The sequence below is a fragment of the Corythoichthys intestinalis genome, chromosome 5 (assembly GCF_030265065.1).
Source record: "Corythoichthys intestinalis isolate RoL2023-P3 chromosome 5, ASM3026506v1, whole genome shotgun sequence".
NCBI lineage: Eukaryota > Metazoa > Chordata > Actinopteri > Syngnathiformes > Syngnathidae > Corythoichthys > Corythoichthys intestinalis.
The window spans coordinates 58,132,688-58,350,698 of NC_080399.1; the positions used below are offsets into that span (position 1 = coordinate 58,132,688).

At 39.6% G+C, this 218,011-nt stretch overlaps 4 protein-coding genes and 2 long non-coding RNA genes across 11 annotated transcripts; 3 read left to right on the forward strand and 3 right to left on the reverse strand.

Annotated features, from left to right (window-relative positions):
* Nucleotides 1-3,676: 3,676 nt before the first annotated feature.
* gins3 (GINS complex subunit 3) lies at nt 3,677-30,792 on the reverse strand. The gene is made up of 3 exons (XM_057837086.1): nt 30,515-30,792; nt 15,723-15,956; nt 3,677-8,711 (listed from the first exon to the last, which is right to left on the reverse strand). The coding sequence occupies exons 1-3, from the start codon at nt 30,683-30,685 to the stop codon at nt 8,481-8,483; spliced, it is 636 nt and encodes a 211-aa protein (XP_057693069.1). The 5' UTR covers nt 30,686-30,792; the 3' UTR covers nt 3,677-8,480.
* A 7,337-nt stretch (nt 30,793-38,129) lies between these two features.
* On the reverse strand, nt 38,130-131,787 carry znrf1 (zinc and ring finger 1). Of its 3 annotated transcripts, XR_009063190.1 has the most exons (7): nt 130,765-131,787; nt 81,005-81,127; nt 80,816-80,911; nt 51,855-51,960; nt 48,585-48,675; nt 47,776-47,899; nt 38,130-40,827 (listed from the first exon to the last, which is right to left on the reverse strand). XR_009063190.1 is itself a non-coding variant. In XM_057836053.1 (6 exons), the coding sequence occupies exons 1-5, from the start codon at nt 131,156-131,158 to the stop codon at nt 48,618-48,620; spliced, it is 777 nt and encodes a 258-aa protein (XP_057692036.1). In that variant the 5' UTR covers nt 131,159-131,787; the 3' UTR covers nt 38,134-40,827; nt 48,585-48,617. The 3 variants fall into 3 exon arrangements, 2 of the variants coding, with proteins under 2 accessions (XP_057692036.1, XP_057692037.1); XM_057836053.1 differs by lacking the exon at nt 47,776-47,899 and having other exon boundaries at nt 38,134-40,827; XM_057836054.1 differs by lacking the exons at nt 47,776-47,899; nt 81,005-81,127 and having other exon boundaries at nt 38,136-40,827.
* LOC130915880 (uncharacterized) lies at nt 119,888-123,851 on the forward strand. Its single transcript, XR_009063191.1, has 3 exons — nt 119,888-120,171; nt 122,842-122,893; nt 123,206-123,851. It is a non-coding gene; the product is annotated as an uncharacterized LOC130915880 (long non-coding RNA).
* On the forward strand, nt 130,754-137,313 carry LOC130915881 (uncharacterized). The gene is made up of 2 exons (XR_009063192.1): nt 130,754-131,528; nt 136,991-137,313. It is a non-coding gene; the product is annotated as an uncharacterized LOC130915881 (long non-coding RNA).
* Nucleotides 137,314-143,065: 5,752 nt separating this feature from the next.
* On the reverse strand, nt 143,066-193,107 carry ldhd (lactate dehydrogenase D). Of its 4 annotated transcripts, none has more exons than XM_057836337.1 (11): nt 192,990-193,107; nt 188,380-188,492; nt 169,807-169,948; nt 167,422-167,563; nt 163,906-164,065; nt 163,574-163,773; nt 163,281-163,409; nt 159,434-159,561; nt 154,175-154,265; nt 150,455-150,566; nt 143,066-144,370 (listed from the first exon to the last, which is right to left on the reverse strand). In XM_057836337.1, the coding sequence occupies exons 1-11, from the start codon at nt 193,056-193,058 to the stop codon at nt 144,163-144,165; spliced, it is 1,494 nt and encodes a 497-aa protein (XP_057692320.1). In that variant the 5' UTR covers nt 193,059-193,107; the 3' UTR covers nt 143,066-144,162. The 4 variants fall into 4 exon arrangements, 3 of the variants coding, with proteins under 3 accessions (XP_057692320.1, XP_057692323.1, XP_057692322.1); XR_009063206.1 differs by having other exon boundaries at nt 144,327-144,370; nt 150,455-152,544; nt 154,147-154,265; XM_057836340.1 differs by lacking the exon at nt 150,455-150,566 and having other exon boundaries at nt 144,253-144,370; nt 154,147-154,265.
* A 227-nt stretch (nt 193,108-193,334) lies between these two features.
* On the forward strand, nt 193,335-216,078 carry LOC130916011 (protein FAM169B-like). Its single transcript, XM_057836341.1, has 8 exons — nt 193,335-193,555; nt 194,191-194,293; nt 195,879-196,008; nt 198,344-198,446; nt 198,530-198,615; nt 207,929-208,091; nt 209,561-209,743; nt 214,680-216,078. Exons 3-8 carry the CDS (start codon nt 195,883-195,885, stop codon nt 214,799-214,801), a joined length of 783 nt encoding a protein of 260 aa, XP_057692324.1. The 5' UTR covers nt 193,335-193,555; nt 194,191-194,293; nt 195,879-195,882; the 3' UTR covers nt 214,802-216,078.
* Nucleotides 216,079-218,011: the final 1,933 nt, after the last annotated feature.

Here is a 218,011-nt window from a genome sequence, read left to right on the forward strand (position 1 = left end):
CTTGAATCTTTCTTCAAATGATGAAACAGTTGTAAAACTTTGACATGTCGAAAGTAGACAGAAGGGAAATTATGGAATAACGAGGCAATTTTAACAACTTTAACGGTTGATTCACACGAAAGAGCGATCCTGAATGGTTACCTTTGGTGGAAATATCACTGACATCGTTGTTGCTGCTATGCTAGCTGTGGGTAGTCTTCTGTTGCCTACGTCACACTTCCGGGTTTGCGAAGGGACCATGAACGGAGTGCAAAGAAACTAAAAAAAAACGCAAATTATCATTGCAATTACGTGTTGATAATGTCATGGTTGTTTTGACGAACTCGTCCAAAGTTTATATTCGTAAAATTACACCAAAATCCGGAAAGGTCTTCAGTTGCCCTTTAAATTATTTGAATGTAGTTTAAATGCATGCATCAATCCTCGATTTATAATCGAATCGGAGCCTCTGAATCATAATCGAATCGTTAGGTGCCCAAAGATTTCTAAATACCATAACTAGCAATTAATGAAACAACTGGAACCGTAACTGAATAAATAATTAGCAAAGAACATGAATTTTAATTGTTACATCTGTAGCGCTGCAATGCATGCTAGGAGGCATGTTGGACAACAACAGTGTTGACAGCAGGTGAAAGAAGAGGTTGACTGTCTCCCCCGAGGGAGCACTGATGGCCAAATCAAGCTTCTTGAAGCAATGAAGCTTTGAACCAATTGGCTGGTTCATTTGGTCTTATGACAGACGTATGATGCCGCTGTCAAATAAAGCGTTACCGGTTAATATCTTTTGGTGTAAATATTACATATTACAGTAAGGACAGCCACGACTTATAGTCCAGTGCGGCTTATTTTTGAACAAATGCTGTTTTCGTGTCAAATTTGATGGGTGGCGGCTTATAGTCAGGTGCGCCTTACAGTGCAAAAATTACAGTGAAGTAGCTCATCATATAGCCTGCTGTCCAATCAATGAGTGCACCTTTTCTCCATGTGATGCTCCTCGGTAAATTTGGTTGGCGCAGTGTGAATACTGAACCTTTTCAACAAGTCATTTGCAAGTGTCGTTGCAAGGTAGCTCTCCAACCAACACCTGACCCTCTTGGTCTAATTTGAAACTGCACTGCAAAAACACACCTCCTTAAAACTAGTTTCGGTGTAAATCTACTAGAAATTAGTGAAATTATCTCCGAGTGCTACAAGTAATTTTTACTCAGATTTCTTGAAATAAGAAAAATAGCTAACTGAAAATAACCTAACTTATTTTAAGCAAAAAAGTTATATTGTTATAAAACTATATCACAAAAGAGCACATGAACTATGTTGCCAAACATATCACAATTGAGACAAGTATTTCTGGACTGGTCTGAAAGTTTTAAAACCTTGTTGTGTTCAATCTCACTTTAGTTATATTTGTTTTACCACGAGAATTGCATGTAATGCTTAATTTATCATTTATGATAAAAATTAGAGAAAAAAATCGTTTAAAAAGTTTATCATATTAAGGACCACATAAAGCTTTGAATTTTTTTTTTTTTTTTAAATAGAATTTTCTGTTTATTTTTGGGGTCAGGAATCCATCCATCCATCATCTTCAGCTTGCTCCGGGGTCGGGTCGCGGGGGCAACAGCTTTAAAAGGGAAGCCCAGACTTCCCTCTCCCCAGCCACTTAAACCAGCTCCCCCGGCAGGATCCAAAGGCGTTCGCAGGCCAGCCAAGAGACATAGTCTCTCCAGCGTGTCCTTGGTCGTCCCCGGGGCCTCCCACTCGTGGGACATGCCCGGAACACCTCTCAAGGGAGGCGTCCAGGAGGCATCCGAACCAGATGCCCGAGCCACCTCAGCTGGCTCCTCTCAATGCGGAGGAGTAGCGGCTCGACACTGAGTCCCTCCTGGATGACCGAGCTTCTCACCCTATCTCTGAGGGAGAGCCCGGACACCCTGCTTAGGAAACTCATTTTGGCCGCTTGTATCCGGGATCTTGTTCTTTCGGTCACGACCCACAGCTCGTGACCATAGGTGAGAGTAGGAACGTAGATCAACTGATAAATCGAGCTTTGCCTTTCAGCTCAGCTACTTCTTCACCACGACGGACCGGTGCAGCGTCTGCAGTAATGCGGACGCTGCATCGATCCGCTTGTCGAGTGGACGATAATTGAACTCGTCCACTTAGGGCAGGATATCATCCACGACCCGGAGACGGCACTCCACCCTTTTCCGACTGAGGACCATGGTCTCGGATTTGGAGGTGCTGATCTTCATCCCAACCGCTTCACACTCGGCCGCGAACCGCTCCAGTGAGAGTTGGAGGTCATGGCTTGATGAAGTCAACAGCACCACATCATCTGCAAAAAGCAGAGATTCAATGCTGAGGTCACCAAACCGGACACCCTCAACACTTCGGCTGCACCTAGAAATTCTGTCCATAAAAATTATGAACAGAATCGGTGACAAAGGGCAGCCTTGGCGGAGTCCCACCCCCACTGAGAACGAATTCGACTTACTGCCGGCAATGCGGACCAAACTCTGACACCGGTGGTACAGGGACCGAACAGCCCTTACCAAGGAGCTCGGTACCCTGTACTCCCGGAGCACCCCCCACAGGACTCCCCGAGGCACGTGGTCGAATGCCTTCTCCAGATCCACAAAACACATGTAGACTGGTTGGGCGAACTCCCATGCACCCTCGAGGACCCTGCCGAGGGTGTAGAGCTGGTCCACTGTTCCACGGCCAGAACGAAAACCACACTACTCCTCCTGAATCCGAGATTCGACTTCCCTACGGACCCTCCTCTCCAGCACCCCTGAATAGACTTTACCGGGGAGGCTGAGGAGTGTGATCCATCTTTAATTGGAACACACCCTCCAGTCACCCCTTCTTAAAAAGGGGAACCACCACCCCGGTCTGCCAATCCGGAGGCACTGTCCCTGATGTCCACGCGATGTATTAGAGGCGTGTCATCCACGACAGCCCCACAACATCCAGAGCCTTGAGGAACTCCGGGCGGATCTCATCGACCCCGGGGGCCTTGCCACCGAGGAGCTTTCCAACCACCTCAGTGACTTCAACCCCAGAGATCGGAGAGTCCCCAGACTCTGCTTCCTCATAGGAACACGTCGGTGGAATTGAGGAGGGCTTCGAAGTATTCTCCCCACCGACTCCCGACGTCCCAAGTCGAGGTCAGCAGTACCCCATCTTCACGATACACAGTGTTAATGGTGCACTGCTTTCCTCTCCTCAGACGCTGATGGTGGACCAGAATTTCCTCAAAGCCATCCGGAAGTCGTTTTCCATGGCCTCGCCAAACTCCTCCCATTTCCGAGTTTTTGCCTCGGCGACCGCCGAAGCTGCAGTCTGCTTGGCCAGCCGGTACCTGTAAGCTGCCTCTGGAGTCCCACAGGCCAAAAAGGCCCGATAGGCCTTGATCTTCAGCTTGACGGCATCCCTTACCGCTGGTGTCCACCAGCGGGTTTGGGGATTGCCGCCATGACAGGCACCAACCACTTTACGGCCACAGCTCCGATCGGCCGCCTCAACAATGGAGGTGCGGAACATGGCCCACTCGGACTCAATGTCCCTCACTTCCCCCGGGACAAGGGAGAAGTTCTGCCTGAGGTGGGTGTTTGAAACTTTTTCTGACAGGGGATTCTGCCAGACGTTCCCAGCAGACCCTCACAATACGTTTGGGCCTGCCAGGTCTGGCCAGAATCTTCCCCCGCCATCAGAGCTAACACACCACCAGGTGGTGATCAGTTGACAGCTCCGGGTCTGCCATTATAGGGTTAAGGTTCTGAACCTCCCCATCAGAGCAAATAAAATAAGCCTCTTCAACTCTTACCTTTCTCTTAAAGATCTGATCAATCTTCCGTTGCAATGCCCTTTTTTATCGCATTAATTCAACAAGCTTGTTCTTTTTTTGTCCAAAAACATGTGCATTTGAACCAATTAGAACTAACTACCCTTGCTGATCACATATCAGTACATCAGCCAATTGAATGGACAACTGGAGTCAAGGCAGGGTGGTTTGTTGCGCACATGGGCACAGCACATTGATGCGAGTCGACTGTCTAGACCGGGGGTCGGCAAACCGTGTTTTGAGAGCCGCATGCAGCTCTGTAGCACTGCCCTAGTGGCTCCCTGGAGCGTTTCAAAAATGTCTGAAAATGGAAAAAGATGAGAGAGGGAAGTGTATTTTTTGTTTTAACATAGTTTCTGTAGGAGGACAAACATGGCACAATCAAATTTTAATGTTTTCCAATGCTGTAACAATGTGTACTATGATTATTACATTTCAACATTTCTGTCAACAAAGATATGCATACAACAACAGAAGTTTCTATGAGCAGGGCGGCTGTTGTAAACAATATATGACGGGACATTGATTCCAAAGAGGAAAAGAAAAAAGAAAAAACTGAGAACAGAGGATTCAATGTTTCTTGGGCCGAATCAATTGCATTCATGAATGCTAAAGGATTTTCTGAATGTTTGCTCTGTAGCGAGAAGCTGTCAAATCACAAAAGGAGTAATGTGGAAAGACATTCGCAGGGAAGCCATACTACTTTAGCAGCCGGGTAGCCAGGAGTGCGATTACATTACTTTTGGACAAAATAAGAGTGCAAAAATAGATTTTTTGCATCTCCCAACTCCACTACTGCTGCGAGTTTTGTTGCAACACGGGATAGAAAAAGCGTGGAAAACTGTTCACAGATGGTGACTGGTACCGTATTTTTTGGACTATAAGTCGCACCCGAGTATAAGTCACACCAGCCATAAATTGCCCAACGAAGAGGAAAAAAACATGTATAAGTCGCATCGGAGTATAAGTCGCAATTTTGGGGGAAGTTTACTTGAGAAAATCCAACACATAGAACAGATACGTCATCTTGAAAGGCAATTTTAAATAAAAATAGAGAACAACACGCTGAATAAGTGTACAGTATGATAATGTTACATGACACATGAACAATGAAATGCAAAAGTGGCCGGTATGTTAACGTAACATAGCTATTAAGAGTTATTCAGATAACTATAGCATAAAGAACATGCTAACAAGTTTACCAAACCATCAGTGTCACTCCAAAACACCAAAATAACATGTGAAATGATATAATAATGTGTTAATAATTTCACACAAAAGTCGCTTCAGAGTTTAAGTCGCACCCACAGCCAAACTATGAAAAAAACTGCGACTTATAGTCCAAAAAATACGGTAAATGAAGTAGTCATTCATCAACATATCAGAACACCTAATTCAGACTTCAAAAACAAAACCGAAATAATACAGAAATTCAAATACATGCCTGCCACACCAAGCCAGTGAAAGAAAGGGCCATAAAAATGGCAGGCAACTTCACCAATCAGCAAATCAAGGACATTAATTCAGCGACAGCATACTACGTGATGAGTTGTGTGATGTGATCGATATTGAACACCCATCACTTTTATGCAGGTATGTGAACTTCGATTGTATACTTTAACTTTTCAAAAGGGTGCAGTTTTATTTTTTATAAATGCAAACTGGGTTTTGTTGCCTTATATTTGTTGCCCGGATAAGGGGCAGGTTATGCACATTCTATTTTGTTTTTGGTTTTTTTGGATCTTCAAAATACAAATGACATCATGATTTGGATTTCTTTATCACATTTCTTTAATTTTATCAAAGCAATTAAACACGGTAATTCAGTGAAACTGTGTAATGAAGTGAAACTTGAGGCAGTATCGGACAACAAGTAGTCACGTGGTGCATTATTCTCTATTGAATGCACTGCTAGGAAAATAAACATTTAATCATGAAGGTTCATTATGTATTTATAGCCAACTTAGTCATTTTGATCGTAGGCTAATATAGATACAAACAACATTGGTTGCCTTCATTATAATCAGGGGTGCACATAAGTGGTCCGCATGCGCCCATGCGTACTGGACGTAGACAAATGCGCTGGCCCTCAACGGCTTCCATACGCTTTTGCATACCGATGGCTGACCACTGTATTTGCGGCGGACACGAGAAAATAACTTCTCAAAATTTTGAAGAGGCAGGCCACACTGAGTAATTACTTTAGTGATGGGACGAAATGAGCCGAGGTTCCGAAGCTTGTGTCGAGTAATGGGAGGGGGGTTTCCACGAAGCTTGTAGCAAGGCGCGCTTCATTTCGGCAAAACCCGGAAATGATGACGTGGGAAGCCTCGCCGGCGGCCAGCTGAATCTCGTGAGTGCTTCGGAAGTGATCCAACGTTTGGCGCACATTGCAAAAACAGGACAGACTACGGTATAAATTGGTTGCAAAACGCAATGGCGATCGCCTGTTATCTCACATTTTGTGGATTTCGGGCTCCTGTACTTGTTACATCTGTGCGCAACAGTGCAACCAGTGCAATCTTTTTTCGAGCCTTGTCCTTTGCTTGCGATGGAACCTGCGCGAAAAGAGCGATCCTCCCCTGTATGGGAACATTTTGATTTGATTGCTTTCAATAAGGTAAGGGAGAAAAACTACTTTAATATAAATGTGAGTGTGTGTGTGTACCTATCTGAACCAAACATCAACAGAATGAACAATCCATTAGTGTACTGGGAGGCACAAAAGAATACCTACCCAAATTTATATAAACTGGCACTCACATTTCTCTGCACCCCAGCTTCATCTGTGCCTTGTGAAAGAATATTTTCTAAAGCTGGTGAAATATTTTCCCAAAAAAAAAAGAAACTGTTTAAAGCCAGCCACTGTGGGAAAGCTATTATTTCTAAATAAAAATGAATAACAAATTACCCTTAGCACTTTTTGTATTTTGTTCACATACTAAATTACTAACACAAGCACATTCATATCTTTGTCTTAAGCAAATAGCCATTGAATTCGTAACAATGTTGACCTCTTGGGCTTCTAGACCACTTGATGGCGCCATAGGGTAAATGAAGCACCATGAAGCTTTGCTACATGTGCAAACCAATTGGCTGCAAAGCTTCATTGCTTCATGAGGCTTCATTTGGCCATCACTAAATTACTTCCGTGTTCCCCCACCCCCGTCAAAAGACAGACAGACGACAGAGATGTCACCGGAGCTACCGGAAAAAAGGACTTTTGCTGAAAAGTGGCTACAGGAGGTACCATGGCTAGAAGCAAATGATGCTCGCACGGAAATGCGGTACAAAATGTGCCGTGAGAATCCCAATGTCGCCGATAAGAGCAGCGCATTTTATGTAGGGTCAAAGAATTTCAGCCATCCAAACTTTGAAAAGCACGAAAAAAAAAAACTGAGAGCATGTGGCAATTAAGCAAACTATCGATGTCAAACAGGATCCCACTCGCCCTATGGACAAGTGGCGGAATAAAGGTAATGAACAGCGACATGCACTGACAAACGTGTTTTTGCTCGCATTTTACAAACCTAAACATGCACGTTCAATGAGGTCTTATGAGGAGGATATCCCACTTTTAAAAAGGCTTGGAGTTAATGTGGGAGCCGCATAATGCCCTTTATTTTGAATTGGTGCTTCTTATTTCTTTACATTTCACTTCAAAGTAATGGCAATTTTGTTGTGCCAGTTGATGTTAATCAAGCATTAATTGTTAATATAATTAATTAAAGTTAACTGGCTCTAAGTAAAGCTTGTCATAAATTTATCGCATCAGGCGGGTCGGCTCTCAAACTCAATGAGGACCAAGTCACATCTCCAGGTCCTCCTCTGAGAACCTGGGCAAAAAAATTATGTGCACCCCTGATTATAATGCTTATATTAGGCTTTTATTTTTTGTGGCTCCAGACATTTTTTTTTTTTTTTTTTTTTTGGGCCTACGATGGCTCTTTCAACATTTTGGGTTGCCGACCCCTGATCTAGTCAGACTCACGTGGGGAGAACTCCATGGAATAAATAAATAATAAAAATCGGTGGAAACGGATGACACGTCACAAGCACTTTATTAGGCTTGTTGTTGTTACATACACTTGTGTATGTAAATTGTTTTCCTTCTTTGTGTATGGCAGTCTGTTTTTTTTTTTTTTTTTTAAACACAGAGGTTTGACAGTTGACATATTTTCGGGCTCAAAGCACCGTTCCGTCCCCGAATGTTAAACATGAACGGCGTTCTGGACAGTTCCGGCCCGCTTTCACCCCTGCATATTTGTGATTGCTGTCCTTGTCGTCAAGAAATTGTGTGGATACTAAAGTTTTAACAAATAAACTTAATATCGAAATTTTATTTTAAGAATATCACAAAAGCATGTTACAAGACACAAAATCTCATAAATCTGCAGAACTTTCCCACCATTTTTTATACCGCTCATCTTCATGAGGGGCACGGGTGAGTTTGGAGCCTATGACTAAAAGCCATTCACACATACTTACTGACAATTTAGAGTCTTCAAATAACCTGAAATGCTTCCTTTTAAAATGTGGGAGAAAGCCGCAGTACCCGCTGAAAACAGGATAAGAAGACAATCCTCCTCTCAACATTTGCACCAGTGGTTTCGTCCAGTTGTCGGCAAGGTCACGATTGGACGTCTGTTATCTTCCTCTTCCGGTAGTTGAGCACCAAACTTGAGGCAGAGAGCTGGGAGGCCTGTCCTTTCTCCCAGCCCTGGAAACTATTGAGGCCACACTGCCCTGATATGAACAGTGCTTTCTCCAGACAGTCCAGACGCTCCACTAACGCTGAAGTATCCTCATTGTAGGCATTCTGGGAGGAGTCCATAGTCCGTCGGAAACGCTTGATGAATGTCTAAATAAAAAGTGAAATTGAAGTTAGTTTCATACAAAACTAGGGCTGTCCCAAACGACTAATTTTCTCCCGATTAGTCAGCCGACTATTTTTACGATTAGTCGACTAATCTAATAATAATTTTTTTTTTTTTTTAAATTAATTTAGCAATGACATTTTTGTTGACGCTTATCAATTCACAAAAAACATATTGGAACACTCAAATTATTTATTAAAGTACAAATAAACACGTAAATAACAATAATAAATCACAAATAAAAAATGAGTTTAAATGCTGATAGAATTAATTAGGGTAGCATCCCGATTGAAAAGATGGTCTCTTAAACTGATGGTTTACAACTTTTATTCCATCCTTGATGTAAACACACTGTAAGAGCTACGGTGCACACAAATAAAGCAACACAATTAGAAATTAATAAAAACTTTTCACCTTTTTCCTTTTAAACCTTATTTATATATCAATGAATTGCCTATATGAATTGCCTTTACCTTAATTTATTACCTTATCATTGACAATCTCTCCCTTGAGTGCAATCACTGTATATACTGTATATATTTATGACCTTTTAACCTTATATAATTTTCTATACCATAAAATAAACCATAACATGAAATAAACCTTTCAATTAGCATTAAGAACAATACTAATAGCATTTATAGGCCCATTGTCAATGAAACATTATTATTTAGTAAGGCGACAGCACCCTCTGGTGTACAAAAAATGAAAAAAAAAAATTACAAACTGCGTGAAGGCGCTTGAGGTGTTTATTCACGGCCGAAGTGCAGCCAAGCTTGGCATTGAAGAGACAGGACAGAAGAGTGTACTCTCCTTTGTTTCTTTGAAATAAGGCAATGTTTTGGACACTCTGGTGCGCTTTTTTTGGCTTTGTGCCGCTTTCCCCGCTTGCAAACAGAGCATCCGATATTCTAACTTTCCACGCATATATTTTTTTTAACCCTTCATTAACCGTCGACGGGATGTTGTGCTCGTCGACGGATTTACGTCATCGATGACGTCGACTATGTCGACTAGTCGGGACAGCTCTATACAAAACCAGTGTTGTTTTCGTCAACGATGACAGTAACGAAAATATTTTGTTAACAAACACTTTTTTTCATGACGATGAGTTGATAACGAACTAAAAACGTGATTTGGGAGACTAAAACAATACGAGAACAAATGGAATTTTGCAATCGTTTCAGTCACATGTTCACAATATATCACATTTTATGTGTAGTTAGCCTGCTTCGTAGCAGTGTCTTGTTGTGTCACGTGTTGCCCCCTTCCCCCACCCCACACTCACCAGTGCAGTATCCTACCCACTTTCACGGCTTGCACACACGCATACACGGTAAGATTTGTTTTCTTATCTTGTCCAGAAAGAATATACAATGTTGCTTTAGCCTTTAAAGGTCTGTGCTGAGTGATCCTCACACAAAAAAATGTAACTTGTAGCATTAGCATAGCATTTGCGCTAATGCTAACGGCGAGCATCCTCTTAAACTCTCAGACAACTTTTTTTACATACAGTTCGTGGCATCCAGGTGGGTATAATTAATTGAAAATAATATACTGTTTTCCTTCTGAGTTAGCCACCAAGCTTGCGTTGTCCATGTAATGTAGACACTACAGTATGTGCTTGTTTGTCAATGTTAATTCGAAAGTTGGAAATATTTATTTATTTTTGGAGTAAATTTTTTTTTTTAAGTTTTCAGACGAAAACATTTTTAGTACACATCAACTAAAATTAGACGAAATTAGTCTTGGGTTTTCGTCAGCAAAAACTAGACGAAGACCAAAACATTTTGAGATGACTAAAATATGACTAAGACTAATGAGTATTATCATCAAAAGACTAAAACGAAAATTAAAAGGGTTGTCAAAAAACAACTCTGTATATGGCTGGCCAAAAGTATTGCACCCCTGCAATTCTGTCAGATAATGCTCAATTTCTCCCAGAAAATGATTGCAATTACAAATGCTTTGGTGGCAATATCTTCATTTATTTTGCTTGCAATAAAAAAACACAAAAGAGAATGAAACATTTTTTTTTAATCATTATCATTTTACACAAAGCACCAAAAATGGGCCGGACAAAAGTATTGGCACCCTCAGCCTAATACTTGGTAGCACAACCTTTAGACAAAATAACTGGGAACAACTGCTTCCGGTATCAATCAATGAGTTTCTTTCAATGCTCTGCTGGAACTTTAGACCATTCTTCTTTCACCAACTGCTCCATGTCTCTGAGATTTGAAGGGTGCCTTCTCCAAATTGCCATTTTCAGATCTCTCTACAGGTGTTATATGGGATTCAGGTCTGGACTCATTGCTGACCACTTTAGAAGTCTCCAGTGCTTTCTCTCAAACCATTTTCTGGTGCTTTTTGAAGGGTGTTTTAGGTCACTGTCCTGCTGGAAGACCCATGACCTCTGATGGAGACCCAGCTTTCTCACACTGAGCCCGACAATATGCTGCAAAATTTGCTGGTAGTCTTCAGACTTCATAATGCTATGCACACGGTCAAGCAGTCCAGTGCCAGAGGTAGCAAAACAACCCCAGAACATCAGGGAACCTTCGCCATGTTTGATGGTGGGGACTGTTTTTTCTTTTGAAGGCCTCATTTTTTCCCCTGTAAACTCTATGTTGATGCCTTTTCCCAAAAAACTCTACTTTAGTCTCATCTGACCAGAGAAAATTCTTCCAAAACGTTTTGTCTTTCTCAGGTAAGTTTTGACAAACTCCAGCCTGTTTTTTTAATGTCTCTGGGTCAGAAGTGGGGTCTTCCTGGGTATCCTACCATAGAGTCCCGTTTCATTCAGACACCGACGAATAGTACGTGTTGACACTGTTGTACCCTCTGACTGCAGGACAGCTTGTTTGGATGTTAGTCGAGATTCTTTATCCACCATCCGCACATTCTTTCGTTGAACTCTCTCGTCAATTTTTCTTTTCCGTCCACATCTAAGGAGATTAGCCACAGTTCCATGGGCTTTACACTTATTGATGACACTGCGCACGGTAGACACAGGAACATTCAGGTCTTTAGAGACGGACTTGTAGTCTTGAAATGTCCCATGCTTCCTCACAATTTTGCTTCTCAGGTTCTCAGTTCTTTCTTTTCTCCATGCTCAATGTGGTACGCACGTTTTAACTGGCTGCAAGTGGGATTTAGTCATTGCCACCACCTGTTATGTACCACAGGTAAGTAACCGGTGCTGCTAATTACACAAATTAGAGAAGCATCACATGATTTTTCAAAGGGTGCCAACACTTTTGTCAGGCCCATTTTTAGAGTTTTGTGTAAAATGATAATGATTTCATTTTTTCATTCTCTTACATGTTTTTTCATTGCAAGCAAAATCAATGAAGATATTACAAAGCATTTGTAACTGCAATCATTTTCTGGGAAAAATTGAGCATTATCTGAAAGAATTTCAGGGGTGCCAATACTTTTGGCCAACAGTGTACAAGCCATTACATGACAGTCCATTCAAATGAAAAAAAGAGACATTTTCCAGCATTTTTTATTTAGTAATTCCAATTGTAATATTTGTGACTGTTGTCCTCATTGTACGAGATAGAGGTAAACTTGATACTGTATCTAAACAGCCTGTTAATAGTATTTTTAAACAATGTATTACTATTTACATGCTAAAAAGTGCCACAAACACACTTTAAAATATATTACTGTATTTACTCGCGAATCAGTCCCACCCAGAGTTTGTGGTTTAAAAAGTAGGTATTTCATGTTGACACTCGTATAGCTCGTACCACAATATGGGATATTTTGGGGCAAATTTTCGGGCCACTTTTCGTTACCAATATGACTGAAACAAATAAAACTTGGTGGGTTTTGTTAAATTTAAAGACTATATTTTCTTCACTTGACTGTATTTTTCGTCACGGATATTCTGCCGTTGGCAAAGTTCTGAAAGGAGCACAGTATTTTGCAGTATTTTGTGCTTTCCTAAAGCACCCTCTTGAGGTCTCTTGGTGACATTGTTTTTTGTGAAAGCCAAGATGGGTGCACAACGAACATAATTGCAGCCTCGTGATGTTGGTCTTTATTCCTTCCTTAGGCAAGTTGCAGTTTTTTTGTTGTACGAGATGTTATTTTATATTAAAAATTTGTAGATTATTTGGAGCGGAACTTTTCTGGATAGTTGGCTTACATAGCTAATGCTAACTTGTATGCTTTCTAAGTTTTTTGATGAGCTATATTTGGCAATGGTCAGCATCACGGCGTATAGGTTGTATCCGCATTTTGAGCAAAAATACGCGAGTACATACTAGAGATAGACCAATTATCGGCCGGGGCGATTATCGGCGCCAATGTTTGGAAATTTGGCATATAGTGGTATCAGTTGATATGAAAAGAAAAAAAATCCATTTAAAACTGGGTTATTTCGGCTCAGAAGCAGCTGGGCCTCTTTCTCCTGCCTGCTGTCTCCTGCACTAGTATTCACCCCATCCCCTGATTGGGTTAAATGGTAAATGGAATTACACTTGTATTGCGCCTTTTCACCTTTTCAAGGCCCTCAAAGCGCTTCACACTATATATACTATATATACTTAGATGAGGTCATCAGCGCTTTCAGAGAGCTATTTAACCTTTTATTCAACTTTGTAAGAGATGTTTCTGAGTCTAGGCACTTCTGGAGCTATTAGTTTCTATTTGTGCGTTTCAATAAACATGCTTCAGGCATTTCAACTTCAGTGTTTGCACTATTCTATAATTTTCACACTTTAACTGCAAATAAATATCGGCTCCAAAAATCGGTTATCGGCCCCTCTAACTACTAATAATCGGTATCGGTCCTGAAAAATCCATATTTTCGACCTCTAAACAGTAATGTTAATTTAAGACAGGGGTGGGCAAACCGGTCCTCGAGGGCCGCAGTGGGTCCTGGTCTTTGTTCCAACTGATTCAGCACTGACAGTTTAACCAATGAGGTTTCAGTGGAAACAAGAAGCACCTGACTGCAATCAACTGATTGCACTTGTAAGAAACCAGATTGGTAAAAGGCTGTCCTCATGATGGGTATGAACAAAAACCAGCACCCACTGCGGCCCTTTGTGAAATAGTTTGCCCACCCCTGATCTAAGAGGACCATTATAAAAAAAAATTATATACAGAACAACTTGACGATAATGCACATCCAATTTTATTATATTCAAGGGAAATAATGTTTCAGTCCTGTTTCTTGCTTTATACTTGCCAGTCTCCTTGGTAACAGAGGCAGCAAACCGTCATGCAATCTATTCTTAGGTTTTTGCTCCCTCTAGCCGTCTCATTAAAAGATTTTACAGTACTTTATATAGACTGGGCACAGTTAACTGATTGACTTTCTAGGTCCATAGTAAGAATAATGATTAAAATAATATTGTCACTATATGTAAATAATCATTTACAAACGTCATTTAAATCATGACCCTCATGGGTATAAGCGGCATGGAAAATGAATGAATGAATTTAAGTTTGCTTCTTTTTTTTATTTTATTTTTTTTTAAGTAATCATATTTTAGTGTACATTTTGTGCTGGTGCACCTAAAGAAAAGAAGTTAGGCGCAGCAGTGCAATCAATGCAAAAAGTAAATGTGGATCCTTGGATATATATTTACATTGCAATGTTCTTTTTTTCCATTATTGTTCATGCCTAATGTATGAATAAATATATACATATATACAGTACATTTCTGCATAAAATCACCATTAAATATGATCTGATCTTTGTCAAAATCACACAGATGAAAAAACAGTGTCTGCTTTAACTAAAACGGGCCAAATATTTATAGGTCTTCATATTTTAATGAGGATAGTATGCAAACAATGAAATAAGGAGGAAAAATAAGTCAGTGAACCATCACATTTAATATTTTGGATCCCCGCCCCACCTTTGGCAGCAATAACTTCAACCAGACGGTTCCTGCAGCTGCAGATCAGTCTGCCACATTGATCAGGACTAATCTTGGCCCATTGTTCTCTACAAAACTGCAGTAGTTCAGTCAGATTCCTGGGATGTCTGGCATGAACCGCTGTCTTTAGGTCATGCCACAGCATCTCAATGGGGTTCAAGTCTGGACTTTGATTTGGCCACTCCAGAACTTTTATTTTGTTCTTCAAACAATTCAACTTTGGTTTCATCAGTCCACAAAATATTTTCCCAAAACTTCTGTGGAGTTTCAAAGTGCCTTTTTGCGAACATCAAACGAGCAACAATGGGTTTTTTTAGACAGCAGTGGCTTCCTCTGTGGAGTCCTCCCATGAACACAATTCCTGGCCATAGTTTTACATATAGTTGATGTGTGCATAAAGATATTGGACCGTGCCAGTGATTTCTGTAAGTCTTTAGGAGACACTCTAGGGTTCTTCTGCGCTGAAATCTTTGCGTCATCTTTGGTGAACGGCCATTCCTTGGGAGAGAAGCAACAGTGCCAAACTCTCTCCATTTGGAGACAACTTCTTTGACTGTTGATTGCTGAACATGCAGACTTCTAGAGATGGTTTTGTATCCTTTCCCACCTTCATACAAATCAACAATCCTTGATCTTTTGACTGAGCCAACATGCACATCAGACAATGCTTCCCATCAAGACATTTCTTACCAGGTGTGTGTTTTATAGTGGGCAGGGCAGCTTTAAACCACTCATCAGTGATTGGGCACACACTTGACTTGAAATGTCTGGTAAAAATTGGGTTTCAATTGCTCTTTTAGTCTCCTTAGGCAGAGGGTTCATTTACTTAATTTCCCCCTTCTGTCATTGTTTGCATGCTATCCTCATTAAAATATGAAAACCTATTTTATCTAAAGCAGACACTGTATTTTCATCTGTGTGATTTTGATAAAGATCAGATCACATTGATGGTGATTTTATGCAGAAATGTGATAAATTCCAAAAGGTTCAGATACTTTTTCATACCACTGCATTTGTTTAAATGGATGCATCATTAGGACTAAAGAACACATGATCGGTAATAAGAGATGGTGAATGCTATAACAGCCTTACCTGCAGCAACGTCTGTGCTATATCTGGATTCTCCGGACTGTCAAAGTGCAGCATCTGGGATCCAAGGCCATAATAGTAAGGCCCCAGTTTATGCAAATCCACCACATTGGGGTCTGCATTAAACACAGTCCTCCAGCCTTCTCTATAAACCTTAGGTAGCTCGACTGACAGCAACCTTTTGTTCTGCTCATACAAACCTTTGGAGAGCCACAAGGGAAACTCCATTTTTGTACCCTGTCAAAGAGAAATTGGATAGGTTAAGAATTGTCAGACCCTGAATTCACATAGTTTAGTCCAGTACTCCTCACATGACCTCGCGGAACATACTTTTTTGCCGGACTAGAATAATATGTAATTGCAATATCCACTTAGTAGGTGAAAGTGGTTGTATGGAGAAAAACACCTGTGACCTTTTTTGTGACCCGCACTGGTTCCATCATTAAAAACATATATATAACAAAGTATATATAACAAAGTGCCTTTGGGCTATGTGTAAAAGAACAGCTGTGTAGCTATGTAATCATTATGTATAAAAGTACAGCTGTGTAGCTATGTATAAAAGTACAACTATGTACTAAAGTACAGTGAGTTCCTTCCTTTGAGAATACAACAACTGCCTTCGACAATAAAGAGCCTAACCATGATTGGACACGACAATAAAGAGCCTAACCATGATTGGACAGGCAGGGTGTCTCCTGAGATCAGGGGTTGGCCCCTCTGTTCTCATGTGACATATGCCTATAAAGAGCCTAATCCCGCGCCACACTTTAGGGTCGGTCAGAGGATTTCACGCGTAGTCGCTCGGCCGGAGCTCCTTGATTGCCCAAACCAGGAACGTTGTGTGGCCCTCCGTTCATTGTCGACAGGTAAGAGCTTGATTTCAATATCATAGAGGAACTCATTGCGCTTTGGTGCGGGGGATATTTTAGCTTCGACAACTAATTATCTAGCGCCATTGTTATGTGCGTTGACGTGTTTTTAACTGCTTCGTAAGGGTTTTTTGACAATTCAGACCTAGCGTTGTAGTTATAGTTATGCTTGATTTTGTCTTTGCTTGCTTTTGTGGGATTGTAATCAATTAAACTTCTTCATTCATTCATTTATTTGCAATTTCTAATCAATAAACATTGTCTATTAAGCAAAAGTGTGCCTGTTGCTTACTCACTGCGAACCTGCTACGAAATTTCTTTCATCTTCCATAAAAGTGTGATCCGGAAATTTCGTAAAAAAATTTCGTAAAACATTTTGGCGTTGTTGGCAGGATCAATAGTATTTTGATAAATTGACTATTGATTGGAATTGGTCATTGTGATCAAGTAATACTGGGAATTTTATTTGGTCAATTGATTTGGTAATTTGAGTAAATTTGGGTTGTGTTGCTTAAAGTAATACTGAGTGAGACGTAACAGAATAACGATGTTTAAGAAACTGCGAAGAACGATGTTTAGGAAGCTGCGAAAATTTATTGTGGAAGAATCCGAGGAGTCTATCGATGGAACGGTAGTAACTCCTGGTTGGGAAAAAGAACCGTGGCGCGGAATCGCGTCGTGTTTGCGCGAATGCGGTGGTCGTCCCGAATCATGGAAGGATTCGCTAGGGGACAGTACTGCGCACGATGTTAAAAAGGTATTGTCGTCCGTAGGGATCCCGGCTAAAGCATTGTTGGGTGGGGTCCAACGACGCATGTGGGTCTGCGCTACGGCGTGGAGGATTCAAACGGAGAAATTAGAGGACGCTGAACGGGAGGCGTCACAACTAAAAGTACAATTCGATAACTGTCAAAGTGAAAAAGTCATTTTAGAGGAAAAAATTAAATTGCTAGAATGCCAACGAGATCGGTTACACCGTATGTGTGAAGAAGCGGTTGAGTGCGTGGGGCGTATACCAGCTCGAGAGCGCAAACTCTCTCGAAGGCGCGCTGATCCCGTTAAAGTACGGGCATTTGTGGCGTCATCGTTAGAGAATGCCAATTCGTGGAACCCCGAAACATGGGACTGGGATATTTGGAATGCACAGAGTGATGGGAATTATCAGGAACGCCCCGTATCTCGCCGACGACGAGTTGAACGCATTTTGCCACCTATTCGCGAGCCAATGGTGGATAGGGATGGCGATCCAGTGTTGGACAGGGATGGGGAGCCTGTTTACCTGGAAAGACCACGTGAGCAGCCTGCCCCTGAAATGTCTAAGACACTGGAGGATTATACTGCTGAGGAAATTATACATTTGAATGCTAAATTTCGTCAGAAGTCTGACGAACCTTTGGACTTGTGGGTTTTGAGATTAATGGAAGAAGGCGCGTGGCAGACTGACATTGATGTGCAAGATGGACATCGATTTTCTGGTCTTTCACGTGATCCAGTGGTGAATACCGATTTTCGAGCGAATATTCGTTTAATGGCTGACGGAGTTTACTCTGTGGGGGAAATGTATGCTCAAGCTGTTTTGTTGCGCTATCCTTCCCTGTCTGATTGGCCTTCTCTGGATAGAGAGTGGCAGACTATAAGGGAAGGAAAACAGCGCATGTTGCGCCTGTGTATTCGCCAGGCTTTGGTGCTTGGGGAGGTGGAAGATGTCCATTCTCTCCCGGTCCCGAAGGCAGTGCGTGACACTATGATTAAAACCGCGCCTCCAGCTTACAAATCATTGGTTTTAACCCTGATGGTAGGAAATCCGAATCAAACGCTTGCTGAAGTGTCAAGTACGATGTCCGGATTAGGGAGTTTAGGGAACTGGGAGGTCATCCGGAAGGAGACTCCTCGCCAGACAACTAGTCCTTCTCCTCCCAGGCGTGACTATCGAGTCTCTCCAGCGGCCAGAGGGCCGTCTAGGAGAGACTTGTGGAACGCTCTTTTGAAGGCGGGAGTGCCGTTTAGAGAGATAGACGGTCTCCCCACTCCGGAACTGAGAAAACGGTGCAAGAAAAAGGGGATTAAGGTCAGTTGTGTGGAAGCATCCTTCGGAACATCACTGAAGAAAATGGAGGAGGTGCTGCGGTCGGTTTTAAGAGAGGAGGGCCGAGCAGTTCCGACAGCTCCACCCCCTAAACCCCTAGAGTCGGAAGACTCCTCCTCTACTTCTGAGGACGACGGATCAACAAGGGTGCGGTCAGTGAAAAAGTGCAAGCGAACCAAGGACAAACAACATCGACAGAAGAGAAAGGAACAAAGAGGGGAGAATGTTTCTTCCCTCTATCCTAGCCTCTTAGATTTAGAATAGGATGAGGGCCAAGCCTCACCTATATCTATCAGGGCACTCTGTTCCGATTGGTCAGGAAGGGATTCCCGACCGCATGTGAAAATGAAAATCCATTGGAAAAATTCGGAGCAGCAAGTGCAAGCTCTGGTAGACACGGGGGCGGAGGACACTCTAATTTATGGGAACCAGCTCAGGCGTAAATAACGAACCTGTTTATTATGGCGGATTGTTTATTGCGCAATACCGGACAAAAGTAGATGTTTCTCAACATGAGGAGTGCAGCCCTTCGGTGGCCCCTATTTGCAACATGGGGTCCTCGACGGCATCTGCTGGGTTTTTGCCCAAATTGATTATAAGGGTAGGTTGTGATTGCAGCTGGGAATATCCCAGCCTTTCCCTTATATTATTTAGGATAAAATTGAGAAACAAATTGGGAAAACAGGTAAAACAAAAAATGAAATGGAATTTCATTATTTAGACATTGGGTTAGACATTTGATAAAAATGCCTGAGGTGAGGAGTGTGCATGCCAGCATCTGCTTGATCAACAGATGACGGTATTCCAGTTCCCGCCCAGAAGCTCAAAACAACCAGGATTATTGATAGTGTTGACAAATTATGTTAATGGGAACAGTGATAAAGTGATTATTCTGTAACAATTGAAGCTGTAACATTGGCCACTTAAGGGTTAATAATGTACACTCACTGTCATGAATTGCTTTATTGATAACTTGTATTTGACATGAGTTGCTTTATTGGTAATTTGAATTTAAAATTTGTTCTTAAGGAATTGAAGCTGTAACATTGGCAACTTAAGGGTTAATAATGTACACTCACTGTCATGAATTGAGCTTGAATTTGACATGAGTTGCTTTATTGGTAATTTGAATTTAAAATTTGTTCTTAAGGAATTGAGGATACTAAATATTGTCTAGGCTTATGGCTTTTGGATCACATGCTGATGGAATTTGGCTGTCTTTGTTCGGCTGTGACCTCAGTGGCTAATAGACAATTCTAGATTTCGTCGTCACGTGACAATTATAACGAGTTTGACTACGATTTCGACTTTTCAATGTTAGCCATTGAAACGAGCACTTTAATTCCCGCGATACCTAAGGTAGTTTCAACTGGACTAGGACTTAGATGTCCCAAGGGACACTACGGGCACATTTTACCTAGGTCTGGATTGTCACTTAAAGGGGTAACCATACTTGCGGGAGTCATCGATGCCGATTTTCAGGGAAAACTGGGGGTTGTAATGTACAATTTGACCCCTGAACCGTTCATTGTGAAATCCGGCGATAAAATTGCACAACATTTAGCAAGGGAATGTGAATGGGGTGTAGGTTCAACTCCCCCTTTCAATTGGACGATTGCCAAAAGATATCTATTCAGTGGAATAGATCATCGGAATGGACAAACTTCGGAGCGCCCAATCTTTGTCCATTCCGAAGCGTTTTGTTCTGTTTTCTTTTTCAGCCTGGTGATTGATGTGGAGACGGTGGATTGTAACACCTGCGGGAAGATCGCAGCGGTACTGCGTTCCTCCGCATCGAAGGTGGTGTCGGATCCTGGGCCACCATCCTCTGTGCTATGGTGGAGGAAGAACGTCGACTCTCTGGGGAGTCCATTGCCGTTTCTGGCGATACCGACTCTCTGGGGAGCTCATTGCGGTTTCTGGCGACTGGGGACGTGTCCTGCCAGAGGGAGGCTGCAGGGTAGACATCACTTCCCCCTGCTCCATATATAGGGGAGCCGATCCAATCGGAAATGCCGTTTTTATGCATTGAATATGACTGTGTGTAATATACAGATACTTAACATGAAATTACAGAAAGAAAGGTTCCTAAGGGTGGTCACATAATGTGGTTGCAAATGACTGTAACTGAACCCTTATTAGTTTGCAGATATCATGTTTTGCCTGTAATTACAACTAATGCTTATTATTTTGTGAGACCTCAAGGGGAATGGTTTAGCCCACAAACCAATCCTACTTATGACCTAAGCGGATGAGACACATCGGATAAAGGTATTGCATGTATGAAACAAGTAATGTATCAAGAAGCATGTTTTAACGCGACACAGGCATTATGTGATTGGTACTATGAAACCACACCCACAGTTGCCTAAAACACCGTTTTCGGGTTGTCTTGACAATGTGGAGTTTTTCATTTGGAATAACCAGACCTATAAATTGCACTAAGGTTCTAGGTGGTACTGCCCCCCGCATTCACACTGCAGAAATCCCTTGCAGCACCCCAATAGACGCTCGAGACTCCCCAGCGGCCGAAGGGCCGTCTGGGAGGTACTTGTGTAACGCTTCCCACGTGGGTATGGAAGGCTGGAGAGCTAAGGACGGGTAAGATCCCTCTAAAACCTGGGACAACCTAAGGCAGGCCCAGTCACGATTACCTGGCACAACTCCTGACTATAACAGGCGGGTATGGAAGGCTGGATAGCCCATGACCGGTAAGATCCCTCCTCCTAACCTTGGGACAACCTAAGGCAGGCACAGTCACGATTGCCCGGCCTCAGTCCCCTGCATGTGCGGCCTGGTACCGCCAGTGCAGATGGAGGAACAGGGACTGGACAGGAGAAGCTGATGTGCGGCGTGGGGATGCACAGCGTTACGTTGACCCGCTGGCATGTCATCGAAACAGATGAGTTTGCTTACAGATGAAGCATTAACAGCTGCTAACAGGAAATTCGCTGCGCAGTGGGGGAGCTGGGCCCAGTTCGTTCTGAAACCATTGTCTTTTAGCGATTGAGGAACACAGGTCTAATGTTTCCAAGCTTAAAGTGTCCACATTGATAGCTCGGAATGAAGTGGTACATGCAGCCAAGGAAATTGAGCAGGAGTCTGCTCATCATTGGTGGGATATATTTACTGGGATGTCTATGACAGCAAGACAATATTTTGTACCTCCGATGTTTATATGTAATCATTGTATTAAGTATACTGTTTTGAATGTATGTGTAAAGCGGTCGCTAACTAATGAAATGTATAATTTGGCCTATCAATGAGAATACAATCGGTAGATATGTGAATTGACTTCGCATCAGGGTATTAAGGGAATGATGGTGACCCAATGCGGGTCAAAGGGTGGAATGTATGGAGAAAAACACCTGTGACCTTTTTTGTGACCCGCACTGGTTCCATCATTAAAAACATATATATAACAAAGTATAACAAAGTGCCTTTGGGCTATGTGTAAAAGAACAGCTGTGTAGCTATGTAATCATTATGTATAAAAGTACAGCTGTGTAGCTATGTATAAAAGTACAACTATGTACTAAAGTACAGTGAGTTCCTTCCTTTGAGAATACAACAACTGCCTTCGACAATAAAGAGCCTAACCATGATTGGACACGACAATAAAGAGCCTAACCATGATTGGACAGGCAGGGTGTCTCCTGAGATCAGGGGTTGGCCCCTCTGTTCTCATGTGACATATGCCTATAAAGAGCCTAATCCCGCGCCACACTTTAGGGTCGGTCAGAGGATTTCACGCGTAGTCGCTCGGCCGGAGCTCCTTGATTGCTCAAACCAGGAACGTTGTGTGGCCCTCCGTTCATTGTCGACAGGTAAGAGCTTGATTTCAATATCATAGAGGAACTCATTGCGCTTTGGTGCGGGGGATATTTTAGCTTCGACAACTAATTATCTAGCGCCATTGTTATGTGTGTTGACGTGTTTTTAACTGCTTCGTAAGGGTTTTTTGACAATTCAGACCTAGCGTTGTAGTTATAGTTATGCTTGATTTTGTCTTTGCTTGCTTTTGTGGGATTGTAATCAATTAAACTTCTTCATTCATTCATTTATTTGCAATTTCTAATCAATAAACATTGTCTATTAAGCAAAAGTGTGCCTGTTGCTTACTCACTGCGAACCTGCTACGAAATTTCTTTCATCTTCCATAAAAGTGTGATCCGGAAATTTCGTAAAAAAATTTCGTAAAACAGTGGTGCTCTCATTTTTAGAGTGTGCGCAGTATTTTTGCGTTAAACAAGAGCAGAATATGTGTCTCCCGAAAGATAAGACGAGGAAATATGACAAAGCGTACTTAGCGTTTGGCTTGACTTTTAATACAGCGAGAGACCAGCAAGGACAGTAAACATATCAATGTTTACTGTGTCCAAAAATGTTGGCAGCGGACAGCATGAAGGGAAACCAATGAGGATGTCATTTTAAGACATTGGACCCCAATTACATTGATATGCCGCTTGAAGTTTTTTCAGCAAAAACGTGCTAAATATTGCCAACAATCGTCCCACTTAGTGAGTGCTACATCAGTAACCTATCGAGCACTGTTAGCATCATATGAGTTGGCATACAAAGTTGCTCAGTGCAAAAAAATAAACACATACAACAGCAAAGGAGCTGAAAACTGTTCCTCTTGTCATGAAGACACTGTCGTATTTGCTCAATTTTTTTTTTTTTTTTTTTCGATCATATTGTCCTCATGAGTCAAATGCTGCTAATCAATTTGAATTTATTATTATTTATCGATTTTATTAAATATTATTGTTCAATAACAAATGGTAAAAAAAATGTAGTTTGGATGTGATTTTTTTTTTTAATTCAGACATATTGATGCGCTTTACAAAGGTATGCAAAAGTATCCGCACCTTTTGGAATTTGTCACATTTCTGCATAAAATCACCATCAAATGTGATCTGATCTTTGTCATTGTCACACACGTGAAAATACAACGTCTATGTTCTGCCCTCACATGTTCTCTTTGTGAATTACAGTTAATTATAACACAGTAAAGTCATTTGTTTGGATGTAAGATTTTATGCTTTTATTTTGAAGTCCAGTCTACTTTAACTAAAACCACCCAAACATTTATAGGTTTTCATCTTTTAATGAGAATAGCATTAGTGCTGCAATGATTAATCGATTAACTCGAGTATTCGATTAGAAAAAAATATTCGAATTAAATTTTGTTGCTTCGAGTATTGGTTTAATTAAAGTGGCGTTGTGGATACACTGCAATCTGGTCTGCCTCATTTCACAAGGCTGAATCCAACTGCTCCCTGTTAGGACCAACATAAGCTAAGTCTTTGTTTGGGCTAATGTTTTTTAATGCATTCTTAATTTAGTTTATATGCATATTTAGCCATTTTTTTGTGGGAATATGAGTCTGAACTATTTGTTAAGAGCATTGTGGAAAAAAAACCACTAGCACTTTATAGCATTTAAGCTAGCTGACTTTTGCTATGTAAGTTAGCCAATTGTTGTTTTGTTGTACATAGATCCTCATTTATTGGGTGGTGGTGTGGCTCAGTGGTAGAGTAGTTGTCCCCCCAACCCAGAGGTTGTGGGTTCAATTCTCCGCCCTGATGAACTCGCCTAAGTGTCCTTGAGCAAGACACTGAACCCCACGTTGCTCCTGGTGCTGCGTCACCAGTAGGTGGATGGCGAGATAGTGTAAAGCGCCTTGAAAGGTGGAAAAGCGCTATATAAAGTGTATCACCATTTATTCATTTTTTTATACCGTTTGAGGCTGAGCCCAGGTATTCTAATTTTTCATATTCCTTATCAGATTACTCGATTATTCGAACGTACTAGTTCATCGATTAATCAACTACTAAAATAATCGATAGCTGCAGCCCTAGATAGCATGCAAATAATAACAGAAGGGGGAAACATAGTAAGTAACTGAACCCTCTGCCTAAGGACCCCTAAAGAGCAATTAAAAACAATTTTTAACAAACATTATAAGTCAGGTGTGTGCCCAATCACCAATGAGTGGTTTAAAGAGCATACGACACCAGAAAAAAAGTCTTAAATGGCATTATTATGTGAATTAGAATCATATTTTGAGACGATTCGACTATATACAACAATTTAGCAAAGCGCAGATGACGAGAAATTAGTCTTTTAATCTGCCGGTTAGCCACGCCTACAATTATAGGGCTTTAGCGTCCCCAACAGGTGGATGACGTCAGCAGTAGACTAGGCTCATCGGTTTTACTATTCAACCCATTGAGGGGGAATTGTTCAGAACGAGGAAAACGAGACGAAGAGAGCTGAAAAATGTCATTGTTTCAGTCTCTCTACTCCCAATATTTTTACAGGATATTCTTTTTATCCAAGTATTTTCCCCAATAGCTATATAAATGGCTTGAGAAGGACCAGTCAGCCCGTCGAGGGGGAACTATTCACAATGAGGAAAACGCGACGAAGAGAGCGGCAAAATGTCACTGTTTCTGTCTCTTTACTTCAATATTTTTACAGGATATTCTTTTAATCCAAGTATTTTTCCCCAATAGCTATATAAATGGCTTGAGAAGGACCAGTCAGCCCGTCGAGGGGGAACTATTCACAATGAGGAAAACGCGACGAAGAGAGCGGCAAAATGCCATTGTTTCTGTCTCTCTACTTCAATATTTTTACAGGATATTCTTTTTACCCAAGTACTTTCCCCAATTGCTAAATAAATGGCATGGTCATGACAAATAACTTGTGCTAAATGGAATATAAAATAATAAAAATCCATTTATTCAAGACGACATGGCAAAATTACTCCATAATGGTCAAAACAGTCGACTTTACCTTTACTGTCACACCTGCCGAACGATATTTTATGACACCTAAATCGGACATATGTCATTTCCCTTCCCCGGCTTCGGAGAATGTAAACAGACCAGAAGGAGTGACAGCTAGCCGACATGCTAACCCGAACCGAGGGATGTTTCAAAGTCTTCGAAGTGGAAAATCACACATAACTAGCCTGGATTATTTGACATGACGACCCGGTTGTCGAGTTTCTTTGCGGATCGGCAAACCGCCCGGCGGAGAGCAATTTACAGTTCGTTCCCTGGAGGAGGGTGGCTGGAATTGTTGTGTAGCTAACGTGCTAACAGCTAACTGCTAATGAGCGTGAGGATAGCTTTTCACATGCCTATCAATGATCAAACGTAAGTAGTCCTTTATTTAAAGGAATTTTATAGTGTTTACTTTGTAATCACTGTATTCGTATTTGACATAATACAAAACAAGATGTTTACTCACTTCCTTGTAAGTCCAATGGTCCCACAGTAAATATCCACGGTGAATGGGAACCTTTTGAAACTCCAAAAAGGCGCATACGCCTCTCCCGCATACAGAATGATTTTTCTGCAGCTGTTTGGCTGGCGTGATGCAAAAAATAAAAGTATTAATCCGCAAAATCAGCTGAATCCTTAGTCCTCATACACAACAGTACACTGTAGCGTGAAGAGGACGTCTTCTACCGTACACGTCACAGCGCCCTCCTCCTCAATGCGAGACCGAAGCCGGAAGTCACTCATTTTCCTGGCGCGGGATTCAAAAAACTAAATAAATATAGCGATCGCTTCCACACACATCCAAGCGGTCCATATCATTCAGGAGCATAAAATACCGCGTGTATTATGAAATAAACATGCTTTTTCGTGTCACAAGCACTTTAAAGCTGACCTGCCCACTATGAAACACACACCTGGTAAGAATTGTCTTGATGAGAAGTAATGTCTTATGTGCATCCTGGCTTGGTCAAAAGAGCTGCCTGAAGACCTGCGATCAAGGATTGTTTTTTTTTGTGTAAAGCTGGGAATGATACAAAACCATCTCTAAAAGTTCATCAATCGACAGTCAGAGAAGTTGTCTACAAATGGAGAGAGTTTGGCACTATCGCTAATCTCCCAAGGAGTGGTCATCCACCAAAGATTCAGCGCTGAATACTCACACAGGTTAAAAAAAAAAAAAAAAGAAGCCCAGAGTGTCTGCTAAAGACTTAAAGAAATCACAGGAACAGTCCAATATGTCTGTGCACACATCAGCTATATGTAAAACTATGGCCAAGAATGGTGTTCATGGGAGCACTTCACAGAGGAAGCCACTGCTGTCTAAAAAAAACCATTGTTGCACGTTTGATGTTCACAAAAAGGCACTTGGACACTCCACAAAAGTTTTGGCAAAATATTCTGTGGACTGATGAAACCAAAGTTGAATTGTTTGGGAGTAACACACGACATGTGTGGAGGAAAAATGGAACAGCTCACCAACATCAACATCAACATCTCATCCCCACCATGAAGCATGGAGGGAGCATCATGATTTGGGGCTGTTTAGCTACCTCGGGGCCTGGACAACTTGCAATCATTAATGGAAGAATGAATTCAAAAGTTTATTAGGATGTTTTGCAGGAAAACCTGAGGCCGTTCTTCAGACAGTTGAAGCTAAAAAGAGGATGGATGCTGCAACAAGACAATGATCCAAAACACAGAACTAATCAACTTCAGAATGGTTTCAGAAGAACAAAATACACGTTCTGGAGTGTCCAAGTCAAAGTCCAGGCTTGAACCCAATTGAGATGCTGTGGCTAGTGATGGCCAAATGAAGCCTCATGAAGCAATGAAGCTTTGCAGCCAATTGGTTTGCACATGTAGCAAAGCTTCATGGTGCTTCATTTACCCTATGGCGCCATCAAGTGGTCTAGAAGCCCAAGAGGTCAACATTGTTAAGAATTCAATGGCTATTTGCTTAAGACAAAGATATGAATGTGCTTGTGTTAGTAATTTAGTAAGTGAACAAAATACAAAAAGTGCTAAGGGTAATTTGTTATTCATTTTTATTTAGAAATAATAGCTTTCCCACAGTGGCTGGCTTTAAACAGTTTCTTTTTTTTTTGGAAAATATTTCACCAGCTTTAGAAAATATTCTTTCACAAGGCACAGATGAAGCTGGGGTGCAGAGAAATGTGAGTGCCAGTTTATATAAATTTGGGTAGGTATTCTTTTGTGCCTCCCAGTACACTAATGGATTGTTCATTCTGTTGATGTTTGGTTCAGATAGGTACACACACACACTCACATTTATATTAAAGTAGTTTTTCTCCCTTACCTTATTGAAAGCAATCAAATCAAAATGTTCCCATACAGGGGAGGATCGCTCTTTTCGCGCAGGTTCCATCGCAAGCAAAGGACAAGGCTCGAAAAAAGATTGCACTGGTTGCACTGTTGCGCACAGATGTAACAAGTACAGGAGCCCGAAATCCACAAAATGTGAGATAACAGGCGATCGCCATTGCGTTTTGCAACCAATTTATACTGTAGTCTGTCCTGTTTTTGCAATGTGCGCCAAACGTTGGATCACTTCCGAAGCACTCACGAGATTCAGCCGGCCGCCGGCAAAGCTTCCCACGTCATCATTTCCGGGTTTTGCCGAAATGAAGCGCGCCTCGCTACAAGCTTCGTGGAAACCCCCCTCCCATTACTCGACACAAGCTTCGGAACCTCGGCTCATTTCGTCCCATCACTAGCTGTGGCATGACCTAAAGACAGCGATTCATGCCAGACATCTCAGGAATCTGACAGAACTACAGCAGTTTTGTAGAGAAAAATGGGCCAAGATTCGTCCTGATCGATGTGCCAGACTGATCTGCAGCTACAGGAAGCATCTGGTTGAATTTATTGCTGCCGCGGGGGGGCACAAAATATGAAATGTGATGGTTTGATTACTTATTTTTCACCCTTCTGTCATTATTTTTGTACCATCCTCATTAAAAGATGAAAACCTATAAATGTGTAGCTGGTTTTAGCTAAAGCAGACACTTTTTTTCATCTGTGTGATTTTGACAAAGGTCAGATCACATCTGATGGTGAAATTTGAGAAATTCCAAAAGGTTCAGATACTTTTTCATACCACTCTAAATCTTTTTTTTGTTACAAACAAAAAAATGTTATAAAGTAATTAAGGCTCAAGCTATCGATTATTTTAGTAGTCGATTAATCGTTGAACTAATTAGTTTGAATAATCGAGTAATCGGATGAGGAACATAATAAATGAAAATACCTGATCTTAGCCTCAAACGGTATTTAAAAAAAAAATGCATGAAGATCTAAGTACACCAAAAGAAAAATTGGCTAACTTACATAGAAAAAGTCTGCAAGCTTAAATGCTATAAAATGGTAACATTCTTATTTTACAATTAAAAAATTGTTCAAACACATATACCCACAAAAAACGTCTGTAAACAACTATAAACTAAATTACAAATACATTAAAAAAGAGGATTAGCTCAAAAAAAAAACAAAAATTGGCTTACGTTGGTCTTTACAGGAAGCAGCTGGATTCAGCCATGTGAAAGGAGTTATATTCACTGTTACCACTAGAGGGCAGTGTATCCACCCAAATCAATAAAACTCAATTCAAACACTTTCAAAACAGAACATTACAACGCCATTTTAATTAAACGAATACTCAAAGCAGAACATTTTAATCTGATTCTTTTTTCTAATCGAATTACTCAAGTTAATCGATTAATCATTGCAACACTAAAAGTAATACTTTTAGTGTAATCATTTTATTGTAAGTTAATCTATATATTTTTAATATTAAAATGACAATGTTATGCAGAGGTGTGCTTATAATAATAATAATTTTATAAACAAATGATACTATTTTTTACAGTGGCGGCAGAAAGTTGGAGGGGGAGTCAATGGGTTGGGGGAGACAATGTTTATGTCTGCTTCTTGGGCATGACAGAAAATAATTGAAAGCATTGATTTAGTCCATATAAAGTGGTACTTCTGATTGTATGAGTTTTTTCTTTTAAATGTTATTACTAAAATAATTATGTTCTAAATTGTGTTTTTATTAAATTTTATTTTTCCGTATCAAATGGTCAAAAAAATTCTGAATTTTTCTTTTAATTCAGACTAGTGCTGCAACGATTAATCGATTAATTCGAGTATTCGATTAGAAAATAAGATTCAAATTAAATTTTGCTGCTTCGAGTATTCATTTAATTAAACTGGTGATGTAATGGTTTGTTTTGAAAGTGTTTGCATTTCGTTTTGTTGATTTTTGGTGGATACACTGCTCTCTCGTCTGCCTCAATTCACATAGCTTAAACCACCTGCTCCCTGTTAAGACCAACATAAGCTAAGTTTTTGGTTGGGCTAATGTTTATTTTAATGCATTCGTTAAGTAGTTTCTAGTTATATGTAGCCATTTTTTGTGGGAATATGTGTCTGGACCATTTGTTATGAGCATTGTAAAAATAAATAAATAAATAAATAAATAAAAGAGTTAGTGTTTTATAGCATTTAAGCTAGCGGACTTTTGCTATGTAAGTTAGCCAATTGTTTTTTTGTTGTACATACATCCTCTTTTTTTTTTTTTAATATACCGTTTGAGGCTCAGCTCAGGTATCTTAATTATTTATGTTCCTTATCCGATTACTCGAACTAACTAGTTAATCGATTAATCGATTACTAAAATAATCGATAGCTGCAGCCCTAATTCAGACAAACGGATACTTTTTTGTTAGAAACGAAACAATGTTAATAAAGTTACTTTCTTGTAAGTTGGTGTATATTTTTACTTTAACATTAAAAAGAACACAATGTTGTGCAGGGGTGTACTTATAATACTGATAATTCCGATTGTATGATTTTATTCTTTTAAATGTTATTATTGATATAATTACGCTCTAAAATATGTTAAATTAACTCATTGCCTGCCATTAACAAGAATAGACGTCCAATTCATTTAAATTGGGAGGACTAGCTGTGAATGCTCATCATTTTTAGTTTTAAAATCGTCTTGACATGGTTGCTTACCATTGAAATATCCGGCGAGTCACCCGACTTCTCGAGAAATCCAAGCCGAGGAAAAGTTACTTCTGTGCGGATGGGAAGTCGCTCGTGTGACAGCAAAATATCGTCCAAGGAAAAGAAGTTTTCTTCCATGCACACACCGGGTTGAACGGGAAGATACGACTGGGACTCCATTTCGGAAAAACCGGCAGAAATTTAAATATGTACACAAAATCAGCACAATTGTTAAAACAAACAGCCGTAGATGTGTTTACAGCTTTACCCCTGGCTCGTCTTTTGGCGCCCAGCTCGCCCACATTGACTAGATTAAAAACGACACCGCATCCGCCATATTAGGTGTGTCAAACATGATTCTATATACTACCAAAAAAAGTTAACTAAGCATCTAAAGAACACTAAAAATAGTTAAATCAGGGAAATTTAATCAGGATTTTTTTCCCCCCGGAAATTGCGATTGTTATTCTGCACATGTGGGAATTAATAGTTCGGTCAACCAAAATTATGTTACAGTGGGAAGATTACAATTAAAAAGTCACCCTGATTTTAATCACATAAATCTGATTTTGAGTGCAAAATGGTTGCAAAATTCCCAATCCGCAAACGAGAAGGTAAATGATTGCTCCGTTTTGCCACATCCAAAATGGCAGTGAGTGAACGAATGATTCCAAGCTGAAAGCGATGTTTGTTTCTATCACATGTCTTTGAGCGGCGCGCAGCTTCTTTTCTTCTTCTGTTATTTATTCATGGTTGGGACCAATTTTTAGTGTGCATTACCGCCGCCATGTGGAAATGGAATGTGAAATGAAAAAGCTAGTTTGTTTACCCTTATCTTAGTAAAAGTTGCACAAGTGACTGGACCCTACGCTCTTCCATATGTGGGTCAAAAATGACCCATAGTAGAATCAGTGTGTTTTTATGCCATTTTGCTTAAGAATAATCACTTGTATAATATTTAGTATTTATATTTAGGACCACACAAGATTGATTTCATGTTTGAAATATCTTTTGTTTTTTACTTTTTAGCAAGAACAGCAATAGAGGTCATCCCGTCTTGTATGACAGTGCTAGCCAAAGTACTGGCACCCCTGCAATTCTGTCAGATTATGCTCAATTTCTCCCAGGAAATGGAATTACAAATGCTTTGGTAGTAATATCTTCATTTATTTTGCTTGCAATGAAAAAACACAAAAGAGAATGGAAAAAAAATAAAATCATTATCATTTCACACAAAACTCAAAAAATGGGCCGGACAAAAGAATAGGTACCTTTTTAAAAAATTATCTGAAGCTTTTCTAATTTGTGTAATTAACAGCACCCGTTACTTACTGTGTTTCGCCCTGGTGGGAGGTCACTCCAGTTTAAGAAATAGGAGCCCAACCAACTCATTGTGTTGGCCATGATCTGGACACTTTCTTCTTCAGTGGGACACATAAGTGGAATTTTATGAGTCAGACTGCTCCTGTTCATTTGGATTTCCAGGTGGACGACTGCCACTGCAACCTAGACAATAGTCATCAGAAATTTCGGACTCTGAGTCCAACCCCGTTCCTGCCTCTCCATCATCCAGTCTCTGTAGGACCATTTCAGCTGTGTATCTAGTAGCTAGGACACCTTGGATAAGGAACAATAAGAGTAATGTTTTCAGTAGATCAATATGTACAGTAGCTAAATATATATAAACTAATACACATACACACACACTACACTACTATTTTAGCTAGCTAATTATGAAGTAGCTACTTCTTTCATAAATAAAAGTAACAACAATAATAAAAGACACACATACAAAATACTTTATGAAAATAATATTTACACAGTACACGTGTCAGCTCATGCTGTGTAAAATAATCTTCCTTAGGGATGACACTTTTATATACCTTGTCTGTGTGGTCCACAGTTACTTATTCCTGGCAGCAATATTTGATAAGAATCAAAAGTTCCTATTGGATTCCATAGAAAATGCACACGGGTTATTTTTTATCCACTTATAATAACTAGAGGTAGTTATACAAAAACTACAATTTCTTCAAATGTATAAAAGGTAAGTTAAAATTGTTTCGTGATGATTAAAGAAGATCAATGAAGACACAAACTGTGTCCCAATTCAGGGTCCACACTCTTCTGGGCCCGTTGCTGGAAGCAGTTGACAGCGGATCCTCCTCCCTGGAGGATCCCGTGGCTGGTTGGTAACCCAGTGGGACAGTCTAACCATCGATGAATGTTTTTTGTTGTGTCAAGTAAAAAAAAAAAAAAATCCCCCCTCTTAGATAAAATATAATAAATCAGTATAAACTCATGAAACAATCTCTGAACCACACACATTTTTGAAGTGTCAAGCGAACGATTTCTTAGCAGCAACAGTCACGAGTCAAGAGTCAATAATCTGCATTGGACAAGGTGTCAAGAGTCAAGAATCTGCACTGGACAAGGTGATGATGCTGGAACTTTGGTTTGGTGCTGTTCCAGTGAGATTTACAAAGACGACTGCCTGAAGAAAACATCTAAATTCCCTCAGTCCTTGATGGTATGGGGCTGCATGTCAGGCGTAGGCACTGGGGAGATGGCTGTGGTTAAATGTTCAATAAATGCACAAGTTTCCATTGAAATTTTAGACAGCTTTCTTATCTCTTTAATTGAAAATATGTTTGGGGATAATGAAATCATTTTCCAACATGACAATGCATAATGCCACAGAGCTAAAACTGTAAAGCATTCCTTGGAAAAAGACTCATACAGTCAATGTCATGGCCTGCAAATAGCCCAGATCTCAACCCTATCAAAAACCTGTGGTGGAAATTGAAAAAAATGGTCCACCTGCAAGGATGATCTGGCAATTGCAATTGAAGAGAGTTGGCACCCAATTGATGAAGATTACTCATCAAGTCCATGCCGCAGAGACTGCAAGATGTCATAAAAGCCAGAGGAGGTGGTGCTACTAAATACTACAGATGTGTTTTGATTGTTATTTCTTGGTTTGTTTCTCATGATTCCATATTTTTTCCTCAGAATGGAGTGATTCCATATACCGGTATATTTCCCTGCACTTGCTCTATAAAAGTAACATTTACTGACCACCACAATGTTTTTTAATAATTTCTTTTAGTGTTTCTGAATGCTAAAGAGTTACACTTTTGAACTAATTTATTATTTCTGCAAGCTTTTTATCTGAGTTTGTTCGACATGATAAAATGTATGAGTGCTCGTCTGAGACTGGTGATTCCATACCTTTTGCTTGGGATTGTATAACATGAATGAAAGATTTAAAAAAAGAAAAGGAAAAAAAAAATTTTTTAAATCACATATGTCGCCACTAGATGCCGCTATTTCATATGATTTACGAACATCTGCACTCGATTTTTATTGTTTGATACAACAACGAAACACAAGTTACATTTAGATAATTTTTCAACATAGTCACTGTGTGTTCTATCTTATTATTTAAATAAGTAGACTGGGCATGGAAATCTAGTCCAACAGTCGCGCAGTGTAAAGTACCCTTTCTACAACATCACGTCTTGTGGCACATTGGGTAATCCCATTGGATGCTGGGTAATGTAGTTCGAAAGCCTAACCCCATGTCTCGCTCCATGAACAAAAACATGCATTAACCAATGTGGGACTCATTATCAGCCCTGGAATTCAATGCCACATACCATCCCACGTTTTTACCATGACCTACTGTAGTGGAATAATGTCATTATGACAGTGCTGTGAAGAGATCAAAATTTTGAATCGCAATTAACCGCATGTACATGCTCGTGATGAATGGCTTTTTTTTTTTTTTTTTTTTTTAAGGAAAAAAAATGATTGTATATTTAAAATTTTAAATGCACGGAGCTGACCAATATGCTTACCTTACATAATTCAAGGTTAAGCCTCATTAGAAACAAAGGAAGAGTGGTTGGCATGTCCGATCACAGTTCTGAGATCAAGGGTTCAAGCACGGGTCCCGTGTGGAGTTTCAATTTATTTTTTTGGGTAGAATCTAAAATAATAGTAGTTTATATATCTTTATTTTATATACTTTACTTCATGCAGTAGGTGAAGGCTGTGCAAAGAGGCCCCTCAAACAGTCCAACATATAATGGCAGGGTGTAAGATACTGGCAGGAAAATAATACATGGAACACTATAACCAGGGCAGGAAGAGGGAAGAGTTTTTTTTACATTAATTGTTTAGATACAGTATATATATGTAGTATATACAGTATATGCAATATGTATGCAAAAGATTGGGTGCCTCTGATCATTTTTAAGATTTTCCTTTGTAAATCACTGATTTACAGTGGTTTGTGTTAACCCCGTTATTAACGCGTTTCACTAACAGCTTTATTAAAAATGTATATTCAGGCCGGCCAACCGGGATCTGTCCCGGTCCTCCCAATTAGCCACCTTAGTGTGGTAAGGTTAATGACATTAACCTTACCACACAATGCTGTGTACACATTGCCGTACAACATTGCATTATCACAAAGAATTGTTACTTAATATGTACTCGTTTTATGTTGTTCATGATATTGCTGATGGTACGGATGCTGTAGATATGCCTCTTTCAGTTTGATCCGGTCGACTCTCAGTTATGTCTTTGGAGTCAGCCAAATCTCTTGGAACAACCTCCTGAGTGGCAGTGCTATTCTCACTCGTCTGTAGTTGAAGATCTGTACTTGTTTCTTCTCTACAACAATTCATTCCCTGTCTGGATCCTGTCGAAACATGGTGACACTGTCTGTTCCACCTGTCAACTCCATAATACTCTAGAAATGTCTCTTAGGCAGACCACAGCTCCAGGCTTCAGTGAAGACAGATGCTTGGACGTCCGATTGTACAACTGTATAGCTTTACATTTCCATGGTGTTTATACAGTTTTTGCATATCATTGTTTGAACAGGTGAATGTGTCACTATAAGACATCCCTAATTGCATCCACAGATGAACCAGACTTTACCATTCCAAATTTATCTTGATGACATCGTGGCCGACATCTTTATAGCGTTACACGAAGAAGCAGTGTTTCAGGTGTGCCTTCAAAATACAGGTAAATCTATTTAACTCAAATGTTTTCTGAATCAAGTCGCATGCTTCCATGACACTAGGATCACTAGGATCACACTAGTTTTACCAAAAATTCTGAAGGCGGAGTAATCTACTGATTGTAAAATTTTGACTTTCAATGACTTAGTGAAGTAGTAAAGAATTATATTATGTGCCCCCGGCATTTAACAAAAAATAATTTGGGAAATCCTTGTTGAACTTAAAGAGGAATACAGTGCATGTCAGTCGGATTGCATAACAGACAATGAGAAAAACAAAGCATTGGTGTCTTTTTACGTATACTGCATCTTGCACTGTGCATGGGTGTCGCCAGACATATTTCACTGGGGCACGTGTCCCAGTATTGAGCTGCAGTGCCCCAGTATAAATTTCACCGGTAAAAAATAAAATACTTTGGAATTTTAAGTCTACATAGCATGAGCTACAGAATTTGCCTATTTAATATGGTCAAATGACTCCATTCACTCCATATACACAATCTGCACATGGCTCCTTAATATGGTATTTTAAGCACGTAACTTTGGCTGCAAAAGGCATATGAGTTGACACTTCCGGGAAGCAACTTCGGGAAATACTGGACTGTCTCAGGAAATTAGAATACACAATATTCTAATTTTTTGAGACAGTCCTGTGTATATATACAGGACTGTCTCAGGAAATTAGAATACACAATATTCTAATTTCCTGAGACAGTCAGGAAATTAGAATATTGTGTATTCTAATTTCCTGAGACAGTCCTGTATATATACACACAGGACTGTCTCAAAAAATTAGAATATTGTGTATTCTAATTTTCTGAGACAGTCCAGTATGTCGCGTTCAAGTTTGTCAGGAGATCTGTGTTCCCAAGTTGGAAAATCATTCTGATGTGTAAAGTTTAAAATCGTAAGAAGAAGAGTAGCCTATTTTAATGCACCAATGATACATCACAATTTCAGTGACTGATTGGCGCTTTTTATAGACACCATGTTATTGAAAATCATTTTTTCGATTACTCCAACAACACACGAATGCAGCAGCAATATTACTTTGCCTGTGCTAATTACAACCCCTAGCAAAAAGTATGGATTCACCGGTCTCGGACGAGCATTCACTCAGACATTTTTTCATGTAGAGCAAACTCAGATAAAAAACTTGAAGAAATAATGAATTAGTTCAAAAGTGCAACTCTTTAGCATTTAGAAACACTAAAAGAAATCAATAAAAAACATTGTGGTGGTCAGTAAATGTTACTTTTATAGATCGAGTGCAGGAAAATATATATGGAATCACTCCATTCTGAGGAAAAAAATATGGAATCATGAGAAACAAACAAAGAAATAACAATCAAAACACATCTCTAGTATTTGGTAGCACCACCTCTGGCTTTTATGACAGCTTGCCGTCTCTGAGGCTATTCTTCATCAATTTGGTGCCAACTCTCTTTGATTGCAGTTGCCAGAGCATCCTTGGTAAATGGACTGTACTGATATAGCGCATTTATCTGCATGGTTACCACGCCCAAAGCGCTTTACATTAGCACACATTTACCCATTCACGCACACATTCACACACCAATGGAGCTGATGCCATGCAAGGCGCTGTCAACCCATTGGAGGCAAATCAAGGTTCAGTGCCTTGCCCAAGGGCACTTTGACAGTGGGCAGTCGTAGCCAGGAATCGAACCACTGACCCTTCGGTCTAAGGACAACTCTAGCTACCAGCTGCGCCACGGCCGCCTTTGCAGGTCGAAGCCTTGCTGCTGACCTTTTTTTTTTTCAATTTCCACCACAGGCTATCAATAGGGTTGAGATCTGGGCTATTTGCAGGCCATGACATTGACTGGATGAGTCTTTCTCCAAGGAATGCTTTCACAGTTTTAGCTCTGTGGCATGATGCATTGTCATCTTGGAAAATGAAAACCATATTTTTAATTGAAGGGATAAGAAAGCTGTCTAAAATGTCAATGTAAACTTGTGCTTTTATTGAAGATTTAACCACAGCCATCTCCCCAGTGCCTTTGCCTGACATGCTGCCCCATATCTTCAAGGACTGGGGGAATTTTGATGTTTTCTTCAGGCAGTCATCTTTGTAAATCTTACTGGAACAGCACCAAACAAAAGTTCCAGCATCTTCACCTTGTCAATTGCAGATTCTTGACTCTTGACAAGGTGTTTCTGAATGCTAAAGAGTTGCACTTTTGAACTAATTCTTTATTTTTTCAAGCTTTTTATCTGAGTTTGTTCTACATGATAAAATGTCTGAGTGAGTGCTCGTCCGAGACAGGTGATTCCATAGTTTTTACTAAGGGTTGTATACAGTTGATGGTACAAATTACAACTTCCCACCTGCTTTACAGGTTGGTGCCAGATAAACTGCCCATCCTTGTTGTTTGGTTTGACCTCTGTGTCGATGTTTGTTTGGTCACCTATTAACATGAATTGTGAATTCAAATGGTACAACTTTACTCTTTACATATCAGGCAGTTAACTGCAGTAAACCACTCTGGTCGCAAATTGAAGTAGCAGATTAGCTGCTATCTTTTAGCTAACACGCAATGAATACAATAACTATTAAATGCAATTTGAGTGTGAGGTTCTCACTCAAGTGCTTTGTCTAATATTGTGTTAATATGATATGTGGCATTTGAACTGTATCAATACTGATGCAACTTATTGCTATTTGTTTATATGACCAAAATGAATAATGCTTGCTCAACGGTGCCCCTCTGTGCCTCAGTATTGTATTAGGCCTAGTGATGCCCCTGACACTGTGGTTTCAACTGTATCATCTACTGTGTGGTTACATTGATGTAAAAACTCTGCACGTACACAAGTGAAGTATTAAATAAGAAACTCAGTACATGTGAATGAAATGTCATCTAGCACAATTTATTCCACCATTTGTTTACAGTAGCTTTGTTCAAGCATGTTTTCTTTGTAGTCATCTTTGTAAATCAACTATTGGCATTCTGAAGCGTGAGTAACATCTCACAGGATTGTAATATTAAACAAATATTGTTAAATATGAACAAATAAGCAGTTGAGCCCCTTTACGTAGATCTACAGTGGGACCACAGTCTATTTTTGGGTCCTAGTGGCTCACATTTCCAGGTCGGCCTCACGCTCAGTCCGGCCTATGCTAGCGGGAACAGTAGCATAGATCAAAAAGCGTCTTTTGAATCATACATACAGAGAGTGGCACACATTTAGACACTCATACTCTTTCGGAAAAGAAACAACCATATGAAAAAAATTAGGCTCGTCTAAAAAAAAGTGAGACAAACCAAAAAAGGTACATGAGTAATGTGTACATTATGCCACACACAGTAGCTTCTCAATAGCTGTAAACATCAGCAAAGTAAAGGGAGGACTGCCAGTCACACAGAGGGAACATGAACATCTAGGCTGTAAACATTTGAATACACTGACCAACACACAGACACACAGAGCACTCTCCCAGTCAGCCTCTAACCTTTCACTCAGACACACATGCACAAAAGCCTGATATTACAGCATCTCAATGTTACACAATCAGAGAGTGTACTACATTGCTGGCCTTTTCTGTCAAATGGAAACAGAGCAAACTCAGGCTGTTTCTCACTAGACCACCCCTCCCTTCTGCAACCATTTTTCAATGCCATTGACATCTCTCCAAATCAGATCTATTTAGCTCAGGATCTAAAGGAGCAATATGTAAGATTGGTGGCCAAAAATGGTACTGCAACCAGGATCAAAACAACATCTCTTTCCCCATTTTGGCTGCAGTATAAATGCTTCACAATGGAGAATAAGGCTGTATTATCTGGTATCCTGATAGTACAAGTACACACAAGTACACGTACATGTAGTACAAGTACACACAAGTACAGTTACATGTATTACAAATACACAGAGGTGGGTAAAGTAGCCAAAAAGTTAACTCAACTGAGAGTAGCATTACAATAAAATATTACCGTAATTTTCGGACTGCAAACCACTACTTTTTTCCTTCATTTTGAATCCTGCGGCTTATTTGTTGATTTATTTGAGTTAATAGGTAACACTTTATTTGGAAGCGGCATCATAAGACTTGAATTATGATTGTCTAATGACAAGTCTTTTGTCCCCACTGTCAAATAAAGTGTTACCAAATACCATAACTAGCAATTAATTAAACAACTGCAAGTACACACACACTTGTAGATCAAGTACACGTGCTTGTAGTACCGGTACACAAACTTGTAGTACTAGTACACACAAGTACACGTACTTGAAGTACAAGTGCACGCAAGTACACATACTTGTAGTACAAGTAACAGTCCACGTTCTTGTAGTATAAGTAAACATACTTTTAGTACAAGTGCATGATGTATATTCATATCCTTGTCTTATTTTTGCAACCTTTGTTTACGAAGCCCAAAGACCTCTGGCAATCTGAACATAGTACTTATTTTGTAATTGGCTGGCAGTGGAGGGCGGGACAGCCATTGTCAACACATAATCAAAACAATAACTTTTACGGGCTGAGAATCGACTTTTAAAATAGGAAAATCTTAACCGTTGAGAACTGTGTTAGAAATATTCACCAAAACATGTTTCTTTAATGTATCTTGAAATATTAGGCTATTTAATAAATGATTGTAGTGCAAATCTTACACAATGCTCCTTTAAGGAGCATTCAAATTATCATTTGGCATGGTGGCAGGGAAGAGTGTGGTGGGGAAAAAGAATGTTTTGTTTGCACACTGAGACCAAGCATGTTCTAACTTCATTGAGAGGGAGCTCTCAACAGAGTGACCTGTTAATGTACAAGTTACTGTGGTCTTGTTTATCGTGTTGTTGTCCTTGTGCCGCTTTTCCCTCTTGGTGTGATTTTGATTCCTGCCTCTTTCCTACTCAGTTGCCTTTTTTGTCAGCCTTCTTCAGTTTCCAAGTTAAGGCCATGGAAAGGAATAGAAACGAATTACTGGCAGACCTCAAGCCTGACAAGAAGGAAGACCTTAACCATGAGGGAGACAAGTGGCCACACACAAGTTGGGGTAGGGAAGGAGATGAGGCATGTGAAGCCCTTTGAAGGACTGTTCAGGTTGTCTTTTGTCTTTTGTCTTTTAGGCAGATGTGAGGTCTCTGGCAAAAACGATAGTCTCATGGTGAGCCACATTTTGAGTGGCTAATGTTTGAGTTGGTTCATTTTGAATAGTTATCTTCTTAGGGTAATATATTCTGATATACATATTTGTTTGATTGTTTCTTCTGATTTGGTTGCACTTGTGTCCACATATCCACGGCATAACCATGAGTCATCCTGGGGAAAAAGAGAAAAGTTTCTGTAAGTTATGAGGTAAACACATCAAATACATGTGCAAGATACCATAATTTTCGGACTATAAGCCGCTACTTTTATTCTTCATTTTGAATCCTGCTGCTTACATTCCACTGTGGCTTATTTGTTGATTTATTTGTTTTAAAATTAACACTTCATTTGCGGCGTCATAACACTATCATAAGACCGTCATAATTATGACACGACACTATCATGGGCATTACTGATTGCTTATGACAAATGTCATTAAAGGGAACCACGGATAAAAAGACATGTAGCTGTTAAAGGTCATTAAGTGTCATCTGGCAAATTATGACACTAACTCCATTTTTGTCCAGCTCGGATCTTTTACATTCATTCAAAAGTGAGATAATTTGCCAGATAACACGAAATGACATCTGTCGTACGTATTCATTAATGCTCATGACAGTGTCATGTTATGATTATGATTGTCTAATGACAGCCTTATGGTGCGACTGTAAAATAAAGTGTTACCAAATACCATAACTAGTAATAAATGAAACAATTGGAATGGTAACTGAAGAAATAATTCGCACAAACCATGAATTTTGATTGTTATTTACATCTGTAGTGCTGCAATGCATGCTAGGAGGCATGTTGGACAACAATAGTATTTTTGAACCAAACAAGAGCACACAGCAAAGCGCACTGGAGATACATATGAAGAGCTCAGACGAGGGAATATGACAAAGTGTATGTAGCTTTTGGCTTTGACTTTTAATACAGTGGGAGACGAGGAAAGACCAGTCGGTTTGCTGTGTCTATAAATGTTTGCTGTGGACAGCGGGAAGCCAAATCAATTAAAGAGGTCACTTAAAGACATTAGACCCCAATCACATTGATAAGCCGCTTGATTTTTTTTCATCGACAATGTGCCAAATATTGCCAACAATCGTCCCACTTTGTCAGTGTTACATTAGTAAACCTGTGAGTAATGTGGCATACCAAGTTGCTCAGTCCACACCATAGCAAAGTAGCTGATACTGCCCGCAGCAAAAAGAAAACCCGCCCCTCTCTCCAATCACACTCCCGTTTTTGCTCTATTAATGTTAGTTTTGTCGGTCAAATTGCTTGGCATATTGTACTCATGAGTTAACATTGCTAATCAATTTGATTTTATTATTATATATTTTATTAAATTTAATTTTTCAGAATCAAATCGGTAAAATATGTATCTTGCGTGTACTTTTACAGTTTGGATGTGACTTTTTTTTTTTTTAATTCAGGCAAATTGCTGTGCTTGAAGTGTTTTCTGTTATAGACAAAACCTTGTCAATAAATTTATACTTTATTGTAAGTTTATCTATATTACTTTTTTTCTTTATTATTAAAAAGGACACAATGTTATGCAGAGGCATACTTATAATAATAATGTCATAGACAAATGATACTACTTTGTGGTTAGATTCCCAAATACGACTAACCACTGTCGACGTGCCCTTGGGTCAGGCACGGAACCCTAATTTGCCCCCAATGGGTTAGCAGCGCCTAACATGGTAGCAGCACCATTGGTGTGTGAATGTGTGCATGAAAGGGTAATGTAAAGCGCTTTGGGCATTGTAACAATGCAGATAAATGCGCTATATTAGTACACTCCATTTCATTCATTCATTCATTCATTTTCCATGCCGCTTTTCCTCACGAGGGCCAGCAGTTACATAAATATACCCAATATTTATTACAATCCCGCCTACCACAGCCTTTACTTTCAAACTACTAACTCGGATCACAAGTTACCATAGTTTTCGCACTATAAGGTGCACCTGACTATAAGCCGCCACCCACCAAATGTGACACGAAATCGACATTTGTTCGTAGATAAGCCACACTGGACTATAAGCCGCAGCTGTCCTCACTGTATTATAGGATATCTACATCAAAATATATTAACCGGTAACACTTTATTTGACAGCGGCTTGACAGATGCTTCATTTGACCATAACTGCTCCACTGGGGGAGACAGTCAACTTCTGCTGCCACCTGCTGTCAACACTGTTGTTGTCCAACATGCCTCCTAGCATGCATTACAGGGTTACAGATGTAAATAACAGTCAAAATTCATATTCTGTTCAATTATTTCTTCAGTTACTGTTCTAGTTCTGTTCTGTTCTAGTTTCATTAATTGCTAGTTATGGAATTTGGTAACACTTTATTTGACAGTGGCACCATATGACTGTCATTAGACAATAATGGTTATAACATAAAATGGCATGAGCATTAATGAATGCTTATGTTATAACAGATGTCATTTAGTGTCACCCGGCAAATTATCTCACTTTTGAATGGATGTAAACATAATGGAGTTAGTGACAAAATTTGCCTGATGACACTTAATGGCATCTGTCATAAGCATTCAATAATGCCCATGATAGTGTCATGTCACAACTATGACGGTCTTATGACACCGCTGTCAAATAAAGTGTTACCTATTAACCCAAATAAATCAGTAAAGATGCAGCATTGGACTATAAGACACAAGATTCAAAATTAAGGAAAAAAGTAGCGGGTTATAGTCCGAAAATTACGGTAGTTTAAATGTTTTGCTGCCCTGCGATTGGCTGGCAACCAGTGCCGGGTATACCCCGCCTACCACCCGTAGTTAGCTGGGATAGGCTCCAGCGCCTCCGCGACCCTCATGAGGAAAAGCGGCATGGATAATGAATGAATGAATGAATACATGTTTTGCCATTACATAAGTCATGATCTAAAGCAGCTAGCCATTAAAAAATTTAAATTCTTCTTATAAATTGAATATATATAAAGTGAGGAAAAAGCGGCATGGAAAATGAATGAATAAACCCTAACTTCTTAATCGAAGTAAAGTCACCCATAGACTTCATAACCATAGTGATGATGTCTATGAGTCATCATTATTCACTTCCTTTGTTTTAAACGTCATTTTAGACTCGCGGACACATTTAAACCATGGACGATTCAAAGGTAGATGCTCTGTGTTAAAGAAGGCAGGGATAGCAAAGGGTGATGCTGTGCTCTGATTTGTTAAGCATTTCAGTGCTTACAGATGACAGCCATGCAGACTTTGCATGGGAAAATGATACATACACCGCAGCGTTACCTTTATATGTATAGTCTATAAGTGCTACTGCCACCTTTAATGTAATTATGTGTTTATTTGACTAAAAGGAGGGGGAGCTCGGATCCGGAGGTACTCCGGCCCAATTTAACTGCTGCTTACAAACAACGTCCAGTTTGCGTAATATAAGAATAAGTACAGTAATGTAAAAAATCTGGTTGCATGTATGCTTCAGGTTGCAATGTTGTTGGTGAGTGTTGTGTTTTCTGGGCTGTTCCTAAATGCACCATGTCTGACTGGAGTGAGAGAGTTAATAAGGGGTGCACAAAATGGCGAGATGATTTTGTTGGCTTCGCCTAAGGCCTAGAGTTGTCGTGTTCCATGCTTTCAGTTGCAAATAAACTATTGGGAAACCCGAATGAAGTTTGCGTTTTCCTTGTAGACGCTACAGTAATATAACGACTTTGATCTCTTAGTTCTACGACTGTGCAGCAGTCCACATACACTGCTGGCCAAAAGTATTGGCACCCCTGCAATTCTGTCAGAGAGTGCTCAATTTCTTCCAGAAAATGATTGTGATTACAAATGCTTTGGTAGTAATATCTTCATTTATTTTGCTTGCAATGAAAAAACACAAAAGAAAATGGGGGGGGGGGGGGGGGGGGGATCATTATCATTTTACATAAAACTCCATAAATGGGCCGGACAAAATTATTGGGACCCTTTGAAAAATCATGTGATGCTTCTCTATTTTGTGTAATTAACAGCACCTGTTACTTACCTGTGGCACATAACAGGTGGTGGCAATAATGAAATCACACTTGCAGCCAGTCAAAATGGATTAAAGTTGACTCAACCTCTGTCATGTGTCCTTGTGTGTACCACATTGAGCATGGAGAAAAGAAGGAAGACCAAAGAGCTGTCTGAAGACTTGAGAAGCAAAATTATGAGGAATCATGGGTAAGCTCAAGACTACAAGTCCATTCCTGTGTCTACCATGCGCAGTGTCATCAATAAGTGTAAAGCCCATGGTACTGTAGCTAACCTCCCTAAATGTGGACGGAAAAGAAAAATTGACAAGAGATTTCAATGACAGATTGTGCGGATGGTGGATAAAGAACCTCGACTGACAACCAAACAAGTTCAAGCTGTCCTGCAGTACGAGGGTGCAACAGTGTCAACCGGTACCATCCGTCGGCATCTGAATGAAAGTGGACTCTATGGTAGGATACCCAGGAAGACACTTCTGACCCAGAGACATGAAAAAGCCAGGCTGGAGTTTGCCAAAACTTACCTGAGAAAGCCAAAAATGTTTTGGAAGAATGTTCTCTGGTCAGAAGAGACAAAAGTTAGAGCTTTTTGGGAAAAGGCATCAACAAAGAGTTTACAGGGGAAAAAACGAGGCCTTCAAAGAAAAGAACACTGTGCCCACAGTCAAACATGGCGGAGGTTCCCTGATGTTTTGAGGTTGCTTTGCTACCTCTGGCACTGGACTGCTTAACCGTATGCATGGCATTATGAAGTCTGAAGACTACCAACAGATTTTGCAGCATAATGTAGGGCCCAGTGTGAGAAAGCTGGGTCTCCCTCAGAGGTCATGGGTCTTCCAGCAGCACAATGACCCAAAACACACTTCAAAAAGCACTAGAAAATGGTTTGAGAGAAAGCATTGGAGACTTCTAAAGTGGCCAGCAATGAGTCCAGACCTGAATCCCATAGAACACCTGTGTAGAGATCTGAAAATGGCAGTTTGGAGAAGGCACCCTTCAAATCTCAGAGAACTGGAGGAGTTGGTCAAAGAAAAATGGTCTAAAAGTCCAGCAGAGCATCGTAAGAAACTCATTGATGGATACCGGAAACGGTTGTTCTCAGTTATTTTGTCTAAAGGTTGTGCTACCAAGTATAAGGCTGAGGGTGCCAATACTTTTGTCCAGCCCATTTTTGGAGTTTTGTGTCAAATGATAATGATTTTTTTTTTTTTTTTCCCCATTCTCTATGCTTTTTTTCATTGCAAGCAAAATACATGAAGATATTACTAGCAAAGCATTTGTAATTGCAATCATTTTCTGGGAGAAATTGAGCATTATCTGACAGAATTGCAGGGGTGCCAATACTTTTGGCCAGCAGTATAGCTCCCACAACTGCCCCTCCTTCTCCAGCCACCTCTCAGCAGTAATGGGAAGTACAGCATCTAGTTTATTATTTTGAGGTATTTTAGTTTATAGGAAGCATTTTGAGTTAAATTTCAACTTTAACTTTAAAATTGATTTACGCAGAAATTGGGGTTACTTCGCCAGTGTAGAAACAGTACTCGTTCCTAACTCAAGCACGCCCTGTACTTTAATTGACCTCTCTACTTAGACAGCCTGGTCAGCACATCCTAGATTATTGTAATTTATTGTGACTGTTCCTTTATAAAACCCAAGTGTGTCATGTGTATTTCTTTTTTGTTTGATGTATGATTTTTTTTTTTAAAGGAAGCAATGTAAAGAATGTATGTCTCACGGTTCTAAGGTGCACCAGTTTCCTCCCACTTTTTAAAACATGCATGTTTTGTTTATGGGAGATAATGTGTCTAGTCCAATTGCCTGAAGTATTGAGAAAGATTTACACTGGTGGCAGTGGGACTGGTTACAAGAAACAAAGGTGGCAGAACAAAACATGTACGCTTATTCTTTGGTGTCAATAAATGCAAGCACAACTAATTAAAAATGTATTTGTCACAAAATTTGAAGGATGCAACGCACATTAAACTTTATGACACAGCATACAGTGGGCGTGTGGAAATATTAGACCAAAAAGGAGAATGGTAATACAGTCACTTGCAAAGTTTATTACAGTAAATAGTAATTGATACAGTAATTGTAAGACAATAATTTTACTCAAAACCTGAATTAGATGCATATTTGAGTGATATAAGCACATTGAAAAACAATAACTATTGGCAATGTATTTTTAATACTTTTTTAAAGTGCAAACATAAACTGAGGTGCATTCAAATTCCCCTCAGCAATAACAGTTTTAGAAATGTTCACTCCAAATATAATGTGAAAATTAGTGCTGTCAAACGATTAAAATTTTTAATCGAGTTAATTACAGCTTAAAAATTAATTAATCGTAATTAATCGCAATTCAAACCATCTATAAAATATGCCATATTTTTCTGTAAATTATTGTTGGAATGGAAAGGTAAGACAAGACGGATATATACATTCAACATACGGTACATAAGTACTGTATTTGTTTATTATAATCAATAAATTAACAAGATGGAATTAACATTATTAACATTCTCTTAAAGCGATCCATGGATAGAAAGACTTGTAGTTCTTAAACATTTAACATCTAACATTTCATCTAACATTTATCATGTTAGTACAAGTTATAGAAATGTTATTTTAAAACCCCTCTTAATGTTTTCGTTTTAATAAAATTTGTAAAATTTTCAATCAAAAAATAAACTAGTAGCTCGCCATTGTTGATGTCAATAATTACACCATGCTCACTCATTGTGCTTAAACCCATAAAATCATTTGGACCCAAGCGCCAGCAGAGGGCGCCAAACACCAAAAAGCAAGTAACAAGCTGACATTACACTGCTCTCGCGTTAATTGCGTCAAATATTTTAACGTGATTAATTTAAAAATTTAATTAACGCCCGTTAAGGCGATAATTTTGACAGCCCTAGTGAAAATGCAAATGAAATGGACAGAACACAAAAATATAATACAAATAGTGAAAATAAAGGACACAGAGAAGAACAAGAAAACAAATGATCATCATTTTGAACATACTCTCTACTCAAGCTTCACTCCAACATCTTAATTCTAACATTCTATGCTGTCTTTCGGTATCATAATGACAACCTAATGTACCTCCACCAATGAGATGAGCGGGATTGTGATTATTCTGTCAGCTCATTGGTCAGAAATCAGGAGAGGCGGGGGAATGCGTTCCCGTACATATTCTTCAAAAGCACCACACCAGAATTCATTCGTTCTACAAATAAAACACTGTTTTCGATTTTCATGACAATACAGGACAGAGCGCATCCCTTCTTAGCTTAATATGGGACGTGTACTTTTGTTTCTGAATATAGGATTATTCCGTATTTTAATGGAAGGTTGGCAACTCTAGCATCTGCTGGCTGTGTGTGCTGTGGGCGGCACACCCCAGCAATGGCAGACAGGCTACTTCCAGGTGTTTTGCCCGGATTAGTCCTTTTACAAGTCTGAAATGTGGGCTCATTTTGGCTTTTACTGCAAAAACAGAGGCATGGAGCATGTAGAATCCTGCATTTAAGCAGGGTTGCATGAAAAAAAGAAAATTTTATAATGAAAGCCATATGTTGTTCAAACATAAAACAAAAAATTTTACTTGAGTGCTGGATGAGGTTTCAGGAATAAATTGATATAAATGTATTTTTATGCATACGTGGAGATTGAGGGGAGGCAGGCGGGGCAGTGCCCTCCCATTGGCCGGATAATATAATTGTGTGTAATTGACTTTCCTATATATGAATTTAAAATAAAGAGTTAGCTGGTAAAATGTTGTCTATAAAAGTTGTAAAGCAATAAAAAAAAAAAAATTCAAAATGTCAACTGCAAAGCTAGTCTGCCTATTATGTAAAAGTTACACTCTCATTTTCACCTTTGTATTCATAGTACTTATGTGCATGCCTCACCTTGAACAGTATTGACAGGAGGCCTGTGGTCAGTCAGTCAGACGGGTGTTCAGGGCAGGACCGGTTGATCTCGAACCACGAGTCTATACAGCTGTAAAACATGTAAACGCAGCCACACACAAAAAACATACACCACTGTGAAATGATGGCTCTATAAGAACTCATATTTATAGATCATTTAATAGATTATAGATCTTTTACCAGACTTGTCTGAATGAATCCTCTTTATTACATTTTTCACACTTAAAAATTGTTTGTGCGGGTCAAGAATCATGATACGAATCAAATCATGAGGGTTTTTTTGTATCGTCACAGCCCTGAGACTATTTCAGGGTTTGTACAGGTATCAGCGAACCTCATTTAATGTCACTTTTAATGCCACTTTAAACTAATTTAATGCCCATGCTCAACTACAGACAGTTTTACACACAAATATTGCAAGTAGAGTTTTCCGATAATGACTTTTTAACCGATACCGCGATATTATCCAACTCCAAAAATCCGATACCCATATATGTGGTCGTGGACATATTATGGCTAATTGTATTGTGATGCCCCACTGGATTATTTTAATCAAGCCCGTCGACACAGGGGGGCAACCGGGTATGTTGTCCCAGGCCTCAGGACCATAGGGGCCCCTGAATGACTCCGTCATTGTTATAAACTCTAAACATGGAGAGTCGTCATAAATCGGGTGCGCGAAAAAGAAAAGAAGAAAGAAAAGGAGATGAAGATCATAGAGGTGAATGAGAAAAAAATGAAGTTTTTAAAAGGAGGCTAAGAAGCCAGAGAATTACGGCTAGAGTTAGCTGTGGACGGTGATGTCAGTAAGTGAACGACAGACGCTAACACTGAACGTTTACATTCGCAATCACCATGACCAAAGCCTGATTCGAGTCTGTCACCGGCCGCTTGTAGCCTATTGAGCTGCGGTACGACAAGACATGCTGCTCGCGTTGAGCCGAGGAGAAGGAAGGTGATGGGAGATCAGGGATATATGGTAGTCTGTGGGGAGCAGGTGCGCGAGGCTGAGCAGACTCGAGTCCGGCGGCTGGATTTAACTTGGGTTTACAACCACTGTGCATTATAGCAAGCGCTAACATGAATCGCCTTCAGTAAAATGAAAATAATTTAAAAAAACTACCTACACTCCACTATATCACAGGGCAGGCTTAGTAACTAGCCATGGACTCCATTGGACTGGATTTCACTGATGTTATAACTGACTTTGCTGTCAAAAAAATCTAGGTGCATCACTGTTTGAGGGTTTGATAACCCCAGGGATGTGGAGGGGGCAGGCACAGGATGTTTAGTTATCCTGTTTTGTTGCTTAGCAGGCAGGCATAGCACTCTCAGTTGTATTGTACTGTAGCCTACATAGGACAATAGATGGAAATTGTTAGTTTATATTGTGTCACATCACATTATGGTCCGTTAAATTTAACTGTCCATCTCAAATTAAATTATTTGAAAATTGACACTGTCATTGCTTGCAAAGCGTGAAAAGTACTGCGTATGTTGTCGTGACAAGCCGGTGGCAGGGGTGGGTTGGGGTGGCGCTATAATGGTCTCTTGTCCCCGACTCCCCGGGCCCCTGTAAGTCTGTTGACAGCCCTGACTTTAATCATGATAAACGTACCAACTTCAAGGTATTCCAATAAACATTCTGTGAAAAATAAGAGAACAACTTCAACTGAAATTATCGAATGTGCTAAGCTGTGACCAGCCCTTGTACAAAGACCATAGGCAGAAGGCTTCTACATTCACTTTGAAGGCAACACACATATTGGCCCAAAACCAATAATGAAAAACCAATGTCAATATTGTCTGATATCATTTTAAAATGCTTTTATCCGCCAACATTACTGGCTACCCGATCGTATCAGACAACTCTAATAAAAAGTTTTTTTTTTTTAACTATTAAGCTTATATAATTTTTAATGCCAAGAACATTTAGTTTAATGCTTTTTAAGGCCTGAATTTTGACAAAACCTATTTAATGACCTTAAATGCTTTTTAATAACCTGCATAAACCCTGTACAGTGGTACCTCTACATACGAATTTAATTCGTTTCAGGACCTTGTTTGTAAGTCGAAATGGTCGTATCTCGAGCAGGATTTTCCCATAAGAATACATTATAATTCTATCAATTTGTTCCAAAGTCCAAAAACCACTAAATCCCTTAATAAATACTGCTGTTACTATTGCATATAGCAATTACAAAGACCAAAACAAATATGAATAAATGAATAAAGATTGGAATAATAATATAATAATAATACTACTAATTATAACAATAACTGCAATAATGTATATTTTACATCGTCTTTTAATGTTTTGATGCTGGCGTCAACTGCAGCAGACACGAGGCGTGTTGTGTTGCACAAGTTGATGGAATAAATTATTAGAAACCTGACAAAGCTGGCGATTTCTTTGGCGATGTTACCACAATAAGAATTGTCACTTTAACTAATAAAGACTGGCGAACAGAGGTCGGAGGAGGACCATCGAGATCGACATTCTACGGCCGTATTGTCGACCCAGTTCACAGATGCACACACCTTGGCTATACTTTGCTATCATTTACGTCTTCATTTCAATGGTAAGTGTCACCTTTTTTTCCTTCCTTCCTTCACTAACCTTCTTGGAACCAGTGTTGATTTCTCTCACAAGAAAATCCGCTGTGCGTCCATCTTCCGGCAAAACAAAGAAACTGTGGCGGTGTCATAATCGCCGTATTTCGAGCATGTCGTCGGATGTAGAAACAAATGGCGAGTCAAATTTTACATCGGCTGTCGAAAAGATTATATGTCGACGCGATCATATGTCGAGGTACCACTGTATTTTATTTAATCAGTGCGAGTATCCCAGATTGGCGGCCCTTCCTTTTGACATCATTGATACCCATTATCACATTCACCTTTGGTGGAGTCTATTATGATGTGTGTGGGAATAACTGACATCACGAATTGGTTGCACTCGCAGCGGTGTCATTTTTGGTGTTTTAACATTATTTGATCCTTTATCACAGGTCTAATAAATTTTCCATTTGCATACTTAAATAGTAAGTATTGTATTTCCCTTTAAAAGGAAGTAAAGAGAGGAGATGAGATAATATTTAAATAATGAATACATAAAAATAGTAATTAAAATAACTAACACTAACAATGATTATTAATTTTATATGAAGCTGTTTTATATGACAACAGCAAAATAAAGCATAATTTTATATAAATCACAGTGGATTGTGTATTTTTTCTTGATCTTACCTTTTGTGGTAGATACAGAGGCACGGCAGTCTGGCTATAGTGTCTCCTTGCTGCAGTTCTTCAAGACAGATCACACACTCACCAGCATCCCTCGCCAACACATCATCTAAGGGGGCAAACATACACAAACAGATAAAAATATTTACTTTAATCACTCAAACGGCAGTATTTATAACTTAAGATATACTAGTACAACAATGAACCTTTTAGAGATTGTTGGTTATAGCACATATCATGGCTATAAATTGAAAGTCTACCCCCATCTGTCAATGAGACTTTATTTGAATATTGTATTTTTGGGATATTTTTCAAGACTGGACATTTGGATGTCCATTGTAACCCCATAATTTCATATACAGAAGTCCGCGTTGGCTGTTCTGAATGGCACAATAAATAGGTTTCTATTTTGATCAATACAAGGTGGTCCAGTTCATCTGCTCAGCTCCGATCCGTTTGAGTCCATCTTCTGCGGTCCGTCAAACTAAAAATACGGATGAGGTCTTTTTTCTGGTCCGTCAACCTACAGCCGGATGAGGTCATGTTAGTTAGCATGCACCAAACAGGAAAGAGAATGTTCTCCAGGGGTGAAAGTGGCCAGAACGGTCAGGAACGCTGTTCCGGTATAAGATTCAGGGCAGGAATGCTGTTCCGGTATAAGATTCAGGGCCGGAATGCTGTTCCGGTACACGGTGCTTTGATTCCGAAAATATGACAGCAACTGTCAAAACGCTATGTGAAAAAAAAAAAAAAAAAAGCTAAGCTGCAACACATGCATTTCAGCTCCAAGAAGAAAACAATCTACCAACATCAGATTCACATACACAAGTGTTAACAACAAGCATAATAAAGTACTTGTGTAACGTAATCTGTTTCCACCAATTTTTATTATTGATTTTATTCCACGGACGGCATGGAGGTTTCCACAGCTGCAGCAGTTATCAGAGTCTGACGATGATGAGTCACGTCAATGTGCGAATGCACGAAGCAAAGCAAAACGCCTGGACTCATTTATCCATTCAATTGGCTGATTGGCTGACATACTGACATGTGATCAGCAGAGATGGTTAGCTCTGATTGGTTCAAATGTGCATGTTTTCTGGAACAGCAAAAAAAAAAAAGCTTGTTGAATTGATGCAACAAAAAAAGGGCAATGCAACATAAAATGGATCAAATCTTTAAGCGCAACGAAAGAGTTGAAGAGGCTTATTTATCATATTTTGTTTTATTTGCTCTGATTAGGAGGTTCAGAACATCTTAGCTGTCAATGTGCACTTTGGACTTATATTTGTTCATTTATGTTAGGCTACTTATTCATTATTTATTATTCACTCATTATTTTTCTGAATGTATGTTCCTTATATTTTTATCATTTAAAAAAAAAAAAAGAAAAAAGTAAATGTTTACATTAACTTTAATTTTGATATATATCCTATGTTCTTTTGGCAGATTTGGCATTTAGTATGTGAGGAAATGAGGTAAAATAAAAATTAGGACCTGGAGGTTGGGGTTATTGCTGTTTTTGTTAACTTTTATTTTGCAAATCATTGAGAAAAGTTTTGAATGAAAAATAAATAAAATTTCTGGCTCCATGGCGACCTTCACGTCGGGGAGTTCCGGCAAGAAATTCTAGCCACTTTCACCGCTGATGTTCTCTCATCAGTTTTGTACATGTGTCCACGGGTGTATGGACCAGATGTTTGCAGTGTGCATTGGGCAACATAGCCCACATGCAGGCGGTCCGCAACAGATCAGAGTTAGCAGTGACGGACTCTTTTTTTGGGGAGTAAGAGTCAGTCAGTCAGTGTTATACTTTTTACTGTAATTTTGTAGCCTCGTAAGCATGACTGTCCTGATTCATTGAATCATCATACAGTACCTTCTTGCCAACCCCAGGTGTCTAACAACTCGTGGTGTCCCGATCCGATACTCAGCATCAGTGGCGGTTTTAGGGGTGGGGCCACAGGGGCACTGGCCCAGCCTCTAATTTGAATGGCCCCTGAAGTGCCGCTGTTCCCATTTTAGCGCAAAGCTTGGCAATCGGTGAATCCTTTTTTCGAAGTGAGAGAGAGTGAGAGAGTAAGTTTCTAGAGTAAGCCTGAACAATATACAGTGAGGAATATAAGTATTTGAACAAGTTCGACAAGTATTTTGCAAGTTCTCCCAGTTACAAATGATGGACGGGTTTGAAATTTTCATGGTAGGTGTTTGTCCACTGTGAGAGACAATCTAAAAAAAAAAATTCAGAAATCACAATGTATGCTTTTTAACAATTTATTTGTATTATACTGCTGCAAATAAGTATTTGAACACCTGTCTATTAGCTGGAACTGTGAGCCTGAAAGACCTGTTAGTCGCCTTTATAAAGTCGATCTCCACTTATTCTCTAAGTCATAGGTGTCAAACCAATTCCACAAAGGGCCAAGTGGGTGCTGGATTTTGTTCCAACCGATACCGCGCAAACAGTTTAACCAATGAATTTTCTGTTGAAACAAGCAGCACCTGACAAAGTTTAACTGATTACCCATGTAAGAGATCAGATTGGTCAAAAGGTGTTCTCTTCATTGGTTGGAAAGAAAACCTGCACCCACTTGGCTCTTTATGGAGTCAATTTGACACCAGTGCTCTAAGTGGAGTGGGGATGAACTCTTTGAGTCCGACTTTTTGACCTGTTTGAGGCAGTTAACTGCATATAAACACCTGTCCACCTCATACACTCCAAAGATCTATCCAAACACAACAGAGACAGAATTGTAGACCTCTACAAGGCTGGAAAGAGTTATGAGGCAATTGTCAAGCAGCTTGGTAATATAAGATCCACTGTTTGAACAATTATTAGAAAACTGAATAAGCTGAACATTACTGTCAATCACCCTCGGACTGGGGCGCAATGCAAAATCTACTTCGTAGGGTCTAAATGATCCTAAGAATGGTGAGAAAAAAAGCGAAGAACTACACAGGAGGAGTGGTCAATGACCTGAAAGGAGCTGGGACCACCGTTTCCAAGGTTACTCTTGGTAATACACTAAGACGTCATGATTTAAAATCATGCATGGCACGCAAGGTTCCCCTGCTTAAACCAGCTCATGTCCTGGCCTGAGAAAGTTTGTCAGTGACCATTTGGATAATCCAGAGGAGTAATTGGAGAAAGTCATGTGGTCATATGAGATCAAAATTGAACTTTTTGGTCTTAATTCCACTTATAGTGCTTGGAGGAAGACAGATGAGTACCATCCCAAGAACACCAACCCTACTGTAAAGCATTGGGGTGGTAGCATAATGCTTTGGGGGTGTTTTTCTGCACATGGGACTTGATCACTGCACTGCATTAAGGAGAGGATGACCAGGGCCATGTATTGTGAGATTTTGGGACATAACCTCCTTCCCTCAGTTAGAGCATTGAAAATGGGTCGTGACTGAGTCTTCCAACATGACAATGGCTTGAAGCAGACAGCCAGAATTACCAAGGAGTGGCTTTGTAAAAAGCATATCAAGGTTCAGGAGTGGGCTAGTCAGTCCCCAGACCCAAACCCAATAGAAAATCTTTGGCGAAAGCTCAAACTCCATGTTTCACAGTGGCAGTCCAAAAACCTGATTGATCTAAACAAGATCTGTATGAAGCAGTGGTGCAGTCTGTGAAAACCTGGTGAAAAGTTACAGTAAATGTCTGACCTCTGTAATTACAATCAAAGGCTACTCTACCAAATATTAACATTGATTTTTTCAGTCTATGCCAGGGTACTGGAAAGGAGGGTCCGGTCGATAGTTGAACCTCAAATCAAGGAGGAACACTGTGGTTTTTGTCCTGGCCGTGGAACCACGGACCAGCTCTCTACCCTCACGAGGGTGCTTGTGGGGGCATGGGAATTTGCCAATTCAGTCCACATGTGTTTTGTGGATTTGGAGAAGGCTTATGACCGTGTCCCCAGGGGCACCCTGTGGGGGGGTACTCCTTTGCTAAGGGCCATCCCTCTACCATAGGAGTATGAGTCTGGTCTGTGTGGCCGACAATAAGTCGGACCTGTTCCCAGGGAGGGCTGGACTGGACTCCGCCAGGGCTGCCCTTTGTCACCGGTTCTGTTCGTGACTTTCATGGACAGTATTTGTAGGTGCAGCCGGGTGGTGGAGGGGGTCGGGTTCGGTGGTGGGAGGATCTCATCGCTGCTTTTTGCAGATAATGTTGTCCTTCCGGCTCCATCGCACAGCAAAATCCAGCTCTCGCTCGGACTGTTCGCAGCCGAGTGTCAAGTGGCTGGTATGAGAATTATCACCTCCAAGTCTGAGGCCATGGTTCTCAGCCGGAGGAGGGTGGATTGCTCGCTCCAGGTCAGGGGTGAGTTCCTGCCCCAGGTGGAGGAGTTTAAGTATCTCGGGATCTTGTTCACGAGTAAGGGTAGGTCAGAGCGTGAGATTGACAGGCAGATTGGGGCAGCGTCCACAGTGTTGCGGGCGCTTAACCAGTCTGTCGTGGTGAAGAGGTACCAGTCGATTTACCGGTCAATCTACTGTACGTTCCTACCTATGGCCATGAACTTTGGGTAATGACCGAAAGAAAAAGATCGCGGATACAAGCGGCTGAAATGAGTTTCCTCTGCAGAGTGGCCAGGCTCAGCCTTCAAGATAGGGTGAGGATCTCGGTTATCCAGGAGGGACTCGGAGTTGAGCCCCTGGTCCTCCATGTTGAGAGGAGCCAGTTGAGGTGGTTTGGACATCTGGTTAGGATGCCCCCTGGTTGCCTACCGCCGGGAGGTGTTTCAGGCAGGTCCAACTTGGAGGAGAAACCGGGGCCAACCTACGACACGCTGGAGAGATTATATATCTTGGCTGGCCTGGGAATGCCTTGGGATTCTCCCAGATGGGCTGGTGGAAGTGGCTGGGGAGAGGGCTGTTTGGGCCTCTTTGCTGAGGCTGCTGCCACCACGACCTGGATTCGGATAAGCAGGAGACGACGATGACAACGTTTTCTCAGGTGTTCAAATACTTATTTGCAGCAGTATAATACAAATAAATTGTTTTTTGAGTGAAAGAAATGAATTTGTTGTTGTTTTTTTCTAGTCACATTTGAGATGCTTTGTTGGCTGTTTTCAACAATATACAGTACATCTAAAAGAAATTGATTGTCTAATAATGGTTCAAAATTAGGTGAAATGTCTTGTGTTCTCAGGTATTTATTATTGCTCTTTACCTGGGAAAAAAAAAGTTTTACCCGATTAATCAATGGAATTTTCAGTAGAATACTTGATTACTAAAATATTCAATAGCTGCAGCCCTAGATGCTGTGCATTTAAAGAAATGTGTAAAAAATATACAACAGTCTTTTCCAACACTTTAGCCAAATAACAGAGCTTTGATACTGGTTGAAAGTTCTTAAATTCTGATGGGTCCAAGCTGGTCTTTTTTAATCTAGATTGGACAAAATTCGGGGTTCCCCTTAATAATTTCACATAAAAACCCTCATAAGTGTAAATCGCACCATCAGCCAAACTATGTTAAAAAAAAAAAAAACTGCACAGGAGTTTTAGTACGAAAATTGCGGCATATAAATTCTATCTCTGAGTTTGCTCGATCAACAGAATGTGCTTTGCAGTGTTCCAGGCAGAATATGGGGCAGATAAGGACAGGGGGATAGACTGTGAGATGCACTAAGAGACAGGAAACATATGCTCTGACTGCAAATCAGCTTAGTTGCTCAAACAAGCTCCCATCAACCTGCTCTCCCTCACTTCCTATTTTCTATTGTTCATGGTAGCAATCCCTCAGTGTCTCTCATCCCTTGAAAACATCTAAATGACATTGCAATAGAACGTCTATGATGCAGGTGTGTTCACATTTCTCTAGCGTACAAATCAAAAGAGGCACAGAGGTCAATTGATTCCTTAACTACTATTGATCGACTGGCCTAAACCTGACAAGGTGATATCAATCCTTTAAGACTTTCTTGGGTTAACTTCAAACCATCTATAAATATTTTTTATATTCTAAGATATACTGTTAATTCATAGTCTTTCGTGTACTGTATGCATTTTTCAGCTACATGAATCTGCTTACCCTCCTTTTACAATCGTGACCTGAAAATATCCTCCTCTGTTCCAAAATTGGGTCATTGCACTGTAGATGCATGTTGAATTCAAAAGAAAAACAGATTTAAGTCCTACTTTTCCAGATGTCAAAATGAATTAGATCTGGCATGCTTATAAAAGGTAAAATGTGTAAATCAAAATTTAATTTTATCTTCATCTGTTGTAAAAGGTGAAGTTTAGGGCTGAACAATTTTCTGGATTAAATTTGGGGTGAATTCACAATTCGTGTCAAAAGCAAGTCACTCATTGACAGAGATGGGTAGAGTAGCCAAAAATTTTACTCAAGTAAGAGTAGTGTTACTTCAAAATAATATTATTCAAGTAAAAGTAAAAGTAGTCCTTCATAAAAAATGTACTCAAGTACAAGTAAAAAAAAGTCTTTGGTGAAAAGAATACTCAAGTAATGAATAACATTGTGAGTAACTGTTTGCGACGTTTGTTTTTTTATTTAATGAACTGTTAATATTATACTTTGAGGAAGAAGCCGACTATAACGTATTTCATGACCACATTAAGCAAAGGAAATACCCCCCAAAAAAATTCATTCAATTCTGGCGAGAGGGGGAAAAAATACAAAAATGAAGTATCATTTGTCCAAGGAGCATGGGTGCCCTCTATTGGAGAAAACATAGTTCCTACAGTGGTATGAAAAAGTATCTGAACCTTTTGGGATTTCTCACATTTCTGCATAAAATCACCATCAAATCTGAGCTGATCTTTGTCAAAATCACACAAATGTAAAACCAGTGTCTGCTTTAACTAAAACCACCCAAACATTTATAGATTTTCATATTTTAATGAGGATAGCATGCATACAATGACAGAAGGGGGAAATTAAGTATGTGGACCCCCTGCCTAAGGACAAACCAATTTTTACCAAACATTTTAAGTCTTGTGTGTGCCCAATCACTGATTAGTGGTTTAAAGTTGCCCTGCTCACTATAAAACACACACCTGGTAAGAAACGTCTTGATGAGAAGCATTGGCTGTTGCGCATCATGGCTCGGTCAAAAAAGCTGTCTGAAGACCTACGATCAAGGATTGTTGATTTGTATAAAGCTGGGAAAGGATACAAAACCATCTCTAAAAGTCTGGATGTTCATCAATCAACAGTCAGAGAAGTTGTCTACAATTGGAGAGAGATTGGCACTGTTGCTTCTCTCCCAAGGAGTGGCCGTCCACCAAAGATAACGCCAAGATTTCAGGGCAGAATACTCAGAGACGTAAAAAAGAACCATAGAGTGTCTGCTGAAGTCTTAAAGAAATCACTGGCACAGTCCAATATCTCTGTGCACACATAGACTATAGGTTAAATTATGGCCAAGAATGGTGTTCATTGCAGGACTCCACGGAGGAAGCCAATGTTGTCAAAAAAAAACATTGTTGCTCGTTTTATGTTTGCAAAAAGGCACATGGACACTCCACAGAAGTTTTGGCCAAACATTTTGTGGACTGATGAAACAAAAGTTGAATTGTTTGGGAGTAACACACGTTATATGTGGAGGAAAAATGGAACAGCTCATGAACATCAACACCTCATTCCCACCGTGAAGCATGGTGGAGGGAGCATCATGATTTTGGGCTGTTTTGCTGCCTTAGGGCCTAAAAAACTTGCAATCATTAATCGAAGAATGAATTCAAATGTTTATAAGGATATTTTCCTGTAAAACCTGAGGCTGTCTATCAGACAGTTGAAGCTAAAAAGGACGGATGCTGCAACAAGACAATGATCCAAACACAAAAGTAATCATCTTCAGAATGGTTTCAGAAGAACAAAATACACGTTCTGGAGTGGCCAAATAAAGTCCAGACTTGAACCCCATTGAGATGCTGTAGCATGACCTGAAGACAGCGATTCATGCCAGGCATCCCAGGAATCTGACTGATCTTCCTTAGTTTTGTAGACACAATGGGCCAAGATTAGTCCTGATCGATATGGCTGTTAGGTTTTGTGTTTGTTTTCTCCTAGTGTGACTTGTCCCTGTGATTGCCCATTGATTTCACCTGATGTGCCTTCTCCTAGTCTATCCTCCTGTGCTCACCTGTTCCTTCTTGTCTCGTTACCCCTTGTCTGCGTGTGTGTATATAAGCTCCCATTTTCTGTTCACTCCTTGTTGCGTCATTGTCTATGTCAATGTCAATGTCTTTATGCCAGTGTCCATTCTTGCCCGTTCCTAAGTCACAACCCTCGTGTTACTCTGCCTCAGTAAGTTTTTGATACCCAGCCTTATGTTATTAACCTGAGTTTTGTTTGCTACTATGTTTTTTGGGATCACATCAGTTTTGGTTTGTACTTTGTTTTTCTGTCGGCATTAATTAAATTACTTTTGCACCGCCTTTTTGACTCGCTTCCTTTTCCCTGCACTTGGGTCCACACACCACCTGCCAGCCCCGCGTCCCTGACAATGGCAGACTGATCTACAGCTACAGGAAGCGTCTGGTTGAAATCATTGCTGCCAAAGGGGGGGTACAGAATATTAAATGTGATGGTTCACTTACTTAATTTTCCCCCTACTGCCATTGTTTGCATACTATCCTAATTAAAATACGAAAACCTATAAATGTTTGGATGGTTTTAGTTAAAGCAGACACTAATTTTTTCATCTGTGTGATTTTGAAAAATATCAGATCACATTTTATGCAGAAATGTGAGAAATTCCAAAAGGATCAGATACTTTTTCATCCCACTGTATGGTGAAATTAAAAGGATCATATCTCCAGTTTTCCGTGGTCAATCGGTGCCAAATAAAATCTGGAAGAGAGGTTAAAGGAGGTTTTTCAACTCATGTTGGCTGCAGCGCTCTGTGTCAAATAATTAATTTCTTACAGTGCTTTAAAGACGCCACGTGATTGCACAGGCCGGCGTGACCATAGAACGGCAAGCTTTAGTCTGATTGGTATAATGGAGTCATGCGATTATTGTTGCAACGTCTCATTGGTGAAACTGTTAGAGCATATTTGGCATCGCTTGCAAAAAAAAAGAGTAAAATCTAACTTGTAGAATAGAGAGGGAAAATGTAACGACTAGTGTAGCCCAAAGTAGCGGAGTAGCGTTTCTTCTTCACAAATCTCCTCCAGTAAAAGTAAAATGTATTGCTTAGTAAAACTACTCTTAGAAGTACATTTTTCTTAAAAAGTTACTCAGTTAAATGTAACGGATTAAATGTAACGCTGCACTACCCACCTCTGCTCATTGATGGATGCTGATAGTTAACTGGTCACCTATTTAGTAAAGAAAATGAGAACACACGTGATGTGAGTGTTAAAGCTATTTCAGCTAGCGTCAGCGATGGAAAAATTACGTAAGTAAATAGTAATCAAATCAAGAATATACCTGTTCTGTTGGGGCAGGTACATCCATAGACTGGTTGGTGATACGTACACTTCAGTCAGCACAAAATTGTCTATGCTTAGTAAATGACAGTATTGACCATAGATTGGAATTATGTGAATCGTAGTTTTACTATCTTTTTGCAGATACACAAAGTATATCGTCATATTATCAGCTGACTGCTCACCCACCCCTGCCCTACTTATAAATTGTCTGTAAATTGTCATATACGCACCATTATATTACCACTACATAACCACTTGTTCCTAGTCACTTATTCACTTTATTCCCAATCTGTGTATACTGTAACCTGTGTTTTTATATTAGCCTTATGGTACTTTTGTTTTATGTGGTGGACGTTATGACGAAGCTTTAAATCTCTTTGTAGTCTGTACAATGACAATAAAGCTTTTCTATTCTATTCTATTTTCATGAATTTCAGGTTGGCATTCAGCACCTTTACATCATTTACAAAAAAAAAAAAGGGGGGTTTCAGTATACAGTATTCTTTCTTTTTGTCCCAATGAGTCTGTCTTCCTCTGACGAAAGATACAAATAAATCTTTCCTTTGCCAATACTTCCTGACTCCACGGTTGGCCCAATAAGTGGCTATATTTAGTAGATGTTTAGTAGAGAGAACTGAAAATATCATCATGCAAAGTCAAAGCCAATTCAATTATTCATTGATGGTTCTAATATTTCAATAGACATTAAAGAAACATGTTTTTGGATATACTTATTTTAACACGGTTCTCAATGGTTAACCCTTGAGAGTCGAAGGACGCGCCGGCGCGTCCTCAGCGCACGTCGTCTTTGAAGCGACGTCACGTTTTAATTACGTCACCCACATGCCGTTGGTTGGTCTCGTTTTAAAGTGCGGAAGTTGCGGTTTACTCTCGTTATTATTTGAAGTCAATCGACCAATTAGAACGTGAGATATTGTCATTTAAGTTTTATAGTTTTATTTTCCTCTCAAAAAAACATTAAAACGCTGCATGGATCATTTGTTTATGTCTATATTTCCATCATTTCTAGTCCTTTTTCAAAACGGAAGCTCCATGAAAAAAACACAAATCAAACGAACCCTTTCGAAGTCACAGTGGAAGCACAAAATGCGTTTTTTTTTTTTTATAAATATAACTGCGGTGCGAGGTTCAACCGAACGAGAGGGAGGAGTGTTCTGAAGCAGCGAGGTGGCGAGTGACGGCCAGTTGGATACTGCTGGATCGAGCAGCGACTTTGTGTGACTTTGACAATGAACGGAAAACTAAATTTAGCGCAAGCAATTGTGCTTCTGATCAACTTGAGGAAGAGGATGGTCCAAATTCGTCATCATCGTCTTCTTCGGAAGAGTCCTCGAGTGAAGAAAGTGACGGATTTGAACACGTGGGTGACGCCATCGACGAGCAGAGGTAAACCAACTCACTCTTTTTTTTCATGCTGAAAACGTTTCTTTTGAAAGTTTCTTTTGATATTGCAATACAAAGTTAATTTTGATGCAATATAAGTGTGTGTTTGTGTATATAATAATAAAATGTGCATATCAGATCAAAGTCGTACGTGCACTGTGGGTATCCCAGGCAGGAATTTATAATTTGTGGTGTTCTTCTTTCTATATGAAGATTAGGGATGTAGCACATATTCAGCTATGGTATTCTTTCTATTGTCATACATATAGATTTCCATTATTATTTATTGCTGTATATATTTTTATTTTATACTTTATTATTTTCATAAATACTGACTTATTTTCATGTACATTTATAGTGACAATGAAAGTAAAGTGAAATGAAAATGGAAGGGTGGAAAGAGGACCGACACCCCATGGAAGTGTGAGCTGTGTGATGTAGCCGTGTCTAATTCCAGGACGAAACTGCTTTACGGAGTGGCATGACTGAAAAAAATGTAACTTGTTTATTGTAAATATTTTTGAAAATGCTTTTTTTCCCCCAGTGTTATATATATATTTTTTTTTCCCACATCAATCTTCTCAATTTGTGTATATAAATGTGTGTTCAAGAAGCTTGATTGTGTCTTCATCAGGCGATGGGCCGCAATACCTAAACCCATAAAGAGATGGCCTCTAAACACTTTTTGTGTTAGATGGTATATATTTTTTCACTGTTCTTCACTGTTAGGTCTGCTGTATATAACCTGTTTTGACTGGAGCATGTATAAAGGCAAAAAACGCCTATGGCTATACCTGTTGTTTATGTTGAATTGTCAAATATAAGACTATTTATTCTAAATTTTTTTGGTTGAATGTTCATCCTAACATGTTGAATAAATATTAAAAAGTTTCAAAACGGTTCGTTACGCATGCTTGGTTGTCAATTGGACATCAATATTAAAAATTTTGACAAAACGATTTTGGAATTTTTGGTCTTTTTGGGCCCAAAATGATGATTTATAATTGATCAGTGAAGGAAACAACAATTTGGACATGAAGTTCAAGGTGTCACAAAAAAAGGGACCAAACCAGGCCATCGTAAACAATTCTTTCTTTGAAATATAAAGGCAACTTCAAAGGCATGCAAAATCAGACAAAATAGGCCCAGACCTTAAAGGGTTAAACCGAGATTTTCCCATTTTAAGTCTTTTGTCAGCCTGTAAAAGTTGTGATTGTTTTACAGTAATTCTATGTTTACAACGGGTGCCTCGCCCTCTACCACCAGCCAATTACCAGATATGTTCTTTGTCTTCGTCCACGTTGCTGAGGCTCTGTAGGCTTCACAAACTAAGGTGGAGAGAGACAAGAATATGCATATACGTGCATTGTGCACTTCTCTTGCAACTATGTGTACTTATTCTATATATACAGTATGGCGGAAAACACAGACCAGACTGAAAAAGCAGTTTATGCTCTTGCACTCCTCTTTAAAAGAAACTGCTGTATTTTAAGCCAAAACAACTGTTGTGTTTGATAGAACAATATGTCTATATGCTGCCATAGCGGATTCATGGCATATTAAGCCCCCGAACTATTTTTAATTTGTCCGTTATACCCTGAAACCCCCTGTTTACGGACGTTGCGCAACCGCTTTTGTTTCAACCCAGCCATAAAACGAAGGTAATTAATCAGATTTATTATTCAAAATGTCTGTCGTTTTTAGCTTAGAATCATTAAATGATGTCTCATATTTCATTAAAAAAAAAAAAACTTTAAAAAATCATTCACTCGCATATTTTAAACTTTTAAACAAATTATGTCACAATGAAAAAAAAATGGTGTCTGTAAAATTGTAACGAATATCTACCTCATAACTACCGCTTGTAGCGTCCCGATTGGAATGATGGTCTCTTCAACTGATGGTTTACAACCTTTATTCCGTCTTTTATGTAAACACACCGTAAGAGCTACGATGTACACAAATAAAAAAAACCACAATTAGAAATTAACAATAACTTTTTACCTTTTTCCGTTTAAACCTTTTATATATATTTTTCTATAACATAAATTAAACCATAACATAAAATAAACGTTTCAATTATCATTACTCACAATACTGATGGCATTTATAGGCCCATTGTCAATGAAACATCATTATTTAGTGAGGCGACAGCACCCTCTGGTGTACAAAAAATGAACTGCAATACTACACTCAGACAGACTACAGATGTTACACTTAGCGAAATATAATGAACATATTTACAAAATGAAACCCTGAATACAAACCTTGTTCCCTCACCAACCAGGCGCTAAGAACTTTTAGCAGTTAAAAACAACTGTTTTGGTTCTTATTTTCACCGTGACGGCGACGCACGTCTATGCCTTCTCGTCAGCGCGCCGTTTTTGCCTACTTCCTTAGACTTTTCAGCAGTTGCTACATTTTACGGCATTCTGCCTTCCTTTGCCCTTTCAAAATAAAAGCATGAAATCTCAAAAACGGAAATGAATTACAAATATGTGAAATAATGAACAAGGTCATTAACACTCCCACCAAATCATTAGCATTGGCTGATAACTATACAGACCGATAATGATTTCCTAATGATGAAATGACCCGTAACCTTTAACATCTGCAAAACACACAACAAGATGAAGAATAAACATTGAACTGTACATATCTTTAAAGAGTCTCTAGGAGCAGAACCAGTTTCTGCACTGGGCGTTCCACAATGGAAGGTTTTCCGGAACGTTGTCCTTTCTCAGTCTTTCTTTCTCCAAAACGAATCTTTACTTTTCTTACAAGTCCATCCCTGTCAGCTGCAGTGTCCGCCACGCACGCCAATCTCCACTCATTGCGAGGCAAATCATCCATCTTCTCCATGACAACATCTCCAACTTTTAGGTTTCTCCTGGGAGTGTGCCATTTCTGCCTTGTTGCGATGTTGGATAGATATTCCCTTTTCCAACGTGACCAAAACTGTTCTGACAAGTACTGCACCTGCCGCCACCTCTTTCGTGCATAGATATCCTCTCTGATGAATTTACCTGGAGGAGGCAGGGCTGCTTTGGACTTCATAGTCAACAAGTGATTTGGGGTCAATGGCGCAGGGCTGTTTGGGTCGCTGAGAGTTTCCACTGTTAGCGGTCTGCTGTTCACGATTGCCATTGCCTCATAGAAGAATGCCCTGAGGGAAGCGTCGTCCATTCTGCCTGATGAAACTGATGCTGTTGAGCGCAGAATGTTACGAATAGTCCTTATCTGTCTTTCCCAAACACCTCCGGTATGGCTGGAATGAGGAGTGTGCATTCTGAAATCACACTGTTTCTCAGCAAGAAATGTGACGATGCGCTCTGTATCCATCTGTTTTAAAGCTTCCTGTAGTTCGTTTTTAGCTCCGACAAAGTTACTTCCTTGATCACATCTTATCTCACTGACTGCTCCTCTTAGAGCTATGAAACAGCGAAGTGCATTGATGAAGGCGTCAGTGGTTAGGTCATCTAACATTTCTATATGCACTGCTCTACAACAAAGGCATGTAAAAAGAAGTCCATAACGCTTGTGCACTTTGCGAGCTTGCTTAGTTTGAAAGGGACCGAAACAGTCCATTCCACAAAACGTAAACGGTGGAGTTGAATCTAACCGCTGTGTTGGAAGATCTGACATTTTTTGTTCCTCTGTGCCTCTTCGCAGTCTGCGACATTTTACACATTGGTGCACAAAGGTTGCTACTGCCTTGTTTATGCCAGGAATCCAAAATCCATTGGATCTGATCTCATTTATTGTCAGTCCTTTCCCTTGGTGTTGCACTTTACTGTGGAAATGAGCAATTATCAGTTGAGTGACATGGTGATTCTTTGGAACGATTACAGGATGTTTCACTATGGAGGAGCACGTTGCATGCTTAAGCCTTCCTCCCACCTTAAGGAGTCCATCCTTATCAAGAAATGTGTCCATGTGAAACAGTTTGCTGTTGTGAGGAAGTGCCTTTCCATTTTCTAGCGTCTTTATTTCATTGGCATATTCACTTGCTTGTATATCCCTTATAATACAACATTCTGCATTCTGTCTTTCTTGTACTGTGCTGTGACCAGTTGTTTTATCTCCCTTGGCACGGCGAATAAGTCGAGCAATGACTTGAGTGATTTTGTACCATGAGGAAAACTTTCTTAGCTTGTCCGTCAATCCTTTGGTTTCTGTTTTGAGTGTGTTCAGCGCATGTACCTTTTTTACTTCTGGATCTCCGAGTGGTACTTCCGTGTCAATGTCTGCATCTGGAGGTATTTCTTTGTCCCATAGAAACTGTGGCCCTTTGAACCAGTCTGAGGTGATGAGCTCACTTGCACTTGAGCCTCTGGAAGCAATGTCCGCAGGGTTTTGCTCTGAGGGTACATATCTCCACTGCTGAGGAGAACTGTTGAGCCTTATTTTTTGAACTCTGTTGGAGACAAATGTGTGAAAACGTCGTGCTTCGTTATTGATGTAGCCTAAAACTACTTTAGAGTCCGTCCAAAAATACTCATCAACCTGTGTCAATCCAAGCTCATCTTTTAACATGTTACTCACAGTAATGGAGACAGCAGCAGCTGTAAGTTCGAGTCTTGGAATCGTGATTACCTTAATAGGAGCAACTCTGGTCTTTGCTGTAACCAAAGCACAATGCACATTATCATCTTTGCTTACATGTCTCAAATATGAACATTGACCATATCCATATGAGCTTGCATCAGAAAAATGGTGCAGTTCTGTTTTCACTATTTGACCAAAGTCTTTAGGAACATAACAACGAGGAATTTTTATTTTTTCTAAGTTCTCTAAGTCGCATTTCCATTTATCCCACACAGTCTCGAGTTCACTGGGAAGAGGATCATCCCAGCCAATGCTTTGTTTGCACGTCTCTTGGAGAACCCGTTTTCCTGTCAGTACAAAGGGGGAGATGAATCCCAGTGGGTCGTAGAGCGATGCAACCATGGATAGCACGCCACGCCTTGTAGTAGGTTGGTCATTGGGGTGAAAGCGAAACCTGAGTGTGTCCGATTCAATGTGCCAGTGTATGCCTAGTGCTCTTTCAAAGTTAAAGTCATTAAACGCTCGGTCACATGCTTGCTGTGGTACGGCACGTTCAGAAGCTGGAATGCTTTCCAACACCGTTTGCTCGTTACTTACGAACTTGTGCAGTCTGAGGCCGCCTGCTGCGCAGAGTGATCGAGCCTCCTGTGCGAGCTGAATAGCTTCCTTGATGCTTGCCGTACTTGATACACCATCGTCCACGTAGAAATCCTTCATTATGAACTGTGCACCAAGGGGAAACTGTGTCTCGTTTTCTTTAGCAAGATGCTTTAAGCCGTAATTGGCACAACCTGGTGAGGAGGTGGCACCAAAAAGGTGAACTTTCATTCTGAACTCTTGGGGTTCAGTGTTCAGGTTGCCATTTTTCCACCAAAGAAATCTGAAATAGTCTCTGTCTCCATCATACACATTAAATTGGTGGAACATTTTTTCAATGTCACATAACAATGCAACTTGATGCCTTCTGAATCTGATGAGAATTCCATTTAGATTATTCAGCAAATCAGGGCCTGAGAGCAAATGATCATTGAGACTGTTACCTTTATATTTTGCTGATGCGTCAAAGACCACTCTGAGTTTGTTTGGTTTTTGGGGATGATATATCCCATGGTGGGGAATATACCACTTTTCTCCTTCTTTTGCTTCACTGTGCACTTCTTCTGCCTCATTCCTTTCTATGATTTCACTCATGAACTGAACATATTGCTCTTTGTACCTTTGATCCTTTGACAGCTTGGTTTTGAGGTTTTCAAGTCGCACAGTAGCCATTTGCTTATTGTCCGGTAAGTACGGTCTTTCCTTAAATGGGAGTGGCATTTCATAATGCCCTTGTTTGTTTTTGTAAATGCCTTCCTTCAATGTGTTCAGAAAGAGAATGTCGTCTTGAGACGCAACCTTATTGTCCTTGTTGTCATCTTTGAAGTCAGACTCGAGAACCTTGAGTGCTTCAGCCGGAGTCACTAGGGGGAGCTCTTTAATTGCAACTCTGTGGCACACAGTGGACATGTTCAGAGTGTCATTGTGGAATGACGTGGGGCCTACAATACTCCAGCCCAATGCTGTGCGGACTGCAAAGGGTTCTTTCTCTTCTCCTAAAATTACCTGCCTTGGAGCCAGTGCCTTAGAACAACTATAGCCTATTAACAAACCAACTTCACACTCCAACTGTGATGGAATCTCATTCACTAGTTCCTTGAGGTGATTCCAATGCCTTGCCGTTTCACAAGTAGGAATGTGGGAGCGGTTCACTGGTATACAGTCCTTAGTGTAAGCAGGAGGGAGTTCGATCGTTTCTGAGGAGTTGTAGCCTCTAACTTTGAGGCCTGAAACACGTTCACTTGGCACCACAGCATCCTTACCAAGCATTGTGGTGAGCTTTAACCGTATTGGAGTGGACTTTGTCTGAAGACTGTTAGACACATCTCGGTCAATGAACACTGTGTCACTCTGGGTATCTAAGAGTGCATACACTAACCTTTCCATACTTGAGTGCTGCTCTGAAAAAACCCATACTGGCACAATCATCGAAGTACTGACACATTGTTCATTGGATTCTGCATTGAGAGAGAGTGTAGTTGCTGTCTGTTCTGTGTTGTTCTGCATTGAACTTGTGGCTGATTTATCGTAACTGAAGTCATGCAGACAAGTTGGGTGCCTTTTGTTGCACACTTCACATACAAGTCTGTAACGACAGTCTTTTGCACAGTGTCCGGGTTTAAGACAACCATAACAAAGCTTTTTCTCCTTTATGTACGTCTTCCTTTCATTAAGTGATTTGCCTTTAAACTGTGGACAACTGTGAATTTTGTGTCCTTTGTCTTGACAAACGAAGCATGGTGGTTTGACATTTGACCTTTGTTTTATATTTTCAGTCTCTGTTACAGCCTGCGTGTGGAGAACGCTGGAGATTGGTCCTTTTTCCCTTTAGTAACTTTTACCACTCATCGTGGTGACGTCTGTAGAGTGGAGAGCATGAAATGATGTGATTGGGTTACACAAGATTTCTGCTTCAGCTGACATGAACTCAGCAAAGTCCTTTAATTTTGGAAATTTCCCTCTTTCCTTCATGAATTGAGTAGCTTGACGATTCCATCTTGCTGCTGCCCAATCTGGCAACCTTTGAACAAGTTTTTGATTTTCTTGACAGTCGTTCAAAATATTTAATCCTTCAATGTGGGGCATAGCTTCTTGACATGCTTGAATGAAATCGGCAAATGCCCTAAATCCTGTTGAGTCCTTTGTTTGTATTTTAGGCCATTTTGCTAGCCTTTCTCTGAATGCCTTTTGTATGACAAATGAATGTCCATAACGTTGGTTGAGGCGTTCCCATGCGTTCTTGTATGCGTCACTGTCATTTCTATAAAAAATGCCATCAAGGCTCTTTCGAGCTGAGCCTCCTACATATTTCTTCAAGTAATGCAATTTGTCAGCAGGTGAGATGCTCTTTTTATCAATGAGTGCAGTAAATGAAGCTTTCCACTCAATGAACTGTATTGGGTCACCGGTGAATATGGAGGGTTCTGGTGTTGGCAGTCTGTTCATGGTGATGCTGTCCTGTATAGCTTGTGCTAAGTAATGAATGTCAGATTGTTGAAGTGAAGTGGACACCATATTGCTTACAGGAACCTGACTAGGAGCAGAATCTGTGGAGGGCCGATGGACTTCACCACTTACATCTTTAGCAATGTGAACACTGCAATCACTACTATCACTGCTTTCACTTTTCATTTCTTGATCATATGTCTGTAGTCGAGCTCGAGCAGACTTTATTTCCCGTTCGGCCTTTATTCGTTCTAATTCACGTTTTTGGGCTTGTAGTTCTTTTCTTTGTTTTTCTTCCAAAAGCTGAATTTTTTCCTTTTGTTTTTCTTCCTCTAATAACACCTCATACTCCACTTCTTTGGCTGCTAACTCTGCTGCAGCGTCTGCTCTCCTTACAGCCACCATCGACTTGGACGAATATGACTTACTGGAGCTGGAGCGTTTGCTGGACATGGTGCCGGAAGAACTGTAAATGGACTGTGCATAGTCTGGTTTGAGAAGTTTATGAAGACATATTTTTACGTTATCACGATCATAGTCATCAATGCCTGAGAGCCTTTCGTGTGCAACCTTGATAAGGTCTCTTGTGACTGCTTCACATGCATCTACACGTCTTCTTGTGTCACTGGAGGGAGTAATATGGTCCCTGATTTCCTCATATAACTTAATGACACAGTCACTTTCCTTTTCTACATTGTCCATGAGAGAAGCTATTTGACTGTCTGATATGTCTTCTTTCAATTGCTCACGTGTGGTGCGCACTTGCTTCTTCCACTCATCATAAACCTTATGAAGCTGTTTTTCCTTTTTGAGTGACTCTTCCTCAAGATACGCCTGCATCTTTTCTGTTGGTCTCCTTTGACGAACAGAGCGTGAACATTCCTCTTCTATGTGGACCTGGAGATCCTCCGTGTGCTCTGCTTTCCTTTCAGATGCTTCCATATTGAGGATAGAGCGACGCTGTTGACCATCAGATCCCCGTTGACCTTGATTGGAGCTGTGAAGCTGGAACCTTACTGGGATCTTGGAGCTGAGAGTGGCTGTAGCGTTCCTCAGCTTGGGTCAAGCTCTTACTGTAGCGTCCCGATTGGAATAAAGGTTGTAAACCATCAGTTGAAGAGACCATCATTCCAATCGGGACGCTACACCGCTTAATTATATTCTTTTTGTTACTGTTACTACATCTGTGTCTTGACACTCAGTGATACACGCTACATGGAGTTTTTGGATCGAAACAAGGTGATAATATCTAGTTGAAGTCATGGCATCTGTAATTCTGCTCTCGCGTGCTCTCACCTCCAGATAGGGTTTTGCTGTTTAAAAATCTTTTTATTTTTTTATTTTTTTAAATGCCCCCTTGTTCAAAATTTTTCTTCCCCCAGAAAATTGAGATTTTAAGCTGTTCAATGATACATGCATATCGGACAATTTTGAAAGTTGGCCAAATTAGGGGTTTCAGAGCCAAGTCAAGTCAAGTCACCTGAGTGTTTTCCGCCAAATACATTGTGCACTTCTCCTGCAACTATGTGTACACAAAGATGAGACTGGGGGAAAAAAATTAAATCATTATCATTTTACACAAAACTCAAAAAATGGGCCAGACAAAAGCATTGGCACCCTTTGAAAATCATGTGATGCTTCTCTAATTTCTGTAATAACAGCACCTGTTACTTAACTGTTACATAACTGGTGTTGACAATAACTATCACACGTGCAGCCAGTTAAAATGGAACAAAGTTGACTCAACCTCTTTCCATGTCCTTGTGTTTACCACATTGAGCATGGAGAAAAGAAAGAGAACCAAAAAAACTGTCTGAGGACTTGAGAAGCAAAATTGTGAGGAAGCATGGGCAATCTCAAGGTTACAAGTCCATCTTCAAAGACCTGAATGTTCCTGTGTCTACCGTACACAGTGTCATCAATAAGTGTAAAGCCCATGGCACTGTGGCTAACCTCCCGTAGATTTGGACGGAAAAGAAAAATTGACGAGAGATTTCAATGACAGATTGTGCAAATGTGGGATAAAGAACCTCGACTTACATCCAAACAAAGTCATGCTGTCCTGCAGTCCGAGGGTAACACAGTGTCAACCTGTACTATCCATCGGCGTCTGAATGAAAAGGGACTTTATGGTAGGATACCTGGGAAGACCCCACTTCTGACCCATAGACATACATAAGCCAGGTTGGAGTTTGCCAAAACTTACCTGAGAAAGTCAAAAACGTTTTGGAAGAATGTTCTCTAGTCAGATGACACAAAAGTAGAGCTTTTTGGGAAAAGGCATCAACATAGAGTTTACAGGGGGGTAAAAAAACAAGGTCTTCAAAGAAAAGAACACCATCCCCACAGTCAAACATGGCAGAGGTTCCCTGATGTTTTGGGGTTGCTTTGCTGCCTCTGTCACTGGACTGCTTGACCATGTGCATGGCATTATGAAGTCTGAAGACTACCAACAGATTTTGCAGCATAATGTAGAGCCCAGTGTGAGAAAGCCGGGTCTCCCTTAGAGGTCATGGGTCTTCCAGCAACACAATGACCCAAAACACACTTCAAAAAGCACTAGAAAATGGTTTGAGCCAAAGCAGTAGAGACTTCTAAGGTGGCCAGCAATGAGTACAGACCTGAATCTGTGGAGAGATCTGAAAATGGCAGTTTGGAGAAGGCACCCTTCAAATCTCAGAGACCTGGAGCAGTTGGCCAAAGAACAATTGGTCTAAAATTCCAGCAGAGCATTGTAAGAAACTCCTTGATGGATACCGGAAGCGACTGTTTGCAGTTATTTTGTCTAAAGGTTGTGCTACCAAGTATAAGGCTGAGGGTGCCAATACTTTTGTCCGGCCTATTTTTGAAGTTTTGAGTAAAATGATCATGGTTTAATTTTTTTTTTTCATTCTCTTTTGCGTTTTTTTTTTTCATTGCAAGCAAAATAAATGAAGAATCAAATCAACTACCAAAGCATTTGTATTTGCAATCATTTATTGCGAGAAATTGAACATTATCTGACAGAATTGCAGGGGTGCTAATACTTTTGGCCAGCACTGTATACTAGTACTACAAGCACATGTACTTGCACTACAAATACAACAGCCATGCGTACTTGCGTGTACTAGTACTACAAGTTCAGCAACCATGTGTACTTGCGTGTACTAGTACTACAAGTACATGTTAATGCATGTACTAGTATAAGCACATGTACATGCATGTACTAGTACTACAAGTACGTGTACATGTGTGTACTAGTATTGTGAGTACGTATTAAAGTGCACAAACATAAATAACATTTTTTATATAAACCATGAAAGTGCATTGTTTTCTGAAACTGAAATGTCAGTAGCACCTTACATGATTTGTTTTTCTGTGTTTTCTGCTATTCTTGCATCTGTTCTTCTTCTATTGTCAACTCCTCACTGGCCGTTAATTTTACACCCGTTTACGGGATTAGTGTTCCACAAACAGGACAATAGAGATTAGGTACTGATGGTGACAACCGGGTAAATCCATTATGTGTGTTGTAATAAAATATCAACAATTGCCATCAGTCTATCAATTATTTATTGGGACAGAGGCACAACAATTTATTGCAATATCGGATTTTTTCCCCCACAACTAATGATAACGCAGCTTGAGTCTCCAATGTGAAGTACTTATCTGGCAGCCCAAAGGGGAAGGGGATTTTGGATGATTGAATATTTTGATCCTGGTTGCAGTACCATTTTAAGCCACCATTTTTAAAGATTGGATGAAAGAAAATATAAAAAGTGAAAGCACATTAACAAAGTGAATTTAATAAACAAATTAAAAAGTGTATTGTGTTTGCATATTATCACTGAGAATTAAGGGTATGACAAAATATCGAAATGGTGATACATTGTAATACTTTGTATCCCAAAAGGTTATCCATATGCTCCTGTCAAGAATCGAGATATTTATGTTTTAAGAAGGTGTCAATTACAAAAAAAAAAAAAAAAAAAAGGCTGCCATTGACAATGCTCAACGCCCAATCCATTTAGACTGGGAATGTTCGTTCATTCAAAACCAGAGCATTCAGTCATTCAGTCCGATTTTCGGGGAATTTACAGGTCACTTGCTTTTCATTTTAGGGCATTTACAGGTCATTTCCTGTTAAGTTTGAGTCACTGCCTTCATTTGGGTGATTCCCAGGTCACTTCCTGTTCTGTAACGCAAAATAAACAGCAAGTGACCCATAAAATACCCCAAAATCAGCAGGAAGTAACCGAAAATCAACAGGTAAATGACCTTAAATGGCCCAAAATTACTCATTGCCTGGCATTGGCTGCCACTGACGGCCATAGACGTTCAATCTGTTTGAAGTGGGAGGGATGGCATTCGTTCATTCGCTGCCATCCTCCCAGTTCACAATGGATTGGACGTCTACTAGTGATAAACTCATTCCAGTTCACAGCAGAAGCTTGTTTTTCTGTTTATTAGTTTTTTGTAGACTATCCTAGAATGATTTCCTGACCAATGGATCGAAAATTATTGTATCGCTATATCGTCAGATCATCGTTATCGTGAACTTTGTATTGCAAATCGTATCGTATCATGAGGTATTAAGAGGTTCCCACTCCTACTGAGAATAATGTTTTGCTACTTTGATAGTCCTTCACTAAAAGTTCTCTGTGACATTTTTTTTCTTTTTGAAACAATTATTCAATTATTATACTCATTATGACCATAAGCGGATTTTAAGGGGGGGCTGGTGGCCGAAAAGTGTCATTGCATGTAATTGACTTTCCTATATATATAAAAATTGTAAAGCAATAAAACTGCAACAAAAATAAATGAAATGAACAAAAAAATACATTTTTATAATGGGTCAAAATTATTTTTCGAACAGATCATGAGACTAGCACCTTAGACGGTCATTTGCTTTGCATATAATTTTCACTAAAATATATATATATATATATTAGGGCTGTCAACATTATCGCGTTAACGGGCGGTAATTAATTTTTTTAATTAATCACGTTAAAATATTTGACGCAATTAACGCACATGCCCCGCTCAGATTAAAATGACAGAAGTGTGATGTCCGCTTGTTACTTGTCACTTGTTTTTTGTTATTTGGCGCCCTCTGCTGATGCTTGGGTCCAAATGATTTTATGAGTTTGGGGAGTGAGCTTGGTGTAATGACATCAACAATGGCGAGCTACTAGTTTATTTTTTGATGGAAAATTTTACAAATTTTAATAAAACGAAAACATTTAGAGGGCTTTTAATACAAAATTTCTACAACTTGTACTAACATTTATCTTTTAAGAACTACACGTTTTTCTATCCATGGATCGCTTTAAGAGAATGTTAATAATGTTAATGCCATCTTGTCGATTTATAATAAACAAATACAGTACTTATGTACCATATGTTGAATGTATATATCCGTCTTGTGTCTTATCTTTCCATTCCAACAATAATTTACAGAAAAATATGGCATATTTTATAGATGGTTTGAATTGCGATTAATTACAATTAATTAATTTTTAAGCTGTATCATTTGACAGCCCTAATATATATATATATATATATATATATATATATATATATATACACAGTGGGGAGAACAAGTATTTGATACACTGCCAATGGGCAATTTTATTTTTCAAATGATTTTTTTCTTTGATTGAATTTTTTTTTTTTTTTTTTTTACCGAAGCAACTTTTTGAGGGATTGAATGATTGAGACACAAATGGCCCAAACACAAAAAGGATTGCTTCAATCAAAGAAAACTTTTTCAATGAAAAAGTAAGTGTTCAAATGCAAATTTTTCAATCTGAAATATTTTTTTCGCATTGAAAAACTTTTTCCATGATGGAAATTTTTGTTTTTTTGATTGAAGTGATTTTTCTTTTTAAACATATATTCTTTTAAGCAACTCATTTTTTGAGTGAATAATAAAGACAAAAATGTCCTAGCCAAAATTCGGCCCAAACACAAATCAACATTACTTCAATCAAAAAAGTTGCGTCAATTAAAAAAAAAACGACATCAATCAAACCCCCCCCCCCCCCCCGAAAAAAAGAAATCAAAGAAAAATAGCTTCCACATGCATTTTTTTTTTTTTTTTAGTTTTTTGGGTTTCTAATGTATTTTTACATTCAAACAATTCCTCTTTTTTTTTTTTTTTTTAATTGAAGCGATTTTTGGGGGGGGGGGTTGAAAATATATACCAATATTCTGATTGAAGCAACTTTTTTTTGATTGAATAATAAAGACACAAATCTACCTCCATATCGCTCCGCTCAGGGGATACAATTTTTGACGGTGGTAACTACATTGGCACGACACCGTCGGACGTGCCATATTCAATGGATGACGACCTTGGCGAAAAGTATTGCCTAAGCAGCCTGATTTATAATTCCCCTCAAAAATGATGGAAAACAATATAACGCTCATTGTCAACTAGTTATTATAATAAAGTTAATTTTATTGCTGCCACTGCGTTTCGGGGTCATCAACATGTTGTGCCCGCCCCAAAAGTCAAACTATGATTATGACCCCTTGAGAGTTCTACTACAGTACAACTCAAACATTCATACAGAAAATCAGATCACACACACGCAAGCATGCAGCAAGAGATGTCAGTGCAAACAACCTCACAAGCTGAGAGCTTGGGGTGAGTTTAGACTGATGTAAGGGCACCTTGACAGTAGTCAGACAGTAGAATTGCATCGCTCCAACAACTCCACATCAGAAGCCCAAGTCTTAACCCATAAGCACCTTGGACCCAAATTTTAGAGTGTTAAAAGTTTAACAGGACGTTTGAAAGCACAAATGTGATTTTGTAAACAACAAAATTAGGGTTTTTGTCCATTCCTGAGGTGTGAATTTTATGATCAACGAATAACTTTGCTGATCACTGATAATGTAGTGTGTCACTGCATGGTTTAGTTCATACTCGGTAGTTTTCATACATTCTGTGATTAAGTCGCGACCAGTAAAGGGTGTAGTTTGCATATTGCTAAGTCAGATGGATGGATAAAAATGATAAGCAAAGCAAGTCAGTTTGAGTTTGATTGAATTTCAAGCAAATTCCAGTTAAGTCATTGCTTGGATAAAGCAAGGCATAATTCGAGTCTTATAATCTTATTCAGTCACAATATACAGGTTATTCACATATTAGCAGTGGTGGAATGTAATGAAGTAAGAGTACTTTGTTACTGTACTTAAGTACATTTTTGTGTATCTGTACTTTACTTGAGTGCAAAAATAAAGTGGTACTTTTTACTTCACTACATTTTACAGCAGTTGTCTGTACTTTTTACTCCACTACTTTTCAAATTGTCACCAGTGTTACAAACGACTTTTGTTTGTGTTCTTTTTTTTCTCATTGTGAATTTAGTTTCGTTTTCATTAGTGCTGTACCGATTAATCGATTAACTCGAGTATTCGAGTAGAAAAAAAGTATTCAAATTGAATTTTGTTGCTTCGAGTATTCATCGAATTAAAGTGTCGTTGTAATGGTTTATTTTGAAAGTGTTTGAATTTAATTTTATTGATTAGGGTGGATACACTGCCCTCTGGTCTGCCTCATTTCACATGGCTGAATCCAACTGCTCCCTGTTAAGCTAAGTTTTTGTCTGAGCTAATGTTTTTTAATGCATTCGTAATTTAGTTTATAGGTATATTTAGGAGTTTTTTGTGGGAATGTATGTCTGATAGAGGAGTTCCAAATAATCGATTATTATATGCATCGCGATTTGACGCGTAACGATTCAGTTACGATTCATAAAGGTTCAAAAACGATGTTTTTCCCACATAACTTTATGGCAGCCGCTCGTAGCAGAACAAAATTCAAGACATGTCTGCCGCCGGGCCCCGTAACAGGCACGCGCACGTTATGATGGATGCTGCTGGTTACTGAGAGAGATTTACTCCTTTTTAAAAGACTGGATAATAAATTTCTGTATGAGAGAGCCAAGAGCAAAAGCGCAACCTGGTGGTCGCACTTTTGTGTGGAAGTTATTTGGTAACACTTTATAATAACTATCCGTTTTACTAGTTAATAGATCATTAGTAAACTGTTGATAAATGATTTATTGTTGACTTGTGAAGTATTTGTTTACAGTTTGTTAAGCATTTACAGGGTGTTCTTAACCTGAAACACAGTTTGTGTAGAAACGTTTCAAGTTTTTGTGGGTAACGTTTGGCATTTCTATCTTTTCAGGTTAAGAAATGCCGTTCACTTCAAAAGAAAAGGCATTTTGATAAGGCATTTTGCAGGCAGCGCTCATGTTGCACATTTATGAAAATCTGCCATAAAACCAACAAATATTTGTACTTTTCTTTGTATGTTTAACCAGTAAAACTTATGACCTTCAACATGAAGTGTATATAGTTTTATTAAGATCCATCAACTAGCATGGGCGTTTAGAATGGGGTCAACCGTATTGGAACACCCTGAAAATGCTTAACAAACTGTTAACAAATACTTCACAAATCAACAATAAATCATTTATCAACAGTTTCCTAATGATCTATTGACTAGTAAAACGGATAGTTATTATAAAGGGTTACCATTTATTTTTTTAGAGCAAGAGGGGAAGAGAGATAGTCCGTTGCTCCTTGTCTTTTAGATGTCCAGCAGTAGTTTTAAGGCATTTCAATTGAAAAATGTCCTGAGTGTGTTGCTAAGACCCGTGTGCATCTAAAAGAGGTGAGTACACGAACCCTCTTGTACTGTTTAGCCTTTATTGTTGTTCTTTTTTAGATTTTAATAGTTAACGCCGAGCGCTAAGCTAATTAGCTAATTCGCTAACGTGTATTTCATATGCAGAACGTGTAAAACCACGATTAAGTACAGCGGTAACACTACAAACATGCAAATAGTGCAGAAGTCAGTGAAAACAAAGTATATTGGTTAAAAGAAGTCTTATTTCTAAAGACACTTTGTTTGCAGAAATGTGGAATTCATTTCACCTGTGTAAATTTTATTGTATTGTTGAGAGAGATAAGTACGCCCTTTAAAATGATTAATGTTTTTGCACTTTCTTGTAAAAAAATTAATAAATAAAAAAGCAGCTTAAGGGCAGCTTTTTGTTGTATGGGCATGTTTCTATTGTTCCAGTTGAATCATTAGGATATTTCAAATAAATAATGGGCATAAATTTGTTTGGCTACTGTATTAAGTAGTAATGTACGATGCATCGATAATCGCGATAACCGCGATCATCGTCAATACCACGATCATCGTTTGATAATCGGATCGTAGCACCCTGAGTCATAATCGAATCGAATCATGGGGTGCCTAAGATGGCACACTCCTAGTGTCTGAACCATTTGTTAAGAGCATTGTAAAAAAAAAAAAAAAGTTCGCATTTTATAGCATTTAAGCTAGCGTACTTTTTCTATGTAACTTAGCCAATTGTTCTTTTGTTATACTAAGATCCTCATTTATTTATTTTATTTCCGTTTGAGGCTCAGCTCAGGTATTTTAATTTTTCGTGTTCCTTATCCGACTACTCGATTATTTCGAACTAACTAGTTTATCGATTAATCGACTACTAAAATATTCGATAGCTGCAGCCCTAGTTTTCATGCCTGCAGCGCAGTCGATAAGCCCCGCGCAATTATACCGAAACTGAGCACTAAAGGCAGCAACATGAGTGCAAGCAAGACTAGGCAGGTGAACAAGATATTGACCAATAAAAACCACCACACTTGGACAGTAGGTGGCAGTATGCACCTGATAGTTGCTTGCAATCCGGCATTAAGCTAAAGTTATGAGTTTTTGAGCTTGTTAAGCTTCTGTTTACAGTAAAGTCCATGTTATTGCTTGTTTTTTCCATTAATCTGTTTTAAATAAAACTGAGCAGTCAATGAATTTTCTGGTTCTTTCTTTGAATATGGACTCAGATCTCTACTTCTTAGAGTCCCGTCAATAACTGACATAAAACTGACAGCACTAATAAAATATACATATATATATATATATTTTTTTTTTTAATTTATAATCTTTTTTTTTTTAATCATTAAAACATATACTGGACTGTCTCAGGAAATTAGAATAGTCCTGTATATATACACACAGGACTGTCTCAAAAAATTAGAATATTGTGTATTCTAATTTTCTGAGACAGTCCAGTACATTAGTCTTTAATAGGGAAAATCCTCTTTCTTATTTGTTTCATTCAATTTCACTTCATTTTTTTATGTCACGGTAGAAGTACCCTAAATTTTGTTATATTTCATAGGGAAATTTGATATTACAGCTACTTGTAAAACTTTATTCCTTTAAGGGAGCTAAACACAGCAATATTATATTGTGTGTTGTGCCAAATAACAAATACTGTTGAAATATATACGTATATATATATATATATATATATACATACAGTATATTGTATGATTTACCACTAATTATTGATCATTTTTATTCTTATTTTGATGTGTGTGCTATTGTGTCAATTCTGTTGCTACATTAATCCAGGATCGTGGATGGTAATTTACAAGGAAAGGGAAAGTTTGTACCTGATTTCATATTTCCCTCAACATTAAATCAGTCATCACGAAACAAATGGCTGCAGTAATGCTCACCATTGTATGACAGTCGAGGCTTGCTCAGACACATGATGAAGTGAACTTCCATTTCACTCGACGCCACAGATTTGGAGCAGACAGGACACTTGAATCCTAAAAGAAAATCACAGAATAAACCAAAGAAATATCACACATAGTGTCCAAAGACAGAGTAGCAAATCAAAAGCACGAACTAAAGAAACTTACTAGAGCGGGGAAACGATGGGACAGAGCACAGGGAATGATGATGGATGACGAGCTGACAAGGACTACACAAAAACTGAAAGCTTGAAACCGTTAAGTCCGTGGGGGGCTGGCTAGAGGACCCAACTGCAGGGAAAAACAAGGCAAAAACAAAGGAACTGGTACAAACTAAAAGAAAATGAGGCACAAGTGGGTGACCTGAGAGGCAGCCAATTGGTTGACACACAAGGACCAGGGACAACAGGTGAAATCCATGGGCAATCACAAGGACAGGACACACCAATGCAAAAACATGACACGAACCCAACACTAACAACTCAAACCCTAACAGTAACACGACAAAGGAGCAGGTGGGTGACACGAGAGGCAGCCAATTATTGGACAGACAAGGAGCAGACAACAATAGATAGATAGCATTCATTTAAGATGCAAATATGGCTCATGGATCAAATATTTTTACAGCTTGGATAAATCTGTTCCATGAATTAAACTGGTATCAGAACCCGGTACTGAATCGGATTGGCCCATCCTTATTTGCAGCATCCTCTTCAGTCGTTACATCCTCCCCCTTGGTCAAACCATACATCAACATGGACTTCAATTCCATTGCTACGCAGATGACATCCAAATCTACATCTCCACAAAGCCATCTCGGACACCACCAAATCAACACAACTGTCTCAGTGAAATTAAATCCTGGATGCAAGCAAACTATTTTCAACTTAACATCGACAAATCGGACATTGTCATCATCATCGACCCTGCAGCCCAAATCATTTTTCCCTCACCTTCAACAACTGCAACTTGTCTCTCTCAACACACTACCACAAACCAGGTATAATTTTTACTGATGCACCGATACAGACACCAGTATCGGCGGGGGGGGGGGCCAATCCGGCTCGAAATTGTGGTATCGGCGAGTACCAAAAAAAAAAAAAAAAGGGTGCCCATACCATTTCCCGGTCCGGTAACACTGAACGCAGCCTTTTTTCTCCTGACACTCCCCACTACTTTGCATACCAAGCAGCTCTCGCTATCGCTGACCTGCTCCAGACCAATGAGAGCGGTCTAATAGTTGCTCGTAACCAATGCCAGGGCAGCTTTTTCATATGGAGGAAAAACAAACTATGAGTAGGAGAAGAAAATGTCGGCGGTTTCAGAATATTTCAGCGTTGAGTAAAATGGCTATGATGTACCGCGGCAACAAACCCTGGGCAGTGGGACAAGAAGAGTGAAGCAGCAAGACTGTTGTCTGCAACCAAACCTATGCCTTCGTTGAAAGCGTGGGAATCCTGGCCACGTAGTACCTCAGTATGAGGTCCCAAGTCGCAAATGAATTAAGAAGACGAATATCCTTCACTAAAAAATAAAGAAATGAAACATATTTTAGAAAAGCTGGAGAAGGCAGGAGCCATAAGCTTTTCAACCGACGTGTGGAGCAGCCAAGTCTCCCAACTTTCCCTTCTTAGCTTGACAGCCGACTGAAAAGCGTAGGACTTCATGCGAATGAACTCAAGGGATTACGCACACCGCCCAGGCTATTGATGCTCAACTGGAGCATCCCAAAGTCAAAAGTACTTTACTTTTCTTGTCTTTTACTAAAAGAAATGCCGCAGTAATTTGAGACCTGTTTCAAAAGTGCTGTAGAAGTAAGCAAAGTAAGCTAAGCTAAGTGGCTAAGATGTGTGTGTGCGTGTGTAAGTGCGCTGTTTGCATTTGTGCGTTGCTGGAGATGGAGTTGAGTTATTTGCTGCTGGTGCAGAAAGAGGGAGGCTAAAAGAAAGACAGGATGCTGTGGTCAGTTATTATTATTATCATTACTTATAATTTCATGAAAGTTGCACTGTTTGGCCTTTGAGAGGTTTAAAAAGTTTATTCAGCTCATTCAGAGTTTATTATTATTAATATATTTTTACTTTCTTACTGTTGGGCTAGTATTATACATGTTTCACTTTTCACAAATTTAGCACTATTTTGGCCTTTGAGAGCCAAAGGTTTATTCAACTATTGTCACCTATACAAGATATGCAATAACAAGTACTACTGTTCTACTGGATTCACTTTGTATTAGTTTCTTTCCTGTTTCGCAAAGGTAATGATTTCACATCCAAGTATGTAGCTCTTTTGGGGGGGGGGGATCGGTATCGGCCGATACTGCCAAGTATCGGTATCGGGGACAAAAAATTGAATCGATTCAACACTATTCATTTTTGACTTTTTGACAATAAACAATGTTTCGACCACCACATAAACCACATCACCAGAACTGCCTTTTTCACCTCAAGAACATAGCCCGTCGTCACCCCACCCTCATCTTCTCTTCTGCAGAAAGCCTCAACTATGCCTTCATCAAGCCCTTGACTACTGCAACAGCATTGTTTACATTTCTCCATCCAAAATCCTCAATAAACTACAATTTTAGGCTGCAACAATTAATTAATTAAATCGATTACAATCGATCAATAAATTAGTAGAAACAAATTTCATAATCGATTTTTGCCGCCAGCTATGAACAGTCTCGTTTGGGTTCTTGTTTGTGTGTAATGTGAGGCACGCGCGCCAGTGATTAACGCAAGGGAGAGAGAGTTCACTGCTTCACAATGATCTTTATCCGATTATTCGATTAATTAATCGTCTGATTAATCCATTATTAAAATAATTGTTAGTTGCAGCCCTACTACAATACATACAAAACTCTGCTGCACGCCTTCTCACCCAAACCCACTATAATATACAGGTAGTTATTAACGAGTTCTGTTCTTACCCTGGCAACGTAAACAGAATTTCTGCTTAAGTCAGCATTAACCCTTTAACTTATTTGCTCCCAAAAACGCAAATATACGTTCTATTTTTGATTGTTTCAGTGTCTCAATACGTCTTTTACATTTTTTTTTTTTCATAAGAGACATCTCTGGGTTCTGATTCAACTGAGCTCCAAAGCACAAAGCTGAAAATCCATTTTAAAGCAATAAAACTGGGCACTGGAGGGCGGTAGCGCATTTGGTAAGACCTACAACCCGATTCAACGGCAACGAACAGCCGAGCCACACGGCCGGGGCGCCGGCGGAAGGATGCCAGGCAGTGGACCACCGAGCAGAACAACCGAGAGGACCCCCGGGATGCCAGGCGCTGGACGACCGAGCAGAACGACCGGGACCACCAGCACAGCAGACGATGCCGTTGAGTCCGTGCTGCTCGCCAAGCAGACCCCGCAAAGAGTCAAAAAAATACATCTTTATGAGACAGGCGGTGATGAGGGAAAATTTTACCTGGCTGTTGCAGCCACAACAGCGTCATATCTCAGTAATGTGTAAATAAATTGTTACTTTGCTATCAAAAGCTCTATTTGTCTTGTTGTTTATGTTATTTTGTAAAAGGAAAACATTATTCAGATGTTTGGGATTTAACTAAAGCAAAAAATAGTTGTGTTAAAGTCAAAGTTATGTTTCAAATGTATGCTTTCACAAAAAGCTCAATTTCTCTGTTTTTTTCATCAGAAATTGGAAAATTGCTCAAACTAAGCTATTTTCCAATGCTGATTTCTAAAGAATGGAAAAAGATATGAACTTTTTTTCTCCTCCTGAAAGAAGAGAGTCTAATCTTTCCTTGGTGGGTTCCATGTCTATATAGCAATAGAACAGAATCCTCTGTGGGCATTGCAAAATCAGTCAAAACAGTAAAACGGCCAGGAGCGAAGGGCCTTGTTCTGGTCAAAAGGCCTGGGAGTGAATGAGGTAATAACCCCAAAATAACTATCCAAAAAGTCCAAAAGTATTGTAGTTTGTGTAATGATGGAGGATACACTGCCCTCTGGTGGCAGCGTTGGGTCTGGCTGGACTGTCGCTGTAACGGTTAATATATAGTTCTTGTATTAAAATCATGTTTTAGTAATTTGTTAAGGGTTAAAAGAATATTGTATTTATTGAAAGGTGTCTAATTCATGTTAAAAGTATTTGTTTGTTAATACTGGACACAGTAATTGTTTTGATTACGACTACTCTCGCAAGATTTGTTTGGTGTGAGTTACGGCAAGACCTGCTCTCGCCCAGAAACAAAAGACGTTCATTAAGCCACTCGCAGCAGCAGAGTGTTGGCCAGCTGCATAGAAATAAACAGGTGCTAGCTGCACAAGGTATTTTCTGTTATATTATCGTATCGTACAATGTGTTTTGTAACTTATTAATTGTACTATTGTTTTGTAAAGCTTTCTATGCACACGAGTTCGCGTTCCCTCGCCCAGGACCTCCAAAGTGGCAAGCGGCCACAAGGTTAGCCTAATTTTCTGTTTAGCACGTCACGTTTTTGTTTAAGTGTCTACGCTTTATTTTGTACGTCTTTTAGTTTTCATGGCATTAGGTATCGGAACAAAGGACAAAGCAATACAGTGCCCGTCTTTTGAGAAACCGTGCCCTGCGATGTCATTTTGGAAGCTACAGTCGCCTTATGAATGAGGAGCAGACTCTCATCTAGGCTTGCCACCCGTCCCTTGAAATACGGAATCGTTCCGTAATTGGGAATTAAAAATTGCGTTCTGTATTGAACCAATACAGAACACAGTTTATTCCGTATTTCACAATTGTCCCATGGAGGGGCGATCCCGCACGACCCGCGGCTACGGCGGCCGCGCCCAGCCCATGCACGTCTGGCACAGACAAACACACACCTGCACTCATGAGTGAACACTGAGCCAACAATAATGAACAAAAACGGCAGGAGATATTAAAGACAGCAAGATAGTTATCTGCCTGCCCGCTGCTGTCTGCCCTGCACTGCGCTCCACTTCCGGGTTCGTTGCCTAGTTACATCGCTCGCTTTGCTCAGTGCACCGCCCCGCGCGTTTTCAAAACAAAAATGTCTTCAACACCAGACGCTAAGGACACCCCACCTCATCCTCAAAAGAGGAAACGTCTACAAAAAATAGACTGGAGTGGGAAGACTCGGGTAACCCGTGGCTCGATAGAGTCAGTAGTAGCCACTTTTACATGCTGACTTTTATTCATACCGATTCAAATCATTCCGAATGGAAATTTCACATCAGCTGTTTACATGTCACTTCATCTATTCCGATCCAGCGTTTACATGTGACTGCCTTTATTCCGAAAGGACGTTTGACAACTGCCGTCTGACATGCGCAGATTAATCAAAACAAAGCGTCACGTTGCAAAACATGGAGATCGAGCGTCAGATCAGCTGCTGTTTTAACTTTTCGAGTGGAAACAAAACTTCAGAATGATACGCCGTTCATTTAAAAAGTGTGGGTGCGCTGTGCGTGTGCTTGGAAGCCATGTTGCAAGTGACGTTACTTACGTCACCAAGTGACGTCACCATGTCAGTACGGAGCATGCGCAGAAAGAACGCAACCAGACACCATTCCGCTTCCCTGTTTACGTGATATAATTTTACTTCTAATCGGTTTGGGAAAAGGAATATTCCACCCCTGTAAATCGGAATGAAATTCCATTCGGTTTGGGCCTGTTCATTCCGAATGAGGTGTTTATATGGAACACATTTATTCGGTTTGAACAAATATTCCGATTGTAATTGGAATATTTGGCTCCATGTAAACGTGGCAAATGATGATGATTGTAAAGCGAATTGCAAGGCAGGCAGGAAAGTTTTTGCACTGTCTCACGGAGGTGTAAAATAGCATTGCTGCAGAGGACCTCCACAAACGGAATATAAGATCCCAGAAAAGCCTTCGTCACAATTCTTTGTACCTGAAACATCACCTGAGCTTGATTTGGTATGTTATTATGCTCTTGTATATGGATAACATATAGGCTATATTTATATTTACCTTCATACATCTTGCATTGATGGGAGCATAGCTAGGCTATTTCAGTTGCTACTATGGTTGATTATTTTCAGGAATGTTTTTTTTTTTAAACATGCATTTCTTATCAATCAATATGGAATAAATTTATGTACTCATAAAGAACATCTGATTTTGTTATGCTAACTAATGATCCTCATTTGGAATTATTCCTAATAGATTAACAGCAAATAAACACTGAATAAATAGTCCTACTGTGAATATATACTATCTATTGATTGATTAATAGTGATACCAAAATTAAAGCAATAATTTGACATCATCCCACTCCTACCCTCTAAATTACTGCAGCTGAGGTGACACAGGTATAGACCCTACCCACCGACGTCACAAAATCACGTGCTCGCTGTATGGTTCCGCCCACTTGTCCGTCATTTTGTGTCTGTATTATCAATGGTCTCAATTGATCGAGCAATTTATAATGCATTTCATGGAAGACCCGGTGCTTTCGGATGCCGTAAACTCACTTGATGCGTTGCATAAAAGGCGTTATGTGGAAAAGCTTCAGTTTATCCATTCGCCAGATCCATATTTGATGCCTAAATCGATGTTTTTCGACCCGCTGTCTCCGCCGTATTTGCCTGACATCTGCTAGCTACCCTGAACTGTACAACTATCTTGTCCACACAAAATCAGCCTATTCTCACGAAGTTTTGAAAAACTTTAAGAGCTTGGAGGCTTATAAATACTTAGTTGCTGGTTGGGTGAAACAGGTCCTCGTCCACGAAAATTCGGCAGGAATCTATCTTGTGCTTGGAAAGGTGAGTTACGAAATTTTCAATTCAAAATCTTTTGTTATTGCTAACATCCACTGTCAAGTCTAATGTATTTCATGTCGTTTGTCAATGGAGTTAGGGCTTTATATGGTTTAGCGATAGCACTCTCACTACATACATACGTGTATGTTGTCGGCGATTAGCCTAGCAATGATCTTAATTGTGGTTGTCAGCCCAAAACCCTCTAAATATATATTAAATGCATCTTACCAGATATAAAATGACTACTACGTAATCTGTGGTAATCGTTTGGAGCCCAGTTTTCTCGTCGAATTGCAGCAGCCCATCTCGCTCTCTTCTCTCCGGGTCTCTCGGAATCCGGTAGAACTTCAAGTCTCTCCGTCTTCTCCGTCTATCTTCTCTGTTATTGCAACCGACCGCCACACACGCCTTCACCATTTTGATTATTAATGTTAACGAGCAGAAAAACACGTCGTAAATAGGAGGAATGTACGTAGCCGTAACAGGGAAACACAATGTGTTGACGGACAATTGGGCGGCACCAGTCAGGAGGAAGGAGTTGTGACGTCACGTGGGTAGGGTCTATAGCACACAGTAAAACGTGGCCAGAGCTACAATAGTGCTGACTGTGGACACAGGCTCAATCAGATGATTTTATGTGATTCCAAAATGGTGAAGAAAATGACTTTGAGGAGAACAAAGCAAGAGGCACTGTTGAAACAAGTCCTGGGTCCAAAGGCAGTGGGTGGTGTGCTCAAGATCTTAACATCACCCATCCCATTCTCCATACAGACCGATGCCTCGAATAGATTGAGCAGGAAGATGTTTCCCCTTGCTGTCCAGTACTTCAGTCCAGAGTTTGGGGTCACCAGCAAAATGCTGGACTTCATAGAGAATGCAGACGAGTCAGCTGCTTGAAGTTAGCTTTCCTGGAACATTCCCTTAAGAAATTTGGCTTGTCAATGGGTCATGTGACCGGATTCAGTGCCGACAACACAAATGTTAATTACGAAATTCTTAACTTCGTTTTCACTAACCTGCAGAAAAGAAAAAAAAAAAAACAGTCTGGTGCAAGGAAAATGCCATGCCCACTGTTGAGAGAAATGGTGGAGGAAATGTTTTGTATTCATAAATGTGTCCTCAGTTGATGTTGAAATAATGTTCCTATTGCTTGTTATTATTGACATATTATCTTTTCGCCACAAGATGGCAGGATGGGACTTAATTGTCTAAAGTGCTACTTTTATTACTTCTTTGTGTTTGACTTTGATTACTTTGATTTGTGGGACTGCCTGTGAAGACAGCAATGAGAGAGGATGTATCCGCATGTCAATGGAAATTAAATATGCCGAGTTTTGGCTAAAAGACAACTTATTCTCCGTCAATTCTTCCTACGAATGCAACGTTGAGCTGCAACCACCTCAACACCCACATAGTGCACAATACAGTTTTCTCATCTAAAAATACATACATTTTCATGCATTTTAGGAGTTTTGGGGATGCCCCTTTTCTTTTTCGCCCATAAGGCTTTGGGCGCGTGGGGGGCGTCCCTTATTTCTATTTCTGAAAGGTGGCAACCCTACTCTCATCTGACATGGATAAAGGACAGCTGCGCTCTGGTTTGGCCCACATAAGGCTGTTAGTTGTTCAGCTACAGTAATATATGTTTGTGTGTGCATTTGTAATTAAGTTTAAAGCTACAGTTCGTGGAGTTACGTGTGAGTGATTAGCTATGAGAATTGTAAATACGTTAACATTTGTAGCATGTAAGGTAGCGGACTTTTGTTAAGCAAATTTAACCTACTAAATTTACATAATGATCAGACTAGAACTAGATAGACGTTTGAACACCAATTGTTTGGTTCCAAGTTTTTCATTTTTAAAATGCGTGTTGTTTTGAACATAAGTGTACGTGTGTGTTACAGCTTTAGAAATTGTCAAAAGTGAAGGAAGTAAAAATCTTCAAACAGCATAAGTGCCTTGTTTGATGTCTGTAAAGTTAAGAACTTCACACAGGCAAGTTGGGTGAAGTATCTTGCCCAAGGATACAACGACAATGGGCATAGATGGGGGCTGGAATGAAAGCCCTGATCCTTCAATCAATGGACGACCCGCCAAAACACCTGTGCCAGCGTCGCCCCTATAGAAATCACACAACTCTTGTTCTCCGCAACTTGCATTGGCTACCCATCACACACAGGATACAGTTTAAAATCATTCTACACACATACAGAGCACTGAACAACTTGGCTCTCCTTTCCTCACAGACCTTCTCGGTCCCTCCCGTCACCCCCGCTCATCCAATGGAAACATCCTTGCACTGCCCCTACAAGTAACACACTGAACTCACGGGGACAGAGCCTTCTCCTGCCTTAGGACCTCGCTCCCTAAACCCATCAGCACCTGTTCACACCTTCCTATATTCACAAAACCACTTGTTTGAACTGGTTTTAAATTATAATTCTGTTTTTAACTTTGATTTTATTCTGCTGATGTCGCTTGCTGGTTTCTTTGTTTTAACTGTAACGCATCTTTGAGCATCCAGGTCTCCAGACTGCTCCTAAATAATTTTACCCCTAAAATTTGACACAACAAGTAAATATTTCATCTACCTTCACCTGTGCAAGTAGGACTTTTGTAGATTTAATCAAAAATAATATTATTGATTTTTTCACTTAAGCCTAATTGTTGGCAACAATGCACAAATAAGTTGCTAAAGCATTGCATTTACCACTAATATAGTAAAAATGAGTGGACATGAAAATATCAACAGGGTTTCTCCAGCTCGTGGAAAGGTAAATTCTAGACTTATTAATGTTGTTTAAGACCAACTTGACAACTAACCAAAATTGTGGGTGGGGGCGGGCACAACAGGACGTCAAGTTGTGTGATCTAGTCATTGGTAAGAGTCACACCCAATCAGTCGTATGACATTAACACGTTAACAACATACAGTATCGGCAAGCGATATCATTTGATTTATCTGTGTTATTCTTACCACAAAATAAATATTCCTTGCAATAGATGTGTAAAGTCAAGATTCTTTCTTGAAGTTCATCATTTTGACGGCGCCATTGTTTAGTTACGCTTGAGTGAAATCTCGCAAAAACTTACGGGATCAGTGCCATATCACTCTCAGAAATCCTCAATGGGACGAGTTTTAAAAGTATACTGTGATATGAAAAAATATCTGAACCTTTCGGAATTCCTCACATTTCTGCATAAAATCACCATCAGATGTGATCTGATCTTTGTTAAAATCACACAGATGAAAAAACTGTCTGCTTAAACTAAAACCACCCAAACATTTATTGGTTTTCATATTTTAATGAGGATAGTATGCAAACAATGACAGAAGGGGAAAAAATAAGTAAGTGAACCATCACATTTAATATTTTGTGCCCCCCCCCCCGTTTGGCAGCAATAACTTCAACCAGACGCTCCCTGTAGCTGCAGATCAGTCTGGCACATTGATCAGGACTAATGTTGACCAGTTCTTCTTTACAAAACTGCTGTAATTCAGTCACTTTCCTGGGATGTCTGGCATGAATCGCTGTCTTTAGGTCATGCCACAGCATCTCAATGGGGTTCAAAGTCAGGACTTTGACTTGGCCACTCTAGAATGTGTATTTTTTTCTGAAACCATTCTGAAGATGATTTACTTCTGTGTTTTGGATCATTGTCTTGTTGCAGCATCCATCCTCTTTTTAGCTTCAACTGTCTGACAGACAGCCTCAGGTTTTCCTGCAAAACATCCTGATAAACTTTTGAATTCATTCTCCCATTAATGATTGCAAGTTGTCCAGGCCCTGGGGCAGCAAAACAGCCCCGAATCATGATGCTACCTCCACCATGCTTCATGGTGGGGATGAGGTGTTGATCTTGGTGAGCTGTTCCATTTTTCCTCCACAACTGATGTTGTGTGTTACTCCCAAACAATTCAACTCTGGTTTCATCAGTCCACAAAATATTTTGCCAAGTGTTTTGTGGAGTTTAACATTAAATGACAACAATGTTTTTTTGAGACAGCAGTGGCTTCCTCCCAAGAACACCATTCTTGGCCATAGTTTTACATATAGTTGATGTGTGCACAGAGATATTGGATACTGTGAGAGATACTGTGATTTCTATAAATCTTTAGCAGACACTATAGGGTTCTTTTTTCTCTCTCTCTCTCTGAGTATTCTGCACTGAACTCTTGTCGTCATCTTTGCTGGACGGCCACTCCTTGGCAGAAGAGCAACAGTGCCAAACTCTCTTGTAGACAACTTCTCTAACCGTCGATTGATGAACATCCAGACTTTTAGAGATGGTTTTGAATCCTTTCCCAGCTTTATACAAATCAACAATCCTTGATCGCAAGTCGTCAGATAGCTCTTTTGACCGAGCCATGATGCACATCAGACAATGCTTCTCATCAAGACAATTCTTGCCATGTGTGTGATTTAAAGTGGGCAGGGCAGTTTAAACCACTTCTCAGTGATTGGGCACACACCTGACTTAAAATGTTTGGTAAAAATTGGTTTCAATTGCTCTTTAAGTCTCCTTAGGCAGAGGGTTCACTTACTTATTTCCCCCCCTTCTGTCATTGTTTGCATGCTATCCTCATTAAAATATGAAAACCTATAAATGTTTGGGTTGTTTTAGTTAAAGTGGACACTGTTTTTACATCTGTGTGATTTTGACAAAGATCAGATCACATTTGATGGTGATTTTATGCAGAAGGCAAGGCAAGGCAATTTTATTTATATAGCACAATTCAGCACAAGGCAATTCAAAGTGCTTTACATCACATGAAGATCATAAAAATCACATTTAAATCAATACAACGTAAAAACCAAGACAAAAGATCGCATGTAATCACAAATAGAATAAAAATAAATAAATAAAAATTAAAGAAAAATATAACAAAAACTACTACTACTAATAATAATTGAAATCAGCAATGGAGATAAAAACGAGGAATAGAAAGCAGGTAGATTGAAATATATAGCCAGTTATGGATATGCAGTGCTAAACAAAAGCGTTTTTAGCCCTGATTTAAAAGAGCTAACAGTTTGAGCATACTTCAGACGTTCAGGTAACTTGTTCCAGAGGTGAGGAGCATAATAACTAAATGCTGCCTCACCCTGCTTGGTTCTTGTTCTTGGAATATGCAGAAGACCGGTTCCAGACGACCTTAGGGGTCTAGATGTCTCATAGGAATCTAACAAGTCAAGCATGTATTTTGTCCAAGGCCATTAAGTGTTTTGTAGACGAGCAGTAGTATTTTATAGTCTATCCTTTGACTCACTGGAAGCCAGTGTAGCGATTTCAAAACCGGTGTAATGTGGTCCAGCTTCCTTGTATTTGTGAGGACTCTGGCTGCAGCATTCTGTACTAGCTGCAGCTTCCTGACTGATTTTTTATCAAGACCCGTAAATATACCGTTGCAATAGTCCAATCTGCTGGAAATGAATGCATGCATAAGTTTTTCCATGTCTTGTTGAGTCAAAAGCCCCTTAATTCTGGTTATATTTTTTAGGTGGTAATAAGCGGATTTAGTGACGGACTTTAGGTGGCTATCAAATTTTAGGTTTGAGTCAATAATTACGCCAAGGTTTCTGACTTGATTTGTAGCTGTAAGTGACATTGTGCTAAGTTGCCTGCTTATCTTTGACCTTTCCTTTTTTGGCCCAAAAATGATCACCTCTGTCTTCTCCACATTTAACTGGAGAAAATTCTGGCACATCCATTCATTGATTTGATGAATGCATTTACTCAGGGAGACTAAGGGACTATAATTATGTGGGGACACAGAAATGTACAGTTGTGTGTCATCTGCATAGGTGTGATAGGAGATGTCATACTGTTCCATTATCTGAGCTAACGGAAGCATATAGATGTTAAATAAGAGTGGTCCAAGAATTGACCCTTGAGGGACGCCACACGTGAATTTGGTTCGTTCTGTCTGATAGTTTCCGATTGACACAAAGAAATCCCTGTCATGTAAATAGGATGTGAACCACTGAAGAATAGTGTCAGTAAGCCGTACTCACTGTTCCAATCTGCTGAGTAGTATACTGTGATCAACCGTGTCGAATGCGGCGCTGAGATCCAATAGTAACAGAACAGATGATTTGCCTGCATCGGTATTCCAATGAATATCATTTAGGACTTTGATGAAATGTGAGAATTTCATGAGATTATCCTGCATGAGGTGGTAAAAACATCTGGTAAGAACTACTACTAATAAAAAAACAGTCAAGTTTATAATAATTCAAATTTAATCATAATGTGTGCAAGTAAGGATACAATAAATTTAATCACTTTTTTGAAAAGCCATTTTAAACACAAAAGTAGCATTAATATTTAACATGTTCTATAAACAAAATTATCTAATTCTTTCTCACTTCTGAAAAGAAGGATTCACCGATTGCCATGCTATGTAATAAAATGTGAACCGGGGCACTTCAGGGGCCATTCAAATTAGAGGGAGGCCAGTGCCTCTGTGGCCCATCCTTAAAACCGCCACTGAGAGGGTGCATTCCCGGCTTGAGTAAGTGCTGGCATCATCATACGCATTCTATTCAGTGGACATAGACACACACGTCACAGCAAATTTGGGACAATCGAAAAATGGGTCTCAGGCCTCCAATTGCTAAGCTACATTAGATTTCGATGTGTGGTACTGTAGTTCACAAGAAGAGGAAGCCTCTTCTGAAGACGGTACACAAGAAAGCCAGCAAACAGTTTTTTGAAGACATGTCAACAAAGCACATGGATTACTGGAACCATGTCTTATGTTCTGATGAGATGGGCAGGCTTTCTTGTGTGCCGTCTTCAGAAGAGGCTTCCTCCTGGGTTGACAGCCATGCACACCAATTTGAGGGAGAGTGCGGCGTATGGTCTGAGCACTAACAGGCTGACCCCCCACCTCTTGAATCTCTGCAGCAATGCTGACAGCACTCCATTGATGATTCAAATGACATTTTGGAGGGAAAATGACAAGCAGTACTCAATTTGGACATTTAAGGATGTACGTAGTTTCTAAGGGGTGTACTCACTTTTGTTGCCAGGGGTTTAGATATTAATGGTTATGTTTTGAGTTATTTTGAGGGGAAAATAAATTAACTCTATTATATAAGCTGCGCACAGACTACTTATCAAGATATACTGTACTTAAATATATGCAGAAATGCGAGGGGTGTACTCACTTTTGTGATACACTGTATGTCTGTAAGATTTTACATCTATTTGTGTGTTTAAGTGGAAAAGCTCTATGAACAAAATTTGTTAATAAGTCCTGCTGTATGGAAGCTCACCTACTAGTATATAGCTTTGTGGCGTCTACATGGTATTTGTTTACGGCGTGTATTGTGCAGTTGTGTTGAATGCATGCATGTGTCTTTGTTGCAGTTTCACAAACTAAAACTAATAACTTCATATAAAAACAAGAAAATACCCAGCCTTGTGTTTTATTGGAGGACATTCAAGGTTTGCTAGCTGTCAGGCAGTGCATGAGGAAACGCACTGTTTTGGGCAATGCACTTTCCAAAAAAAAAAACATAATATGCACGTTTTATCCTCTGCAACACTCCCAGAAAAAGGAAGAGGAACTACAGTACTGTGACAAATTTGGAACTTTTGTTCAAGTATATATGGTGGAAAACACAGCCAAGACTGAAAAAGCAGTTTCTGCTCTTGCACCCCTCTTTAAAATAAACTGCTGTATTTTAAGCCAAAAGAACTGTTGTGTTTGATAGAACTATATGCAAAATATAGTCTATATGCTGCTATAGCAGATTCATGGTGCATTAAGCCCCCGAACTATTTTTAATTTGTCCGTTTTACCCTGAAAACCCCCGTTTACAGACGTCGTGCAACCGCTTTTGTTTCAACCTACCCATAAAACAAAAGTAATTGATTATATTTATTATTCAAAATGTCGTTTTTAGCTTAGAATCATTCATTGATGTCTCATATTTTGTTTAAAAAAAAAAACGACTTTAAAAAATTATTCACTCAGATATTTCAAACTTTTAAACGAATTATGTTACAATGAAAAAAATGGCGTCTGTAAAAACGTCACGGATATCTACCTCATAACTATCGCTTAATTGTTTTTTTTTTTTTTTGTTACTCCCGCATTTTCTCCGATATGTTAGATGATAAATAATTGAGCCAAACAAAAAAAAAAGTTGAAAAAAAAACGTTTAAAAGGGTAAATATATGAAAAAGAAAATCTCGACCACTCCTTGATGTCTGTGATTTCTGCATTGCGACCCTTGTTATATTACCATGTTTCACCCATAAAATCCCCCAAAAATCCAGCTGTGAATGGCCACAGCTGGATTTTGTGTCTTGACACTCAGTGATACATGCTACATGGAGTTTTTGGATCAAAACAAAGTAGGTACGCGATAATATCTCATTAAAATCATGGCGTCTGTAATTCTGTTCTCGCGTGCTCTCGCCTCCAGATAGGATTTTGCTGTTTAATTTTTTTTTTTTTTAAATGCCCTCCTGCTCAAAATTTTTATTCCCCCAGAAAATTGAGACTTCAAGCTTTTCAATGATGTATCACACATGCATATCCGACAATTTTGAAAGTTGGCTACATTGGGGGTCTCAGAGCGGAATTTCAAGTCACCTGAGTGTTTTCCGCCATAAAACACAGCCAAGACTGAAAAACCAGTTTCTGCTCTTGCACCCCTCTTTAAAATAAACTGCTGTATTTTAAGCTAAAAGAACTGTTGTGTTTGATTGAACAATATGTCTATATGCTTCCATAGAAGATTCATGGCACATTAAGCCATGAAGACATTAAGTATTTTTAATTTGTCCTTTTTACCCTGTAAACCCCGTTTACAGACACCGCTTTTGTTAAAACCTAGCCATAAAAAGAAGGTAAGTAATCGTACTTATTATTCAAAATGTCTGTCATGTTTAGCTTAGAATCTGTAATTGATGTCTAATATTTAGTTTAAAAAAACTTTTAAAAATTATTCACTCTTATATTTTAAACTTAAATTAAATGAATGACTGAATGAATGTATGAAGTGAATGAAAAAATTAGCGTCTATAAATAAGTCACAGATTTCTACATCATTACTATCGCTTTATTGTATTTTTTTTCCGTTACTGTTGCATTTTCCCCAATATTTAAATGATAAATAATCAATCCAAACAAAGAAAAATTGGAGAAAAAAAACTTTTAAAAGGGTAATTATATGAAAGTGAAAATCTTGACCACTCCTTGACGTCTGCGATTTCTGCATCACAACCCTTGTTATATGACCATGTTTCACCCATAAAATCCCCCCGAAATCCAGCTGTGGCCATTCACAGCTGTGTCTTGACACTCAGTGATACATGCTATGTGGATTTTTTGGATCGAAACAAGGTAAGTAAGCGATAATATCTCGTTAAAGTCATGGCGTCTTTAATTCTGCTCTCGCGTGCGCTCACCTCCAGATAGGGTTTTGCTGTTTCTTTTTTTTTTTTTTTTCTTAAATGCCCTCCTGTTCAAAATTTTTATTCACCCAGAAAATTGAGATTTTAAGCTTTCCAATGATGTATCACACATGCATATCGGACAATTTTGAAATTTGGCCAAAATGGGGGTGTCAGAGCAGAACTTCAAGTCACCAGGGGACTTGAAGTTCTGCTCTGAAACCCCCAATTTCTGCATCGTGACCCTTGTTAAATGGACATGTTTCACCCATAAAATCCCCCCAAAATCCGTCTGTGGCCATTCACAGCTGTGTCTTGACACTCGGTGATACATGCTACATGGAGATTTACACGATAATATCTCTTTAAAATCACGGCGTCTTTAATTACGTATGCTCTCTCGTGCTCTCACCTCCAGTTAGGGTTTTGCTGTTTAAAAAAATAAAACAAATTCAATCCCCTCCTCTTCAAATTTTTTTCCCCCCAGAAAATTGATATTTTAAGCTGTATCACACATGAATATAGGACAGTTTTAAAATTTGCCCAAACTGGGGGTCTCAGAGCAGAACTTCAAGTCACCTGATGACTTGAAGTTCCGCTCTGAGTCACCTGGTGACTTGAAGTTCCGCTCTGACACCATTTTGGCCAAATTTCAAAATTGTCTGATATGCATGTGTGATACATCATTAGAAATCTTAAAATCTCAATTTTCTGGGGTAATAAAATTTGGAACAGGGTGACATTTTTGTTTTTTTTTTAAACAGCAAAACCCCATCTGGAGGTGAGAGCATGAGAGAGCAGAATTAAAAACGCCATGACTTTAACGAGATATTATCGCTTACTTACCTTGTTTCGATCCTAAAACTCCACGTAGCATGTATCACTGAGTGTCAAGACACAGCTGTGAATGGCCACAGCTGGATTTGGGGGGGATTTTATGGGTGAAACATGGTAATATAACAAAGGTCGCGATGACATCAAGGAGTGGTCAAGATGTTCTTTTCATATATTTATCCTTTTAAATGTTGTTTTTCATTTTTTCTTTGTTTGGATCGATTATTTATCATCTAACATATCGGAGAAAATGCAATAGTAAAAAGAAAAAAAATACAATTTAGCGATAGTTATATAGGTAGATATCCGTGACTTTTTTACAGACACCATTTTTTTCATTGTGACGTAATTTGATTAAAAGTTTAAAATAGGCGAGTGAATAATTTTTCAAAGTCGTTTTTTTTTTTTTTTCTTAAATATGAGACATCAATTAAAGATTCTAAGCTAAAATGACAGACATTTTGAATAATAAATATAATTTAATTACCTACGTTTTATGGCTAGGTTGAAACAAAAGCGGTTGCGCCACGTCTGTAAACAGGGGTTTTGAGGGTAAAACGGACTAATTAAAAATAGTTCAGGGGCTTAATGTGCCATGAATCTGCTATGGCAGCATATAGACATATTGTTCTTTCAAACACAACAGTTTTTTTTGCTTAAAATACTGCAGTTTATTTTGAAGAGGGTTGCGAGAGCAGAAACTGCTTTTTCAGTCTTGTTCGTGTTTTCCGCCATACACAGTATATACTGTATATTTTCGGTATCGGATCGGGACTCATTATCGGCAGATTCTCAAAATCTGCTCGGGTGCAAAAACATGCAATCGGGACATCCCTATTTTAAATAATATAAAGTGGGACGGTCCAAGGCATGAAATGCCCGGGCTGAAAATGAGTCCCAATCCGACCCTGCATGTTGATGTCAATTTCCGCGTGGGCCGGTGTCCTCACAGGCTATTTGTCGATCAAGAAATCCGTTGCTGATTGGTTGTAGTGCCGGGTGACAGTGACAGAAATAGAACAAAATTCCCATGTTAACCTAATTTCTAAGTAGTGTATTGCCTGATGTTTGTAGTTTTATGCATTTATTATGAAAGTATTTATCAGTTAAACAGTGAAAATTAAGAGGAAAACTTTGCATGTCGATTTATAATGTGCACTCCTGAATGTTCTGCTTGCGCCCCAAAAATTTTAAGTTAGGTGCCACTGTATACCTAGTAAATGTTAGTCTGGAGTCCTGGCATCTGTAAATGCGCTAAACAAATAAAATGTATGATTATTATTTATTATTATTAGGTTAATGAATCATCTACCTCCAACTGTCTAGCTGATCTCTTTAGTTATTGATAATTAACAGCCATACATCTATTTAAAAAAATAGGTCATGCTTTCCTTTAGGAAGTTAAAAAACAATCTGCTGTAATAACTCTTTCTCAAATATTTTATGCAATGTTTAATTAAAGTCTAGCTTTTGCAGTCCTATTAATTGTGACTAGGGTTGTGTAACCATTAAGCTCCCAGATACTGAAGTGTTCTAAATCTGTGTCTGTTTCTGTTATTTTTACCTAATATAGCCATTATGTATTCAGAAGTGTGAACCAAGGAGCCATTCAGTGATTAAAGGTGCCCTATTGCTGTTTGTAATTTCATTATTCCCCCCCAAAAAAAGGCTTTTTTTCCAGGTGCCCAGAAGAAGTTTTTTTTTTTTTTTTTAAGAGTTTTATTTGGTTCGTTTTGCTTGCCTCTGCAGACAGACAGATTCTCATTATTACATGGCAAACTAGATTGAATTTGTATATTTAATATCTGAATTTTAACTCTTCGCTCGGATTGAGTGTTGGTGAAGTGCGTATGGGCATTGGCAGTCAGACTGTTCATGCTACTAAGACCACAAGCATCGTTATTTCATAATTACATATTGCTTACAGATATTTAATCACTTGACTCACATGGCACGCCAGGTCTAGAGGTCATCCTCCAGACATCCAGAGGCGAGGGACACGGAAGATAAGGAAAAATAATAAATCAGACCTGCAAAAGGAGGCTGACTCCTTGCGACAGGCAAGCCAACCAAAGTGGCTCCCAGGTGCATATATGGCAACTGGTGACGGGGATGGAAGTTACAAATACAGTGTAAACAAGAGAAAGACATAATCATGCTACAAAAGTAAACCACAACAAATGCCTTTGTATACATGCAAATACTGCTTTTACAGTGGTATGAAAAAGTATCTGAACCTTTTGGAATTTCTCATATTTCTGCATAAAATCACAATGTGATCTGATGTTTGTCAAAATCACACGGATGAAAAAACAGTGTCTGCTTTAACTAAAACCACATAAACATTAGCAGGTTTTCATATTTTAATGAGGATAGTATGCAAACAATGACAGGAGGGAGAAAAATAAGTAAGTGAACCATCACATTTCATATTTTGTGACAACCCCCCCCCCCCCCCCCTTTTGGCAGCAAATGCACTTTCTTGGAAGTTTGGGACACTCGAAAAATGGGTCTCACACCTCCAGATGCTAAGCTAAATGAGATCTCAATGTAAATTTGCGTGGAAATGTAGTTAACAACAACAACAAAAAACTAGTAAAGCTCTTCACAAGGCTATTACAATTTCTTCCACTCCTTGAATAAGATTGGCTGTTTTCTTGTGTAACAAGTGGAATCGATCGAAAGCCAGGTGAGTGGGCCAAGTCCTGGGGCAATGAAGCCATGCCAAGTCGCTGCATTATACAGCGACTGGCTGAGGGGGTGTGGAAGTCGTGGAAAAAATGTGACAAAAAGAGGAAGTGGACGAGCCATAAAATTATTATACTAAACTACATCAAATGCACATGTATGCATTTAAATACTACTTTATTTGTACACTGCTCGCTTGATTAAACTCCAAACTACTGACGCACGCACGGGCTAAAATGCACTGTACTTGATATGACGCAGGACGTCAGAACACGCGTGTAGCAGCGATGAAGCAAATTTTTTTCATTTCCTGTTTTTTTGATAATTTAAATACTGTATTTCTTTGATACCTCAAAATACTTCCAAAACTCGGACATATTGGCTGTGAGCCAGTAGTTTGCTTCTCGCCGTGTTTTGACGACGTCATGACAAGACGACTACGGTTCTTTACACTTTTCGGTGGTAATCTTTCGGTCTTTTAACCCAAAATGCAATTTTAGCTATTTTTGGCACGAAAGTTTTAGGCGCTGAATTTTCAATCATATCTCTAGTGATCATTGTTATGACATCTCATTGGTGAAACTGGTAGAACCACTGTGGGCATCTCTAGCAAAAATAAAGTAAAATTGAATCTGTAGACTAAAGAGAAAGCATGTACGGACCCTAGTACATAGAGGCGGAGAGTCGCGTTTCTTCTTTACAAATCTACTCCCGTAGAAGTAAAAAGTAGGGTGAGGTAAAACTAGAAGTTCTTAGAAGTAAATTTTTCTCCAAATTTTACTCAAGTAAATTTAAAGCATTACTACAAACCCCCAGGAGACGAAGCCTCCCAAGTCAAATAAACTAATAATTCTACTCAAACTGGCAGTAGTGCCCATAGACTGTAAATAAAGGTAGTGCCACAGATTACATATTCTTTTCTCATGCACAGTCTGCATGGCTCTCTCATACATTAGCGCTGACATGCTCAACAAATCATAGTGCAGCATCACCTTCTGCTGGTCCTGACTTTTTTAACACGCAGCATCTACCACTAGTGTTCGTTTGAATTGTCTGTGGTTTAAATGTGTCCGTGCGAGTCTAAAACTGTGTTTAAACCAAAGGAAGTGAGTAAAGGTAAATTTACTTAGATGAAGAGTAGTCAACAGTTCATTAGGCAAATAAAAAGAATTTAAATTTTAAAATAGCTAGCTGCTTTAGATTATGTGTCTTGTGCAAAGACAAAATTTAATGGACATCCAAGTTAGCTTAAAAGTAGAGGCTGTGGCTGGCTGGATTGATATCAATGTGATGAATATTTACGGTATATCACGGCTGGAAAAACTAATCTAACTGTTAATACCTGATAATTTCGTGTTTAAGATGGAGGAGCATGAAGAAAACAGAGGACAAAAACGAAGAATCACTGATAATCTAATAAGGATAATAATAAGGATTTGCAAAAGATCAGCCAGTGAAAAGTCCATGGAGTCAAAATATTGAAGAAGTACTGTAGAATAAGGGTGTTATTTGGTTAAAATGTTAGCTATTACTTTACACTATAATTACTTTAGATTATTTCATGTTTTAGTGTTTGATGGTCTACTCATGTAGTTATCTGTGAGTGCTATTGTTTAGAGCAGGGGTCCCCAACGACCGGGCCAAGGACCACATTTGGTACCGGGCCGCGCAGAAATAATAAATAATTTATTAACGACTGCATTCTGGCCGATTGACTTTGGCCTGTGCCGCTTAACACACCAATATCCCCCGTCTACTCTAGATACACAACTACAGGATAGGAGGTCGTCGTAGAAATGCATTGATTGGACTGTTAGCAGTACATCTTGTTTTGCATATCTATGTGCGCTTGGCATCGTTAATAACGTATAGCGTAGGTCGTCGTCCATCACATTTGTTTCCGGAAATAATTAGCCCCCACACTAGAATGACTGAAAAACAGACGTCTTTGGACAGATTTTTTGCGGGGAAAAGGGCACCTGACGAGCCAGAAGATGAGCATACAACCTCGAAGAAAACAAAATCTATGCTACGTCCCAATCACGAAAGACCCACGAACTACGAAGGAGTGGAGTCGTGACCCGTATGTGAATAAACAGAGTGATTTGAGCATGTCCGTGCAACAGGGATATCAGCTTGTAGTAATTGCAAAATCACGGCGACCTTAAACGTACATTTGAGACAACAACTCTATCGAGGTTCTGGATTAAAGCCATTTTGGAATATCCTGACATCGCTAGGAGAGCACTGAAAACTGTGCTACAATTTCCAACATCGTATCTTTGTGAAGCGAGCTTCTCTCACTCTCCCATCACACCGAGATGGGACCATCTCATCTCAATGAAACAAGCTCAGGCCTCCCACTGATTCAGCGGGTGAGTTGTATTTTGCCTGCACTTAACACGACGGGGTTAAAAACAAATGTTATTTTATATTTGCTGTATTTTTCTGTCGCACATTGCCGGTGTTAACGTTAAAAATGACCGCGAATGCAGCGATTCCAAAGTACACACTACAAACTTTCTTCAAATAAAGGAATATTAACTTACGTTTGCCATGTTAGCTGCACACAAAAACTGCACGCAGCTCTCTCACTTAAGGACTTCGCCGTGTCGTTAAGCATTAATTAACACCATTTTTGTGTTGCACATGTATGGTTATGATGTAAATTGTTTTTTTAGCACCGTTGGATAACATTGAGAGTCCAACTGAATATAAAAGAGGGCTTTTTTCATTGCCACAAAAGCTTTGGGAGCAAAATTTTATGAGGGTGAAAAATTTGACAGAACACCAGTCCTTGAAAAAAAGACCCAAACGACACCAGTCCGTGGTGCAAAAAAGGTTGGGGACCCTTGGTTTAGAGCAGAGATCTTGAGCCTGAACCCGACCTGAATTTCAGGACGGGTTGGGCCCAAAATTTCAGTTATTTACGTTCGGGTTGTGTCGAGTCAGGCCGGACATCTCTCACAAACTTTTTTTTCGTACAGTGTATCACAAAAGTGAGTACACCCCTCGCATTTCTGCAGATATTTAATATATTATAAGATTATAAGATATTTAAGTTCTTTTCATGGGACAACACTGACAAAATGACACTTTGACGCAATAATAAGTAGTCTGTGTGCAGCTTATATAATAGAGTTAATTTATTTTCCCCTCAAAATAACTCAAAATATAGCCATTAATATCGTAACCCCTGGCAACAAAAGCGAGTACACCCCATAGAAACTACGTGCATCCTTAAATCTCCAAATTGAGTACTGCTTGTCATTTTCCCTCCAAAATGTCACGTGACTCGTTACAGGAGTGCTGTCAGCATCGCTGCAGAGATTGAAGAGGTGGGGGGTCACTCTAGAACAAATTGGTTTGCGTGGCTATCACCCCAGGAGGAAGCCTCTTCTGAAGACAGTACACAAAAAAGCCCGCCCGTCTCATCAGACCATAGGACATGTTTCCAGTAATCCATGTGCTTTGTTGACATGTCTTAGGCAAACTGTTTGCGGCCTTTCTTGTAAGAAGAAGACAGGAAAGGAAAGCTTTCCCCAGGCACAAGCTCTGCCCCGGGCATCCCTCCCCCTGGGGCTCCCGAGAAAATATGTTGTACAGTACTGTGCAAAAGTTTGTGTGTGTGTTTGTTTCCCGAAAACATTAAAATACTGGTATGTGTAAGTAGTCAGTGGAGTCGATTTGGTCTATTAATGTTTCTGGTTGGGTTATTCGTGTTCTGGGTTGGTGCCCCCCGTAAAGTTGAAAACCGGTAAATGCTGACGCCACATGCCAGTTTGTTACATGCAGACGTTACACAAAAGTTAACAAAATTTTAGACATCATTTTAGCACAAAAACTCCCTAGTCATGTGACCAATGGACTCAAAATCTGTGTGGGATGACAGCAATCCACTGGCTCCATCAGTTAGGGCAGGGGTCCCCAACCTTTTTTGCACCACGGACCGGTGTTATTTGGGTCTTTTTTTTCACGGACCGGTGTTCTGACAGATTTTACAACCCATCAAAAATTGCAACGATGCGGTTCTGCGCATGCGCGTAACGTTAAACATAGCCGCAAAACGCGCAAATGCAGCGATTCCAAAGTAAACACTACAAACTTTCTTGAAGAAAGGAATATTAACTTATGTTTGATCATAGAAGGACTTGTAGAAAAGTTGTCCTCAGATACATCCTGCCATGTAAGCTGCACACAACAACTGCACACCGCTCTCACCATTAACGACTTCGCCTTGTCGTTAAACATGAATTAAGAAGCCCGCTGCACAAAGATACGATGTTGGAAATTGTAGCAAGGTTTTCAAAGATCTTGTAGCGATGTCAGGATATTCCAGAATGACTTTAATCCAGAACCTCGGTCAAGTTGTTGTCTCAAATGTACGTTTAATAAGGTCGCCGTCATTTGCAATCTCTACAAGTTGATCTTCCTGTTTCACAGACATGCTCGAATCACTCGATTTATTCACAAACGGGTCACGAATCCACTCCTTCGCAGTTCGTGAGTCTTCGAGGTTGTAGGCTCGTCAGGTTCACTTTTCGCCGTAAAAATATCTCCAAAGACGGCTGTTTTCCAGTCATCTTGGCTCGTGTGGGGGCTAATAATTTCCGGGAACAAATGTGCTGTGCCTGCGGCCTACCAATACGTTATTATCACGGACAAGCGCACATAGATATACTATCTACACGAACAAGATGTACAGCTAGCAGTCCAATCAATGGATTTCTATGACATAATTTTAATCTATCCCGTAGTATAATATCTAGAGTAGACAGGGATATTGGTGTGTTAAGCAGGGGCACAGGGTTAATTCAGCCAGAATGCGGTCGTTATTAAATTATTATTTCTATGCGGCCCGGTAGCAAATGTGCTACGGACCAGTACCAGTCCGCAGCCCGGCAGATGGGGACCCCTGAGTTAGGGTATGCCTCTTGTTTGTACATTATACACCTGTTTGGAGCAAATATCTGTTGCTTATTCAACTTAAAAATAACTTCTTTGCACACTGTAGGCTATATCAGTGTTTGAAATTAATATTGTTTTGCTGCACTTTTTTTAATCAAATCTACCTAAAAAAAAATAAATGTTATTCATGTTACTTAAGCAAATTGTTCTTTTTTGTGATTATTGGGATCAATAACTGACGTGTTGACTTGGGCCAGTGGTTTGGATAGTGGGGCCAGTGAACTTCAAAAGCCAATTTCCCTTATTGTTTACCCTGAAGTAAAGTACTGTAGTGACTCGGGGATGGGTGGTCTCAAGACAATTGTGTTAAACAAATCCAGCTGAGAAGTACTACTGATAAGAATGAAAATGAAACTGTTCATGACTAAAGTGGGAGACGACCTGGAATACCTTATAGATACATGAAATCTCTGCCACAGCAGCACTTTAAAGTGCCTACGACAGGATAAAAAAAAATCTTAAACAGCATTATTACGTGAATTACAATAATATTTTTAGACTATATCGACTATATACAACAATTTGGCAAAGCGCAGATGACGAGAAATTAGTCTTTTAATCTGCCGTTTGGCCACGCCTACCATTATAGGGCTCTAGCATCCCCAACAGGAGGATGTCGTCAGCAGGGTCAGGGTTTCATCTGATTTAGAATTTAGCCCATTGAGGGGGAATTATTCAGAACAAGGAAAATGCGACGAAGAGAGCTGCAAAATGTCATTGTTTCAGTCTCTCTATTCCAATATTTTTGCAGAATATTCTATTTATCAAAATATTTTTCCCCAGTTGCTAAATAAATGGTATGGTAAACACAAATGACAGTCTTGTGCTAAATGGAATATGAAGTATTAAAAATGCATTTATTCAATATGACATGGCAAAACTACTCCATAATGGTCAAATCTGTCCACTTCTTGCACCTCCCAAATTATATTTTATGCCACCAGAGTTAGTCCAGCTTTTGTCATTTCCCTGCGCTGGCTTCGGAGCGCGTAAACAAACCAGGAGGCGTGGCAGCTAGCCGACATGCTAACCTGAACCTAGTGATGTTTCAAAGTCTATTCTTGGCTTTCGAAGTGAAAGATCACTCAAAACTACCCCGGATCATTTCAGACGGCGGCGGGATTGTCGATTGTCTTCGCCGATCGGCAACCTGCCTCCAGCTTGTCGGACTCGTTCCCCTGCTGCGGGCAGGAGAGATTGTTTGCCGGGGAAGCAGCTGGAAAATGACCGGACAAACCGGCCGACGTTGGAGGAGCATGTAGCTGCCACATGATCGACATGAATATGGCGTAAATTAATGCTTAAAAACACGGCGAAGACGTAAACAGTGAGAGAGCGGCGTCCAGTTGGGGATGGCGTGGCTCAGTGGTGGAGTAGTTGTCCCCCAACCGAGAGGTTGTGGGTTCGATTCTCCACCCTGATGAACTCTAAGTATCCTTGAGCAAGATACTGAACCCCGCATTGCTCCTGGTGCTGTGTCACCAGTAGGTAGATGGCAATGTAGTGTAAAGCGCTTTGAGTACCTTGAGAGGTAGAAAAGCGCTATACAAGTATAACACCAACACCATTGTTGCGCACAGCTAACAAAGCAGGATGTGTCTGAGGAGAACATTTCTACATGTCCATCCATGATCAAACGTAAATAAATATTCCTTTATTTAAAGAAAGTTTGTAGTGTTTACTTTGCTGTTTTCGAAGCCAAGTTGCAATTTCTGATGGGGTGGAAATTTTGACAGAACACCGGGCACACCAAGAGGTCAATAAGCAGACTATAGCGCTCCCCCGGCAGGAGGGGGGGTGCCACAACCAGCCGGTCGTCGGCTGAGTGGCATTCTCGGTGGACAAAAAGCATGTCAGCCACAAAATGTAAGCCACTTCCGTATGCCATGATCCCAGAATTTGACATAATACAAAACACAATGTTTACTCACTTCCTCATAAGTCCAATGGTCCCACAGTTGTCGCACAGTTGTTTTGGCCAATCTCCGGGTAAAGGGGACTTTCTGAAACCCTATAAAGGCTCACACGACTCTCCCTGGTGCAGCTACAAAAGCCTGCAGCTGTTTGGCTGGCGTGATACGAAAAATAAACTAATAATCCGCAAAATCAGCTGAATCCGCAGTCCAACTGCATGCTTATAAAGCAATGCTGTATTGTGAGATGCTGACCCGAATGACGTCACATTCGCATTCGTCCTACACCCGAGACTGCAGTCGGAAGTCACTCATTTTTATGGCGCGGAATTCAAAAATTGAATATATAAAATGATCGCTTATACACACATCCAAGCGGTCCATTTCATTCAGGAGCATAAAACCCTGCGTGAAATATGAAATAAACGTGCTTTTTGGGGTCATACGCACTTTAAAACACACACGGGCACACATGCACACACACGTCAGTTGAGAAAGCTCTTCAGAGCTGGACAGAGGGCAGGTCGAACATTGGTTCTGCCATCATGACCAAAAATGGCATCCCTGAAAACTGTTGGCTTGATTGCATCATCCCTTACAACTCGACATCCTCACACACACAGGAAAAAAACTCACTACCTTTCCAGAATGACCAGTCGTTTCCATGGGAACAGGACAGAACAAGAAAAAGGGAAAATACATAGCGGGAGGAGGATGTTGAGTGAGTGGAAAGAAGACAGTGTGAGAGTATCAGAGGAGAAACACGTTTTGTGTCAAATATGTGATAAGACTGGAAGTAAGGTGAAAAGTGAATAAAGGTAGGAAAACAACACAGAAAGGTCCCACTAATCTAGTTTGTCAACAACATGGCTTGTACTTTGCATTCGAGCAATTTGGCATCTTCAGTTTGAATTAGGTCATTGAAACCATCGCACAGTGGACTCAGTGAAAACACTACTCAGGTAAAATCTTCATCACACATGGTGTGTAGGTCCCCTGGGAATCACAAATTAAAAATAAGTTGCTCTACTTGTTCAAGCAAGTCTGCAAACAAACATTTTCACCATGGACTGTCTGAAAGCTTGCCTTTCTGCCTTCCAGTTCTAAGATCAAGATTTCAAACCAAGGCCTAACACCGCTGTGAAGTCTCTTCAGACGCCAATTTATATAAAACTGATGTCAATCGTTTGTGCTACGTTTGTGACGTAAAATGTTTCGTTTGTGCTGCTATCATTTTTACAATATTTACAATTCTTTTATAGGTCAATCTAAGGTCAACCAGGCACCCATTTTGATTAAAAATGGCAACAAATTGTATCAATCGTTTATGCTGGTTTGTGCTGTAAAACCTCTCGTTTGTGCTGCTAGCGTTTTTGCAATATTGAGATATTAATCCCGATTGATGACGTTACGCAACCCCCCATCTACGGCGGAATGGAACCGCAATGGTGCGATTCGTTTGTGCTAGGTTTGTGCTCATTTGTGCTGTAAAGTTTTTCGCTGTCATCGTTTTAAAGATATTGAGACATAGACTTCACCAGCAGTTGACAAGACAGTTCCTACTAACATTGCGCCACGCCTTCCCGTTTGGGGCCGCCCCAGGCAGAGCATTTGGCTTTCACTGTGATAAACTTAAAAACACGCTGCATTCAAATGCCAGATTTGGGTGGAGTTTTACATTTAAGTTATACTGCATACAAGCAGGCAGGACAGGAGTCTCAAGAGTGATTTGGTCGAGGATTCAAGGTAATTAAAATATAAAATAGCCTCATGCACGCACTTGGAAATGTGAAAAAAATGCATGGAAAAAATTTGTGTAACTTCAGCTCGAAATATTCAGGTAAAATGAATGGGAATCGAGAACCGGTTCTCTATAAGAACCGTTTCCGTGCGTTTCAATTCCATGTAATCTTTTGACAGTTTTTCTAACGATTCTCATACAGATTCCAAGCAGCAAGTTACACACGCTCGATTCAGCAAGTAAAATTACGTGATTATTCAAAGAGTGACCACTCTCCAAATATAATCTTGAAAGCCATCACCGAGTGATTTTGCATTGATTTTCACAGGCCACGTCAATATTCATGAAACTACTTAAAGAAATGGTGATTTTTCCCAAAATGTCTATTAATGAGTCTACCGTATTTCTCGTCGAATACTCTATAAGAAAAATACAACATATATGTATCTAAAATAACCCTAAATGATTTTATTAGGAATTTTAATACTCATTTCGGTCGGTAGTCCACCAATCAGTGTTTTTTTTTTTTTTCAGGATAATTTGAATTTGGTGGGTCGTAGGGCCAATCTGACTCTTGATTTCACTCATAGTATATACCTCCGCATCCGATGGTGGTATTTTTGTATTGCTGCGACTAACGGAAGTGGATGTTCCAAATTACCTCCCCAAATGCACCTGACGATTACAGCCAATCGGCGTATTTTCGCCCGTAATTCTAGATGGGATGGTCCCAAACGTCTTTTATTCTACTCAGTATCAAAAGGCCTTTCCATAGAGTACCCCAACTTTGTCTTGGAAGTTAACAAATACAAATTAACGGAGGATTGTGCTAAAATTCCTCTTATATTGTATGAGATCCAACCGTCCTTATGTAATTACACCAACCTAATTATAAACTTGTTAATATTTGGGACAACAAAAGAGATACTTTGGCCCTGCTGTCTGGAGTAGCTGAACACTTTCTGTGTGTGCAGGCTTTCTCCACCCCATCTGAGAGGGTGTTCTCTACTGCTGGAGACACCATTAGTCCAGAAACATCACGCATCCTACCTGAAAGAGCTGACATGCTTATTTTTCTGCAAAAGAATTATTAATTTTGCACATTTGCACTACGCACTGCTCTGTTGTATTTGACAGTATTTATCTTTAGTGCTATCTGCTCATATGCCCTTTTAAAAAGGATTTTTTTTGTATTTCTGTTAGAAAAATGTTTCAGTAAAATGTTACAAATTCTTGTCTATTGGCCACAGTTACGTATTATCACAGTTAACATCGAGGCATTGGGCCTCTTTTGACCTTGTTGTGAGTTTGTAAGGTTGTGACTTCTGATAAACAAACTAGATGCCAATCCAAATGTTTGTTATTCTTTTTCCCCAAATTAGTATCGATAACACAATCAATAAAGAATCGAATCTTTAAGCAATATCCATAATGGAATCGGAATCGTAAAAATCCAATCAATTCCCATCCCTAATGATAACTGCCTGTTTTTTGTGCTTTAAACCAAGAACGTAGACTATTCTATGTTCCTATCTATAGAAATTCAGGCATGTATGCATTTATTTACAAGAATTTTCAAATTAAAAAGCTCTTTGGTTTGTGATGGCCGCCACGTTGGATTTACACAATAGCGTAAGTTTAGCTCGAAATATTTACGTAAAATGAATGATAACTGCCCTATTTTTTTTTTTTTTTTTGCTTTAACCGTCAGATTTAAGGGTGTAACGGTACATGCATTTGTATTGAACCGTTTCGGTACGTGGTGCTCGGTTCGGAACGGTGGCGTACCGAACTAATTTCTGACGTAATGTAACCCTTACTTTTCGAGGTTGTGAGTCGATCGGGTTACAGCTTCTTTGTGTAGATTATATTTACTCCGTCTTCTCTACTACAATGAGCACCAACACTGTAGGACAGTATAACCCAGAAACGTCAACGGTGGGACAACGTGGCCGCCGCGAGAACGCAGTGAAACGCCAATGCACACCAGTCGCAGTGCGGCCACGTGTTAGACGCGTCCCAGAAGCGGCTCAACACGACGCACGCGAAAAGAACGGCAGAGTTTATTATTTGACGTGAGATGCGACCCTCCTGCGTCAATACTACTACCGGTAGCTAGGATCGGGCAGACCGGAAGTCACTCGTGTAAAAATACGATAGATCCGGTCGATTTTCAAACTAATATGCAATCGTAACCCACTTTTTGAGTCCATCAGATCTCTTGAGTGGTAGATTTGGGCACAGTTGACTTGTCTTTGTTAATTTACTGCTGTCTTCTCTGCTATAATAATAACCAACACGGCCCCATGTTCAATACAAAACCCTCCTACCACAACAAAATAAGTAGGAACTAATATTCACATAGGAACTAAAGTTATACAACATAAAATATACAATATAAATGAATACTACATCACATTTGTAAAATATAAACACATAATAAAATAAATAATAGCCCATTTAAATAAAATAAATTGAAATGAGCTAAAACACCTGTAATTAAATAATAAGAATAATAGACGGATCCTGCTTACACAATTAAATTTATTAATTTCTGTGTGGCACTTTAATTCGAGAAAATCCACAAACAAAGCTTTTGAAAACCGTTCATAAGAAAAAAAAAAAGATTCATTGAGGCATTTCATTTGTAAAATACATGTTAAAATCTTTGTCATTGGGATTGCTTTTCTCTTTAGCACAGGACTTTTTTCTTCTTTCTTTCAGAAAGAAAGCTGACCAATACGCGGGGTCTGAAAGGCACATTGTTGTTGGATTATCTTTAAAGCGGAAATGTGAAGTAAGGTTGGCCAACCATTCTTTGTTTAACCCATACCAACGCCCTTGACAACGAAAAAGCTTTTCTTCGGCAATCTTCGGAAATGACGTCACACCTAGAAATGCGAGGGAAGTCCGCCATAGAACAGTATTGTTTGTTGCATTGTTTCTCGGTAAGATGCCACGGCGGTGTGTGGCGATGTTTTGTTCTCACTCTAACGAAAAGTTGTTTGAGTGGCCAAAGAATTGCAGGGCACGTAAATGGACATCTTTCGTTCTCACGAAGCGAATGAATTTCACGCCATCATCGAGTAGTGTTCTCTGCCACAAACACTTTGAAGATGCCTGCTTCCTTGACCGGTCTGCTTATGATCAAGGATTTGCCAAAAAGTAAGTATGATTTTTGGATAAATGACTGATGACTTTGTCAAAGCAGAGCTGCCAACTGTTGTGGAATGTACAGTAGAAGCTAGTGATGTTAGCCGAAAGCCAACTCGTGGCAATCCCCGATCATAGTTGTTGTTGTGTTCGCTAGGTTAAGCGTGTTTAAATTGTGCGTCATCTACGATCTTGTCCGAAAGGGTTAATCCACTGTCAATCGGGAAAGGGGTGTGGATGTGCATATAAGCGGGTCGGCGTCGCGGTAATTCACTGTCACGTTGCCGTAAGAGACACACACCGCCAGTGTGTTTGTGCACATTTATTTGTATTTGTATTATGTATGTCCACCTTCATGCTTCAAGCATTGCATTGCATTTGTACGGTTCTGCGTTTCTTTCACGGTGATCGCTTGATAGCCTTCTAGTTTGTGTTTTAGGAGAGCCGCAGACAGGTGACAACTAGCGTGTTGGCATTGAGTCAATCTCGCAGCGAATCAGCGAGCGGCTCAAGTCACGCAGTGAATCATGTGAAATGTAGTCTCGGGACAACACTGAAGTGATGCTTTGTAATCTGTTTGCTTGTGTGAAAAAACTACATTTCCTCACGCATTAGACGCCACTTCCTGCCGAGAGCCCCAAGCTGTGTTAGCTCCATGTGTTAATAAAGAAACAAAGTTGTCAGCACATCGTATGTCCGATACCTTTGTCAACAAAAAGCTCATAACAAGACACTATGCACGATCCGTTTAAGAGACGCTGGGACTGGAAGTAGTAGTAGCTGGTAGTACGAGGTGAGGCGGAGATGAGCGAGAAGCAAAACTTCGTGGTCGAATGTGAAGGCAGTCCGCTATTATTTTGTTTTCTTATTGTTGCCACAATAAAGTGGAGAAAGTCATCAACGACTCATCTCCTTCTTTCCCCCCAACGTTTTTATATTATTATTTTATATGCACGAGAGGTGCCGGATCTGCCAAAATGAACATGAAGTCTGATTATTATTTTTCTAAACAATGTCATCAGATAGACAAAAACATAAAATTATGTGCAAATGCCTGCATCTTCAAATCATGAAAATAATAACAGCCTATATCTTACCAATCTTGTAATCTCGATGGGTCTTGTCTCCATTCCTTGTCAGGTAGTCTAGGCACATTGTTTGCATCCTGATTAGCGTCTGGCTAATACATGTTAGGTCCAACATAAAATTCCAACCTCCTCTTCTTCCTCCAAATCTTCAAAAACTTGGATCCCCTCCCTTCTGCTCGATCTATCGCTTATATCGGTGTTTGAATCATTGTTTGAAGGGCTCTGTATGGCGGCCGTATGTATGGAGCGCTGCCATCGCTGTTCTCGGTGTGACGTATCACTTCAGGCTCGAACTTCGGAAACGTGGTTATTTTGTCAAATATACAACATATAAATTATTTTTTCATGCTTTATTTGTTGAACAATGTTTAATTACTTTAATTGTGACCCTATTTGGCATTTGATTAAATTACTTCACATTTCTGCTTTAAATACCCACTCCTTTTTGAGCAGAATTCTGGCTTTGTATAGGCCAATGATCCTATTGTTGAAAGCACAAAGGTGAGTAATAAACAACTAGCACATTTATATTATGCATTTTGTTTTCTTACTGTACCGAAAATGAACCAAACCGTGACCTCAAAACTGAGGTATGTACCGAACCGAGATTTTTGTGTACCGTTACACCCCTAGTCAAATTGTTTCAGATGCAGTACAGCCACCATTTCTCACTGATTCCGACAGGCACGGATGGGGTTGTTTCTTTGGTAATCGATAACAAGCCCAGAATGCAAGGTTTTACAGTAGGCTACGGAATTTGTCCACTACAGTTAACACAACTTAACCTTTTCATTTTTAACCTTCAGTCCACAGTCAAGTCGTCATTTCACTCAAACTGTTCACATATTCATGCTGATGATTATTATTTTACTGGGTTCTAAGTGTACAGAGGGCCTTTTCCGTCCTACATCTGACTGCCTCTCATACAGCTGTCTTTCTTCCACACACTTATAAGATCAGTGGCAGGGCAAAGCCAAAACAACTGAGCTGCTGACATCCAAGTTGTTATTCCCCCTGCTGTGAGCCGACTGGGGCTGCAGTAATGAGAGCCTGGGGGCCTGATTGTGTCAGCCGTGGATGTTAGTGTATCTATGGGTGTGCACCTCAAAATTTCCCTTGTGAATCTCTGCACTCCTATTGTAGCCTATACGAATGTGGCTGGGAATTTTTCTTCGGGTTATACATGTACAGGTTTTTTACCTCAGCCTGACATGTCAAGTCATACACTGAAACATTTTTTTAAGTGGATGTAAACTAAAAACTAGGCCTGCAAGCAAGACTGAACGGGCCCTTGCAGTTTGGCGCAACTCGGACATCACGCAAACTCGGCCGGCACGCACACAGGTCAGGGTTGTCGCAGATCGTCCGCCTCTCATCATCTCATGAGGACCTATTTTGCTCAAAACTCGCCACTTTTTGGGGGGGATTAAAAATTCGTTCACACACCTAGGAGAAAAAAACCAATTGAAGAGGGTCCTACAAAAAAAGAGGCACTACTTAGCTGTGCAGCCATGCCCTTATTCAAAACCAAAATGTATTCGCTCTACGTTGAAAAAACCTAATAGGAGAGGCCTTTTTAAAAAATTCAAGGGGACGCCACTGAGCCATATTGTTACATTTTTTTGAGAGGTTGCAAAATTATCAAAATTTACGCCAAGCTGCATGTATTTGCAAGTTTTGGTGAGTTTTTGAGCTTGTTAAAGCCTCAAATTCTGCTGCCACTAGTTGGCGCTACAGAGTTGATGCAAATGACCCATACAGGAGCCTCTCTCAACAAGCACGGGAAGTTTTGCGCAGATATGTCGTTTATTTGCCAAGTTATGAATGTTCAAAATTTGTGCTGAGACAAAATGGTGAGTGTCTATTCACGTTCCTGTTTGGACCCCTCTGCTTCAACCAAACCTCAATATTTTTCATCAGGCACCTGAACACATGTCTAAAGGCTCCCCTGAAATATGTTTGAGGTCATATTGGGGGTTTTTTCCGTAGGAGGAGGAGCCAGTCTCGTAAATAAGGCCGTTTCCTGTTCCCAGCAGGGGGTGCCAAGCCTAATGGGAAATATTTCAGTGCAGTCATGTCCAGGCTGGAATACTGCACATACATGCCAGATATGAAAAAGATTGAACGTTGTATCAAGGAGTTGTTAGTAGTGCTGTCAAATTTATCACGTTAACGAGCGGTAATAAATTTTTAAAATTAATCACATGAAAATATTTGACGCATTTAATGCATGCGCGGCATGACCCGCTCATGCATTGCCTCAAACAGATTACAATGACGCCGTTTTTTTCACATTGAGAGCTAAAAGGCAAAGAAAGGCGAGTGGACACAGGCGTTCATTGGACCGCGCCGTTTATTGGAAACTCCTTCACAACAAACATAAGTATCATTTAATGAAAGCGCAACAAAAATAATATTTCTATCTCTCAAAAAAATAATGTTAACAAAAAGAAAAGTGCTTCAATCTGTATTAATGAGGCCCTATTCTCAAACAGTAAAACAACAATGCAAAGAACTGGCATTCCCAATCAAAATAGGTATGCAACATACGCATAAAACTTACTCAGACTTTGGTCAAACTCTATTCAAACATTTCATTTAGCTCAACAAATACACTGGATGGCAATATTTAGTCACAATATACAAACTATCAGAGGTCTCGTACATTGTAAAGCCAGCACTCAAATGAACGTGAATCACAATAGACCGAGTCTAAAAAAAACAGGGAGCTACGGCGTCAGTCAAGGGACAAAACACACTCATTGCCTTGATTTCTAAGTACTGTACTTTAATACTCGCCATTGACACCTTGTGGTGTAACTTTACGTAGTTAAAGACACTGTGGAAGAACGGCAGGGATCCCATGTGACGTCACAGCTCGACGACGTCAACAATTGCAAGCTACTAGTTTATTTTTTATTGAAAATTTTACAAATTATATTAAAACGAAAACATTAAGAGGGGTTTTAATATAAGATTACTATAACTTGTACAAACATTTATCTTTTATGAATTGCAAGTCTTTCTATCCGTGAAGCATGGATCCCTTTAACAGAAAAAATGTTAATAATGTTAATGCCATCTTGTGGATTTATTGTTATAATAAACAAATACAGTACTTATGTATAGTACGTTGAATGTATATACTGTATCCGTCTTTCTTATCTTTCCATTCCAACAATAATTTACAGAAAAATATGGTATTTCTAGGGATGGTTAAATAGCGATTAATTACGATTAATTAATTTTTAAGCTGTGATTTACTTCATTAAAAATTTTAATCGTTTGATAGCCCTAGTTATTAGTCATTTACTGAATTTATGGTTTTGCCAAAAAAAACAAACTTGAGTGAAAATGCACCATTTTGAAAACTTAAGATCTCATATGTCTCCTGAACAGTGTCACCAATTTTGAGGAGGATCCAACTTACGCCTCAGTGACAAGGTCTCAAATGTGCACCCTGTAAATCGATAAAAATTTCACATTCGATCCAAAATACCAGATTTCCTGTAGGGTTTGGAATATGGGTGCAGGAGAATTTTTGGAGCAGTTTTGCATAAGGTATTGACTCCCCAAATTTCGTCGCTCTATGTTGAAAAAAAACTAAATGGAGAGGCCTTTTTGATAATTTCAAGGGGGCGCCACTGAGCCATTATGTTACATTTTTTCGTAACGTCACAAGATTATCGAAATTTACGCAAAGCCGCATGTATGTGCAAATTTTGGTGAGTTTTCGTGCATGTTCAGGCCTCCAAATTGGCCATTTTCATTTGCCCTGAAAAAAGAAGAATAATAATCCTTTGCATTCCAATAGGGCCTTCGCACCTGTTGGTGCTCGGGCCCTAATAACATACCTGTCAACCCGAGGCTGTTGGCAATCTTACAGATAGTGACCTATGCGCTTACAAATTGGTGACTAATCAAACAACATTGTATTTAGCGTGCAATATGAAACAAAAATAAAACTAAATTTTTAAAATAATATGAATTTATTGTTAATATTGTAACATACAACCTGATGCACTCAAAGAACAATCAATATCTTCAGCTACATCATGATTACTAACATTTAACAGTGACTTTTGTTATAATTGTTTGTCGCACTTTTGGCAATTTCTATCATGTCTTGATGGCTGCATTTCATGGCACTTCAGCTCGCAATTCAGTTTGACTTGAAGGTAGTTTGTTAGGGTGTCCAATTATAAATTAAAAAGTTCAATTGATCAAATTAACTCACCGATGCAATCTTTGAGACAGGGAACATTTCTTTTGCTGAGTCTGAGAAGTGATCAGCAATAGTTGCAGGCAAATTGTAGTTGTCAACAAATTGGCAGAATAAAATCTCCGCTTTCATCACTTTTGAGTCTGCGGACTTCATCTTTATGACCAGTGTTGTTAATCTTGTTTTTTGCATTAGTTCCCTTCTGTCTACTTTCGACATGTGAAAGTTTTAAAACCGTTTAGTCATTTAAAGATAGATTCAAGTCAAGATTTTGCCGATTTAGGAGTATTTTAGATAAAAAGTTACTTAGGTTTGCTACAACAGAGCCTTTCTGAGAAGTCTACTGCTTTAAGATGGCGGCTGTTTACTAACGCTGAGTCTGTCATTTCGCATCAAACACTCTTCTCTCTCCGTGTCTCTGACTTTTCTCACGTCATTCAACCATCGTGATAACGCATAGTAACGCACATTGTCTCGTTGGTGAAACGGCGACAAAATCGGAACGGAGAAAAAAAAAACGTAATGCATGAAAAGCGTACAGATTTTGAACATACGGCGTACACGTATGGCGTACACATTTAAAAATCAGCGCTCACTTGTACAAATTACACCGAAACCATTCAACTTGACTGTTATGTTCATGTTCAGGCCTCGAAATTGGCCATTTTCATTTGCCCTGAAAAAGAATAATAATAATAATCCTTTGCATTCCAATAAGGCCTTCGCGCCTGTTGGTGCTCGGGCCCTAATAAGCATAAATTCTTCCACACTCATTGAATTTTCCCCATCTTATCTAGTGTCTTTTCCTGCTTCCTTGGACTCTCTAATCATTGAGCTAATTGACTGAGCCATATTTAGCCAAAGGCTTATTAGTGTCATTTCACACAACAGGTAATGACCTACAGAGGCAAAGCAACAGTGCTTTTGACACAGATTGCACATACAATGTTAAATTCAACACTGACCTACCCCAATTAATCTGATTTTACAAAGCTACTAATACAGCACTACGCCTTCTATTGGTTTTACATGCTACGTCATGCTGAAAGTTGCTCCTATTGTGTTTACGTCTTTGAGCCAAATATAAACATGGGAAGAAACTCTACGTCCTGTATAATTCAAGCATCATGCAAGCAACAGTGAGAGCCACACTAATAATGATTAAATACCTGTCTGCCATTTTAATTCAAAATAAGCGAATGTAATCCACTGAAACATTTGGAACATACTTTCCATGTTGTCCATGTCACGAGGCAAAATATATTCCAGCACTTAGTGCTGGAACTGTGGGCACGGCTACTCTTAAAAGCACATCCACCGTTTGGCTGCAAGATGCCAGTCGTGCATGTATGCATGCGCCGGTCATGTCTAATGTATAGGGGTGTGACAAAATATCGAAATGGTTATATATCGTGATACTTTGTATCACATAAGGTTTTCAGTATGCTCCTGCTAAGAATCGAGATATCGTTTTAAAAAGGTGTCAATGTCTAAAAATAAATAAATAAAAAGGAACCAACAAGTTGCTACCAAAATCTTCCACCATAATAGTGTCTCAGTTAACTCTAAGGCTGCATTGACGGTGCATAACACCGAATCCATTTAGACTGGGAACGTTTGTTCATTCGAAACTAGGGCATTCACAGTCATTCTGTCTGATTTTCAGGGCATTTACAGGTCATTTCCATAAGCGGAGTTTAAGGGGGGGCCTGGACCCCCTGGTGGCTGAAAAGTGTCAGCGCATGTAATTGAGTTTCTTATTTAGTATATAAAAGTTGTAAAGCCATAAAACAAACAACAAAAATGAATGAAATGAACAAAAAAAGATATTTTTATAACGGGTCGAAATGATTTTTCGAACAGATCATGTGACGAGCACCTTAGACGGTCATTTGTTTGCATATTATTTTCCACACAAAAAATTAGGGGAGGGCAACTTTATTTTTCATATTATTTTTTTTCTTTGTTTGAGAATATTTTTTTTTTGATTGAAGCAACTTTTTGGGGGATTGAATGATTAAGACACAAATGTCACACAAAAAGGATTGCTAAAATCAAAGATTTTTTTTTAATGAAAAATTAAGTGTTCAAATGCAAATATTTGAGTCTCAAATATTTTTTCGCATTCAAAAACGTTTTTTCCATGATTGAAATTTGTCTTTTTTTGATTGAAGTGATTTTTCTTTTGAAAATATTTTTTTGTTGTTGTTTGAAGCAACTTATTTTTTGATTGAATAATAAAGATACAAATGTCCTACACTGTAAATGCTAACATTCAAATTAATTAAATTTGATAAGTGAACTAAACTCAGTTTTCATCAACCTGTTGTGAACACTACTTTTAAATAAGTAAGTAGTAATTTGGGGTTGGAGAACTTGCTTAACTTGATATATCCCAGTTAAGTCAAATTAGAAAAAATAATTTATTGTACCCAGTGTCCTTTGCGCGTTCTATCAGACATGCGCAGATCTGCCCTGCCTACTTTCGCGCTCTTTCCAACACCTTTCTCATTTGTTTTCGCCATTGTGGGTTTATTTGTCCTCAGCACACTGATTTGGTAAGTAAATATTTTACTCTTTTGTAAACCGTCTATTTGTCTTGTTGTAGTGTAGTAGCCTGTGTGCTGCCAGGGAGGAAAAGTGTCAATTACATCAAATATCACCGCTAGCAAGCATGCTATATGACCGTGACAGTAACCTCATAATTTTCAGAAACAAATGTAGACTACAGTTTATGGTAGACTACCATTTATGCCGGCGTTTTGAATTCTTGGTGATTAAGTTGACAGACGGGGCTCGTAACGTTTTTTAGGCGGTGGGAGAGGTTTTTAAAACCGATTTAAAACAGTTACCAAGCGGTTTTAAGTTAGCTGGACCGAGGGGAGGTTCGCTTCCTGTGTTACCGAGCGGTTAAGTTAGCTAGACCGAGGGGAGGTTCGCTTCCTGTTTTCAAAATAAAAACAGTAATTCTATCGTTAGTGGGTGTTTTATTTTGTGAAAATAACAGGAAGTGCCTTAGTCACTACGGCCAGCTTGAGTAGCGCCGAATTTCCTCGTTGTGGATCTAAACGGCTACTTTCTCACGTAAAAATGTTAGAAATGTCGATAAAGTGATTTATTTACAGAGTTAGTGCTAGAATTAAGTCAGCTTCAGCCTGTCTATTTCGGCTCAGGTAAGAGCTAACTGCACACTCAGACTTTATGTACGCCAACGTAATCGGTTCTTGCGTTAGAGCAGTGGTCCCCAAACTACGGCCCGCGGGCCGTATCCGGCCCGCCTCCACATTTGGTCCGGCCTCCTGAAACCCCCCCCCCCCCCCCCCCCCCAAATAGTGTTATCTATTTCCTGGCTTTTTTTCTGTGAAGAACCCAAACAGGGTTATTTGGTTATTATCTCTTTAATTAATAGTGTTATTATTATTCATTATTATATGATATTATATCATATTACATTATGTTATTATTTTTATTTTATTTTGTTGCGTGAAGAATCCAGAAAGGGTAATTTAATTGTGGCTTTCTGAAAAACAATACATTTTTACATTTAGGCACTGCTGCAATCGTCACACTGTTTCTGTTACAAACTGACCCGGCCCCTCATCAGAGAAGGGAAAGTCATGTGGCCCTCACAGGAAAAAGTTTGGGGACCCCTGCTTTAGAGTGTTTGTCATCTGCACTAGGGGTGGGCGATATGGCCTTAAATACGTATCACGATAAATGGAGCAGATTTACCTCGATAACGATAAATGACGATAAAGTCGCCCAAGCGGACTGTTGTATAATTTGAAAATCTGAATCAATGCATGAAATACAGATTAACAGTTTCTTGTTGATTTAGTTACCAGCATTCAATTTGATACATTTAACAATTGTACATGCAGTCTAGACATTAGGTTTATAATAATGTATTGTAAACAATAAGAAATCAAGTATGAGCATTTATAACAGCGTGTATGGCTTGAACAATCTACATTGTCAAAATCAATATGCCTGTGCAAACATGTCATTGTAACACAAATGACTTGCAGCTTGAAGAGTACACTTCAAAAAGACAATTTATTGTTAATGGCTGCTGTGACATATTTATTCAATACAAGTGTTTACTTTATGGTTTCAGCCCCCCCCCCCCCCCCCCCAAGTGCATTTTTTAATAAATGCAGGCATACATGAACCCCCAAACAGACAGACAGACACACATTAAAGCTATATTGATCTTCTGCAAATGAAACACTTAAGATTTTATGATAGCAATAATGACACAGAATTAAGCACATACAGAAAAATAGCTGGGGCCATTTCTCGGTCATATTACAAGTTTCACTGTTGGATTGTGCTTAATGCTGAATGCTTTACCATCACAAAAGCTATCAGAGAAATCACACACAGTCAGATACAAAATAACGCGACATAGTAATTGCTAGATGCAGTCCTTGCACAATCCACTGATTAAGTTCAGCCGTTTTGACAAGGTTAGAGCCGCTATCCGACTCCCTCACGTTTATTTTTAGCGTTAGCCGCTAGCGGCCGCTAGCGTTAGGCGCTAGCGTTAGCCTGTGGCCTGGCTACCAGTAGAAAGCAATGAAAGCACCATCTCCGGAAATCGTGAGAACAAGGGGGTACAGCGGGCGAAAGCCCGTCTGGATGCCACCAAGAGTCTATTAAATGTCGAGTGAAAGTTTGGCGAACCTCCCTTAAGCCACACTCCATCACGTTTTGCTTGTAGCATTAGCTGCTAGCGTTAGCTTGCCGGGCTTCTGTTTGATTGGCTTCCTGATGATCACGTGACTTCCTACGTGAGTACATTCACTGCTTTCTTAAAGGGGAATGAACATAGGCGAACAACACAGAGTCAAAACGGGATGAAAAGACTATTTTCTTGTTTTATTAATTTACCAAATTTACCGACATGGTCAAAATTACGTCGGTCATCGTGAAGAATTTCGGTGACGGTAAATTTTCGGTTTACCGCCCAGCTCTAATCTGCACTTCCATTTGCTTTTCTTCATGTGCAGTGCTCCCCCTCCATGTTTGATCAAACTGCACTGATAATTTGAAATTGTTTTAAAATGCATTAATCGCAAAAATCGGAGGACTAGATCACATTTCAGAGTGCAGAGATCACAGTCGATGCTATAACAACCTGGTGTGTTGAAGGTTGGTCATTTATGTGCCTATATTTTGAAATTGTTGCCTTAATTTTGTGTTCTTTTTCACCGTCCCCCAATCAGGCTGAAGCAAATGGTCAGAAGTCCACACATACCTCAGTCTCTGCAATTACAGGTATGTCTCATACACTGATCAATGAATTATTTAATATTTTTATTTGTTGGGTTGGGATAACAAACATGCATTAATGTTTTTACAGATGGATTAAGAAATTAATTGTACATCTCAATTTGAATGTTAAAAAAATAATCAATTACATTAATTTAAAAATAACTCATTACACAGTTTGTGAATATTAAACTAAGCCATTGCAGATTTTAATTTGTGATTAAAAATAATTGGACATTTTAATTTGTAACTGTTAAGAAAAAATGTAACTTTTTTTTCAAACAAGTTCTCAATGCTGAAATTATTATGTCTTTTCAGGTCAACCAGAGCAGTATTCTCTAATGCAGTGGACTTGTAAGTACTGCACATTTTCTGCTGGAAAGAGAGGCTACTTGCTTAAGCATTACCGCTTAAAACATGGATACCACACTCGGACATCCCTACTCCCCATGTCTTCATAAGGACTGCCTCTGCACATTTAAATCTTTTAATGCACTCAAAGTACACCTATCGACATGGCACTCTCAAAAAGATGCAGACAAAAGTGGAGAAACTGCATTTGACTGTCAGTTGTGCAACTTTGTGGAGCCTTGTTAAGAAGCAGACTTCTTTACCCATTTGCGAAGACATCTTAAGCTGTGGCAAATGGTTACTTGCATATATCAAGACTGTAACTTTCAGAGCACTGTTTATTCTACCTTCACTGCACACAAAAGCAGAAATGTGAAATGAGTTTGAACCATAGTATGGGTAGGACATTTGTGTCTAAATCATTCAATCCCAATAAAAGTTGCTTCAATCAAAAAAAAATATTTTTAATGAAAGAAAAAGAACCTCTTGCTAAAATGTTTTTTTGAAAATCTATATTTTTTGAAATATATATATTTTTTTATTGACGTGTCACTTTTTTTGCAAAGCATAAAGTTTTAAACTTTTTTTTTTAAAGTGGAAAAAGTTTTTGAAGGCACTTTTTTTTCGATTTAATCATTTTGACACAAAGATACGATTTCAACGCTACTTCCGACATGTTTGAGTGGCAGGTGACTACGCCAATGGCATAAAAGCATGCAGCAAGAATAATGGCCACCAGAGCTCCATCGAGCCATCGGACTCTGCTCGAGTTCAAGCCGAAAATAGGGCACCGGTACGTGGGTGTGAAATCGGCATCTCACCGGAGTGCCTGCGATGGTATGGTGCGCTGCTGCTTAATGTCATTCAACAAAGGGAACTTCACCCGCTGCCCTGACGTGATGGTTGGCAATCGTGGTCCAACCGCAGTGTCGCGACACGCCGGTACGTGAGTGGCCGATGAGTGGCCCGACACTAGCCTGCCCAGTAAGCGAGTGGACTACCGGCGAGTCGCCGGCATCCACGCCGGGAGCCCCCTTCGGGAGCCCCGTCGCTTCAGCTTTGAATGAGTGTTGTGTCACTCGTGGGCCGTCCACTCAACAGCCGGCCTCCGCGCCGGGGAGGGGGGGTGATATCGGGGTCCGCCAGTGTGCCGAGACAGGGCACCGTACCATCGCGGACACTCCGGTGAGATGCCGATGTCACCCCCCCCTACCGGTGCCCTATTTTTGGCTTGGACTCGAGCAGAGTCCGATGGCTGGATGGAGCCCTGGTGGCCATTATTCTTGCTGCCTGCTTTTATGCCATTGGCGTAATCACCTGCCACTCAAACATGTCGGAAGTAGCGTTGAAGTTGTATCTTCGTGTCAAAATGATTGAACCGAAAAAAAGTGCCTTCAAAACTTTTTCCACTTCAGAAAAAAAAATAAAAAAGGCGTTTAAAACGTTTTGCTTTTCAAAAAAAGTGACACGTCAATAAAAAATATATATATTTAAATTTTAAAAAAAATTGCAAAAGATTTTTTTTTCTTTGATTAAAAATAGTTTTTTTTGATTGAAGCAACTTTTATTGGGATTGAATGATTTGGACACAAATGTCCTCTACCCATAATATGGCTCAAACACAAAAAGGATTGCTTCGATCAAAGAAAACGGTTTCAATGAAAAATAAAGTGTTGAAATGTGAATTTCTGACTCTCAAATATTTTTTCACATTCAAACCTTTTTTTCTACAATTGATTTTTTTAAAGTTACTTTTTCTTCGATTGAAAAAAAATATATATATACTAATGACATACTTTTGACTAGAAATTAGACTTTTTTTTTAGACGATAGAGCTTAATATGAAATTAGAATTTGAATAAAAATAAGACACATATTCTTGGTAAGATTTTAGGTTTCTGAGGTGTATAACTCCAGTACACGTTTTGCATGTACTCTTCTGGTGATGTGAAAAAAACAAGGTATCTTGTTCACTGTTTTAGGTGTTAAAGTGAAATTTGAATTTGAACTGAGTTGTGTGTTTTAAAAAGAGTTCTGTATTTTTATATTTATTTTATCACTGCTGCACAGTTTAAACCATGGGGCAATGTTGATTGTAGTTCGTTTTGATTACTAATATTGTTGGCGAAATCAGAACTGTTATCTTTACCAGAGCTCAAGCTCATGTTGTAATGGGCCATCAGGCAATGTCCCACAATACGAACTTTCAAACTCAGCTCAAGCAGTGGTTGAAAGCAAATCAGTCTTGCAATCACTGACTTTTAAGTTCTTAGTAACGTATTGTATTGTTGTTTTATTGTAATCTTTTGTTATTTCTTTCCTTTTTGTATCTTTGTGTCACCTGTTTAGGGACTACAGATGTAAATTAGCATATACTTGCTACAATCTGGCATATTTACATCTTTTTAGATGTTCATCAATGTGCACTGTCTCTATTAAATAAATAAATAAAAATAATGGGCAACTAGTTTGTTGCCATGTCTTCAATGCTAAGTTAATGTCCTGAAATTATGAAAATAGGATCTCTCCTGTTAGTCTTTGGAAATCACAGGATAGGAGTGAACATTGATGCAGTTCAGGTATTATTCAGTAATTTCTGTCGCAAAAGGTTATCTAAGGTACTTATACTGTACTTTGTATGAAGTGCAAAATGTTGGCAAAAGTGGGTTTATAATTAATCCACTGATTGTTCATTGATACTGAGAATTAACCAAACACTGTTCAGCCTGCCAGGAGCCAGTGTCTCCCATTAAATGCACTTTTGAGCATTTTAAAGTTAACTTTAATTCCACTGAGTTAATCCAATGAGTGTTCTCCATTTATTGTGTTTTGGGGGTCATTACTATTAGATATTGTGTTTTTAATAAAATTAGTATGTGCAGTTGTAATTTCTATTGTGGAATTCTTTTAGGTCAAGAAAATTAAGTTGACCTGAATATGATGGATGAAATGGAAAACTAAAGATAATTAATACACAATTATCACTTGAATACTGCACTCAAAAAAAAAAAAGTTACTACAATCCAATTATTTGAGTTAATTTGAGTATTGTACACTCAAAATAAGCAAGTTACTGTAATCCAGTTATTTAAGTTAGTTTGAGTACTGCCAACTCAAAATAAACAAGTGACTGTAATCCAATTTTTTTAAGTTAATTTGAGTACTGCCAACTCACAAAAAACAAGTGACTATAATCCAAAATTTTTAAGTTAATTTGAGTACTGCCAACTCAAAATAATTAAGTTAATCAAATCTAATTCATCTAAGTCAACATAAATTAAATTTTTTAAGGCAGCAAGTTTGCATATTTTTTTTTAGTAAAGTCAACTTATAATATTTTACAGTGTAGCCAAAATGTGGCCCAAACGCAAAACAACATTACTTCAATCAAAAAAGTTGCTTCAACCCAAAAAAATTGACTTTAAAAAAAAAAAAAAAATCCCCCAAAAAAGCATTCAAACGCATTTTTTAAGTTTCAAATTTATTTTTGCATTCAAACGCATTTTTTTTTTTTTTTTTTTTAATCGAACTGACTTTTTTTTATTGAAAATATATATTTTGATTGAACTTTTTTTTTTTTTTTTTTTTTTTTTTATTGAAGCAACTTTTTTGGGATCGAATAATGAAGACACAAAACTACCTCCATATGGCTCCGCCAAGGTGATACAATTTTTGACTGGGATAACTACATTGGCACGACACAGGCGGGCGTACCATATTCGATGGATGACGATCTCGGCAAAAAGTATAGCTGTCCTAAGCAGCCTGATTTAGAAATCCCCTCAAGAATGATGGGAAACAAAAAATGCTAATTTTCAACTTATTATTATAAATATTCTTGTAAGTTAATTTTATTGCTGACACTTCGTTTTGGGGTCATCAACATGTTCATATCATGCCACTTCGTGTAATTACACACATCCCAACACCAAGAAAATGACAGAAATTTGGATCGATTGTCAAGCTAAAACGACCGGCGCCCGAGATCCCGGAAATCTAGCATATTGTGTGCGTGACGTCACAACAGGGAACACCCGGCTCAGTGCTTAGTACTGAATGGCGGCGATGATGGCGGACAATTTTGTTTCTAGTTGCAGCGACGAAGCCGACGTAACGAACGTTCTTCTAATGGTGGAGAGTTATGAACCTTTCTTTGGTGTTTTGGGTTATCAATTGGAGCCCAAACGAAAGCCAATGCAGCCTAATGAAACGATCATTGAGGGGAGCAATCACACTGATGAAACACCGGCAACATATCGTGTGGGAAACTCTGAATGGTTTGTTTTGCATTTCTTTTTCTGAAGCTGATACAATGTGACCGCAAAATAAAGTAATGTATAGAATAATTATCATTTATTGTGCTATCATAGGTTTTCGCTCTGCCAATTGACACAAATATGAATGGGATTAGAGGATTTGTTGTATATATTTTATGAGCGATAATTTATACATGTGTCCAGTCCTATATCCAATGCGTGATATGTTTTTTTATTATAAACAGGGGTGCACATAATTTTTTTGCCCAGGTTCTCAGAGGAGGACCTGGAGATGTGACTTGGTCCTCATTGAGCTTGAGAGCCGACCCGCCTAATGCGATAAATTTATGACAAGCTTTACTTAGAGCCAATTAACTTTAATTAATCATATTAACAATTAATGCTTGATTAACATCAACTGGCACAACAAAATTGCCATTACTTTTAAGTGAAATGTAAAGAAATAAACATAAAAGCACCAATTCAAAATAAAGGGCATTATGCGGCTCCCACATTAACTCAAAGCCTTTTTAAAAGTGGGATGTCCTCCTCCTAAGACCTCATTGAACGTGCATGTTTAGCTTTGTAAAATGCGAGCAAAAACACGTTTGTCAGTGCATGTTCATTACCTTTATTCTGCCCTATTCCGCCACTTGTCCATAGGGCGAGTGGGGTCCTGTTTGACATCGATAGTTTGCATAATTGCCACATGCTCTGTTTTTTTCGTGCTTTTCAAAGTTTGGATGGCTGAAATTCTTTGACCCTACATAAAATGCGCTGCTCTTATCGGCGACATTGGGATTCTCACGCCACATTTTGTACCGCATTCCGTGCGAGCATCATTTGCTTCTAGCCATGGTACCTCCTGTAGCCACTTTTCAGCAAAAGTCCTTTTTTTCGGTAGCTCCGGTGACGTCGCTGTCGTCTGTCTGTCTTTTGACGGGGGTGGGGGAACACGGAAGTAATTACTCAGTGTGGCCTGCCTCTTCGACACTTTGAGAAGTTATTTTCTCGTGTCCGCCGCAAATACAGTGGTCAGCCATTGGTCCGCAAAAGCGTATGGAAGCCGTTGAGGGCCAGCGCGTTTGTCTACGTCCAGTACGCATGCGCGCATGCGGACCACTTATGTGCACCCCTGATTATAAAAGAGTACGCACTCTGGCCATTTCGAGCTTGGCTGCTCCCCTCCTTTGCTTAGCCTGGGGTGGTGGTGTGGTCTCATCAGTGCCAGTCATCGTCCTCTTTCTTGATATCTCGAGACATATAGGTGGCTGCGCGTGTATGGTGGGCACCGCATCTGCGTTCAGCTGCAATTTCTTAGCAAAACCTGATTTCATTTGTCCAGAGTTCGAATAACTTTCAGGTGTAAAATGCGCACCATACAAAACCGTGCAGGAGGCTGGGTCTGCAAAATTAGCCCTCTTTGCACGGACAAACTTTACTCATTGTCTGCGTAGTGCAGCTCTTTTTCTCGTGTTCGGGAACTCATGGGTACTACATTGAGACAAACGGCTATTTGTACACCACATAGCATGACAGGTTTGACCTTTTTTTTTTTTTTTTTTCGATTAAACACGAACGCAACTCTCGTTGATAAACACTAATGGCACCTGCATCGACCTTTTGTTTCCTGGCTGTTACGTCAAAGCCCCAATCGGCTGTTTCCGGAATACTTTCGGAAATGTTCGTAATTTTCAATCTATTTTCGATAATTGCTCATGAATGTGATTTTTTTTTTTTTTAACTTTAATAATATTTGTTATCTTGCCACATAACAGTTCAATTGCTATCTCACAGATATCTTAGTATTATAATTCTCTTTAAATAGCCCAAAATTACCTCATGGCCTGGAATTGGCTGCCACTAACGGCCATAGACTTTCAATCCGTTTGAAGTGGGAGGGATGGAAGCGAATGAGCCACCCTCCCAATTCAAATGGATTGGACGCCTACTAGTAAGGGTGTAACGGTACATGTATTTGTATTGAACCGTTTCGGTTCGGGGTCATCGGTTCGGAACGGAGGCGTACTGAAAGAGTTTTTAACGTAATGTAACCCTTATTTTTCGAGGCTGTGAGTCAATCGGGTTACAGTTTCTTTGTGTAGATTATATTTACTCCGTCTTCTCTACTATAATGAGGACCAACACTGTAGGACAGTATAAGAAATGTCAACGGCGCGACAACGTGGCCGCCGCGAGAACGCAGTGAAACGCGGGCGTTAGAGTCAATCAGCCAATGCACACCAGTCGCAGTGTCAGAAGCGGCTCAACGCGACGCACAAGAAAATAACGGCAGAGTTTATTATTTGATGCGAGAATCGGCCCTCCTGCGTCAATACATACTACTAGCTAGCATCGGGCACACCGGAAGTCACTCGTGTAAAAACACGGTGGATCCGGTCGATTTTCAAACTAATATGCAATGAATACTACATCACATTTAGAAAATATGAACACATAATAAAATAAATAATAGCCCATTTTAAAAAAATTTTTTGAAATGAGTTAAAACACCTGTAATTAAATAATAAGATCCTGCTTACACATTTAAATTCATTAATTTCTGTGTGGCGCTGTAAGAAAATCCACCAATAAAGCTTTTGAAAACCGTTCATAAGAAGAAAAAAATGATTCATTGAGGCATTTCATTTGTAAAATACATGTTAAAATCTTTGTCACTGGGATTGCGTTTCTCTATAGCACAGGACTTCTTTTTTCTTCTTTCTTTCAGAAACAAAGCTGACCAATACGCGGGGTCTGAAAGGCAAATTGTTGTTGGATTATTATCGTTAAATACCCACTACTTTTTGAGCAGAGTTCTAGCTTTTTATAGGCTAATGTTCCTATTGTTGAAAAGTGTGTAATAAAGAACTAGCACATTTAAATTTTGCATTTTGTTTTCTTACTGTACCGAAAATGAACCGAACCGTGACCTCAAAACCGAGGTACGTACCGAACCGAGATTTTTGTGTACCGTTACACCCCTACCTACTAGTGATAAACTCATTTCAATTCTAAAATTCCAGCAGAAGCTTGTTTTTCTGTTTATGAGTTGTTTGTAGAATATTCTAGAATGATTTCATGACCAATGTATGGTTATCGCCATATCGTTAGATCATCGATATCGTGAGCTTTGTATCGCTAATCGTATCGTATCGTGAGGTATCAAGAGGTTCCCACTCCTACTACTGTATGGGATGAGGCTGGGGTGATGCACGACAATGAACGGTCGATGACTCTCATTCGTGGAGGTGTGGCGAACGCTCTTACCGCTGTGAGCACTGAACCAGCGGGGAGCGATGTGCAGGGGTAAGGTGTCAGCCAGCGACCCCCGGGACCCCAAATAGAGCACCCCGTCTGCGTGATGCCGTCCGCCGCCACCGTCCTGATAGCCTGTTCCGTGAGAGGCGGCAGGAGTGCCCCCTGACCCTCCTCCGGCTCGATCTGAGTCCGTGCCTCTCGGAGTGTAAAAGCCGAAGGGCACCGTGGGTGTTTGCTCGATAGCCATCGCGGCCACGGAGCTCACCGAGCGGCTCCGCAGGCCCATGGTGCCGCCCGACCGGTAGTGGCCGAAGTGGGCCGACGGCGGTACCGCGCTGTCATCCGTAGAAACGCCGGGAAAAGCACCGCGGGACCGCCCCGCCGTGCTCTGTTTCCCCCCCATCCGACAAACGGGGGTTGTTGGTCGAATAGGAGGGGGCTCGACTCGATCCGCAAAGGGTCGAGGGAGCCGTAACAGGCTGTCGCCCCCTCCTCTCGCTTCTGTCTGCCTCTCGAGGCGCCTGTCTGCTATTCCTTGCGCTCGCTGTGCGTGTCCGACTCCGCAAGATCGTCAGCTATGACTGCGTGCAGACGCAACAGCTCGTGTCCCCGCTGAGCGGATCATCGGCCAGCCCGGGCGTCTGGATTCAGCTCTCCCGCAGACAGACCTCGACGGAACCGGGACGAGGCAGACACGCTAAATGACGCAGAGATCCCAGGATGACACGCGCACGCAGACGGACACACGTACGAGGCTCCCCTGCTTGTCCCAGGTGATGAACGTTCTCAGCAGGCGGGACGCGGCAGGGAAATAGCAGCGCCGCAATATTCGCTCCCCCGCTCTCGTCTCATCACAGATCAGACATCGTGACAACTGTTGCTGTCTGTCTAGCCGCCATGAAACGGCAATACGTCCGTGATGTCTTTTTTTCTTCGAGCTGGTAGCTTCCGATCTTTGATCTTTACGTTTTGGGAAGCCGCGTGGATGAGTGACAACAGGAAGCAGAGCTCGAAGTGACAAACAGTGCAACACAGATTTTGTAGGCGTTAGGAGTGACCAGGATGGATTACGAGCTCATCAGAGGGAGGCTTTCAAAGGTTTAGGGGACAAAGTTATCCTTCTATAGGGCAAGTGACTATTTTTGGTTATTCAAAAAAGAAAAGAAAACCTCAACCCTTGCAAGGGCGTAGGTTTGGTCTCAAAATTGGTATGGACGCATAACCTGCATGTACACTTTTTGCTGGGGACGGGACAAGAATAAGACCAAACAGATTGGGTACATTTCTCAAAAATGTCTGGTTCCTACATTTAAAAAAATAGTTAACATTATTTTCAGAGGGAGAAAGTCATTTTTCAAAATGCTTGCTTCATATTAAGGAAATTTAGAGTGGTTGTGCTTTTGAAGATTTTTTTTTTGGGGGGGGGGGGGTATGTTTATAGGCTGCAAATATATATTTTTTAAATGATGTAAAAAAAAAATTTTTTTTTAAACATTTTAATTAAAGAATAAATGCACAAAATGCGCAGTTGAATTAACATTAACAGTACAAAACATACAGGAAGACACCTCTCTAAGCAGCTTCCTACTCTATTTGTACAGGTTAGCAAGTTCACACAGTTTAGTGTTATGCAAACTCTGATGCTGGTTGGACTTAGTAGCAAAATTATTAGTGGTGTGTTCCCCACCTCCACAACATTGACATCTTTTTACATCACTTACAGTGGCTGTTGCTGGCCGGAAAAAAAAAAAAACACAGATGTCGACAAAAGCTTTGCCCCGGGACATAAATTACACGCACGTTCTTTCCTTTAATTTCGACCAACTTGAAATAGTGTTTATATCTCCACCTCGTAAAGGACAAATTTTCCTCTGAATGCTCTGCCATCATATCCCTCTGCATCTGTTTTGCGTGTGTGTGTGTTTGCCGCACGTGCTGTTCCGGTTTGTGTGTGAAAACACCGGCTCTGAAGTACGTGTGCTATTAGGCTCGAGCGTTTACGTCACAGAATGGGGGATCACGTAAGATTTGACAACAACGCAGCCATTTTGGAAGCAGGTCTGGCTCGCGGGACATTAAACTTTAACTTGTCAGTTCGATAAAGAGACAAACTCGTTACTAAGGCGAAGAACAGATATGCAATCAAACTTAAGGATGTGAACAATGTTGACCCTTACGAGCAAGCCGAAGACAAATGGAGTAAAGATGTCGAAGGGCTTCCACAAATACGCAAAATGGACATTCTGCTGTATTTGTTTGGTGTATGTTACTAAACTCATCAGCGATTCCGAAATTACAAATCGCTACAAAGCTACAAACGGTTTGCTGTGGATGAGTGCAGGACCTGCACATTATGACTGTATCAAACAGCAACGCCATCGTTCTTGCAAAGGTAGGCTATGCTTGTTTACTATTTTCATTGCCATGAACCTAACGCACCCCAAGTCTTGGATGACACAGAGCAGACTCGCTACGGCTGGTAGTTTCTTCAATTTATTCAAAGTAACGCACCGCTTTTGACCGTGAGTAACGGTAACGGCGGAAAAAATAATTAGTTAGATTACCCCGTTACTGAAAAAAATAACGCTGTTATGTAACGGCGTTATTTATAACGGCATTATTCCCAACACTGGTATTGTGTAATATTTGATGTTACTAATGATTTAATGTGCATAGTCCATAACTGTCCAGTCAACAATTCTGTTTTATTGTGTTATGTATATATTGGGCATAAGGTGTACATTTAACAAAACAAAATAATTACTGGGGAAAAGCAGGTGCTGGCAGATACAAATAAAAGCAAGTACAGACGCAATCATATCTTAACTGGATATTTCCCAACACAATGTTAATGTGACACAAAAATAATTATTACTGAATGAACAAAACATAAAAAGTACTTCCCAACAGGGATCCACAGATTACCAGGCTATACCGTATGTGCAACATACACTCATATGATATGAGTGTATGTATGTTACTGTGAAGGTGAGGAGCAGCGGCTTGCCTGGCTGTGCATTTGGGCTTAAATGCATTACTGATGCTACAACAATCTAATGATATACTGGCAAGCGGGTTGGCCAGCGGGGTGGCCAACAAATTTATAGGGGGGGCCGTGGCCACCCCTGGCTACCCCCTGGTGGCGCCACTGACACCCGGCGTCCAAATACATTGACATCACGTTTTGGGTAATCTAAGCCAGGGGTGTCCAATGTTCAGTCCGTGGGGTGGGAGTGGCCCGCCAGGAGGTCCAATCCGGTCCGCTGGGTTGCAAGGGCGTAGGTTTGGTCTGAACATTGGTAGTGACGATATCACAGCATAACCTGCATGTAAACTTAAGGATAATAATAAGAAACTTAGGATAATAATAAGACCAAACAGATGGGGTGAATGGGGTTCAGAGCAACATTTCTTACGGATATGAACCTAATTAATTGATTGGCTAAATGATCAATGCAAAATACATCTGTATTGACTTATACTTTCATATGTATTGGTTCAGGTGACACACTGTTCGATTCAAACCTTTGTTTTCAAAAACTACTAAAGAAACAGTTTGAAACTTTCAGAATAAATGTTGGATTTAATTAGCAAAATTATCTTTCAATATTTGAACATAACTCAAAATATATCAAAATACACAATAAATACAAACTTGGTGTTAATAATCTCTTAACTATCCAGGAATGCGCAAAATAAACATATATATATATATATATATATATATATATATATATATATATATATATATATATATATAACGGGTTGGACCCCCTTTTGCCTTCAGAACTGCCTCAATTCTTTGTGGCATAAATTCAACAAGGTGCTGGAAGCATTCCTCAGAGAGTTTCAGAAAAAAAAATTAAACAGCAAAACCCTATCTGGAGGTGAGAGCACGCGAGAGCAGAATGACAGACGCCGTGACTTTAACGAGATATTATCGCGGACTTACCTTGTTTCGATCCAAAAACTCCATGTAGCATGTATCAAAGAGTGTCAAGACACAGCTGTGAATGGCCACAGCTGGATTTTGGGGGGATTCTATGGGTGCATTTCCCTTTGCAGTGCATGATAACTTAAAATCTCAAAAGTGACTTGCAAGAATAAAATCTAAATAAACAAATATAAAATGCGTATGAGATGTTCAGGCAGTGAAAATAATCGGAGTGAATTAGCAGCTGTTTGACAGTTAAGGCTTTGAATATTGCAAGTGAGTCCAAAGCAAAGAGCTTTTTACATTGAAATTCTTGTGAATAAATGCTTAAATCCCTGAATTCTTTTTAGATATGGACGTAAAACAGTCTCGATTTTTGGTTAAAAGCAAAAGAAACTGTTCAGTTAGCACTAATTGTACGTAAACATAGCAAATGTGCGACTCGTCTTTAAGTTCACTGTGGCGCTGCCTTACCGCATGTCCACAGCAAAGACCTTTTTACGTTGAAATTCTTGTGAATAAATGCTTAAATCACTTAATACTTTATAGATATGGACGTAAAACTGTCCCGATTCTTTGTTAAAACAGCAAAAAAACGGGCAGTTACGCATCTATTATAAGTGTACAGTGGGGCAAATAAGTATTTAGTCAACCACTAATTGTGCAAGTTCTCCCACTTGAAAATATTAGAGAGGCCTGTAATTGTCAACATGGTTAAACCTCAACCATGAGAGACAGAATGTGGTAAAAAAAATATATATATATATCACATTGTTTGATTTTTAAATAATTTATTTGCAAATCATAGTGGAAAATAAGTATTTGTTCAATACCAAAAGTTAATCTCAATACTTTGTTATGTACCCTTTGTTGGCAATAACGGAGGCCAAACATTTTCTGTAACTCTTCACAAGCTTTTCACACACTGTTGCTGATATTTTGGCCCATTTCTCCATGCAGATCTCCTCTAGAGCAGTGATGTTTTGGGGCTGTCGTTGGGCAACACTGACTTTCAACTCCCTCCGCAGATTTTCTATGGGGTTGAGATCTAGAGACTGGCTAGGCCACTCCAGGACCTTGAAATGCTTCTTACGAAGCCACTTCTTTGGTGGCCTGGCTGTGTGTTTGTCATGAGGAAAGTCCCGGCCACGACTCATCTTCAATGCCCTTGCTGATGGAAGGAGATTTTCACTCAAAATCTCTCGATACATGGCCCCATTCATTCTTTCCTTTACACAGATCAGTCGTCCTGGTCCCTTTGCAGAAAAACAGCCCCAAAGCATGATGTTGGCACCCCCATGCTTCACAGTGGGTATGGTGCAATTCAGTATTCTTATTCCTCCCAAAAAGTGAACCTGTGTTTCTACAATTTCTATTTTAATTTCAATTTTATTTCAATTTAATTTTCTAAAAATTTCTATTTTGGTTTCATCTGACCATAACACATTCTCCAAGTCCTCTTCTGGATCATCCAAATGCTCTCTAGCGAACCAGAGACGGGCCTGGAGGTGTACTTTCTTCAGCAAGGGGACACGTCTGGCAGTGCAGGATTTGAGTCCCTGGCGGCACATTGTGTTACTGATAGTAGCCTTTGTTACTGTGGTCCCAGCTCTCTGTAGGTCATTCACTAGGTCCCCCCATGTGGTTCTAGGATTTTTGCTCTCCATTCTTCTTATCATTTTGACGCCACGGGGTGAGGAGGGAGTTGAAAGTCCGTGTTGCCCAACGACAGCCCCAAAACATCACTGCTCTAGAAAGGATCTGCATGAAGGAATGGGCCAAAATACCAGCAACAGTGTGTGAAAAGCTTGTGAAGAGTTAAAGAAAACGTTTGGCCTCCGTTACTGCCAAAAAAGGGTACATAACAAAGTATTGAGATGAACTTTTGGTATAGAACAAATCAGGTCAATAGCATAATGAAGTCTATGGTATATGTCAAGCAATACTTATCCACAGCTGTTTTAATTGACTCTCTCACATGATAAATACAACAATGGATTCAGTGATGTGTAATAAGACAAAACTAATGTGTGTATACAATGAGAAACACCTATTTAAAAGTTGAAATAGTGCATGTGCATTTTTTTGAGTGTACTGCACTTGGCTCACTTTCGTGTCTGCAGTTACATTCTTTTATTACCTAAGAAAAAAATACCTATGTAAAAGTACAAAAGTACTTTGCTGCCAGGTACAGCAAGCTAAAGAAGAAGTTAGGCACTATTATGGTTATGTCATGCTGGTTTCACAATCAACAGCTATTTGACTAATACAATGTAACATTCCACTTTCTTCTCTTTGTAGATGCTCTTCTGAAATATTTTCCTTCCACCTCTGTACATCCCGGGGCATTTCTACAGCCAACTTATCCACATTAGCACCAAGTCCAGTACCTTCCTGCACACAAACTGCCAGTGGAGAAAGAAGTCTTCCTCAGTGCAGCCTGCCAGTGCAATAAGCCAAACTGTCTCCTCCACTCATCCCAATTTTAATTTATTTTATTTATTTATGTTTTTTTTTTAAAGTGTTTTTGATTGGTGTTTTTTAATAGTTAGTAGAGCATTTTTCTTTTAATTTCTGCACTTGTTCGTTGTTGTTTTTTTAAAATAAATTACAGAGATATTGTTGTGCTTTTTCAGTCTGAGTGTTTGAATGTTAGAGGTGAAAATAGCTATGGCGGTGGGGGTGTGAGGTGCTAGCAAATATGTTGTCTAGGGTATCAAATTGGTCAGGAATGGCCCTGGTGTGAATTATCACCAAGTTGGCGTTGTCCTTCTAGCCACTACAATACAGTGCTGGCCAAAAGTATTGGCACCCCTGCAATACTGTCAGATAATGCTCAATTTCTCCCAGAAAATGATTGCAATTACAAATGATCTAGCAGTAATGTCTTCATTTATTTTGCTTGCAATGAAAAAACACAAAAGAGAATGGAAAAAAAATGTTCATTTTCATTTTACACAAAACTCACAAAAATGGGCCAGACAAAAGTATTGGTACCCTTTGAAAAATCATGTGATGTTTCTTTAATTTGTGTAATTAACAGCACCTCTTCACTTACCTGTGGCACATTGCAGGTGGTGGCAATAACGAAATCACACGAGCAGCCAATTAAAATGGATTAAAGTTGACCCAACCTCTGTCCTGTGTCTTTGTGTGTACAACATTGAGCATGAAGAAAAGAAAGACCAAAGAACTGTCTGAGGACTTGAGAAGCAAAATTGTGAGGAAGCGTGAGCAATCTCAAGGCTACAAGTCCATTTTCAAAGACCTGAATGTTCCTGTGTCTACCGTGCGCAGTTTAATCTATCAGTGTAAAACCCACGGCACTTTTTTCCTTCATTTTGAATCCTCAGGCTTATAGTCCAGGTTCATTTGTTTGTTTATATGGGGTAATAGGCAGGGGTGATAGTGGGCCAGAACGGTCAGGAACGCAGTTCCGCTATAAGATTCAGGGCAGGAACGCAGTTCTGGTATAAGATTCAGGGCCGGAATGCTGTTCCGGTACACGGTGCTTTGATTCCAAAAATATGACGACAACTGTCAAAACGCTATGTAAATAATAATAATAATGCTAAGCTGCCACACATGCATTTCATTTCCAAGAAGAAAACAATCTAACAACATCAGATTTACATAAACAAGTGTTAACAACAAGCATAATAAAGTGCTTGTGTCGCGTAATCTGTTTCCACCGTTATTTATTATGTATTTTTGTCAGGGAATGCGCGGGCAGGCAGGTAGGTTGTGTGGACCCAAAAGCAGTGAAACAAAAATGCAAGGCAGGTGGCAGAGAACTCAAAAAGGCTTTAATGATAACTAACAAAAGGCACAAAGTACAAAACAAAGGCTGTGGTGATCAAAAAACTATCAACAGATAACTTAGGTCACTAACAAAGGCTGAATGTCAAAAACTTACTGAGACGAACACGAGGGCTAGGACAGGACTTCAACTTTGACGCAGACACAGGCATTGACAATGACGCAACCAGGAGTGAACAGAAAATGGGAGCTTATATACACACAAGCAAACAAGGGTTAACGAGACAACAAGGAACAGGTGAGCACAGGGGGATAGGCAAGGAGAAGGCACATCAGGTGAAATCAATGGGCAATCACAGGGACAAGTTACACTAGGAGAAAACAAATACAAAACCTAACAGTACCCCCCCCTCAAGGGACGGATCCCAGACGTCCCGATGAAAACAAAGTCCCAAACACGGCGAGAAGAAGGATGCTGAAGGAGGGAGCAACATTAGCCCGTCAGGGCTAGTCAGGCGGGCGTCCAGGACGCCAGACGTGGGCCGATCGCACGGGTCGACCGGGTGGGCGTTTGGGGCGCCAGACGTTGGGTGACCGCACAGGATGATCAGGCGGGCGCCCCGGGCGAGGTAGAACTTTGCCGTTCATGCCACTAAGCCGTGGCAGGAAGCGAGGAGCGACGTCGTCGTCATCGTAAAGAGAGTCAGGCACGTCGTCGGAGTCGGGCGGACCAGGCACTGAGTCGTCGCAGGAGTCTGCTGGCGGAACAGCAGCGGCGTCGCAGGAGTCTGCTGGCGGAACAGCAGCGGCGTCGCAGGAGTCTGCTGGCGGAACAGCAGCGGCGTCGCAGGAGTCTGCTGGCGGAACAGCAGCGGCGTCGCAGGAGTCTGCTGGCGGAACAGCAGCGGCGTCGCAGGAGTCTGCTGGCGGAACAGCAGCGGCGTCGCAGGAGTCTGCTGGCGGAACAGCAGCGGCGTCGCAGGAGTCTGCTGGCGGAACAGCAGCGGCGTCGCAGGAGTCTGCTGGCGGAACAGCAGCGGAGTCGCAGGAGTCTGCTGGCGGAACAGCAGCGGAGTCGTCGGGCACTGGAACGAAGGTCAGACGGCGAGGCGCCGGGACAGGGACTAGGCGACGAGGCGCCGGGACGGGCACCTCGGGCAGCTTGGACGTTGGCGCGGGCACTAGACTGCGTGGAGTCGGCGCGGGCACTGGAACGGAGGCCAGACGGCGAGGTGCCGGGACAGGGAGTAGGCGACGAGGCGCCGGGACGGGCACCTCGGGCAGCTTGGACTTTGGCGCGGGCACTGGACTGCGTGGAATCAGCGCAGGCACTGGAACGGAGGCCAGACGGCGAGGTGCCGGGACAGGGACTAGGCGGCGAGGTGCCGGGACAGGGACTAGGCGGCGAGGTGCCGGGACAGGGACTAGGCGGCGAGGCGCCGGGACAGGGACTAGGCGGCGAGGCGCCGGGACAGGGACTAGGCGGCGAGGCGCCGGGACGGGCACCTCGGGCAGCTTGGACGTCGGCGCGGGCACTTGACTGCGGGGAGCCGGCGCTGGAGGAACTTGACTGCGGGGAGCCGGCGCTGGAGGAACTTGACTGCGGGGAGCCGGCGCTGGAGGAACTTGACTGCGGGGAGCCGGCGCTGGAGGAACTTGACTGCGGGGAGCCGGCGCTGGAGGAACTTGACTGCGGGGAGCCGGCGCTGGAGGAACTTGACTGCGGGGAGCCGGCGCTGGAGGAACTTGACTGCGGGGAGCCGGCGCTGGAGGAACTTGACTGCGGGGAGCCGGCGCTGGAGGAACTTGACTGCGGGGAGCCGGCGCTGGAGGAACTTGACTGCGGGGAGCCGGCGCTGGAGGAACTTGACTGCGGGGAGCCGGCGCTGGAGGAACTTGACTGCGGGGAGCCGGCGCTGGAGGAACTTGACTGCGGGGAGCCGGCGCTGGAGGAACTTGACTGCGGGGAGCCGGCGCTGGAGGAACTTGACTGCGGGGAGCCGGCGCTGGAGGAACTTGACTGCGGGGAGCCGGCGCTGGAGGAACTTGACTGCGGGGAGCCGGCGCTGGAGGAACTTGACTGCGGGGAGCCGGCGCTGGAGGAACTTGACTGCGGGGAGCCGGCGCTGGAGGAACTTGACTGCGGGGAGCCGGCGCTGGAGGAACTTGACTGCGTGGAGCCGGCGCGGGAGCTTCGGGAACCCACGACGTCAGCACCGCCGCCCGCCGTCGGCGTTGACGGCCACGCCGAGGCTTTTGCTGAGTGCCTTCAGGTGGCAGGGGCGGCAGAATAGCCCCATTAGGCCGCAGTGAGCCTGGGCGTCCCCGCAGACCACCCCGGGGGGGTCCCCGATAGATGGCCCACCGGGATCCCAGGTAGGAGTCTTTGGCCAAGATTTCAGAACGGGACACAAAGTGCGACGGGTGGAAGGAAAAATTACCAGGGGAAACGGAGGGCGTGAAATCAAAATCCAGGTCTGAGTCAGAATCAGACTCCAAAAATATATGCCGAGGGAACACAAAATCGGGGGAACGGGCAGAAAGCCGTCGGCGAGCATGCCGGTGCCGGTTGTTTCCCGCTGGGTCCACTAGTGGTTGCGTCATTCTGTCAGGGAATGCGCGGGCAGGCAGGTAGGTTGTGTGGACCCAAAAGCAGTGAAACAAAAATGCAAGGCAGGTGGCAGAGAACTCAAAAAGGCTTTAATGATAACTAACAAAAGGCACAAAGTACAAAACAAAGGCTGTGGTGATCAAAAAACTATCAACAGATAACTTAGGTCACTAACAAAGGCTGAATATCAAAAACTTACTGAGACGAACACGAGGGCTAGGACAGGACTTCAACTTTGACGCAGACACAGGCATTGACAATGACGCAACCAGGAGTGAACAGAAAATGGGAGCTTATATACACACAAGCAAACAAGGGTTAACGAGACAACAAGGAACAGGTGAGCACAGGGGGATAGGCAAGGAGAAGGCACATCAGGTGAAATCAATGGGCAATCACAGGGACAAGTTACACTAGGAGAAAACAAATACAAAACCTAACAATTTTATTCCATGGACGGCATGGAGGTTTCTCCAGCTACTGCAGTTGTCCGAGTTTGATGATGTCTGATTATCCGATGATAAGTCACGTCAATGTGCGAATGCACGCAGCAAAGCAAAACGCCTGGACTCATTTATCCGTTCAATTGGCTGCAATACTGACATGTGTTCAGCAGCAATAGTAAGCTCTGATTGGTTCAAATGTGCATGTTTTCTGGAACAGCAAAAAAAAAAAAAAAAAAGAAAAAAAGTTTTGTTGAATTGATGTGACAAAAAAAGGACAATGCAACAGTAAATGGATCAAATCTTTAAGAGCAAGGAAAGAGTTGAGCAGGCTTATTTATCATATTTAGTTTTATTTGCTCTGATGGCGAGGTTCAGAACATCTTAGCTGTCAATGTGGACTTTGGACTTATATTTTTTTATTTATGTTAGGCTACTTATTCAAAATATCATTTTAAATGAAAATCAGCTTTTATATGTTATCGAAATACGTAACTGTGCCAAAACAGTTTTCTTTGCATTTCAGTAGTTTTAGGAGGTTTGACCCCCCACAAAAATTCTGGCTCCGTGGCGACCTTCACGTCGGGGAGTTCCGGCAAGAAATTCTAGCCCCTTTTCACCCCTGGTATTAGGTCACACTTTATTTGACATCAGCGTCATAAGACCGTTATAATTATGACATGACACTATCATGGGCATTACTGAATGCTTATGACAGATGCCATTAAGTCTCATCTGGCAAATTATGTCCCTCACTCCATTAACGTCCAGCTTGAATCTTTCACATCAGTTCAAAAGTTAGATAATTTTTCAGATAACACTAAATGGCATCTATTATAAGCATTCATTAATGCTCATGACAGTTTCATGTGGTATCTATGAATGTCTAATGACAGTCTCATGGCACCACTGTCAAATAAAGTGTTACCAAATTCCATAACTAGCAACTGTAACAGTAACTAAAGAAATAATTAGGACAGAACATGAATTTTGATTATTTTCATCTGCAATGCATGCTAGGAGGCATTTTGGACAACAACAGTGTTGACAGTGGCAGCAGAGGTCGACTGCCTCCCCAAGGGAGCAGCGAGGGCAAAATTAAGCTTCTTGAAGCAATGAAGTTTTGCAACCAATTGGTTCAAAGTCCCATGGTGGTACATTTGGTTTTATGACAGTCATGTGATGCTGCGTCAAATAAACAGTTAGCGGGTTAATATCTTTTGATGTAAATATCCCATAATACATTGAGGACAGTTGCGGATTATAATCCAGTGCGTTTTATCTATAAACAAATGCTGTTTTCGTGCCAAATTTAGTGGGTGGCGGCTTATAGTCAGGTGCACCTTAGTGCAAAAATTATGGTAAACTGTTGCCATAACAGCCATTTACATCTTCATATTTTAAAGATGCACACATATACAGTACATGTAAAATAGTTAATGAATGCACATTGGAATTGAATTTAAAGACACACATACAGAATAAATTAATTAAAAAAAAAAAAACAAAAAAAAAAAACAGAACATGTGATGATATAATGAGTCATGACAAATGAAAATACCAACATTTATTTAAATAATCAGACAGTTTACGATCGATGTGCGACAAACATGATTTTAATTTAGGTCAACAGCAGAGGGAGATATTGCACAACATGACAACTACCTGAGATGGAGAAAAATTGAGGAATTCTTATTCCATGGATGAAATATTAATGAAAATATATGTATGTATCGACAATCTTGTGTTCATCATTTTATATTTTACTGTTTAAACAGGAGTCATTTAAGGTGACAATTTACAAGACAAAAATAACTTTTTCCCCCGTTAAACTGACAAAAACACAATTGTTGAGTTGAACAAATACCAAAGCAAACTTTAATCACCATGCAGATAACATTCACGAATCTACAATATGTGCCAGTTTCATTAGGTTGAACTAATATAAACACTTCTCATTTTTACCTGATTTTTACCCCCTTCTTTTTTTTTTTTACATGGTCATGGTTGTTGAGCCAGGCTGAAGTCTAGTGCAAGATGTGCAAGATTACATGAAAGCCACCTTAAGGCAATGTGATGAATTCAGGGACACCAAGTAAAACAAATGGTTATGTATGTTTTTGCGTTTAAAAATTCAGTCATTCATCTTCTGAAGCACTCATCCTTTATGAGGGTCGAGGGTGCTGGAGCCTATCCCAGCTAACAACTGGTACACCCTGAACTGGTTGCATACAGACAAATGACCATTCTTGCACACACTCACACCAACAGACAATTTGGAACATTCAATCAGCCTACCTGCATGTATTTGGGATGTAGGACGAAGCCAGAGTACCCAGAGAAACCCCACTACAGCATGGGGTGAACATGCAAACTCCACACAGGGAGGCTGGAACCATGATTGAACCCTTAATCTCAGGACTGTGCGGCAGATGTGCTAACCACTTTTCCACCGTGCCACCAGGCATTTAAAAATTTATGATGAAAATTTATTTTTATTTGTGTTATGTATGGATCCAGATTCTTAAGATTGTCTTGTAGCTCGCTATTCATCTGCGGCTTCACCAACTATTTTCAGTCTGTAGTAAAATATGAATCCATTTCCATTATTGTTCCAATATTTTTGGGAGGTGCGTCTACATGTTGCATACTGCAAATGTTCAACACAATTTGGTTTCTTGGTTGACAGTAGACTCTCTTGGCAGTAAGACCTTCCCTGGATTCATTAGGTTGTTTGGGTCGAGGGCATCCTTGATGTTCTGCATGACCTGCATAGTCATGGACCCCATCTCTTCATAAAGCATTGCTCGCTTGCCCAAACCAACACCGTGCTCCCCTGTGCATGTACCATTCATGGCTAAGGCGCGCCTGGGAGTAAAAAGACAGACATTTTTTAGGTGAGCCAGAATGAACAACATTTTTAAAAAAAGAATGAAAGCTTTGGAATATTCGTGGACAGATCCTCTACGCTACATAATTAAAGAATTATTTTGAATTATATATATAGTAATAATAATATATAAATATATACCGTATATTATATATATAATAATAATGTAATCATTTTCTAATCAGTCAAAGTTGCCGATCATGTTGTTTTCGTTGTTGTGTACACTATCAAATTGATAAATTGAATTTAAACATGATTTGAAACTTTTTGGTTTTTGTTGTTTCTTTTTTAAAACATTGCCGAGACTAAACATTAGGGGGTTGGATAATATTGCAGAGGTGGTATTGGAGGTGCTTAATTTAGTTAAGGTACTTTCTGTTTGAAGAGTAATTTAGCTTGAGTTAACTATGTAGCCCTTGTTACTGGCTGGCTCACCAAAATGATAATGAAGTTTATGAATGATGGTCTTCTTAAAACCCGCAATGTCAAGGAGAGACTCGAAATCGCCGCCATTTCTTGGGAGTATATCCAGCAATTAAAAACAAAAAAAAAACATTCTGCTATAGCAGCAACTTGAAGTTTTGATCATCACATTATGTACATAACATCTCTCGTTTACCATTTCTCCCAAGTTGTTTAACAAAACTGGTCATAACCGATTTATCGATTAAAACAAATGAATCGGTTAGAAAAACAAGCTTCGAATTCAATTATGCTTTTCTGATGATTTGTTTAATTTGAGTGCCATTGTAATGGTTTGCTTTCAAAATGATGTATTCCGTTTTATTGATTTGGGAGGATACACTGACCTCTGGTGTCAACTTTGAATATGACACAACTCATTCAACATGGCTCAATCTATTCCAATCCGGATACACATTTGCATATAGTTTTGCTACAATACTACAATAATGCTTCAGTATGAATCCAGTTGCTCCCTGTTAAGGCCAAAATAAGGCTGTAAGTTTTTGTTTGAGCTAATATGTTTGTTTATGCATTCTTAACTTAGTTTAAAGGTATACATAGCAATTTTGTGGAAATATTTATTTGAACGATTTCTTAACTCATTCACTCCCAGCCATTTTCACCAGAGCAAGGCCCTTCGCTCCCGGCAGTTTTTCTGGATTTTGACTGATTTTGCAAGGCCGACAGAAAATTCTGTTCTATTGCTATATAAACATGGAACCCACCAAAAGAATGATTAGACTCTCTTCTTTCAGCAGAAAAAGAAGTAATTTCATATCTTTTTCTATTCTTTAAAAATCAGCATTAGAAAATAGCTTGGTTTGAGCAACTTTCCAATTTCTGATGAAAAAACGGAGAAAATGAGCTCTTTGTAAATGCATACATTTCAAACATAACTTTGACTTTAACAATTTTTTTTTTTTTTTTAGTTACGTCCCAAACATCTGAATGTTTTCCTTTTACAAAATACCATGAACAAACAGACAAATAGAGCTTTTGATAGCAAAGTAACTATTTATTTCCGCATGACTACTGAGAGATGACGCTTTGTCGCCAAGATGACGCCGTTGTTGCCGCGTCAGCCGTGTAAACTTTTCCCTTATTGTTGTCTGTCTCACAAAGATGGATTATTTTTGCGCCCCTTCGGGGTCTGCTCGGCAAACCGCTGCATTGGGGGTCCCACTTGTTTATCTCAGTCGTCCAGCGCCTGGCCTCCCAGGCGTCCTCTTGGTTGTTTTGTTCGGTCGGAGCTAGGGTTGCCACCTTTCAGAAATAGAAATAAGGGACGCCCCCCTCGTTCCCAAAGCCTTACGGGCGAAAAAAAGGGGCATCCCCAAAACTCCTAAAATGCATAGAAATGTATCTATTTTTAGATGAGAAAACTGTATTGTGCACTATGTGGGCATGGCAGTTTCCTTGCAGCAGATCTTTTTTTTTTTTCTTTTCTGCAGGTTAGTGAAAACGAAGTTGTGAATATCCTAATTAACATTTGTGTTGTCGGCACTGAATCTGGTCACGTGATCCATTGACAAGCCAAATTTCTTAAGGAAATGATCCAGGAGAGCTACAATTTCAGCGGCTGACTCGTCTGCATTCTCTGTGAAGTCCAGCATTTTGTTGGTGAGCCCAGACTCTGGACTGAAGTACTGGACAGCAAGGGGAAGCATCTTCCTGCTCAATTTATTCGAGGCATCGGTCTGTATGGAGAATGGGATGGGTGACGTTGAGATCTTGAGCACATCACCCACTGCCTTTGGACCCAGGACTTGTTTCAACAGAGTCTCTTGCTTTGTTCTCCCCAAAGTCTTTTTCTTCACCACTTTGGAATCACATAAAAATCTTCTGATTGAACCTGTGTTCACAGTCAGCACTATTGTAGCTCTGGCTGGCTACTTTTTACTCTGTGGTATACCTATGTCACCTCAGCTGCAGTAATTTAGAGGGTAGGAGTGGGATGATGTCAAATTCACTATCAATCAATCAATAGATAGTGTACTGTATATCCGCAGTAGGACTATTTATTCAGTGTTTATTTGCTGTTAATCTATTAGGAATAATTCCAAATGAGGAGCATTAGTTAACGTAACAAAATAAGATGTCCTTTATGGGTACATAAAGTCATTCCATATTGACTGATAATAAATGCATGTTTCAAAAAAAAAAAAAATCAACATTTCTGAAAATAATCAACAATTGTAAATTAGCAACTGAAATAGCCTAGCTATGCTACTATCAATGCAAGATGTATGAAGGTAAATATAAGTATAAATATAGCCTATATGTTATCCATATACAAGAGCATGATAACATACCAAATCAAGCTCAGGGGATGTTTCAGGTACAAAGAATTGTGACGAAGGCTCTTCTGGGATCTTATATTCCGTTTGTGGAGGTCCCCTGCAGCATGCTGTTTTACACCTCCGTGAGACGCTGCAAAAACCTTCCTGCCTGCCTTGCAGTTCGCTTTATAATCATCATCAGTGACTATCAAGCCACGGGTTGAAGATGAGGTGGGGTGTCCTGAGCTTCTGCTGTTGAAGAAACCATTTTTGTTTTGAAAACGCGCGGGGCGGTGCGCTGAACAGAGCGCGCGAGGTAACTAGACAACGAACCAGGAAGTGGAGTGCAGTGCAGGGCAGACAACAGCGGGCAGGCAGATAACTATCTTGCTGTCTTTAATATCTCCTGCCCTTTTTGTTCATTATTGTTGGCTCAGTGACCACTCATGAGCGCAGGAGGTGTGTGTTTGTGTGTGACAGACGTGCATGGGCTGGGCGCACCGCCGCCCGCCACCGGAGTCGCGGGTCGCCCCATGGGGCAATTGTGAAATACTGCGTTCCGTATTGGTTCAATACGGAACACAACTTTTAATTCCCAATTACGGAACAATTCCGTATTTCAAGGGACGGATGGCAAGCCTAGTCGGAGTGCCGCCTGGCATCATGCCGCCAGCGCTCCGACCGTGCAGCCCGGCCGTTCATTGCTGTTAAATCGGGTTGCGGGTTTTACAAAATGCGCTACTGTCCGCCAGTGGCCAGTTTTATTGCTTTATAATTGGTTTGGAGCCTTGTTTTTTGTTTTTCAGATAGATCGGAAGCTATAGATTCTTCTTGTTAAAAAAAAAAAAAAAAACGCAAAAGACGTATAAATACGTTTTGGGGACAATTAAGCATTTAAAAATAGAACGTATTTATAATTCTGGGAGCAAATGAGTTAAGAAAATTGAAAAAAAGTTGGCATTTTACAGCATTTAACATAGCGTACTTTTGCAATGCAAGTTATGTACATTTAGTTGATCAAATTAACCTATCTATTTGACTTATGTGGTGCCCCCGTGACCAGCTCTACAGGGCCCAACATAGGGCCAGCACCATGGACAACGACCTAACCTGGGATGCCACCAAAGGAGTAGGAATATTCAGCACCATGGGAAGCTACACACCATAAAGGTGATCATGACTTCTGCGGCCAATTGCCTCATCAGGCAACCTATGGTCATTCGTCACAAATTAAGGGGCTCTCCCCACCATATAAAATGATGAAAAAAAATCACAACCAGGAAGTCCTGATACAATTAGGGAGCAATCCCTGGAGTAGCATTCCAAAGCGTGGCCGCGATCCCTAAATACGGAAGTTTTGTTTTGCTTGTTGTTGTTGTTGTTTTTTTGTTTTTTTTTTGCCGAACTGTTTACGCGAACCACCCTCCCCCCCAATTTTTTTTTTTTTATAAAACGACTGGAGACGAGACTCCAGCGTCGATTTCTGGCCTCGTTAAGTCGAAATCATGTAAGTTGGGTACGTTATAACCTGGGAGTATCTGTATAAAGAAAATTTTAAGGGGGAAAGTGCACTAATAATTGGCCCCTTAACACAACGATAAAACCCATTGCTTTTTGTGATCTAAATAAGGATGAGTGATAGTGGATTCTGAATGTTTTAAGCCATATCTCAGTCATTTAAAAAAGAAAAAAAAATTTTTTCAGTACATATTTAATAATATGGCAATTATCAAAATGGCAAACTGGAAAGATACTAAATTAAATTGCTACTGGATCTTTAGAGCTGAAGAAGAGACAGCCCATCGTCCATCTTTGGAAATGTGTGGTTTATTTTGTTGCTGACCAAAAACGATGCCAACTTCAATAAACTTCTCTGCTTTACACACTACAGGTTCTTGATCAGCAGGTCCCAATTATAAATATCGAGAAAGTTGAAGTATATCCTCCGTAGCCGCCATGTTTTGAAAGACTTAAAGCAACAGCAATCAATTAGATTTAGATCAGCGTTAGACCCGCCCACTGCCTCTGATCAGTGAGTTTGACAGTTAAATAAATTCAGTGCTGCGACTTGTGTCCATGAAATAAATAATTAAATAGTGAAATAATTATATATAAACATATTTTCAATTGAAGGGATAAGAAAGCTGTCTAAAATTTCAATGTAAACTTGTGCATTTATTGAAGATTTAACCACAGGCATCTCCCCAGTGCCTTTGCCTGACATACAGCCCCATATCATCAAGGTATGAGGGAATTTTGATGTTTTCTTCAGGCAGTCATCTTTGTAAATCTCACTGGAACAGCACCAAACCAAAGTTCCAGCATTATCACCTTGTCAAGAGTCAAGAATCTGCATTGGACAGATTGGGAGATGGCTGTGGTTAAATCTTCAATAAATGCACAAGTTTACATTGAAATTTTAGACAGCTTTCTTATCCCTTCAATTAAAAATATGTTTGGGGATAATAAAATCATTTCCCAAGATGACACAGAGCTAAAACTGTTAAAGCATTCCTTGGAGAAAGACTCATCCAGTCAATGTCATGGCCTGCAAATAGCCCAGATGTCAACCCTATTGAAAACCTGTGGTGGAAATTGGAAAAAAATGGTCCACAGCAAGGCTCCGACCTGCAAGGATGATTTGGCAACTGCAATCAAAGAGAGTGGGCAACAAATTGATGAAGAATACTAATCAAGTCCATGCCACAGAGACCGCAAGCTGTCATAAAAGCCAGAGGTAGTGCAACCAAATACTAGAGATGTGTTTTGATTGTTATTTCTTTGTTTGTTTCTCATGATTCCATATATTTTCCTCAGAATGGAGTGATTCCATATATAGTAGTATTTCCCTGCACTTGCTCTATAAAAGTAACATTTACTGACCACCACAATGTTTTTTATTCATTTCTTTTAGTGCTTCTGAATGCCAAAGAGTTGCACTTTTGAACTAATTCATTATTTTTTCAAGCTCTTTATCAGAGTTTGTTCTACATGATAAAATTTCTGAGTGAGTGCTCGTCCGAGACTGGTGATTCCATACTTTTTGCTAGGGGTTGTATATTTCATTCTGTCCCAATTAACTTCAGTGTCCTTGAAGTTAGAATTGTTGGCCTCTGACCTTTAGCTTGGATTATTGTCGTAAACTAGGGGGCGGGTTTTTGCAAGTGCCAAAATTAGTGTTTATTTTGCAGCATATCAACTTTACTGAATGTAAGGCTCATCAATCCCAGAATTGAAACGCATGGTCACAAGGTAAAATCAAATGGCTGTTTTAATCCACAACAGTCTTCTCAAATATATTTCTTAGAAATTCATTACCTTGCCAGCCTCTCACTGAATAGATGGACTCTTTGCAGTTCTTCGGTGTCATTAGGATCAACTACCATCAGGCAATGGAAGTTACCATCACCTACATGACCCGCAATGGGACCTGTGTGAACATTACATCATGCAAAATGTTAAACTCTTTTCCCCCCCTTCTTTTAATTACCGAAAAAAAACTGCCAGTCCATTGTTTGAGATGCAATCAGGTCTCTGCGGAAACAAGTAGCACCTGACTTGTAAGATGCTAGATGACAGAAAAGGTGTCCTCTGAATCTGTTAGAATGAAAACCTACACTCACTGCGACCCTTTGTGGAATAGTTTTCAGACCGTTTGACTAAAATATAGGTGTCAAACTCCAGGCCCCAGGGCCTGATTCGGCATGCCACATTATCCTGTGTGACCCGCAAAAGTAAATCGTGCATCAAATTCATGTTCATCACTCATAAAGCCATGGATAAATGAATATTAAATAAATAAATAAATAACTACACCCCCACACTTTAAAAAAGTAAAAAGAGAATATTTAACCCCCCTTATTATTAAAAAAATAATAATAATAATAAATGAATGAAAAGGATAACATATAGTTTCCCACGTTTTTCTAATTAAAAAAATGTCAAGAAATACAAATAAACATTTACAAAAATTAAAAAAGAAAATTGTTTAAATGAAATAAAAAGAACAATAGTTATGTTTTTGTTTTTAATAAAATGTGTAAATATATGGAAAAAATGAAAATGAAAAAGAAATTGTATAATACAACTTACTATTAATTTTAAGATCCAAATCTCTTCTTTTTTTTTTTCCCTGTTCAGCTGCTTAGACCCAGAAAATAGGAATCTGAGTGTCCCTATGGTCTGAACAGTTCTAATTGTGCCACATGGGAGTTTGACATGTAGTGGTACCTCTACATACGAAGTTAATTCGTTCCAGAACTTTCTTTGTAAGTCGAAATGGTCGTATGTCGAGCAGGATTTTCCCATAAGAACACATTATGATTCCATTCATTCATTCCACTGCCCAAAAACCTACACTAAATCTTTAATAAATACTGCTATTACTGTTGCAAATAGCAATTACAAAGAGCAAAACTAATAAATTATGAATAAAAACTGGGAATAATAATAATAGTAGTAATAATAATAATAATAATATCTGCAATAATGTAACGGCTCGGCTACTAATGTATTTTGCGTGGTGTACCTGATGGCACCGCGTGGCTGACGACAGCCAGACGGCTGCAGAAAAATCATTCTGTATGACAGAGAAGCGTATGCGCCTTTTTGAAGTTTTAAAAGGTTCCCATTCACCGTGGATATTTACTGTGGGACCATTGGACTTACGAGGAAGTGAGTAAACATCTTGTTTTCTATTGTGTCAAATATGAATACATCGATTAAAAGTAAACACAACAAACTTTCTTTAAATAAAGGACTACTTACGTTTGATCATTGATAGGCACGTAAAAAGCTCTCCTCATGCACATTTGCAGCACGTTAGCTGCACAACAATTGCAGCCACCCTCCTCCGGGGAACGAACTGTAAATTGCTCTCCGCTGGGCGGTTTGCCGTTCCGCGAAGACAATCAACAACCCAGTCGTCATGTCAATAAATCCAGGCTAGTTATGTGTGATTTTCCGCTTCGAAGACTTTGAAACATCACTCGGTTCGGGTTAGCATGTCGGCTAGCTGTCACGCCTTTTGGTTTGTTTACATTCTCTGAAGCCGGGGAAGGGAAATGGCATATGTCCGATTTAGGTGTCATAAAATATCGTTCGGGAGGTGCGACAGTAAAGGTGAAGTCGAAAGTTTTGACCATTTTGGAGTAATTTTGCCATGTCGTCCTGAATAAATGCATTTTTATTATTTCATATTCCATTTAGCACAAGACTGTTATTTGTCATGACCATGCCATTTATTTAGCAATTGGGGAAAATACTTGGATAAAAAGAATATCCTGTAAAAATATTGAAGTAAAGAGACAGAAACAATGACATTTTGCAGCTCTCTTCGTCGCATTTTCCTCGTTGTGAATAGTTCCCCCTCGACGGGCTGACTGGTCCTTCTCAAGCCATTTATATAGCTATTGGGGAAAAATACTTGGATAAAAAGAATGTCCTGTAAAAATATTGGAGTAGAGAGACTGAAACAATGACATTTTGCGGCTCTCTTCGTCGCGTTTTCCTCGTTGTGAATAATTCCCCCTCAATGGGCAGAATAGTAAAACCGATGTGCCCAGTCTACCGCTGATGTCATCCACCTGATGGGGACGTTAAAGCCTTATAATGGTAGACGTGGCTAACCAGCAGATTAAAAGACTAATTTCTCGTCATCTGCGCTTTGCTAAATTGTTGTGTAAAGTCAAATCGTCTCAAAATATGATTCTAATTCACATAATAATGCTATTTAAGACTTTTTTTCTCCTGTCGTATGCTCTTTAAGTCATGCATTTTTGTAGGATTGTGACGAAGAAACGCTACTTTGGGCTACACTAGTCGTTACATTTTTCCTCTTTATTCTACAAATTCTACTTGCCAGTTACGCCAACATTGGTGATACCAGTTTCACCAATGAGACATCGCAACAATAATCACATGACTTCATTATAACAATCATACTAAAGCTTGCCGTTATATGATCACGCCGGCCTGTTGAATCACATGGCGTCTTTAAAGCACCTTTAAAAAATTATTTATTTGACATAGAGCGCTGCCGTCAAAATGTCTTAAAACCGCAGATTTTAACCTCTCCCCCAGTTTATATTTGGCACCGATTGACCACAGAAAACCAGAGATATGATCCTTTTAGTTTCATAAGAGGAAATATGTTTTCTCCACTAGAGGGCATGCATTTTCTGTGGACAAATGATGCTTCATTTGTGTATTTTTTTTCCTCTCGCCGGAATAATTTTTTAAAAATTTTATTTCTTTGGCTTAATGTGGTTTTGCAGTAGGTTATACAGTAGTAGTCTTAAAGTAGTAGTAGTAGGTTATATAGTCTTCAAAGTATACTAATAACAGTTAATATAGATAATGTTGTGTTGAGAGAAAAAAAATACCATTGTTTAGGAAAAAACAAATCAAACATAGTAAGCAGCTACTCACAATGTTACTCATTACTTGAGTTTTCCTTTCACCAAATACTTTTTTTTACTTGTATTTGAGTACATTTTTTGGATGACTACTTTTACTTTTAGTTGAGTAATATTATTTTGAACTAACGCTACTCTTACTTGAGTAAAACGTTTGGCTAATCTACCCACCTCTGGACACCATGTGGGGGGCCTGGTAACCGAGAAGAAAGAGGAGGGAAAGTAAGTCGAAAGGTAACGTGATTAAGCTGGGTGGAGTGTACATAATTCTGGCAATAAGAGGTGGGGAACCCGGTATTATGTAAATCACCTGCATGTACGTGTTAATAGTGTGGCATCTTACTCTCTGCTACCTGATCGCTAATCCTAGCACCGACAGGTCAAGATCTCTATATGATTATTCAACTATCATTGAGTATTATTTGAGATTAACTCCAGAAATCTTTACTTACAAGTGGAACATGACGTGCTTTTATTTTGAAATGTTCACCAGAAGTACGTTCACAAATCCGCTGTAAACTTTACACAGTACTTTCCACAATTTTCGTCATACCGAGCCATTATTTGACTTATTGTACATCGCGACAGGCTTACCTTTACATGTTCTCTTCTCTGTGCTCACCTGTAAGGTTATTCTCAATCAGATCCGCCTTCGTCTCCACAATGATTTGAGGCAAATGGGAAATTGGAACGCAGACATCTGTAGAGTAGGCCTACAACAAGACATAATAGCTATTTAAAGTCACCAAAATGAACTCCATTTAAAATGTCATAAAAATAATAACAAGGGAAAAAATATAAATACAATACAATAATACAATACAGACAACAGTTCTGATGCTTGTCTGACAGAGAACTTTCAAGTTCCATCAATTACAGAAATGCAAATTAATTTCTTAATGTATGTTTTTCATATTGACATCCAAGAGAGCTAAAAGTTGTTTAGAATACTGAGGTCAAAAATGGGAAAACATGATGAAAAATGACCATAAAATGGATAAAGTTCTGCAGTGAGCAAAAAAAAAAAAAGCATTAGTGATTGGAAATCATGTCGTTTCGGCAATTTTTCAGCGGATCGGAATGGGGAGGAAAGGATCAGGTTTTCACTTTAAAAAAAAAAAAAATGTATATACATATATATACTGTATAATGTATCACAAAAATGAGTACACCCCTCGCATTTCTGCAGATATTTAAGTATAGCTTTTAATGGGACAACACTGACAAAATGACACTTTGACACAATGAAAAGTAGTCTGTGTGCAGCTTACATAATAGAGTTAATTTATTTTCCCCTCAAAATAACTCAAAATATAGCCATTAATATCTAAACCCCTGGCAACAAAAGTGAGTACAACCCAGCTCTTCATTTACATATATTGCACAGTATGGTGCAAACATTACTGTACACTATAAAAAACGTTTTTTGTGGGTAGTAATTGTAATCCATGTGATCCATATAAATTGTATAAATTATTTAAAAAAAAAAAAAAAGTATTTAGGTAAGCAGGCGAACTGTATCAAATTGGTTAAAAACAACTCTCTTTACACAATATTAATCAGGATAAACTTCACCTTGAACAAACAAGATAATATCTACCCAAAAATATTAGGTGTGTGCTCAAGGCTGCGCATGCCCCAACGCGTCTTTGTTGAAACTGAAAGGAGGACCATTTCATTTGGCGAGACACTCCAACTTGGATAGCATTGTACAGTAACAAACAACAGTAAGTGTGAACTTACTGTTTCTTTTCAAATTGACAATATGAAAACATTAACATTGCGTGTTAAATTAAGAACCCCCTATAGCAGTCCTGCTCAAATAGTGGGGCGGGCCCCCCCATGGGAGCAAAGCGCGATGCCAGGGGGCGCATGTGACCTTGGGGAACACACTTTTTTGCCGTACTAGAACAAAGTGAAATTGTACATCCACTCAGTGGATGGCAGTGGCACGCTCATTTTCAGAGTGTGCACAGTATTTTTTAACCAAACAAGAGCAAACAGCAAAGAGCACTGGACATATGAAGAGCTAAGACGAGCAAATAAGACGAAGCGTATGTGGCGTGTGGCCTCACTTTTAATACAGTGGGAGAAGAGGAAAGACCAATATGTTTACTGTGTCTAAAAATGTTGGCAGCGGACGGCATGAAGCTAAATCCTCATTTAAAGACATTACACACCAATCACATTGATAAGCGGCTTGATTTATTTGTCAGCGAAAACGTTCTGAATATTGCTAACAATAGTCCCGCTTTGTGAGTGTTACATCAGTAAACCAGTGAGCACTGTTCGCATCATATTAGGTGGCATACCAAGCTGCTCAGTGCAAAAATAACCTCACACCATAGAAAAGCAGCTGATACCGCCTGCAGCCAAAATAAAAATTTTCTCTTTCCGATGACACTGTCGTTTTTGTTCTATTAATTTATGTTTTATCGGTCAAATTGTTTGGCATATTGTACTTTTGAGTTAATGTTGCTAATCAACGTGAATTTATTATTATAATTTGATTTTATTAAATTAGATTTTTCCGTATCAAATGGTTAAAAAATGTACCTTGAGTATGTTGTTTGGATGTGACTTTTTTTTTTTTTAATTAAGGCAAAGATGCGCTTTAAGTGTTTTCTGTTACAAACAAAAATGTTAAAATACAAATGTATTGCAAGTTGATCTATAAAACTTTTTTTATGTGAACAAGGACAATGCTATGCAGAGGTGTAGTTATAATAATTTTTATTTTATTTTTTTTACTTTTAATATTTTGTTTAGACTAATATATATATATACAGTGGGGAGAACAAGTATTTGACACACTGCCAATGGGAAAACCCATTGGCAGTGTGTCAAATACTTGTTCTCCCCACTGTATATATATTAGGGCTGTCAAACGATTAAAATTTTTAATCGAGTTAATTACAGCTTAAAAATTAATTAATCGTAATTAATCGCAATTAATCGCAATTCAAACCATCTATAAAATATGCCATATTTTTCTGTAAATTATATGTATATTCTGTAAAATAAATTGTTGGAATGGAAAGATAAGACACAAGATGGATATATACATTCAACATACGGTACATAAGGACTGTAGTGGGCATTTCACTCTACTGTCATTTAAATCTGTCTATGCTGTCCTCACGCCGACGCGTCTACTTTTTCCAAAGCGAGACAGCTAGTGAACGACGCCTAATAATCAGACCTCTTCCTTTTTCATCTGATTTATTAATAAAATGGCCTCAAACCATTGTCCTCTTTAGACCGTCGTAAAACTACAAAAAGTTTTTAAAAAATTAATTACCGCTCATTAACGCGATAATTTTGACAGCCCTAATATATATGTACATATATATATATATATATATATATATATACATATATATATATATATATATATATATATATATATATATATATATATATATATATATATATATATATATATATATATAATATAGCCTATTTACAGTAGGGGCAGAGAACGGGGGGGGGGGGGGGGGTCGTTTTCGTCAGAAAATAATTGAGAAGCACTGCCCTATAGTAAAAGTTTCTATATTTTATTCCTGGCTTTTGACAGTCATTCCTGATAGCTAGCTGTTTTTCAGTAATAATGTGGCTCTATTAGAACCATTAACCTAATTTTCTAATTCATTTTTCAGTTACGGCGTACAGTATTGTCATACTTGAACTTATTCTATGAGGAAAAAATCTTTAAATGCAATTTATGTTGGGCAGACAATTTCTTAAGTGTTTAATGAGCAAATTGTCAATAAAAAACAGTTGACATTCAAATGTTTCTCCTGTGTACAATGACTTCAGGGTAAAACAAACCTAATCTACAATAGTAATAATAAAGTTGATATTTAAATTAATATTTATAAAAAAAAACATTTAGTACAATATACAATACAATACACTACAACCATGCGTAAATAATTAAAAAATAATAACTCCATTTTAATTAGGGATGGGAATCGAAATCCGATTCCAATTCGGAACCGGTTCCGAGTGTTTCGAGGCCTCGACATCATAATGAAATAGCCTTAACGATCCCTTTAACGAGTCCTGAAGACGCATATTGCGTCGTGACTGTGTTGTTGTCCAAACACATCAAACTAGCATGGCACCAAGAACCACCCGCTCCAAAATTTGGCTACACTTCACCAGGAAAGAGGGTGAAAATGAAAGGTTACGATGGTTTAGCACGAGCATTGCAGCCGTAAACATAACAATGACAGCACGTAGATTCAAACGATCGAAAGTGTGTCTTCACTTCACGAGGAAAAATTACAACAAAACGACTTGCAATCATTGCAAGGTGGAGATAACTACATCGGGAGGGAAGGTAGAGATAACTGCATCGGGAGGGAATAGACTGTCGGGAGGGAATAGACAGCACTGTCCTCACAGAGACACCTATACAGCTAGCTAAACTCCGAAATGACGATACAGAAGACGTTGGTATAATTTGCTGACTTTATTCAACCATCACTTGAAGAGTGAAACTAAGAATAGAAATGAAACAAATCAATTTCGTCCCCAATAACAAACAGGTTTGCATCAAAGTAAATCAGCGATTATTAGCTGCTAATAACAGTATGGTTAGCATTCGTTCGCTAGCATTAGCACATCGTTCAAACCACTACACAACTGGACTTAAGTGTCCGATCGCGAGTGGAAACACAACAACAACAACACAAAAGATGATACATACAGGCGTTGCCTCTGTAGATATTAACATTAACAAAGAACGTAGGCTCGTAGAAGTGTTTCCCTCTCTCACTCACTTGGATGCGGCATTTCTTCTTTGGGTGTATGCGCGCTCCAGTGGTCCTCAAACTGCGGCCCGCGGCCCAAGTATGGCCCGCCTCCACATTTGGTCCGGCCATTTTGAATTTTTTTTTTTTTTCTCAATCGTGTTATTTATTTTCAGGCCTTTTTCTGTGAAGAACTCAGAGAGGGTTATTTGGTTATTATCTATTTGATTAGTAGTGCTATTATTATTAATTATTATTATATTATATTATTATTTTATTTTATTTACTTTTGTTCCGTGAAATATCCAGAAAGGGTTATTTGATTGTGGCTTTCTGAAAAACAATAATTGTTTTACATTCAGGCACTCCTGCAATCGTCACACTTTTTCTGTTACAAACTGACCCCGGCCCCTCAGAGAAGGGAAAAGTTATGCAGCCCTCACTGGAAAAAGTTTGGGGACCCCTGCAAGTTTAACACATATTGCTAATGGCAGACCAACTACCTATATGCTAATATATACCAATATTTTTTATTTCTATTAGAAAAATGTTTCAGTAAAATGTTAAACATTCTTGTGCATTTGCCACTTTTTGCCACAGTTAATATTGAGGCTTTGGGCCTCTTTTGACCTTGTTGTGAGTTTTTAAGGTTGTGACTTCTGATTAAACAAACTCAATGCCAATCTAAATGTTTGTTCTTTTTTCCCCCCAAATTAGAATCGATAAGAGAATCGATAAAGAATCGAATCGTTAAGCAATATCGATAATGGAATCGGAATCGTAAAAATCCTATCAATTCCCATCCCTAATTTTAATAGGTATAAAGAACTATAATCTTTTTCAGAAGGTTAAATAAACCTTACCCAAATAATTTGAGTATATTATTGTTGACGCATTTAGGTAATATTTACCTAATAAAATTGGCTAAACTTTACACTATCAAACGGAGTGTAAATTGTTACCTCAATTTTATTGAGTAAATTCTATAGGTTGTTTTCTACAGTGTACCCAGTTTTCCACATTTGTGTGACAGTTCTCCATGACCAGGGGTTCGTCCTTTATTTAGTCGTACCGATATGTTTCCACTATTTTAATTTAGGTAGTTTGGAGCAATAATACCATACCTTGCAACCAGGCCTCAGAGCCTGAGCAGCATACCAGGCATCATGACGAGCTTTCCACAACCGGTTTCGTTTTTCTGCATCTCTAGCCCATTGAAAATGAGAGCCACTATTATTCTGTGTGATTTCCTCTGTGGATACAAGTGGAACATAAGTTAGAATGAAGCACAACACAGTACAGTACTTGTGTCGAGAGAACACATTCAGATTGTTAGTACTGTTAAAAAACTAGAATCTGTAGTCTTTTATTGGAGCAAGCACCTCTGATTTCACCAGTTGCAAAAAGTCGGTGCGCTTTCTGCCGGACGTCACGCGCATTCACAACACAAACATGTGTACGGTGGCGGTTTTAGGGGCATGGCCACAGGGGTGCTGGCCCCACCTCTAATTTTAATGGCCCTTGTTCCCGTTTAGCACAAAGCATGGCAATCGGTGAATCCTTATCTGAAGTGAGAAATAATGACAGTGTCGTTTCTATAGTAGGCCTGAACGATATATCTTTTGAACATTGTCATCGCGTTGTGTCGATGCGCAATACTCGCATTGCAAGGATATCAAAAAACATTTTTGGAACACGCAAACTTGTTTTTCTGCTTCATGCTTGTACAGCGCCACAGCCTCTGACTCTCCCTCCTGTTAAGCAGTGCAATCAAACTGTTTTTTCTTGGTTACCAGCGCAACTGGCATTTTGTACTTAAAAGTTAACAATGATTGGCAGGTTTGTAGCTTTGATCTGGCCAGAGAAGACTAGGTAGCTCTACACTCAAAGGCACAAATGTGTTTTTCATCGTTCAGCTTGTTGGACGCTAGCGCTAGCTCAGTCTGAAGTGTGCTGTGGCAACTCATTCATTGTGTAAGTGAAAGGCTATTCTCAGCTGCGTGAGCGTCAAAGCGTGAGTGAATTTGAGTAGACTCATTCAATGAAGTTTTTCATAAAGGCCATCATTTTTCTGCGTTATTCTTGTTTCAAAATAATTCACATTATGTAGGCGCCGTGCCTGGGTTTTCTCCGGGTTCCTGCCACATCCCGAAAAACGTGCATGGTATGCCGACTCTGAGACTCCAAATTGTCAGTAGGTGTCGGTGTGTGCATGAATGGTTTTGTGTCTATATACAAGTTTCTGAGGTACTTCCACATTTCTGCTCGCAACTTCCGTTTTACACTTTCTCTATCCCAAAAAACAAAAAACAGTGGAGCTGGAGTGGCATCACTCATCAAAATCCCTGAAAAAAGACAATTTGGAAATATCACGTCCATCTGCCATCATCACGACATGGGAGGACAACATCTTCATGAAGGCAGATGTGGAACCAAGCCCGTGCTACCACAAAGACCGGGTGTTTATGTAGCCATGTTGCCGCTGGTATTATGGAAGGAATGTTCTTATCCCTGCATTTTCATGCGTCCGGTGCTCAAAAAATACTAAGGCTAAAATCTTGCGCGTGAAATTACTTGTTCTCTTTGATATTTTTATTACGATGATAACTGTAATTATGATGATGTCTAATATTTACAACAACTACAGTACTGCTGTGGCTGCAACACATGCTATCTGCTGCTAGCCTGTTGCTAATCAGTACGTGTAGGATGGCACAATTATGTCAACGCATAAATGCAAGTGTTACAAGTTTTTTTGTTCATTTGTTTACAGGAGGAAAACGCTGTTAGGCAACGGAAGACAACTTGATGTGTCTCACAACAAAACTTACTGTATGTTGATGGACATATATCGAAAATACGTGCGTTCTACTTTGATGACGGAAGGCTCGACTTATGCTCCACCTTTGTTAATATTTTTCTAATAATTTTATCAATTGTGATTGATTGACCCGTTTTGCACATGCACCAATCGTTTTAAATAAAAAAAGAAATGGAATCATGTTGTCCAAATTTTTTATTGCGATCAATATCTGCAATAAAAAAAGAATGACATACTATATTTGTTTATATGTATGTGCCTTGTAGTATTTCCTTGTAACAACAAAATCCGTGTCTGCCCTTCTGCATTCGGCAACTGTAATATTATTTGTAATTTCACCTCATTTTGGTCACTCACGTGGCCGGCGTATCAAACTAGACCTCACTTTAACACAGGCTGCACAGGTTGTTAAAATTTTGTCCATGAATGATTAATGAAGTGATAGGAACAAACATACAATCTTTTTTAGGTAGATCCTTAGGTTGAAAGCACATCCTTAACTATTGTCTGTAGCTGTTTATGATTTAAAACGTATGGCGAGGTAGATCCACAATGGCGCATTGTAGCTACTAGCTGGTCACTAATCAAAACATTCCACTTCCAACCGTATATACAGTGGGGAGAACAAGTATTTGATACACTGCCAATGGGTTTTCCCATTGAGTGTGTATCAAATACTTCTCCCCACTGTATAAGCACTTCCAGGAGTCCACGCACAGCACAGAAAGTGTCTGAGTCTCATCTACGTCGTGCTGAATCAATTTTTGGAGATTCCGTAGGTTCCTCTGGTTTGATTAGTTTCAACTTTGTCAACACACTGCTTACTTCAACCGCACTTCATGTTGTTCTGTCTAAACCGAATGTTCGGAGCAGAAATTGTTAAAGATGGCGCCGCCCATGTTTCGCTCAGGAAACTTGTCTATATGTGCCCTGCGACTGGTTGGCAACCAGTTGAGGGTGTACCCTGCCTTCTGCCTGGAGTTAGCTTTGATAGGCTCCAGCACCCCCGCAAACCTCATGAGGATAAGCGGTTCAAAAGATGAAGGAATGATTGAATTATATGAATGTTATGGAGAGTGATAAAAAGTATGGCGTTAAAGGCGATGCAATGAAAAGTATAGATGCGCCTACATTTTGTGTTGGTGCACCCTTAGAAAAAGTTAGGCGCACCAGTGCAACAAATGCCAAAAGTAGTCATTAAATATCATTCAGGCCTTTCCCAAACAGATTTATACAAGTTATCTGGTGAAAATTCTTCTGGTTTTAATATTGCAATCTACTGTAATATCGCAATGTATCACAAACCCCAAAAATAGTAATGATAGTTTTTCCAATATCGTTCAGGCCTACTCTGTAGTATGCTAAATATTAATGCTGCTTTTCGTGTTTAAAACGGCTTTTCAAAAAAGTGATAATAACTATTGTTCCATGTGTTGTATCCTTACTTGAGTATGATTAAATACAAATTGTTACAAATTTTACAACGTTACAAGATGTTTTTACCGCTACCCGCAGGATAATCTGCATATTGCCTTGTTGACCAAACAAACACTGAACAAAGATCGCAGCTACACTTGGCCTCTCAGGGTTACATGTGGCCCCTTCTTGCCCCGTTTCAGAAAAATCCTAAAACCGCCACTGGAAGTGTAGATCGCCCACCGGATGCAATCTGCTGCGGCAAGCCGAAAAGTAGCATTTGAAATACTGAGTTCAGACCGGCCTAGCTTTTTAATCTCACTATGTAATGGGTTGTCATCCAAAGTCTGTCTTCCTTTCTTGCTGTGTTACCGGACTGTCATTCTGTCATTCACTAGAGAGCCAGACATGATCATCAGTTTTGGTTGTGATGTCAAAACCAGAATTTCTGGAAAAAAGTGGGCATTCCCTAAAGCACTGTTTTGGGTGGAATTCTATTAAATGGTAAAAAATAAATAAAAAAACAGCCATATTTGACTGCCAGATTTGTTTTCTACATGTAAAAAAAAAAAAAAATTTGTGCAGTAAATTTCATTCTTTGACATGATCACTCGTTTATAGCACCTTTAAAGAGAGTTTAAAAAATACTAATCATTAAAACAATAAATAAGAAATTAATAAAAATCAAAATAATTAAAAATAAAAACATGAATAAACATCATTTACAGACTCACCAGTTGTGCTGACTTGTTCTGCAAGACTCTGTTCGGAACCGTGGAACTCCAGGAACAGAGTTGGGGTAACAGGATATGACAGAGAGCTGAACTTGTTGCATGCATTGATCATCACATCATCGAGAAACTCTTAAAACACAGAAACATTGGTTAACAGTATTCTTAGAATTTAAGTGACAAATTGTCATAAATTATGCCGGCATATTGTCTGTTGGTTGTGACATTGTTGGCCTTTGTAATGGCAAAAAAGCCTAATTTGTGGTGTTCTATTGGCACAGGCAACTTGGGCTCACCAATGCGTGCGATGGCAACCCCAGCTTGAAGAATCTGCACAGTGCTATCCACAGCAGCCTTTACAGAAGGAAACGAGCAGACTGCTGACACCATGGCTTCTGGAATACCATAAAGGCGCAAAGTTGCCTTAGTGATAATTCCCAGAGTGCCCTCTGATCCGACAAACAGATTTGTCAAGTTATAGCCCGCTGAAGTCTTCCTATAGTTTATTCATAAAGATAGGGAAGAAACATCTATAAGCAAAGCAGTGTGTCATTATTGTTGCTCCATTAAGTAAATATTTCTTTGGACAGTACCTATGAATTATTAAGAATTCTTTCTTTTCTCTTACCTGGGACGCCGGCCCTTGCCAGCTGTATGAATAATACTACCATTGGCAAGTACCACCTCCAGGTTAATGACATTTTCTCGCATAGTTCCATATCGAACTGCATTGGTACCAGATGCACTAGAGGCTGCCATCCCACACAGCGAGGCATCAGCTCCAGGATCTAAGAGGTGGAAGTACAGTATACTATTACCTGCTGTCTGATTATTATTATTTATGCATTCATTTACCATATTGGCCCGAATATAAGACTGTGTTTTTTGCATTGAAATAAGAATGAAAAAGTGGGCATGAGATCTTGCATGAGAGTAGACATGTGCCAATTACCGGTTTCAAGGTATACCATGGTATGAAAATGTCAAGCTTTCAAACCTGCAAAATTTTCCGTCATACTATCCCTAAGGTATAAGCTATTTTTTGTGCCCCAAAAATGCATGGAAAAAAATCACTCGCTTTCAGCTGTGAGGCTCAACCCTCCCCCACCGGTTGGTGCTCAGTGTCAGTGAGTCAGCTGCGCTACATGATAGCTGAAGGAAGTGAAACTCCTGAACTTTCCCCACCCAATCGAAGAAAACGAAATCGCTGGTATGGGAACGCTTCGGCGACAGAAAAGTTACAGACGGCAGCGGCTTAGAGGAAAAGGGGCCACCAGACATGTAAAACGTGTTCGCGGACAGTGGCTGCCGAGGAGGCAATGCCTCCAATATGATTTCGCATTTATACAAAATTAAAGGTTAGTAAACACTGTCATGAATGCTTCCCATCAGCTACGAAAGTTAAGTCCAGCGTGTTTAGTGTGTCTAGCGGTGATAAAACTTTTTTTTTTCTCTTTGGCAACTGTCTGTGTTGAGAAAGAGAGTGTGTGTTTGATGTAAACAATAATACAAGTCATACAAATGTGCTTTTCATGGAAAATAATTATTTTTGTTCTGATTGTAATAATGTTGAGCTGTGGCTGTGGGTTTAGACCCACCTAAAGGACTATATTTTAACTTTATTTAGAATATTTTTTTTTTGTTTGGTTGGTTTTTTAATCTATCTAAACTTAACATTATACTGATGTTCCAATTATTTAATATGTAAAAAAATTTAAATTTTGTTCAATGGATTTTTTTTTTTGTAAACCAGGTATCTCAAAGTAACACATTTTAGAGCTGTAATTGCAATACCACAAAACCGTGATATTTTGGCTTAAGGTTATCATACCATCAGAATATCATACCGAATATCATACATGTCTACATGAGACAATATACAACGTTGCTTTGGCCTTTTAAGGTGTTTACGGAGTGATCCTTACACTCTAAATGTAACTTGTAGCGTTAGCATTAGCTTTAGCATGGCGAGCATCCTCTTTAACTCTCACTCACACTTGTTTATATCTTGTCATGACATCCCGGTGGGTTTAATTATTTAAAAATAATGTATTGTTCTTGCTGAGAGTGTATAATTATAAAAAGAAGTGTTGTGTACTTTGGTTTAATAGCACTTATTAACTCATTTGCTCCCAGAAACGTATAAATACGTTCTATTTTTAAGTGCTTCACTGTCCCAAAAACGTATTTATACGTCTTTTGCGTTTTTTTTTTTTTTTTTTTTTTAACAAGAATAATCTATAGCTTGCGATCTATCTGAGAAACAAAAAACAAGGCTCCAAACCCATTTTAAAGCAATAAAACTAGCCACTGGAGAGCAGTAGCGCATTTTGTAAAGACCCGCAACCCGATTCAAAAGCAATGAATAGCCGGGCAGCACGGTCGGAGCACTAGCGACAGTATGCCAGGCAGCGGACGACCAAACAAAACAACCGAGAGGATGCCTGGAACGCCAGGCGCTAGACGACGGAGCAAAATGACTGAAACCATCGTGCAGTGGGCTCGTCAAGCAGACCTCGCAGAGACAGACAACGATGAGGGAAAAGTTTACACGGCAGACGCGGCGACAACGGCGTCATCTCTCAGTAGTCATGTGTAAACAAATTGTTACTTTGCAATCAAAAGCTCTATTTGTCTTGTTCTTTATGATATTTTGTAAAAGGAAAACATTATTTAGATGTTTGGGATGTAACTAATGCAAAAAATTGCTGTGTTAAAGTCAAAGTTATGTTTGAAATGTATGCGTTTACAAAAAGCTAATTTTCTCCGTTTTTTCATCAGAAATTGGAAAATTACTCAAACTAAGCTATTTTCTAATGCTGATTTCTAAAGAATGGAAAAAGACATGAACTTACTTTTTTTTCTGCTGAAAGAAGAGAGTCTAATCTGTCTTGGTGGGTTCCATGTTTATATAGCAATAGAATAGAATTTTCTGTGGGCCTTGCAAAATCATTCAAAATCCAGAAAAACGGTCGGGAGCGAAGGGCCTTGCTCTGGTAAAAATGGCTGGGAATGAATGAGTTAATTAATTATAGATAAATTAATAGTTTAGGTCTCATGTCATCATTGTAAATTTGAAGGTGTTGAAGCATGTTTTTTTAAATTGCCTTTCATAATCTACGTGCTTTAAAAAAAAAAAGTATATCAGCTTACAAAATCGGCTTTGGATATCGGCAATTGGCTGAACTTTTTAGTTGAAAATCAGTTGACCTCTTGTCAAAGCCCATCTGAGCTGTTCAGACCAAAAAGCATCTTGCAAAAATCTGATTTTTGTGCTTTGGGACTGTTCCAGTTTAAATCTGGTTGGGCTAAAAATCTGATTTTGGCTGCTAAAAATCTGAACAAGGCAAACCAAAACCTCAAACCAATTCCTGTCTTTTGTCACATTTTTTTCACGGCCTAAGCGACGAAAATGTCTATATGTGAACACAAAACTGCTTTTCGCGAAAGGTTAGCATAGCGCGAGCGAGAGGTTTTCGCACGACAGTTTAACTTTGGTCTGAATGCAGCATATCTTTACATATTTTCAATTGTGTCGATTTTAGCATCTACAAGGACAACTCTGTTCGTGTTTCAAGGGTTTATTTGCAACCTAAAGCATGGAATACGACTACTGTAAGCCGTAGCAGACGTAAACAATACAAAACCAAATAGCCTTTGCGTTTTGGCCAACTCGTCGACCCCTCCTCTTGACTTTGACCAGGGTCCAGGGGTGCCCAAACTATTCCACATAGGGCCACAGTGGGTGATGTATTTCATTCCAACAAAACGAGACACCTTTTTACCAATCTGGCGTCTGACAAGTGTAATCAGTTGATTCAGTTGATTCTGCTTGTTTTAGAAAAAAACTTAATTGGTTAAACTGTCTGTGCTCAATTGGTAGAAACAAAAACCAGGACCCACAGTTGAGGACCGGTTTGGACAACCCTGACTTTTTTTTGCGTGAACACAAAACTACATTTGAAGTCGTTTTTTACTATTGTTCGTTGGTGCCACTCCTTTCTCTGTTCTTTTACAAAGGTAAGCTTCATTTTAATGGCACTTGTTTTTCATTTAGCTGGACCTAGAATACCCTGCTTTCTTTGGGGCCAGAATGTGGAAAAGGGGACGAAAAAGGCAAAGATACTTCCGGTTTTTGACTGACCAACAGGAAACCACAGTCCAGTGTCTCGCAGGTAGGCATTTAGGGCTTTCCTGGTCACACCAGGCTCAACTGCTACGTCAAAATCTTCCTGGTGGAGATCCAAAATCTGGTTCATATTCCTTAAGCTGAAGCATACGCCACCCTAAGGAAAGGAGAGGATATTTTCAGTATTTACGCGTCCACTTTAATTTGTTTATGGAATGCTGATTGTACCCTCTCAAGGCAGCTTTTTGCAGAGGCTAAATTAGCTAAAGAGGCTAAAGTTGGATGGGAATCTAGAAGACGTTTGCTTTTCTCCGTTTGAAATGCATTACTTAACAGTGCTGAGCAAATCTTTGGCAAAATACCTTAGCTCTTATTTGGCCTTTGTACAACCCCTTGCAAAAAGTATGGAATCACCAGTCTCGGACGAGCACTCTCTCAGACATTTTATCATGTAAAAGAAACTCTGATAAAAAGCTTGAAAAAATAATTAATTAGTTCAAAAGTGCAAAGCTTTAGCATTCAGAAATACTAAAAGAAATGAATAAAAAAAACATTGAGTTGGTCAGTAAATGTTACTTTTTACATAGGAAGTACAGGGAAATATATATGGAATCACTCCATTCTGAGGAAAGAAATATGGAATCATGAGAAACAAACAAAGAAATAACAAAACGCATCTGTAGTTTTTAGTAGCACCACCTCTGGCTTTTATGACAGCTTGCAGTCTCTGAGGTATGGACTTGATGAGTATTCTTCATCAATTTGGTTCCAACTCTCTTTGATTGCCAGATCATCCTTGCAGGTCGGAGCCTTGCTGCGGACCATTTTTTTCTATTTCCACCAAAGGTTTTCAATAGGATTGAGATCTGGGCTATTTGCAGGCCATGACATTGACTGGATGGGTCTTTCTCCAAGGAATGCTTTAACAGTTTTAACTCTGCACCACGTGACTACTCTTTGTATGATGCCACCTCAAGTTTAACTTCATTACAATATTAAGGAGTTGTTTCATTGCTTTTATAAAATTATAGAAATGCAATAAAGAAATCAGATTTTTAATGTAATTTTTTTATTGAGGCTTCGAAAAACATTAAAATGGAACGTGCATAACATGCCCCTTATCTGGGCATGTCTTTGATTTTCTTTATTATCTCAGTTTTGTTTTTGAAGTCTGCAAATAGGTGTTCTGATATGTTGATGAATGTCTCCTTCATGTACTCAGCATCTGTGAATGGTTTTCCATGCTTTATTATCTCCCAGGTTGCAACAAAACATGCAGCAGTATAGTGGAGTTTGGCGATGCAATCCCCTTCTTAAATCTTTTTTTGCGCTCCCACTTCTTCAGAAGTAATGGAATCGCACTTTTTCTCTCGGCTGCCGGTTTGTTTACAATAGCCACCTGCCTGGCATCCCGCCTTGCTGATAGAATCGTGTGTCACAGTCGCAGACTATGACGCAAATCTTTGTTGAAAGAAATGTTGAAATTTAATATATATTCTACACATTTTTACAGGATTGGAAAACGTTAAGAATGTTTGTGTCATTTTTTCCTCCTACAGAAACCATGTTAGGGCTGCAGCTATCGATTATTCTAGTAGTCAATTCATCGATGAACTAGTTAGTTCGAATAATCGAGTAATCGGATAAGGAACATGAAAAATTAAAATACCTGACCTGAGCCTCAAACGGTATAAAAAATAAATAAATGAGGATCTATGTACAACAAAAGAACAACTTACATAGCAAAAGTCCGCTAGCTTAAATGCTATAAAATGCTAACTTTTTTTTTTACAGTGCTCTTAACAAGTGGTTCAGACACATATTCCCACAAAAAACGGCTAACTATATCTATAAACTAATTTACGAACTTATTAAAAAACATGAGCTCAAAAAAAAATTTAGCTTACGTTGGTCTTAAGAGGGAGAAGTTGGATTCAGCCATGTGAAATGAGACACACCAGAGGGCAGTGTATCCACCTTAATCAATAAAACGAAATGCAAACATTTTCAAAATAATCCATTACAACGACACTTTGATTAAAAGAATATTCGAAGCAACAAAATTTAATTTGAATTTTTTTTTAATCGAATACTCGAGTTAATCGATTAATCATTGCAGCTCTAAACCATATCAAAACAAAAAATATATTTCCCTCAACCATCTTTTTCCATATTCAAACATTTTTGAAAATGCTCCAGGGAGCCACTAGGGCTGCGCTAAAGAGTTGCACGGGTTGCCGACCCCCGGTTTAGGGTGCATTACCTCTACAATCACCTGGAGTGGAAGAGGACTAACTCTGACATGTTTTTTTTTTTGCCCAGATGATTGTGACAACTGCGTAAAGTGAAATTATTCCTGTTGTCATAAAACATGAGATGTACATTTGTGTTTGCTCTCACCTTGACTGCTCCTACACCTCCCTCCAGGCCAGTTCCAGTACCAAAGGGGATTATGGGAAGGTGTTTGTCATGGCAGACTTTCGCCACGGCGCTCACCTCCTCCACACAACGAGGAAAAACGACTACATCTGGGGGACGGCATCTAATCAGACATTGAAATTTTAAGTACGGTTGTCAAAATTAACCAGTTAATCAACAAATAAAGGCTCCGAAAATTAGTCAACATCAATGTGGATAATCAATTAGTCATTTAGAGCCATTGCCTAAAATTAAAATTGGCAAATCTTCTTAATTTAGCCTCTCATCAGTAAATATTTCTCTGATTAATGTAGTCCCCAATTAAAGGAGACGGATTTTCCTTTGTCATTAATCAAACAAGAGATTTGCAAACATCTGCATTTGCTGATCAATATCCCTACAGGGTATGGACCAAACCAGGAATTGAATCATAATTACTTTATGGAGAAAAACATTCTATTTGTCTATTTGGAAAAATATTGTAATTTTTGGACTTTAAGCCGCTACAATTTTCTCTCCCTTTAAACCTTGCATCTTCAAGCAGATTATTTATGTATTTTTGGGGTTAAATGAGGTTCATGCTTCTTCATTAAAAATACAACCACTTCCGCTGTGATCAAAGTGTCTACTGACTTTCTAACCCAACACTCTATGCTCGCTCAAAGTACAGTATATCCTCCAACACACCCTAGCTACTGTTACATTCCAAAGGCTCTGTGTGTGCCATTTAGGGTACTTCACAATTCGATTCGATTCGATTACGATTAAGGGTGGTGCTACGATTCGATTACTGAACAATTATCACAGTATTAATGATGATCACAGTTATCACAGTTTTTTTCTTACTTGTGGCTACTTCATACTTTTAAGTATGTTATATTTAACAGTAGTCATTAACAGTAGTCATTAATGGAGGTGGGAATCTTTAGGCACCTAACGATTCGATTACAATTACAATTCAGAGGCTACGATTCGATTATAAATTGATTATTGATGACCCCCCCATTAGCTGCTTTTATTGTTTCGTGCATTTGTTACAAAAATTGTACAAAGAGCCTCTCAGGCTTAAAGACACGACTATTTCAGTATCAAGTTAACAATTCAAAACAGTAAATAAAATACTCAAGTCCCCATTCTGTATCAGCAGCTTTAAACTACACTCAATTTAATGTTGTGAATCAACCGTTAAAGTGGTTAAAATTGCTCCCATTATTCCATAATTTCCCTTCTGTCTACTTCCGACATGTGAAAGTTTCTAAACTGTTATAAAGATAGATTCAAGTCAAGATTTTGCCGATTTAGGAGTATTTTAGATAAAAAGTTAAAAGAAAGATAAGAGGTTTCCTACAGCAGCCTTCCAGGGAAGTCTACTGCTTTAAAGTGCCAACAACAGGAACAAAAAAGTCAAATAGCTTTATTATGTGAATTAGAATCATATTTTGAGACGATTCGGCTATAGACAACATAGAACAGATGAAGAGAAATTAGTTTTTAATCCGCCGTTTAGCCATGCCTACCATTATAGGGCTCTAGCGTCCCCAACAGGAGGCTGACGTCGGCAGGGTGATGGTTTTATCTGATTTAGTATTCAGCCCATAGAGAGGGAACAGTGACGTGCGGTCAGGGGAGGCAGGTGAGGCAGAGCCTCACCTGTCATCATGACAAAAAAATAATTATAGCATCAAATTTATATTAATATTTGTCCATTGCTCTTTATGTATGACTCATTTCAAACATTTTTTATAGTCAAAATCGCTGAATTTGCCCATTTCCTGTTCAAATAACGAAATGAAACGAGAGGTGCGGCAGCAACAAGTAAAGCCTCACCTCTGATTGCGCAATCCATAACAAACTGGGTTGATACATGGAATTGGAGCGTGCTGGTTGCCGTACATCTGCAAGTCGCCATTATAATGTTTCCAGTTACGTTCATTTGACCTGATTTTCCACAGTCTGGCTAATGTCTTTAACCCTTAAAGTTTAATTTTTGTTAGCGACATATTTAGTTTTGCTGATGGGAAATAAATCCGCAGTGAAAAGGCACAGCTTGCGGCAGATAGTACTCTGCCGCACTGAAAGGGGGCGTACGTGAAACTGGACTTTCCGTCAGAAGTGGACGCGATTAGCAACACCGGAGCTAAAAGGTTTGCTTCAAACTACGGGAAAGAAGATAACTCGCGCTTTTCAAACGGACTGGTACACCCGAAAAGACTGGCTATGTGGCTATCCTTCGAAAAAATCGGCTTTGCTGCTTTCCCTGCCTTTTTTTCTCAACTTGTGCCAATGTCTGGACTAACACGAGATATTGTGACATTAAAAAACTACCACGAAGCCTCAGCAAACACGAGAGCTCGACCACTCACATTCAAAGCCTGATTGCTTTAAAAACTTTTGGAAGCTCAAGGATCGATTTGGCTTTGACGAACAGCGGAAGCTCAACGGTAGCATCCAGAATGCTAAGGTAAAGAGTTTGAAATACCTCATTAATGCAACCTGCATCCTAGCTAAACAGGAGTTAACATTTCGTGGTAACGATGAGCGTGTACGCTCTTCTAAACGTGGCATATATGCAGAACGATTACCATGGTTTTGCTAAGAAAGATGAAAGGTTAGCTAGACATTTGGACACATCCACTGTGTGTTCTGGCTTGTCAAATAGAACACAGCGATCTAATTGAAGCAATCCTCTCCATTGAGGCGGAGAGATTTTTTTTAAGGTAAAGGAAAATAAGGAGGACTTTTACAAAAAGGGCGTAGGTTTGCATAGGGACGGTAGGGATATAACACTACCAACTTTTCAGGATGCTAAAATTGTCCCCACCAACGTTTAAGCAACCTTACCTTTTTTGCATGATATAATGTTCAGTTATATAGAGAATTTAGATCTTTCAATAGTTCCATATGTTGTAAGGATAGAATTGACCCTACCATTATTAAGTGAATTATTTTCATTATGTTTATGCTAATAAAAACCAGACATTTATTCAGGAAGTTTTCAAAATGTTTCTTTAGTGTTTTTTGAAAACAAAGGTTTGAATCGAACAGTGTATCATCTGAACCAATGCACATAAAAGTTATTATCAGTAGATAAGGATTTATTTTGCATTGATCATTTCACCTATTAATTAACTAGGTTCATATACATGAGAAATGTGGCCCTGTGCCCCCTTCAACCAATCTGTTTGGTCTTATAAATGTCCCGTCCCCAGCAAAAAGTGTACCTACATGCAGGTTATGCTGTTATATCGTCCCTACGAATGTTGAGCCCAAACCTATGCTCTTCCAAAGTAACGGCGGTTTTTGTGGTGAAGGACAGGCGCAAGACCACAAACAGTTTTCATTTCAATCTTATAAAAAAAAATTTAAAAAAAGAGCTTAGACTAAGAAAAATACAATAGAATATTTAAAAACTAAATTTTGGCCTTAAATAAAATATTCTTTGTTTTTCTTTTCACACTTTTTGTTTAGCAATCTGTAATAAATTGATTAAAGTATCAGAATTACAAGTTTTAAAAACAACTGAATATTTCACTAAAGGTCAGAATTGAATTCTGTGGTTTTGTACACCACTCTTTACTCTCATTTATGTTGCATGAATTATCGCAAATGCATGTTATTTTCTTTTTTTTTTTTTTTTTTTGTTTTTCTTTTTTTTTTTTTTAAACCTGTCCTGTTCAGCTGGTTGACACAGAGAATGGAAGTCTAAGTGCCCGGATTCTGAACAGTTTTAATGTTTCACATTGAGAGTCTGACATACTCCCATTGTGATCATTCAAAATACCTTTTTATTATGACAAAGCAGCGAACAGGAAGGGATTATGGGGGGACAGAAGAAAAGAAATACAAGAGAAGAAGGAAAAGAAACACATACACAAACAACAACTAGAAATACATTGAACATCTAAACTAGTTACTAACATGCTGGTGCTATCGTCAGCGAGATGTATTTCCGGTTTACACCATGTGGGGGCCTATTGGCCAGTGAAAGAGGAGAATGGGGGTGTCTATAAACTAGGTGATTGAAAGGGGTAGAGTGTACACAAATCAGTTCTGTGATCTAGAACCCAGTAATCGTGTGAATCTCTTATGAGTGTAAGCCCGTTGGTGACCAACCCTACGCCGCCGCATCGCCAATCCCGGCACCGGGACCCCCAACCAGAGCATGCCCTACCACATCCAGCAGCACGCAGGCCCCACTGGGCGCGCGACAGCCACGCAGACGGGCGGAAAAGCCGCGCGGGCGCCAACCCAGGGCCACGGCCCCCACCCAGCCAGCCCGGGGAGGGAGGGCGGGCGGGGGGGGGGGTGGGGGGCGGGGGTCCATGCGCAGCCCATCCCTCCTCCCGCAGCCCAGCAAAGGAGCCATCGTCCCCCCCCCCCGGGACCCAGGGTGGTGATGCATGTTATTTTCTTACTTTTACGTATCGATAATATGTACCGTGTGTGCGTGTTTTGTGAAGAATGCTGATGAGATATGAAATAACCAGTAGCCAATTGAATAAGCTACCCTATTTGGTTTATATATTTGGAAATCTGACACTAAAGGAGTCAGTGCCTCACCAACCATGAACCTCACCGCACGTCACTGAGAGGGAATTATTCAAAACGAGGGAAATGAGACGAAGAGAGCCGCAAAATGTCATTGTTTCAGTCTCCCTACTCCAATATTTTTACAAGATATTCTTTTTATCAAAGTATTTTCCCCCAATTGCTAAATAAATGGTATGGTCATGACAAATAACAGCCTTGTGCTAAATGGAATATGAAATATTAAAAATGCATTTATTCAGTACGACATGGCAAAATTACTCCATAATGGTCAAAACTGTCCACGTCTTGCACCTCCCAAACTATATTTTATGCCACCGGAGTTGGTCCGGGTTTTGTCATTTCCCTGCCCCGGCTTCGGAGAGCGTAAACAAACCAGGAGGCGTGACAGCTAGCAGACATGCTAACCCGAACCGAGTGATGTTTCAAAGTCTTTTTCTTGGCTCTCGAAGCGAAAATATCACACACAACTACAAAGGATCATGTCACACAGCGATGGGGTTGTCGATTGTCTTCGCCGATTGGCAACCCGCCCGGCGGCAAGCAAGTTACAGCTTGTCGGACTCGTTCCCCTGCTGCGGGCAGGAGATTTAGTTTGCCGGGAAAGCAGCTGGACAAACCGGCCGACGTCGGAGGAGCGCGTAGCTGCCCTATGGTCAACACGAATATGGCGTAAAAGAATGCTTTGCTACACGGCGAAGACATAAACAGTGAGAGAGCGGCGTGCAGTTGTTGTGCAGCAAACATGGCAGGATGTGTCTGAGAAGAACTTTTATACATGTCTGTCCATGATCAAATAGTCCTTTATTTAAAGAATGTTTGTAGTGTTTACTTTGTAATCGTTGTATTTGCGGCCATTTTTAACACAAAGTTGCAATTTCTGATGGGGTGGAAAATTTGACAGAACACTGGGCACACGAAGAGGGAGAACTTCTCCCCGGCCCCTCGATCACGTCTTTGTTTTCAACATTATAGTGACGACAGCTTTGAAAGCCTAGGAGGATACAACCTTGGTTTTTCAAAGACGTAAGTAGACCTTTACTGGCAATTTGATACGTTTATTACTTGATCGCGACCTGTTTTTTTGTTGTTGTTGCTTGCCTGTCATAAGACAGCTGACTAGGCATGTGCTGGTTAATGGTTTTAAGGTTTACCGTGATGTTTTCATACCACGGTAAACCCTTAAAACCGTTAACCGGCACAGCCTAGTCAGTCAATTTTGATGTCCCAGAAATGCAGCGAGAAATGGCTTGGAGCTGCGGCGCTCACCCCTCCAGTTGTTGCTCTGTCCTGTTTCTGTCGGTGACACAACACCTGAACTTTTCCCCCACCCCCCTCAAAAAAGACAGTTGCTAGTATGGTATTAGTATTAGGTATTACTATTTCGGCTACCGAAAAGAAACAGACGGCAGCGGCTTAAAAGGGGAAGGACATCCGCTGTGCAGGCAACACTTCCAACATGATTTCACATTAACGTGACCTCATTTGTCACTTTACACAAAATTTAAGGTAAGTAAACGCTGTCATGAACGTTTCCCACCAGTTATGAGATTTCACTGCAGCGTGCTTCGTGTGTCTAGCGATGGTCAAACAAATACTATAACATAAGCTTGTTAACGAGGTTATTAACATGGCTAGTTAGCATGCCAAGACGGCTAACATTTTTCCTCACTATAAGCGTACTTTTGTAAAGTCTCCGCCATTGTAAACATCTGTTCAAAATAACAATTTCATAATACAGCCTGAGTTTTTTTTCTCTCTGGTGACTTTCTGTGTTGAGAGAAGGTTTGTGTGGGCCTGTGTGTAATGTGTAAATAACGATATGAGTCATACACATGTGCTCCATTAATACTCAACTAATTAATATTAATAGTAGTCGTGGTATATAAACCCAGAAAAGGTCAACATACTCACATTCCTGCATCATAACTTGGACTGAGAGAGAAATGAAAATTAGCAAGTCTCAAAAAATGTTTAGATGGCGCTTTAAAGTCAGTGAAGTGCCTGCAATACAGATATATATGGCGGAAAACATGGACAACACTGAAAAAGCAGTTTCTGCTCTTGGACTTCTCTTTAAAAGAAATTGCTGTATTTTAAGCCAAAACAACTGTTGTGTTCGATAGAACAATATGTCTATATGCTTCCATAGCAGGTTCATGGTGCATTAAGCCCTGAACTATTTTAATTTGTCCGTTTTACCCTGGAAACCCCCTTTTACAGACGTCGCACAACCGCTTTTGTTTCAACCCAGCCATAAAACGAAGGTAATTAATTAGGGCCCGAGCACTAGGCGTGCGAAGGCCCTATTGTTTTGCAAAGGATTTTTTTTTTTTTTTTTTTTCAGGGCAAATGAAAACGGCCAATTTGGAGGCCTGAACATGCACGAAAAGTCACCAAAATTTGCACATACGTGCAGAAAATTGTAAATTTCGATAATTTTGCAACGTTGAAAAAAAAATGTAACAAATTGGCTCAATGGCGCCCCCTTGAAATTTTAAAGTTGGCCTATAACATTAGGGTCTGTCAACGTAGAGCAATGAAATTTGGGGAGTCTATACCTTGTCCAAAACCGCTCCAAAAAAGCATTGGCACCCATATTCCAAACCCAACAGGAAATCGGTTATTTTGGATCGAATATGAAATTTTTATCGATTTACAGGGTGCACATTTGAGGCCTTTTCGCCGAGGGGGTTAGTTGGATCATCTTCAAAATTGGTAAGACTATTCAAGAGACATATGAGGTCTTAAGTTTTTAAAATGGTGCGTTTTCATTCACGGGTCTGACCTGGGCGTAGTGCCAAAGTCGGCCATTTTTTCGGCAAAATGACAAATTCAGTAAATGACTAATAGTTCCTTCACACAACGTTCAATCTTTTTCATATCTGGCATGTATGTGCGACATCCCACCCTTAACACGAGTGCATTGAAATATTACCCATTAGGCCTAGCGCCCCCTATTGAGAACAGGAAATGCCTTTTTTTTACGAGACAGGTTCCTCCTCCAAGGAAAAAAAATCTGTTGACCTCAAACCTGCATCAGGGGAGCCTTAAGACCTGTTTTCAGGTGCCTGATGAAAAATATTGAGGTTTCGTTGAAGCGGAGGGGTCCAAACAGGAAAGTGAAAATGACCGTCAACAATTTGTTTCCCAAAAGACTTTGAACAGTCATAACTCGGCAGATATACAACATATCTGCGCCAAACTTCCCGTGCTTGTTGAGAGTCATACTCTGAAGGGTCTGGTAGGGGTCATTTGCATGAACTCTACAGTGCCAACTAGTGGCGACAGAAAGGAGTTTTAAAAAAGGCCTTTCCTATTGGGTTTTTTCAACGTAGAGCAATGAAATTTGGGGAGTCCATACCTTATGCAAAACTGCTCCAAAAAGTCTCTTGCACCCATTTTCCAAATCCAACAGAAAATCGGTTATTTTGGATCGAATGTGAATTTTTTATCCATTTGTAGTAAAGTATACATTTGGAGGCCTGAACATGCACGAAAACTCACCAAATTGTGCACATACATGCGGCTTTGCGTGGATTTCGATAATCTTGTGGCGTTACAAAAAAATGTAACAAAATGGCTCAGTGGCGCCCCCTTGAATTTTTCAAAAAGGCGTTTCCTATTAGGTTTTTTTAACGTAGAGTTATGAAATTTGGGGAGTCGATACCTTGTGCAAAACTGCTCCAAAAAGTCTCTTGAACCCATTTTCCAAACCCAACAGGAAATTGGGTATTTTGGATCAAATGTGAAATTTTTATCAATTAACAGGGTGCACATTTGAGACCTTGTCACAGAGGAAATTAGTTGGATCATCTTCAAAATTGGTTAGACTATTCAGGAGACATAGGAGATCTAAAATTTTCAAAATGGTGCGTTTTCATTCATGGGTCTGACCTGGGCGTGGTGCCAAAGTCAGCCATTTTTTCGGCAAAATGACAAATTCAGTAAATGACTAATAGCTCCTTGAAACAACGTTCAATCTTTTTCATATCTGGCATGTATGTGCGGGATCCCACCCTTAACAAGAGTGCATTGAAATATTACCCATTAGGCCTAGCGCCACCTAGTGGGAACAGGAAATGCCTTTTTTTATGAAATAGGCTCCTCCTCCAAGGAAAAAAAATCTATTCACCTCAAACCTGCAAGAGGGGAGCCTTAAGACATGTGTTCAGGTGCCTGATGAAAAATACTGAGGTTTGGGTGAAGCAGAAGGGTCCAACAGGAGAAGTAAAAATGACTGAACCCATTTCGCCTCACCAAAAGTTTTGAACAGTCATAACTTCTACAACACATCTCCGCCAAACATCTCGTGCTTGTTGAGTCATACTCTGAAGGGTCCTGTAGGGGTCATTTGCATCAACCCTACAGCGCCAACTAGTGGCAATAGAAAGTCACTATTTTTTTCTAATTTTTGTCCAGTTCTTTTCAGGTTGGTCATTGTAATTTCAAGACCTTTTGTAATACTTATTTCACGGCCCATATCCACATGTCTCTGTCTGTTGCCGTGATGACCCTTTGTTCGCCAATAAAGGAAATTTTTTTTTTCAGAGACTCAGGCAGCTTATAGAGCCACAGAATTTGGCACACTTGGTCGAATTGGCCCAGTTAGAAGATTCATTTTGGTTTTGAATAAGGGCTTGGCTGCACAGCTCAGTAGCGCCTCCTTTTTTGTAGTACTCTTTCCAATAGGGGTTTTTATCTATTAGGTGTGTGAATTTAAAGAGCCGACTTTCGAGCATGTTAGGTTCTAAAGAGGTGATTAGAGAGGACGATCTGCCACCACCCTGACCTGCACACTGTCCGAGTTGCGTGACGTCCGAGTTGCGCAAGATTGCGAGGGCCCGTTCAGTCCTGCTTGCAGGCTTAGTTATATTTATTATTCAAAATGTCTGTCACTTTTAGCTTAAAATTATTAATTGATGTCTAATATTTCGTTTAAAAAAAAAAAAAAACTACTTTAAAAAATTATTCACTCGCATATTTAAACATTTAAACAAATTACGTCACAATGAAAAAAATGGTGTCTGTAAAAAAGTCACGGATATCTACTTCATAACCATCGCTTAATTGTAATTTTTTTTGTTAGTGTTGCATTTTCTCCGATATGTTAGATGATAAATAATCGATCCAAACACAGAAGCATTGAAAAAAAAAAAACGTTTAAAAGCGTAAATATATGAAAAAGAAAATCTTGACCACTCCTTGATGTCTGTGATTTTTGCATCGCGACCCTTGTCATATTACCATGTTTCACCCATAAAATCCCCAAAAAATCCAGCTGTGGCCATTCACAGCTGTGTCTTGACACTCAGTGATACATGCTACTTGGAGTTTTTGGATCGAAACAAGGGAAGTACGCGATAATATCTCATTAAAGTCATGGCTTCTGTAATTCTGCTCTCGCGTGCTCTCACCTCCAGATAGGGTTTTGCTGTTTAAAATTTGTTTTTTGTTTTTTAAATGCCCTCCTGTTCAAAAAGTTTCCTTCCCCAGAAAATTGAGATTTTAAGCTTTCCAATGATGTATCACACATGCATATCTGACAATTTTGAAAGTTGGCCAAATTAGGAGTCTCAGAGTGGAACTTCAAGTCTCCTGAGTTTTTTCCGCCATATATAGTACTGTGTATATATATATATATATAAAGATACACGATAATATCGGTCACCGATAATTATCGGCCGATAATGGCAATTATGACGTCACACAGATAATCCAGATAATAAAAAAATTCAACCGATAATGCAATCCGATAATTATATACTTGATTTAGCCTCCAAATGTGCGCAACCGAAGAATTCAGCACGCCGCCTCCTCAACCCCTCCCCTCTCTAAAGCCCCTGAGGGAGGAGGGGTTGAGGAGGCGGAGTTACACGACAAGAAGTAGTTGAATATTATGGCGTTACTAAAAAAACAACGCTCTCGCCATCTGCGAAACATGTACCGTAGAAGTTCCAGGCAGAAAGAAAGCGTCCTCATTCAAAACCACTAACCCAGCAGCCGTTTAAAACTGCGTCACAAAGATTTTTGGAACGATTACGAGGCTGCTGTTAGCGGGAATGCTAAGGCTATTGTAAACACAAGCTAAACTACGGGGCTTGTGACAATACAGAGTCGGGCTGTTTGGGGATGCAGCCCAAGGCGGGTGGTAAATTTACATCTAAGGCTAAACACCGGCACGACTGTAGACCGATAGTCGGCAAGTAGCCGTCTTCCGACGAAGCCCGCCGCTCTGGCCGGTCCGGCAGGCCGCCTCGCCATAGGCGGGGCAAGCCGGGCCGAGCCGAGCCCGATTTCCCGGCTTCGGGACCTCCGGCGAACACCCCGGTTTCTCGAGCGTTCCCCCACGGCGTGCGAGCAGAGCCAAGACCCGAATACGCCGCGGCGAACCAGTCGGGGCGGGCGGATTATCCGGTACGAACGTAATTGCCGCCGCCGAGACAAGACACGGTTTGTTTTTTTTACCGAAATGTTCCGAGAACCAAAGCCCTGGATAAAAAAATAATGCAGTTTATAGGACCACCATTCTTCATGAAAAAGTGATGTCCAGTAAGCAAACTTATCATGACGGCACAGTGGTTCGATGATAATTTAACATGGAGAAAACGAAGTCAGCCAGCCAATAATGCATCCAGTATGTAAAATGTCGAGCGGTCAGATGACTTTGTAACGCTGCCTTTATTTTCGGCTTAACAAAACTCAGGCACAAAACAACACGCACGCGGATGCGAGCTCCAACTCCGTCCAAATAGTCCTGCCGTGTATCAGTTTAGCTGCTGTAAAGCAAATGTCGCGAAAGCCGCAAATGTAAACAAAGCGCTGCAGAATGGGTACATGACATCTCGCTCTTTTGAGTTAATCATTTTCACAGTGTGCAACAAAGCATATAACATTAGCAATCACTTTTCAAATTATTTAACTTATTTCTCTGATCAATTACAGTCACAGTGGATAATCAAATTCTTAAATCAACATTCTGTAGCCACAAATATTATTCAAAATCTTTCCTTCTTCCAAGTTTTTGTTTTTTTAGGATTAAGTATAAGAATGTATTGCATAAAACAAGGCTGTTAAGATTGTTTTCAGCTAGCTATTTTTCTTCCAAGAAATCTGAGAGAAATACAATTGAAGCGATGGCAGATAATTTCACTTATTGTCAATAGATTTACACTTAAAACTGACTAGTTTTAAGGAGGTGTGTTTTGCACTGTGTTAATGTTATATATGTTAGGAATGGCTTACTTTTAAAGGCATTTTTGTGCAACTTAGGTATTGACTCTGTAAGTAATTGTTGCCAAAAGTTTACCATTACACAATGTTAGACAATCTGTCATTATTTAGATGTTTGAATTGACGACTTGTTCATATTTTATGTTGAAAAAAAGAGCAATAAATTATATTTTTGCACAGTAATATTGTCTTTTGTGTGTACTTTCAAATTTTACATAAATCTTTTAATAGAATTATCGGCTTGACATTATCGGTTATCGGTTGGAATGAGGAGGAAATTATCGGTTATCGGTATCGGTTGAAAAATGTATTATCGTGCATCACTATATATATATTTAAAGTTTTATTTAGAAATGTTTTTACTTTTTTATGGAAAACAATAATTTTTTGTTCTAATGTTTAGCAACTTGAGCTGTGGCAGTGGGTTTAGTCTATAAATTCTATTTATTTCAATTTTATTTAAAATGTTTAAGTTATTTTTGTTGTTGTTGTTGTTATTTTATTTATTTTAACATTATCTTCATGTTGATGTTCCAATTTGCATATATGTTGTGAAAAAAAAAAAAAAAAACTTTAATGAAATTGTATTTTTTAGCCCATGCATCTCAAAATAACACATTTTAGAGCTATAATTGCAATACCGTGAAATCGTGGTATTTTTGCTTAAGGTTATCATACCGTCAAAATCTCATACCAGCACATGCCTATAGCTGACAGGTTGTCTATTAAAGTCAATTTGATGCATTTATTTCTAGATTTATATAACTATTCGTCTGCTTTTGCAATTACTGATAATTACTCCATATCACAGAATGACTAAGGAAAGAAAGCTTCAGAGAGAAATCACGATGCTAATTACCACTCTTCCTTTCCCTAACACTAACCTGCTGAAGTTGTTCTCCAAGTGGCATCATCACCAAGATGTTGGCGTCGGTGCGCTATGATAACAGGAGGATCTTAAACGGCAGATTAAGGGACAGATTTCTCATCGCCTGTGCTATGCCCAATTACTGCATATAGTTCAATTGTCTCAATATGAATTTCATTTCCATTATAATGCTATTTAAAAATTGATTTCAGGTGTCATATACACTTTAATGTACTTTTTCCATTTACGTTGAGTTTTTTCTTCATAAATAATCCAAAAAGATTTCTCTTGAAACCTATATACGCTGTGTATGTGGGGGTGGTGGGTGACATAGTATTAGAGCTGAAACGAATATATTTGAGCAACTCGAGTAACTCGAGTTTAAAAACTGATCCGAGTAATTTTATTCACCTCGAGTAATTGTTTCATTTTGACAGCTCTAAGCATCACGTTTTGATCGGACTACTTTTAATGCGGGACAACGCGCTGATGTCACGTGCGTAGAGGAAGAAGCAATTAAAAAAATAATAATAATAAATTACTGTAGCCGACAGCCGCTACAAACGATGACGACATTCCTAAAAACTAGCTCGCATGATGCTACGGTGGGAGCAGGTAGAGCCTGATGCGTCTCATAGAGATCACATGTATGTTGAACTAAATGCGAAATGACAGAGTCAGCGGCGTTTGTAAACAGCCGCCATTTTAAAGCAGTAGACTTCTAAGCGCTAATAAATAAGATTAACGTGCCTGTCACTCGCTCACGTAACGTTAGCCCTGCGAAGGGCTAGGTTTCTATTAATTATGACCACTGTCAATGCATAGCTAACATGTCTTACATAAAGGCTTTAGTGATGAGAGTGATGAGGGTGTAAAATAAAAAGTTAATAATGCTAACTGTCAATTTTAGCTCAGTAGTCATTGCTGGATAAAACAGCAAGTAGCACTGGTCCCTCATGTGCTCCAATACAGCAGGTATCATACATTTATTTTGAACACTGCAAAAACTCAAAATCCTATCAGGACTTACAGTTTAGACTAACTTAAAACTTAACTAGAATTTAAAATAGCTTGACACAAATGGAAATTCAATTGAAACACGTGGGAAAAACACCTAACTTTTAAAGAGCATACGACACGAGAAAAAAAAAGTCTTAAATGGCATTATTATGTGAATTAGAATCATATTTTGAGATGATTCGACTATATACAACAATTTAGCAAAGCACAGATGACGAGAAATTTGTCTTTTAATCTGCCGGTTAGCCACGCCTACCATTATAGGGCTTTTGCGTCTCCAACAGGTGGATGACGTCAGCGGTAGACTGGGCTCATCGGTTTTACTATTCAGCCCATTGAGGGGGAATTATTCAGAACGAGGAAACCGCAACGAAGAAAGCCGCAAAATGTCATTGTTTCAGTCTCTCTACTCCAATATTTTTACAGGATATTCTTTTTATCCAAGTATTTTTCCCCAATAGCTAAATAAATGGCTTGAGAAGGACCAGTCAGCCCGTCAAGGGGGAACTATTCACAACGACGAAAACGCGACGAAGAGAGCGGCAAAATGTCATTGTTTCTGTCTCTTTACTTCAATATTTTTACAGGATATTCTTTTTATCCAAGTATTTTCCCCAATTGCTAAATAAATGGCATGGTCGTGACAAATAAGAGTCTTGTGCTGAATGGAATATGAAATAATAAAAATGCATTTATTCAGGACGACATGGCAAAATTACTCCATAATGGTCAAAACTGTCGACTTCACCTTTACTGTCGCACCTCCCGAACGATATTTTATGACACCTAAATCGGACATGTCATTTTCCTTCCCCGGCTTCGGAGAATGTAAACAAATCAGAAGGCGTGACAGCTAGCCGAAATGCTAACCCGGACCGAGTGATGTTTCAAAGTCTTCGAAGTGGAAAATCACACATAACTAGCCTGGATTATTTGACATGACGACCCGGTTGTCGATTGTCTTTATGGATCGGCAAACCGCCCGCGGAGAGCAATTTACAGTTCGTTCCCGGAGTTGTGCAGCTAATGTGCTGCTGCTAATGAGCATTAGGAGAGCATTTTACATGCCTATCAATGATCAAACGTAAGTAGTCCTTTATTTAAAGGAAGTTTGCAGTGTTTACTTTGTAATCACTGTATTCGTATTTGACATAATACAAAACAAGATGTTTGCTCACTTCCTCGTAAGTCCAATGGTCCCACAGTAGTAGGGCTTGGCCAATATCCACGGTGAATGGGAACCTTTTGAAACTCCAAAAAGGTGCATACGCCTCTCCCTCATACAGAATTATTTTTCTGCAGCCGTTTGGCTGGCGTGATGCGAAAAATAAACGTATTAATCCACAAAATCAGCTGAATCCTTCGTCCTCATACACAACAGTACACTGTAGCGTGAAGAGGACGTCTTCTACCGTGCACGTCACAGCGCCCTCCTCCTCAATGCAAGACCGAAGCCGGAAGTCACTCATTTTCATGGCGCGGGATTCAAAAAACTAAATAAGAATAGCGATCGCTTCCACACACATCAAAGCGGTCCATATCATTCAGGGGCATAGAATACCGCGTGTATTATGAAATAAACATGCGTTTTCGTGTCACAGGCACTTTAAGTGGTGTGTGTTATGGCTTAGTGGTTAGCACATCTGCCTCACAGTTCTGAGATCAAGGGTTCAATCCCGGGCTTCGGCCTTCCTGTGTGGAGTTTGCATGTTCTCCCCGTGCCTGCGTGGGTTTCCTCCGGGAACTCCGGTTTCCTCCCACATCCCAAAAACATGCATGGTAGGCTGATTGAACACTCTAAATTGTCCGTAGGTATGAATGTGTGCGTGAATGGTTGTATGTCTCCTTGTGCCCTGCGATTGGCTGGCAACCAGTTCAGGGTGTCCCCTGCCTACTGCCCGTAGTTGGCTGGGATAGGCTCCAGCACCTCCGCGACCCTCGTGAGGAAAAGCGGCATGGAAAATGAATGAATGAATATATATATATATATATATAAAACATATAGATGAATATATATATATATATATATATATATATATATTAAGGCGGGGACTTTAACGCATTAATTTCGATTAATTAATTATAAAGCTTTTAACGCGTTAAAAATTTTAACGCAATTAATTGTTTCAGTTCCATTTGTCCGCATGCGGAACCTTCCTACTCATGTGTTTCTGGTACGCCGGTAAATCTGACGCACACAAACAAACGCTAACAGCAGCAGTGATGGGAGGCGACATTTTATTTGGATAGTTAGGGGCTAGTTTTCCCCTATAAAACGCATCCTGATGGGACAATGGACAAGAGCATTGTTTTGTGCAAGCTGCCGACGCGGTCGCGCGCCTTCCTCGTCCCCCTCTTCCCGCCCGCCCTTTAACCAGGGCGCGGCGGCGGCGAGGGTCCCGGCGCGGTCGGCTTGGCGGTCACGGTTGCACCCGGCGGGCTACCTCGGCCGGTGCTTGTGCAAGCTGCTATTCGATGACGAAAAGCAGACCAAAGAAGACCGATTGAAGTCTGTCGAGTATGTTGGTTTGACACGGGACCACTTGACTTTCTTGAGCAATTCTAACTATCTCGGAGTGACCGCACATACAATACAAGTTTCGTCCTGACTGTGCAAAAAGCCAACGACAGACGCTAAACAGTAAACTGTGCAGACCAGTTTTTTTTCGGTAGCTGAGTCCTGGGAGATTGAACGAAAAGTCACAACAATTGGTATGGATTGTTGAATAACTTAATGTTGAAGTGTTGCACTTTGTTATTTTCTTGCAGTTTAATTATCAGTGTTTACATTTCTATATTTGAAAGAAAATATTTGGCAATATTTTATGCCTCATAGTTTTATCTTGTAACTACTGAAAAGTAGTTATGTTTACAGTTAAAAAACAGTAACTATCTAAAGAAAAATGTTTTCAAAGAACATAAATAATCCGGGTGCCTGAAACACTTTAAACCTGAATAGCTGTATGAGCACTTTGACCAATTGTATGCTGATGACATTACATATTAACAGTAATAAATTTGTTGTTAAGCTCAAAAAGGCTTTTTTTATTGAGAACACGATTTGTTTTGTCAATATATGGTTTTCAATTAGAATGCGATTAATTTCGATTAATTAATTACAGACCCTGTAATTAACTCGATTAAAAATTTTAATCGAGTCCCACCACTTATATATATAAATGAGAGAGAGAGAGAGAGAGAGAGAGAGAGAGAGAGAGAGAGAGAGAGAGAGAGAGAGAGAGAGAGAGACAGCTCGAGCTCAGTGAGGTTGGATGGAAAGTGTTTGTGAACAGCAGTCTTCAGCTCTTTCCACAGATTCTCGATTGGATTCAGGTCTGGACTTTGACTTGGCCATTCTAACACCTGGATACGTTTATTTTTGAACCATTCCATTGTAGATTTGGCTTTATGTTTTGGATCATTGTCCTGTTGGAAGATAAATCTCCGTCCCAGTCTCAGGTCTTGTGCAGATACCAACAGGTTTTCTTCCAGAATGTTCCTGTATTTGGCTGCATCCATCTTCGCGTCAATTTTAACCATCTTCCCTGTCCCTGCTGAAGAAAAGCAGGCCCAAACCATGATGCTGCCATCACCGTGTTTGATAGTGGGGATGGTGTGTTCAGGGTGATGAGCTGAGTTGCTTTTACGCCAAACATATCGTTTTGCATTGTGGCCAAAAAGTTCAATTTTGGTTTCATCTGACCAGAGCACCTTCTTCCACATGTTTGGTGTGTCTCCCAGGTGGCTTGTGGCAAACTTTAAACGAGACTTTTTATGGATATCTTTGAGAAATGGCTTTCTTCTTGCCAGTCTTCCATAAAGGCCAGATTTGTGCAGTGTATGACTGATTGTTGTCCTATGGACAGACTCTCCCACCTCAGCTGTAGATCTCTGCAGTTCATCCAGAGTGATCATGGGCCTCTTGGCTGCATCTCTGATCAGTTTTCTCCTTGTTTGAGAAGAAAGTTTGGAAGGACGGCCGGGTCTTGGTAGATTTGCAGTGGTCTGATGCTCCTTCCATTTCAATATGATGGCTTGCACAGTGCTCCTTGAGATGTTTAAAGCTTGGGAAATCTTTTTGTATCCAAATCCGGCTTTAAACTTCTCCACAACAGTATCTCGGACCTGCCTGGTGTGTTCCTTGGTTTTCATAATGCTCTCTGCACTTTAAACGGAACCCTGAGACTATCATAGAGCAGGTGCATTTATACGGAGACTTGATTACACACAGGTGGATTCTATTTATCATCATCGGTCATTTAGGACAATATTGGATCATTCAGAGATCCTCACTGAACTTCTGGAGTGAGTTTGCTGCACTGAAAGTAAAGGGGCCGAATAATATTGCACGCCCCACTTTTCAGTTTTTTATTTGTTAAAAAAGTTTAAATTATCCAATAAATGTTGTTCCACTTCACGATTGTGTCCCACTTGTTGTTGATTCTTGACAAAAAAAATTTAATTTCATATCTTTATGTTTGAAGCCTGAAATGTGGCGAAAGGTTGCAAGATTCAAGGGGGCCGAATACTTTCGCAAGGCACTGTACATACATTTTTTACATCTGAGATGCAATTGTTGGCTGTTTTCAACAATGTACATCAAAAATAAAGGCATTGATTGACTGAAAATGGTTCAATATTAGATGAAATGTCTTGTTTTCTCATGTATATTTGTAATTGCTCTTCACCTAAAAATATATATGTTTTATCCGATTACTCGATTAATCAATAGAATTTTCAGTCGATTACTAAAATATTCGATAGCTGCAGCCCTACCTAGTATTTTGTGCCATTTAAAAATTATATGGAAAGGTTTATTCATTTGTTATTTCCTGCTGTCAATTAAGCAAACGCCATTCTACAAATAGATCAAACGTAAAAGTGACCTGTGCACAGATTCATCTTTGCCATGTTGCTCTCTGACAGCAGTTCCTAGTGACACTCCATCTTCTCCGCATATTGACCTGAATGTAGAAAGTGCACTTTCCAGAGAAGCACTCTGTGTAAACACACAAAAGGCACATATTAAATGATGTTTTGTATTTAATCAAAACCATCACACGACCCGCGTCTTTAAGCCGTGCTTACTGGGAAGAACATTTTTTTTTTTTTTTAAACTATACAGTTGATCTCATTTTATCACATTTGCAAGACAGTGTGTGGAAAATGACCAGAATATCCTTTTTCAAACTATTTTAGTCAGTTTTTGCTTGCCTCTGCAAACATCCGGATTCTCAATATGAGGCTGCCTGATTCAAATTCAAATATATATAAACTCAACGCTCTGATTGGCCATTGCAAGATTGGGCGTGTTGATGGCAAGCGTTCATATTGTAAATACTAATATCTAATACACAATACAATATAAGAAAAAATACGATAAATGATATACGATATACAGTCATGTGAAAAAATTAGGACACTCTATTACATATACAGTTGTTGATTAAGAAACGTTCACATATCAATGTCTGAGCTTGTTTTTCTTTATCTCTGGAAAAGAAAGGGATTTAATTGCAGGTAAACACCAAAAATTAACATTGTTTTACTCATTTAACCAAATATAGCAACAAAAATGCATATTCTAACTGAGGAAAAAGTTAGGACACCCTACCAACTAATAGCAAATGTTACCCCCTTTGGCTGAAATAATGGGGTGGCATTTTAGCTTAGCTAATACAGTATGTGGGAGTGTATGTTCACTTGTAATGATGTGCAGTTAACTGAAGTGTAATCCAACATTGAAAATGGTATTACCTTATTTTTATAAAAAGTTACAAGCTAGCGAGTGTTACCCTACTTTTAACTTTTACCTCATTCGATTCCTACTAAAAAATGTTGTTTTGTCTATTATTGTACATAAACTGTGAATTAATGAATGTAGAATAATGAAACACTTCACAAGTTTGATGTTTTCTTCTATTTATTTTGCACTTTAGTAAGAGCTGATTTCTAGTTTTCGCCAGTAGAACAAACTTTCAAATGCTGCGATTTAAAAAAGCCTTTTTGTCCCGTTGTACCAGACTGTTACCCCCGTGCCGAAGTGAGTTCCAAACCGTGACTTGTGTGTACCGTTATACCCCTAGAACCTATATAAGTGTAGGAATGCCCCAAATTACAAACACATGACAAATTGAATGAAAGCTGGTTTTGAAATCAGAGGCAAGGAAAAGGGAGACTGCAACTTTTTGACTTATTAACAGTGACAATCTTCAATTTTGGTATTTGAGCAAAAAACGTGGTCAATAGAGCTGGGAATCTTTGGGCACCTAACGATTCGATTACGATTACGATTCAGAGGCTCCACTTTGATTATAAAACGATTATTGATGCACCCCACTCCTTTTTTTTTTTTTTTTTTTTTTTAATTTGTTTTGTACATTAGTTCCAAAATTGTTCAAAAATCCTCTCAGGCTAAACCAAACTACTATTTCAGTATCAAGTTAACATATAGCAGTAAACAAATATACAAAAATAACAGTAAATAAAAAACTCCAGTCCCCATTCTATATCAGCAGCTTTAAACTACTTTCAATTAATTTAATGTTGTGAATCAACCGTTAAAGTTGTTAAAATTGCTCCTGTTATTCCATAATTTCTCTTTTGTCTACTTTCAACATGTAAAAGTTTTAAAACTATTTTAAAGATAGATTCAAGTCAATATTTTACCGATTTAGGAGTATTTTAGATAAAAAGTTAATTAGGTTCGCTTGGAAGGTTCGCAACAACAGCCTTGCAGGGAAGTGTACTGCTTTAAGATGGCGGCCGTTACTAACGCCCGCATCTAGTTTTTTGTAGATGTGCTGGTAACGATACCGAAGCTATAATGCAGCTAGTCCTATATAAATGATATCTACCGTAACATAATGTGGCTTGTAGCAGCTTTTCGGCAGCAGTCAGGTATGTTGTTGTTTTTTTTTTTATCTCGTGGCATGAGTTGAGCTAGAGCCGTGAGTTGAGCATTGGCGTTACCCGAGGGGCCGGGTAATGAGAAACATGATGTTTAGCTACTCTCGCTCCGTCCCTAATTGCGTACCGAAGACCGCGCGGCGCGCTGAGTGTGTCGTACTTCTGCTTTACTTGGCATATTTCAATAATCGGAATTTGGATGTTTGTGAATCGTTCTCGAATCTTCCACGGCCGAATCGCGAATAATCTAAGAATCGGAAATTTTGCACACCTCTAGTGGTCAATGTACATTTGCTTTCGCAGGCCACTTAAAATGATCTGGCAGGCCTCAGGCCTCAAGTTTGAAACCCGTGCTTATTGTCACAGGGAATGTTGTACCCCTTGAGACCCTGAGCCATGTCGAGCACAGCCCTTGTGTCCCGATTCTTTGCTTTTATTCCCTCTTATTTGAACTCTAATTTCATTGTTGGATCAAACAGACCCCGAACAGTATCAATGTAATACAGTATCAATGTAATACATGCAGGGGGTGGTTGCAAACATGTGAGATTAAGGCTGTTTGATTAATCGATTTTCAACTGAAAAAGACTTTTCTGGTGGATACGATGTTAAAAACTTTCAAATCGGTACGTCCGATTTTCAAAACCGCACCATTTTAGTTTATCTACTGCTGCTGTAGTTTTCTCTACATTTTCGCTTCCTCTCACGAGACAAAACAACGAAAGCCATGGCTATCGGCGATTCTGCTACTTTTGCCCAGTCAACTTTGGACACAAATTGCATAACGCCATGAGCAAGTGTATTATCTCATGATGTACTTAAAGTATTTTTGTACATGTAGAAGGATTGCAGTGGATTATCAAATAAAACATGCAGCCTTGAAACGTGCAACACTTCCTCATTCACTTCGTCTGCATACTTTATTTTACAACACAACGACAGAAAGTAATATAGCTTCTACGTCTGGCTGAGTGTACTGTGTATTGCACTATACCACAAGTATGAAAGTACTGTATATGCGTGTGTTTGTGTCTGTCAGTCTCAATTTGTGCGTGTCCCCGTCCCTCTGTCTTGTTTTCCTGTCAAAATTGCTGCTACAAGATAACAGTACCTATAAGCATGCCATGTTCTTTTTGTTTTAATACAATAATATATTTTTGGCAAACTGCATAGGTCTACATTTGAAAACTGAATCTACTAGTATATGCACATTGTTTATTGGCATATTAATGTGTTTGACCTGACGTCTTTTGTAAAGATCATTCTGTTTGTTACCTTCACTGGGGTGCGTATTTGTGTATGTTTAGAGAAGGTGATTGCCACCTTGCATATTGTTATTATTGACATTTTTGCACTGTTCATTGATTTATGTAAGTAAGAGAGAAATATGACAACACATCACCCTGAGCCTGGCTGCCTACCTACTTCACCTGACTGGCTGGCTATTTGGTTTAAAGACTTACTACCTTTGTTCATGTTTGATTTTGTTTCAAATGGTATATGTTTCAGTTTCAATTTATTCATACATCATATCATGGTACACACAAGAACATGGTCATACGTATATACAAACAGTTCATCTGATAAGATGCATGAAAGGGACACTCCGAATAAGCTATTTAATGCTTTTAGTAGGGGCCCAGTTGAACAGCACACACATACTGTACACACACCCGTACACATACATACAATTAACTATGGACAATTTCAACATTCTGATTACATCGGATTTGAAATGTGATACCTTAGTAATGTTATTCAAAGACTCAGCATATTAAGCATACAATGCAAGAAGGTGAGTTTTCAGGGGGGGGGGGGTTCTTAAAAATTGAGATGGAGTGTGACATTTTAAGTGTTTAGTCAAGTTCATTCCAGATCTGTGGTCCTCTGCACACAATGCCAAAGCTTGTAGACTTTAGCCTTCCGTTTTTCCCAGTGATGTGATTTTTTTCTTCTGGTAGTATACAGTATGTTGAATGCACAAATTAAAGGCAAGTAGAAGGAATATATACATTTCTATGATCTTCAAACATCAAAACCCGTAATATAACAGGAGAGTTAAGGCAATGAACATTAAAACAATCACAAGAAATAACTTCGAATGCTTGAGTCCAGTGATTCTCAAACTTTTCACTTAATTTATCTCTAAAAATAATTCTCTCTACAAGTATCGACACAGCGACCAACATTAACTGTGTAATACAACTGAGGGGGGGTGGGGACAAGTGATGTTTTATTCCTTAAATATATACATTGAATGTTATTACCGTAACACAGATCTTTATCCTTATTGGGCTGAAGCACCTGTACAGGCTAAAGCACAATAACTCGCCGTTGTCATTACCCAATACTCCTTGACCTTTACCGTATATTTATATCTTAGGTTGTGGCTACAGTATAATAAATATAGTAAAAATAATACTAACAACAGAGCCAAACCGATACATTCTGCGAATTAAAAATTGTTTCCTGCACAACGCCACAAACGAAATGAGATTATATTGATATATTGTCAATTATATTGACAATATATTGACATCGGTATATAAACATTTCTGTGTTGAGAACTGTAAGAAAATTAACTTACTCTGAAAGTTGTTTTAACGCTGTGACAGTAACAACAAAGTCGTTGACTTGCTGCAAGAAGAAGAGACATGGCTTGCCACCGTTGTCGTCCCGTTCACATCAACGTATGCATGCTAATCATTTCCGATTAAATATCCAAAATAAATTTCAAACGCACACTACAGTTATATATTATTATGCTCCCTCTCAATTTTTGTAGGAGTTGTGTTTTTGCATATTTATTTAGATTTACCGTTCCCATTTCCCCTCAGTTTATTCTTCTTTTTCGTTTGTTATTCATTAAGTTAACTTTTATTTTGAAAGCTATCTTTCATGTTTCCCCCCATGCTTCCGCCTCATACCTGGTCACAGAACTGTATGTACTTTAACATCTGGAAGGATCGTCTTCAAATTAAGAATCCCATGTTAATATTCAATTTGTAAATAAGTTGACTACTTGTTCTTTGTGACTGAATGGATGAAAATATTATTTTAATTTCATACCATCCCGTTTATGCACAGCTACGTTAGAAATACAAAGTTCACACTGGAGGCGTATACGCGCCGGTGTACCTTTGGCACAATTTGGTAAGTTAAAATTTCATTGTAATTATTTGCTATGTGTGATTTATTTCTAAATATTCATTAACCTTCTTTCCCGCTTATCGTTAAACGCTGGAGTGTATTTAAAGTTACCAAAATCAATTTATATTTTGTGTTTTGTCTGGTAAAGTGTATATTTGGAGATGATTTGAGCAACCTATTTCCGTATTGTGCAAAACAGGTGAAAAAAACTGCAATGTATTTTGTTAAACACTAGATGTCACCACAGAGCCAAAAACAACAACTCAACAATATGCTGATTAGGCTTTATAGAACTTTTATTTTAAATGTATATTAGGGATGCACCGAAAACACTTGGCTGAAAACCAAGTTTTTGTTTCTTTTTTTCCCCCCATTATTTTATTTTATTTTCCTTCATTTAATAATTTATAAATTTCTTTGATACCTCAAAATCAGTGTTGTTTTTGTCAACGATGACTACAACGAAAATATTTCGTTAACGAACAAATTTTTCTGACGACGATGAGACTAACGTGCTAAAAACGTTATTGTGAGACTATAACATAACGAGACTAATGAGTGTTTTCGTCTGTCGAGATGAGAACGGGATGAAAATGTTTGTCACGTGATCACGATGTGTGACATTTATGTGTTGTTAGCCTGCATCGTAGCAGTGTCTGCTTGGGTCACTGATGTGACGTGCTGCGTCCCCTGCTCCGACTCACCACTGTGTCCTTTCCACTCTCCAAGCTTCCCCACACGGTAAGATTTGTTTTCTTATCTTGGCCAGAGAGAATACAGTATGCAATGTTGCTTTAGCCTTTAAAAGTCTGTGCTGAGTGATCATCACACAATAAATGTAACTCCTAGCATTAACATAGCATTCGCGTCAGTATTAGGTTAATGGTAACAGCGAGCGTTCTCTTAAACTCTTGGACAACTTTTTTTTTACTTACAGTTAGTGGCGTCCAGGTGGGTATAATTATTGGGAAATAATTTACTGTTAGAATAGTGGTTCTTAACCTGGGTTCGATTGAACCCCAGGGGTTCGGTGAGTAAGTTTAAGGGGTACGGCAAAGGACTCGCAGGGCCCTGTTGTCGTATGCTGACTAAATCTAAGCAAAGCGGCGTGTTAGATTAGGGTTTTGACTAGCTTGCCCCCAATTTATATGCTTTATTGAATTTGTTTCAACTGCTTGTCCTCTATATGATGGGAGGAGAAACTGTTTTGCTGGGTGGAAGTTTGACTCACACTTGGTATGAATATTTCTAACAGACTGATGGGCAGCGTGGACTCAAATTTTGTTGTTGTTTTGTACTGCCTGTTTAAGAACATGCAGTCAAAGTGAGAAGAAAGTTGAACAGTTAATTTAATTTAAAACAGTTAATTTTACAAACGAAACATTTTTAGTAAACATCGACTAAAACTAAACAAAGACAAACACATTTTGAGATGACTAAAATATGACTAATAAGTATTATTGTCCAAAAGACTAAGACCAACACGAAAATTAAAAGGGCTCCCAAAAACAACACTGCTCAAAATACTTCCAAACCGCGGACGTGTTGGCTGTGGGTCAGTAGTGTTAGCGAGACAGCGTTAGCCAGCTTGTTGTTCTTCACACTAATCGGTGGTAAGTATTTGATCTTCAAAACCGATAATTCATTTTAGCTATTTTCAGCCGATAGTTTCCGCCGCCGAATGTTCAGTCACATCTCTAATATAATTAAATCAGACATATATTTATCATGACGCCGGGTGTTCGGAGCCGTCTAAACTCTCAGAGAAAGGCTAAAGACATTCTGGACCAGACATGTGCCGATTACCGGTTTCAAGCTATACCAAGGTATACCGATGAGGGAGCGCAAATCAACAGAACACCGGCACACTTTGGACTTTGTGTACTTTTGATCCACACCATCCTTCTGAAAACAAAACACCTCTATACAACCGACGTTGAGTTTTTTCTTTGCACCAACGCATCGTCAAATGCTATAGTGTGGCAACATGCCATCCAGTACGCTCAGTTACTGAGAGCCATGTAACTTCACACATAAGCACACTGGCTGTAGCTCCTTAAAGGGTAATAATTAGCGTAGCCTAATAACACACATGGTCAAAGCGGGTAGAAAAGACTATCATTTTCTCGTTTCATTAAATAACCTAATTTAACGACATGGTCACAGTTACGTCAGTCATCGTGAATCGGCTCGGTAAATGAACCAATCTAGAATAAACCCATGTATCAATAACTCACGAGTGACATAATGGGCACCTTTGGTGAAGAGGATTGGCATATTTAATTGTAGCATGACAATCGGTAATGGACACCTTTACTCTGTGCAGGAAAATGTTTCCTGTTGACCTTCCGCCTGTGGATGAAACTGACCTGAGATTAGCTTCTGAACAATATCTTTTGTTGCTGGAGTCCCAACCTAAAGGTGATGACTGGTTTCAGTCAACCAAAACCTCAAAGGTATGGAGTTCAAATTGAACTTCTGTTATTTGTACACTGGTATGCTAAAGTTTGGGCACTCCAGATAATTTTTAAGATTTTCCTTTGTAGATCACTGATTGGTTGGAACAAAAATTTCAGTTAAATATATCATATAGCAGATGAACACAATAATATTTGAAAAATGAAATGAATGTTATAGGATAAACAGAAAGTGTGTAGCCTATTAATTAATTAGGCTACCCATTGGCAGTGTATCAAATACTTGGTCTCCCCACTGTAAATAGGCTGGTGCATACATTTGGGCAACCTTGTGTTTTTATTGATTTGAAAATAATTTTTGCAACTCAAAATCTGTTTAATAAGCTGACTGATGTTGACCTACATACTCAGGTGAAGCCTATCATGACAAAGGGTATTTAAGGTAACAAATTTCTAATTGTTCTCCTCTTTGCATCATCAAGAGGGAAAACATGGGAGCCTCAAAACAACTCAAATGATCTGAAAAAAAAGATTATTCATTATAGTTTAGGGGAAGTGTGCAAAAAAACTCACTGAAATTTCAGCTGTCAGTGTCCACTGTGAGGAACAGAGTAAGGATATAGAAGACCACTGGCGCAGTTTAAGTTAAAGTCCGGATTGGCAGGGCAAGTAAAATCTTGGATAAGCAGAGGTGAAGGATGGGAAGAAGAGTGAAATTGAACCCACAGACCAGCTCTGAAGACCTACAACATGATCTTGCAGCTGATGGTGTCACCGTGCATCAGTCAACTATTCAGCGTTGATTGTACATGTAGATGTTCTATGGGAGAGCAATGCAGAAGAAGTCTTTTTTGTGGCACATGCCACAGACTCACTTGAGGTATGCCAAAGCACATTTGGATAAACCAGCCTCAATACTAACAGATTCTTGCAAACAATGTTCCAGAGTCAGTGAGAAAGTGTAAGTTGTGCAGGAGCTAGATATTTCAACCGGACAATGACCCTAAACACTCCTCCAAATCTACTAAGGCATTCATGCAGAAGAACAAGTACAAGACTCTAGAATGGCCACCTCAGTCCCCAGACTTAAAGATGAAATGCCACTTCCCTACTTGAAAAGGACCCAGAGCTAGTGCGTGAGGTTGAGAAGTTCTGACTCGATGTAGTCGGGCTCAACTCAACACATGGCTTGGGCGCTGGTACCATTCCTTTCGTTGGGGGTTGGACGCTCTGAAATTGCCCACGGTGAGAGGCTACGAGCAGGTATGGGCATACTTATTGCCCCCCGACTCGCCTCCTGTACATCGGGGTTCAACCCGGTAGACGAGAGGGTAGCCTCCCTCTGCCTTCAGGTGGAGGGGAGGGATCCTACCTGTTTTTTGTGCTTATGCACCAAACAGCAGCTCAGAGTACCAACCCTTTTTGGAGTCCTTGGAGAGGGTACTGGAGAATGCTTCCTCTGGGGACTCCCTCGCTCTGCTGGGGGACTTGCTCACAAGGGCAATGACAATGACATCTGGAGGGGTGTGATTGGGCAGAACGGCCCCCCGATCAGAACCCGAGCGGTGTTCTATTGTTGGACTTCCGTGCCCGTCGGGATTATTGTTTATGAACACCATGTTCAAGTGTAAGGGTGGCCATATGTGCACTTGGCACCAGGACACCCTAGGCCACAGTTCAGTGCCATTGCTTATATCTCCAGCAGAGCTTCTCCCATGTCCAGGGTGAGGAAGGGCACATCGAGTCCAGGAAGAGGCAGGGCACATCGAGTCTGAGTGGACCATGTTCCGTGCCTCTATTGCTGAGGCGGCGATCGGAACTACGTCTGCAAGTTAGTTGGTGCCTGTCGTGGCGGCAATCCCAGAACCCGCTGGTGGACACCAGCATTGAGGAATGCCGTCAAGCTGAAGAAGGAGTCCTATCGCGCCTTTTGGAAAGCAGGACTCCAGAGGCAGCTGATGGGTACCGGCTGGCCAAGTGACATGCGGCTCTGGTGTTTACTGAGGCAAAAACCTGGGCATGGGCATTTGGTGAGGCCATGGAGAACAACTTACGGATGGTTTCAAAGAAGTTTTGGTCAACCATCCGGCTTCTCAGGAGGGGAAAGAAGTGCACCACCAACACTGTGTATAATGTGAGGAGAAAAAAAGTGGACCAATAACCAGGCTGGGGGCTGACTCCTGGCGGCAGACAAGCTGATCAAAGTGCTTCTCAGCCGGCAAGACAGCCCACCCTTTTGCCCCATTCCAGACCCCATGGAGACCCTGAATTGTATAAGCCTGTAAAATATATTGTAATATTGACAATTTGCATGCAGTACTTTATGTTTACATGGGTTGGATAATAATCTTGTACATTTTGTGTTTCCAAATAGTTGGAAATAACAGCAAGGAACATTAAATGGCTGGAAGTGTTTGAAGACAACCAAACTAGATGTTCAATATTGGCACTTCATCCATCTGATGATCCAACTCAAGGTATGACCACTCATGGACACACAGATAACAAGAAAGGGGGGAACTCCCCCTGACACTACTCCTGATCTCCACTTCCTTTCTAGTGTTGGCCTTATACTTGCATGGAAGTTGGTGGTGTGTGAGTGACGTTATGCGGACATCCTGCAAATCAAGAACAGGCTTGCTTCCAGTAAATACTTTGATATATATATTAATGTAGACTTGTATAATATATTGTATGTGTCATCCACATCATTAAACATATATGGAAGTATTGACACCAATCGTCCAGTCTGTAAAAATGTGGTAATGTGCACTCCATAATCCGATACGCCTTATATATTAGGGTGACCGAACATCCTCTTTTGCACTTACTTTTTACATTCTGTCCGGGGCATCCAGACAAGTTTTATAAAATTAAGAAAATGTCCGGCTTTCATTGTTTTTAACTGGACCAAATAGCGTGTGTTGAAATTGACTGACGCTTCGCACAGAATACTGCGGTACTGTGCTGCGTATGACGTGTTCCCAGAAAGCCTGCCCATGGGTTGGTTTTGCTATGCCCAGTAACGGATTAAACAGGTGTTTGATCAGTGTTCCAAAATGCCTAAATGCAAGTGCATCTTTACAGATGAGCTGCAAAATAATTCTCAACATATCGTCCCGGGAGAAACAAATCCAGTACGGTTGTTTTTCTACAGATGGGAGTATAATATTCCCAGTCATAATCCAGTACTTCGACTGGAAGAAGGGTGGTGTGCAAGCAAAATTAATTGGGATTAAAGACACACCGGATGAGACAGCAGAAAACATTGTACAATATCTCACTGAAACGCTGACAAAAAAAAATTATCTTAAAAATGTATTGCATTTACTGGTGACAACTGCAATACAAATTTTGGAGGAATCCGGGACGGGTTGCGCTGGCTCGGCCCCCTGAAGGTGGAAAGAATGTGTTTGCATGTTGTTGCATCCTAGTGCCACACGGCTTGCCACGGGGGTCAAATCCATGGACGGTGACATCCCTGGGAGGCGACCACCACACCTGCTTGCAATAGCGTACCGCATGTAACATGTCACCTCTGCTCATTAATATTCATGACGTTAGCAACTGTTGCTAGGGGGGTCAAACTCACGTTTGTCCCTCATGCTAGATGTAGTAAATACTGTACGAACGAGATGTTTACTGAGCTAAACCTAAACATTCTGTCAAAAATGATGTCCCTGGTGCCAAATTCACTGGTAAAGATGAGGAAGAACTTACAAATGTTCAGTTAAAGCATATCTCTCAACCCGAGGTCGCTGGCAATCTTAAAAATAGTGACGTACGCCCTTACAAATTGGTGACCTTACCTTTTACAACGTTTTTTATAGCGTGCAATATGAAACAAAAATAAAACTCAATTTTTAAAATAATATGAATTTATTGGTAATATTGTAACATGTAACCTAGTGAAAACAAAGAACAATATCTTCAGCTACATCATGATTACTAACATTTAACAGTGACTATTGTTATAATTGTATGTAGCACTTTTGGCAATTTCTATCATGTCTTGATGGCTGCACTTCATGGCACTTCAGCTCGCAATTTAGTTTGACTTGAAGGGAGTTCGTTAGTGTGTCCACTGTCCAATTAAAAATTAAAAAGGTCAATTGATAAAATCAACTTACCAATGCAATCTTTGAGTCAGGGAACATTTCTTTTGCTAATTCTGAGAAGTGATCAGCTATGGTTACGGGCAAATTGTGTTCGGCAACAAATTGGCAGAATAAAATCTCTGCTTTCGTCACTTTTCATTCTGCAAACTTCTTCTTTATGACCAGTGTTGTTAATCTTACTTTTAAAAAGTAATTAATTAGTTAAAAATGACTTCTCCCAAAAAGTAATTGAGTTTGTAATTCTGTTACCTGAATGTAAGAGTAATTAGTTACTGGCAAAATAACTGGTGTTACCTTTCATGTTTTTTTTTTTTTTTTTTTCATTTTTAAAAAAAACAACAACAACAACAAAGTAACCTTTGCTATGTTAGGAAGTCATTTAATTTTGTGAATCAACTGTTAAAGTTGTTAAAATTGCTCCTGTTTTTGCATTACTTCCCTTCTGTCTACTTTCGACATGTGAAAGTTTTAAAACTGTTTCGTCATTTAAAGACAGATTCAAGTCAAGATTTTGCCAATTTAGGAGTATATTAGATAAAAAGTTACTTAGGTTCGCTAGGAGGTTCACTACAATAGCCTTTCTGAGAAGTCTACTGCTTTAAAATGGCGGCTGTTTACTAACGCCGCCGAGTCTGTCATTTCGCATGTAGTTCTATATGCATGTGATATCTAAGCGTAGATTGTAGGCTGTCGGCTACAGTCAGGAAATATTGGAGCCACCTAGCTTAGCATCGCGTTTGCTACGGCGTCACTACTAGGGTGACCAAACGTCCTCTTTTGCCCGGACATGTCCTCCTTTCTTGTGTTATTTTTATCGTCCGGGGGGGGGGTTTATAAATTCACCAAAATGTCCGGTTTTCATTACTTTTCACGGGACCAATCTGCGCGTGTTGAAATTGACTGACGCTTCTCACAGAATACTACGGTACTCTGCTGCGTGTGACGTATTCCCAGAGAGCCTGCCCATTGGTTTTTTGTACTATGCTCATTAGCGGATATCATAGCAGCGCAGTCCGTCAAAATGCCTAAACGCAAGTGCGTCTTTACAGATGAGCTGCAGAAAAAAATCCCCACATATCGTCCCGGGCGAAATAAGTGGGAGGCAGAGTGCACCGTGTGCAAAGCTGGCACATTGGTGTCGGTGTCCAACAAAGGTGCTGGAGACCTGACAGCTCACACGGACACAGAAAAACATAAAAAAAGCTGTGCGAGGTGAGAGCTCTTTGGCTAAATTGAGCGACTTCCTTGTAAGTCCCGGGAAAACAGAGGGTGCTGTAAACGCAGCGGAGGGTGCGTTTGCGTTTCACACTGCTAAACACCATAACAGTTACAGGTCCATGGATTGCACCAGCGTCTTGTTAAAAAGGGCATTTCTAGCAGTGACGTGCGGTGAGGTTCATGGTTGGTGAGGCACTGACTCCTTTAGTGTCAGATTTCCAAATATATAAACCAAAAAGGGTAGCTTATTCAATTGGCTACTGGTTATTTCATATCTCATCAGCATTCTTCACAAAACACGCACACACGGTACATATTATCGATACGTAAAAGTAAGAAAATAACATGCATCACCACCCTGGGTCCCGGGGGGGGGGGGGGGGGGGGGGCGATGGCTCCTTTGCTGGGCTGCGGGAGGAGGGATGGGCTGCGCATGGACCCCCCCCCCCTAGTTTAGATGTTCAATGTATTTCTAGTTGTTGTTTGTGTATGTGTTTCTTTTCCTTCTTCTCTTGTATTTCTTTTCTTCTGTCCCCCCATAATCCCTTCCTGTTCGCTGCTTTGTCATAATAAAAAGGTATTTTGAATGATCACAATGGGAGTATGTCAGACTCTCAATGTGAAACATTAAAACTGTTCAGAATCCGGGCACTTAGACTTCCATTCTCTGTGTCAAACAGCTGAACAGGACAGGTTTAAAAAAAAAAAAAAAAAAAAAAAGAAAATAACATGCATTTGCGATATTTCATGCAACATAAATGAGAGTAAAGAGTGGTGTACAAAACCACAGAATTCAATTCTGACCTTTAGTGAAATATTCAGTTGTTTTTAAAACTTGTAATTCTGATACTTTAATCAATTTATTACAGATTGCTAAACAAAAAGTGTGAAAAGAAAAACAAAGAATATTTTATTTAAGGCCAAAATTTAGTTTTTAAATATTCTATTGTATTTTTCTTAGTCTAAGCTCTTTTTTTATTTTATTTTTTATAAGATTGAAATGAAAACTGTTTGTGGTCTTGCGCCTGTCCTTCACCACAAAAACCGCCGTTACTTGGGAAGAGCATAGGTTTGGGCTCAACATTCGTAGGGACGATATAACAGCATAACCTGCATATAGGTACACTTTTTGCTGGGGACGGGACATTTATAAGACCAAACAGATTGGTTGAAGGGGGCACAGGGCCACATTTCTCATGTATATGAACCTAGTTAATTAATAGGTGAAATGATCAATGCAAAATAAATCCTTATCTACTGATAATAACTTTTATGTGCATTGGTTCAGATGATACACTGTTCGATTCAAACCTTTGTTTTCAAAAAACACTAAAGAAACATTTTGAAAACTTCCTGAATAAATGTCTGGTTTTTATTAGCATAAACATAATGAAAATAATTCACTTAATAATGGTAGGGTCAATTCTATCCTTACAACATATGGAACTATTGAAAGATCTAAATTCACTATATAACTGAACATTATATCATGCAAAAAAGGTAAGGTTGCTTAAACGTTGGTGGGGACAATTTTAGCATCCTGAAAAGTTGGTAGTGTTATATCCCTACCGTCCCTATGCAAACCTACGCCCTTTTTGTAAAAGTCCTCCTTATTTTCCTTTACCTTAAAAAAAATCTCTCCGCCTCAATGGAGAGGATTGCTTCAATTAGATCGCTGTGTTCTATTTGACAAGCCAGAACACACAGTGGATGTGTCCAAATGTCTAGCTAACCTTTCATCTTTCTTAGCAAAACCATGGTAATCGTTCTGCATATATGCCACGTTTAGAAGAGCTTACACGCTCATCGTTACCACGAAATGTTAACTCCTGTTTAGCTAGGATGCAGGTTGCATTAATGAGGTATTTCAAACTCTTTACCTTAGCATTCTGGATGCTACCGTTGAGCTTCCGCTGTTCGTCAAAGCCAAATCGATCCTTGAGCTTCCAAAAGTTTTTAAAGCAATCAGGCTTTGAATGTGAGTGGTCGAGCTCTCGTGTTTGCTGAGGCTTCGTGGTAGTTTTTTAATGTCACAATATCTCGTGTTAGTCCAGACATTGGCACAAGTTGAGAAAAAAAGGCAGGGAAAGCAGCAAAGCCGATTTTTTCGAAGGATAGCCACATAGCCAGTCTTTTCGGGTGTACCAGTCCGTTTGAAAAGCGCGAGTTATCTTCTTTCCCGTAGTTTGAAGCAAACCTTTTAGCTCCGGTGTTGCTAATCGCGTCCACTTCTGACGGAAAGTCCAGTTTCACGTATGCCCCCTTTCAGTGCGGCAGAGTACTATCTGCCGCAAGCTGTGCCTTTTCACTGCGGATTTATTTCCCATCAGCAAAACTAAATATGTCGCTAACAAAAATTAAACTTTAAGGGTTAAAGACATTAGCCAGACTGTGGAAAATCAGGTCAAATAAATGTATCTGGAAACATTATAATGGCGACTTGCAGATGTACGGCAACCAGCACGCTCCAATTCCATGTATCAACCCAGTTTGTTATGGATTGCGCAATCAGAGGTGAGGCTTTACTTGTTGCTGCCGCACCTCTCGTTTCATTTCGTTATTTGAACAGGAAATGGGCAAATTCAGCGATTTTGACTATAAAAAATGTTTGAAATGAGTCATACATAAAGAGCAATGGACAAATATTAATATAAATTTGATGCTATAATTATTTTTTTGTCATGATGACAGGTGCCTCCCCTGACCGCACGTCACTGATTAGACTCTGGCACCGCCAAAAAGTTCAGTAGTGCTCGCACTAAGACTGAAGCCATTGTGAATGGCGTTATAGCGCCCCACTCTGTTAAAGTCGCTCATGAAGCCCTCAAAGAAATCCAGTACTGTGGCGTTTCTACAGACGGGAGTAACCATGGAGCAGTGAAAATATTCCCAGTCATAATCCAGTACTTTGACTGGAGGAAGGGTGGAGTGCAAACAAAATTAATTGAGATTAAAGACACACCAAATGAGACAGAAGAAACCATTGCACAATATCTCATTGAAACACTGGCAAAAAAAAAAATTCTGAAAAATGTATTGCATTTACTGGTGACAACTGCAACACAAATTTTGGAGGAATACGGCGTGATGAAGGGGGAAAGAATGTGTTTGCACGTTTGAAGAGGATGCTGCACAACAAGACTTTGATTGGTGTCGGTTGCCCAGCACACATACTGAATAATTGTGTTCATCATGGGGCAGACACATTAGATGTTGACCTTGAGAATATTATGTTCAAAATCTACCAGCACTTCCATATTTACTCTGTGCGCACTGAGAACCTGAAGGAGTACTGTGACTTTGTTGACAGTGAATACAGAAGGATGCTTTCTCACAGCAAAACAAGGTGGCTGTCATTGTTCCCAGGCATTGAGTGGATGATACAGATGTTTCCAGCTTTAAAAAGCATTCTTTCTGTCGCAGCAAAAGCCACCCATAGTGATCAAGAAGTTTTTTGAAAATGGCTTCAGTGAGATCTACCTCTGGCACATGCACTCACTCATGTTTGTGTTCCACACCCACATTCAAGAAATGGAAAAGGAGAACAACTCCATTATGGAGGTGAAGAAAATTCTGAACACCATCCATGCCATTCTTCTTGAACGCAAGAGCAGCAACTTCATGTCTCTGAAAGTTAAGGGACTCCTAGCACAAAAGCGCAGCGATGGACTTGGTAAGGGCTGTGACCAGTTCTGTGCTGATGTGCAAGGCCTGTACAGTGCATGCCTGGAGTATCTGGAGAAGTGGATGACTCCCATGGAAGAGTTTTCAACATTCATGTGGATGGATCTGAGTGAGCCACCAGATTGGAACGATTTGGAGGTCTGCATCCAGTACCTAGGAGAAAAGGGGGTCCTAATTGATGATGTCAAGTGTTTTGACCAGGTCGTCAATCTGAGGAAATTCACAGAAAGGTGCAACATTGATGAGGAGTTCAGTGGCTTGCAGGTGCACCAGAAGTGGACAAAATATTTTGAGAAGGCCAAAAGCATTGCATGCTACTCAGAACTCCTGAAGATTGCACAGTTTGTCTTTGCACTTCCTTCTCATAATGCCAATGTTGAGAGGGTTTTCTCGCTGATGCAGAGCCAGTGGACCAATGAGAGGAACAGGCTTTTTGTTGAGTCACTGAAGGGGATTCTATTTGTGCAATACAATTTCAAAAACACTTCTTGCAAAGACTTTCATTCTTATTTGTTGAGCAACAAAAAGCTGCTGGGACAGATCAGCACTAAATCAAAATATGGATGGGCAGAAAAGGAAGATGAAGAAAATCAGGGAGAAGAAAACAGGGATGAAAATTACTAAAGACTAAAGTGATGTTTGTTTGTTAAATTAGTACTGTTGTGAGGCTACTGTCTGGTTTAAATTATTTTAACCTCTTTTTGTTAAAGTTGGAAGAAGTAGTATTTAGAACATTATTTCAGATTATTTATTTGTGCAGTAAGAATGGAAACTACAGCTATTATTTTGTTCAAGGACGATTCAGGAATACAGAAGAGACATTATTTTCTTATTATTTATACCATTTTTGTAAAAAAATATATATATATTGTTCTATAATTTTAGGAATACTAAAACTTGTTGAGTAACCTCTGAGAATTTGAATTTGCGTCTTTGTTTCTACAGCTATTATTTTGTTATAAAACTGGATTTTCTATCCATACGGAGGAGGCATATTTTAAATATATTAAAGCGATAAGACAACTTTGAGTGAACTTCGAGGAGAATTTAAGTATCTCGAGGCCAAGCCAAGTGTCCTCTTTTTTGGAAATCAAAATATGGTCACCCTAGTCACTCCGTTTCTCTGACTTGTCTCGCGTCATTCAACCAACATAGTAACGCACATTATCTCGTTGCCGAAACAGTGACAAAATCCGAACGGAGAAAAAAAAACCTTTTTTTAAAAAAATCAGTGCTCACTTGTACAAATTACGCCGAAACCGTACAACTTGACAGGTATGGTTAAAGAGATGGCGCGAGTGTCGAAGGCTAAAAAAGACTGAAGACCTGATCCGGAGGTAGCCTTTTTATGGACACCTTTTTCTTGTGTGCATTGCCTTACGCCACTGACAATGACTTTCTCCTGTTTCAACAAGTTATCCTTTACCACCATATGCCCTTTCTTGTATATTATATCATCTGGTTATCTTCCGTCTCTGACCGTTCTTGGGGGTAATTTGTATTCCTATATTTGTGTAGCGATCGCAAATACTACTCAGTGACAGCCAACGAACACTTTTAATTTTTTCAGTAATCACAAATCTTAATTCTAGTAATTTATTTACACTTCCCCCTTACTAAGGTTGTTTCTTTACAACAGAAAAGGTAAAGCTGTTAAATCTTGAGCCTACCTGTCGGCATGAACAGGCTTTAAAGACAAAAAGACCAAGGCCAAACATGGCTAATTTATTTAAATATCCATATTTTTGAAAAATAGGCCTACATGACTGTTGTGATATATAGATTTTTTTTTTTCAGGTCATTCATTGTCAGACAGAAGCAGCACTGCAAAACGCTACGCTAAAAATATAAGTAAAAAATATCAAAATGGCTTACCTCTTCAAGGCCAGCAATGGATCAGGATTGTCATCTGTAGGACCATGGCCCCCAACAAAAAATTTACTCCATAAGAAGGTGAATGACTTCACCTTACTAGCGTTAAACTGGTCTTTTGGAGGTCCGCACAAGTTAATCCATTGTTCACATTTTTTCCCTCTGAGTTCTTGGCTTCGGGAAACATATTAAGAAAAAAAAAATCCTTCATACGTGGACGGTCTTGATGTCTAGAGTCGTTTGTACAAGTTCCATAGCAGCAGTGTTTAATCGGCATGTTCTTTTTTGAAAGATTACTGGGAGAAAACAAACAGTACTAGCATGGGTTGTATGCGAGCGCACTTCTATGTAGACCCCCTTCCAGTTTACGATGGTGATGTCACGCAGCATTGCGGTCTAAAAATAGCATTCGTGCGGTAAGCTATTACCTCATCAAAATTTCAATCAAGGCGGTCTTCCCAATATATAAAAGAGGAGGGACTTAGAAGGAGTCAGAGTCACGGGAGCTACCCCAAGCAAGGACTGAAGAGGCATTCCACGGCGTGGCTGTGATCCCCTAGGACGGAAGTCTTGGTCTGGTTTTGATTGTTGCATGTTAGTATTTTTGATTAAATAAATGTGGGCCACATGCGCACAGCTCGTCTACAAACTCCGCCTACTTGTCCTACTTCGGACCTGAACGCTTACAATGTTTTAAGAGGATGCTGCACAAAAGGGGAGTGATTAGTGTGAGTTGCCCAGCACACATACTAAATAATTGTGTTCATCATAGTGTCATGCCTTGTGCTGAGTTTTGTTAGGATTTTGCCCTAGTGTTTCTTGTCCATGTGATTACCCATGGATTTCACCTGCTCCTTTTGTCTTGACCAATCCACTGCATCTTGTATCAACCACCTGTGTCTGATTTTCTCGTTACCCCATGTCTATATTTCCCCATGTGCTGTCTGTTCTTGTTGGGTCTTTGTCTATCAAGGTGTCAATCCAGTATTATTTTGTTTGTGTGCTTTTTATTCTGATACTGTATTTCAAAACTTCTAGTTTCAACTAGCAGACATGTTTTTCTTCAGGTGCAGTCATTTATGGAAAGGCTCATTATGTTCCTGCTGAGTCAGGTTGTGGAGAAGACCTCAGAGGAGGAAGGACTGTTCTCGCTGCACCCTCGTACAGAGAGCGCCAAATTGCTGTGGCGAGATGGCCAAGCAGTAGGCTTCTACACTGTCAAGCACAAAGGTTCCTTGTGAATTTGTGTGCCTGACTGTTCGTCCACCTTTTCTTCTATTTAAAGGTGCTATGGAGTGGAATAGAATAGAATGCCTTTATTGTCACTGTACAGAGTACAACGAGATTTAAAGCTTCACTATAACGTGCGCCACGTAAAACAAAAGTACAATTAGGCTAATATAAAAACACAGGTTACAGTGTACACAGATTGGGAAGAAAGTGAATGTGACTAGCAGCAAGCAGCACTGATATTTTTTTTTTTCCCAGTATTTTTTTAAACTATGTACATTATGAACAGAGTCCTTTTTAAGCAGACACACAAGCTCTCTGAGCACATTGAGGACCACCGTGAGCAACATCAGGTGTGTACGCTGTTGCTGCACACCAGTATCACGCCTGGTCTAAACCTTGGATCATAGCAAGTTTCATGGGTTATTAAAAGCATGAAATTACAGCAGCAATTTTCATTAGTTAACTTTTAATATAATTGATTTGCATGCAAGCCTGCATGGAGACTGGAGAAGAGCATTATGGAGCATTATATACAATATTATCTAGTAGTAGTATATGATACAATAATTATATACAATATATGCAGTTCTTTTTTTTATCCATAGACTTCATAACTATATTGACTGGTCACATCCGAGATGCACTGCGCCACTCCTTCAGGTAGGGGGCCTGTCCACATCAAGAGGATTTATTCTTAAACACATGCACGCAGCGATCTAACACCGGATTTAGGTTAAAAAGTACGAAAGCTTTACCGCATACAAACAAGGATTGTCTCAGGAGTATTTGTTCGAGGATTCAAGGTAATTATTTTTCATACCTTGCATGCATTTTGAAACGTGAAAAAAATCAATGGGAAAAATTAGGCGCTACGGCATTGGCGTCATAGTTCGCAATATTTACGTAGAATAAATGCTATCTGCATTTTTTTTTTATGCTTTTAACCAAGAATCAAAACTGTTTTACATCTATATAAAGAATCCAGGGATTCACGCATTCATTCACAAGAATTTTCAACAGAAAAAGCTCTTTGTGATGATAAGGCGGCATTACAGTGGCTTAAAGACTAGCAGCACATCCGACATATTTACGTAAAATAAATGGTAACGGCCCAGTTCTTTGCTCTTTTAACAGAGAATTGAGACCGTTTTACGTCCGTATCTATGAATAATTCAGGGATTTAAGCATTTATTCACAAGAATTCTCAACTTAAAAAGCTCTTTGTCTACGTTTCCACTCGGTCAGCCTTGATGGAGAGAGGCCCCCTACTAATCGGCCCCGTGTCTCGGCAATATCATTATGAAGTCTGTTTTATCCCCATTGTATTTTATCAGACTTCTTACCAACTATCTTTTTTGTCATTAGAAATAAAAAAAACACTTTGCAAGGTCTTCAAGATGAATTCAGCTTTTTACTGTTGGTGGCTTTGGTTTTTAATTCTGATTTGTGCCTGTGTGGTGTTCCAGGCACTCTGTGTGACAGCTGGAGCATCCGCTGCTACCTGCTGCCTGTCTTGGACACTGTGCTGGTGAGAAAAAGTTGGAGGAGGAAAGGACTTGGACTTAAAATGCTGGTTGACTTCTGCTCATCCTTTCCCAGCGAGGAGGTGCTGGGTATCAGTGTGCCACTTTCAGCTAGCATGGTAGCAGGTAAAAGAACTTTGAAATTTAATCACTGTTAAAAAAAAAAGTAATAATTACAAATACAGATAAGCAGCAGTGTAGATGCTAAAGAGCGCTCAATTGTTGTTTTAAGGTATTTCATCTCAGTTATGGGAATTTCAGTTTTGTTCTTGATTTTTTTAAGAGAAAAAAAATCACATTTTTTAAAAATCATTATTTCCTTCAGTAGTGTACAAACAGCATACACCAAAATATATTACATATGGTAATGTAAGTTTTTAAATTATCTTAAATTAAATCACACCCTAAGAGAGGCTGATGGATATTAAATAAGCTACAACGTAAAACAAAAATAACTTAAACTACTGCTGCCATCAAACATTGAACAAATACAACAGAAAAACACTGCAAGATACACACGCATATGCATTGTATTTTTTGGAGTGATATGCAAGTTTTCATGTCTATAGTTGCAGCATTTTTATTTTGCAGTGTTTTTCACTTTGCTTTTTATGTGTCCTGTTTGCAGCATACAGCATGTTTGCGTGTGTTGTCCATATTAAACAGTCCTTTTTCATAGAATAGCCTACTTCTCTGAGCCTCCCTGTCTAAATCATACTTCATTATCGTCACGAAAATTAGAGTAACTTTGTTCTGACAACCATTATTTTCTGTTAACCCTGGAAGATTCTCTTTTCTGACTTATTCATCATCCTCTGATTTGATCACACAGGAAATACAGTCCTCTCAATCATAAACATCCTCAAAAATATAAATGACTAAGTCAATCAGTATTAAGCAATTTGTAAATGTAAGGCTTATATCAATTATGATAATATACATTTTCTATCAACCATAATAAAAAATGTACCGTTCACAATACACCCACAATTGGCTTTTAGCCTGCTATTGAAAATGGTAGACGTCTGTTTGTCCTTTATTATTTAAAAAACAAATATACCAAACATAAATACAGTGTTACAAGTACTGCATAGAACGAAAAGGAGCAGAAAGAAGACTATAATGTTATTATATATGCCCCTCCTTTGTTCCAAGAAATTAGTTCACAAAAAAAATAAAATTAAAATAACTTGAAACAAGTACCGTATTTTCCGCACTATAAGGCGCATCTTGAATGAATGGCCCAATTTCAAACATATATACACACTGTATATACAGTGAGGAGAAGAAGTATTTGCACCCCTTGTGATTTTTGCAAGTTCACCCACTTATAAAAATAAGTAGACGTCTGAAATTTCAAACATAGATCCATTTCCACTTATAGAGACATAATGTAAACAAAATATGGAATGCACATTGTAACATTTTTCAATATTTTATTTGTAATTTACTAGGGTTCATAAGTATATGTACCCCTGAGAAAATCAATGCTAATATTTAGGGCAGATGCCTTTGTTTGCAATTACAGAGGTGCTTTCTCTAGTTCTTCACCAGGTTTCCACATATGGAAACAGGGATTTTGGCCCATTCCTCCATACAAATCTTCTCTAGATCTGTCAGGTTTCGGGGCTGTCGGTGAGAAACACGAATTTTCGGCTCCATTCAAAGATTTTCTATTGGATTGAAGTCTGGAGACTGGCTAAGCCACTTCAGAACCTTGATATGTTTTTTACGCAGCCAATCCTTGTAAGCATGGCTGTGTGCTTTGGATTATTGTCATGTTGGAAAATCCAGCCACGACTCATCTTCAAGTCTCTGACTGAGGGAAGGAGGTTTTGGCTCAAAATCTGACGATGCATTTCACCATTCATCCTGTGCTTTATACAGTACAGTAATCCTGTCCCCTTTGCTGAAAAGCAGCCCCAACGCATGGTTTCCACCCCCATACTTCACAGTGGGGATGGTGTTCTTGGAATTGTACTTATCTTTCTTTTTCCTTGCACCAAAAAGTCTACTTTGGTCTCATCTGACCAAATGACTTTCTCCCATGACACCCTCTCATCATTCAGATGGTCCCTGACAAACTTCAGGCAGGCCTTCATGTGTACTGGCTTACCCGGGGGAACCTTCTGAGCAATGCATGATTTTAAACCATTGCACCGTAGTGTTCTACTGACAGTAGCCTTTGAAATGTTGCATCTAGCTCTCTTCAGGTCATTGACCAGCTCCTGGCGTGTAGTTGTAGGCTGAGCCCTCATTTTTCTCATCATGAGTGATTCCCCACGAGGATAATTTTTACATGGCGCCCCAGTCCGAGGTAGATTATCGGTCATGTTTAGCCCCTTCCATTTTCTAACAATTGTTGCACCTGTTTATTTAATCTCACCAAGCTGCTTTCCAATTGTCCCATAGCATTTTCCAGCTTTGTGGAGCTCAACAATTTTTCCTCTGGTGTCTTTCGAATGCTCCCCGGTCTTACCAAAGGTAGGAGTTGGATTATAACTGACTGTGGGGCGCACAGGCAACAATAATGGGCTCAAACGGGTGGTGGGTGGGTGGTTACTCATGGGGTGAAGGTGGACTTTTTTTAAGGTAGACTTACAACTCTTTGAGTGTCATAATTATTGCTGATTATCAGGGGTACAAATACTTATGAACCCCAGTAAATTACAAATAATTTATTTAGAAAATCATACAATGTAATTTCTGAATATTTTTGTAATATGTCTCTATGAGTGGAAATGATCTATGGTTGAAACTTCAGACCTCTGCCTATTTTCTAAGTGGTTGAACTTGCAAAATCAAAAGGGGTGCAAATACTTCTGCTCCTCACTGTATATACAGTATAAACAAGACTGGCTATGGATACCGACCTAAGAATGGGGCCACAGTCAGTCACGCCGTCTACATAGATGCCATCAAGCTGCACACTAAGAGCGAGCAAGACATTGACTCACTGATCCACACTACCAGCATCTACAGCGGGGACATCGGAATGTCATTCGGACTGTAGAAATGTGGCCGAATGGTGACAAAGAGAGGGAAGGTGGTCCAGACAGAGAGGGTTTCCTTCACCAAGGGCAGGATAGTAGATGTTGTAGAGAGCTACAAGTACCTTGGAATACCACAGGGAAATTGTAACCACGAAGAGGCAACAAGGAAAGCTGCAACGGTCAAGTATCTTCAACGAGTAAGGCAAGCCCTGAGAATTCAGCTCAGTGGCAAGAACAAGATCCGAGCAACTAACAGCTTTGCCCAACAATACGCGAAGCGCATAGCATTTTTTGTGTGTGTGTGTGGGGGGGGGGGGGGGGGATAATTTAAAAAATATATATCCAGTGATTATGCCGTAGGTAAAAGTAAACACTGGCTTCAAATGTTGAAACCGTTTTAATGAATGTTTAAAACATAAACTATACTCACATATGCAAATATAGGACTGTGAGGCCTTTGTACTTTTATACAATAACCGTTTCTTACATATTTCTTATCAAAGACTAACTAAAAAGGCTAGTTAAGCGAGAGACATCTGAAAATTCCTTGCAATCTGCCATTTCAAGGAGAATTTTAACGCGCATGCCTAGTAATGCTACCCAATTGCTTTCTCTTTTGGCTTTATGCTTGTAGACAAGTTTCCTGAGCGAAACATGGGCAGCGCCATCTTTGACATTTTCTGCTAAGGACTTCCGGTTTAGACAGTCCAACATGAAGTGCGGTTGAAGTGAACGGTGTGTAGACTGTGTAGTTAAACTGCAAAATCAATCAAGAGGAACCCACGGAATTTCCAAAAATGGATTCAGCACAACGTAGATGAGGCTCCACAACTTTCTGTGCTGTGCATGGTTGCGTGAACCCCTGGAAGCACCTATATAATTGGTTGGAAGTGAAATGTTTTGACCAGGAACAGGATGTGTCTCACTGCTTTAATTCTAAAGGATCCACCTAAGAGATTTTATGTTTTTTTTTATCACTTCATTGATCGTTCGTGGACAAAATTGTAAATATCTGGGCAGCTTGTGTTAACATGAGATGTAAATTGATACGCCAGGCACGAAAATGAACGAATAGAAATACGGAAGCAGAAGTACCTCGGAAACTTGTCTATAAACGCGAGAGAATTGGATATATAAATTAATTATTCATCGAATGGTCTGGCGTGTGGGTTGAATTATAGTTTTTATATGTATGAATTTAACACATAAATTCCCTTAGGGACGTTGCGGCACGTAAAAAATCTTTTGATTAATGATGGATTGCAAGCATCTAGTGTACAAGTGCATCTAGTGTATGCAGCGCCCATGCTTTCACCCTTACGATCTGTACATAAACGTTGTCTTTCAAGAATTTAAACAGTGCAGTTAAACAGTCTTCCTCTCCCCTCATTCCAAGTAAACCCTTCAGAGACCATTATCACCCCAAAAAAATGTACATTGTTTAATCTATTGCGTACCATTTACCATTTAGATACCTATATCGCCCATCAACCCTCGAGAGAAAATGGCGTCAGTTGGCGCATGCGCAGTACCAATCCGTCGCGATCTGGTAGCCCATCACGATTCGGTAGCGACACCTCATTATCATACCATAAGCAAATAGCATCCCAGTTAGCATAGTGCTAGCCATTAATCAACATAGCATTAGCATCTTCAGAACCAACCAATAGGCGAACAGTTTAACCCAGGGCAGACATGGGAATGGCCCCTTACTCCTCTGCTTCTATTTACATTCCCTTCTACTTGTTAACACTGACGATCACATCAGTAATTACGAGAGCAAAGCGCTTTTATTCACTGACAGGTATTTAATTCAGTTTTGACATTTTGACATTTATTTCTAAATCATTTTTTCTCTATATTATCTTAGTTGTTTTTTTTTATGTGTTTATATTCATGTTTATTTTCACTTGCATTTATTTATGTATTTATTTCCACATGTATTTTTGGAATTATTCTTAATTTTGATATTTTTTTAGCAGTTTTGATTATTTCCACATTATTTATTTTAGAAGTTTTGGTCCTTCATAATTTTGTACATGATATAATGAAAAAACCTCTCTGTTAAGTGTGTAGGCACTTCCTGCAGCTAAATGAAGATCAAAGAGACCGTCTGTATGAAGTTGAAGCTCCGGGGGATTGGACTCAACGGCGAAATATCTGGCTCAACATCCAACTCTCCCGCTATTAGTGTCGCACACAGCAAGTATGCCGAGTAGGAAACCTCATTTGTGAATAACAATCCAAGAATTAGTCTGCAGTCCACATTTTGTACCAATTGATTTAACTTCTTAGTATCTTTTGTTTTTGCGATCATAACAGTGGTTAAAATCTTACATCTCAAACAGACAACGCACTTTGTACTAATTGGGGATTACTGCTCTTAACAGAAGTATGTCACATGTGGGGTTTCCCAGGGATATGTTGTGGGGCCGTTATTGTTCACAGTATCTTGTACATAAATGACTAATGCAATCTCTCAAAACAAAATAAAACCAAATAGTACTCTTTGTAGATTACACTATCCTCTCCAATGGAAAGGACCTGCAACAGCTTTTGGTTGATGTAACCCAGGGGTCGCGTTAACCGGATATTTTCCGTCGTTGACCGGTTTTTTAAAACGGTGACGGAAAAAAACTTAAGTCTATCTGTCATTTTGACAGGTTGCAATTCACACCCCAGACCACAGGGTGGCGAGTGAGCATATTAATTAGCTATTGTCTCTCTTGATGCATGAAGTCGTTGGCCTTACTCGGAAAAATGTCAAGGCAACTGAGTGTCCGAAGTTTCTTCAAAAAGCCCCAAAATGACGAGGGTGTTGATAAAAGAGGTGAAAAAAGAGGGACTGCACAAGCAGGCACGCAATCCACCAGGAGGAAGGTGTGAGACTGCGTTCAGGCCACACAATGAAAACTAAATACTATTGAATATGTCATTATTATCATTTTAAAAATTTGTGTCGGGTAAAAATAGATTATGACCGGATTTTTATGACCCTGTCAGTCAAAATGACAGACAACGAAAAAGTCCAGCGCAACCTCTGATTGTAACCGTTAAAATTGACAAATTAGAAAATTGGTTTGGTTGTAGCAAACCTGCTCTTAACCTTCAAAACAAAACTTACTATCTTAGTAAAACAAAAACAAACAAAAAAATGAATAGGATAGGAGAAAATTGAGACATATATAAAATTGCAAAACCTATTATCTATTGCACATTGGTATTACATTTAACTTACAGTCTTGAAGTTTGGTGAAGTACTAATAAAAGCACTATACAGTCCAGTCTCGTTTTTTTTCCCTGCAGAAAAGGGCTCTATGTATTATATACAACTCATGTTACAGAGAATACAATACCCCATTTTTTTTTAAATGTACTTTGAAATGAGAAGATTTGATCAAAATAAAGTTCTGCAAATTTTTGATAAGGGCAAGACGCAATTTGCTCTCTTTTAAAATCCAGAAACTGGCAATAAAGATCTGCAATACCATGTCATGTCTCGTCATTCTAGTTAGGTTTTCATTGTTTTTTCATGTAGGCTTCTCTGCTTTTATTAAATATGTTCCTCCTCTTTCAGCTTTACTTCCTCCTCTTATGTTTCCTAATCAGGCTGATTGTATCCCGGTGTGACACTGTATAACCCCCAAATTCCACATAGTCTGCGTGCACTCTTACAGGTAACAGCAAATATCATTTAATGCCACTTTAATTTAATGCCCATGTCTAACACAAATTGTAAGCAATAAACAATATTTCTATTTGTTGAAAATATAAATGCAACTTAATCGAAGCAAACTGATGTAACTTATGCTCCAGTGAGAACACAAAGCTCTGGAAGGACATGCATGCATGGGGAAGAGCTAGGAGAGGAACACTAGTAGCCCATCGATAGGCATTACCGTCAGCCCTAAATTTAGCAACCAGAGTAGCTACCGGTTTGTAAGAGTAATTTTTGGGTTTAAGATAACGTAACTCTTATAGGAAGCAAATCAGAGAAGCATAAACACCCATACTCTAACACAAACTTATCCAGAAAAATCAGAGTATACACATGAAAAAAAAATACACATCACCCATGGTGAGACTTGGCGCATATGCTTTGCTTATTATGCCTGTTCTCCGATCACTTGTGTTGAAATTTCCCCATCTTCATGCGCCGCCATACGATTCAGTCAAAGGTGAAACGATGTTTATTCCTTCCCCATCTCTCACTGCGCCCTCTCAAAAAAAAAAAAAATCGCCTTTCTCACACGCATAACCACAATTAGATAATGTTTTTAAAAAATTAATTTTTAATGCCTCGCACATTTAGTTTAATGCTTATTAAGGCCAAAATTTTGATAAAAATCCATTTAATTACTTTTAATGTTTTTTAAAGATCCGCATACAAAGGTGGGTAATGCAGCCAAAAAAAATATACTCGAGAAGTGTTACTTCAAAATAATCTTAAAGTAAAAGTAGTCATCCAAACATGTACTCAAGTACAAATAAAAAACTATCCGGTGAAGAGAATACAAAAGTAATGAGTAACTTTGTGAGTAACTGCTTACAGTGTGATTTTTTTTTTTTAAACAATGGTATTTTTTTTTCTCAGCACATCATCTATATGAAGTATTATTATTATACTGTACTATAACCTATTACAAGACCATATTAGGCAAGAAAATGAACAGAAATCATCAGATTCAAACTAGAAAAGGAAACATTACCCATCCAAAATCTCTAGGGGAGAAAAAACAATTTCCTACCATAAATTGAAAACGAATCCTGCGGTGTCAAATGAATCGCTGCCAAATAAAAACTTCCAAACAAATCCACACTTTGTTTAATTTTTACGGCACTTTAAAGACGCCACGTGATTGAACAGCCCGGCGTGATTATATGAATTAGCAAACCTGTATCTGGTCATGCGACTGTATTGTTATGTCTGATTGTTATAATGGAGTCATGTGATTATTGCTGTGACATCTCATTGGTGAAACTGGTTGAGCCACTATCGGCAATTCAGGCAAAAATAAAGTGAATATGTAGAATAAAGAGGTAAAATGTAACGGCTATAGTGTAGCCCAAAGTAGCGGAGTAAGAGTAGCGTTTCATCTTCACAAATCTACTCAAGTACAAAGTATCGCGTACTCTTAAAATCTCTCCTCTGTTTTGTGCATGTGTCCGCGGTTGCCGGAGACGCATCCGTCAAAATAGGCAGAGCCAGGTCTGGAGTCAACTGGCCAGGTGCACATTCACGGTTTACACCAGCGAACATGGGCGGAGAACGCTTCATCATGGAGGTGGAAAAACAAAGTGATTTTATGATGCAATAAATCCTTTTTATAAGGACAACATTAAAAAGGAAGCTGCATGGAACGCCATAGCAGAAGCTTTGAGGATGGACAGTGAGTTTTTA

What these genes read in the sequence shown, in the direction of transcription:
- gins3 (XM_057837086.1), bottom strand. Translation starts at nt 30,685, where the DNA reads ATGGAGTCCCAGTCGTATCTTCCCGTTCAACCCGGTGTGTGCATGGAA. An exon ending in ACTCGCCGGATATTTCAATG is followed by an intron (nt 15,957 to 30,514) that starts GTAAGCAACCAT and finishes TCTCTTTGACAG; the next exon opens with GGTACAAAAATGGAGTTTCC. An exon ending in TAGCACAGACGTTGCTGCAG is followed by an intron (nt 8,712 to 15,722) that starts GTAAGGCTGTTA and finishes CTTTTTATTTAG; the next exon opens with ACATTCATCAAGCGTTTCCG.
- znrf1 (XM_057836053.1), bottom strand. Translation starts at nt 131,158, where the DNA reads ATGGGGGGGAAACAGAGCACGGCGGGGCGGTCCCGCGGTGCTTTTCCC. An exon ending in CCCATCGTTTCCCCGCTCTA is followed by an intron (nt 80,912 to 81,004) that starts GTAAGTTTCTTT and finishes ATTTTCTTTTAG; the next exon opens with GATTCAAGTGTCCTGTCTGC. An exon ending in CTCTGTATCTACCACAAAAG is followed by an intron (nt 48,676 to 51,854) that starts GTAAGATCAAGA and finishes CATGTTTTACAG; the next exon opens with CTGTATAGACTCGTGGTTCG.
- ldhd (XM_057836337.1), bottom strand. Translation starts at nt 193,058, where the DNA reads ATGTCTCTTCTTCTTGCAGCAAGTCAACGACTTTGTTGTTACTGTCAC. An exon ending in TGGACTGTGGTTTCCTGTTG is followed by an intron (nt 164,066 to 167,421) that starts GTCAGTCAAAAA and finishes TCCACCTCTTAG; the next exon opens with ATCCTGGAGCTGATGCCTCG. An exon ending in GGTTGCCATCGCACGCATTG is followed by an intron (nt 163,410 to 163,573) that starts GTGAGCCCAAGT and finishes CTGTGTTTTAAG; the next exon opens with AGTTTCTCGATGATGTGATG.
- LOC130916011 (XM_057836341.1), top strand. Translation starts at nt 195,883, where the DNA reads ATGTTTCCTGTTGACCTTCCGCCTGTGGATGAAACTGACCTGAGATTA. An exon ending in AGTCAACCAAAACCTCAAAG is followed by an intron (nt 196,009 to 198,343) that starts GTATGGAGTTCA and finishes GTTTCCAAATAG; the next exon opens with TTGGAAATAACAGCAAGGAA. An exon ending in ATCTGATGATCCAACTCAAG is followed by an intron (nt 198,447 to 198,529) that starts GTATGACCACTC and finishes CTTCCTTTCTAG; the next exon opens with TGTTGGCCTTATACTTGCAT.